Here is a 248,238-nt window from a genome sequence, read left to right on the forward strand (position 1 = left end):
CTTTTCAATTTAAAAATTATATTCCAAATTATAATTTTGTCATTCAATTTGAAGAGATTGTAGATTTATTAAAATTTAAATTGTTCAAAAAATTAACTTTATTTAAATTAAAATTATAAATTTAGAAAAAGTTTATTCATGAAAAGCATTGCTTAATAGCAGCGCAAAATAGTATATAATGTTAAGGGAGAGAAAATTAAAAAATTTATATATTAATCAAATGTTGATAACAAAACAAAAAACAATTTTGTCAATGTACCTAACGCGTAATACTATAAAATATATTTATATAAAAGGAACAAATATAAAGAACGGGAGAGATAGCTAATTTTTTTTCGAAAACAGTTTTATATAAAATAAAATCTGTCCTATATTTCGAGAACGATATAGTGTCATGTCACACTTGTTATTGACGTTCGTAAGTGGCGACAAAGTATCATTCTAATAGTCACGTGAAGCTGACATCTAATTATTTTTTATCGGCAACACGCCTTCCGGTTTCAAACCATCGTACAGTCACATGTGCGTATTTCTGTCCCGGAATGAAGCAACATTCGCTCCGATAACGACTCTGGTGCATCGAGACGCGAGAAAAGGAAAGCACGCGAGCTCTCTTTGTTCGTAAAGAGACGATTATTGGGTTTAATTAAAACGATGGCACCGCAAATCGCGATCGAGCAAGTCTCGAGCTCTTTTCTTTCATTTCAACCAATTACATACCGTCGAGTTCCTTGAATCGAATCGGGCATAAAGAGCTTTTGCATAAGAGTGATTAATGTTTTATTCTTTGAGGGACAACCTAACCTTACGTTTTTCCAGATGATTTAATCCTACGTAAGAGCGCGCTTTTGTACTCTTCGGTGATATTTCATACATTTTTTTATCTTTAGAACCTTTGTACTTGTTGATCTTATTGTTAAATCAATAAAGAGTTTTGAAGCTATGGATATTGATAAAAAGTAGATTAAAGTTGATAAAACAATCAAGAGATGGAAGCTATATATGAATAATATAATAATATCTTGATATATATTTGCCTTTATTTATGAAAATTACATAGATAAACATGCTATAAATTTTTATGATGTTGATAATAAATATAAAATATTTTTGAGCATAATTTGTTCATTTAAAATCGAAAATACATATAATAACAATAATTTAATTTTTTTTATAAGTAATTCTTTATTGATACAAAATATTATATAAATTATTATCAACATACGAGTTTTTCAACAGGAAAATTCATGCAAAATTGATAATATATGATGATGACTATGATTTATCATTGCGCAAAAGCTGAGACGATATATGTGAATTTAATTTAGGAAAATTCGCCGATGCGTTAATTATGGCGGTGGTTTATGCGACAATTAAAAGAGAATTAAAAAAAGAGTCAAAGAGATCTTTGCGCTTCAGAGAACGACGAGAGGGTTGAAATTGTCGAGCAACGGTGTTTTACGAGCTTCCGTTTCGCGGTTAGATGGCTGAGAGATTAATTCCTTAATCTTTTTAGTTGACACCTTTTTCCATCAAAGATCCGCATGACTGACATCTATTTTTATCTCGAGACAAAATACTAATTGTAAATTTAATATGAATTTTTCTACTCATATTTTATTTATATTTAAAAAGCAGAAATAAATCATTTTTTTAAATTAAAAACTCATTAAATTGCTCAGTACTTTTAATAATTAAAGACTTTACAATAAATAACAAGATATATATTAATTTTGTATTTGTCAAAATAAGAAGATTTCGGATTACACGATTTTTTTTTAACATATGAAAATTTTTATTTAAAAATCTATCTCTAAAATTAAGATCACATCTGAATATCAGATTTTCCACAAATTAATATTAATTATCCTAGAGATGAAAAAAAATGATTTGTCATTTGCTGATTTTTTGTATCGGCTATGGTTTTTTTCCAAAAACAATTGTTTAATGTGGCCAAAAAAAACTAATGTGATTGGTAGGCAAACCGCGCGCAATATATTGCTCTCGTTGACTTATCGATTTCTCTGCTGCCTACCACCGTTTGTTAAGGCGACGGAGTGTCAAAAGAACCCCCGGAATGTTGTAGGCAAACAACGCGACGCCTGCGCGAGCTAAGTGAATGCGATTGTACGAGTCTTGCTTTTAATTCGGAGCTGTCGCTGGCAGGCAAAAGGTCTTTGTATTTTATATGTAATGTATAAACGAGTTTTTTCTTTCATTTTTCGACTGTAAGAAATTACTGGCGCGGACGATACAGACGACAAATAAAATTCGTCAAATAATTATAAATTATAAAGATGCAAGATTTTTCATCTTAAAAAAAATTAAAGAAATACTATGATGTATTTTTTATACATAATTGAGAAAAATATGTTGATGAAAAAAACATTTTTCAATTTTTTTTTTGTATTTTATACAGAAATCTATGTTAGATATATTTGGAAGATTAAATTTTTATAAAACAAAAAATATCCTTTAAGAAGCGTTTTAGCGCCTTTTAGTTCAAGAGTTTTTCTTTTTTTATTGGCTATATACAAATTAAAAAATCCTTCTCTACAATTAAAGTATTGATAATAATGAACGAGGAGCGCTGTAATTTCGTATAAAAAAAAAAAAAAAAAAAAAAACAAAAGTTAAAAAATTACAGTTTTTTTATCGGTCTCTTGTATCAACTCATAACAATACTTATTTAATATAAAAGTTCTGCAATTTATTTGTGCACAAAATAAGGCGCTCCCAATAAAGATAACATGAAAGAATAATACAGAAGAATAATACTTTTATTGTGAAGGATTTTTTAATCTGTTTATTCAATAAAAGTTTAAAGTCGGTAAAACAGAACAACGACAGCATCCTCTTAAGAAAGACAAATTGGTTTAATACTTATGTATTTTTATAAACATATGGAAAAAGATAGTTCTCTCTCTTGGGTGTATTTCGTACGATAAAAAAATTCAATAGATTTGGAAAATTAAATTTTCAGAGAAGTTGCTGAGCACTTGTCGGCGTAACTTTTTGTATAAAGATGTCGCGCGGATCGATATTGTTCTTTATGTTTCTCGCTACATCAAAGACGTATGCTGCTCGCGCAAAAAGCATACTTCTGCGTAAAATAAGCGCGGCTCATATACGGCGTGCCTGCATCTGCATCTCAAAGGGCCGTGAAGGGAAGTCGTTTCGGACGAGCGATGACTACATATGCGGTGTACGTACGTGTATACGTGTTACTTGAGACACGATTGATGTTTTGCATACTTAGTCTCGGAAATAGTGAAGTTTAATACCCATAAAAAACACGCATCTCTCTCTCTCTCTCGCTTTCTCTCTACGACGCGGACGGATTTAGAGACGAGCTTGTTTTTGTTTGACAAAACTTTCGCCATAAGACCCACAGCAAGCCGAAATAATTTTTATTTTGTGGAAGTTTCTCTCCAGTATTAGAAAAAAAATTATTTAAAAATTAAATATTATCAGGATGTCTAGCCGTTCTTAAAATCCTTGAAGTCCTTGAAATATTCTGGAATTTTGTTTGTTGTTTAAAAATCCTGGAAATGTATTTCGTGTAGATCCTTGATTTTTTCGTTATTTCTAAACATTCCGCTAAAAGAGCAGTTGAGACTATTCGAGTAAAACAGATTTTATCTTACTTTGTAAATAATGCAATAATTTTTTTATTTAGGAGTCCAAAAATATGTGCATTACGCATAAATTATTTATATAGATTTTTAAGCGTTCACAAATAAAATATGAGAGAATATTGTACTTTTAATATTTGTAATGCATATATTAATTTTCATGCAATTATATCGATATGATAAAGAAAATTAAGTTTTCTTGTACATCTTTATCATACTATTGGAAAATTGTGCAAATTCCCTTGAAAAATGTCCTTAAATTTTATTTTCAACTTTTACTAGACACCGTGATTATTTATGTGCATTTATAATGTTGATTAAAAAGTATTAAAAAAATGGAAAATAAAGAATATCTATCTATGTTTCAATTCGTCCATCGGGCCACAATTTTGATTTCAATTTGAGTTCAACAAATTAAGATGAATCTCGCCGAGATTAATATTCAATATCGCTTTTTTGCCTCTCGGAAAAATTGAAATTTTTTTCATCAGAGATAATGTAGGTAAATGGGTTCGATCGATATGGCGGGAGCATGGAATGAGAAATTCCGGTGGTATCGTGTGTCATCTCCGTTTCTGTTAAATTGGAAGGCTTCTACGATGATATATAGGGATATTTTCTCGATGACATCGCGGTGGGGTCTTTCGCGCGATCGAGGGAACGCAAATGGAACATAGGGAAAATATTCCCGCCCCATCTATTAGCCGCGCTAATTAATAAAGTTACCCCTAACGCGATACGTAACCTATTGCGTATATCGTATCGCATTGCTATCTTCGCTCGAATCGATCGTGAACGATATACCTATAATTTTATTTCAAATGCTCGATGGTGCGATATCATAGATTATATATTCGAGCTTTCAAAAATGGAAATAGAAAGTGAATGAATAAAATACGATCTCTCTGTTTCTGCGAAGAGAGAAAAAATTTTCTCGAATTTCGGAGTCATTAAAATGTGTGACGTTCGCGGAAAAATCGCTGTATCTCGCAGGTGAAATTAATTTTCGCGAAATTGTACGCCCGAACTTGCTCTTGAAGGGAATTTAAATTGAGATTGTTCTCTTTGAGTCGGTATTTCTCGATCAAATTTTGTAGATACATTTGCATTTATAGACGAGAAGAATCGCGCATGCGCGATGCCCGATAAAATAAAACGCGAAATGTGAAACGTCATGCTACCTTCAATTAACGTAACGTGACGCCTCGTATAAACTTCTATTTCGGTTGAACATGTCATGTGACAAATTCACACATAACCCGCGTTTTGCTCCTGTTTTCATATTTAAAGACCTCGCAAAGTTCAAAAATTGCTAGAAATCGAAAACTTTTTAAATAATTAAATAATATTTTTATTTTGTATTTTTTAGCATTTTCATATATTTTGTATCTTTATTTTCAACTTTGATTTTAATTTTTCAATTTGTATTATATTTTATTACATTATTTTTCTTCTGTTAATCTTTTTTATTTTTTTTCTTTTAATCTTCTTGATATTTAATTAGCATTACAAATAAATAATTTAAAATTAATAAAACATAAAAAGTAGGCCAAATAAACGAGCCAAAATAATTTAAATGTAAGGATAATTAAAAATTATTTATTCATAATATAAATGTAGACGTTTCGACCTTACTAGGTTTTAAATAATTTAAAAAAGCATTTAATTTGTTTACATTTTTTTTCATAAATATTTACTTAATTCTACTCTTCTAAATGTTTACTACAAACTCTATTATTAAATACACTTATATACTAAATGTCTTACATTATTATTTGAATAATAATGTAAGACTTAATTTCTTAATACTTATTAAGAGAGGCAATAAGAAATATCACAAATGTGCATTGCATTTAAAATAATTTAGATTTCAAAATGAATATTAATTCTAAATTAAATAAAGAATATAATATATTGTATGTGCTTTTATAACAAACATTTTTTGCGGTCGATATTTTTCTACAATAAATTACCTATTCTGATAATCATATAATTAATTTATTTCGAAATTTTCATATCGAGTTCTCGCATGAGAAGGAGAAGAAATGAATTAAGGGGATGCTGGATGTTTGTTTTTATCGACCGAATGTGAATATTAAGTAATTGTCAAATATCTTTATTGACTATACAGATCAATAATAAATCATTTTCCACGATTAAAGCACTTATAAACACGAACCGCGTTAGCTATAATTCCATATATAAATTATATGAAAATCAAAAATTACAGTTTTCTTATGCGGTTTCTTTTGTGTCAGTTCGTAACAATACTTATTTAATAAAAAAGTTCTGCAGTTTGTCTGTGCATAAAATATAACCCACGCGATCGGGATAACATGAAAGAATATTAGCGAACAATTAGAAGTGAGATTACAAATCTAATAAAAAAGTTATATGTTAATAAATTTTCACGCATATGTGAGGTTATGTGTGGTGCTAACCTATCGGAATTCGGTCGCAACTCCAGCATTCCCTTAAGCGACATTTATTTTTTGCCTTTTAGGCAAAAACGAATGACAGAGAGTGCGCGAAGGTTAACATGCGTTTAAAAAAAAAAAAAATAGAAAAAACACGTATACTTTCTCTCTCTCTCTCTTTCTTTTTCGATGCTTCACGCACGTCGCGCGAGAATAATGAAACGCGACGTTGAAATTGAGAAGCGGTGATTAAATATCGCTTGGCGATAAATGCGCGCACGTTTTCGCACATTGACGTTCGTCGACGTTCGACCGGACCATTTAGTCGCGGAATGAATGTTTGCCACGCCGAGGCCGTCAATCTGCATTATCGGAACTTCCGACGACGGGGCGATTTGTTTGTCGTATCGATGTTAAACGATGTTTATGGCGGCCGGTTTTCTCTATCGATCGGACTTGTCAAACGCGACCGCTTTCACGTGCAAATAATCCGTCAAATGTACCTACCTAGCGAACAAATATGTAATGGGAGGTGCTCTGAATTTCACATCATGCAGATCGATCACGGATCTATGCATATATAATAGATATATATGCTTTTCGGGTTTCTTATATCATCTTCCTTCCACTTGTGTATAATTCGACAAAAGTCGAATTTTTTTCCGTCAAAGAAAAATATATTTGACAAAATTATTCGAAATTCGCAATTTAATGTATAGATTTTTAGAGAAATTGGAAAAATGTTTCTGTAAAAATCGATATTAAATAATTAGTGCAGTGAATTTACAGAATTAGTCAAATATGATTATTATTTTTTATTTTCATTAACTTCTCCTAGTTAGACTATAACGAGTACTTATATTATACCGATTTCGATTTGAGCAGTAAAATTCTCTAATCCAGCTGATCTCGAGCTTAGAGGTGAAAATTCGCGAAGGCTGAGCCGGATTGCAAATATATCAAACAGGGAGACGCAACTTGATATCGTAATGCAGACATTCGTAGAAACGAATAGACAGATCACAGCAGCCGACAATGCACACAAGCAACGATTGCCTTACGGCTCGCATCTATATTTGCTTTCTTTGTGCACATACATAGTCCTAACCGAGTCGGCCGCAGTTAATAATCCAGTTCCACTGATTGTGAGCGTTGCCAGCCGGCAAATGGATGATGCTTCTTTTAATAAGCATTAAGAAATTAAGCTCTGTCTAATAGCATCGCGTTATGATGCCGTTACCTGGAACTGTTCCTCAAATAATCATGTGAATCATTTAGTATAATTATATGTGTGTTCAGTAATAAAGTTATTGTAGTCAATTTTTAGCAGAGTGGAATTAAAATATAATAAAACATGTATAAACAAGTTAAATAAATTATTGCAGTGTTATATTGCAGTTACAAATTATTGTAATGTTTATAAAATTAAGAAAATTTAAAAAATTAAGGATATTAAAAAAAAAAATAATTAAAAAAGTATAACAAAAAGCTGCACACAAAAATAAAAATATGCAAAATATATGAAAATACTAAAAAATACGAAATAAAATATTATTAAATGTCTTTTTGCTTTCTTAATATGTTTCTGCTTGAATGTTAATTATTGTTTAAGTAAACTTTTGGAAGATATCGATCGCAAAAGTGAAATACTATTAGCTTGCGAATTATAATTTAATTGCTGATTCTGTTTTTTTTTCTTTATTAAAGATTGCTAAATTGATGTCCTAATGAAGTACTTATTGTTAGATAAGCATATCTTTATTCTTCGTGATTATACATATATACAACGAGAAATTAATTTCTTTCGTGTGTTAGATACATGATATACGTCATCGAATTTTATTTAAAACCGTTTTTAGCAAGAATATAAAATATTTAAAAGAATAAATATTTTAAATAATTATTATTGTGTGCAACATCTTACTTCTTTCATTCTTTAAACAAAAATACTTAATATAAAATTTCTAAAACAAATTTTTGCTATATAAATATATAAAATTTTATTAAATGTATAGACAAACATCTAATTCTTATTAGGATTAGTAAATATTTAATTCTTTTTAAGTAATTTAAATAATTATAAATTGTAAACAATGTTAAAATATATATAATGTAGTGTATGAAATATGTATATAATATATTAATTATACATATATTTTATATAAGTACATATATTATAGGTATCGTAAATATTTAAAAAAATTTTACAATATTTAGCACGTTTGATAAGTATTATGCAAGAAGAAAAAATAAATTACTGTTATGAAGATAAACGAGTAATTAATTTTAAGTAACGAATCAAAGATAAAAATAAATTTTGTTGATTTACGATTGTTCTGCTGTCATTCATGCTACTTACAAGACACGACAGCACGAGTTATTTTCGATCGCACGATACTTTACATAGCACTTCTGATATCAATCACACGCGATTTTTTATTGTATCATGACAAGAGAATAATGCGAAAATTATAATGTGCGATTTCTTGGGCATTTTAAAATCGTGTGAGCAAACTTACATTCTAATACAGTAATACTATTTCTATTTTTAATAGATAATATTTATATGTACGCATTTTTTAAGGCAATTATACTATCTCGCGTTGTATCATAAATGAATGAATATACGAGAGAAAATTGAAGATAAATATTTATATAAAAAGTGATATAAAAATATATCTGAAAATATATCATTGCTTTGTTAGCTAATTGTGCATAGATCTGTTATCAAATAAATTACATATACATATAAAATATAGAAATCAAATTGATGTAAATATTCATTTTTATTACAAAATTGACAAAAATATTAAAATAAGTATGTGGTCAAATATGATTTTACTTATAAATTAAAATGCATGGCAACGCTACTCGAACAATTTTGTACTCACAATTTTTTTTCTTATGCTGACCATGACTGTTTTACCGATTTTGAGTTCAAGGGCTTTTCTTTTTATTGTCTATTTTCTTTTTATACAGATTGAAAAATCCTTCTTCATAATTAAAGTACTGATAATAATGAACGAAGAGCGCTGTAATTTCGTATAAAAAAACAAAATTTAAAAAATTACAGTTTTTTATCGGCCTCTTGCATCAACTCATAACAATACTTATTTAATACAAAAGTTCTGCAATTTATTTGTGCACAAAATATGGCGCTTCCAATAGAGATGACATGAAAGAATAATACATTCATTGTGAAGGATTTTTCAATCTGTATATTTAATAAAACGTGAACCTAACTTAAAGTCGGTAAAACAGAACAACGGCAGCATTCCTTTAATAATCGAAAAATTCAAAAGTTAAACTCTCTGTTGGTCAAGAGCAATAAGATAAGAAAGATAATCAAGGTCATGTGTGTCATCGTATTATCTCTCGGATGATGATCGCGACAAGTACCAGAAGACGCTAAACGCGTAATTAATTCGTATGATATCATAATTAGTGAGCACTGTGTGAGTAATTAATTGCCACATCTTTATAGTATATCTGAATCAATTAATTTAACTCGCATAGTATAAAGTCGTCGATTCAATTTTTTTTTTTAACTTTTCGAAAATTTGCAAATGTACAAATGGATCGAGTCACGTAACGACTTTTAATTTAATAAAACTCACTCGATCGCGTATTTTAATTATTATACTTATCGACTACGTAGTACAAATTCAGCGTTTTTACATTATTTATATATAATTTGTTGAAATGTGTATTTTATGTGATTTATTTGATCTAATCAATGAAGTGATATTTTCGAATATATTGTATTTTGCGGATATTTATTTTCAATTTTAATTTATATTAGACTTCTATTTATGATACATATTTTGCGAGGTAATAAAATGCGAAAGTATACTATTTGTTAATAACAAAGCTAATTGTGTCGTGATGAATAGCACCTGATTTTGGTCTCGTAATCCTCAAATGCCAAACGGATCGTAACTTCCGCATTGTTCTCATTACAATGTGATAAAGTGATTACGTAATTAGCATTGAAACTGTCGTGCAAAGTATCGCGATTGTTGTGTTTTAATAATTACTGCGCAATCGTAATTAATCATGTTTTCATGAACAAATGTCTCATGAAGGAGCAGTGAAGTACTAAAGAGAAAGAGTCAAGTTTAGATAATGAAGCAAAGATAAGCAAAATATAACATGTATTATTATATTTATAAAGTTAATTGCTTGTTTATCTCTGTGATAATAATCTATTTTACATTATTCTACAATACCCATATAAAGTTTTCTATAGATGTTATTTCACAATTTTCAAGATATTTATAATAATATATTTATTAATAATATTTCTAGGTATATATATAGATGTATAAAATATTTTAAGAAATTAACAAAAATTATTTAGATAACTTATATGAAAATTATATATAATTTTTGATAAAAGTTAGTAAATCAAAAGTTTAGATAAAAGTTTTTATTTCGAAACACTAATGTTTTTTAAAATTTAAATTAAATTACATTTTTTTTTTTTTTAAATGAATGAAATTTACATTGCGCTCGGTAATTATTTTTTGAAATATTAATTATTTTAAATGGCTCTTTTAAATGGAACGCAAATTATACATTCTATACATACGTGTGAATATTATAACATTTAAATTGTATGCGTCTAATATAAACGACAATTATTTATGGCCGCTTCTGCAGGCCTGCATATTAGCAAACTTGAAATTTTCTCGCTAATAATATTCTAAACTTCAATGAGCTATCGTAAAGAAGAGATTTATACAATTGGCGGCGCGCATACTGTCCCACGATAATCAGGCGCTTCGTTATCGGTTGAATTGGAGCCGTGACGACGATTCGTTTCGTCATAACTTCGCTCCCGGTGTGTAAAAAGGTCAATGGTACGCACAATATTACCGCTGAACACATTTGTCACACCGTCGACGGATGTCTATTGATTTTCGAATTCCAGCCGGTCAAGAGGGAATGACAAGAGAGATTTGAACAAAAATTTTTTTTGTCTCTTTTTAAACTAGAATTAGAGAAACAGACAATAGAGAATATATTTTTACATTTATCTGGAATTTATTTTTGGCTCTTATATAGAGATGCCGAAATACATTTTTAATGAATATCATATTATTGTACGAACAGCAGATTTAAAGATTAATTTTTTTCATACAATTATAATATAAAAATATATTTGGATTTATTTTTATTTCGAAATTGCAATTGAAATTGATAAATTGGAAATAGAAATAGCGTTTTATGTTTAATATCTTATTTTTATTATAAAATTAATATTCTTGAAAAATAATATAATTATAGTTAGGAAATTTGGAAACGCGTATTTGTTACTATACAAGAATTTTTTAATTGCTTATTTATATATACTAAATATTGGTTTCGTGCATTTCACAGTATATTTGGAATTTAAATAATGAAGGAAGAGATATTCAAAATCTGTCACACGAATTTTAAAATAAGTAAAATAACAAAAAATTACAAAAAGGTTCGGCTAAAAAAATCAGGAAAATTTAATAAAACAATTTAATTCACAAATAACATTTTGACGTGCTGGAAAATGTATTCGTAAAAAATACAAGATCAATAGGCGAGTAAATAACTGAGGTTCCATTTTTTTAATTTTTAACAATCTGCGCGGAATACTAAATTGCAAGATAAATAGAGAGAAAAATATGTCAGAGAAATCTATTGACCTTTAAGTTTTATGAACCAAGGCATTTATTATTAAAGTGTCTGCTCTAAAAATATATACATATATATTCTTAATAAATTTATTTAAATATGAGAAAAATGATGTTATATTTTAAATAAATAAAATATTTTTTGCTTATTAAAATTTGAAAACTGAGAAAAAATGTATTGAATTCGCTGTACAATAATTACACTCATAGATAATACACATGTGTATTATCGATGAAATCGCATTTCGAAATGTCAAAATTCGTTGACAGACTCATTTAAAATTCTCGGCGTATTTGCGCATCGCAAAATCGCGATTGATAAAATAAGTCATTCGATGACTATTTTTTGCATTCGCGTCGCTTATCTCGTGCACTTGCAACTGCAAGTGCACCAGGGTTTCTCCTCAGAGGTTAACGACGTCTCTAGTTTCTTTCCATCTTATTACTCTGACATCATCGACCAGACGGTCGATATACGACAAGCTCGATATCGCTCTCGATGCCACATTTGACTTATTCAAAGAATAAATACGCGCGACATTTAGCGAGTGTTAGAAGAGGGGCGATATTTATGAGGCGCCTGTGCGACTTTTACGTCCGAGATCGAGCGAGACTGGTTGAGCAACAATCGCGGGAGAAATCTTTTTTTAGGTTTTTAGTCCAGTAAAATTAGACTTGAAAAAAGCAAAACTTCATAAAAATTAGGAACAAGCTGAATTTTTGTGATCTTGAAAAGTACCCTTAATTTCATCCAAAGCGTTTTTTTATGAGGGGTAAATTTTAGTTTTTTGCCATTATCTCGAAAACTATCAATTTTTCGAGAAAAATAATTATTATAAAAATTATAGCTCGTAAAATTCTTTACAAAAAAGGTCATTATACTTTTTTTCGTACAAATAATTGTTTTTGAGTAAAACGGTAAAGTTACAATGTCTATAGTTCGTAGAAAATATGTACTCCTTTCCACCGTGGGGATAGAGTACTAGGCGCGTTTTTTTTCATTCTATATCTTCGAAACGGTTAATTTTACGAAAAAAAGTATAATGATCTTTTTTGTAGGAAATTTTATGAGTTACAATTTTGATAATAACTATTTTTCTAGAAAAATTGATAGTTTTCGAGATAATGGCAAAACTTACTTTTCAGTACTTTTCAGGATTTCATTAGAACATCGAAATAAAGGTCTCCACAAAAATTTAGCTTGCTCGTAATTTTTATGAAGTCAAAGTCTAATTTTACTGGACTATTTGTCAAGTAGCGATATTTTTATCTTTGTTTGTATACGAGGAAAAAATTGGATTACACACGCGCGTGTAGAGATTTTTAAATATTTTCTTTCTATTTTCCGTCAATTTACATACATACACGTATAATTGGAAAGAGCTTCTCGGCGGTCGCGACACGAGAGTGAACGATTTAGCGATTTACAACAATGAATAATACATGGAGCGCATTAATTATGCCGTTTGCGCAGTGAGATTAATTAAGCGAATTAAGCGGAAAATCCACGTTACGAGTACGACGATATTAATGAGCGCGTAACGCGACGGACGGACAGAATTTACAAGTTCGCGGTCTTTTGATGGAAGCTTTCGCGTATTTCGACATTAACTTTTCGCGGAAATATATTTTTTGTGTGACAAATTTATTTGATACCCTTTGGCATATAATCTGTGCAAAATATTATTCAGTACCAGTTTATGAATATGTTATGCGTTATGTAAGTTGACTTAATTTTTTATTTGTTTTATATTTACTTTAAATATTTAGATAATTATATGGAATTAGTAAGGTATTTGTTGAAAAGATAAATATACATAAAAACATTCTGTGTATGACATTTATATAAGATATTTACGCGATAATATACACGGAGAGAATTTTCTCTTAGAATTTATAAAATCATGATAATCGTGGGACAATATGGTATTGGAAGAATTTTATAAGTTTCTCTCATTAAATATTTACCACAACAAAAAATATTAATACGTACATATAATAAATTTTAATATTTAGTATATAGTAAAATTAATCAAACATTTTTTATATCTTATTATGTATAGATATTAATATTTTTTATTGTAGTAAATATTAATTAGAGAAACTCTTATAAAATTCTTTCAATATTGTTCCTTTATTACTATGATTTTCAGGGTAAATTCTAAGAGAAAATTCTCTTTGTACGTGTTAAAATATCACAAAAAAGTTTATTAAAAAATATTCTAAAAATTTTAAGAATTATCCATAATTATATATCATAAAATAACAGAAAATTCAGATTATTCTTTACGAATAAGAACTTAATACTAAAAAGATTAAAATCTGGAAATTCTAAGTATTTTCTTTCTTTTCTGATCTGTTGAACAAATTTATCAGATCGAGCTTAATTTCTACAGACAAGATATAAATATATAAGATTAGATATATATAAAATCAGACACAGAAATCAAAATTTTCTATGAGAATTAAATTAGATCTCTTGTGAATTATTTAAATTTTATTTTGAGTTAAAATGCAGTGCGTTACCTAATTTTTTATTATGTAATACTATATTATTATTATTATATATATATTTTTTTCTTTTATAATAAATATTTATATATAATATATAAATTACATATGATATAAATATTTAAAATAAATATCAAAATATAATAAAATAAAAATTAATATAATAATAAAATATAGTAAAATCAAAATTATATAATACTATAATAAATTTATAAAAAAATTACTTTATATCTTATAATATAATAAAAAAATCAGATCGTATACATAATGCACTATAGAGCTTAAAAGCAAATACAACAATCGATATGCTCTTATATGTGACGATTTCGAATTCGCTTTGCGCATCACTCGGGGAGAGATACATCATGCACACCGTGATTGCTCCCTAATATGCTCCCTAATCTCGCTATTCGAAGTGTATCTGCGTGGGAACCCGATTACGGCGTTCACGATCGGTGCACTTAGACTTTGTAGTTACGTAACGGTCCTTTTCTGGCTCCTCTCTCGCATTCTCTCCTCGTTTGCATATATATAATACGTGCATTCATCCTTTCTTTCGCGCTGTGTCTCCCAGCCTCTTCCTCTTGTCTTTCCACTCCGATATCACCGCAGGTTGCTCGAGAGCGTTCCGCGCTATTACGGACTCGTCCGTGCGTAAACGCTCGAGCTTAGCGAAGACCAAGGATCCTCTACTCCCGGCCGTGATTCCTCCTTCGACTGCACGCGCGTCCTCTTCCGTCAGCTCACAACAATGACCCACTTCGCGGTCGCTCGACTCACGTGTCGCGGCGTCTCTCGACGAGGAGAGGATCTTCGCTGTGTTGTCTCTATACATAAAGGCTATATCAGTATGCAGCGCACAGTTTGTGGGATGTCTATTGAATCATTAGGTACATATCGCATTTTTTTTTTTTTTTTTTTTTTACAAACATGGTCTCGACTTTCTATCAGTAGAAAAAAAAATAATCCGATTTAGAATGGAGAATATACAGGGTGTCTTTTGTTTGTTTCTTCTTCAAAAATCCAGGAAATCCTTTGAAATAATCAGCTGAGACTATTCGAGGAAAAAATAGTTTATTCTACTTCATAAATAATACAATATATTTTTTATTTACGGAATCCGAAAATTTGTTGCGCTATAATTAAATTATATATTAAATCACTATCTTGTTAATTGAACATATATTAGTATTTAAGTCAAATAACGTTTTGTTAGATTTAATATGTCACATTTAATTTAAATATTTTTTTATGTTCAATTAACTAAATAATATTTAGTGAAAGGTTTAGTGAAGTTAACAATTTTTTTTACAGTGTGCGCATAAGTTGTTTATGCACGGAAAGAATTTTTTCTTAAAATTTACCCTGAAAATTATGATAATTGTGGGTGTGTGTGAAGTTGGCGTATCATTTTGCGGAAACTCATTATATTTTGAGAGTTCTGACTTCCTTTTTAATAGTTCTAGAGTTCCTGATAGGTAAAACACATAGTTCTGCTCGTTAAAGCCAAAAAATTGCTTAGTGCAAAGTGAGACGTCAACTTCACGCAGCGTCTCACTTTGTCCTACGACATTTTCCGTATCAGAAATGATCAGAAATGAAAAGATCTATAGTTCTACATGAGTTCTAAGAAGAGTTCTACCTTCTAAAAGCAGAAAATATTAATTAAACCAAAATTAAGATAATCGGATACCTGTATCTATAGATGTCGAAGGGAGACGCCAGTCAATTTTTAACAGTTCTGCTTATTATAAAGTAGTTCTCGTATAGTTCTGGGTATGTACGATGAATTTCCAAAGAGTTCTGATAATTAAAACTCTTACAAATTATTTTAATTAATTATTTCACCCGAAAAAACGTCTATTTTCGACTGTAAAGGTAGTCCCTTCACCAAACTTTATCGCATAGCGTTGCTCTATCGTTCTCTCCATCACAAGTTCGACGCGACCACTAAGCAGAGGTTCACAGAATAAGCCGTCCTAACCCTCCAAGCGCATGGAAACAATTGAGCGACCTACCGTTGGAAAGCTAAGGGTACCCCCCTTCCTCCCCAACCGGTCCCATCGCTCTGCGATGTATAGTCGCGTCACAAAAAAATGCGACGCATTACTTTCCGGACAAACCCTGTATATATATATATATATATACAGGGTTTGTCCGGAAAGTAATGCGTCGCATTTTTTTGTGACGCGACTATACATCGCAGAGCGATGGGACCGGTTGGGGAGGAAGGGGGGTACCCTTAGCTTTCCAACGGTAGGTCGCTCAATTGTTTCCATGCGCTTGGAGGGTTAGGACGGCTTATTCTGTGAACCTCTGCTTAGTGGTCGCGTCGAACTTGTGATGGAGAGAACGATAGAGCAACGCTATGCGATAAAGTTTTGCGTGAAGCTGGACAAGACGCCGCTGGAAACTTTTGAAATGCTCAAGAAAGTTTTCGGGGACGATTGCCTTTCCAAATCGCAGTCAAACAGATGGCACAAGATGTTTAGAGAAGGTCGGAAGGAGGTCGCCGACGAGGCCCGCGCAAGACGCCCGTCAACATCGCGAACGGACGACAATGTGACTCGTGTGCGCCAATTATTGAATTCAGACCGTCGAATGAATGTTCGCTTAATGTCGGAATTATTGAACTTGCCGAAAACGATTGTTCACGAGATTGTATCGGAAGACTTGGCCATGCGGAAGATTTGCGCAAAACTTGTGCCCAGAGTGTTGACCGATGCGCAAAAGCAACACCGAGTGGAAGTTTGTGAAGAACTCAAGCAACTCTGTGCAGATAATCCCAATTTCCGCAGCCGCCCTACAGTCCCGACTTGGCCCCGGCGGACTTTTTTTTATTTCCTCGGCTGAAAAGGGAGCTCAAAGGACAACAGCTCGAGTCGGTTGACAACGTACAAGCTACTTCGACGGCCTCCCTGAACAGCATCCCAGTCAAGGAGTTCCAGAAATCTTATGACGCATGGAAATCGCGTTGGCAAAAATGTATTGACGCAGAAGGGTCATACTTCGAACAATTTTAAGTTGTTTTACCTATGCGATCAATAAATTCTTTTTTAAAAAAATGCGACGCATTACTTTCCGGACAAACATATATATAAACATATATATATAAACTGCTCTATCTTGCAAAGAATGTAATTACAGAAATTTGTCACTATATATAAAATATATAAATATATAATTATAAATACAACATATAATTTTAAATACACTATGTATAATTGTCAATATACATTGTAAATACAAATTACTACACCAAATTTAACTGATCAAAGGATGAAATCCGTCACCAAATGATTGAACCTTTTAAAATTAGTCAAGTGAAGATTATGTGAAGTGAAAATTATATGCGTACACTCTTTTGGAAAATATATATTCTGTAATTTATAAAATAAAATTATAGGTATGTAAATCATAAACAAATTTTGTATATTATTTTTCATTGTTTCAGAATTATAAAGGTACAAATTCTGAATTTGCGATATTTTGCTTTAAGTACGTCGCATGTTTCGGTGAAATTAGCATGTCTTGATTTTCCATAAATAATCAAGATCAGACATTTTATTTTCGATAAAGCACAAGTCATCACTCTGCTTTTCGTAAAACTTTAGCATAGCGTCTGTCAAATCCGAAACAGTTTTTCTAAAGTAATCCTCGCCATAATATTGTATAATAGATATTCTACTTTCCTCCGACCACTTGATGTTTCTCATGCCTGCACATAGTAATATTTAAAAAATAATTATTCGAATAAAAAAGAGAAACAAAATATTTAATGCATTTTCGATGAAAAAATATCTTATATTTTGTAAATTTTAATTAGTTAAACAACGTTTCTTAAAATAACATTCAATAAAATTTTGTTTTGAATCTCTGTATGAACAAAGTAGTTTTTGTTGAATTAAGTCATTTTTATCATTAGTGTTGAGAAGTTGTGCAAATTTCGGAACAGCAATATTTCTAATAGTTGTGAGATTATTAATATTATTCCGTTTATGATTACTATCTATGTCTTTAATAAATTCATGTATAGCTATTTTTTATTGATGTTTGGGAGGCAGAAGTTATCACCCATTTGCAAAAGATTAGAAACGTTAGAAGGAATATCTATATTGGACAGATTGATAAACCATTTTTCATTGGTATTTTCCAAAGGATGAATCATATTATCAAGAAATTTATTGAATAGAAGCCAATATATCTCAGCCAATAGAAGCCAATAGGTTCTCAGAAATGATTGTCTTCTCGGTAAAAAATACAGAGTGTATAGTAGAATACAGATGTCTCAACAAACTTGATAACATTATTAAAGCACAGAAAGATAAAACTAAACATCCATGCAATTCGAATGTTGTTTATAAGATCAATTGCAATAATTGTAATGCATCTTATGTAGGCCAAACGAGGAGACAATTACAGACGAGGCTAAAAGAACATAAAAATAATATCAGGTTGCACTCAACGAAATATTCAGTAATTTCTGAACATATAAGAAATGAACACCATACATTTAATTGGGATAACGTAAAGATTCTGGACAACGAAAATAATTATTATAAAAGCCTCATCTCGGAGATGCTACATATTAAAGAACAAAAAAATGGGCTAAATTTAAACAAAGATACTGAATTACTCAGCGAGTCTTATTTTGATATTTTGGATAAATTAGCGAACAATAAATAATAATAAGACAAATAGGACTTTAACGGTTTAAACATAGGTATTAGATCATATATAAACACGCACATTCTTCGATTAAGTAGAGTTTGAAATGAGGTGTCTTTTTATATTGTTGGTCTTGTCTTGTGTCATCTTCAATAACTTTTTCAAAAAAACGTGGTTAAAATTGTCAAGAAAGACAATGTCAAGTAAGCATATTGCTAATTGTTAAGGATATATATTTTAATTTTTGACATACGGTCAATTTTTTATTAATTGCAGCGCCTACGGAACGTATTATTTTCTCGCATATTAACAATGAAACTTTTCGAGATTTGATTAAAATCAAAGATCATATCGAGGCGAACATTTGTTGGATATGACGGATTGAAACACGCTTTAATTGCTTATAAATTCTCGACTCTTATTGAAGAACTAACATTAATTTTTGATATTATGTGGAATTTTTGTATAATTTTGTATTTTTTAATAATTACTGTAATATAATACTGAGGAAGACGAAGACCGCGTGCGATTGAAACGTTTATTTTATAATGATTGTAATTTTCGCTTAAGTTTGAGTATAGAATGTTTGTAGCTTTCACATAATGTTTTATGTTTAGTTTATACATGGAATAAATTTTATTTGACAGAACAACTCTAATAATTGCTCGATAAGTTGGCCTTTTTATCTATCACTAGTTGTATTTACAATATACGAGCGAAACTTTGTATCAATTTATTATTATTATAAATTATATTATTACTAAAGAAAGTAAAACATAAGAAAAATATTTTCTTTAAAAATGAAATAAAATACTCGTACTTTCATATTTTTTTGCCTCGTTTGAAAGCATGTATGTATTTGCAGCAAGGACTACTATCTTACGAATACTCTCAGGATACATTGAAGCAAGTACAATACCACAGCTCCAGCCGATCAGAGAAAACTTTGTGTAGCCCAAGATCTTAGATTATGAGCCAATTTGACGTCCCGTTGAAGGAAGTTGTCCGGAAATGTTCTATTATCGGGTGGTTGCGATTTTTCATAACCAGGTGGGTCCCATATTGGGAAGTAATGCGCAAGTTTCGTATAATTGAGTAACCTAAATAATAAGAATAAAAATGAAAAAATAATAAAAATAAGGTTAGATATTTAGGCATTTGCCATATTTTGAATTTATTTATTACATAATTGTAAATATATATATATATATATATATATATATACATATATATATATATATGTTAATACAAATTATCACAATAAATTTCTTTTATTTTTAATTAAGGATGAAATTTGTCACCAAATAATTGAATTCTTTAAAATATTTCAAATGAGGATTATATCCGCCTTTCTCCATAATATGCATTCTGTAATACAAAATAAATTATATGTCAATTGTAATAAAAAACTTTCATCAGATCAATCTTTGATTGTTTCAAAATTATAAAAGTACAAACCTTGAATTGGCAATATTTTGCTTCAGATATGTCACATGTTCCGGTAAAACCATCACATCTTTACCTCCATGAATAATCAACGTTGGACATTTTATTTTCGATAAAACCTGTTTGCACAGATCACCATTTTGCTTTTCGTTCAATCTTAGCATAACGTCTACCAAATCCGAAACAGTTTTTCTAAAGTAATCCTCGCCGTAATATTGTATTATAGATGTTTTATTTTCTTCCGACCACTTGTTGATGTCTCTCATGTCTACACAATAACATTTAAACAATTAATTGAAGAAAAAGAAATAAATATTTAATGCAAATTCTATAAAAATGAGATAGGAAAATATATTACATTTTGTAAATTTTAACTAGTATTAAACACTAGTATTAAACAGTGCTATTAACACTATTTTGTTCGAAATAAATAAATAAATATTAACTAAATATTAAATAAATATTAACATAATAAATAAATAACAGATAATAGTATATTGTGTATCAAATGCGGAAAATTGACAATTGGTCACGAGTGCGGGGGACGTACAAGCCGAAGGCGAGTGCGACCACCCTACACGAGTGAACAATTGTCAATCCGCACGTGATACACATACTATTTTGTATTACACGTGCAGACAATGTGGCACTTTCGGTACATGTTTCTGTGCCGAAAGCGGTCGATTTCCTTCGCCGCCATCTAGCGGTGACGCGGTGAGTGAATAAGCCGGTTTCAAAGCCATTATCTACGGCTGAGCCGCGTTAAAAGTCATTGTATACGGCTCAAGCCGTAGGAAATGTATTGAAACCGGCTATTCCCCCACCGTGCCACGGCAAGATGGCGGCGTGCGATCGGCCGCCTCGCGCACAGAAAACGCGCCGAAACAGCCACTTTGCCTGCACTTGCAATACAAAATAGTATGTGTATCAAGTGCGGATTGACAATTGTTCACTCGTGTGGGGTGGTCGCATTCGCCTTCGGCTCGTGCGTCCATCCCCCGCACTCGTGACCAATTGTCAACTTTCCGCACTTGATACACAATATACTATTTCCTTGCCTTTATAATTGTGCACGAGGTACGAAATTTGGCTTAGCAACTGCTAAGACTTATTTAGAATAAATCTCTTACTTGAGATATTAATTCTTAAGTTTTTTCTTTCCCCCCTCTCCCCCTGAAGTGATGTATGCGAGAAAAATATGTAACTTCTAACAACTTTACAATAATTTTACAATAAATAAAAATATTGTCAATATATTGTTTATATAGTAAATATTGTAATTTTAATGCAATATAGAAAAATAATTTAAGTCTAATGACGTGTATTTATTACAGATAAATTTTATGTGGAATTCAATAGATTCTTCTAAACCTGTAATAAAAGCCATAACTACAATTTTTAAAAATTTTATGTCTCGTGATGTCGTTTTAAGTTATACAGCTCAAAAACCCAAAGGTTGTAAAAAAGCAATTAAAGAAGTTACAAAAAGTGAGATGTGATTGCCAGTTCAATTTTAAAAACGAAGGAAACGCAAGTTTTATTGACCGACATTGGCTAGGTGTAAGAATCTTTATTGAGAGAGAAACGACGTTTCGACTCTAAATTAGATCCTCTTCAGGCTATAAACATTAATTAAATTACAAAAAAAGTTAAAAACAATTTTAACAATGATAATAACATAATATGTCTAGTTTATAAAAATAATATTGAAATTAATAATACCTCTTATTTAATGTAAAATGAAAAACTAAGCGCTCATGGTGTCAATCTGTATTAATATGGAACGAAGTGCTCACTTTGACAGACAGAATAAGATAAACCGCGATTTAAACAATCAACAAAGTCAAAAATGTTTAGAGAGAATTAAAAGTCGAATAAATAAGCCAAATGATCAACAAACCAAAATAACACGTTCCTGAACTTTGAAAAGAATTTAAAATGTGTATAATTTAATATTTATGTTATACATCTTTATACACAAATAAATTACTAATTGATAGAATTTAATTAGCTCTTATTGACTTTGTTGATTAAAATGTGTATGTTCAATAATAAAAAAAAAAATTAATATTAAAATCGAATAATTATAGATAACATGAAATTAATATTAGTAATATATAATACATATTAAAAGTATATTATGCATGCATCGATGCATCGATATGTAACTCGGTCTCCGTACAAACCGGTTGCACCGGTAGCACCGATCTATTTGCTAGATGAACTTCAACCCAGCGAGAAAAAACTCATCAAATCGATGTCTAATTGACGTCAAAATTATCGACATTACATTATATATATATATATATATATATATATATATATATATATATATATAATACAAGCGCGCTCTTATAATTTCTAATATAATTCACAATTTATGCATGTGTATAAATAACTGAATCCAACAACTTTACAATAAATGAAACATAGTTTTTTTATGTCCTCACTTTATTGAAAATAGAAAAGTGAAAAGTTATATCTTTAAAAATTAATCATTATTAATTTTTATCAACATTCATAACTCATTTAATTATCTTAAATTATAAAAATTTATAAATAATCAAATTCTTGATGTTGCCAGTCAATTAATAGGATAGATAATTTTAACGACCAATATTTATTAGCCAGTATTGGTCGTTAAAATTATTTATTCTTATAAAAATGTATATTATGTAACTATTTGTAAACTAAAGTATGATTTTTATATAGCTTATTAAAGCTCTTTTTGTATACGATATTTAGAAAACTTGTGGAACTAGTTTTTTTTTCGAAGCAGAAAATGTATATGTATTTCTGTGAGAAAAAATCTTGTACCTCAATCATTAAAAATGAGCAGACGTATAATTTTCAACGTAAAATTGCCAGCAACTATATAAAAAGTATTAATTATTTATACATTTATCGCAATTATCGTAAAGCGTTTGCACGCAAAAAAGATGTAGAAAAATTAACATAACGTTTTCATAAATAAATGAGTGATGCATTATCAGTTGATAACTTTAACTTTAATCACTAGAGAACTCTAAAAATTACAAATTAAAAGAAAAAACAAAAATTTGAAAGCACATTAATCATTCTATATTCTTATTTTGTGTGTATCAATTTTAAATTGTTATTATTTATATTCTAATCTTATATTTTTTGAATACAATTAGGTTTTGAATTGTCTAATAAATGGCAACGTAGAAATTTGCGCTTATAAGTTTTTGATCTCACAAATTAAATCTGCATTACTGTGATTAAAAATGTCAACAGATATTTTACACTACTCTAGTTTCAGATTACAGCGTAACCGTTTCTAAATCTATAACCTATGTTTTTGATGCCTTTGGTTCTCGGATCAAAAGTTTGGCTAGAAAGCTATAAACGCAACATATATTGCTTTTTCGAGAAGATTCGCCTTTTTTGATATTTTATTAAACGTTAATTATATGTCAATTTTTTAAAATTAAATTACATATTTGTTTATTTATTTGTATTGTTAAAATAAAAAAATCTTTAATTTACACATTACAATTATTTAAGGAAAATTGAAGAAGATATTTCTCTATTCTTTTTTTTAAATTATTAATCCAGATAACATTGTGTCTAAAAGTGGCGCATAAGACATCTTTAAATAGTTTTTAAGACGTCTAAGAAATTTTATGATATAATATCCAAAAGACGTATTATAAAGACCTCTTAAAGGTGTCTGATGCGCCAATTTTAGATATGTCTGGGAAACAACACAAGCGCACGTTTCGCGCGCGTCATTATCGGATCGATTTAATGTAATAATTGAAATTTTTTAGTATCTGTAATTTTGTTTGAATGTAATTTTATTTTTGAATAATTGAACTATTCCCATACAGCACACAAATTTGCAGCAAAATTGCAACAACATTGCAATATTGCACATTGCATAGCAATATTGCAGAAATATTATATAGGCATGAATTTGCAATATAGTTTAAACAACGTTGCAGCAACATTTCAGAAATATTATGAAAATAAAATTCACGCAAAAAATATTGGTACAGAACATTCAGTCCGATCATGTATTTGGCACATTTCTAATAATCGAATAGTAATATTACATATATATTTTATTGCATTATTGCTGCAATGTTATAGAACATTATTTCTGAAAGCGGACATTTTAACGTTGCTGCAATCTTGCAGCACGATTGCTGCAACATTTCACAATGTTTATGCAATGTTGTAATATTGCAATGAAATGTTGTCACAATGCTGCTGCGATCTTGTTGTGCTGTATGGGGTTGTCATTGAGCTCCTACACTCGAGCAATAAAACGTATAGTATTAAACGTTTTGCATACTATTAAATTCTTTATCTACGACTGCAATCGATTTGGAAAAACTATTTTATATAATAAAATGATTGATAAATTATCGACTTTCTATAATTAAAATGTAATTACACTATCACATATGCATATTGCGATTCTAAATATCGAAACGCATTTTTAGTGTATATTCATTAATTCGACAATTATATATGAAAATTAATCTATGCTTAGAAATTTTAATTTAATTTAATATGCCACATACATGATATTTATTTTCATATACTTTAAAATACTTAATATATTTAGCAACAAAATGTGAACATTATATGCTAATCAATCATAGTATCAATAAAATAGCGTCAATAAAATAGCATTATTGTTGTCATTCGAAGTCCAACACTCGAGCAATAAATACGTATAGTTAATGCTTTGCATATTGTCAAATTCTTTTTCTACGATTGTGATTGATATGAGAAAACTATTTTATATAGTATAATTAATAAGCTATTAATTTCTACAATTACAATGTATACAATAAAAATAAAATAATCCCACGAATGGGTACATTTTGTCGTGGTGGGGCGGCTCAGTACCTGGATGGGTAACTCTTTAAGATTTATCTTAAATGATTATCCAGAAGCAGAAGCTAAATACCCAAACTCCTCTTTGCGTGATAATGCGAGAAAATGTTGCATTTATATTTAGTAATATGATAATATGTAAATATTATATAGCATTATTAATAAGTAATTCAGTTTATTATACATATTACAAAGTAGTTAGTTTTTAATACATATAATAAAAGATGTATATGTATATATAATTGATTACAAAAGAAAATATGATTTATATAAATCTACCACTCTTTCCCATATTTAAAATATGTAAATGTTTAATTTTATAATAGAATATATAATTGTAAATACACTATATATAATTGCCAATATATAAATATATATATATATATATATATATATATATATGAAATAGTAAATATTTATTAAAAGAAACTATAATTTTGATTGATCAAGGATGAAATTCGTCACCAAATCATTGAACTCTTCAAAATATCTTAAGTGAAGACTGTGTGTACCTTTTTCGAAAATATGTATGCTGTAATATAAAATAAATTATATGTAAATTATGGTACAAAATTATTTCGCAGATCACTTTGAATTCTTTCGAATCCATAAAGATACAAACCTTGACTTGGCGATATTTTGCTTCAGATACGTCGCATGTTCCGGCAAAACCGTGTCATCTTTACCTCCATGAATAATCAACGTTGGGCATTTTATTTTCGATAATGCCTGTTTGCACAGGTCACCATTTTGCTTTTCGTTCAATCTTAGCATAGCGTCTATTATATCCGAATTAGTTTTTGTAAGGTAATCCTCGCCGTAAACTTGCCTCAAAGTTGTTCTCCTTCTTTCCGGCCACTTGTTGATATCTCTCATGTCTACACAACATTAAAAAAAAGAAAATTATCCGAACAAAAAAAACGAAATATTTCACGCAATCTCTATAAAGATGAAATAGAATCAAAATATCTTATACTTTATAAATTTTAACTACAGTTAAACAATGTTTCTAAAAATTTTCACAGTTTTCGTAACTCTTCACAAAAGCATTTTTCTCAAATCTTAATTATTTTATCAAACTTTTACCCTTTATGCATTTTAAAGTCATTTTACTATTATGTTATAAATATTTTACAAATGTTATAAATATTATACATAATATAATTATAAATATTATTATTGTAAATTACATTATTACTAAAAAAAAGAAATATTTTTTTCTAGATATTGCATCTCTGATATAAAATACTCATACTTTCATATATTCCTTTCTCTTCCGGGAGCAGATATGCATTTGTACTATGAAGCACCATCTTACGAATGCTATCAGGATATTTTGAGGCAAGTATAAGCGATGTGATGCCGCCGTGGCACCAACCGATCAGAGAAAATTTTGAGTAGCCCAGAGTCTGTACCAGATTATGAGCCAATACTGCGTCACGTTGAAAGAAATCGTCCGGAAGAGTTCTGTCGGGTGGTCGCGATTTTCCATAACCAGGTGGGTCCCATGCTAGTATGGTAAACTTGTTTGTATTTAGATTTTCGATCTGCGGCTTATAATTAGTCCATATCGTTCCTGAAACACATAGTTTGATATAAAGAATTTTGACATTGCTATCGTTCTAATTTTAAAATCAAATAACATTTCTATCAATTTATTCAATCCTTTTACATTTTATCAAAACTTTAATATTTATCAACCTTACATTTTTGCATGAAATTATTATAAGTCGGTAGAAATATCCATAATTTTAAAAAATCGTTTGTAAATTACAATAATAACAAAAATAAAGAAAAAAAGACAATTAAAATTTACATAAAAGAATTTATTGATCGCATAGGTAAAACAACTTAAAATTGTTCGAAGTATGACCCTTCTGCGTCAATACATTTTTGCCAACGCGATTTCCATGCGTCATAAGATTTCTGGAACTCCTTGACTGGGATGCTGTTCAGGGAGGCCGTCGAAGTAGCTTGTACGTTGTCAACCGACTCGAGCTGTTGTCCTTTGAGCTCCCTTTTCAGCCGAGGAAATAAAAAAAAGGCAATCGTCCCCGAAAACTTTCTTGAGCATTTCAAAAGTTTCCAGCGGCGTCTTGTCCAGCTTCACGCAAAACTTTATCGCATAGCGTTGCTCTATCGTTCTCTCCATCACAAGTTCGACGCGACCACTAAGCAGAGGTTCACAGAATAAGCCGTCCTAACCCTCCAAGCGCATGGAAACAATTGAGCGACCTACCGTTGGAAAGCTAAGGGTACCCCCCTTCCTCCCCAACCGGTCCCATCGCTCTGCGATGTATAGTCGCGTCACAAAAAAATATGCATATTATATTTGTATATTTTTTTATTGTTATTTGTTTTATCATTAATTATTTATAATAAACTTGCGTTTCTTGCTTTATTATATTTTTGGTGGATTTTGAACATATTAGACAATTGTGTAATAATTTTTTTGTTTAAAGAAATATATAATAATAAAATGTATATATGTACCTACACTCGTCAAAAAATTATCGCAACACGGAATCAATATCAAAATTTCGCGTAAATTCAAATAAGCGTATCTCCGCGAAAAATTATCGTATTTGAAAAAATTTTTTTTGTTTTAAAGGGTGAAGACTTTTTTTTTACTTTAAAAAAACTTTCGTTCAATTTTGATTTTATCCTCTCATACTCTCTCAACCCCGTTAAAAAGTAAGTTGCATTTTTTTGTCAAAAAATTGCAAAATTTGACGAACGAACTCTACGCGGTGAAATAAATTTTTTTCGCAAATCTTATCCAAGTTTTTGTAAAATATGGACTTTTTTCTACAAATAAGAAAAAAGCGAAGTACGTATGATTTTTTTTTCGCAAAGTTACGGCATATCAAAGTTATTTATGCATTTATGTGCAATTACCGCCAACATTAGCATTACCCGACGCGCACCAACAATGATTGTTGCTAATGAAGTTCTCCCTCACAGAATCAGTGATCAAACAAATTAAAAGACATTGCATTGTTCATCAAAACAAGGGTTAACATTGTCGGTTGTTTGCATAGAAGTTGATTTACTGTTTTAAATTTGGTATGTAACACATTTTTGTTTTTAAATGTATAATTATTTGTTACGAATAAGTGTATTAAATTATAATTATTTTGATGGAACTTTTTATAGATGTACTTGAAAAGGGCTGCAATGACAGCCGAAACGTTGTATTTCAAATAATTATTCATAATAAATTATCGCCAGTCTGGTCGACTTTAAACGTTGAGGAGTGGTTTTTTATTAATTATTACTGGCAACCTTAAGGATTATTATTTATCAAATTAAAAGACGTTTACGTGAACATGGTTTAAGATCGCAAGTTCGACATTTTCCTCTTCTAATGTATGAAAAAAATGTATGATCCATATCGTTTACAATTTATTACAATTTATTGTTAAATATAATAAACACGAATAATATTATAACATCTACATCTACATTTTCTTCTTGTAATGTATGGAAAAAAGTAAGATCCATACATTTGAGAGAAAAATGTCGAATTTGCAAACTTAAACCACGTTCACGTAAACGTCTTCTAATTGTTTGATTACTGACCCTGTGAGGGAGATCGTCATTAGCAATTTGTCGCGCAATCATCGTTGGTGCGTGTCGGATATCGATAATGCTGGTGGTAAATGGAAAAAATATATGAATAACTTTGATATGCCGTAACTCTGCGAAAAAAATTGTATAAACTTTGCTTTTTTAATTTGTAGGAAAAAGTTCATTATTGCGAGATTTGCGAAAAAAAATTTATTTCATTTCGCAAAGGTCGTCACATTTCGAAACTTTTCGAAAACAAAAAAACACATCTTACTTTTTAACGAGGTGGAGAGAGGGGAGAGGATAAAATCAAAATCGAACGAAAGTTTCTTAAAAAAAAGACTTCACCCTTTAACAAAAAACTTAAATTAATTATTATTTATATATATACTTACCTAATCCTCCAGGTAACAATAACACCAGATGATCACCTCTTCCGGTTTTGACGTAATTTATTTCGATACCGTCCACTTTGATTTTTCGTTCCTTTTATATAAATGATACTCTTTTTATGACGATTGACAATATGTGAGCAGTATATGAAAGTTGTGGAAATGGCAGATCGAAATGACAAATAATACGATCTACCATTTGATATTTTTACATTTGTAATATTTATTTTTACGTACCTCAATTTCACGAGTTTTATTTGTCATCTGAGACGGGCTGTTCGACTTAATAAATAATAGTAACTTGATATATAATTAATTTAAGCAATAGCCCTCACCTGACGCGACCGGGTCCGTGGCCGTCAGGGCTCTTTATTAATATTTAAATATATAACAATGGGCGCCAACTAATTTTTATAAAATTAGTAAATTGTAATTGGTATTTTAAATTAAAATTTTTTTTTTTTAAGTTATATAATAATTTCTTATTGCTCGTTTCACATGGCCTCGTAATATTTAATAATTTATCATTGTGTTTGTTTTTATACGAGCTTGAGTATTGTTACGAATTAGTTGATTTTGTATTATTTTTTCATTAGTAAATTTTTTTCTTTTAAATTTAGATTAATAAAACAAAAGAATTTTTGCGGAAAGTTTAGTAGTATGTTCTCAGGGATGGGACTTGGGAGGACCCAAAATTGTAAATTAAGAAAAATAAGGTCGAGAATTATATGGAAATGGAAAATTGCTCCGGGCAGAGCTGCATAAATAATTGCTACTCACACGTATAACCGTAAGCCAGATTTATAGAATAGACTCTCTCTCTCTGTGTGTATAAACTTGTCTTCGACAATTCAAGACAACAATCCTCAGTTTAACGTTTAATAATCAACGGCGGTCCGACTTCTCGAGGAAACGACTCATGCAGCCTTTTACAACGTGTATTCTGACGGAAGGCCTATCGCAAAGTGCCCGCTCCGATCTTGGCAGTAGATTGTCACACCTGGCCTGGCTGTTGTCGGCTTGAATCGGTTTAGAAAATAAGGCCTTCGTTCCTTTTCGTCAAGTATTCTTGAGTAATATGATGGATAGTTCAAACGTAACATGGATGTGACAAAATTAATAAGAATAAGATTTTTACAATAATATCTAACAAGGAAAGGGTCGAAAGTGTCCCCCTCCGATTTTAATGAGCTTTGAATATGTTGTAGTCTAGATCAAAATAGAAGACACGTATTTTTTTATAAGTGCTAATTTGGCCGTTAAAGGGGTGAAACACTTTCTTGAAAAAAATCGATTTTTTCATTTCTCAGCAAATACCGTCGAAGCGATAAGAGATATAAACAAAAGTTTCAAATAAAAGTTTTATGGTTTTTAATGTACTTCAAAATCATGTAATCAGATTTGTTGAAAATGTCATATTTTTCGAAATCCCTCCCCCCTCTCTTTCAATGTTTGAAAATTTTTAAATTTGTCTCATAACAAAACTTATAGCTCATTTAACGACAAATTCAATCATATATAATAAAGTTGTATTCGAAGTCGCATTTTTCAGAAATAAATTAAAAATATCCCTATACACGATAGAAGAGAGGGAGATGGAGGAAAAAAGAGAAAGGGGGGAGGAAGTATATGAGGGATGGGAGCAGAAGGACAGAGAAAGGCAAAAGGAGGAAAGATGGGAGAAGATAAGAGAGTCGAGATACAATAGATGGTATGGAGAATGGAAGGAGGAGGGTTTACCGGAATACTTGAGAAAGGGATGGGGGGAAAGCAGATGGAGAAGGATAGTGAGGTATAGAATGAACAATGAAATGAGGGGGGCGAGATACTGGGAAGAGGAGGGGAAAAGAAGATGCAGACTATGTGGGATGGAAGATGAAACTTGGGAACATGTAATAGGAGAATGTGGGGGAGAGGGGAATAAGGGAAACTGGTGGGAAAAAATGAGGGAAATACTGCAAGAAGGAGGAGAGGGAGAAGGATGGATGAGGGAATTAGAGAAAAAGAGGATGGAGGGGAGGGTGGAAGGGGAAGAGGAGGAAGGAGGTATGAGGAGAATGTGTGAAAGTATGAATGAGGTGTTGGGGAATGTATGGGGAACTGGAAGCCGAGGCGAAGCGAGAAACAGGTTAGGGACAGCTCTTTCTCTCTCTTAATTAGTAAATAGGTAGATTAAGTTAGAGATAAGATAATTGTAAGATAGATGTAAGAGTAGAATGTAAGAGTAGTCTATAAGTTAAGATTGTAAGAAATTTGTAAGGTTTGGGTACGCTCCTCAAAAGCGCCTTTAATCCCTGAGGGGGCAAATAAAGTATTGATTGATATCCCTATACACTATAATACGCCCGCTTTATCCGCCTCATGACGCTCGTTATTCACAGCGACAGTTAATTTTCTTCGCAAACTCACAGAGGCAACCATAAATTAATAATAAATAATTTATGAGAATATATTTTTATAAATTATAGAAATTATATTTATAAATATAATTTATAATTATATAATATATATAATTATAATATATATATTATGTGACAATAAATATACATATAATTTATATGGAAAAGAAATGTTTTTAATGCACTTATAAATTTATAAGTTATAATCCTTTTAATTATTTTATTATATATATAAATATATTTACTATCGCGCTCGCGTATATTCGATAGACGCTTTAATAGTAATATGTGTTCCACTGCACGCAGTTGTTAATAAAATAATATATTGCACCAACTCATTTCGCGAATGCGACATCTGTTTATTCATAGAATTGAATCTATTAACCTTGGCATCTGATCAATAATTTTCCTTGTCCGACTAGTTTTATTTTTCATGCATTAAAAACATTTCTTTTCCATATAAATTATATGTATATTTATTGTCACATAATATATATATTATAATTATAAAAATAAAACTAGTCGGACAAGGAAAATTATTGATCAGATGCCGAGGTTAATAGATTCAATTCTATGAATAAACAGATGTCGCATTCGCGAAATGAGTTGGTGCAATATATTATTTTATTAACAACTGCGTGCAGTGGAACATATTACTATTAAAGCGTCTATCGAATATACGCGAGCGCGATAGTAAATATATTTATATATATAATAAAATAATTAAAAGGATTATAACTTATAAAGCGAGCGAAAAAATGCGTCGGAATAAGAAGGTCAGTTGCCCGAAGTGCTGATACAGCCAGTATCACACGGCCAAGTCATCAAATAGAGAAAGAAATCACTCTCGAAATAGCGCTGAATTGCAATAAAATGCGAGGAAGGAAGTCTTTGGACTTCCTTCGCTTGCATTTTGATCACGCCACTTTAGAAATAACTGATGATTTTATTGCACCGCGTCATGCCACCGCGCGATTTCCCTCCGATAATCGTTTAGAACCGGAGGCGTTAAAAATCATCGCCTAAAAGCGGCGGACAGTCACAAATCAGTTATCAAATAATTAACAAGTGCTCGAGTTAATTAACAAGACTAGCCGTTATCCTGAAAAAACAATTGTGCCCCACGCACACAACAATACAGTATGTATGTACTTTTTCGATTTTTAAAACTTTTATAGTTTTTTGCTTTTACTTACACTTTATTCAAAATTGCGGTTTATCTGTTTTGTTTTAATGTATTTAAATTATAATTAATATTTTATTACTTTATTTATATAAGTTATTATAAATTATGTGATAAAACAGTGTTCTATTTTTCATGAAACTCGGAAAACATAACAAATTATTAATACGCATTAAATAATAAAATATTTTTGTTGCTAATAAGTATTTTTTTGCTAATATTTATAAAACAAATATACATAATGTTAATAATTTTTTTAGATAATGTTTAATCCAAGAAATGTAGCAGTACTGCTATACACTGCACTGTATATGACTGGGGAATTCCCAGAAAGTCCTGTTACAACAGATGAAAATGAAACAAAAGACATGATGGAAAATACACTTCGATCAATGTATGAAGAAGCGTTTGAAGTTTATGAAGAATCATCATTAGATTTTCAAAACGAATTTGATATACCTGAAGTAGAACCTGTAATTGATGAAGAAAGAGAAGGTGACACATATTTTGTAAAAGAAATTGAATGTGTTGCGGATTCTGTACCAATAGAATATAAAAGAAATGCAGTAGAGTTTTGGAGAAGTGGAACAAAAAAGTCAAGAACTCTTGCAACTATAAGAAATAGATTTATAAATATATTTCTTATAGTTGCAAGAGTTCTTGACTTTTTGGAAAGTCACGTCATTACGTCAATTAAGAAGATGGGAGCAGCAAGTAAATCAAGGTGGCAGCAGATTTGATAAACTGAAAGAAATTTCAACATATACGTTAAATAAATTCCATGAAGGTATTGAAAAGGGAATAATTATTCATGACATTGATATTGCTCGATGGGCTATTCGCGCACAGAAGGAAGTAAATCTACTTGGGTTTACAGCATCATTATCATGGGTAAAAAGGTTAAAGCTTGCACATAATATCGTATCTAGAAAAATTACAAAATTTATAACAAAAAAACATTTAGCGTCAGACAAAGATTTAGAAGTACGAAGCAAGTCATTTATCGAAAATGTTAAATATTTTATTATACAATATGGAATTGAAAATGTATATAATTCGGACCGAAGTGGATTTCAATTAGAATTTCATTCCGATCGTTCACTATCACCTATTGGTATTAAAAAAGTAGAGCGCATAGTACAATCCATATCAGCAACTACACATAGTTATACTATACAACCTATTGTTTCAGCTGATGGTAGATTATTATCGCCTCTGTTTATATTGTTTTAAAAGAACCTACTGGAACATTTGGTCCAATAGTAAAAGAAACAATGTTTAAAGATAATAATATCTTTGTCATGGCATCAAAATCTGGAAAATTAACATCGCATCATTTTGAGATCTGGATAAAAGAAGTGTTTTTTCCAAATGTTGGACCAAAATCAGTGTTATTATTAGATTCTTGGACTGGTCATTGTCCTGATATAATTCAAAGAAACAAACCAGATTTTATAGACAATATTAATTTGTTAACTATACCAGCTGGAGCAACGGGAAAAATACAACCTTTAGATGTATTCGGTTTTCGTTTATGGAAAAATTTTGTTAGACATTTTTCAGATACCATCATGCTTTTAGATCTTGACGTCAAGCTTCATTCAAGAAACAATATTTTAAAATTACTATCATTAACACATAATCAATTTTCATCACCAAGGTTTAAAAATTTATTCAAATATGCATGGTATAAAAGTGGTTATTTAGAAAAGAAACCAGAAGAATGTTTTGATACACCAGTAGATTTTTGTTTCAAAACTAATTTAAAACCAACATGTGATATTTGCGGTGAAATTGCTGTAATTTCTTGCGCATGGTGTAAAAAATCCCTTTGTATAAATCATTTCTTTCATGATCATCATCTTTGTAACCGATATCAACCATGAATATTTTTTATTCTTGTATGCAATAATTATGTACGGTATTTTATGTAATATTTCCATATACCATACATATATATAATGACTTAATAATGTAAGACAATGTGTATTACATTTACTTTATACTTTAAGAAATTAAATATTATAAAACAGAATATTTTGATTAGTAAAATACTCTATTTCTTTCAAGTATGTAATGTATGTTGTATATGAGCAAGGATGTTATCTGCAAAAATGTATAAATTAAAATATAGTAACATATAAATATGTTTTATTTATAAAACTTTTAACAAAAAAATGTATATTTGCATAAAAACGTTCTTTATCATTTAAAATTTGTTTACTTTATTATAAAAAACGACTATTTTTCTTAAAATTCAAGTTTATTCATAGAATTGGATCTATTAACCTCGACATCTGATCAATAATTTTCCTTGTCCGACTAGTTTTATTTTTCATGCATTAAAAACATTTCTTTTCCATATAAATTATATGTATATTTATTGTCACATAATATATATATTATAATTATATATATTATATAATTATAAATTATATTTATAAATATAATTTCTATAATTTATAAAAATATATTCTCATAAATTATTTATTGCTAATTTATGGTTGCCTCTGTGAGTTTGCGAAGAAAAATAACTGTCGCTGTGAATAACGAGCGTCATGAGGCGGATAAAGCGGGCGTATAGTAGTGTATAGGGATATTTTTAATTTATTTCTGAAAAATGCGACTTCGGAATACAACTTTATTATATATGATTGAATTTGTCGTTAAATGAGCTATAAGTTTTGTTATGAGACAAATTTAAAAATTTTCAAACATTGAAAGGGAGGGGGAGAGGGATTTCGAAAAATATGACATTTTCAACAAATCTGATTACATGATTTTGAAGTACATTAAAAACCATAAAACTTTTATTTGAAACTTTTGTTTATATCTCTTATCGCTTCGACGGTATTTGCTGAGAAATGAAAAAATCGATTTTTTTCAAGAAAGTGTTTTACCCCCTTAACGGCCAAATTAGCACTTATAAAAAAATACGTGTCTTCTATTTTGATCTAGACTACAACATATTCAAAGCTCATTAAAATCGAAGGGGGACACTTCCGACCCTTTCCTTGTAAGTGTAGGAACTCCCGACGAGTCGGATCGCATTGACGTTGAGAGAGATTTTACTGTTACACATCGCTGATAGTTGTCGAATTAACAGAATTGTTCTCTTGTACTCTCATTTTGCGTATTGTAAACGCGAAACAAACGTACGTGTTTGACCACATATTGTGCAAATTATGACTGACTAGATATAACGTAAGCAAGCGCTTTTACTTTTTAATTTATTCATGTGTACAAATAACTTATTCTAAACAAGTTTATAATAAATAAGTCATATTTATTTTTACGTCCATATACTTAACAAACTACTTTACAATAAATAAATCATATTTATTTTTACGTCCATACTTATTGGAAATAGAAAAGTGAAAAGTTATAATCTTTAAAAATTAATCATTATTAATTTTTACCAATATATAAACATTCATAACTCATTTAATTATCTTAAATTATAAAAATTTATATTGTTAGAATTAATTATTTATTACATTATACAAATTGTTAAACGGTTGGTGAAGTAGGAATATAAAATCTGTTAAAATATTTATGACAATTTAGTAACATAATATTAGTTGAACGATATAATAATGATGAAAATACTAAAACTGGAATGAAAAAACTGAAAGACGGGACGTTTTATAATAACTATTTTTATATACCGTATTTAGCAGACTAATAGAACTCATTTTTTTTCGAAGCAAAATGTATATGTATTTTTGTGAGAAAAAAATTATATCTATCATTAAAAATAAGAGTATATAATTTTCAACATAAAATTGCTAGCGATTATAACACGTATTAATTATTTATACATTTAGCGCAATTATTGCAAAGCGTGTGCACGCAAAAAAAATATAGAATAATTTAAATAACGTTCTCGTAATTAAATGATTGATGCATTATCAGCTGATAACTTTAATCACTGGAGAACTCCAAAAAATACAAATTAAATAAAAAAAAAACGATAATTTTAAAGTACATTAATCATTCTATATTTTCATTTTGTGTTTATCAATTTTAAATTGAACAGTCGAAATACAACAAGAAGCTTACATTTATATTTAAATGTATATGAGTTTTTCAGACGCAGTCTAAGTGAATTTTATTTTAGGAGGCATTTTAAATATCATTATGTAAGTTCAGGAGACACATGTTTTTCAAATAATATCTTTTATCAAACTGAGGATCGTTCCATTCATGTCTTCCGACATTTTGGAGCCCGTGCTTGCATTTTTAATTAGTTTCTGTATATTATCAGAACTCTTTGGAAGAGCATTGTACATGTTCAGAACGATAAGAGAAGTTTAATAAAAACCAGAATTGTCGTAATACAACCAACAGCTTATGTTGGTTTGTTTATTCGAAAATACGAATTTCAAAAAAAATAATTGTTTAAAAAATTTTTAAATTATTTCCGTTTTCGATGCAGTTTCAAAATATTTGAATTCTCAGAATGTTATACGTGTGCAAAATGTTATGTTATTTGATGAAATACAAACATATACATTTTGAATATATTATACATTTTTCTCAATATTCCTTATTTTTGCATGTATTAAAAGTTAATATATTTTTATAAAATTTTTTACATTTTATATTTATATTTTTATTTCGAATACGAAGGATTATGCATAGTGAATGCTCTTATGCTATTATGCGAGATGGACTTGTTCTTTCTATTGCAACACTACCTGAGTTATAATAAAATACCAGTACATTCTAGAATTTGAGATCACGCTGTGCCGTGTTATTTTTCTTGAAATTTTTTCTTTTATTTAATGCATGGGGCGGAAATATCCTGCTGCGTTTCTCAGATTCGCTCCTCCATTGTATGCATAGCAGCGTTGCAACTGTGTACATGTACGTCCGCAAGATTTTTTTCCAGGAGATTTTTTTTATATTAAATTTATTATATTATATTATATTAAATTAATTTTTTATAATAAATTAATTTTTATATTAATTCATTTTATATGTAAATAAATTCCAGTGTTTTTTTTTCAAAAAAGGAACAAATGCTTAATTTTTGTACTGATTCCAAGGAAATCTCTGCGGATGCCTGTGTAGCAGAAGAGCTGAAGGGTTTCGGGTTCGCAGGTAATACAAAATAAGAGTGGACAGAGAGAGGGAGTTCTAATAAATAAGGCGTGCACTGGCAGTGCAGCCCTGTTCGCTGCATCGGCAGACGCATAGCAACGATGTAACAGTGAATTTCGTGCACTTGTATCGTAAACGAAGAGTTGGCTATACGATGCCAACAATTCGTTGCGATTGTTTCAAACTATAAATTCCTTCGTATTTTGCTGATTTTTTTCTGTAATGGCTACAATAACGTGTCTGTGTACGAAGAGGATTCTCAACTACAACGATATAAAGGACACCATGAATTTCAAGATGGAACCACGTGGAAGCAATCCAATAGTTAACAAGTTTTGAAAGAAAATACTATTGCGGGTAATTTTTTATTCGTAAAATTTTTGTTAAATTTATCGTATTACATACTGTATATGTATATATGGCGCTTTTGCAAAAATATTACTTTTAACATACATATGTGCATTCGAAACTTATTAATCTAAATAAAATATTGGTCTGAGAAATCGATATTCAGATTTAATAAATTAAAAAATTTTTTAAAATTTTTATGTAATCTATACAAAAAAAATTTTCTCTTAAAATTTAGCCTGCAAATTATGGTATTTCGAAGAATTTGATGAGAATGTCTTTGATTAATATCTACCACAATAAAAAATATGAAGATCTACGACAATAAAATATAAAATATGTTTAATTAATTTTATTAAAATATATAATAAAATTTAAATTATTTTAAGATAAATTAAAAACTTAATAATTCTTTAAGTATTTTAAATAGAATGAAAATAAAAAAAATAATTTATGTAAAATATTTTATATAAATTTTGTAATCAAACATAAGATTTTCAATCTAGCTAAATCGCTCATGATAATTTTAATAAACTGTATGATACTTTTTCGTTTATTATCAAACATGATAAAATTTGTATAAAATTTGCGATAAAATATAACGAAAAATTTTTTCTATATATAATTGTTTAACAATTGTGTAAAGACGAGGCAATTACTGAATAATTTTAACTATTAAAACTGTTTAATCGAAAGAATAAGTCTCTTTTAGATTTGAATTCTTAATTGAATTATTTATTGATACTTTGCTCTTTTTCACAGCATGCAGCATCCGCAGTCTCCACAATTACCGAAGACAGAAGATTATCCGAGCGTACTTATCGTCGAACTTTCAGCCAAATATCTTCATTTACAGTCAAATCCAACCCTATTGAATAGTATTGTTTTATCAACGACCGTATACATGTGCTTTGCTGCTTTATAGTAATTAATACTACGTATAATAAATACTATTAAAAAAGATCGCGCGCTGCAAGCGGAATAATCAAGTAAAATTTCACACGCATTTAAAATAACACCGCTATCGATAAGTACTTTATTTGTTCAATTAATATTAAAACATAAAATAGCTATGATTTTGAGAATTGAATTGAAGTCATATAGGTGTGTTTTTATACACGTTTTTGATAATGGTCAAAATTTAAAATAGTAAAAAGATAAGGACCGAGTTATAGAATGTGCTTTGAAAAGGAATTCGTTGGTCTAGTGTTTCATTTTTTAAATTAAAAAATTAAAAAATTAAAAAATTAAAAAAAATAAAGTAGCATTAAGCAAAATTGTTAGTTTAGATAATCCCCATTAAATGTATGCTAGACTTACGGCTGGGCAGCCTATAAGATCATCATGTGTGGTTCGATTTCGAGGTCCAGGATCATTTCCTCGAATATCAAAATCGGGTTAGAGGCGATTATGATACTTGAGGAACTAGTTGGATTCGAACCACACACGGCGTATTACATACGACATATCATCTGACAAAGATTAGGTAAACCAACAATTCCGAAACACGTTCAATAATAAGGCCTTATAAATGTAAGAAAATCAATATTTACAGTCTTGAGTTTTAACCTTACTCGAGAAAGTATATTCAAATCAGCCGCCTAATAGTGAAATAGCTCTACTTAGTAAAACTCATAAGATAAGGTAGAAATCATAAGATGAGATGCAGGGTAAAAATTTTTAAAAAATCTATAGATTTGATATATGAATGAATATTATAATGAATTCTTATAAAGCTGAATCTTTGCTCTACAATAAGATATAGAGATTGAACTTTTTAACTCGTGTATTTTTTACAAATAGGTGAAAATAACGAAAAAATTTGCGAGTTTTCTCCTTCTTGTATAAACTTTAAAAAAAGTTATGTAAAGTGACAGTAAATTTTATCGACTGAACTTTTTATGTCCAGATCTTTACTACCAGATCTTTATCTATAAGTGGGAAATTACAACAAACATGGATGTTACAACTAACACGTACACGTTATATTACTTGTTATATTCCATTTTATTATAGCTATGTAACAATTATATATTGGTGTTTGCTGGGTTTTTATTGTATTCCACGCCGTTTATCTCTAAGTAAATTTTGGAAAAGCTATGAGTACTTTTATTGGGTTTTATTTTATTCCATTCCAGCTATTGAGAAATATTTACCAGACAAATATATACAACATTGGATGCTTTTTGTTATTTCACTGAACATATTGTTACAAGATGAAAGTCGAATTCAGCCTGATTTAGAGATAGCAGAGTATCTAATTAAAAAATTCGTTGAAGAGTTTGAACAACTTTATGGTGAACGAGAACTCTCATATAATATTCATCAAATGATTCATTTGGGTTTAAGTATTAGACGATGGGGTTCCTTATCTGGAAGCAGCGCTTTCCAGTTTGAAGATTTTATAGGAACTTTGTCTAGAATGGTTCACGAATCAAAATATATTGACAAAGAATTAATTAATAAAATCAAAATCTTTCAGGGAACACAAATTTTAAAGAATCGTGTTGAACAACAAAAATCAACGTCTCAGCGCATTCTTCTAGACGAGTGTTTAGGAAGATGTGTAACAGTTATTTTTTCAGATGAAGAGCTTTACCTCTTAGGAACAATGGGTTTGTTAGTAGAAGATGTAAAAGTTTATTCAAGAGCCCGTATTAATGGTGAAATATTTATATCGAAGCTGTACAAAGCAATTAAAACAAGCTATATAGTAAAATGTAAAATTTCGGAGAATTCTGTTCTCTATGGATCAATTAAATTTTTTATCACTCATCATGAAACTTTATATTTTATAATTAAGCAATATTTGGTGCATTACACTAAAATTTTGTATCACAGAGAAAGCCGATCAAAAATTGATCATATATTATACCAGACGGATCTCCATTAATATTTCGGATAAAAAATATACATAACTTGAACAAAATGTTACAAATAAAAAATTATGTTTGTATTATTCCTAAATTAATGAAGAAAAATGTCGTATAAAGAGACTAGAATTAATAGAACTCTTAATTCATTACTATCTTAATAATCCCTAAGAATTCTGTGCTCATTAATTGTATTTAATTAATATTATTTTAAGTTTTTATTTTATTTTAATATTATTTTAATATAGAATTATGTACCTAAATACTATAAAACTTCTTTGTCATTTCTTTTGTCATTTATTATATAGTGTATCGAAGAAATAAAAATACAGTTGTGTATCGTTGTGAACCATCTCTATGAGTTTTGATGATTTAATTCTTTTCTATATTTTCTTATTGTTATCAACTATTGCTTTTCTATGTAGATGCAAATGGTTTAATGATTTATTCAGAATTAATATAATATATTTTATATACATTTTATTACTATGAGAATGTTGTCAGTTACCAAAGTTGCATCATGACACAATGTATGTATATACATGTATATTTATATATGTATAATTAAATGTATAAATATATATGTAAACCAAAATTTTATCGTTCGATTAAACTTATATTTGATTTAATATAGTTTTATAATTGCATGTAATTTTATACAATTTGAATATAACATTATATATTATATATAATCAAATATATTTATATATAATTATATATGGGCAAATTTTCTGGAATGCATGACAATCATATGATTATATATATAGTTATATATAATCCTGTATGATATTATATATTGTCATATATAACCGTGATGAGATTATATTATATTTATATACATATAATTTTATACACACACAACTGAATATAACATTATATTTATATATAATCATATATATAATTATATACATAGTTATGTATAATTCTGTATGATGTTATATATTGTCATATACCCGTGTATGAGATTATATACCCAGATAGCCACAGTAATTATTATAACATCAAAATGATGTCATAATAATTACTGTGGCTATCTGGGTATATTTACATATAATTTTATACAATTATATATATATTTATATATTTATATATAAATTATATATATTTATATATATATATATATATATTAATATACATTTATATATAATTATACGAGTACATGAACTTTTTTTCCCGGGAGATAATTTAAAATATTTAATGAATTAAAATAAAGAATATGAGCAAAAAAGTAAAGGCAATATTTTTAGTCCAAATATTATCTCTAACAGCACACATATTCGAAAAACGTTCAGAGGACATCTTAAGGACATCCAGAGGATGTTCGAATGTTCTCTAGATATCTTTTGAATCTTGATGATCTTTCATCGGATATATGTTGTGCTGTTAGGGATATTTTGATATATAAAAATTTATTTTATGCAATAATACGCACATAAAAAGAATTACTATCGATTTATCTGTGTATATTTAATCTACTATTGTCTACTATTGTTTCTTATTAAGCTTACGATAATTTCGAGACAGTGATTAAAATTTGGTCTATTGTTCTCCTCACTCCAGCATTGCTGCATTAACTGATACAACGTCGACGGACAGTAGAGAGGTTGCGACAGCCTGTTTCCTTCACATATATATCCTATAACATTTATTGCATTTTTTATGGTAGAATAGGGGAATTCACCCAATGACATAATTTCCCACATTAGCACCCCGAAAGCCCAAACGTCGCTTTTTGAAGTAAATAATTGGTACAGTATAGATTCCGGTGCCATCCAGCGAATAGGAAGAGGGTCTCTTGTTTCCTAAAATACAATTTTAACGTATAGTTTAGGTTTTTCACTATTTCGTTTATTTTTAAAGTAAGCGTTACGTGCAGAGAAAATAAAAAATCAACACATCTTTCCCTATATACATATGTATATTCTCTGTATATACTGTGTGTGTGTGTGTATATATATATATATATATATATATATATATATACATACAAATAAAATTATTAATTTTTTCACATTATTAGCTTTAAAATGTTAATATTATATTAAAATACAGAAAGAGGATTTATTTATTTTAAAAAATTGTACTTACCATGCGGTAATATTGATCATTGTACATATTCCTAGTTAGTCCAAAATCACTGATTTTCACAATATGGCTTCCATCATTTCTCGTGGATATTAAGCAATTTCGACATGCAAGATCTCTATGTACATATCGCATTTCTTCTAGGTAGTGACAACCCCGCGCAACATCTTCGCACATGGCGAGTAAGTCTTGCAGGCGCAGACTTTGTGCACTTAACGGGTTGAATGTTTGATTCTCTCTCAAATATGTCAATAAGTCAGTTTCCATTAATTCCAATATGAGCATCGGTGAATCCGTATTCAAGCAAATGCCCAATAATTTTAGAACATTTTCGTGATCAAATCGGCTCATCCTTTTGGCTTCTTGCAAAAATTTCTTTTTTTCCAGCAAGCTGGCATTATCAGGTAACCTTTTTATGGCACACATTGTTTTCAACCCTTCTAAATTGGAGACAATTCCTTGAAATACCTGCAAAATATTCCATGATTGACATAAATCAATAAAATGCACGTTAAAATCGTTTAGATTATTTATTATAATAATAAAACGCATATTTTGATTTTGAAAATTATATTAATTAAAAAATGTGTTGTTAAATGTGTGTTTAAATTTTCTAATTAAAAAAATAATGCAAGTTTTGAAGAATATAGTAAAGTAATGAGAAATAAGTTTTTACTATTCCAAATGCGCCTTCGCCTAGAAGCTCATCTTTTGAGAGAATCTCTTCAATCTTAATTTTTCGAATGTTTGGATTTTCTTGCAACTCTTGTTTTAAAGCCGTTACAGTAGTGTATTCGATGTTAGATGTATCTATTGGAATTAACTCGATTGGTGAAGCCGTTAAAGTAGTGTATTCGATGTTAAGTGTATCTATTGGAATTAACTCGATTGGTGAAGGTGGTAGAGTTGATGAAGGTTGAACAGTCACACTTCTTTTGCATTGTGCTAGAATATATAAATATATAAATATATAAATAGAGTGTATTACGTTTATAATATTTTATAACGTAAAGTACACTAGGCTTATATAATATTTTACATTGAGGAATTTAAATTATTATTGCACAAGTGTTAAATCTTTAGAGAGGCAGAAATGTTTTACATATATTAAATTAAAATGAAATTTTTTGCACTTAAAGTTCAAAATTTATATTAAATGTTTACTTACAATAGTAAATACAAACACAGCATCCAAGGATAACGACAACGCCTGATATTGATAGATATGGTAGCATAGGAATTGCTACATATTCTGCATTAAGTTCTTCTGAGGTAGTTGTCAGTATCATACCTCGGTCAAAATTTATCGGTAATTTGTAGAAATCAAAATAGAAATTACTCAATGCCAGCTTTACTATGTACTCTGTGGATGGGGATAAATTCTGTATTTCGTAATACCTTTCGTGCGTCTGAAACTTTTTTAATTCGCTACGATCTTTATTCCAACGATGGCCCACGGAGATGGTGTATATAGTGGTGGCTAAATTGTAATTTTCGCATTTGTCATTGAGAACCGGCTCTGGAAGCCTTACGACAATACTGTTCGCAGTTATATTCATTACTTCAACATGATATCTTTCATCTGACATCTTAGGCATCTGACATATTTTCGAGGGATAGCGTTGTAAAGAGTTACCAATAGCTTTAATATGATGTAAGTCATTTGTGTAGAACGTAATATTTTGAACATCCTCAAATCCAATTGTTTTGCTATCGAGTTTTTCATCCTTTTTTTGTAAAATATAGATTTCTTGTTTGTACTGACTGTACAAGTAAATATTTGTCTCGTTAATCGTTAAAGAATCAATCAATTTTTCATTATTTCCAGCGCTTAAAATCAGATTACATTTACAACCATGAATGTCCGTTGCGATTAGGCTACCTTTTGATATCCAGTAAATTAATGGATTGTCAATATTTATGTTGTCAATCTGCATAGAAGATGGTTCTAATAGTTCGTACTGGCAGAGACAATTTGTATCATATAATTTTCTGCTTTGCAAAAAAGGTTTTATGTTTTTCTCATTGACATTCGAATGCATTAACACATACTTATTATCTGAATTTAAGCCCATCCAATAAATATACCTGAAAAAATGCATATTATTCTCTATTTATAAAACATTATTGTAATTAAATGTATAATTTTATTATTGTTAATTTTTAGATTAGATAAAATTTAAATAAAAATTTACCCTTTAGACGGTAGTACAGATAACAATTTAGATCCATTTGTGTTTAAAATAATATCGTATTTGATCATGTCAATTTGCAACAATGTTAAATCTAACTTCATAATGCTGGACTGGTTGTTAGAGTGATTAATTTGTATCCAATAAAGATTTCTAGCTATCCAATCGATGCAGAGATTATGTGCAGAATCATCTAGGTCAATAATTTTTGTGTGCTTTTGCTTTGTTTCGATTGAAAAATCCGATGTCATTAGCTGTGATTTGTCATTGATCCAATAAATTTTACGTTCTAATGTCGAGTAAGTGAATTCTATCGCTCTGAGTTCCTTAAATATATGAGAGACCTTCTGCAAATCTATATCGAATATTTTTATACCACTCCACGAGCCGATCAATAATCGAGGTACCGGATTCTCGTGCGTGGTCGACACGTTGATGATCTCTGTGTAATTGCTAACACCAATTTCATTATGCGCTCGTACTTTGAAGTAGTACATTGTGTTAGGTCTTAAATCATGCACTTCCAGTTGCAATTTCGTAGCTGGAATAATGACGATTGTAGTGTTCATTTCATTCGTCACGTTCTCGATAAACCCATACTCAACTGTATATTTTTTTATTTCTTTCCCTGTGAATGCAGGTTGCTTCCATCTGTAAAGAGAAGTATAAGATATTTAAATTATTTGTTTCTTATTTTTGGTGACTTTCTGTCAAAGATTTAAAATATATACATATATATGTGTATATATACATATATGTACATTTGTATATGTATGTCATTAAACTTAAAAGAATATGAATTAAGAATTTAGATTTTTTTACCTGAATGTTACAGAAATGTTGTTTCTTTCGTTTATATTTTTGTCAAACTCTACGAATATCCTGGGAAATGTTGGTTCACTTGGAACATTTTCTAGAGTTTTCAAAATCTTACATAAATATGTACATGGATCGAAATATATATAAATAAAATTTTCTTGAGATTTTAAAATTGAATATATACATTAGGTATATATTCAATTTTAAATATATTGAATGAGTCAACTGAAAACTTTAAATTTTACCTCATAATTTATTGAATGCAAAAGGTACATATCTATATCATTTCTCTCCGAGGTTTTCACGGCGTGCACAACAAGTGTTCTAATGTTTCGAAAGTGTATGAATACCTCCAGAAAAAATATCTTTTACCCGAAAGCATAGGCACTTATACTCGTATACACGCCTGCTGTACCTTTTTTCGTCAATAAAAGATTTTTTTCAAAGATATCCATGCATCTCCGAAACGTTAAAACACTTATATTGCATATTACGGAGACTACGTAGAAAAATAATGTAAGTGCGTATCTTTTGTATTCAATAAATTACGAGTGCAAAAATATTTAATGTTTCCAGTTGACTCAATTATATATAAGAATAATTATATAGAAGAAGTCTGATTTCAGTATTAGATAGAAGATAAAATAGATTAATTTTTTATTTTGTTAATAAAAAGTAGTATATCTCAACTGTATGCAGCAACTCGCACGAAAAAATACTACAAGAATACGAAACAATTACTGACATAATAATATAGTTCTTTAATAATATATTATTGATATACCAGTAATTTTTTCGTATTCTTGTAGTTTTTTTTCGTAAGGGAAGTTTGATGATAGGCGTTTCTAAATAATAAGGATAATTTAAATTAAAGATAAATTATTAATTTTTATACAATGAAGTTTTTATTTATATTTTTCTTGTTGTTAAAAGATTTCTTAAATTTTATTTTTATTCTCTTAAACTTGAAAAGTTAATTAATAATTCATTAAGTTCGTTTAATGCAAAGCAAAAACTAAAATTAAAATCAGGCCAACTAACGAGCAATAATCTTATGATTTAATTGAAACATAATTTATTCGACATCTTTTGACAATTCTTTGTAAACGTTTCAACTTACTTAGTGTTTTCTTGATTGTATTTATATTAAATTAAGAATGTACTGAGATAAAGACTAAAGTATGTGGAAACGTTTATAAAGAATTGTCAAAATATGTTAAATAAATGTTTTAACTAAACCATAAGATTATTACTCTCCTTACTGTTACCCTTGCGAAAAAAAAACTACAAGAATACGAAAAAATTACTGGTATACCAATAATACGTATATTATTGAAAAACTATATATTATTATATTAGTAATTTTTTTGTATTCTTGTAGTTTTTTTCGTGCGGGTAGTTGGCTTGATTTTAATTTTATCTTTTAAAAAATTAAATTTTGTGTGTTTGGATATAATTCGTTTATTTTGATATGTATTTTTTATTTTTGCAACTTATCAATAAATTTTAGAATTGTAAACATGCTAATAAATTCTTACCGGTTGTACTTCTCATGCGTCTCATCACCCATTTAGAATGTTCGACAAATTCATTCTTTGGTAACATGTAATGATTGTTGATATTTGAGATATTCTGTTTATGTTATGTAAAAATATATATATATAATATATTATATAGCTTATAAATGTATTATTCTTTCAAATTAATGAAAAAATACATGTGTTAGACAGAAATTTTATTTTATAAATAATTCAACATTAGATATAATTTCATTATTCCCTTTTTCTTGGTAGAAGTAGAAACTTCCTAAATTCATATATTTAAAAAAATTTTTAATCGAAATTTTATTAAAGAAACTCCTTTATCCCTGTTCTACAAAACTTTTAATTCTTCTTTATCGCGATGCTTTTTTCGCATCTACGTTTTTTTAGGAAGGACAATTCATTAAAAATAAAGTCTTGAGCTGAGATTTACTTAATTCTTTTTATCGTAAATACCAAGAAAAATTAATGTTTTCTGTGTACGAACCATAAAAATTAATTCTTCTATGAAACTAATTCAACGCGTTTGATTCTTACTTGTTCCTTACTTAAAATTTAAATTTATTGTTATATTTTTTTAAGATAAACAAATTTTGATAAGCACGATACCATAAATTTTCGATTTTTATTCCGATGAACATATGTATTTTAACATGTATATACTGAAATGATATACATATGTATATATTTGCACATTTATTCCAAGCTATTTACTAGAAACTATTAAAATCAATTGATGCTAAATCAAATTCCATTCTATTCTTCGTCATCGAGTTCAAGTATTTAACGATTATGTTATATTTTACAATTTATTTTAACTCATAAATTTTGATTTTATTTAAAAAAAATTGATTTTATTTAAAAAGATTGATTTTATATAAAAAAAATTGATTACTTATTTAGGTTTTATACAAAACTTAATAAATAAATATTTAGAGAAAGTAAGATATTTTAGAAATTACACAAAGAAATATATAAATAAGCAAAAATATTACGTTTACATTTGTGAATGTAATAGATAATTAATAGATTCAACGGAATTATTAATGTTAAAAATTTTTATTTTTTAAATACAACAACTATATAGAATAACATACACGATGTTTAAGTTTTAATATACCGTTTTAATTAAATTTAATTTTGTATACCATATAATATCAATTTTTAAATGGGTGACGCAAAATCTATATTTTTTTTTAAATTTTTAATCTTTATTTATAATTTATAAAATTATTGTTCTACTATATACTATATACTATATTTTTATAGTATTAAAACTTTACAATTTTATTATACAATTTGAATTACACAAGTAGTCTATTATCTGTAATATATTACATATAAAATGCTTCATAAAAAACATTTTATCTATGATAAACTCATTGTTAGATTAGAGCACATGAAAATACTTTCTCTAAGAGACTGACCGAAGTTTCAAGATCCTCTGATGAGAACGCGATGGCCGTCTTCGTCAGTATTAACACATTTAACAAAACGTATAATGTTATTATTGTTTGTAACATAATGATTTTCTTTTCTTGTAGATGTTTATATTATTGTTCGGCTTTCGCGCGAGATGCCGTGGATCAACTGATCACTTTAACGATCTCTCTACTATCGGCTTTCATTATATGACTGATCATTCAACTGATTCAGATTATATACCTATATATATACTAGTCGGTGTTTTCGGTGACTGTTCGAATATCCTAAGTTTTTACACTGTGTTCGTGCGCCCCAGTGACAAAGGTCCTGTTATTTTGCAAAACTGCAAAAATAATTAAAAAAAAATAAATTATAAAAATTTTGCGCCCTCCCCAAACTTTATGCCCTATGCTAGGGCGTATATTATACGTACTGCATTATATATGTCACAAAGTTTAATAATATATTTATTTGAATAAGAATAAGTTTAATAAATCATGCACACAATATAAAAACCAAAAAAATTAAGGAATAAAAAATTAATTAATTAAATTAATAAATATCTAAATTAACTCTCTCTCTCTCTCTCTCTCTCTCTCTCTCTTTTTAATGGGATAAGACTGTAGAATGCATAATAAATGTGACAAAATATGAATTTTTTAAATTTGATTTCTTAATATTTTATTTATATATTATATAATTATATAATTTCAAATATTTAATTATATATAATAATCTAATAGTATCTACGTCGACGGTACATAGTTGTTCTCATTTAAAGAGTTTTTGACAGTATAAGGGATTTCTTATATCTATGAAAGCGATTCCAACAATTTTTTAAATCTTTTTTGTTGTTCTTAGAAAAACTAGATGACATAAAATCATTCTTTCATTTTTTTAATGATTTAATAAAAAAGCACTTTTATTTTTTAATGTTTTAATCATTAGCGGCGATAATTAATTTATTCCTAATTATTTTAGGGTCGAGTATATATACTTGAAGGTACGTTACGTAATTTTTTCTAAATTTTATATTATTTGGTAGAAAGTCATTTAATTAATGTTTTTCTATATTTTTAAACATCTTTATCATTTTTTGATCATCAGTGGCGATGCAAACGTATGTAATAAATTACTATTTCTAATTTACTATTAGCTATAAAAATATCTTGATTTCCTGTGTATTATTCGATCTCTTTGACATAATAATCGAATATATTACACATATACACATTATTTTGCACTAGATTTAAATAAAAAAATAATCGTAACTCTTTAATTATTAATTAATTAAATAGTGGTTAAAAGCTCTTGATAAAAATATATAGTGTAAGGTAGTACAAAGGCTTATAGGAGCTATAATGAAGACATTAAATGTAGTAAAGTCAGAAATAAAAGTTTCAGCTGCCATTGCTAAAAAACTTTCAGTGTATCTTAAGTTGTTGAGAAATGCAAAAACAATATAAGTTTAATTTGAAAATATACGTATAGAAGATAAAAATAATTATGTTGATGCACGATTGTTTGGTTTCCTATAAATTATGTAAGATGCGCAGAAGAAAAGCTAAGGCTAAGGCAATAATGTTAAATATATAAATATATATACCGCACATTTTTTTACTCCCGATTAAGAAATGCAGATAAAATGTTATTTTTATTTTAATATAAAATTTTATTTTTGCTAAATGTATTTAATTATACTAACTAAGAATTCTAGATAGCTATTAATTTAGTGCAATACTTCTTGTGTACAATTTATTTTTATTACATACTACAAAACCGACTATGTGCGCTAAATAATAAAACTACGTTTTCATATATTATTCTGTTCTTAAATAAAAAAAAGTTTTTATTTAAAAATAGCATAAATAGATAAAAATTATTATATTTATTTTGCCTTCCTTCTTACTAAATTTCTCGAACTTACAGGTATTATGTATTTTTATGAATTTGTGAAAATATTTGATTTTTGAAGCATTATAATATTTTGATTTTTCATTTATAAGATTATAAAATACAAAAGCCGAAGAATATAAATCTTATAGAGATTATGTTCTGTAAAATATACATTCTTCAGTTTTTATATTTTATAATCTTATAAATGGAAATCAGGATATTAATGCTTCAAAAATAAAATATTTTCGCAAATTCGCAAAATATTTTTGTAGTATCTACGAAATTTGCATAATTTTTTATGCATAAAAAATCATCAGAAAGTCAAAAAAAGTCATAAAAAAGTCAAATTATGTTTCCTTAAAAGCATAAAATGATATTATCTTAACTTTCTAAAAATTATTAGTTTTTGATGTCATCTTGACATTTAAATGACTTTTTGTTCTATTTGGGTTTTTAGTGCTCATATATGTTTAATTAATTTTCAAAAAATCCTCGCCTTACATGGGCATCCACCAGTCTAGGGTTACATATTAGATTGATCCGGCACTGCGTCTATATATATTATTTGATTCATGAAGATTTGATTCAATGAAGAATATATTGAACATGAATAAAATCATTCATTCATTCCATCTTATTGAGTCTGTTCTCTTGGAACCTTGTTGGTTGAGAGTCGCATGAAAGTTGCGCAAGTACATAAATCTTCAAGAAGAAAATAATTATTATGTTAAAAATGTTAAAATCATTATGTATTTTCTTAAAAGTGTTAATGTTGACGAAAGTGGCAATCGTATCTTCGTTGGAAGATCTGGAGGATCATGAAATTTTGGTTAGTCCAGAAAAAAATATTTTTATGTTTTTTACTTAACAATAAACTTACGTAAATAGATCTTTTTCATTAAGAATTTTGAATGTTATATATATTTGTAAATAATAAATTACTTACATAATTAAAACTGTAACATGTAAGTATAGAATATGTTGATACTGATAAAAAATATATGTATAAATAAATTTGTTAACTTTGTTACACATTTAAAAATCAATATACATATTGTAAATATATATTCGATAATATATAAAATATAAAAATTGAAGTATATTTGACAACAAAAGAATGCTAACTTAATAAATAAATTTGCGCACATTTATGTAAATTTATTTGTTAAAAAATCATTCTTCTGTTGCCTAGTACACTTTATACTAAAAGAATATACTTATGATACTTTACTCTTAACAATCTTTTTGCCAGCTTTATATGTATAATCCTCTAGCTAAAACTTACATGCGAGATAAAGGACATGTGTGTCGCATATAGCGATAAATTAAGGAATTAAATAAGGACGTCTTCAAGACGTCTTAAAACGTCTTCAAAATAACGTCTTTATTTAGTCTAAAAAGTGATATCTTACAAACGTCCATTATTTGTCGGTGTCATAGACACAAAATGACCAAAAATAGACGTCATAATGACGTCTGCTGACGTCACTTTTACTACTTGAGTATTGTATAAAACATAATAAATTTGTTCCACTTAATATCAATATAGAAAATCAGATCTTTTGAGTTGAACTAACAATAACTTATATGCGTAACAAAACCAACTATTAAATATCAACGTAGTCGAACAGTAGAATAGGGATCAAATTGATCAATAATCTATTTTAATTAACGGTCAACAATATATGTACATATATACAATCCCAGACAGCATATAATATTTATAAAATATTTATAGAATATTTATAATAATAATTATTTTAATATTTTATAAATATTTATCATAAATATTTTATAAATGTTTTTTATAAAAGAGTCTTAGATTCAATAGATCATAAATATCAGAAAATATTTACGATAAATATTATGGTAAATATTATAAATATATTTATTAAATTATTATAATACAGATTTTTTAAAATTTCTATTTTCTTTAATAAATACTCAGTAAGAAATCATGAGTTAAAAAAACATAATCAACGATTTTTTAATCAAAACGATCGGTTGATATAGTCTAATCTAAAATTTAGTTGATTAGATGTTTTTGTGTTTTTCAAAATTTATTAGCCATTTATAAAAAGTTAAAAATATGTAAAAAATGTTTATAAGTAATTTATTAGACATTTATTTTAAAATAGAATGTAAAATTATAATATACATACTGAATATACTTAGGCAACAGAGTAGTACAAATAAATTTACGTACACATCGATATATACGTAAAATTATTTGTTAAAAGACATTTTGTTGCAGAATATAGCTCAAAAATAGAAATAATTTTATGAAATTTTTAATTTTATTGATTTCTATTTTTGTCAACCTTATATAATTCTCACGACGAAAATCAAATACGAGAAAGATACCTATGTCACATAACGATAAATGAAAGAACTATCAATTTAGTTAAAAAATATTTACAAAATAATTACTATAAATATTTATCTTTACATGCCAAAAATATTATATGAAATATTTAATCTATGTTTTAATAATATATTAAATAAAGATTTTTATAAAACATTTTCAAAATATTTATATAATATTTGAAAAATATATATATACATAAATAATTATAAATCTTCATCATAAATATTGTGTGCTGTCTGGAATATATTTCAAGCTATTAAGATCAATTCAATGCCAATTCAAATTCTATTGTACTCTTTGTCCTTAGTAAAAATTTAAAGCTTCTCGAAGCGTACAGGAAGTGCAGAATTAACGCTTCATTGAAACTTATTTATTGACTTTCCATTGACTCATCGCGGTTTTGATCCTCCATATACGCTTGTCGAATGTTTCATACAGCGCATGGTATAAGACATTTTATTACGTTTCTCGCACGCTCCAAAATTTCATGTTTTCCTTTACGTTTCTCAAACATTTCACAAAATGTGTACGAAGCGCTCCGATACGCTTTTTTACGCTTTAATCATTTATATTTAGAAAATCTTCCTTTACGTTTCCTAAACGCTCTCCAAAAAGTGTACGGAACATTTCGATACACATTTCTCACACTTCAGTGGATTGACACTTAGAAACTCTTCATCTACATTTTCCAAACGTTCTGCAAGGAGATATACGGAGCATTCCGATATACCCTCTTTTCATACTTTGACTATCCACACTTAAAAACTCTTCATTAAGCCAAGAAAGAATGATTTTTATTTAAATAACATTTATAAGCTATATAATATATATTTTTTACAGAATATTTCAGATATCAACAATCATTACATGTTACCAAAGAATGAATTTGTCGAACACTCTAAACTGGCGATTAAACGCATAAGTACAACCGGTAAGAATTTATTAGCATGTCTACAATTCCAGAATTTATTGATAAGTTGCAAAAATAAAATATAGATATCAAAATAAACGAATTATATGCAAACACACAAAATTTAACTTTTTAAATGATAAAATTAAAATCAGGCCAACTATAACAAGCAATAATCTTATGGTTTATTTAAAACATAATTTATTCAACATATTGTATTTTGACAATTTTTTGTAAACGTTTCGACTTACTTACAATTAGTCTTCTTCAGTATATTCTTAATTTAATATAAATACAATCAAGAAGACACTAAGTAAGTTTACAAAGAATTGTCAAAAGATGTCGAATAAATTATGTTTCAATTAAACCATAAGATTATTGCTTGTTAATTAGCCTGATTTTAATTATAACTTTTGCTTTGCATTATACGAGCTTAATGAATTATTAATTAACTTTTCAAGTTCAAGAGAATAAAAATAAAATTTAAGAAATCTTTTAACAAGAAAAATATAAATAAAAACTTCATTGTATAAAAATTAATAATTTATCTTTAATTTAAATTATCCTTATTATTTAGAAACGCCTATCATCAAACTTCCCTTACGAAAAAAAACTACAAGAATACGAAAAAATTACTGGTATGTCAATAATATATTATTAAAGAATTATATTATTATATCAGTAATTTTTTTATATTCTTGTAGTATTTTTTTCGTGCGAGTTGCTGCATACAGTTGAGATATACTATTTTTTATTAACAAATTAAAAAATTAATCTATTTTATCTTCTATCTAATATTGAAATCAGACTTCTATATAATTATTCTTATATATGTATAATTGAGTCAACTAGAAACATTAAATATTTTTGCACTCGTAATTTATTAAATACAAAAAATACGCATATAGGTACATTATTTTTCTACGTAGTTTCTGTAGTATGCAATACAAGTGTTCTAGCGTTTCGGAGATGCATGGATATCTTTGAAAAAAATCTTTTATCGACGAAAAGAGGTACAGCAGGCGTGCATATGAGTGCCTATGCTTTCGGGTAAAAGATTTTTTTTTTGGAAGTATTCATACACTTTCGAAACATTGGAACACTTGTTGTGCACACCGTGAAAATCTCGTAGAGAAATGATATAGATATGTACCTTTTGCATTCAATAAGTTATGAGGTAAAATTTAAAGTTTTCAGTTGATTCATTCAATATATTTAAAATTGAATATATACCTAATGTATATATTCAATTTTAAAATCTCAAGAAAATTTTATTTATATATATATTTCGATCCATGTACATATTTATGTAAGATTTTGAAAACTCTAGAAAATGTTCCAAGTGAACCAACATTTCCCAGGATATTCGTAGAGTTTGACAAAAATATAAACGAAAGAAACAACATTTCTGTAACATTCAGGTAAAAAAATCTAAATTCTTAATTTATATTCTTTTCAGTTTAATACATATACAAATGTACATCTACCCAGATAGCAAAATATATGCATTATGTACTCATATTGTACTCATATTTCTTAAAACATGCTGATAATAATAGACATAGATGCAGGCACATATGCTACTCAAAATATAGATATATTATAATATCTTAAAAATATTTGCAAAAAATGTCATTATGAATACATAAATACGCTCAAATTAATATCTAAGCTCACATTTTTCATCATATGTATGTAACTTGTACTCATGATACCTATCATCATAATATGATTACAAGACACAACACATTTCAATCATATCAGAAAATCATGACATGATGAAATCTGATCATCGCAAGCATTTCTATCTGGGTATGTATATACATATGTATACACATATGTATATATTTTAACTCTGTTACCAAAAAAAAAATTAAAATATCTTATACTTTTCTTTACAGATGGAAGCAACCTGCATTCACAGGGAAAGAAATAAAAAAAAATACAGTTGAGTATGGGTTTATCGAGAACGCGACGAATGAAATGAACACTACAATCGTCATTATTCCAGCTACGAAATTGCAACTGGAAGTGCATGATTTAAGACCTAACACAATGTACTACTTCAAAGTACGAGCGCATAACGAAATTGGTGTTAGCAATTACACAGAGATCATCAACGTGTCGACCACGCACGAGAATCCGGTTCCTCGATTATTGATCGGCTCGTGGAGTGGTATAAAAATATTCGATATAGATTTGCAGAAGGTCTCTCATATATTTAAGGAACTCAGAGCGATAGAATTCACTTACTCGACATTAGAACGTAAAATTTATTGGATCAATGACAAATCACAGCTAATGACAACGGATTTAACAATCGAAACAAAGCAAAAGTACACAAAAATTATTGACCTAGATGATTCTGCACATAATCTCTGCATCGATTGGATAGCTAGAAATCTTTATTGGATACAAATTAACCACTCTAACAACCAGTCCAGCATTATGAAGTTAGATTTAACATTGTTGCAAATTGACATGATCAAATACGATATTATTTTAAACACAAATGGATCTAAATTGTTATCTGTACTGCCGTCTAAAGGGTATATTTTTACTTAAATTTTATCTAATCTAAAAATTAACAATAATATAATTATATATTTAATTACAATAATGTTTTATAAATAGAGAATAATATGCATTTCTTCAGGTATATTTATTGGATGGGCTTAAATTCAGATAATAAGTATGTGTTAATGCATTCGAATGTCAATGAGAAAAACATAAAACCTTTTTTGCAAAGCAGAAAATTATATGATACAAATTGTCTCTGCCAGTACGAACTATTAGAACCATCTTCTATGCAGATTGACAACATAAATATTGACAATCCATTAATTTACTGGATATCAAAAGGTAGCCTAATCGCAACGGACATTCATGGTTGTAAATGTAATCTGATTTTAAGCGCTGGAAATAATGAAAAATTGATTGATTCTTTAACGATTGACGAGACAAATATTTACTTGTACAGTCAGTACAAACAAGAAATCTATATTTTACAAAAAAAGGATGCAAAACTCGATAGCAAAACAATTGGATTTGAGAATGTTCAAAATATTATGTTCTACACAAATGACTTACATCATATTAAAGCTGTTGGTAACTCTTTACAACGCTATCCCTCGAAAATATGTCAGATGCCTAAGATGTCAGATGAAAGATATCATGTTGAAGTAATGAATATAACTGCGAACAGTATTGTCGTAAGGCTTCCAGAGCCGGTTCTCAATGACAAATGCGAAAATTACAATTTAGCCACCACTATATACACCATCTCCGTGGGCCATCGTTGGAATAAAGATCGTAGCGAATTAAAAAAGTTTCAGACGCACAAAAAGTATTACGAAATACAGAATTTATCCCCATCCACAGAGTACATAGTGAAGCTGGCACTGAGTAATTTCTATTTTGATTTCTACAAATTACCGATACATTTTGACCGAGGTGTGATACTGACAACTACCTCAGAAGAACTTAATGCAGAAAATGTAGTAATTCTAATGCAATATATACCAGGCGTTATCGGTACCCTTGTGTGCGGTGTTTGTATTTATTATTGTAAGTATACATTTGATATAAATTTTAAATTTTAAGTGTAAAAAATTTTATTTTATTGTAATATATGTATATTTATAATACATGTAAAACGCTTGTGCCTGAAAAATTAGTATACTTGTTCAATAATGATTTAAATTCCTCAATGTATAATATTATATAAGTATATTACGTTATATAATATTATATAATGTAATACACTTGTTAATATATTCTAGCACAATGCAAAAGAAGTAGGAATGTTCAACCTTCATCAACTTCACCGCCTCCACCAGTTGAATTAATTCCAATAGATACATCTAACAATAACATTGAATACATTACTGTAACAGCTTTAAAAAAGGAGTTGCAAGGAAATCCAAACATTCAAAAAATTAAGATTGAAGAGATTCTCTCAAGAGATGAGTTTCTAGGCGAAGGCACATTTCGAATAGTAAAAACTAATTTTTTATTATTTTACTATATTCATCAAGACTTACATTACTTTTTTTAATGAGAAAATTTAAAGTAATAACATATTTTTTTAATTAATATAATTTTCGAAATCATAATATATTTCATTAATAAATAATCTAATCAATTTTAACGTGCATTTATCAATTTATGTCAATCATGGAATATTTTACAGGTAAATCAAGGAATGGTCCGCAATTTAGAAGGGTTGCAAACAATGTGTGCCATAAAAAAGTTACCAGGTAATGCTACCCTGCTGCAAGAAAGGAAATTCTTGCAAGAAGCCAAAAAGATGAGCCGATTTGATCACAAAAATGTGCTAAAATTATTGGGCATTTGCTGGTATGCGGATTCACCGATGCTCATATTGGAATTAATGGAAACTGACTTATTGACATATTTGAGAGAGAATCAAACATTGAACCCTTTAAGTGCACAAAGTCTGCGCCTGCAAGACTTACTCGCCATGTGCGAAGATGTTGCGCGGGGTTGTCACTATCTAGAAGAAATGCGATATGTACATAGAGATCTTGCATGTCGAAATTGCTTAATATCCACGAGAAATGATGGAAGCCGTATTGTGAAAATCAGCAACTTCTATCTTTGTAATGATATTTATATGGATAACCATTACATCGACGTGAGTACAATTATTAAAAAAGAAATAAATGTTTTTTTTGTTCTATTTTTGCATTGTAAAAATATATATTTTGCAGCAGTTAAAAATATAATAAAAAACTTTATATATACATATATATACATAGAGAGAGAGAGAGAGAGAGCAAAAGAAATGAATTAACTTTCTCTGCACATAATGCTTACTTTAAAATATATAAGATCGGTAAAAGATTTAAGGGAATGCTGGAGTGACGACCGAACTCCGACAGATGGTTTGAGAAGTTTTTTGTTTTTTTCCTCTTCTATCGACAAAATATAAGATTAGATAAACTATAAATCTATTTATTGGCTATACAGATTGTTTTTACCCGAAATTAGAACGCTCCACACTTTATTAGTATTAATACTTTAATTTGTACAAGAAAAAGATTTATCAATCTGTATAGATCTTTTATATTTCTTGATTACAGAATTATGAATTCTCTTATTTCGGAGCGTTCTAATTTCGGGCTATCTATCTATTTATCTATCTATCTATTTATAGCCAATAAATAGATTTATAGTTTATCTAATCTCATATTTTGCCGATAAAAAAGGAAAAAAAACAAAAAATTTCTCAAATCATCCATCGAAGTCCCCTTTAAGGGGATGCTGGAGTGACTTGAGAAGTCAGTTGTTTTTTTCCTTTCTTATCGACAAAATATGAGGTTAAATAAACTATAAATCTATTTATTGGCTGTACGGATTGTTTTTTACCTAAAATTAGAACGCTTCGCTCTTTGTTAATATTAATATTTTAATTTGTACAGGAAAAAGATTTATCAATCTGTATAATCCCATATTTCTTGATTACAGAATAAGAATTCATAATTCTGTAATCAAGAAATATGACACTATACAGATTGATCAATCTTTCTCCTGTACAAATTAAAGTATTAATATTAACAAAGGGCGAAGCGTTCTAATTTTAGGTAAAAAACAATCCGTATAGCCAATAAATAGATTTATAGTTTATTTAACCTCATATTTTGTCGATAAGAAAGGAAAAAAACAACTGACTTCTCAAGTCACTCCAGCATCCCTTATTATATTTTAGGAAAAAGAAGACCCTCTTCCTATTCGCTGGATGGCACCGGAATCTATAAAGTATCGAAAATTTACTTCAAAAAGCGATGTTTGGGCATTTGGAGTGCTAATGTGGGAAATTATGTCATTAGGCGAACTCCCCTATTCTGTCATAAAAAATGGAATAAATGTAATAGAATATATATGTAAAGGAGACAGGTTGTCGCAACCTCTCAACTGTCCGCCGACGTTGTATCAGTTAATGCAGCAATGCTGGAGTGAGGAGAATAATAGACCAAATTTCAATCACTGTCTCGAAAATATTTTAACCTTAAGAAACATCACAAAAAATGCGATTTTAAAGCGGACATTGAAATATAAACAGGTAAATTGATATTAATTTTTTTTATGTGCATATCATTACGTGCAATAAATTTTTACATATCAATATAATATTTGAACTAAAAATATTGCCTTTAAGCCTGTTCTACAATTGCGTAAACGTAGATGTAAATGATTATACGGTGTTGTAAAAAGCAGTTGTAAACTATTACTACCGTTTGCAAACGGTATATAGTAATAATTTACAACTGCTTTTTATGACATCGTACAATCACTCACATCTATACGCAATTGTAGAACAGGTTTTACTTTTGCTCATATTTTTTATTTTAATTCATTATTTAAAATTATCTGGCGTGCTAATAATTACACTGATTACATTGTCAAATTATAATATAATTTAAGATAATTATTATATTAAGAATATTATTCGGCTTTCGAAACATATAGGTACTATATACCGGGTGTTCGGTGACTCGCGTTTTACACGTTAATGGGAGATTCCTGAGGCGATTTGGAGACGCTCTTTTCTCAGCGAAAATGATGAGAAAGGTCATCATTTTTTTAATGTTCTCAATTTTTGAAATCACATGTATCTATGTAACTAAGACTTATATAAATTAAAATTTTATTACAGTAAACTTTACCTGAAATTAACTAAAAAATGTAGTTTTGTTAATAATTTATTTTTACAAGGCTTAGTTTACAAAAAAGCTTTTATTTTCAATCATTTATAACTCAAAAATTATTGGTGCCTGGATATTTTCACTGAGGAAAAATCGTCTCCAAATTGCCTCAGAAATCTCTCATTAACGTGTTAAACGCGAGTCACCGGACACTCTGTACATATACATATATATATATATATATATATATATATATAATATGTTTATTTCGAGAGCCGAATAATATTCTTAATATAATAATTATCTTAAACTATATATTATAATTTGACAATGTAATTAGTGTAATTATTGGCATATATATATATATATATATATATATATATGTATATGTATATATATATATATGTATATGTATATATATATTATTATTATATAATATATTATAATATAATAAATTAATGTACAATGTAGAAATTATAATATATTTCTTTAACACATAAACTTAAGAAAGATTAGAGCAAGTGGCAAATCATAAACAATTTATATTTATTAGATGTAATTTACGAAAAGAAAACTGTTCACAAATTAAATGTCATAGATGCAAACTGAGATAATAATAATAATAACTCATTTTTTGTTTAAGTACCGTACAACGCCTCATATAGTTACCGGCATCTCTTGCTCTATGCTGGATCGCAAAATAAGATCATTTCCGATCTTAAAGGATAAGTCAGAGTATTTTCAGAACGAAGAAGTCAGAGGAAAGGAGATGAGTAGACAATATGCGGACAGGAAACGACAAGCGAAGATTAGAACAGTGCAAGTCAACAATTAATAAGTTGACCACATCTTTTGCGGCTACTCCTACTCGAAAGGACGGCAATGCAGTCTCGGACCTGTCACCGAGCGAGGAGATCTATTACATTTTTACTCGTGTAATATAATATTGTGCATCTATGAAAGATTCTTATGTATACTTTATATTTTTGCGAATAAAAATTTTCCTTTTAATTTCAAATGCATGAAGCAGTTATTTATTTTTCATTCTAATTTTTGTAAAATAAATTGTTCAAAAATTTTTATACAGATAATTCTTTGGTTGATCTTAATACAGTTTGTTTTTAATGTTTTAGCTATTACATTTTCCTGTCCTATTTCCCTGTCCTATTTCCCTGTCCTATTTTTCTGTCCTATTTTCTTTAGACAAAAATTCCACAATAATATTACACGTAGTGTAACATTAGAGATCAGGATTAAAAATTTAATTAGATATAAAGTATAATAAACAAAAAAATATATTTTTTAGTCGTGCAAAAATTCGATAAAAATATGTAACATAAATTTAATATTTCGAAAATCTGCATAATTTTGCTGCATAACGTTCTTTAATAGTTTTGATATGTAATATCCAGATTATTATATTATTAGAAATAGTTTTTTTATATTCAGCAATTTAATAATTTTATCATAAATATCCTTATAATTATGATAAATCTTAAAAAGTGACCTTCAAAGATAAGAACTCTTAATTTATATGTGTATATAATATATTATATATTATATATACAGGGTGACCGGTAACTCGCGCCCCACCCGTCAGGTACAGGTAAAGCAGATCAAACTGAGTAAAAAAGTCCTTTACCATTTTACGATTTTTTTAATAATAAAGGAGAAATTAATTAATAAAGTTCGGCCAATCTCTCTCTCCACGCGAGTGATAGTGCGCGGCGATAAGAGACAGCCCACTGGAAGCTCTAGCTTTACGCGTTATTATCTTTTGTCGATTATTATCTTTTACATTTGTGTAGGGCACGCGAATAGGCTGATTTTTATAAATTAATTTCTCATTAATTATAATTAATAATTGAGGATTTTGCAAATTGGTAGAAGACTTTTTATTCAGTTTGACCTACTCTATCTGCACCTGACAGGTGGGGCGCGAGTTACCGGACACCCTGTATAAAACACATATGCAGGTATTTATGCATATCGATGTATACGAACTCAATGTGTTAGTATAGATAAGTATATAATCTGAATCAGTGGAATGATCAGTCATATCATGAACGCGACCCAGCTAACCATTTCTGCGGAGGCAAATGTAGGTAACAACTTTTTGTTTGTTAAATGGCCGTAGATGAGAAACATATTTTGTCATTGCAAACTGTGAGTATAAATTCAGTAAATATTTTCCAATATCAGTTCGCAGACTATATTGACAAAGTGGCAATGAGTAACAAACAGATCTGTCGAAACGTTAAATTGACAACAAGAAGCACACAGATGTGACAAAAGACCGACTTTCCGTAAGTAACAAAAATAGAATGACACTCCGACGTGTCAGACGTTAATACGGAACGCACCCAAATAGTTTAAAAGATTATATACGTTTTTTTTCAAAATATGATTTGACTAACAAAAATATACATTTATACATTATAATAGATTATTTCTACTTTTTTCAATTATTATGTATCATTAAGTGTTTTTTTATTTGCTATTTTCTTTTTTTACTTAATTATTTTTCTTTAATTTGCATTTGGCGCAATCTGTTTTCAGTTTGCGATTGACAAATTTGTTCTCAGTTTGTTGCGTCAATCTGTCGCACTGTTAGTGACAGATCTACTCTGGCGTTACACCCAACTTGATGTTAGGATATGCTTTCAACTTTTGATTGCAATTAGGGCGCACTTGAGGACATAGTAGGTCCTGCGGATTTGCAGCCATATTTTTCAGAAAATTGCTTCCCGATTGTTAACAATTCTCCAGCAAATGATTAGATGAGTACGTAATATTTGGACCTATTTATATATTTTTTGTGTAATTTCTAAAACATCTAGATTTTTTAAAATATTTATATTTATTAAGTTTTGCATAAAACCTAAAGTAATTAATTTTTTTAACAAAATCAATGTTTCAAAATTTATGAGTTAAAATAAATTATAAAAGCATAACATAATCGTTTAATACTCGAACTCGATGACAACAAAGAGTAGAATAGAATTCGATTTAGCATCAATTGATTTTTAATAGCTTGTAATAAATAGCTTATTGAAATATATGTGCAAATATACATATATGAATATCATCTCAATGTATACATGTTAAAATACATATGTCATATGTTTATCGGAGTAAAAATCTAAATTTTATGACATCGAGACAAAAGCATCAAGACGAAGGAGAAATAGAGAATCAGAATTCTTTAGTACAGGGATAAAGGAGTTTCTCCTTAATAAAAACTCGATTTGTATAAAATTTAATTTTTTGTGCTTAATTTCTTCGTACCAAACCATGGACAATGAATTAGTTTAAACGAAAAATTAATTATTCCTTGAAACTAGTGTACTGACATTCAAATTGTCTGACTCTTACTTGCTCATTGAAATTTAAATGTTTTTCATATGTGAGTCTGAGATCTTAATTGTAAATAAATAAAAACAAAATTTTTTTAAATACATGAATTTAGAAAATTTCTACTTCTATTACGAAAAAAAGGGAATAATGAAATCATATCTAAAGTTGAATCATTTATAAAATAAAATTTCTGTCTAATACATGTATTTTCCATTAAGCCATTTGAAAGAATAATACATTTATAAGCTATATAATATATATTTTTCTACAGAATATTTTAGACATCAACAATGACTGCATGTTACCAAAGAATGAATTTGTCGAATATTCTAAACGCGTAATTAAACGCATGAGAAGTACAACCGATAAGAATTTATTAGCATGTCTACAATTCCAGAATTTATTGATAAGTTGCAAAAATAAATAATACATATCAAAATAAACAAATTACATGCAAACACACAAAATTTTAAGTTTAAGAAAATAAAAATAAAATTTAGAAATAAAATTCAAGAACAAGAAGAATATAAATGAAATATAATATTATATAACGTAATGCACTTAATATATTCTAGCACAGTGCAAAGAAGTGAGAATGTTCAATCTTCACCAATTCCACCAATTAAATTAATTCCAATAGATACACCTAACAATAACATCGACTGCATTACTATAACGGCTTTAAAAGAGGGCTTGCAAGAAAATCCAAACATTTGAAAAAATAAAGATTGAAAAGATTCTCTCAACACATTTTCTAGGCAAAGGCGCATTTGGAATAGTAAAAACTTATTTGTTATTACTTTACTATATTCTTAAAGACTTTCATTCAATCTTTGTGTGTTGTGTTTGTATTTATTTATAAGTATAAATTTGATATAAATTTAAAATTTTAAGGGAATGCCGATGGCCGAACTCCGATAGGTTAGCACCACACACAACCGCACATATGCACGTATACACATATACACATGCATATACACACACACACATATGCGTGAAAATTTATTAATATATAACTTTTTTCTAAAGGAGGATGTTGAAAAAAGTCGATTTCTCAACTATCGATGGAACCTAAAATTCGAGTTCCATGGGTATCTATGAACCATATAAGATGTAAAAATGATGGTCTTTTTTCCTAGAGACCTGGGAAAAGTATTGAAAATCTATCAATACTATTAAAAATAGCGTCATTCGATCGATCTGAAGACAAGTATAAAATCGATGACATGGATGAATTTTCAATCAAACCAAGTTCTGGTTAAGCACTTATCAAATAGTTTTCTAATCAATAATGTTTTAAGATTGAAATCGCAAAATTCAAGATTGCGGATTCAATATGGTAGATCAGCATTGAGAGAAACTAGATTCGAGGATATAGTTATTTCCGAATAAAAGATCTGATTCTACATTTAAATTATGTTTTTTAGTTTTTTTATTTAAATATTTTTGTTTCATTATTGAATAAAATTCTTTAGTTTTAACATAGAAAATATGAGAACTATTAATATTCTCTATGTTAGAACTAAAGAATTTTATTCAACAATGAAACGTAAGTAATTGTGAGCAATCAATTGAGAAACAAAAATATTTAACAAACAAATAAACAAACTAAAAAACATAATGTATTTGAATGTTGAATCAGATCTTTTATTTGGAAGTAACTACATCCTGGCATCTAGTTTCTCTCAATACTGATCCACCATATTGGATCCGCAATTTTGAATTTTGCAATCCCGATATTAAAACATTATTGATCTCAAAAACTATTTGATAAGTGTTTAACCAGAACTTGGTTTAATTGAAAATTCATCCATGTCATCAATTTTAGTTGTCTTTAGATCGATTGAATGACGCTATTTTCAATAGTTTTGATAGATTTTCAATACTTTCCCCAGGTCTCTAGGAAAAAAGACCATCATTTTTACATCTTATATGGTTCATAGATATCCATGGAACTCGAATTTTACGTTCCATCGATAGTCGGGAAATCGACCTTTTTTAACAACCTTCTTTGTAATCTCACTTCTAATTGTGTGTTTGCTAATATTCTTTCATGTTATCCCTATTGCGCGCGAGCTATACCTTACTCAGTGAGAAATGATGGTCGAATCGATGTCGAATCGATGACGATTCGACCAATCATTTCTCACTGGGTATGTACAGACAAACTGCAGAACTTTTTTTATTAAATAAGTATTGTTACGAGCTGACACGCAAGAAGCCGATAACAAAACTGTAATTTTTGATTTATATATATATGGAATTATAGCTAGCGCGGTCCGTTTTTATAAGTACTTTAATTGTGGAAAAGGATTTATTGATTTGCAGGGTTGGGAAGTAACGAGTTACTTGTAACGAAGTTACAGTTACAGTTATTTTTTTTCGGTAACTGTAACTTAACTTCGTTACTTTTCTCCATCTGTAACTGTAACTGTAACTTAGTTACATTTTTTAGTAACTAGTAACTATTTTAACAGTTACTTTATTAATTACTTTTTTTGGAAACATCCGCTAAAAGTATCGTTTAAGTATGGTAGCCGTTATATTATTAAATTAAATTTTGATAACAGTAGCATATATATATGGATCTTCATATGATTTAATCTTTTACCTAAAATTTTAATTTTGTGTACATAAAAATACAACACATAATTACAATCGACCAATCACAGTCAAGTATTTAAAAAAATTCTTAAATGTAATAATTGATCGATTTGCTTGCAACTTTGCGATTACCATTTAGTAAGTTACCATATATAACTATTTTTACTGTTGTATATAAAGGTCATTCATACATTGATGGTAATCACAAAGTCGCAAGCAAATCGATCAATATTACATTCAAGAATTTTTTTAAATACTTGACTGTGGTTGTGCATAAAATGTAAGCTCCTTATATTTAAAATAATGTATAATTATTTTTAAAAAGTAATTGAAAAGTAACGACTCGTTACTTTTTGAGTAACTGTAACTGTAACGAGTTATTTTTTAAAATCGGTAACTTATTGTAACTGTAACTAGTTACTGTTTCAATAAGATAACTGTAACTGTAACTAGTTATTTTTACAAAGTAACTTTCCCAACCCTGTTGATTTGTATAATCAATAAAAAGATATCCCAAAATCAATATTTCGCATTCGGTCGGTAAGACAGACCGTCTCTAGCATCCTCTTGTAAAAATTTTAGCTTAGTTGAATATATGTATATTTATAATATATGTAAAACGTTTCTGCCTGAAGAATTAATATACTTGTTCAAAATGATTTAAATTCCCCAATAATATAACGTAATATACTTAATATTATTCTTGCACAAGGCAAAGGATGTAAAAATGATCAACCTGCACCAACCGAATTAATTCCAAGGGATACCTAACAATAACCTAGACAACAAAACGTCTAAAATCGGGACATAAGACGTCTTAAAGCAGTCATTAAGATATATGTCTTTAAGACGTCAATAAGATATCTAAGATATCTTATGTCCCGTTTTTAGACGCAATATTGTTTGGGAATTGAGAGATTAAATACACTACTTTAATGGCTTTAAAAAAGGAGTTGCAAGAAAATCCAAACATTCGAAAAATAAAGATAGAAGAGATTCACCGAGATTCAACAGATTTTCTAGGCAAAGGCGCATTTGGAATAGTAAAAACTTATTTCTTATTACTTTATTATATTTTTAAAGACTCATTACTTTTTTGATCAGATAATTTTAAAGTATAACAACACCTTTTTTAATTAATATAATTTTCAAAATCAAAATGCTTCATTAAATAATATAAACAATTTTAACACGTGCATCTTATCGATTTATGTCAATCATGGAATATTTTGCAGGTATTTCAAGGAATTGTCTCCAATTTAGAAGGGTTGAAAACAATGTGTGCCATAAAAAGTTTACCTGATAATGCTACCTTGCTGGAAAAAAAGAAATTTTTGCAAGAAGCCAAAAGGATGAGCCGATTTGATCACAAAAATGTTCTAAAATTATTGGGCATTTGCTTGAATACGGATTCACCGATGCTCATATTGGAATTAATGGAAACTGACTTATTGACATATTTGAGAAAGAATCAAACATTCAACCCGTTAAGTGCACAAAGTCTGCGCCTGCAAGACTTACTCGCCATGTGCGAAGATGTTGCGCGGGGTTGTCACTATCTAGAAGAAATGCGATATGTACATAGAGATCTTGCGTGTCGAAATTGCTTAATATCCACGAGAAATGATGGAAGCCATATTGTGAAAATCAGTGACTTTGGATTAACTAGGAATATGTACAATGATCAATATTATCGCATGGTAAGTACAATTTTTCAAAATAAATAAATCCTCTTTCTGTATTTTAATATAATATTAACATTTTAAAGCTAATAATGTGAAAAGATTAATAATTTTATTTGTGTGTATATATATATATATATATATATATATTGTATATACACACACACACAGTATATACAGAGAATATACATATGTATATAGGGAAAGAGAGATGTGTTGATTTTTTATTTTCTCTGCACGTAACGCTTATTTTAAAAATAGACGAAATAATGAAAAACCTAAACTTAAAATTGTATTTTAGAAAACAAAAGACCGTCTTCCTATTCGCTGGATGGCACCGGAATCTATACTGTACCAATTATTTACTTCACAAAGCGACGTTTGGGGATTCGGGGTGCTAATGTGGGAAATTATGTCATTGGGTGAACACCCTTATTATGACAAAAATAATACAGAGGTAACTGAATATATACGTGAAGGAGGCAGGCTGTCACAACCTCTCAACTGTCCGCCGACGTTGTATCAGTTAATGCAACAATGCTGGAGTGAGGAGAAAAATAGACCAAATTTCAATTACTGTCTCGAAAATATCATAACGACAAATATAAGAGACGATGCGATTTTAAAGCCAACAATTAAATATCCACCGGTAAATCGATAGTAATTTTTTATGCATATATATTATTACATAAAGGACAAATAGTTTTAGTAAATCTATATATATATATATATAATATCTACTAAAAATTAATACAAAAATATTGCTCTTATTTTCGATCATTATTTCATGTAAAATATTTAATATGTTATTTTTATTTTACATAAAATTATTTTACTCTTCATAATTAGTTTGTTTTACTCTCTTTTACATTGTGATTACATTATAGGATTACAGCATAAAATTAATAATATATAATATAGAAATATTGTAGTACATATATACAGTAGAAATATTGGTAATAGAATACATTTCTTTAAACACACAGTTATATGAGAAAGATTACAGCAAGGGGCAAGTTATAAATAATAATTTATATTTATTTTAAGTAATTTTATCAAAAGAAAATATTTGTTTAAATATTTTATCAAACAAAAAAAATATTTCTTGTATTTACAAGAAAATAGCCGCATATAATATATTACTATAAATTTTATTATTAGATATAAAATAAAAATAAAAATGTATAAATATAATTATTGTATATATATGCAATAAATCACCGAAACTGAAGATGTTAATAGTTGATTTTGTGCAATAATTACAAATAAAGACTTTAAAAATAAAAGGGGAGGAAATGTTGCATTCATATTTATTTAATATGATAATATATATCCCAAAGAGAACAGAAAAGTCAAAATGATGTCAATTTGACGTCATTTTTTGGTTATAGTAATAATTTTTATGCAAAATATTGTGAGGAATCAATTTGTGTAAAAAAAAAATATGATGGTTCCATTTAAAAAATTCAAAGTGACATTAATTTGTTTATAAAAAAAAATTTTTTTTTAATTTTTTTTATTGCATGTTATAGCTTGCGTAAAGCAGATTAAGTTTTACTGTATAAACTTTCTTTTAAACTGCCAGAAATGTCCCAAAAATCGTGGCGACCATTACGTGAATCACTTTGTATAATGCTTATTATTATGAAGATAATTAAAGGTTAACGTTTTTCATATTCAGATGATATCATTGCAGCAAAAGAGTTGTTATTGAATTAAAAACTAAATTGTTGATTAAAATATTATTTTAAGCGGCTTTTACGTCTTAAATTTGCATCTCAATTATTTTTAATACAAAAGAATAATCTTTTATCATTGCGAACATCAAGATAACAACAAAATTTTATGCAATTTGACATTTCTGTTCTCCTTGGGATATAAATATCATATATATCTCATATATATCATTTTGACATTTCTGTTCTCCTTGGGATATAAATATCATATATATCTATATATATATTGCATTATTTTAATAAGTATTCAGTTTTTTATACATATAATAATAAAATATGTACATGTAAACTGATAGCAAAAGAATATACGAATTATATAAATTCACCACCCTTTCCCATATATAAATGTAACTGTATAATTTTATACACAATATTTATAATTGTAAATACATTATATATAATTGTAAATATAAGGTACAAATTATCACAACAAATTTATTACAGTTTTGATTGATCAAGAATAAAATTTGTCACTAAATCATTGAACTCTTCAAAATATTTTAAGTGACAATTATGTGCTCCTTTTTCGAAAATATGTACGCTGTAATACAAAATAAATTATATATAAATTATGGTACAAAAAATTCGTAGATCACTTTTAATTGTTTCGAATCCATAAAAGTACAAACCTTGAATTGGCGATATTTTGCTTGAGATATGTCGGATGTTCCGGTAAAACCAATGCGTCTTTACCTCCATGAATAATCAACGTTGGACATTTTATTTTTGATAAAGCTTGTTTGCATAGGTCGCCGTTTTGCTTTTCGTATAATTTTAGCATAGCATCTATCCAATTCGACCAAGTCTTTCTAAAGTAATCCTCGCCGTAAACTTGTATCATAGATATCCTCATTCTTTCCGACCACTTGTTAATGTCTCTGATATCTAGACAGTAATTATTAATATTTTTAAAAGTTTTTTATCCGAACGAAACAGAAAAATATTTAATGCTATCTCATCGATAAAGAAATAGCAAAATATCTTATACTGTATACATTTTAACTATATAATAAAACAATGTTTCTAGAAATTTTAACAGTTTTTGTGACTCGAATCTTGACAAAAGCAATTTTCTCAAATCTTATCTATTTTGACGTTTTATAAATTTTAACATCATTTTACTATTATATTATAAATATCATAAATATTATGTACTATATTATAGATATTATTATAAATTATATTATTACTAAAAAGTAAATGATAAGAAAAATCTTTCTTTAAAACACTCGTACTTTCATATATTTTCGTCTCGTCCGGATGTATATATGCATTTGCACCAAAAACGACCATCCTACGAATGTTCTCAGGATACATTGAGGCAAGTAGAAGCGATGTGATGCCGCCGTCGCTCCAGCCAATTAAAGAAAATTTCGAGTAGCCCAGGGTCTGCATCAGATTATAAGCCCATGCGGCGTCGCGTTGAAAGAAATCATCCGGAAAATTCCTGTCGGGTGGTCGCGATTTTCCATAACCGGGTGGGTCCCATGCTACTATGGTCAGCTTGTCCACATTTAGATTTTCGATCTGCGGCTTAAAATCAGTCCATATCGTACCTGAAATATATAATTTAGTACATAAAGAATTTCTATACATTTGCAATCATTCTATTTCTAAAATTTAATACGTTGGTATTAACTTTATCCTAAGTTTTATTATAAGATATATAGCAGGTAATCTTGTATCGCCAGTGATAAATAAAATTTAAAAAATAATAACTGTGAGACGACCCAACTGGCTTAAGCCAGTTGGGTCGTCTCACAGTTATTATTTTTTAAATTTTATTATAAGATTTTAATAATTATCAACATCGCATTTTTGCATAAAAAATTATTATAAATCGATATAGTAGTGTAAATAATTTAAAGAATATAGTTTATAAAATATAGTAATATAAAAAAAAATAGGGAAAAAGAAACAATTAAAATTTATATATTTTACAATATATATTTTTATTATTATTGTTATTATTAATATATATAAGAAACTTGCGTTTATTGCATTAATATATATTTTTGGTGCGTTTAAAAACTTTTGTGACAACTTGTAATAATTTTTTCCTTTAAAAAAAATATATATATATGTTTAGAGAAAAAATTTTTATTAAATTGTTTTTCAAAATAGCGCAAGAAATGTGCTTTTATCGGATAATTGAATATTACAAATACAATAATATAAGAAGAAAAATAATAAAATAATAACGAGAAACAATGAAAAGAAAGATAAAATCAAGTATTTGTTTTTTAAGTATTTTGAATTTTTTTAATCGCTAAAACGCAGTTTTTTGTCTTTTGTCGAACAGTTCAAACATTCAAACATTATACCACGTGACTGAATTCTAAATGTTCGACAGATGGCAGCAAGTCTCGAGAATGTGCTCCAGAACGATTTGTCTCTCTCTACACGAGTCTAAATTATTTATTATATATATGTATGTTTACCTAATGCACCAGGTAACAACAACACCGGATGGTCACCTCTTCCGACTCTGGCATAATTTATTTCCATGCCGTCCACTTTGATTTTTTGTTCCTTTTACATAAACAATACTCTTTTTTAGATGATTGTCGGTATATGAAATGTCATTAAAATGGCAGATCGAACCAACAAACAACACCATCTATCATTTTGATATATATTTACATATTTGTAATATTTCTTTTTACGTACCTCCACTTCACGAGTTTTGTTCGCCATTGCTGACAGTTGTCGAATCAACAGAGCTGTCCTCCTGGACTCTGTCGTTCTGCATAATTTAAACGCGGAACGCACACACGTGCTTGACCACATATTGTAGATAGAATGTTTACGAATGATCAGCTGTAAATAAACCGCAGTATGTCGCTGAAAGCAATGTATACATCCGATATTTATATCATTTGAACTTATCTATTATTGTAATGACAAGTGTAATTTTAATACAAAAAGTCATCTGATTATCTTATCGTATTTTATCTTCAACATATAAATTATATAATAAATAAAATTATGTAATACTTAATAATATTAATATAAATTTATTATTAATGTATTTTCAATTGTAAAGCAAAAGTAAAAGAAATCAAATTATTTTTTTAGTGACAAAATTTACAAATAAAATTTATTAAACAAAATGTGTATATACAAAAGTTATTCCAGGCCAGAAATTCGCGTATTAAAGTTTTATATAATATATAAAAAACAAAGTATTATTACTTTGTTTTTTATATATTATATAAAACTTACTTATATTTTTCTAGATAATCTTTCTGTTACAAATATTTAATTTTCATGTAATATTATTATATCAAAACTAACATTTGTTATTGTATATGTGATTGTGGTAATATTGAAAGAAATAGTGCAGAATTAATATCAAATAAAGAGAATTAATATTAAAATTACATGTTTTGAAAGAAGTTGCAAATTGGATAATTGTACGATCATTAAAATATTTATTTTGGAGAACTATACAGTAATGGTAAAAATGGAAACACACAAATATCAAGTGTAAATACTATACGTGTAAAATATGAACAATAGCGATAATGATCGGAAAACCAATGCGTATGTTTCTACACGATAAAAATAAATAAATGCAATTTTTGTGCAATTGTCCTAACATCAGTGATTACATGGGTTTATATCGCTCTTACAAAAGTTTCTAAAAATCTTGCGAAATATAAGTTATATGTCATGCAACATTCATATAAGTCATGAATTCTCTTGTAGTCATATTAAAAAAAAAAAAGAAAAGAAAAAATAAATTTTAATTTAACAGTACTTAATGATTCTTAAGAAAAGTACAGAAAATTCTATTTAATCTTACATTTAATCCTATACATGATAGGAATAATAATATTAAATGATTCACAAAATGTAGATTATAGTAGGTTATGGCTTATCATGAATCTTGTTGATTACAGTTGTTTTGTGCTCGATCGAATGCTCTGTGATATTCTTCCATCAAATACTTTTTATATTTCGTCTGATTGTTCCACAGCTCCGCAGCTTCGAGATTAAGTGGGCTCTCGTTGTTAGGCTCTATTTTGAAAAAGGAAATGATTTAAATCGATTTATCTTATTGATTGATCATATAACATTGATCTCTATTGCTTTATTTTACTATTACTTACCACTAAGGAGGGACTGTATAGAAAGTAAAATAGTGCGCACATCGTACAACGCACTCCACTTATCTTTTAGTATATCCAAACAGATGTTACCGCCAGTATCTACATTTGGATGAAAGCAAGGTGTAGCAAAGCGAACTATAGGAGCACTATATGGGTAACTGTGTGGAAACTCTAAGGTCAATTTGTATGTGAGACCAGCGTACACCTGCAACGCATCAAACAATTAGATCTTTCCCTTCTTGTTATCGTATCGCAACATTAACCAATGTCATTTAAAGTTCATTAAACAATCTCTTACTGTGTCTCTTGGTCCTGTGATAGTCCCAATCCATTTAAATAAATTCTCTCCCTCTGGAAAGGCAGATACCCCTTGCTCCGTGTTCATCATCAGCACCATAAGCTCTTTTTGTAATCTAAACAATCAACGGCAACATTTTCATGAACCAACAAAGTACGTATCGCATAAACCGATCACGAGAAAAAGAAAAAGTATTGTAGAAACGAATCCCGCAAAACAATACTCAATTAGCGTCGTGCAACTCGCTAGGTTATATAATTTCCAGGGAGATATATATTAATCACGCTATAACTTTCCTAAATAATCTTTCAGAATCGATTTTTAGGATCGTTTGACGGTCGACTTTATTCATCCGAGGAACGGAGGAGACAAAATCAACTTGTCAGCTCGTTTACAAGGTATCCTGCGAATAGATCTTCAGAATCACCCCATCCGTACCGTTTGCTGACCGCATGATTATCCTTCGGCAGGCTCTGCTTCTCCTCGGCGGCCTTCGTCGGTGTGTTCTGCGTCGAACTGAAAGGGTTCACGTTCTGGGCCATCCCTGAAGCGAGGCAAGTCTCCCAGGAAGAAGCGAACGGGATATCCTCTCTTTCCACAACTCGTTAGTTTTGTGATGGAAATTTGAATGCCAGCACGCGCGTTATCGTTCAGCCTGAAAACATTAACTGGATCTACTATTCGGTCTGAAAACATCTAACGGATCTATTATCCGGCCTGAAAACATTAGATGACGAAACAGCTGACGAGCGGCAGCGCGTCAACCTAGGCTCATTTCTTTCCGTCTATCTCTTTGTGGACGTTTTAAATCGTGGGATTGAATTTTTTTCTTCCTAAAACCACGTTCCTCCTTTGAGGACGCCGCAGGAAGAAATTGACGTTCTGACAAATATTCACTGAAATCGAGCACATACTATCCGACCTGAAAACATCGAGCGGATCTACTATCCGGCCTGAAAACATCGAGCGGATCTACTATCCGACCTGAAAACGTCAAGCGGATCTACTATCCGGCCCGAAAACATCAAGCAGATATACTATTCGACTTGAAAACATTGGGCGGATCTACGATCCGACCTGAAAACATCGGGCGGATTTACTATCCGGCCTGAAAACATTGAGCGGTTCTACTATCCGGCCTGAAAACGTCGAGCGGATCTACTATTCGACTTGAAAACATCGGGCGGATCTACTATTCGACTTGAAAACATCGGGCGGCGAAACAGCTGACGAGCGGCGGAGCGTCACGCTAGGATCATTTCTCTTCGTCTAGCTCTTCGTGGGTGTTTTAAATCGCGGGATTTAATTTTTTCCTTCCTAAAACCTCGTTCCTCCTTTAAGGACGCCGCAGGAAGAGATTGACGTCCTGGCAAATATTTAGTGAAACTGCCGTAGTTTGGCAAGACTTTCCGTCTGACGTCAGTGTCCTCTCGTTCAGAATATATCTGGAAAAAAATGCGAGAACGTTAAAAAAGCTCGATTCAGATCGAACTGTGACGATTTTTCTTCTTAATCACCTAATATGATGTGTTGTTGGGAAAGATACGCAGGCAGGTGCAATCCGGATGTTTGCAATACGTAGTACTATGTCATGTGAGTCAATACGTGATGAATCGACAGAAAGGACCTGCACTATATAGGATTTTGGCTTTCGATGGAATTGATTGTATTTTTCATATATTTTCATAGCTTGTGACTTGTTGAACAAAAGATGTAATGACTCAAAGCTAAATATTCAATACATACTGAATTACAGTCAGTTAAACATGAAAAATAAAAACTTTGCATATTACTTGTTACTTTTTGTTCAACAGATCACAGACTACAACACATGAGAAAATCAAATAATCTGACCAAGATTTAATTTTATATGATTAATAGAAGGTTTTTGAATTTATATGAAATATTAGGTAAAATCCTGGTAAAATCAGCTGATTTTTCTTACATGTAATTAATGACTTGCTGAACAAAAATGAAATTTATAACATATGAGAAAACCAGCTGATCTGACTAAGATTTAATTTTATATGATTAATATGGGGTTTCTAGATTTAAATAAAATACTAAATAAAATCCTGGTAAAATTAGCTGATTTTCTTACATGTAATTAATGATTTGCTGAACAAAAAATGAAATTTAGCTCAAAGCTAAATAAAACAGTTACTAATTTACAGCTAGTTAAATATGAAAACTTGGGCTCTACGATATGTTTGACTGGTTATAACTATCCAATATGTAACTTTGAGACTATTACAGGACTTGTCCAACTTTTGTTCAGCAGGACATAACTTACGACATATGAAAAACATCCAATTCCAACAAAAGCCATAATCCTGTGTATTTAGTACAGACTCCTTTGTTACGAACAAGCAATTTCTATAATTTAATTTCTTATAATTTTTTCAGGTACATTATGTGTCATGATGGAATTATTTGATGATGAGAGTAAATTTGAAGCCTGATAGTTTGGAAATAGCAAAACTATGGCAGCGGTGCAAGACACACCGGAATCGGATACCGGAAGTTTTGAGTGTTTCAGAAATTACACAGCACCAGAAGTATTTGTACAAGGCCTAGCTGGCATCGTCGATCAGCAGGATGTGGAATCTATGATACGTGCTCAAAAACAGATGTGAGTTTCATCTGTGATGCTTTGATTTTTATATATAGTACTTTTATATTCATATATTTATTAATGCTAATTTTTCTTCTTTGCATGTGTTTTATATGTTTGCAGGTTGCAAAGGTTTGAAAAAACTAACGAAATGTTGACTAATTGCAATCAATTGTCAGTACACAGACTTAAAACAGCTGGCACAGAGTTCAAAAAGCACATCGCTCTTTTAATTGAGATGAAGAGAGATCTGGATTATATTTTCAAAAGAATTCGTTTGGTGAAAAATAAATTGAGTCAACAGTATCCACAGGCATTTAATGGTAATTAATCACATACATAAATTAATAGCCTTAATGAAAAATTAAAGGAAAAAAGATAAAAAGGACTAATAGCCTTAAGGGCTTAATGCGAGATAAAGACTCGTAAATAATTTTAAATAATATTTATTAGTTTAGTAATTAAATTTTTGAATATTTTAAACTTTATATTTTTAATAAATATTACCTAAATTACTTTAAAACACCTTTCTCTCGACCAAACTGGCAAATTTCTTATATTACTTTACAATCACAACGTTTCGACTATATTTTTAGTCCTTATCAAGTGATTAACTATACAAAAACATACCGAAAAAGAAGTTCAGTAAATTCCATAATTTCGCTATTGATATTTCACAGTTAGATGAAATTCATACATACTTTTTGTGAAATATCAATAGCCAAATTATGTAGTTTACTGAACTTTTTAGGTATGTTTTTGTATAGTTGATTACTTGATAAGCACTAAAAATATAGTCGAAACGTTGTGATTGTAAAGTAATAAAAGAAATTTGCCAGTTTGGTTGAGAGAAAGGTGTTTTAAAGTTATTTATTCTTTATTCTTACTGGCGAAACTAGAGGATTGACATTGCTAATTGATTACCTAAATTATTTAGGAGTTTTTTAACTTACGTTTGGGTTTTATTAGAGCCCTTTTTATTGATATACACATATATATATTTTTTCCATATTCAAAGCCTTTTTGTTTTATTGAAAAAAAGATCTATATAATTTATTATAAATACGCAGAGGCGGTAAGAAGCAGTTTAGCGGAGGAAGTCATTGTGGAGGATGTTGATTGCCCAGTAAAACCTCTCGAACCGGAAATTGTGCCATTGCCATCCATTCATGGTGCTGCTGATCGAGATCCCGATTCAGATGGTAATGAAATTTCCGCTAAAAATAGTCATATCGCTAAGGAGTAAATCTGATTTTTCGATGAATGTTCAAATGTAAATTGCTTAAAATTACCTACGGAACAAACGGGCGGTTAATTCAGGTAACACATTACACATAATATGTAATATTGGCGGAGAGATGAATCAAGTGTGTCTCTTGACTTTATTGTAAGAGACTAAAGAGAGAGACCTGTTTAATCTGAACCAATTGTTTAAATACTCAGATGATTTTATTGTTGTGAGATAGTACATTATATATATACATATATATATATATATATATATATATATATATATACATACATATATGTAAGTACATTATATCTTCTATACGAAAATGCACATAAAGAAAAGAATATTTTGAAGAGAATATTTCTACTAGAGATCGATGTTAACGAGAAGCGACAATATCTCGCTTCTTCAGAGATTGCGCTTTACCTGACACATTTGTGCACTTTCTCTCTCGTGGAAAGATAAACCGTTAGTACAAATAAAAAAAATCGCTGTAGAAAGAATATCAATTGCAATGACGTTCCGACATTTCCTATCATTTCCGTAAATTTTCGTTACATACTCGCATGTAAAAAAATTCAATCGTCACATTAACCGATGCAAGTTTGCAATAATGGTACAAAGAGTAAATTTCCATACTCTAGTTCATTTACCGAAATCGTTGATAGAAAGTATTAACAAGCGCGAGTGATATAAATATATTTTTTTCTTTTTGCATGAAAAGTTTACACCTCACCGATTTTATCGTCACTTAAATATGTTGTGGGGAAAGCTCTTCTGTATAATTATATATTTAATATTATATAAATATATTTAATATGTTATAATAATATTATATATAAATATACATTATATATATAATTATATTATTTAAATATATATTATTTTATTTTAATTATATTATTATATAATACATATAGTTATATTATTTAATTATATTATTTTAATATATTGTAATATTATATATTTAAGGAGTGATAAAAATTGTGAAGTGTAATCTTTTATGCAGTTTTACCTTTTCTGTTAATCACGAATGAGTGAGAAATAATATATCATGTTAGATATCTGAAATATTATGTCGTACACGCATTAAGTACGGAAGTTTACTACTACTTTACATGTTCTCTCTTCATTACGTATTCTTCGACTTTTCGCGTAAGTATGTACATATCGCATTAAAAAAAAAAAAACATGCTTTTGATGTACGATTCATTCGCTTCTCGCAGAGTGCAAAGCTTGTTCATATGTTACATAGTGCATTATATGTAAATAAAGATTGTTCGTTGTCTACCTTGTCGCACACAGAGTTTCAATTTACTTCGATAGATAGTAACAATCGCCCGCGCACATAATCCATGATGATGCGACAAAACTTGGTATTTTATTAGGGACTCTCACAATCAGCCGTGGGATTTAATTAAGTCGGTTTCGCGCATCGCAGTTTCGCGCTAAAATAAAAGGGGTACGTTCGGTCGAATATTCGGGGACTTGACTCGGTGCGCGAATAATTCTGTATCGCAAACTGAAGTTTCTCACGCAAATAAATTCGTCGTATGCGCATTTCTTATTATAAGACACCATCTCTAACAGCAAACATATCCCGAGGACGTTCAGAGAACATCCTGAGGATGTTCGAATGTCCTGTGGATATTCTCTGAATATCTTTCGGATATATTGTGCTATTAGGGATTGGAAATATTATTTTAATTGGTCGGTCAAGAGAGAAAGAGAAATATATATATATATAATTGTTCTTCTTTGTTTCACCCCGTTCTCTCCCTGCACGCGCGTTTTGCGATTCGACTGATTATCCCGAACAAGTTTTTTATCCCTATCCTATCTGTAAAAAAAAAAGAAAAAAAAAGAAATCGCAAACACAGCGATAATTAGCCAGAAGACTAATGACATGACTTCCATTGTTGGTGTACAGTGCCGGTCGAGGAGTTTCAGTTCGCGAAGCTGCGCAAACGGCGAATAAAGAGTAACGACAGCTCGTCGACGGAGAGCAACAACGATCACAGTAACGCCGACACGTCATCCTGCACGTCCGACACCGGCTAAAAAAAAGCCGAACAGTATAAATGAGAGACAGGGGAGGAGAGAGAGAGAGAGAGAGAGAGAGAGAGACAGAGTGAGAGTGAGAGTGAGAGAGAGAGAGAGAGAGAATGTTTATTATTATAATGTAATCCCCTTCTCTCCTTCTCCTTTCCTCCAAAATTGGATTCATGCACCATACAGTGTTGCTTGCGAATATACGAGCTAATCAAACAATCAATCAATCAATCATTCAATCGGTAACGAGAGAATCGGATGGCGCGATATACCGAGACTACATACATCATATCATTGTGTAAGTTGTGGGCTTGTGAATACTGTCAATGTGAGCAAAATAAATTCTTTGTACACACGGTACAGCGATGTTGATCAATTCCATTCCGGTGAGAGTGTGAAAGAGAGAGAAAGAGAGGGAGAGTGTCCTTAGCGGTGGGATTAAGTTCAAGTAGATTTCAATTTGTTTGCATTGATTTTAATCTTTCTATGATTATTTAAAAAACAGTACTTTCAAGTAGACTCAATCTGAACGAGATAGGTTCGAATCTTCTGTAAGTTCAAACTTGGATTAAGTGTGTTCAGATTTTTAAAAGCATATATTGAACTTGATCCCATCCTTGATTCCTAATTTTATGCATACCCGAGAGCTTTATTTGCAAATGCATAGTTAGATTCTGAACTCTCTATGATTGATTATTAAAAAAAGAAAAAATGTTTGCAAACAGATTCGAACCTGGATCAAACATGTTCGAATTTTTAAGTACGTATTGAACTTACAATTAGTATATGTATGTTGAATTTAATTCCACCCCTATTTTTGTGAACACCCGAGAGCTTTATAATTTGTGAATGCATTTAAACTCTCTGAGTCTGATGATTAAAAAAAAATAAGGAAAAAAGTACTCGCAAGTAGATTCAAACCTGGAGTAAGCGTTTGGATCTTTTAAGTATATATTGAATTTGATCCTATCCCTATTTCTTGTGGACACCCAAGAGCTTTAATTTGCGAATGTATTTCGAACTCTCTATAATTAAAAAGAAATGAATAACTACTAAATAAATAAATAAAAAACAGTATACTTTCAAGTAAATTCGAGCTTAGACAAGATGCATTTGAACTTCTTATAAATAAAAACAATACTTCTTGAAAAATAATATTCCAAATATATTTGAATCTGGATCAACTATGTGTTCGGATCTTCAAGTACATATATTAAACTTGATCTCATTCCTAGTCCTTGTGGACACCCGAGAAGTTTAATTCGTGAATCGAGTCGAGTCGAGATTCGCCATCGGCGAAACCAGCCACCTGGGGCGTTTCATTAGCGAGGACGCAGCCGTCGCCGTCGTGAAATATTTCGTTCGTCCGGCTGGCAAAGGTGGCGCCGAGATTAATGCGAATGCTTTTCACGGCTGCATCCGCGCGCAGGGTCGCTATAGTTAGTCTGGGCGACGTCTGGGAAAGATTCACGTGACTTCTTTCGGCGCGTTAATTCAGAAGGAAGACATTCGAATGTCCACTGCACATGTTTAGGGAATGACGTTATGTGAAATTGCGGTTTAGACATTCGGCGCGTTTTCTTCCTTAAATCATTTATTATTAAATTATATTAAATCATTTATCATTTTTCCTAAAACCATTATTTAATAAAGGATGACATGATATATTTTTTAATGCAACTATGTTGCGATATTTATCGATTTATATCATTTTTAATATAATGACAACCGATGTTACATAAATCGGAAAGTATCCCTAGTCTTATGTAAAATGGATTAAATCAGTTGGTTTTTTCATATGTTGTAGTTTGCTGAACAAAAGATGTAATAGCTTCAAAGTTAAATAATGGGCAATTACTGAGTTATACAGCTAGTCAAACAACTCGCAGAATTTGAGTTTTTCGTGTTTGACTGGTTGTAAATCAGTAACTGCCTATTATTTAGCTTTGAGCCTATTACATTTTTTGTCCAGCTGATCATAAGCTACAACATATGAGAAAACCAGCAGATTTTATTAATTTTATCTATAGGATTAATATGGAATTTTTGAATTTATATGAAATCCCAGATAAATTGAATTCCAATAGGGATTTCTTATATGTTATAGCTCATGATCTACTGAACAAAAATGTACTAGGCTCAAAGCTAAATAATAAATAGTTATGATTTACAATTAGTCAAAAACTCGGGCCTTACAAGTTGTTTGACTGGCTGTAACTTAATAATTGTCCATTAGGTTTGAAGCTATTACATCTTTTGTTCAGTAGGTCATAAATTACAATAGGTGAAAAACCAGCTAATCTTACAAAAATTGAATTTTATTTAGGATTAGTGCAGATTTTTGAGTCTATACAAAATCATAGATAAAATTGAATGTTGGTATAAAATTCAGTTGGTCTTCTCATATGTTGTAAATGATCTGTTGAAAAGTGCTATTCAAAGATAAATAATAGACTTACTGATTTATAATCAGTCAGACATGAAAAACTCGGGCTCTACGAACTGTTTGATTGACTTTAACTCAATAATTGTCCATTATTTAAAGAGGCTATTGCATTTTTTATTCAGCAAGCCATAAAAGCTACAAGTGAAAAAACGAGTTGATTTAACCGAAATCCATTTCATATAAGATTAGTGCGAGGAAGTTTCTTTCACTTCAAAATCATCTTGCTTGCTTCGAATTATTTTTTATTCTGGAAGTTTTAAAAATAGCTTCGCTGAATTTCTTTTTTTTTGTTTAGATTAATTCGCATGTGTTCTTGCTTCCCAATTTCAAATATTTGCTCCACGAGCTTCACTCCTGTTTGGATTCTTTAACGAAGTCGCACTCGTAATCTAGGCAACGATCGTAATTATTTACAGATTAACTACGGAATCTCCGGAAGGTTCTTGGAATGGCGGATCACGAATGTTCGATCGCGAATGTTAATTTTTCTTCTCGCGCGGTTTGTTATCGTCCCGCGTGAAATATTGTCGAGGAATCGATTTCCTCTCTTTCTCTCCAGCTCTGCTTTCTACCATCGATGGTTTGTGCTATACACAGACGTCGCACGTGCATATACAGACGCACGTGCGGAAAGTGCGACGCTCCTTGAAGACGCTGGTCGCGTCGCGATGCCAGAACAGCTGCGCTTCAGCTGTTTTCTATCCATTCTCTGTCCTTGCTTCCTTTTGCCCGGCATCACGAGATAAAATCCTAGAGAGACGCGACGTTATTTGCGTTACGCCGAGAAAGAACATTCATTTTGACGATTTACGTGTAATTAAACTTGACACATCATGCCATATATATGCGTGATGCATCATAGACGTTAATTTCATATATATATAGTCATAAGAATTTAACAAGATTTTTTTCAAGGCGATTAGGATTAGATTGTAAAGAATATTTTATAGTTGAAAAGAAAGACATGGTGTAAAGATAACTCATAATAATTTTAAAAAAAAATGTAAGTTGCAACTAACGGCTACATATACTTTTTCTCAGAAACAAATATGTATTTTTTATGCCAATTGATTCTTTCATTATTTTATATATTGAGGTAAGATCGTAGAAAAATGAATATTTTACGAGATATTTCATAGTTTATGTAAAATTATATGTCAAATTTAAATATGTCGTAAACTATTTATTTTTTGACCATTTTACCCTTATAGTTTTTGATGCCAAAAATTGTGAGGAATTGATTCATATAAAAAATATGTTAGTTTCATTTAAAAAAACAAATAATCTTAAAAAGCGTCCTTTAAGAAAAGTTAGTAGTGCCATCTTCTGTCCCCTTTTAAATCAGACAATTTTTGTTTGAAACATTTTGTTACAATAATTAAAAATAAAAAAATTTAGGGATAATCGATTAAAATTGGACACTATATCGATATTAAATTATATATGTATATACACTACTCAAGAAAAGAGAAAAACAAATAGGGAACACTATTTTCATCCTAAAAATTATACTATTTTTAAACTGCCGAAATTCGGTGAAAAATCATCGTAGACAAAAAATAAAAAAACATTTTTTTTAAAGCTCGAAGTGTCAACTTTAACGCGCTATCGGTGATTATAAAAAATTTTTAATTCTCTTTTTCCGAAAAATACAGCTTCAGTTATAAAATTGTGTAACTCGGTCAAAAAAAAAAAAAAAAATAAAAAAATAAAAATCGTAGGACCATTTAAAAAAAGCATTTTGTAGGTAAAATTATGTAGTTTATAGGACGAGATTTGAATTTTGCGAAAGAAATTTTTTTATCGAGGTTCAAGTTGTCCAAAGCACGTAAAATTAAGGAATAAAACAGTATGTTTTTTTTAAAGTTTAGAACAAGGAAGATAAAAAAATTTTAAAAATCTACCGACAGAGCGTTAAAGTTGAAACTGCAAGTTTGAAAATGCGTTTTTAATTTTTACTCTACGATGATTTTTCGTCGAGTTCCGGCGCTTTAAAAATAGTATAATTTTTAGGATGGAAAAATTGTTCCCTATTTCTTTTTTTGAGTAGTGTATATTATATATGTATATATTAAATTCTATTTTTAGCTTGATAAAAATAAACATTTTTAAACGTAATTTTAATTTTAAAATTATCAACTTAACGAATAGTTTTTCTCTTTTTAATTTTTTTTCTTCTTTTCCATATTATAATATATATGTATATGTATAAAAAAAAGATATGTGAAAACGTGGTAAGCGGAACGAGATACGAAATATTCGCGATATATTTCGCATATAGAGTTTATCGCCCGCGTTAGTGCGGGAATTATTTTCTCTCTCTTAAAGGTCCCGTCCCAACTGCTTGCGCAATTCATTTGACGCTATTGCGGGTATTGCACGTGCGTGCTAACGCGCCCGAGAAGAATGCATTTCGAGAAATAGAATGCGGGGGAGGGTGCAGAGGGTGAAACGAGAGGGTCGGCCCTGGCGGTTAACTGCACTCCCGATAAAACGCGGAAACAGCTGTTTAATCTTATCCGGTCCACCTGCGCCGCACGCTCGATATTTACTTTCATTCTTCTAGCGCATGCAGCACACGCCTTTTGGGAGGAACACACGCGCTCTTTGTTGACATAGGCATAACAAGGCTTGGTACCACCAGTCGTGTGTGCCATCGCCGAAATAGTTCTCGGCCAGGTTTGCAAATTTTTTCTGATAACACTCATGGCATATGTCTATTATTCTCTTTCGGTAACTTGCGAGGAAATCTTTAAAATTAAAACTGTGTGCAGTGTTGTATACTCATACAGTACACAAGTTTGCAGCAATATTGCAACAACATTGCCCAGCAAACACAGTATATAAATGTTATATACTTAAGCATGTTACATGTAACGTATATGTTAGTTGTAATTTTCCACTCATAGATGTAACATTTTTAATATTACATATATTACATTGTAGTTATATTGTCATTATATCCCAAGATAGCACTGACTTATCAATACATCAATGTGCTATTTGGTATATAATTACAGTATAACTATTATACAAAGTAATATATGTTATATTAAAATGTTACATCTATGAGTGGGAAATTACAACTAACATGGATGTTACATGTAACGTACACGTTATATTACCTGTTATATTCTGTTTTATTATAGCAATGTAACAATTATATATCGGTGTTTGCTGGGTGTAATATTGTACATTGCATAGCAATATTGCAGAAATATTATATAGGCATGAATTTGCAATATACTTTAAATAACGTTGCAACATTTCAGAAATATTATGAAAATAAAATTCACGCAAAAAATATTAGGTACAGAACATTCAGTCCGATCATGTATTTGGTACATTTCCAATAATCCAATAGTAATATTACATATATATTTTATTGCATTATTGCTGCAATGTTATAGAACAATATTTCTGAAAACGGACATTTTACCGTTGCTGCAACCTTGCAGCAAGATTGCTGCAACATTTCACAATGTTTATGCAATGTTGTAATATTGCAATGAAATGTTGCTCCAATGCTGCTGCTATCTTGTTGTGCTGTATGGGAGATATGATTTTAAAATTATCTACTCATACAGAACAGATCATTGCAATTACATTACAGCAATGTTCCAATCTTGCAAGTTACAATGTAACATTGTAGAGACATTACAGAAACATGCAGATGTAATATTTCATGAGAATGTTGCAGCAACATTCCAGAAAGATTATAAAAAATATTTAATAATCGCTAGTTCCTTTATCTACCGCTATGCGACGCGCGATATCTATCCCGTATTTAAATTTTAGTTAGAATTAAATTAATAAAGGTTGGTGAAATTAACTAGCTCTAAGACTAAAAGTATCATGCCTACATCTTTACATCAGTTTAATTTTTTGGACTTGATCCCAACACAGGGAATTTAGATATTAAAGTGTACATACTGAATTGATTCCTCAGAAATCAAACAGATTAATATTTGATGAATTCGAATGAATAAAAATCTGTTTATTGTATTTTACAGACTTATTTTCAAAACAAAATTTTTAATTTTATGAAGTAAATTATTAAGTCTGCAACATTTTACTATTTATTATAATAAAAATTACATTACAATGTTACTGTAATGTTTTATTGATTATTGCAATATTACAAAAAGTGGCCATCTAGTCGTTGCAGCAATCTTGCAGCAATATTTTGCAACCAATATGCAATATTGCAATGTATCAATGTAAGGTCTATGCAATGTTTCTGCAATCTTTCGGTGCTGTATGGATAGGTAAAGATGAGATAAAAATATGTAAATATGTCTAGATAGAAGATAAAATTATATGGCGATTTATCTAGATAATTTTCAGATAATATTATTTTTAAGACCGCTTATGTAAACACAATTATAAAAAAATGTAAATTATAAAAGATATATAAAAATATATTTATTAAGAAATAGGAATCAAATTCAATACATACTCTAAAAGTATGTTCAATACAAAATGTACTTAAAAATTCAAACAGTCTTCATCCAGATCCGAATCTACTTGTATTTTTTTCTTTTTAATAATCATAGAGTCTTTTTAAAACCATGCATTCGCAAATTATAAAGTTTTTACGTGTCCACAAGAACTATAGGAATCAAAGATTGCAGCAAGTTCAATGCATATATTTAAAAATCTAAACATAGTTGCTTCAAGTGTGAACATATACTTATAAAAGATTCGAACCTATCTCGTTCAGGTTCGAGTTTATTCGAAAGTACTGTTTTTTTATAATCATAGAGAATTAAAAATCATGCAAACAATTTTAAATTTACCCGAATTTGTTCAAATCTTTTGAATACTTCGCCGAAAAATTTTATGTTATATATATTTATGTGTACGTGAATGCGTAGCAAGTATTATAAATAGATTTTTATCTGAAAGTTTGAGTACTATATGTAAAAAATTCGATTTTTCACGATAGAAAATACTTATAAGTGCTATTTCAAATACTTTTCTGGTACTCGATTTAAAATTCGAATATTTTTAGATTTGGAAGTATATACATATAATTATGAAATATTAATCCTGGAAAATGAAACTTGATTATTTGGATTCGACTCGTATCTTTACATGTCAAACTTGATCTCATTTTTTAGAAAATGCATACGAAAATATATCATCTTTCCACGTCTTTTCAATTTGTTAAAAAAAATTCCGCAAATTTCTCAGAAATTTACTAATACAATATATCAAAAAATAATTGAAAAATGTATAGAATTAAAAAAATTTTCCTCTCTTTTTCTTCTCTTTTATCCACATGATATAAAGAAACGGTGTATCGAGCGAAATGTTGCGGGAAACTCAATAAAAGCCGGAAGAAGACATAGGAAAGAGAGAGAGAGAGAGAGAACCTGCGCGAGCGCTAAAGTCTTTGAAAAGCTGATGGTGTTTTTGAAGGCGCCCCCGCGATATTCTCCGTTCCCTTTTACGGGCGCGGACTTTAAGTCTAGTCTTGACGCGGGCACAACGGGCGACCGATGCAAAGTAATACAAAAGCGTGCTTGGAGCACGCCCGCTAACTTGTCGGAGAGTGTCACCGGCAGCACTTCGGATTGAACTTTTCCAAGAGCCTCGGACAGGCTAAAGAAAATGCGCGGGAAGAGAAGACGATAACCGGCGCTCTCTCTCTCTCTCTCTCTCTTGGGAGAGCAAAGCTCCTGGGAACGATTAAAATCTTGCTCCCGGCGGTTATCATGAGGTAAGAGAAGATATAAGTTTTTGCTTTCTTCTATATTATTTTTACCCTCTACTTCTTTAATAAATATGGCTCGTAAAGTACGGTTTAGCGTATCAGTAACGTGTAACGCTAAATGCCATACGATCTTTTTTTTTATCAAATCGAGATAAAAATGACAATAACAGCTGAGCCCTGTAGATATATATTTTGTAATTTATTTTAAATATATATATATATATATACAATAACCTCCACAAGTTTGAAGTCTGTCATAAATAAAAATGTCATTTAAATATTTTATGTTTATTTAGAGAAAATTTTATTTTCCAGCATCATACAGGATATTTTTAAATAAGTGTAAAAATTTTCAGGAGATAATTCTTTGTTGAAAATTATAAGGGGAGTTTTTCATATAAACATATACCTTTATATTCCTTCATGAGAAGTTACACTCCTCCAAATGGGAAGGCAAAAATTAGGTTCTTTTTTTACAAATTATTGATTTTACGAAAAAATAAAAGAAATAAAAAAGTTTCTAACGCTATTTTTAAATGATTACATTTTGGTCTGTGAAAAAGTTTTAATAAAAATCTGAAAGATGTTAGTTTCATCCTCTTAAAACGATACGAGAACATTTAAAAAATATTAATAAATCCTTTTTATTAATGGAAAATATCCACTAATAAAATTTCATCTTTTAATTTATCTATTTAAAAAAAAAATTAAAAATCTAATTTTCACCTCCCTCTTTGGAGGAGTGTAACTCCACAAGGAAGGATATATAAGAGTATATGTTTATATAAAAAAAATCTCCCTTTTTTCGCATTTTTCGCACTTATTTAGAAATATTCTATATAAATATCATGTACGTCTTTTTAATTGCTTTATACTGACAGTTTTTGACACTTGCTTTCCGATTGAGTTTTCTAAACACAACTAGAACGATTATCTCGTTTCTTCAAATAATCATAATTTTCCTTTTTTTTCTTTAAATGTGTGTTTCCTTTATTAGATTATTCATTATGTCACAAATTTTCTTTCCTCTGAACTCGCAATTTAATTTTATGCAAGATCAAACTTTTCTACACCAGTTACGAAGAGCTCCAATTCAGATGTGTCACTTTTTGGCACATAGATATATCGAAATATCTGTTATTTTCTTGAATTCTAATTCTGGCCTCCACATGCGAAGTGTCTGCTTTCCTTAATCATAGTTCTGTCATCCAGGTGCGAAATGTCCGTTTCCGTTAATCAAACGCGCGGACGCATTTAGTATCCAAAATAAATGTTAGTGTTACGCGAACGAGATTTAAGATACTAAAATCGTGATTTAAGGAATTCTTTTTTTCATAATATAATGACTTATAATATAACTTTTATTATTACCCATACAGCACCGTTAGATTGCAAAAACATTACAACAATCTTTCACCGCAATATTGCAAATTTACTGCAAAATGTTGCTACATCATTGCTGTTGAATTGCAGCAATGTTAAAATGTCCGCTTTTTGGAAGATAATAAAATTATTGATTATCGTTAACATCTTTTATTGTACAATATTGCAAAAAATTATTTTATTACAGTATATTATACCCAGCAAATACCAAGTTACAGTTATATAATTGTTAGTTGTAATTTTCCACTCAACAATATAATTGTTATAATACACGTATTATATTTTTGAGTGGAAAATTACAACTAACAATTATATAGCTGTAACTTGGTGTTTGCTGGGTATATATATGTATATATAATATTACAATATATAAATTATAGAATTTGGATTACATGCAATATTTCCGAAATATTGATGTCATGTTGCTACAAGTGTGCTGGAATTTTGTGCACCTATATCTCTGCAATGTCTTTATAATGTTGCATTGCAACTTGCAACATTGCAACGTTGCTGCAATATAATTGCAATAATCTGTGCTGTATGGATATGCTCTCTCTCTCTCTCTCTCTCTTATTTAATATATATTCTCCACGTGGGATAGAGGGATAATCTTTCGATGTAATAAAATCTCGTGCCCTGTCCCGAAAATAAAGAACTCCTCCGTCGCTCTCTCGCTTTCTCGGCCAACGCTTTTTTTCCTCTAACGCATACGGGCGACAGAGCGGCGAGGGCTTTGTAAAATCGGCGGATCCGGCGGCCTCTCCCTCGCCGGAGGAGTGACTTCGTGCTATTGACATCCGCTTCTCGTGGTATCGACATCCCGGTACATGCCCGCCCGCGCCGGGAGCACGATCTCGCGTCACTTCCAGAGAGCTGCAGAGGGATAGAGAGAGAGAGAGAGAAATGCGAGGAATGCGAGAGAGGGTGCACCAGGGGTTGGGACGATCACCGGCTCTCTCGCTCTGCGTCGGTGTAATTTTGCAGCAGTGCGAAAATTACACTGCGCCGATAAGTCGTAAATTACGGGCCACGTAGGTGGACGATCGCGTGTAAAACGCGGCCCGCGGTCGGTCCTGCGATTGACGCCATCACCGCGCTTAAACTTACGGCCGTACGTCGAATAAATCGGAATTAGCGTTTAATCACGTACGTCCGTTCGATACGCGCCGCCGGCGGAGAGAGAGAGAGAGAGAGGGTTGATAATTGGGTCTCTCGAAATTCCCGAGTTTTATTTCGGAAAATCGCCGAACAGGCGAGGTCTTCGGTCTCGAGACCGGTCTCTTAAAGTTCTCCAAATTTACTTCACTCTATATACGTATAATACGTCGCTTTTTCCTTGTCTATATAATTATATTATTTTTGTTAAACAAAAAAAAATGTTTCTTCTCTTTTTTAAAATTTTATTTTTATAACTTTTTTTCTTTGTTTTTAATTTCTAATAGCTTTTTCTATTTTTTTGTATTATTGTTCAGAGGTTTCGCAATTTATAGGAACGGCTCGAATTCTTCCACGTGACGAATTTCGAGTTGCATTTAACGGTTCTTTCGCAAGCGATATATCTATATATGTTTATAATGATGTATTAAATTAATTCATTAAATCAAAATTAATTCATGCCGTCGTAATTTGTAGATGGTGTCTATTTGCATTGTTGCAATTTATGCCACGTATTTGGGTATATATATAGAATTGGAAAATATATGAAGTAAAAGAAGAATAGAATTTGTTTGTAATAATATTGTTTAAAACGACTAATTATAAGAAAAAAATCGGTTATTTAGGATTCTGATAGGAGATGGAATACGTGGTTAAATGTACCTATATACAAAATTTGACGTTAACAAAATTATGAAATTATATATTTTTTTAAACTTTTATAAATGGAATTAATGATATTTTGATAACAACTGTCTTTTTTAACTGTCTTTTTGTTTTGCTTCATCAGTGAATCAACTCTATATTAAGCTATAATTTATTTGACGAAATTTTAATATCGATTCCTTCTTAATGCACGTTCGTTATTCCGCTAGAAAATATTGAGTTGTAATTAAATGAGTTTCGAGAACTTCATCTACGGAGTTTGAGCAAGCGTCCATTCACGTCAGCGCCATTTGACATAAGATTTCTTCTACTTTACCTAATGTCTCTCATGCAGTCAGCGTCAGAATTGAAATCGATCAGATTTACCACGAAGTGTTCAGAATTTTGAGAAATTAAAAAAATTGCACGTTTCTATTATACACTCCTCAAAACAATTAAGAAATCAAAGGAATTGTTCAAAAATAGGCAAATTTTAAATACTTGTAACTTTGTTTCGAAAAATTAAAAACAGATTTTAAAGCTTGAAATCTCTACTTTCGAAAAGTCATAGCTTTTTCATTTCCTTCAATTCTGATATCTTTTACATACAGAAAACAACGAACATAACGAAATGGAAAATTTTCTTCTCACTTTGTAAACGTGTCGCACAAAATTATGATATTATTATCTGTATAGTTGAAACGATTTAGATCTGACATTGAAAAAATTAAAATGATGAACAAAAACTTGGCGTGCTCGAGTTGGGACATTAAAATAACAAATTATCTAATAAGATTGCTTAAAAATTAATCTATAAAATGAATTTGTAGAGTAACCCAGACAGCACAGAATATTTATAAAATATTTATAGAATATTTATAATAATTATTTCAATATTTTATAAATATTTATCATAAATATTTTATAAATGTTTTTGGAGTTTTAGATTCAATAGATCATAAATATTTATCATAAATATCAGAAAATATTTACGATAAATATTATGGTAAATATTATAAATATATTTATTAAATTATTATGATACATATTTTTTTAAATTGATATTTTCTTTAATAAATACTCACAAGTAAAGGTATCCAACTGTCACTCACGGTTTGTATTGAAACTTGGCACACTTTTAAAACTATGCAAAATAATAGACACATTTTTTTTTATCGGCGGAGAAGTGATTTTAAGGGCAGAAACACCTCTTTGTATATATGGGGTTTACACGTTATAAATACATTCTTCATGATTTTATTTTAACTTGGAGTAGTGTGTTCTATAAATAACCGCTTTTGTACGATGCATATTATACACTATCTGAATTCGAGAATCCAGTAGATTATTACTTTAAAAGCTATGCACCAGCGTGTGATTTGTGCAGTGACATAGCTGTGATGATATGTGCTTGGTGTACAAAATCTTTGTACATGACACATCTATTTAAAAAATATTACTATTGCAAAAGCTACTGCCAGTAAATTCTCAAACTAATATAAGCAAGTAGATTATTCCAATTAAAACGTGTCATGGTATATACATTATCGAAATGTTTGTATCTTCCTAATTTTTTAATAAATTTAATTTATCGGCGGAGAATTTTTTAATAAATTTAATGTAGCAGTTTCGAAAACTAAAAAAATGTCTATTTCCATTGACATCGTCTCAATTTCATTTAAAAATTTCTTTTACTCACAAAGTATAGACGCCATATTTGATCAGCCTTTTTGTATTTTTAAATTATAATGAGACAGATTCGAATTTTGCGATCCTAAAAACCCCATATAATACCTCCAAGTTTTAAAGAAATCATCAAGAATGTATTTATAACGTGTAAACCCCATATATAAAGGGTGTTTCTGCTCTTAAAACCGCTTCTCCGCCGATAAAAAAATACGTGTCTATTATTTTGCATAGTTTTAAAAGTGTGCTAAGTTTCATTACAATCCGTGAGTGACAGTATCTTGTCAGTAAGAAATCATGAGTTAAAAAGACAACGATTTTTTAATCAAAACGACCGGTTAATATAGTCTAATCTAAAATTTAGTTGATTAGATGTTTATGTGTTTTTTAAACTCTGTTAACCATTTATAAAAAGTTAAAAATGTGTAAAAAATGTTTATAAATAACTTATTAGACATTTATTTTAAAATAGAATATAAAATTGTAATATACACTAAATATACTTAGGCAACAGAGTATAGTTTAACAAATAAATTTACGTACACATCGTGTGACATTTTTAATTTTATTAATTTCGTTTTTTCCAGTATTATATAATTCTCATGATAAAAATCAAATACGAGAAAGATACGTCACATAACGGTAAATGAAAGAGCTAACAATTTAGTTAAAAAATATTTTACAAAATAATTACTATAAATATTTATCTTTACATACCATAAACAGGGTTGGGAAAGTTACTTTGTAAAAGTAACTAGTTACAGTTACAGTTATTTTATTGAAAAAGTAACTAGTTACAGTTACAAGTTACCGATTTTAAAAAATAACTCGTTACAGTTACAGTTACTCTAAAAGTAACGAGTCGTTACTTTTTAGTTACTTTTTAAAAATAATTATACATTGTTTTAAATATAAGGAACTTACATTTTATGCACAATTACAGTCAAGTATTTAAAAAAATTCTTGAATGTAATATTGATCGATTTGCTTGCGACTTTGCAATTAACATCAATGTATGAATGACCTTTATATACAACAGTAAAAATAGTTATAGTAAGTTACTAAATGGTAATCGCAAAGTCGCAAGCAAATCGATCAATTATTACCTTTAAGAATTTTTTTAAATATTTGACTGTGATTGGTCGATCTTAATTATGTGTTATATTATTTTATGTACACAAAATGAAAATTTTAGGTGAAAGATTAAATCATATGAAGATCCATATGCTACTGTTATCAAAATTTAATTTAATAATATAACGGCTACCATACTTAAACAATACTTTTAGCGCATGTTTCCAAAAAAAGTAACTAATAAAGTAACTATTAAAATAGTTACTAGTTACTAAAAAAATGTAACTAACAATAAGTTACAGTTACAGTTACAGATGGAGAAAAGTAACGAAGTTAAGTTATAGTTACCGAAAAAAAGTAATTGTAACTGTAACTTCGTTACAAGTAACTCGTTACTTCCCAACCCTGACCATAAATATGACCGGCGATTAAACACGGAAGGTTCTCTTTCTCTCTCTCTCTCTCTCTCTCTCTCTCTCTCTCTCTCTCTCTCTCTCTCGCTCGCTTGCTCTACATGTCACATGATCAGTTTCAAGCACGTGTGGCGGCGTCCGGCGATATCTTCAATATCACAGTCGCCGATTCTAACATATACACGATTGACATACCACCCACCAATTAGAGCGAAGGATTGAGCGGAGCATCTCGGAAGGAAGGCTTTGTCCTTACTTCATTTTAGTCAGTCATACGAAACAGACGTGTCATAGAAATATACGGAATACGAACAATTTCATACGATTCACCTTAACTCAGGATATCATTCCCTAAGCGTTGTTAAGATGACCATTCGAGACCCAGAGAAATATACCCCTAGGCGATGTCGAGAGTTACATTTAATAACTGACGTGATACGTGTCTCAAGGACGTTTAGTGATGCATTTCACAAACTCTTCAAGGTCATATACGTATAGTTCTTGTAAGCGACTAAAAAATAACAAGTCTGAAACTTTCCCTCCAAAACTGTTTTTTAAAATTTAAATTTCGACCTTTCCTTATCGTAAATTGAAGAAAAAATGTCATTTTTACTTTTATCATTCATAACTTCGTTAAAAATCATTGTACAGCAATTTTACGAATGTAATTCTTATAAAGCTGAATCTTTGCTTTACAGTAAGATATAGAGATTCAACTTTTTAACTCGTGAATTTTTTACAAATAGGTGAAAATAACAAAAAAATTTGCGAGTTTTCTCCTTCTTGCATAAACTTTAAAAAAAGTTATGTAAAGTGACAGAAAATTTTATTGACTGAACTTTTTATGTCCAGATCTTTACATAAAAAGTATGTATAATCCATTTCTAAAACAGGCATGTAAAGTCGATACTCGCATTTCTCGAAGTTTATTGTTGTTGCTTTTCCGCGATGCTAATTGGCTGTCTCGATTCTATTCGTTATATTCGTAGCATTAAGCAAAAAAATATATATCATTATCAATAAGATTTGATTAAAACAAAAAAAAACAAAAAAGAGAGAATGCTAACAGTACACGGTGTTCCCAAGCGGTCACCCATCTAAGTACTAACCATGCTCAACGTTGCTTAACTTCAGTGATCGGACGAGAACTGGTGCTTGAACAACGTGATATGACCGTTAACGAAAATAACATTCTCAGTTTCTGTAAAAATGTTGTACGTAATTTGAGAATTTTAAGACTATTGTATAGATAAAATAATGCAAAACACAGAAATTTTATTTTTTTTTTTTTTATTATCTACAAATCAATTTTACAGATTAATTTTTAAGCAATCTTAGAAAATTTATGTTATTTTAAATTTTGTGACATTTTTACGTTAAGATTTTTCCTGCAAAATCGTTTTTTTAAATTTAAATTTCGATCTTTCTTCATCGCAAATTGAAGAAAAAATGTCATTTTTACTTTGATTATTCATAACTTCGTTAAAAATCATTGCGCAGCAATTTTAAGAATAAATTCTTATAAAGCTGAATCTTTACAGTAAGATATGCTCTACAGTAAGATATAGAGATTGAATTTTTTTAACTCGTAAATTGTTTACAAATACTTTACATTTACTTTGTATACATCATACAAATATTTGTATAAATAACTGTGAAAAAAGTTACTAAAGTAAGCAAACACAGATATATGATTATTATATTGTCACTATATAACAAAATATAACATAATATAACGTATACGGTACATAACGTAAATATAAATTGTAATTTTCCACTTATGGATTATTACAGTTATATAATGTAAATATAACAGAACTAAAGTGAGACAGATAACTAAAATGTTATATAAAAGTATGATAGCAATATAACTTGTTGCATTATTGTAATATAACACTATAGTGTGACTGTTATCGTATATGTTACTGTATATTAACTTTTAATGTATATACCTTTACTAATCCCAGAAAAGATTTTTGAATTAATTCTAAGCGAAAGCAAACTATTTCATTTGCTTTCGAATTAATTCAAAAACCTTTTCTGGAATTAATATGTGCAAAAAGGTATATATTTATCTAAAAGAAAAGAGGAAACCACAAAAATATATTATTTTATTTATATATATATATATATTTTATTTATCTCCTTTAAGAGATAAACCGCACTAACTTATAAGTCTTCCAGGGAACATATAAATATCCATCTAATTATCGTGTACAAAATCAAAAAATGACTCGTCATGGGCTGCGTTTCGATATTCACTGTTAGTACTGAAAATCTATAGTGTACGTGATATAAACTATAGATTTTCAGTATTGACAGTAAATATTGTAATGCAGTTATGGTCATGGACTTCACTATAACTTCCACCAAACTTTCATACACAGTTAGTATATGATGAGATGAGGAAAGACCGCGAAGACGGTAAATAGCGATAAAAACTGAGCACTTTATCATTTTATACATATATGTATATGTTACATTTATGTTATAATATATATAATATAATATTAATATTATATTTCTATATAACACATTATATAACATCAAAGTAACGATATAACACATAATATTTGTTATATATGATATGTTTAAATTATATTGCTGTCACACTGATAATAACCAGTAAATAACATAACAATAAAACAATTCTAAAACATAATCACATTGCAGTTGCAGAAAAAATTATGTCATTTGAACGTTAAGAACATATAACAGCCGTTATATTACTTGTTATTTATATGTTGCATAACAATTATATTGTGTTTGGTGACTTATTATTGGTGATGAATGATCAAAATAAAAATGACATTTTCTCTTCAATTTGCAATGAGGAAAGAACAAATTTTAAATTTAAAAAAACAATTTTGCAGAGAAAACTTTAACGTGAAAATGTCACAAAATTTAAAATAACATAAATTTTCTAAGATTGCTTAAAAATTAATCTGTAAAATTAATTTGTAGATAATAAAAAAAAAAAAAAATAAAATTTCTGTGTTTTGCATTATTTTATCTATACAATAGTCTTAAAATTCTCAAATTATGTACAACATTTTCACAGAAACTGAGAACGTTATTTTCGTTAACGGTCATATCACGTTGTTCAAGCACCAGTTCTCGTCCGATCACTGAAGTTAAGCAACGTTGAGCATGGATAGTACTTAGATGGGTGACCGCTTGGGAACACCGTGTACTGTTAGCACTCTCTTTTTTGTTTTTTTTTGTTTTAATCAAATCTTATTGATAATGATATATATTTTTTTTTGCTTAATGCTACGAATATAACGAATAGAATCGAGACAGCGAGAGAATTAGCATCGCGGAAAAGCAACAACAATAAACTTCGAGAAATGCGAGTATCGACTTTACATGCTTTTTTAGAAATGGATTATACATACTTTTTATGTAAAGATCTGGACATAAAAATTTCAGTCAATAAAATTTTCTGTCACTTTACGTAACTTTTTTTAAAGTTTATACAAAAAGGAGAAAATTCGCAAATTTTTTCGTTATTTTCAACTATTTGTAAAAAATTCACGAGTTAAAAAGTTCAATCTCTGTATCTTAGTATAGAGCAAAGATTCAGCTTTATAAGAATTCATTCTTAAAATTGCTACGCAATGATTTTTAACGAAGTTATGAATGATAAAAGTAAAAATGACATTTTCTTTTCAATTTGCGATGAAGAAAGATCGAAATTTAAATTTAAAAAAACGATTTTGCAGGGAAAACTTTAACGTATTAGGTCCTTGAATAAGTTCTCGCTGTTTTTTTGTTAAAAAAAAACATTTATTTAAAATATAAGGCTTACAATAACTTTACTCAAAGTATTGTCCGTCGCCCGATCTTGATCAAGCAATGATCTCCAATGCTTCGTCTTCAAACTTTGTCGGTGCTCCAGAACGTTCTTTATCTTCAAGGTCAAAGTCATTATTTTTAAAGCGCCTAAACTAGTCTCTGCATGTCGTATTCGACAGAGCATTGTCACCATATGTTTCAACAAGAATTCTGTGTGCTTCAGCTGCAGATTTCTTTTGAATAAAGCAGTGCAATAAAATTCCCCGCAAAAACACTTTATTTGGCACAAAAGTAGACATTTTCGCAATAGGTAATTAAACACGTGGTTGACACTGTGGTAAACTGTATCTACTAGAATTTGAGGTTACATATAGTACTACTTAGCTGATGCGTTTCCGTACGAAATTCCATGCACAGAGTGCCGCTACGCCATCTTTTAAGAAACAGCGAGAACTTATTCAAGGACCTAATAAAAATGTCACAAAATTTAAAATAACATAAATTTTCTAAGATTGCTTAAATTAATCTGTAAAATTGATTTGTAGATAATAAAAGAGAAAAAATAAAATTTCTGTGTTTTGCATTATTTTATCTATACAATAGTCTTAAAATTCTCAAATTATGTACAACATTTTCACAGAAACTGAGAACGTTATTTTCGTTAACGGTCATATCACGTTGTTCAAGCACCAGTTCTCGTCCGATCACTGAAGTTAAGCAACGTTGAGCATGGATAGTACTTAGATGGGTGACCGCTTGGGAACACCGTGTACTGTTAGCACTCTCTTTTTTGTTTTTTTTTGTTTTAATCAAATCTTATTGATAATGATATATATTTTTTTTGCTTAATGCTACGAATATAACGAATAGAATCGAGACAGCCAATTAGCATCGCGGAAAAGCAACAACAATAAACTTCGAGAAATGCGAGTATCGACTTTACATGCTTTTTTAGAAATGGATTATACATACTTTTTATGTAAAGATCTGGACATAAAAATTTCAGTCAATAAAATTTTCTGTCACTTTACGTAACTTTTTTTAAAGTTTATACAAAAAGGAAAAAATTCGCAAATTTTTTCGTTATTTTCAACTATTTGTAAAAAATTCACGAGTTAAAAAGTTCAATCTCTATATCTTAGTATAGAGCAAAGATTCAGCTTTATAAGAATTCATTCTTAAAATTGCTACGCAATGATTTTTAACGAAGTTATGAATGATAAAAGTAAAAATGACATTTTCTTTTCAATTTGCGATGAAGAAAGATCGAAATTTAAATTTAAAAAAACGATTTTGCAGGGAAAACTTTAACGTATTATAAAAATGTCACAAAATTTAAAATAACATAAATTTTCTAAGATTGCTTAAATTAATCTGTAAAATTGATTTGTAGATAATAAAAGAGAAAAAATAAAATTTCTGTGTTTTGCATTATTTTATCTATACAATAGTCTTAAAATTCTCAAATTATGTACAACATTTTCACAGAAACTGAGAATGTTATTTTCGTTAACGGTCATATCACGTTGTTCAAGCACCAGTTCTCGTCCGATCACTGAAGTTAAGCAACGTTGAGCATGGATAGTACTTAGATGGGTGACCGCTTGGGAACACCGTGTACTGTTAGCACTCTCTTTTTTATTTTTTTTTGTTTTAATCAAATCTTATTGATAATGATATATATTTTTTTTGCTTAATGCTACGAATATAACGAATAGAATCGAGACAGCCAATTAGCATCGCGGAAAAGCAACAACAATAAACTTCGAGAAATGCGAGTATCGACTTTACATGCCTGTTTTAGAAATGGATTATACATACTTTTTATGTAAAGATCTGGACATAAAAAGTTCAGTCAATAAAATTTTCTGTCACTTTACATAACTTTTTTTAAAGTTTATGCAAGAAGAAGAAAACTCGCAAATTTTTTGTTATTTTCACCTATTTGTAAAAAATTCGCGAGTTAAAAAGTTCAATCTCTATATCTTACTGTAGAGCAAAGATTCAGCTTTATAAGAATTCATTCTTAAAATTGCTGTGCAATGATTTTTAACGAAGTTATGAATGATCAAAGTAAAAATGACATTTTCTTTTCAATTTGCGATGAGGAAAGAACGAAATTTAAATTTTAAAAAACGATTTTGCAAAGAAAGCTTCAGACTTTAACGTAAAAATGTGAAGAAATTTTAAATAATATAAATTTTCTAAATTTGTTTAAAAATTAGTCTGTAAAATTGATTTGTACGTAATAAAAAAAGAATAAAATTACTGTGTTTTGCATTATTATACTTTTTATGTAAAGATCTGTTTGATTTATTTTGTCTTATTATTGAATCATTTGGTACTAGGAGGCACAAAAATTTCAGCCAATAAAATTTTTTTAATCAGTTTACGTAACTTTTTTATTTATTTTATTTATTTATTTATTTATTTAACGGAATAAAAATCACTTTAGAATGCACATTAATTAAGAATACAAATAAAATTGTTACAACGTATAAACAAAAATTAGAGATGAAAGACAGAACATCAGAATAAATGCATTATGTACAATAAACATAAATAACATACAATGAAAAGAAGAAAAATATTTGAAAATAATATTCAATATATATATATATATATATATATATATATATATTAATATATAACAGAATATTGAGAAAATAAATCAAAATAAAATATTTAAAAATAATACCTAACTAAAATATATATGAAAAAATATTAAGAAGAAAAATAATTGAAAATAACACGCAATAAAATACATATAAAAGAATATTAACTTAAAATGGGAGCTTTACTGCAGACAAACCATTAATGATCGCTTTACAGTTAATAGTGACGGGTAGAAGAAATCCACATTTGTGCTAAATTTATTACCTACGATACATAGTCGATTCAGTGGTTTATTTCTCCCAAACTCTGTACGATGCGTTTCCTCAAAAAATATAACGCTACTCCTCAGTGGCCTAGTCGGAGCATGCAATCCCACCCGGCTCAGCAACTTTGGGCAGATGATGCGACCATTTATTAATTTGTATAGAAATATTAGATCGAGAAATACTTTTCTATTCTCTAATGTTAGTTGATCACCAGCAAAGAGTCGTATGAATAATCAGAAAATTGCATTGAACTCTCCATTAAGAAGCTTATTCTATGAAGGAACCGGTGTTGTACTCCTTTATCATTTTACAATATTTGGCTTGATACGGAGCCCAAACAACGACCGCATACTCCAAATGTGACTTCACCAAGGAGCAATACAATAACCTTAGCGTATGAATGTTTTTAAAGAATTTACATGAGCGCATGACAAAACCCAGTCTTTTGAATGCACGACCAGTGATTGTCTGGACATGCAAGTCGAAAGACAAATTTGTGCAAAAAATAACACTCAAATCACGAATTGAATTTACACTCAAGAGAAGAGCACTACTTAACAAATATAGTCGTGAACATAAACAACTCTCTTTTTGCTAAAGTAAATTACATTACATTTAAATAAATTAAATTGCATGTCATTTGTATCAAGCTTCCAGTGACAGGTCAGATTGCAGAGATTCTGCATTACTTGTATTATCGATTCTACGGAAAATTTTCAAGTCATACGCGTATAACAAAAATCTACAGTGTTTAAGAACAGTGTTAATATCGTTTATAAACAAATTAAACAGAAAAAGATGCGACCCCTGTGGAACACCAGAAGGAACTTGAATGACCTCAGAAAAGCCATCCTTAAACTTAATAATTTGTGTTCTGTTTGTTAAAAAACTTGAGATACATTTAAACACATAGTCCCGTCAATTCCATATGCTTACAGTTTACATAACAAACGAGGGTGATTAATAGCGAATTCGATTGGATGCACTAGTGCGCACTGAGTGCACGTAAAGATTATTGCACACAATTATATAATGACATAAGTAATTAAAAAATTAAAATAATTAATAGTAAGAGTTGCTATTATTATTATTCATATTGAACAACAATAATAATAGCTTTTACTATTATTCATTTTCCTTTTTTAATTATTTGTGTCATTGTGAACTTGTGTGTGATAAACCTTTATATGCACTCAGTGCATATTATAGTGCATCCAATTGAATTCACTATAACAGTATCAAAGACCTCCTCAATTGCCGCGTTTAAGAAGTCATGATATGCAAGTAAATTGTTAGAACAGAGCGGCCAGACATAAAGCCATGCTGTTCATCAATTATAATATCTTTACATAGTAAAGACAATTTCTCCGCAACGATATTTTCGAACAGTTACATAACATTTTGTTTGCTTATGAGTCTGTAATTTGATACAAGCGTTTTATCACCTCCTTTAAAAATTGATGTAACAACTGTTAGTTTCCAACACCCAGGAAAGTTACATAATAAAGATTTATTAAATATTAGTCATAAAATCCTAGCTATTATAAAATTACAAGATTTAAAGAAAACAGGAGGGATACCATCTGCACCCGGAGAGGTATTAAGTTCCATGGTGTTGTTACCTTTGAAGATCTCATCTATGGTGATGTCCATGTTTAGTAGCCCCAAGTCATGTTCAAATGTGACTTCGGTGCCCTGACGGCCATTATCGGCGTAAACAAACCGGAAATATTTTTCTTTTACTTTCTAAATATTTTATTTTGTTAATGATAGAAGGCAGCAAAATATTATCTTCGAAGATTTTATAACGACAAACAGATTTCTCAAAATCTATGAAAACTATTCAAATTCGCCACTCTGATTTGCCGAAGCTACATTATAGGTATAAGATCACAGACCTGACGATCATGCACGCGTGGAGAATTACTAACTACTAATGATAGGATTAAATCTCTTATATGTAGATTTGTTATTTTGCTGAACTGGCTGCACTAGTTCAGAGTTTATCTTTTTCTTTCCAATTACAAAAGTTAAACTTATTATTACTGAACTACTGCAGCGAGTTCAGCTAAAAAAGTACGTACATTTGAATACTCTTATGAATACTTGTAGGAGAATGTGGAAGTAGGTGAATGAATATGGATGTATATAGCAAGTACATAAATAGATTTTTATTTTACCTTTCAAGTACTATTTGTAAAAGATTCAATTTTTTATGATAGAAAATATTTATAATTACTATTTCGAATCTTGCTGACACTCGATCTAAAATTCGAACATAATTGTTCTAGATTCAATTGTTTCGCAAGTACACCGAAACAAATTATTAAATATTTAATTCAATACTGCCTAATAAATCATTTATTTGCGACAAATAAATATTTATCTGTTTTAAAAAGGATTTTCTTATATCAAATAAATATTTCTCACATTAAATCAATATTATTAGTTTCAATTCAAACAAATGATTTATTAGGCAGTATTGAAATAATTATTTATTCTAATTTAATAAATGTTTTTTCAGTGTACTTTTGATATATAAAATATTATTTTTCTTATGAAGAATTCGAATTCTAAAAACATGAAACTTGATTATTGGATTCGATTCTCAGATTTTTAATGATCCCATCCCTACTAACTACTATAACTACGAAGGGGCGAAAACTCAGGGGAAAGGTAAACCATATGTAATATCTGTATCAGGTCGTATGATTTGCTATTCGCACAGTGGTTCCGGCTGGCCGCGCCGAGGGAAAACTTAGATTGCTTCGCCTCCACTAATTCCTATCCGAGAGTTCCCGCGCTAATTCGACGTCGAAACTCGCGGCGCGTCATACCTGAAGCGGCTCGATAAATTACTCCGCCGTCCATCCAATTACCGGCGACTCAGTCAGTGTGTAGTCTGCAACCCTGCTTCGTCATCCCCCGATGACTGCGCGAGCTCATTCGATTCTTGTCTCATCCGTTTTGTCGCCTCGACATGACATAATCACGACGCACACTTACGGGAAAGTAAGGAAGAGGAAAGAGCAACCCCCAGAGATTTTCGGAGCAAAAACATGATCCACTCTCGGATATCCTCTTCCGAGATATTTTTTCTTTCTTAAATTTTAATAAGACCCAGACAGCACATGAATGTCCTCTGGAAATCCAAAGGATATCTAATATGGATTTAACAGATATCCTCAGGATATCCTGTTTTAATCCTAATTAAATTAATCTTAATTAAATCCTAATTAATCTCCTCCGGATGTCCTAAGGAAGAGCAAATGATCGTCATTTTTTCTCCCTAAATTATCCTCAGGCTATTGTGTGGGATATTCCAAGGACTTTTATAGGATATGAAAAGGACGTCTATACTGATTTTTATATTGGAAAAAAGTTTACCTATACAAAAAGGTATAAGAATGTGAAAAATTACTAATATAACAATAATTCTTCAATAATGTACTATTGAAGAACTATTATTATACCAGTAGTTTTTCGTATTCTTGTAGTTTTTTCAAAAAATATATATGCTCGAGATAGTTATTATAAAATTAAAAAATTTGAAAGTAAAACAATTTTAGATTGCGTCCCTAACAATGCACGTATCCCGAAAACGTCCAGAAAACATCCTGAGGATGTTTGAATGTCCTCTGGCTAAATATCCTTTGAATATCTTTTGGATATGTTGTGCTATTAGGAGTAACGCAAAAATAATTATATATGAATATTAAATTTTCATAAAATATATTGATATTTTAAAACATCCTACAAATGTCCTGGACCATCTTGGACATTTTTAGGATAATCCTGAGAATGTCTTGTGATATAGACCTATCTCGCGCGTCCGGATAAACGATCCCTTAAATAAAGTCGAAGGAGAGCTCGACGTCGCACCTGATCGCGTGCAGACGGGACTTGGGGAATCTCGCGTCAGCGCGCGTATGCACGATGAGTGTGTACGTGGCGATGACAGGGTGGCGTGACGAAGTGCTAATAATACGTATAATAGGTCGGCGATGTGGTGCGCGCGCGCAAATTTGTGCCGATAAACGCGCACGTCCGCGCACCGTCTGTAATCTCCGCGTTCACACACAAATACATACAAACATACGCTACACACACGCATATATAGTATACACGCACATATACATACTTGTCACTCTGAGCAACGAGGCACGCACGTGTCCGCGCATTCGGAAATGTTAAATGTCAGCGCTGCGAGCTTAGATTGGAAACAAATTCCTTTTGGACTTGCATATCTGAATAATTTGTTATATTCACTTTTTTATATATAAAAATAACACAAACGTCAATTGTCAAATTTTATATTAAAAATAATGTAATTAAAAAAATATATATATATACAGTATGTCAATTTCATTTATTTTTGTCAACAACTGTCAAACTGTTCACCCTCACGATGACAGCTACTTTATGGTATAAATTAATATAATGCATAACGCAAATCGAGACATTATTAGATAATATTATTATTAGAGAAGATAATTAATTTTTTTTTATAATTTTTCTTTTCTAAAAAAACTGTGTTAAGTCGATTATCACAAATATTGTTGCCTTTTTCCACGATGCTGATTTTGGCTGTTTCGATTTGCGTTCTGCGTTATATATTAATAGCATATTGAGAGGCTGTCATCACGATGGTTAGCAGTTTGACAGTGTGTTCAAAATAAAATTAAATGAAATAATATTAATAATAATTTTAAATAATATATTATAATACTTTAAATTTGATTAATATTTTTAACTATTATCAGTAGATTTTTGTCAAAAAAGATTTATTAATTGTGGATAAGGTATTATAACATGTTATTTACAACATATTACTATTTTAATTTTTTAACATATTATTATTTAAAAGTTTTAATGCTTTATTAATATTGTTGACTGAAATCAGACGATTAAAGCGTTAATATGTTAATTAAATTAATCATATGTTATAATATGCTTTAAACTCGATTAATATTTTTGACAGTTATCAGCTGATTTCTGTCAAAAAATATTAATCGAGGATAATTGTATGATAACATATTACTAAATATTTAAAAAATTGCAAAAAATTACGTAATTGAGAATAGAAATAACTATTAATTAGATTAGGTTTTTAAGATAGCATTATGTGAATTTATATATTTACGTTCGTAGGAACATGCGAGAAAGTTAGTGCTTTAAATCACTTTGTACTCACTGAATAAAGTGTTCATTTATTCAATACGATTATTATATAATTTGTCATGTATATGCTAAAAATAGCTTATAATGTTTAAAGAATTTATTTTATACATCATAATAAGCTATTTTTAATGTATACGTGATAATCATATAGTAATCGTACTGAATGAATAATTGAATGAAACTTGGTTCAATAGGTACACAAAAGATGATTTTTTAGAAAATGATTCAAAGTTAAGAATCACTTCATCTATTATATAATTTTATATACTTTTATATAATATGTATAATGTATATATATATATATATATATATATATAAATATATATGTGAACATTATTTTGTGACAGGTCGTTCGCACATGTTCAATCGCTTGTGATTCAAAAAGAAAGTTTAAACTCTCGTTTCGAATTATTCATATAACTTCGAGATTTGTAGAAGTCCATTCCAGCGTGTCATTGTCGCATTGTCATAAAATGTTTTGATTCTGCTATCTCATTTCATAAATCGCGGATTAAGTCGAAACGAATGCGACGGCGACGGATGGATGACGAGTCTCGAGAATTCACGCGTACGAATCCGATCAATAGCGAACGTCGAACGCGGGATGGTCGACGGCATCACATCTTCCACGAGGACAGCTGGCGTGATTGTGGGTCGACGAGCATTCCTCGTCAGCGGCCGAGTTGGAAAATCGGTCACAGGTCGGTGCTCCCGCGCTGATCCGCTCGAAATTGAGGCGGACAGCTTTCCGCTTGATAAAGGAATGTCGTTGCTTAACGTCAACATCATTTGGGTTTCTTTCCTATTTTCGACAACATAGGAAAAATTGGCAAATTTTGATCGAACAATCTAAACAGGCTCTAAAGATCCCGTAATATTAATAATATTACATTATATTAAATGATATTTTTATAATTAAAATATTTATTTTAGAATATATATTATTTAATTATTATTTATTATAAAATTCAAAATATATATAAATGATAACATTACACATATTTGATATGAACATCATTATAATAATATTTTAATATTTAATCTAAATATTATATATTATAATATTTCATAATATCCCTGGAGTAAATCCTCGATTTTCAATAATATTACTAATATATTTAATATTATAATATTATTAATAAAATATACAATATAAATTTAATATTTACTATAATGTATAATAAATATTATTATATCATATCAAATTTATTTACATATATATATAATATATTAAATACCAATTTATTAATTTATCATATAAAATATTAATATAACAATATTTTTAGAGATATATTTTGACTTTTCTATTTTATTTCGACTCTATAACAAATCTCGCGAGATTCCGATCGTAATTTCTCGTATACGCGGATCGTCTAATGCGAGACAATCGAAATTTCCGCGCACACGCATCTTCCGGAATCTTTCTCGATCGCGCTGAGATTCCACGGTGATGATCGATGTCGCGCCTCGTCTAAGAGCTGAGGAGCGTTAAAGGAGCGACGCCGGATTCAAAGTGCCGCGAGGTGATGTGCGAGGCTGCACACATCCCGGTGTCGAGGGGATACGGGAGGCCAAGCTATTTCTCAGCTTCAGCGGCAGAGCCTTTCTTCGCGGGAATATATCGACACGTCAGGAGCACACTGGCCCGTTTACAATATCGCGTATAGGAACGTGCGCGCGCCTACATTTCGGCCGTCTCGCACCTCTCGTCGTCGGCGAGAAACATCGCTTCACCATGATTTCGCATCGATCTCGCGCGCGCGCGCGCGCGGTTCTCTCTGGATCGAATAGTAAAATCTCTGCGAGGAACGTTCGGGAGAAAATCAGTTTTTCTCGTAATAAAAGATGAATTTGTATTTTATGATTTAAAGCAACATTATTTTATATATATTTTTGTTAGAATAATAATTAGAAGAAATGTGAAGTTATAAAATGTAATATTAAATATATCAAATAAGATAAGATTTATTATTTCAATTTTTATTAAAATAAAAAATTGAGGGTTAAATAAAATTCATTAAAATAAATTAAAATGTAGGATAAAATTTAACATAGAAAAAGATATTTTTATTATATGTATATATATATACATATAATAAAAAGATGAATTTGTATTTTATGATTTAAAGCAACATTATTTTATATATATTTTTGTTAGAATAATAATTAGAAGCAATGTGAAGTTATAAAATATGAATATTAAATATATCAAATAAGATAAGATTTATTATTTAAATTTTTATTAAAATAAAAAATTGAGGGTTAAATAAAATTCATTAAAATAAATTAGAATATAAGATAAATATATATATATATATATATATATATATATATATGTATATTTAAGATATGTATAAATATACAATAATTATACAAGTTGTATCTAAATAAGTGCGAAAAATTTTAGGAGATGATTTTTGTCGAAAATTAAAGGGGTTTCTTATATAAACATATACTAAAAATTATAAATAGGGATTGTTAGTTTATTCCCTTATAATGATACTGAAAGATTAAAAAAATATTAATAAGTATCTTTTTTATTAGTACAAAATATCCACCAAGTTTCCTTTTTTAAATTTGTCTGAAAGAGAAAAAATAAAACTAAATTTTTACTTCCCTCTTTAAAAAAGTGTAACTCCTCAGGGAGACATATAAGAGTATATGTTTATATAAAAACTTCTCTTAATTTTTGACAAAGAATCATCTTCTAAAATTTTATTATAATTATATATTATTATTAAAATAATTATTATAATTTATGTTAAGGTTATTTTTTAATATTAAAATTTTGAAAATTAAAATTAATAAAAATAATTTATAAGGATAAAGATCTAATAGTGTAAATTATATAATTATAATCCTATTAAATGTTTAAAATTAATGATTATTTACACATTATTTAAAAATAAGTGTCTATACTAAATAAATTTTTGTGTATATTTTGTATGCCATAAAATATTTAATATTTAATATTTACTATATTTTAATTTAATATTCATTATATTAAATATAATATTTTGCAATATATAAAATGCACAGAAAATTTATTTCCAGAACAAATAAAGACGTATTCAAAATTGCATCTGTTTAGAGAATTAATCTTCAAGTGCGCATAAAATGAAGTATCATCTGTTCGGAAGATGTTTCCCAATTTCTCGTGAAAAACAGATCTCTCTCTCTCTCTTTTAAAAGAGACGTAGTTATCCAAATTACCACGCGTTACGTGAGAAATCATTCTTCTCCAAATATAAATTTCCGGCATTCGGAACTCTTTTTTTCCCCGGGTCTCTCATATCATCTGGCCCGACCTGAAAATAACTCCGCTACTCCGGCCAGGTGCCTCCTCTCGCGAATTGTTTTTCCCGGCGCCAGGAGGGATCATCGGCTGCACAGGAAGAGGGCATATCACAGGTTAAAAGGTATACACCGGAGGTTGCGTGGCGGAGATTAGCAAACCGCACGATCGCGCCTCCTCTTCCGCCACCGGGTTCTCCGGCCGCCTGGCGTCGTCCTTTCGGTTCTCCGGCGAGAGACTCTCGTAGTCAGTTGGCCGCCGACCGCCGTTCGTGCGTTGTGCTCGTTCGCGCCGCTCCGTCGTCGTTTCGAGACCTTGTCGTTTGCGCGCGTATTTATTTGTCATATAAGCATTCCTTCGTTTACGTATCTTATAAAATCGCGCGAACGCGAATTATTTTCCCTTCTTTTTCCCTTTTTCTTTCGATATCTGGAATTTTCTGTTTCCTCGTTTTCGAAAATTTCGCTGTCATCTCCAAATGTTTTGAAAAGAAAAGAGCGTGCATCTTCGTATATGATGATGATGATGATGATGATGATAATGATGATGATGATGATGATGACGATGATGATGAGGATGATGGGACGAATCGTTGACGTTCGTTCGCGAGAGCATATCTGGCGCTCGTGAAAATCCGCGATAGCTGTGACTGGAAATTGTGACTGATCGACAGGCCTGGATTTTTTTTGCGGTTTACATCCCCGACACGCTGCGTGAGCGTTGATCACGGAAAAAAAAAACAGGCGGAAGGTGAGAATTTGCTATAGTTATATTGTCTGTCACACGCGAGTTTTTTTTTCGTGCCTGTGAATAATTGCACGAATAGAAAAGATGTCTTTATAAAGCGAGAAAAAATTAAAAGTGCGATATCTTTGACCGTTTTCCAAATTTTGAGTGATTAAATAAAATATTATATTTTTTATTTCTGTTATTTGTTGGATAATTTTTTTGCATCCGTGACAATTGTTGTGAACAGGAAGATCTTTGTAAATAATCGGCAAAAAATTAAGGGTTGCGATATTTTTGACGATTTAAAAACAGTCTTTCGAATTTAGGATAATTTAACAAAATATTTGAATTTATCTTTGTGTATTTCTCTCTCTCTCTATCTTTCTCTAAGAAAATATTTTTATCTTAATCATTATCTTCTATAATTAGGAATTATATTAATAAATTATTTTATTTATTTTTATATTATTCTTATGCAATGTAAAAGTTATAATAAAAGTGTACATGTACAGGGTGTATCTAAATAAATGTGAAAAGTTTGAGGAGATGATTCTTTGTCGAAAATGAATGTGAGTTTCTTATATAAACATACTCTTATCTAAGGAGTTACACTTTTCTAAAAATTAAATGTTTACTGTTTTCTCAAATTTGAGAAAAATTAAAAAAAATTAAACGAAAAATATATCCACCAAGTTTTATTAAAAAATTTTTTAATTTTTAAAGAATTATCTAAAATTTTTCGCACTTATATAGATGTATCTTGTATAATTGTAAAAATGATATAATATAAAAATGCTATGAATAATAATAAGAAAGAGGATTGTAGGTATTGATATTAATAGCTTCGTACTAAAATAAATTGCATATGCATTTTTGCATCCTTTGTAATAGGTTTATACAAATGTAATCCGATTATTATAAATGATTAGCATGACAATATTGTGGATATATATTAATATGCATGTTACCATTTTTACGATTTATTTGACAGAACGAATCAAACAATTTTATTTCCTGTATCGTAAAAATTTATTCTGTCAAATAATTATTTATTAGGATATTCTTCTTCCATGTGAAAATGACGTGATTCTTCGAAATGAAGATTTTAATGCTAAAATAATTAGAAAATGATACATATAACCATGCACACATGTGTGACGATAAAGTTCGCGTTACAAAGCTATGGGGAGAACGTGATAACTAGGAAATCGCGTGTCCCGCGAAACTCTGCTGTCATTTCAAGTCGTCATTGCAAACCTTACGACTATATGTTGCAACTTTTACCAAAAGAGCTCTACTGCACGATACTATCGCGTATCGATCAATTCTGCTATTAATTCGAAATATCGTATCTTGACCTTTTCAGTCGTGTTCAATCAATTTTTCATTGATTCGATACGTGAAACCACGCAAACTAGACTGTCGTTTTATACACACACTACTATATATATATACTATAGAAAATCGCGAAATTTGTTAATCCCTTTATATCCGGATTGAAATGTAGATCGTGCGTGTTTTGTTTGTAATATATAGATATATATGTATATATGTATTTTTGAGAGCGCTCGAAAAAACATTGCCAAAAAATTCCTAAACTGTCTATGATATGTGATGCAGCATAAAAAGTATATACCGTAAAAAAATATTACTCTTCAGAATGAAAAATATTACTCGTCCGACCCGAAAGAATTATCCGAATAGTTTATCGGGATTGTTCCGATTAAAGAATATATCTTTCGAGTACAGTGTTTCCTTGTTAACAGAAACATTTTTTGCTTCATTAATACAAAGAAAGTTATTTCGCGCGCCTTCTTTTCCCCTTCTTCCACCCTTTTTTTGCGCGAGCGAGTGTCAAGCCTCACCTGAACATCTGGCCGACATCTGGCAGCGCTCTAGCTTTGATGCCGAAAATTATTCGCTCTTATTCTCTCTCACACTTGCTCTTATTCTCATTCCACTCGTGCTCTCTCTCTCTCTTTCTCTCGACGAGGCGCCGGGGAAATTTATGGGTATTACAGGTATTTTGAAAGGTAAGCTGTGCTTCATTAACAGAAAACGATCTCGGTACCCGGTTGATGAGGAAATACACTTGTTAGGGATGGGATCAAGAGAGTTGAATATGTACTTAAGCATCCAATTAGCAAGTTTTATTCTCCAGGATTCGAATAATATTTAAATATTAAAAAGATTAAAAATTGAAAAATTATTTCTTATAATTATAAGAAATCATTTTTCATATATTGTACTTGCAAAGTAATCGAATTTATAATTAGTTATATTCGAATTTTTTAGATCGAGAACTTGCAAGATTTGAGATAGTACCCGAATTCTATACATATATATATATATATATATATATATATATATATATATATAATATATATATAATTAAATAGACTTTTTTAACTTACAATTATATATATATTATATATATATATATATATATATATATATATAATATATATATAATTGTAAGTTAAAAAAGTCTATTTATGATACTTGGTACAATCACACATCTATTTATTTAAATCCATTTTCTCCTAAGTACTCATAAAAGCTTGATCCAGATTTGAATGTATTTGGAAGTAAATGTTTTTATTTTTTGGGGTACTTAATAGAGAATTTGAAGGTATCTCGTCCAGGTTTGAGTCTACTTGAAAGTACTGATTTTTTTTCAAAGTAACATATAATTGGAAATTATGCATACAAATTCAAACCTCTAAGATACTCAATCACTATTCCAATTCTATTCAGACATCCATTTATCTAATCTTATTTTCTTCTAAGGACTTATAAAAGATTTGAACATGCTTGATCCAGATTCGAATGTACTTGAAAGTACTGCTGTTATTTTTTGAGATACTTAGAAAGTTCGAACCTAAGTTTGTCCAAGTTCTAATTTACTTAAAAATACTGTTCTTTTTTAAAATAACCATAGAGAGTTCGAAACCGTGCAAACAAATTCAAACCTACCTGCAAGATATTCAATCACTATCCACTCTTATTTTCTTCTGAGAACTCATTAAATATCTGAACATTGAAATACTGCTGTTATTTTTTGAAGTACTTAGAGTGTTCGAACCCAAGTTCGTCCAAGTTCGAATTTACTTAGAAATACTGTTCTTTTTTAAAATAACCATAGAGAGTTCGAAACCGTGCAAACAAATTCAAACCAATCTGCAAGATATTCAACCACTATCCACTCTTATTTTCTTCCGAGGACTCATAAATATTGGAACATGCTGGATCCAGATTCGAATGTACTTGAAAGTACTGCTGTTATTTTTTGAGATACTTAGAAAGTTCGAACCTAAGTTTGTCCAAGTTCGAATCTACTTAAAAGTACTTTTTTTTAAATAACCATAGAGAGTTCGAAACCGTGCAAACAAATTCAAACCTACTTGCAAGATATTCAATCACTATCCACTCTTATTTTCTTCTGAGAACTCATTAAATATCTGAACATTGAAATACTGCTGTTATTTTTTGAAGTACTTAGAGTGTTCGAACCCAAGTTCGTCCAAGTTCGAATTTACTTAGAAATACTGTTCTCTTTTAAACTAACCATAGAGAGTTCGAAACCGTGCAAACAAATTCAAACCAATCTGCAAGATATTCAACCACTATCCACTCTTATTTTCTTCCGAGGACTCATAAATATTGGAACATGCTGGATCCAGATTTGAATGTACTTGGAAGTACTGCTATTATTTTTTGAAGTTCGAATCTAAGTTCGTCCAAATTCGAATCTACTTGAAAGCACTGTTTTTTTTCGTCGAAGTAGCCATATAGAGAGTTCGAAGCTTATAACATACTTAATCCTATGGCTAGAAAAAGTTGTATTATCTTCATATTTTCACGAAAAAAAAAAAAAAATACCTATTCCATCGATCGGATTGCAAAACGAGTCGTGAGAAATAATCGCTCGCGCGATACCAACACCAAGCTGTCGTCGAATATATCTCGCCGAGAGAATTTACCGTGTCGAACACACCGGGAGAATCGAGCTATCGAAGCGCAAAGAGTACGTATATAACGCCGGGTGGGTGCGAGGGTGGATGGGAGGGGGTGAGAGCGAGGGGTAGAAAGTGGATGAATCGCCGCGGGGCAAAGACTACCGGAGGGAACTTTGAGTTTTCTTCGACGAGGAGCGCGGAGATAAGGACCGAACAAGCGCGCGCGACGAAAACCCCCTGTCAGGTGCACCCTTTCGCACGATGTTTGCCAATAATCGGTTCCCCGGCGCACGTCACGATTAACCGTAGCGGAAGCGCGCGCGGCGGGTACGAATTCGGTAGCGCGCTTCCGCAATGTTTGGCGCGAGCCGCGCGCTCTCGTCGATCTTTGAGCTCGCTCTCTCTCTCTCTCGCTCTCTCTCTCTCTCTTTCATCCCCCGCGCATACATCGCGCGACATGCTCCGCCATTTCCCCCGATATCTCGTCACTTACACTGTACAAATAGCACAGTTGTTGTCTCATCCAAGCCCGGTTTCTGGATCTCATCAACCATTATATTAATTTGCGTATCAATTCAAATATTTAATATTCATTTTTATATATATTTATATTAACGCATATTAATTCATTATTAATATATACTGATTTATATTAGTTATAATCTATATATATTATAATATATACATTTGATAAATCATATAAATCAATATTCATATCAATATTAAATTATCAATTCAAATATTTAATATTATTCATTTTTATATATATTTATATTAACGCATATTAATTCATTATTAATATATACTGATTTATATTATTTATAATCCATATATATTATAATATATACATTTGATAAATAATATAAATCAATATTCATATCAATATATATATATATTAAATTATAGATCTCATCAATCATTATATTAATTTGCGTATCAATTCAAATATTTAATATTATTTTTATATATATTTATATTAACGCATATTAATTCATTATTAATATATACTGATTTATATTATTTATAATCTATATATATTATAATATATACATTTGATAAATAATATAAATCAATATTCTTATCAATATATATATTAAATTATAGATCTCATCAACCATATTAATTTGCGTATCAATTCAAATATTTAATATTCATTTTTATATATATTTATATTAACGCATATTAATTCGTTATTAATATATACTGATTTATATTATTTATAATCTATATATATTATAATATATACATTTTATAAATAATATAAATCAATACATTATTCATATCAATATATATATTAAATTAATGTATGATATAATTTCAACATTTTTATTCCGAATGACCTCCAAAATAATCTGTTAAATTTTTTTACATTCTGAATCATGTTATATAATATATATTATACAAGATGTTCGATAATAATTGTCCCATCTATCGTATACAAGTAGAGCAGGTTAAATTGAATAAAATCTTTTATCGTTTTCAATTTTTAAATAATTATCAGAAATTAATTACTGTGAAAATCGCAAAACTTTCCTTTGATTCGCTCTATTCAAATGCATAAATTAATTAATTCAACAGAGCAGATGAAAAATAAAGGAAAATACGGATCTTGATGTAAAGATTTGGATGAAAGAAAGTACACTTGATTCTTAAAACGAAGAGAATTGGGAAACAGTTACACATGATGCTTCAAGGAAAAGCATCGGAGCTTATAGTGAATTACGTGGATCATGAACATTCAAGGCAAGAGATTAGATGGGGCGATTTAAAAAAAAAAGTAATGGACCAATCGATACTGAAAAAAGAGTTTTCCCACTTATTTTTAGAACAGAGTTCTAAAATAGGCGTCAAAAGGATCCACTTATTTTTAGAGAAGTCCCTTCTTTCAAGATTCAGTATCAGATATTCCTAATTTACAAAAATGGGATTTATTTTTACATCAAAAAAGGAGTATATTATTTTACAACATACAGACAAGGAAAGATCATGAAGAAAGTATAGAGGTATAAATTGAACATGAGGTGCAAAATCTGGATCCTAAACGATATTAAAGTAAGTTATGGCACACGTTACTTAATCGTGAACACTTGTCTTAAGTCGGTCAAATCTTATTTTTTGAGCTGCTTATTTAACTTATTAAAGATTTCTATGATCTATCAATAGCAATAACGTCTAAATTGAGATGCGAATAAGTCTAATTATAAATAAAGGTATATATGTCTCAGTGATGGAGTTTTAAACTATATAAATATACATAATTTATATACGTATATTGTATAATAATTTTCATTTTGTATTCTCTCTTCTTCTTGTCTCTTATTCACTATCACCTTAATTAGATTTACAGCCTTTTCTCGTTAACAGAAAGACTTTTCGTTTTATAAAAGAAGATTGTTCTCTCTTGTTTTGTGCGAGCGAGTCCTGAGTTCTGTTTGAATACCTGGTCGTCATCCGGCAGCGTTGTAGTTTTGTTTAATGTCGAAAATTATTCGCCCTTATTCATTTCTATTTCATTCTTATTCTCCGTTTTTGCTCTACGCATGCTGTGCGAGTCCAGATACTCGCCGAGCTGTGTTTATACATTATATTTGTTTTATAAATACATCTTTCTGTCAACTTGAATTTTCATAATTTTATTCGATAGATTTCGTCTTATCTCAATTAAAAATTATACATATAATAAATTAATTGCATCTGTAAATCATATGCAAAAAAATTCGAGTCGATAGACATACTTGTTGTACGTCTAACTAAAAATTATTCGGAGGATTCGTGTTTGGTATCATGTTAATATTTTAAAAATTATTAAATGAACATTTATTAAAATTTTTTACTTTCGTAGAGAGATAACAAATTTCAACAATTTATTTTAATCCCGTTGAACAATTTATTCGCGAATGTGATCACTGTGTCAAATGTCGGCCACGTGTTTAGATAAGACTCGAGACTTGCTCTCTCGAAAAATTTGGGAAGGTGGTGGGAGAAAGGGGGATGATTTTCTTTCTGTTAATGAAGCGAAAAGTTTCTTTCTTTTAACGAGGAAATACTGTATATCGATTAACTGTTGGCAACAGAAGAGAGGCGGAGGAAAGCTTGTCAGGGGCTGCGGCGTGGCTTTGGCTTTCCTATATTATTAATCTTTCTCTTTCTGCCTCCCTTCAGCTTTCTCGCGCACTCGCTCTCTTTCTCTCTCTCTCTCTCTCTTGCTCTCTCGCAGCCCACCCTGGTGATGGTTGCCTTCCGCTTTTGCCCGTCGTCTCTCGCCCCTCACTCCCTCACCTCAGCCCCGACGAGCTCTGTCTGCCGCTGCTGCTCCGCTCGACCTGCCATATACGCGTCCGTCGAGTCAGTCAGGTGTTGCGGGCAGCTTCCGCGCTTCAAAGAGAATCAAGAGTTACGGCCAGGGAGAGAAAGAGAGAGAGAGAGTGAGTGAGTGAGAGAGAGCGAGAGAGAGAGAGAGCGAGAGAGAGAGAGAGAGAAGAGAAAGAGAGAGAGAGAGAGAGAGAGAACCCGGGTTCGTTCTCTCCCGCCGGTACCTTCTAGTCTCTCGGCGGTACCTCCGGTTACGTTGCGATGCGCGTTGTACCATCCGTGAGTTGTTCTTTCCCCGGATATAGCATGTAATTAGTGGTACGTGCTTATGGTGGCACGTAAGTTCCACGACCTGATGACTTTTTCATCGAGAGAAAGAGGGAAATTAGACGCTATTTCGAAGACCAAAATAGAGAGAAGAGGTTACGCTAATTATACAGTATGATAATTAGACTCAATACTTCTCGCAATATATGAAATAACGATTTATATGTCTAAAGATCTTAAGAGCACATGTTCGAAAGAGGATATCCAGAGTACATCCTAGAATACTAGAATATTAGGATACTAATATCCTAAGAATATTATCCTAGGATATTAGGATAGAATAGATATTATTCTAATATCTTAGGATAATATCCTAGGATAATACTAATATCTTATTCTTAAGAGCACATGTTTGAAAGAGGATATCCAGAGTACATCCTAGAATACTAGGATATTAGGATACTAATATCCTAAGAATATTATCCTAGGATATTAGGATACTAGTATTATCTCAGAATATTATCCTAGGATATTAGGATATTAGTATTATCTCAGAATATTATCCTAGGATATTAGAATAGAATAGATATTATCCTAATATCTTAGGATAATATCCTAGGATAATACTAATATCCTAAAATCCTGGTATTCTCGGATGTTCTCTGAACGTCTTTCGAACACGTTAAGGAAGAGAAACAGCCAACGACAATATGTATATAAAATACGATTTAATATATATCCTAGATAATTAGTATATTAGGATAGGATATTAGTAGGATTAGTAGGATACTAAAAAATTGTAATAGCACACATGTTCGAAACAAGAAATCTTCCAGAGAATATCCTAAGATATTAGTATTTTTTTAGTATCCTATTAATATCCTAGTATCTTATATAGGATGTCCTCTTTCAAACATGTGTGCTATTAGGATTTTTAGACATATTAAATCGTATCTCATATTGTATTAATATTGATATAATATAATTGTCAATAACACATATTGTCATTAATTCTTCCTTTCCCCTAACTGTACACATGTAAAAGATATCCTAGTATCCTAGAATACTAGGATATTAGTATTCTAGGATGTCCTCTGAACATCTTTCTGTGTAGTTAGGGAAGAGAAGGAACCAACGACAATATGTATAAAAATTGTAGAAAACTGAGAACATTTTTTTTTCCGACTTTACAAACCTAACTCATGGATAATTGAATTGCAATTGTGTCGTCGAGATCGGTTGCACGATTCACGCAATGGCGAAATAGATTCATACCTCACACCGGTCTCTATAGAAATGCCAACAATTGTTATATCGTTATATATATATATTTCGCTGCTCTATACCTATTCTCGCGCAACCTAAACGTTTAACAGCCCCCGTGTAGTTAACCACGTGTCCGACAATTTTCACTGACACTGACGAACCGGCCGCACCATTGGCGCACCTGCGAACGCCATCCGATATTTTCATGGATATATTAAGTATCGATCGATCGATTGTTGTGGCATTCGCATGGATGAACAGATTAGAAAAAGCGAACCGCGATATAACATAATAATATATATAGGTATAATATATATATACATATAATAATTCCACGAATATTATAAAATTTATTATGCGACTAAAATATATATTAGTGAATAAAATTTTGTCTTGCCTTTCGATTATTTAGTTATTTTTTAATTTTAGAATTCGCGCGCACATATATATTTCTTTTTAAATATAATTTTCTTTCTTTCTCTTCTTTTTTATTTTTTATTTTTTCTGTATTATGAACGTGAAAATATATGACATATCTATCTTGAAAGATATAATAATCGAACAAAAGAGTTTTACAAAATATAATATTACTTTTTTACAAAAAATATAATTATAATAAATAATTTTTTGTAAAAAAATATAATTATAATAAATGATAATTCAAAATAAAGACATACTGGAAGTGCAAATAATAACTTTTGTTGAACCGAACTTCTTACATTATTAAATACAATATACAATAAATATAAGTAAAACCATCATATAGCCACGAATTCCTATTTATGATATGGCTATGACGGCTACGAAACCGAAATTGCCCGAAATTTGGGCTTAATTATCAGCGAGAAATGACGTACAATTATATGCGTCCTACAATTTGTTGACTGTTATTGTTAGCATTGGATGACATGGTCTCTTTGACCTGTTTAAATAACTGTTTCGCCCGAAAGCGAAAAATAATCGTTAATATTGAATAATAATCAATAAAATAAATCAAAATTTAAAAATAAATAAAATAAATATTACATTCAGCTCGAGTATGTTAACAATACTATTATTAAATAATTAGGCCAATTAAAACTAGCAATCATTAATTAAGTCATCAATATACAAATTTTTAATCCAGATCATATTTTAATATAAAATTATACATCTAATTCATTAGTGGAAAATGGAAAAATAATCAAATACTTTCAATTTGTGAATCATAATATGATCCCAGAGAAATATATCTCAACATTAATAATTACTTGAACATTAATTGTGACGAAAATTAATCTTTATACATTCCTATTTTATTTAAAACTAACAAAATCTTTTTATAATTTTTTAAAATAAGATTTAAATAATAAAAAAAAAAAAATAATCGCGTATGCATTTAAAACTAACAAAATCTTTTTATAATTTTTAAAAATAAGATTTAAATAATAAAAAAAATAAAAAATAATCGCGTATGCATTTAAAACTAACAAAATCTTTTTATAATTTTTAAAAATAAGATTTAAATGATAAAAAAATAATCGCGTATACATTTATGTAATCATAAGTGATATAAGCTTGTAACCGAGTGTGAACATCAGTCGTGGATCGCAGATTAGTGCCTTGTATCCACGAGACAGCCTGTTTAAGAGATAAAATTGTGCGGAAACGTTGACGATGGACTCCGGAGCGCCATAGTAATTAATTATCCGACGTCCCCGATTATCTTCTCGTTAGCTGCAGTTCAAAAAAGAAAAAACCGAGTCCGTCCATTCAACGCTCACCCGATATATACCACCCCATAAATGGGACAAATCGTTTCGTTAATTGAAAGCGCGGATTTTTATTTTTGTTCGCGCCCCGGTAAAATTAGGTGGGCGAGAGTGAGAGAGAGAGAGAGAGAGAGAGAGAGAGAGCCCTCCTCCCTTGTGGAAAAGTTAACCGGCATTTTCACGAGTTCCGCGACCGGGAATTATTATCGTACCCGCGATTGTGTGTCGCTCGAGCGCGCAAATAAAAAGAGTTAATTGCGAATATCGGAACAATATATATTCGGGCGTCGCAAAATTCGTTTCCGTTTTAGCATTTCATAATTTTCCCCGGCCGTTCCGGTTTAACGCCAAGTGTGTATACAACGCAAGCCGGGACGTCAAAAGCGGGTATAACTGCGACGTACCTGCGCATGACATCTTTGTAATGAAACCAAGCAGAGCCTTCGCCAAGTAAAGCTTCGATACCATTAACGATGTAACGGTTTCAAACGTCGGCTCCAAAGAGCAAAGTATTTACTGTTTTATTCGTTCCTCTCTCTCTCTTTCTCTCTCCCTCTCTTTGTTTATTGCGAACTTTTTAATTCGCAATGCCGATCAGCCGTTTGTATTCCATGACGGGAACGAAAATAGAAATTGAAGATTGCGAGTGTACCTAGAGTGTAACAGCTTCCCGCTTTCAATAGCGTAAACAATTTATTCTAATTATTATTATTGAAAATTAATTGTCAAATATCTAGTGATGGGATTAAATATTTTATACTAATAAATTCGAATTTGTGGTTTTTAACTCTTTCTATGATTACTTCGAAAAAGAAAATAATAACTACTTTTAAGTAGATTCAAATCTGGGCAAGAGAAAAGTTTGATTATTATTAAAAATTAATTGCTAAATATCTAGCGATGAAATTAAATATTTTAAAGTTTGATATTTTTTGGACGATTTAAAATACTTTATTATTACTTTCAAGTAAAAAAACAGTACTTTTAAATAGAACTGGACGAGATAAGTTAAAAATTGATTGCTAAATATCTAGTTATAGGATTAAGTATTTTGTAAGTATTCGAATTTTTTTGTACGATTTCGAACTCTTTAGGGTTATTTCGAAAAAAATAGTAATAGCAAATACCATAAATAGATATTTTTTTATTATAGAGTTGGAATACCACTTGCAGAAGATTCTATTTCTTCTTTACGATTTCTAGATTTTGTTACTTTCAAGTACAATATATGAAATATAAACCAGTTTCATTATCTTCGATTATCTTCAGTGTTTGAACTTGATCATAATTACGCAGAGGTGTGATTTTATCATAAATAGTATAAAAACCTGACATCAATGAATCCATTTGCTCGCGACTACAACATCTCGCTCTTAAAAATCTCATCTTTTGATCTATCTTCACCCCCCATCGAATTGTAGCTGATTAATGTCAGCTGTATTATTCGAATTCTAAGAAATGAAACTTGATTCGACTTGAGCTTGATTTTATCCCTACAAATTTCAGTGTTCAAACTTGATCATACATTTACTACACAGAAGTGTGATTTGATCATAAATAGGATAAAAACCTGACATCAATGAATCCATTTGCTCGCGACTACATCTCGCTCTTAAAAATCTCATCTTTTGATCTATCTTCACTCCATCGAATTGTGGCTGATTAATGTCAGCTGTATTATTCGAATTCTAAGAAATGAAACTTGATTCGACTTGAGCTTGATTTTATCCCTACAAATTTCAGTGTTCGAACTTGATCATACATTTACTACACAGAAGTGTGATTTGATCATAAATAGGATAAAAACCTGACATCAATGAATCCATTTGCTCGCGACTACAACATCTCGCTCTTAAAAATCTCATCTTTTGATCTATCTTCACCCCATCGAATTGTGGCTGATTAATGTCAGCTGTATTATTCGAATTCTAAGAAATGAAACTTGATTCGACTTGAGCTTGATTTTATCCCTACAAATTTCAGTGTTCAAACTTGATCATACATTTACTACACAGAAGTGTGATTTGATCATAAATAGGATAAAAACCTGACATCAATGAATCCATTTGCTCGCGACTACAACATCTCGCTCTTAAAAATCTCATCTTTTGATCTATCTTCACCCCATCGAATTGTGGCTGATTAATGTCAGCTGTATTATTCGAATTCTAAGAAATGAAACTTGATTCGACTTGAGATTAATTTTATCCCTACAAATTTCAGTGTTCGAACTTGATCATACATTTACTACACAGAAGTGTGATATGATCATAAATAGGATAAAAACCTGACATCAATGAATCCATTTGCTCGCGACTACAACATCTCGCTCTTAAAAATCTCATCTTTCGATCTATCTTCACCCCATCGAATTGTGGCTGATTAATGTCAGCTGTATTATTCGAATTTTAAGAAATGAAACTTGATTCGACTTGAGATTAATTTTATCCCTACAACTTTCAGTGTTCGAACTTGATCATACATTTACTACACAGAAGTGTGATTTGATCATAAATAGGATAAAAACCTGACATCAATGAATCCATTTGCTCGCGACTACAACATCTCGCTCTTAAAAATCTCATCTTTCGATCTATCTTCACCCCATCGAATTGTGACTGATTAAAGTCAGCTGTATTATTCGAATTCTAAGAAATGAAACTTGATTCGACTTGAGATTAATTTTATCCCTACAAATTTCAGTGTTCGAACTTGATCATACATTTACTACACAGAAGTGTGATTTGATCATAAATAGGATAAAAACCTGACATCAATGAATCCATTTGCTCGCGACTACAACATCTCGCTCTTAAAAATCTCATCTTTTGATCTATCTTCATCCCATCGAATTGGGGTTGATTAACGTCAGCTGACATCTTAAGATCGGGTCATCTGCGTCGCGGATGAGGACGACGACGATGACAGCGATGACGACGAAAGGCAGAACGAGACAGAGCTCGGGGAAAGAGCGAGCGAGAGGGAAAACGCATCGTCGAGAGAGGTCGACGACGGCGCGACGCGGCTCTGTGCGTGACATTTTTGTAATGAAACCATGCTAAACGCACGTCGCGCGCGCCCGCGCTCTCGGCAGTCAGTACGGTAGACATCTGGCCTGCCTCTCGCGCCTGGCCGTTCTAATATTGGAAATTTCAGAGAGAGAGAGATAAATATGCATCCCTCTCTCTTTCCACCCTCTACCCCACTTCCCTCTTTCTCTCCTGCTCTTTGGAGGCACCGTACCATGTGCGGGACATATGTATAAACATAAGCCCGGGTCTCTCTTTCTCTCTCTCATTGCGCCGCGAGACGCCGAAGCTGTTTCCTTCGAAAACGTGGACCGCGATCGATCCACGATTATTCGTCTTTTCTCTTCCATCTCTTTCTCTCTTTCTTCTTCACACGGATGTTTTTACGCGAAGCAAAGATTTCCATTACGTGAAATTGCAATTGATTTTAAGTCAAATTGGAGTACTCCATATTGGGATTGGTTTATACTTACTATATGTATATTATATAAGGTGGTTTTCGTCACCTGCCGATTGCGATGACTTTTAAGACAGTTATGATGATCTCCATTACGAGGATTGCAATTGACTACAAGTCAAATTGGAGTACTATATATTGGGATTGGTTTATACTTACTATATACATATTATAGGGTGGTTTTCGTCACCTAACGATTGCCATGATTTTTAAGACACTTATGATGATCTGGCAAAAAGCGTCATCAACAGAAATTGATCAGTTTTAAATTGCAATAAAAATTGGTTGAACATGTTTCGTTTGATAAAATATAGCAGTCATAAAATAGCAAAGGTTGACTTTTTTAAATGGAATCACTGTGTTTGTTCTTTTTTTAAATAGTAATGTAGAGGACAGTAAAACAAATTCACAATCGATGATGCCATTTTAAGTTGCAATTCGATAAACCATTTTAAATTTGCTAAAACGTAATTCTTCTCTATTGAGGAAGAAACGTAACCTAGAAAAGTAAACAGATTCGACTTGATATCTTATGTTATCCATAATACGTAGTTTAGCTATTCACCTGGTCAGTCAGTTTATCATGTATGTCTGACAGTTTGATATAATGATTATATGAATATTTTGATCATATTCATTATTTTGATCACTTTGATCATTTAATCGTTTTGATTATTTTGATCATTTAGATTGCTTTGTATCGTTTTGATTGTTTTGATCATCTTGATCGATTTGATCCTTCTGATTGAAGTCGAGCAATATGATCAAATAATATATATAATATAATCAGTGTTGTGCTTAGATGATTTTAAAATTATCTAGATAAAGATGAAATAAAAACATATAAATTCATCTTAGATAAGATGAAGATGATTTGAAATTTAAATATATATATATTATAAGATAAAATTATATAGCGATTCATCTAGATAACTCCTAGATAATATTATTTTTAAAATCGCTTATGTAAACATAGTTATAAAAAATGTACATTATAAAAAGGATATTAATATATATATTTTTATTATCTATATAAAGCTAAGATGACATCAAAATTTCTCATCCAGATGAAATATCTATACAATTTTATTTAAATAATAACAAACAGTGAATATAATATTATATTTATTATAATATTGTATTATTATATTATATAACTTTTATTTAAAAATCACACACGTAAAATTGACTAAAAATAATAGAGAACCTATTAAATACTTAATTACTGCTAATCTCCAATCGAATCAAGTAAGATAGTAGAAGAAAGCAATCAATCATAAATCATCTTAGTAAACGATTTTCTCCCCTTGAAATCCTTTTTATCTTTTAAGTAGAACAGACCTAAATCTATCTCTATCTCCCTCTCTTTCTCTCTTTATATATTTTTCTCCCACTCTCTTTCATCCATGTCGCTTTTTATCCACCGGCTGCGCTGGCCTGTTCGGCACTTTTTTCTCCTTTCTTGCGCCGCCGTGGAAAGTGGAGCGAATTTGGCGAAACGTTTGATAGAGTCCTCATCACGTCATCCCAGTGAATCTTCCACTTTATTTCGAAAATCGCGAAACGATTGGAGAGCTCGTGGGAAATATCTGTGAGAGTGAGCCTGTGCTTTCTCCCTCTCTTCCTCATTATATATTATATATATATATACATACATACGCGGAATATCTCGTTATGCAATTATAATAATAAATATAATCAATTAAATTCGGCCCACACAATGGCTATGTAACATTATTCGATGACAATAAATGCCGTTTATAATTACATCAATTGCAAGTATAATTAATAAAATTAATTCGAGGTGTGCCGACATTATACATATATTTGCAATTCACCGATGGCGCTTCTGTCTCCCCATTTTTTTCGACTCTTTACATTGTGTCGATTACACAAAGAACAAAGGGAAGAAATAATAAAAAATATAAAAAAAAAAAGCAGTGGCGTCTCCGATCTCCTCTCGATGAGGAGATCGCGCAATTCGCGCACGCGCAAAGAGAGGGTTGCACGGGGGTTGAAAGCTTTTAGATCCGCGCGCGTATAACCACAGCTGCGCGCAATTACGAGCGGGAGAGCCGCGGATTTTCTGCCGCAGCACGTATATCACTTCGCGTAGAACGGCGCCGCTTCTTGTTTGTTTAACTAAGCGTCTTAACGAATTGCCGGAGAGAGACGCGCGTCTCTCTCTCCGGCAAGTCGGGGCCAAAGCTCACCTTAACGACGCGACGAGAAGAGATGGAAAGAGAAAGAGAGAGAGAGAGAGAGAGAGAGAGAGAGAGAGAGAGAGAGAGAGAGAGAGAGAGAGAGAGAGAGAGAGAGAGAGAAGGGGGCTATCGATCGCAGGTGACATCCGAGTTAATTGCGTTCTCTCAACATCGCGCGCGACTAACTCTGTACATACATGCCTAAAATGCCCGCGAAATATACAGGGTGATTCATTTTAATTTTTAATAGACATATATTTAGAAATTAAGAAATTTAAAAAAATTAGGCAAAATTGTGAGGGGCGGGGGAGTTAGTTTAAATAACTAATTAAATGCAACTAATTTTGTTATATATATATATATATATATATATATATATATATATATATGGTATATACACATAAATCGATTTCTCGCAATATTTGACATATGAAGTTATAAAGTAAATAGTTCACGATATTTTATAATTTTGATATTTTATTTTTTTTATATTTTGTATTTTTTAATATTTTGTATTTTTTATATTTTGTATTTTTTATATTTTGTATTTGTTATATTTTATATTTTTGTTTGACATAATTTTTTGATCTCACATCAATAAATTTTATGCACGAAATAAACAGAGGAATCGATTGGTGTAAAGAAAAACACATTGTTTTTAAAAGAAAATATGTAATTTGCATCTAGCAGCTACGTATTAATAAGTAATCTTTTTTACTTTAAAAGATTAAAAGGAATTACTCTGTTTATGTTGTGTTTAACATTATTTCGATTTATTTTCCAATAAATTTAAAATGAAGAATTCAAGCATCAAACGAGATTTAATTATCCCTTGTATAAAAAAAACGTTAACATTATTAAAATATTGTATTATTTTATAAGTACAATCGATTATATCCGCGCTTGTCAGTATTATATTGCGATGTAAACCTCGAAATAACTGACTTTCAATTACATTTTGCATCTAACTGCAGTCTTGTGTAACAGACAGCTTCATGACGGCGCTGCAAACGAAGAAAAAAATAAATATCCTTTTACACAAACAAATAGCAAAAATCAAATTATTTGCAGCGTTGAATCAGGCAATTAAGCGAACGATGTGCGTTAAAGGTAAAGCTTTTATGTTTTTTTGCTTTAAAGCACAGGCTTTGAAATAGTCCAGCAACCAAATTAATCGTGTCATCTTTTTTTTTTTAGATACTTTGTACTAATTTTTTTTTTAATTATATAAGGTTGTAAATGATGGTTTTTACATGACATTCGTAACTTGCTCTGAATTTCAACAAATACAGGAGCTTTATCAAATTTTTCATAAAGTTAATAATTTAATAATTATTCAATAATTATTGAATTTAATAATTATTCAACAATTCAATAATTAAAGTTAATAATTTTTTATAAAGTTTTTCTTTCTTTTCTTTTGATTATATATGCGCAAAATGATATTTTAATATTATTTTGTTACAACACGAATTATATACATACGTAATATTAATATATGTATAATAGATTAAGCAATATTAATATATATATATATATATATAATCTTTATTATTATCTTCATAATCTTTTATGATTTTTATTTTAAATTATTATATTATATTAAATGTTTATTATTATATTATTATTATATATTATAATAAATATTAACATTATTAAATTATTATTAAATTATTGAGGGATCGTGCCGTTAACATTATATTGCATTAGAACCTGTACTTGAAACGGACCAAAACAGATAGTCGAAATGTAATAAATAAACAATTTATAGCTAGTATATTAGTCGAATTTATATAAAAATACCTCGATTAAATTATTATATTCTTAATATCATTGATATTAGAAATTAGTAATAACATAAAATATAATAATATAATAATATAACGTATAATATTATTATATATAATATTAAATAAATATTAAATAATAACATATATAAGATATAAATAATAATATATAAAATTAATATTAAAAATTATTAATACAAAATGTTATTATATGTTTACTGAATTAATATTCCCAGTAAACATATAATATTCAATAAACATAAGTATTTACGTGTGACGTCATATAATTAAAGTTTTTAGTTAATTAATTAAATGAACGAATTCTATTACGGTGTCTTATATGAGACTAACAGAAAACAGAAGATCGCAAATACCGCAACACTCGCACATGTGCGGCGAATGTTTTCGCGGACAACTGTAACAACAGAAGAAAAGCGTCAATTAAAATTATTGTGACCATCTGTCACAATAAAGATCGACACGTCCGCGACCGCAGATTGTGTCGTGCGTAAAATCCGCCGAAACTGCGTATAGCGCACAACCTTTTTTCCATCGTTCGCACACGAAATACCGGGGGAGGAGAATGGTTTGATTGATGAACGACCGTAGAAGAATCGGAGAGAGCGTTGTTACGTGACCAGAATATGGGCTGTTGACGCTTTTATTACCGTGATGGTAATCAGAGCAGGCATTTCCAATGATTTCTCCGCAAATAGTTTAGTAATTAACGATGATTCGTTGATCGTTTTAGGTTGCGCTATAATTGCTGAATTAAAAAAAATTAAAAGTTCGGCTATTTTATTATAAAGAATAAATTTTATGAAAGATTCTCTCGAAGCTTGAAATAAAATTTATCGCTTTATCATTATCAGTGTTCTGCTTATTGTTAAAGTTGGTTAGATAAAGATGAGACAAAAATATGTAAATTTATCTTAAATAAAATAAAGATAATTTTGTTTTAAAAATATCTAGATAAAAGAGATAAAATTATATGGCGATTCATCTAGATCATTTTCTAGATAATGATTTTTAAGACTGCTTATGTAAACACAGTTATAACAAAATGTAAATTATAAATGGGATACAAAAATATATTTATACTTTTATTTATACATTTTATCGCTTACTGCTTAAGTTCTATACTATTTAAATATTTTTATGTACTATGATTCTAAACCAAAATTATCTGAAAATTATTTTAGATAATTTAGTAAAGATAATATTTTTTTTAATTTAATAATTTTTTTTTTAATAAAAAGACGCAGATTTAAATAATACATATTTTTATTATGTATATAAAGATACGATGACGCCAAAGTTCTGAATAATCATCTATATATAATTTTATTTAAATAACAGCAAATACTGGTCATTGCAGATACTTTTTATCATAACAGGCATGAAATTAAATAATTCAATTAATTTCTCTCTCTCTTTCTTTGTCGACGTAAAAATTAAGAGCAGATCGCAATAAATCGTATTTACGTTTCAGCAAGCTGGTTCTTGCGCGTTTGTCTTAATTAAACGGAGGAACAATTATTATTATTAGCACGAACTTTTTATTGTTCGGCGATCGTTCGTCGGAAATCGAACGGAGACTCGCGAATTTCGAATTTCCCGGTGCAATTACGAACACGTTAAAACTCGACGGCATTTGGCGACGGTAATTTCGCGCGAAAAATTATAGCGAGTCATCCGTGCGGCCGTTTCTTGGACGCAACGAAGGGCTCGTTTGCATTTCACGTTAATAACAGGACCATGTGGCACCGAAGGCAGCCTGCTGCCACAGCTGTATGTGTGTGTGTGTGTCTGCGCGTCAATAAAATAAAATTCCATCCGGTTAGGAACGGCGAGGTGGTGCGCCACGTGGATCTTAAAGATTACTCGCGTTTCCGCATTGGTGGCCATTTAATTTTTCCCAACGTGTAATTTTGCCCGCGTCGAACCGAAAATATCGCAGAATTCATGCAAATCGCCCGACCTTAAATCGGATTCGTACAAACGCGATGTTATACAAGTCGCATAAGAGTTGTATCTAACTTTTTCAAACTACGAATACAATTGTATTTTTTCTTAGTTTGTTTTTATTGTAAAAATACAATATTTAATAATATTATTATACATTAATTATTATATATAATAATATATAATCCTTATATTCTTTAAATCTTCTTTAAATGAAATTGTTTATCCGAAAGTAGGATGGCCCTGTTTGTAAGACTTAATATCGTACTAACTTTATATTTATGAAGGTAGCTAGAGAGATAATTAATGTATCTACCGGAGAATGTTGTTTTTCGGTGCCAGTTCATTATTAACCTGCTATATTTTGTCTAACTGACCGTAGTATCCAAAAAATGTATAGAGCCATTAGCTTCTAGTTCATAAGTGAATTTTAATCGAGTGTAAAAGTTATTAAAAAAAAATTCAAGTGTCGTCTATATGATCTTTCGGGACAATTGCAAAAATATCATCGACATACCTACAATACGTAGAAATTTTAAAGGGTAACATACCTAAACAGTAGGTCTCAAGATCCTCCATAACAATGTTCGCAAGAATCGGAGAGAGAGAATGTTGTTTATAAAATCATTTGTAAGGATTGCTCGGCTTGTTATATTGGTCAAACTAAACGCCATTTAGAAACACGTATTAAAAAACATCGGAACAATATTAAAAATCACGAGAGTAATTATTCGGTTATTAGCAATTATAGAGTTACTCGCAATCACGACTTTAATTGGGAGTCCGTATCCATTTTAAATTATAATGAATGTAATACTGAATGATTTTTATTAAAAAAACAGAACGACTCTATCAATTTACAAAAAGACACGGATAATCTTAACTCGATTTATAATACTATTATTAACGCATTTTAATATCCTTTACTTGTCTTGCTTACTGTTATTGTATTATTTTTTTTATTTTATTGTATTAATTTTATGAGAAGTATTGTAATTGTATTTATATCAGGTTTTTTGGTTCTACAACATTTATTATCACTATCAGTTAATGTTGAATCTTGTTGGAGTGCACAAGTGAAATGACAACCGAAGTTTTATTCGTTGTTTGGTCGCTTCATGGTGAACATTGCCAGCATTATGTTAAAGAACAAATACCAATCATCTCTTAGTTTTACATTTAATAATTAATATCGACGTTCAACATCAAGTTACTTTTATTTATTAATTTTAAAATTTATTTTTTTTGTTAATAATTTATCGTATAATTTTGTCATACCACATTGATTTTATGTTACTCTTTACAGGTTTGTATTATTTTTTGTTGATTAGCCTGAAGAGACCCAATTTAGGATTGAAACGTCTGTACAAATAAATTAACATCACCACTAATAGCCAATCGGTTGTTTAAATATTTATCAATTGGTTTAATCTTGCTGGCACTCAATTTTTTTACTTTGATAATATTATTGAATTATTAAATAATATAAAAAATAATTAATGTGGAATATTAAATATTGGATTTGATATATTATATAAATAATTTTTATTCTTGTAAATTTTTTGTTTACTTAAATCTATTGAGCACTGAATTCAGAAATTTTTTTCTGGCAAAAATAAACCGATTTTCGCATATGCAGTTGTTTATGCATCTAAGATCTTAAAAAATCCGATTACTGTAATCATGCAAGTATCGTCGACAAAAATTCCTGGAAAGGAGACAGGTTTATTATGATTATTTCCTTCAATAGGCGCCAATTTCGTTACAACCATGCCGTTTCCGGTTTTGTCTCCGGTTACCGAATGACACATGCAGATGATAGAATTGATGCATATGACTTTGCTGGGAATTGTTGTAGCAATGTTGTAATGTTACGTGGGCATAAAAAAATATATTAGTCTTATTTAAGATACACGTGTATAATTTAATGCGCGCGAAGTTATTTTGTATGCAATGCTAAACAAGGATAAAAATTTTGAAAAAAGTTACTGCTATTTTCCATTTAATTCAGAATAATAATAATACCTGCAACGTGTCTATTATATAAAATAAAATATTAGTTAAATATTAATAAAAATTTATAATATGTTTATATAAGTCTTATAGTTTTCAAAATATTAAATTCGTGTCAGGGATATTCTTTTCATTAACAAAAGATTTATCCTGCACTGTGTAAAGTATATACGGCAATTTAGCGAGATATAAAATTATGGCGAAATTTGCGTGAGAGTTATTCATACATTTGTTACTGCAGAATTGTGAAAAAAAATCGTAAATGTATTCGGTTAATTTTAATGTCGGACGTAACTGTCGCGCTCGTAAAAGTCTCGGTGATGCGATTATCGTAATAAATGAAACGAGATCTTGCAGTGTAAGCATTAGATAAAGATGAATGGGGAAAGGAAATTAAAATGCGTCTTATTGCATACAAAATGTCTATGTGGTGGCAAAGCAATCTGCGCTGCAGATACCACCTGTTAGGCTGATGTGAATCTTCATAATGTTTACGACTCTGTTCGCAACTTGTTCCGGTGATAAGAGAGATTGTTCTAGATTCACGAAGAACAGCATTTAGATAGCAATATAGAACTCGGAGTATCCGCGTATTCGTTGTATAAGTTGCGCAGAGGGTAAGCACTGGTTTCACGGGTACCCCTATGATAGGGGGTACTCGTAGAATGCGGGTGCCTGTAATGGTGCCTATACATTGTTTTTAAAATGAATTATTAGATTATTGATTTAAAAAAAAATATTTTGGCGACAAACGTCAACTTGTTCAACGTGACGTAGGTATTTTACAGATTAGAACAACACAAGCGTGCGATATTCATCGATTTTATATATTAAAAGGAATGATATTTAAAAAAATAATAATATAGTTTGTTTAAACTCAATTAATATTTTTGACAGAAATCAGCTGATTAAAGCGTTAATTTGCCAATTAAATTTTAAAATAATAATATATTATAACAATTAAAATAGTAATATGTTGTAAATAATATATTATCATACTTATTCTCGGTTAATATTTTTTGACAGAAATCAGTTGACAACTGTCAAAAATATTAATCGCGCGTTTAAAGCCTATTGTAACATACTATTTAAAATGTATTTTAATTTTTATAACATATTATTTTAGAAATTTTAATTAGTAAATTAATCAGCTAATTTTTGTAAAAAATATTAATTAATAAATATCATCGAACTTCCTTGCTATACTTTAGAAAGTTTTTGAATACAAAAGTTCTTACATTTTGAAAACTGGTTTAGGCACTCAAGTATTTAACTTAATTAATAGAAGGATTAAAGAGAGTTTTAATATCAAATATTAAGTGACAAGGGCTATCTAATTAAATGTATTCATACGCAACATTAATTCTGTCAGTGAATTCATAAATGGAGGATTGTTTGCGGCAGAAAATTGGTAGGAAAACACTTGCGGAGGTGGTTCCACATTAGGTAGGCCGCGCACACCGCGCGCGACCAAAAATGACGCTTGATCAGTTATGGACGGCGGCGTGCGCGGATCCCCCAATAATTCCGTGACGGATCTTTGTTGGTTTGTAAAACATCCGTTTGCACGTTCCATTAAAACGGTCATCGGTATGCACGGCGACGATCCGGCCTCGCCGAGCACGTAGACGAAACATGCGGTCGGCGCGACGCTCCCGCGAAATGGAATCAATCAAATATGAATCGTGCGCGTGATGACGTACATATGATATGGGTATCACGGGGTGTCCTCTCTCGCTACTCGTTTTTCCCCGCGTCGGCTCGAGCCCGACGTGCTTGATAGCAGGTGCACGTTCTCGCGGAGACCGGCAGAAGAAGCTGTTAATATTCAATTAATTTTAATATTTTCGTGCAAATAGATTCTCGCGAATTTCCTTCTTAAAAAGAAGAAATTATAGAGGGAGAAAAAAAAAATAAAAAAAATTTAATTGTAAGGAAATATTTTTTTCTGTCAGTTATCACTGAGTTTTCTTTTTCTGAGAACCAACAATATATGGATTTAATCAACGCAATTTACACAAAAATATTAATAATGCGTTAATTTGCTATATTTTTTGACAGTAATCAGCTGATTTCTATCAAAACATATTAATTAATATCAACATATTAATAAATATTAATTAATATTTTTTGACAGTTATCAGCTGATTTCTGTCAAAACATATTAATTAATATCAACATATTAATAAATATTAATTAATATTTTTTGACAGTTATCAGCTGATTTCTGTCAAAACATATTAATCGCGTTTCAAGTATTATAACATATTATTTAAAATGTATTATAATGATTTAAGGGAGCTTAATCAATGCCCGCAGGTGAGAATACGGCCGGCGAGCATGAAAGTGGAGGGTGGAGCGGCGGCGACGACGACTACGACGACGGCGACGACGGTCCTCCACAAGGTCAAGGTTAAGGAAGAGACAAAGGAATGCTGCGGCTACCAGCAGCCCTTGCCGTCGTCCACATTGGCGGCCACCACCGTCGCGACACCCACCACCGCTTCGACGGCGATTACTACGAGTGTCACCAATACCAATGGCATCGCCACCGCGAATCCACCGTCTTCGACGGCCACCACTTCGGTCGCCACCGCCGTCCCGGCTCCGCAGACTTCCGGTATTATCTGTCATCCCCCGACGACCGTCCCTAATACTGTCGACTCTTTTCCGGTCGATCTCGATCTCAAGGCGAAGAATAAGGGTGAGCATTGTTTGCTGTTATCTAAATAAAATTATATAGATGATTATCTAGATGAAACTTTGGTGTCATCTTATCTTTATATAGATAATAAAAATGTGTATTATCTATATCTGCATCTTAGATGAAAAAAAGTATTTAAATTATCTAGAATAATTTTTAGATAATTTGGTTTAGAATCATAGCACATAAAAATATTTAAATAGTAGAACTTAAGCAGTAAGCGATAAAAAATTATAATTAAAAATATGAATACATATATTTTTATATCCCTTTTATAATTTATATTTTTTTATAACTATGTTTACATAAGTAATCATAAAAATAATGTTATCTGAAAATTATCTAGATGAGAGAATCACTATATATAATTTTATTTTTTAACTAAATATATTTAAAACAAAATCATTTTCATCTTGAATTTACATATTTTTATCTCATCTTTATTTAGCTAATTTTAAAATTATTTAAACATAACACCGAGGGTGAGTATATACAATATACGTATATTTCTTCTCTTAAAAAATATTATCACATATAGAAAAAATTGTATTCTTAAAATAAGAGAGGACTGTATAATATAAAATTTCTCTGGATAGATATTTCTAAGTGTGTCTAGAACATCCTCTAAAATTAAAAAATTAATTTTTCTTCAGAGAAGAAAATTAAGAATTCTTAACAAAGAATGTTCTTTGTTAATTATAAACATGTATAAACGTGTATATTTATTTTTATGTAAATTGTTCATTTGGTGTTAATATCGTTATTGTTGTAACTGCATATATATATATATATATATATATATATATATATAGTTGCAATTTACAATGCAATTTACAGTGTTTGTTAATTACTAAATGGTTTTAGTTTATTAGAAGAATGGATGAAGTTAATAAGTTAATTAAGTTTATAATTTAATCGTTCAGGATTTAATCTTATTCGATCTATATGCATACTATGTATGCTTTCTTCATGATTTTTCTTTGCCTCTGTGTTATAAAGTAATACATTCTTTTGTTAATGTAAAAATATAGATCCTATTTTTTGTCTACATTTTTAAATTAGGAATATCTGATACTAATCTCTAAATGATTTCCCTCTTAAGATAAGAACCTTTTGATGTCTCCTTTATAAAACATAATATTCTAAAATTAAGTTGAAAATTCTTAAAATTCTTGAAAAGATATCGTCGATCTACAATTGACAATATTAGTGACTGTTTTAATTTTCTTTTAATGTAATGTTAATAACAATTTTTATACTCTGTGAAATGAGTTTTATTTTTTAGAAGCTTATAGTTGAATGTCTAGCGATTTTTCCTAGAAGCGAATATTTTTGCTTTCTTCGGGGAATTCGATCGAACAAGTTGTGACCTGTCTGCCAAAAGTGTAAATATCAATTTGTATTGATCTATTGATTTCTCTGCGCTGTCTAGTAGTCTCACAGTCTGTAATTTCGTGCTTTGCAAAATGTACGTGGAAATATCGGCAAATTCTCCACGTGGCATCGCAAAATTAAGTAGAGACCATGTTATGTCACGAGGATGTATGTATATAGATGCACTAGAAAAGTCATTATTGTTGTGAAGATAGTGACAGCTTATTGCATTAAAAAGCGCAAAAACAAGATAGATTTCCAATGGAAATTTTAATGACCGCTATTAACGTGAACGACTGTAATATATCGTTATTGCTTCATGTTTAATTATAATTTAATCCAATCGGTGTGATTCCAAGTATCTCGTTGCAACGAATATGTGACGTTCAGAGTTGTTAATACCTCTTTCACTTCCATTCCGGTCGGGCAATATGTTGTAATAACCCGTCGGGATGGAGTGACACATGTCGTTTAAAAATTAACAACGTCATCACACTCTAGTCTATCTGATCTATCGCGTGCCCGTAAAAAAAGAAAAAAACAAATCACTCGGTAGAGTCCAGCTGAATAGTACGGAACGCTATTCCGTTAATTCGAGATATACATATATATATATATATATATATATGTGTGTGTGTGTGTGTGTGTGTGTGTGTATATCGACGATTCTCGTTCGAGAGCATACGTCGATGACGTATAGCGCATACAGGTACGGTGCAAGTGCAGTTTATCTAATTTCAGATTCGCGTCACGGTACATTATACATATACATATACTTTTTCTGTTAACTTAATGCGGATTTCATCAGTTTAGCGCGCAGCTGTCAGCTGTCAAGCTGTCGCTTACAATCTGTCACTTGCCGCAGTCAAGATTGCGCCATGTGACAAGCAATCTTTTATATTTTACTAACGAAAATTAAGTTTTTAATTAAAATTTATACACAAGTAACAACAAAAAAACAATAAATGTTAATGAAGTTTTAATTAAAATGTATAACGCTGCGCGCGTATATGAACATTTCGCAGGCCGGATTGACGTAAATCATGTGTAAGTTTAACACGAAGGCACGCACATGTCAACTTTATAATAATTTTTCTTCAACATTTTTGCCGATTTAATTAAAACTGCATAAGATACACACGCTTTGTGGAAAAAAATTCTTTCATTAATTATTTAAAAAATACTTTTAACACGTCCATGATCTCTGTTTGAAGAAAAAAGGAAAAAAGGAAGGAAACCGCGCGGGCACCGGAAGTTGACCCCGATCCTCGAAACTGGAAATTAAAAGGAACGACCTCGCCTCGATGTCCGCGCGAGAGAGCCCACGCTGTGGGCGCATCGTACATTAGTTCGGAATATTGCATGACGGTACCCGTATATCGAGTCCACGCGCGCTCGCTCGCTCTTTCGCTCTCAAATCGTACATTCAGCTCGAGCCGCTTATCTAGACGGGCGGCGAGCCCGCAGCTAACTTGAGAACCGAGGCTCAGGAAAAAAGCCCCTTCTGGCACATCAAAGCCCCGTCATCACGTCCGAGCGCAAATTCTCCCTTCCTCCCCTCTTTTTCTCTGTTTATTCTAAAATCGATCAGTTTTTGTTGATGCAACGCTCCTTAAAAACATTAGGGAGACGTCAACAACCCTAACAGCACAACATATCCGAGAAACGTCCGAAGGATATCCTGAGGATACCTAGAGGACATCCAAATATCCTCTGCATGTTCTCTGAACATCTTTCAAATGTGTGTGCTATTAGGGAAGGTGATACATAATTAAAAACTCTTTATTTGATACAACAGATAGATTTATTAATCAATGTTGATATCCTTCAATGTTGTATTCTACTATATATAGCTGCGTAAATGTAGCTAGACATATGCGTGCATAAGAGTGCAATCGCAAGGGAGAGAGAGAGAGCGGGAGAGAGAAGAGAGGGAGGAAGATACTTCGTGGGGGATGATGGCGAAACTCCTGCGAGCAGTCAGTCAACTTGGTTGGCTGGCCCGGTGTGTGTCGGTTAGGTTCGTGCGCCGCCTGACTGCCTGGTCCAGACGCGATAAGGCACGTCCAACACTTCCACTGGGATTCTGTTCGGGGCTGATATCATATCCGCCGCGTCGCGCCGCGCCGGGGCATCCCCGAGGTGTATTTCGCGATAGTCGCCCGCACACCGCGTGTACCGACCCGACCTATCTACGTATACCCTATACGGGATACGGCTTACGATCTGGTGCCCGTTCCCGGGGCGTATGCGCGATCACCCTTCTCTTCCGACGCGAGTTTCATAAAACTGGGAAGACCCGTGATACCCTAGACGCGGAATATATTAGCGACATTTACCTCCCCCGGGTTAGAGGTTAGGGTTAGGTTACGTTCGAAATCCCGTGATGTTGCTTCGAGTAAATATATTAAAGGAATGGCCGAAATTAATCTCCCCTTCGGGACTATGATATTCCGCTAATTATGTTTGACATGTCCTTTTGGGGTGGTAACTGGAGGTACTTTTACGCAGAGCTCCTTCCACGCACGTTAGTTTAAATTAATTAGGACGCTTAACAAAGCTTTTCACTCTGTGAACGCGGGCCTCATATAAATGATAAGGTTAATAAACCGAATTAAAATTAATTGGATGTTTACTTGAGCCTTCTGTCAATGCATAATTTTGCAGTTTTCCATAATGTATAGATACCCAATTCATTACACCACGACAGATTCTTATAGTAGCTTTTTATATTTTAGGAGGTTTCTGACTACAAAAGGTTCTGGTAGAAAATTCTAGTTTTAAGTTACTTTGGGTTCTCGAATACCCATTCATTGACAGAAGGGTTCTTTTAATCTAGGTGTCATCAGGGATAGATATTAGTACCACTCATTATTACTAAACTAACTTATTCTATTGATTCCTTAAGCTTCCTGTCAATGCATAATTTTGCATCTTTCCATCAATGTATAGATGACTTAATATAGATACCGATTTATTGCACCGCGATAGATTCTTATAGTAGCTAGGCATCAAACATTTTTTTTATATTTTAGAAGGTTTCTAAATAAAAAGTTTCTATTAGAAAAGTTTCGGTACATTTTTAGCATTTAAAGTTACTTTGGGTACTCTGATATCCGTTCATTGATTGAAGGGTTCCTAGATGTCATCAGGGTATTAGTATCATGTACTACATCATACTAACTTATTCTACTGATGTTCGTTATAATTTTGTTTTATCAGTCCAGTCATATGGTTGATTAATATTTATGGGAAAATAGATGAGGAAAAGAATTGAAGTCATTAGAATTTATAGTTCAAAAGAAGAGTTCGTACATACATCTTCCCATAGTCATCTTCTACAGTTCTACACCTTCCCAATTTAAGAAAGAAGACACGTGTTAATTATTATGTGTTAATTTGGAAGCGTGCAACCGATCAGATTAGAATAATGAGTAGAACTAAAATCCCGCTAAGTCCCTTAAGTGGCACACTTGTCCGCGAGAGATGAAATCGAACACGCGGAGTCGCGTGATGTCGGATCGAATCAACGGGGAGGAAACTCGCACGAGGAAGGATGCGAGAAAAACGGCATCAGCGAGGGAAGAAAGAGGAGATCGCGGTACAGAGTGCGAAAAAGAGGTAGAGCGGGCTGGAAAGAGAGAGAGAGAGAGATGGAGGAGAATTCGCGAGAGAGTGGGAAGATCCTGGGGGGTAGGGATTGCGATCAAAGCCATCTGTTGCATTGTCCCGGCAATTAGGAGGCGACAGCTGAGTCCCACCGTACTTACTTCCAGCCAGGGACTCTCAGCCACCGTGGAGCACGTGTGCTTTATCGATCTCGCTCCTCTTCGAACGTCGCCCACGAAGAGACCACCTTGCCCCAAAACCTTGCGTATACGGTTCGGGTGCGTAAATGCCGCGATGCTAATTTCAGTTATGCTCCCGTATGGCTGATAGAGAGCTGCGATTAATGTACAATTTTTTTTTTAACAAACATTACTTGTCAACCTGACATGTTAACGAAATTTAATCTATTTATTAATAATAAATTGTAACAGTAACATTATTTTTCACGGATCAGACTGAAGAAGACAGATATGATATTTTAAATTTTCTTTGCAAAATTTACAAAGTATATTTTTTCAGAATTGTTAACTCATGATTAATAGACACAAGTGTTTTTAAGTTTTTGCTCTCTTTTTGACTTTCTGATTTTAATAAAGGATTTTGTAAGAATCTTATGGCTGTATAAAATTATAGAAATTTTACAGAAAACGACGAAAAATTATTATGAATCGTCGCTGATAAGTATTACGGCTAATTGCGTGAATACTTAGGTCAGTACGTTGAAAGTAATTCGGAGAAGGTCGATTGACGTAATAGTTTACAGCGAACTTTTTCGTGGTTTATGAGATGTCTGGTCGTACATCACGTGAAACGAGGTTTTTCTCTAAAAAATTTGAAGAGCCAACACAAATATCCATTTCCATTAATTCAAATTTAACCCTTTTGTAATGTTTAATGCGTGTGTTTAATATTTAATATTAATATAATTATTATAATTTGATAATATTTAGTTTTAAATGTATTAGAAAAAAATAAAAATGTGAAACGACGATTACAGTCAGCTTTAAAAGCGCCGCATAAACAAAATATAAAATAATTTTGATGATAAATAGATTTGGATGATAGATCGATGACCTTAGAAGTTTTACAGAATTTGCTGATATATAGATTTCCAGCTAAAATTATATATTGCCCAAATATGTAGATGATGTCGAAACTAAACGGATATCTTTGAACATTCAAAGAAAGTTCGCTCGAGAGGACTGCGACGTTGAGTTGTATGTGTGTGTGTGTGTGTGTGTGTGTTTGTTTGTTTGTATATGTGCTTGCACATATGGTCCGCAAGGCCAATTCATATGGGTAAACTTTGATTTTCTGCTGTCACGAAGACAAACGGGGCTCCGCAGAAAAATAGCGCGCGATTACCTGAAATTTTCTACAGCGTACACATACGCATACACATTTCTTTTCTTCTCTTACATTCGTTTTAAAATTCTACGACGTAAACGTAGTTTAACGATCATCGTATTTCTATCATATTTATTTCGAGAATGGTTGAAATAAATTTTGCATTAGATGTCCTATTTTTAGAAAATCGATACGAGATGTCAAGATTCTAATTTCCGATTTCTCACTAGAAAAATTGTATTTTCAAAGTAAGAAAGGACTGTAAATTATAAAAAAATGTCTCTTAATAAATAATATTAAGTATTTCTAGAACATTTTTTAAATCTAAGAATTTATATTTTAATAATGAATAATAATATATTTTTTTAAATGAGGACCCTTTATTTGGAATTATGGTCATATTGTTGCAGTAGTACACAAGGTATCTCAAGGTGACCTTTAATAGAAGATTCCTGAAAATATTTGGGAACGATTTTTCTTCAACAAAAATGTTGAGAGAAATCGTCATTTTTTTCAAGCTACCATTTTTGCCATATCATATATTTTTGTAACTAAACCTTTAAATTAAAATTCTATTAAATTAAACTCGACTTGAAATTGAATGAAGAATGTAATTTTTTAAATATTTTAATTTTACAAATTTAGTTTGTGAAAAATCCTTCATTTTTAACCACTTATAACTCGAAAATTAATTGGTGCCTCGACATTTTCATTAATAATAAGAACAAAAATCGTTTCCAAATAATCCCAAAATCTATTATTAACGAGTGGTGCGGTAGATCTGGGATATTTTATATATAATTATATAATGTTGCAATTTACAATGCAATACAGTTTGTCACTGAATAATTTTAGTTTAGTAGAAGATTGAATAAAGTTGAAAAAGAAGACCTGAGCAATCTAAGAGAAGTGTTCACGAATAAATAAGACAATCTATATTTATGCTCTTTTTATGATTTTTCTTTGTCGTGTACTATAAAATAATGCATTCTTTTGTTAATGCAAAAATAAATCTCGTTTTGTCTATATTTTTATAAATTAAGCATATCTGATATTAATCATTCTTTAATTTCCCTTTTAAAAGAGGATCTTATTTTAGAAAAGAGTATTCTAAAAATCAGTGAAAAAGTCTTAAAAAGGGAAGACAATTTTTTCAGGATATATATATATGTGTGTGTGAAAATAAATCTTATTTTGTCTACATTTTTATAAATTAGGAATATCTAATACTAATCTATTTTTAAATCTCCTCTTAAAAGAAAATCCTATTTTAGAAAAGGGTATTCTAAAAATCAGTGGAAAAGTCTTAAAATGAGAAGACAATTTTTTTCAGTATGATCGTTATATTTTTCCCGGTTCGTCATAGCTTTTAACTCGAGCTCCCTATTCGGCCTCTATTATTACAATAAAGAATGGCCGGCAATATCGGACGCGGCGTGGATGCTCGTCACGATCAAATGAAATCACCAAAGAAGAGCTTGCCCCCGTTCCGTTTCTTCTGATAAGCCTTTGGTGAGACGGACGCGTAGAGAAGAAGGACGGAGAACCGCTGCAGGAAGTAACAGCTGGCCGAAGGGATAGCAACATCAGCAACAGCAGCGGCAGTACCATTACCATCATCCGAGCTAGATATCTCCTCTCTCTCTCTCTCTCTCTCTCTCTCCGGGATTCTTGTACATACGTATGCGCGCACACACATGCGGAAGATGCATCCCGTACGTCGCGGAACTCGCGGCAAGATTGCGCGAGAGAGTTGAGTGACAGCTCGTCGCCTGCAATCACGGCGCGACGCTGATTAAACATTCGCGCGTATGCGTCTTTAACCTTGAACAGATTCGTAAAGAACAATCTGCATCCGGGGACACCTGTGTACCTAATATACAGGGTGTTTCTAAAACTATGTCAGAGATTTTAAGGGGATGCTGATCATGACCTGTTGTACCGACTTTGAGTTCAAGAGCTTTTGTTTTTATTGGCTATACAGATTGAAAAATCCTTCTCCACAATGAAAGTACTGATAATAATGAATGGGGAGCGCAGTTGTTTTATCGGTCTCTTGCATCAGCTCATAACAATACTTATTTAATACAAAAATTCTGCAGTTTATTTGTGCATAAAATATGACGCTCCCAATAGAGATGACATGAAAGAATAATACAGAAGTAATAAAAATGAGATTAAAAGCCTGTATCAAAAGATTCGTACTTGAATTAATTATGTATGTTTATTTGCATACGGAATCGATGAGGCATAAAACAGCAAAAATTAGTTGCAAGGCAGTGCTCCCCATTTATTATTATTAGTACTTTTTATTGTGGAGGATTTTTCAATCTTTATATTCGATAAAAAGTGAACTTAACCTAACTTAAAGTCGGCAAAACAGAACAACAGCAGCATCCCCTTAAGGGATTATACCTACCTGTGAGGTAGAAAAAAACATGTATTTTTAAGAATTTTTTTTTAAACTGAAAGATTTTTTAAAATAATTGATTAATTATTTAAATTACAAAATATTAAAAAAAAAAAAAAAGATATCAGTGATCTTCTCGAGAGCATTTTCTTGTAAGTTTTTTTTTGCGGTGACCACTGTAGCTTTGAGCTCGTTTATCTGAAATAGAAAATTCGAGCAAATTTAGTTAGTATATTAGTTCATCTAGTGTTTAATCATTCATTATCTCGAAAAATTAATTTGAGACAAAATGGCGGTTGTTTAAAATTAAACTATCGATTTTCAACCAAAAAAATTGTTTATTTTTATCTGTAAAAAATCTACACAACGAAAAATAAAAAGTAACGATCGGGCACTAGATAAAAAAAATTCCTAAAAATACATGTTTTTTCGACTTTACAGGTAGGTATAACCCCTTAAGAACGTATTCTAGAGTCCAAAAATAAACATTAACACCCCGATTGTCAAAATCACATATAAAAATGAAGTATTCACTATTAATTATCATGCTGTGCAAAATTTCAACGATCTGTGAAAGTCTCCAAGAGCTATAATATATTATTGGATTTTTTCTTCTCACTTTAAAGAGTTGTAACTCGGAGGAAAAGCATTTTTTTGGACCCATCTTTATAGGAACTTTTTTCTTATTTTGACCCCTAGAATGCACCCTTAAAATCTCTGATATAGTTTTAGAAACAGCCTGCATTGAGAAATTTCTAAGGTTATTTGGGGACGATTTTTTTCGTAAAATATTCAAATATCGCAAAAAATCATTTTTTATATATTAAATCCCAATTATTTTGGATACCTGATATGCTGGTGAAAATTGGCTTGCGGCATTGTTTTCAGCATTTAAACATTTGTAAGAAACACCTGGTATGATTCAAAATAATAAAAAAAAATTAAATTATATCTAGTGTAATTAAGTCTCGACTTTTTACTAAATTATTTTCAAATAATCGCAAGAATCTGTTATTAATGGATGATCCGATAAATCTGGGACATCTTATATACATAAGATACATCTTATGTATGCCTAAATCATACATCTCTTTAATATTCTGATGATATATTTTTTCCATCATTTCCACAAAAATTTTTTTCTAATAATTAAAAAATTCTAACATGGTAGTCGCATCCTGGACACATATGACACAGCGATATTACTGTTATTTTATCGCCACAATATGGAATAATATGAGGGTATAACAATAATCACGTTTGTTAATTACTTCATTATAATCTATTTACATAATTGCATTGTTCGTGTGCATTATTTGCATGTGATTTACGCCTCTTGCATAATTGCGATCATAATTTTATTTGAAATATGCAGTCGATGCGTGCTGTACAAAATTTTCTAACTGAGGAAGGCTACGAGAGACAGAAAGAGAGAAAGAGAGAGAAAGTCGAATTTGTTCCGAGAATAATTAATCTCTGTTTCATCGCGCTATGTGCCCACTTAATCGTCGGTGCATTGAGACATCACGATCCGAAAATGGATGGATGCTTGCACCCGCATCGGTGCCATCATAATATCGCGGAGATGCATCGCAACGATTTCGTATCGTAAAGTCATTAGAGAGACAACCGCGCTACCGTCCTATCAGTTCACTCGGTTGTACTTAATCGCTTTGAATCGAAATCTAACGAATTACACCGAAGTGAAATCTGCTAAAACTCGCGTTTCGGATAGTATGTATATTGGAAAGCCTAAAAGAAGCGTTTGTAATAACGTAATTAATTAAATTTGTGTCTGGTTTGTTTTACTTTGACTTCCGACTGTCAACGCGTGGAAAACGCAGCATCGACGTTATAATAAATCGATAACGAATAAATAACATCACACAAAGCGGAGAGAGAAGCCGGGCAACATTCATCACACATTTATTACATGCATTACAATCGAATAATATTATTACAAATGTTACGACATGAATTTACAGATCGTAATTAAGCACTGTCCTACCTGTTCGCTTATCAACTGGCAAATTAATTTGTCGGCAGATAACAGAAAAAAATGCGTGACAAATTATTATTAAACCGACGAGAGAACGATGATTTATATTTCCCGTACATGGAAATTTTGCAGAAATGAGGCAGAAAAAGGCATTGAGGTCTTTCGAAGATCAAAGGCGATTTCTATCAAAATGACGACTTTAATTCACTCTTTATTTTTCATATTTTTCTTCTCTTTTCTTTTCTTCATTTGTCATTCTTCTTCATTCTTTTTTATATTCTTTTTCTCTTTTCTTTAACTCTTCTTTACTCTTCTTCATACTCTTTTTCTTCCTTTTTAACTATTCTTCATTCTTTATGGATACTTTCTGATTTTCTCTTGGTCAAAGGCAATTCGTATCAAAAAGATAATTTTATTTCACTTTTCTTCACTCTCTTTCACTTTCTTTTACACTCTTCTTTATTTCTTCTTTTCTTCCTCATTTTTCTGCACTCTTCTTTACATTCTTCTTATCCCTTCTTTTCTTCTTCAGTCTTCTGCACTCTTCTTCACTTTTCATGAGTATTTTTTGACTTTTTTCTTGGTCGAAGGCGATTCCTATCAATACAACAACTTTACTTCACTCTTCTTGACACTCTTCTTATCTCTTCTTTAGCTCTTCTTCACTCTTCGTAGATATTTTTTTACTTTTTCTTGGTCGAAGGCGATGCCTATCAAAATAACGACTTTACTTTACTCTTCTTCACACTCTTCTTATCTCTTTTTCAATTCTTTTTCACTCTTCTTCATTCTTCTTCATTCTTCATGGATATTTTTTGATTTTTTCTTGGTCGAAGGCGATGCCTATCAAAACAACGTTTTTACTTTACTCTTTACTCTTTTCACACTCTTCTTATCTCTTCTTCCTTCATTAAGGATATTTTCTGATTTTTCTCTTCGTTTTTGCGACTCGGTCGATCGTTCGCGCTATCGCGAGATGCTTGCAGACGCTATTCTCGTAATTGCCATTCGTGATCTCCCGGCTGGCAGTTACCACCAGAGGCCATCAGAGGAGATTTTTCACGTGGGATATCACGACGGCACCCTGTGTAACCACGACCTCGCCCTTTATGCAGGCGGCGGAAGGCGTCTGTGTGTACTCAGGCTCCCCATCATATCGCGTAAGCCGTGAGGCAGCTTAGTTTGTCGGGAGTTCAGGTACAGGTAATTACCTACTGGCTACCGGCGTCAGGTGGTAGTGACACGGTAGCATCGACCTCTCTTCCGCCTTCTCTCTTCCCATCACATCATCTCTCTCTCTCTCTCTCTCTCTCTCTCTCTTCCTCCTTTCTTCCTTCGACACACCTCTGCTACGTATTTACACGCACCCACGCAAAAATGCCTCGTGGCGATCAGTTCCATTAGCTTAATGGGATCGTCTCTCCTAAACCTTCCCGCCAACAGATTGACCGTCTTATTTGACGGTTCCCTCATACGTTCACTCTAGCGGAAAGTTCGAGTCCCGCATTAATTATTCGGTATCTCATTATTATACATGTTGCTAAATCCGAGGATTAATTATTTTAATGATAAGTTGTGAGAAATGTTGCAATAATTGATTATAAAAAAATGTCATTTTCTCCGTAATTTATGAAGAATCTTGACGCAAAATTTTCACATATCTGTGTACTACATTTTGTGTATAAATTGTGGATGTAAAATCGTTACCACCGACTTATAATTGCATTAAATGGTGCGCATTAGCATATCAGCGCTGATAGCCTCGCATTATGCGTTTTAATGCACATTTATAGGATACCTGCGGCTGCTCTTCAATTATGAACGAGCTATGGCGCACATATAGGTATAAAGTCAGAATTTCTCGACATGCGAATTATGGTGATTGCTCTTCGCTTCGGGTATGATTGCAATTACATCGATTAGCATATTTTTTAAAATTATCATTATATCACGGTTGAATTGCGAATCATGATTGTGTTTCGAAATATCATCGTAGAAATTCGTACAAAGTAATTTTGAAAATTTATTGCTCCTAACATTTTTAATATTTTTATATTATATATTTATTTGGTTTAACAAAAATATTGATTATCTTTGACAGCTCTGATGATGAGACATTAAACGAATAAATGACATTATTAGAGAAGATCAAACCTTCCGGCGGGAATTTGTGTGAAGATCCAGAACTATATTTTTTTTAATCATCCTACTATCATTATTTACAAACAGTGTTTGCTGGTATCTAAATAAAATTATATAGATGATCATCTAGATAAAATTTTGGCGTCATCTTATTTTTATACAATTCTTTATATATAGATAATAAAAATATATATTATCTATATCTGCAACTTAGATGAAAAAAAGTATTACTTTCAATAAATTATCTAGAATAATGTTCAGATAATTTGGTTTAGAGCCATAGCACATGAAAATACTTAATAGATAACAGAACTTAAGCAATAAGTGATAAAAATTTATGAATAAAAGTATAAATATATTTTTTTATAACTGTTTATATAAAATCGGTCTTAAAAATAATATTATCTGAAAGTAATCTAGATGATATAATTTTATTTTTATCTAGATATATATTCAAGACAAAATCAACTTTATCTTATCCAAGATGAATTTACATATTTTCATCTCATCTTTATCTAGCTAATTTTACAATCTTTAAATTAAAAAAAAATTTTAATTAAGAAAATCTGTTTTAAATTTTAAAATCATCTATAAGCACGACACTGTTTACAAAATTATATATGTTTGATGACTGGAGCCGGAACATCCAAAATTTGTTGAAATTCTTTCCCATCTGAACACACAGACATTCACATATGAGTCGTCAATAATGACCTGTCAATCGCGATCGATCGCGATATATTCGGATGCGAGCGACGAAGGTGCCTGCCCGCGAGGGACCACTCTTGGCAGAGAGTCTCCCTCGTTGCTGTTGATCGATGTTATACGACATGCGCCACGGGGGTGGTTCAGTATCTGTAACATTTCGTTATCGGCATACTCGGCGTGCCCCCACGTCGTTTTCGCCACGCATGCCGCGGGCGTTCCACGGGAGATAACGCGCTATATGTATACGCGCGCGCAGAGCGGAACAAGACAAGGCGGATGACACGGCCCGTAATTGCATGTTATCCGTCGCGTCTCGCACACGGGCGCGCAGGTATGCACGCAAGTATACGCGAACCCCCCGGTGCGCGCGTATTTGTGCGGAAGAGTGGGACCGGCTACCCGTTCCACGTGCTCGACGTCCCCGGATATGATGCGACACAAAGGACGTTTGCGGCGACCGCGCCTTTCCGACCTCTTGTACGCCTTGATGTGCATGTGTTATATATAGGGTGTATCTAAATAAGTGTGAACAAATATTTTAGGAGATGATTCTTTGTCGAAAATTAAGGGCGGTTTTTCACATATAAAAATATACTTGTGTCCCTCCCTATATACAAGGTATATTTATATAAGCGCAAAAAAATTTAGATGACTTTTTAAAATATACTCTTATATCCTTTTCTGAAGAGTTACACTTTTCTAAAGAAGGAGGTAAAAATTAAATTTTTATTTAAAAAAATATTAATACATATTTTTTTATTAATGGAAAATATCCACCAAGTTTTGTTTTTTTAATTTATCTGAAATCTGAGAAACCTTTTTGTATGTAAAATACATCCTATTTTGTCTATTTTTATAAAACAGGAAAATTTGATACTTTGATCTTTAGAGGATTCCTCTTAAGATAAGATGATTATTTTGGCGCCTATTTTAAAACAGAGTATTCTAAAAATAAGTAAAAAATTCTTAAAATAAGAATACAATTTTTTCAAGATACAGGGTGTATCTAAATAAGTGCGAAAAATTTTAGGTGATTCTTTGTGTGTCGAAAATTAAAGGGAATTTCTTATATATGTATAAACATATATCCTAATATTTTTTTTCTCAAATTTCAGATGAATTAAAAAAATTAAACTTGGTAGATATGTTTCACTAATAAAAAAATATTTATTAATTATTTTCTTTTTAAATCTTCTCTTTCTTTAGAAAAGTAATTCCTCAGAGAGAGATATATAAAGAGTATATGTTTATATAAGAAATCCCTCTAAATTTTTGACAAAGAATCAACTCTTAAAATTTTTTTGCACTTATTTAGATACACCCTGTATATGCAAATTATTCAAGTGTAAATAATGTCTGCTTCTCGCGAGCTGATTCTCGGATTTATTGAATGACCCATCATTAGAACCATAGATCAAGTCACGCGAAATAGCCATAACTTTTGGTTCACTGATCGAAAAGGATTGGTTTTTTTCAAGAAAAATGATTCACTCGACATGTAATATTTTATATACACCGTGTTTCAGAATTAGTAGATCACCTGTTAATTTCTGGGATCATTTGGAGATGATTTTTCCACAGCAAAAATGTCGAGGCGCCAAACATTTTTGAGTTACAAGCGATTGGAAATAAAGGATTTTTTTGCAAACTAAGTTTTTTGTGGAAATAAAATATTAACAAAACCATATTCTTCAATTAATTTCAAGTAGAATTTAATAGAATTTAATTTAATATTTAGTTATAAAAAGATACATGATGGCAAAAATTAGGAACATGCAAAAAATGAGATGCTCTCTCTCTCTCGACACATTTTTGAGAAAAAATCGTCTCCAAATGATCCCAGGAATTAACAAGTAATCCACTAATTCTGAGTCTCCCTGTATTATTTAGGAAATTTTTCATCATAATGATAACAAAAATTAATCCATATTTATATGATCATAAATCCATATTTATATGATTAATTGACAAGTGTTTGAACATAAAGAATTAAGCACAATAATTAAAGAGAAGTGTTTTTACATAAAACATTAATCTTTGAGTGATATATATATATATAATAGTGAATGTCAGAATTTTTTAAAATTTCTTGCAGCCTCCTCTGCACCGCGGGAGAAATCCTCGCGGGAGGAAGTAGTTCAACCAGAAGCGCACTCGCCCTCGTCTCAGCAGCATCAAAGACTCGGGAGTCAGCAGAAGCAAGCAAACGGTTCTCGATCGGAGTACAAAGGTTCCAGATCCTCTGACAACGACAGCCCTTTGCCTTCGCAATCGGTCAAGTCCGAGCTCGAGGAAGGGTCCGGCGCTGCGAATGCTGGGCCCAGGACGGACGAACAGGGCGATGGTGTCGGGTTGGCGAACGGCACCGGCACCTCTGCCAGCGCATCCAGATGCGTCAGCAGCATCTTCGCCGGACACGGCAAGCTCAAGAGGCTGCTGGGCACTCTGGTGCAATTTGCCACCGACATTTCGACGGATACCGGCGACACGGTGCGTGCGCTGGTGCTCGCGCTTCTGGTAGGTGATTAATACTTCTATTTCCGCCACGATTAAAATATATAAAATAGTTAAAAAATTAATATATGCAAAAATAAAATATATAAAAAATTAAAATATATAAACAAATTAAAATATATAAAAAATCTACTTAAGGGGATGCCGGATGTCTGTTTTATCGATCAGATGATTATAGATTTTTCTGCACCGAAATCTTTTTATTGGTTTAATAAAATAATAAATGCTTTTCCACAATTAAAACACGTACAGAAACAAAGTGGGAACCTACTGATTTTATGTTAAAAACAAGAAAAAATTTAAAAACTAAAATTTCTTTATCGACTTCTGTCGTCAGGTCGAAAAAAATAATTGTTTAATATAAAAGTTCTGCTGTTTGTACGTACAAAATAAGATAGGTTCCGACTAGAAATTGAATGAAGAAGTATTAGTATATTTTTAGATATAAGTTTAAAAGCCTAATAAATAAGAAAACGGTGCAGAAAATTTTCACGCATGTGTTGTATACGTGCATATGTTTAGACATGTGTGGTGCTAACCTATCATGTGTATATGTGTATACGTGCATATGTTTAGATATGTGTGGTGCTAACCTATCGGAGTTCGGCCGTCTCTCCGACATCCCCTTAAGGGGATGCTAACCATGACTGTTTTACCGATTTTAAGTTCAAGTGCTTTTCTTTTTAGATTGAAAAATCCTTCTCCACAATTAAAGTACTGATAATAATGAACGCTGTAATTTCGAATAAAAAAACAATAAAAGTTAAAAAATTACAGTTTTTTATCGGCCTCTTGCATCAGCTCATAACAATATACTTATTTAATACAAAAGTTTTGCAGTTTATTTGTGCACAAAATATGGCGCTCCCAATAGAGATGACATGAAAGAATAATACAGAAGTAATAAAAATGAGATTAAAAGCCTGTATCAAAAGATTCGTGTTTCAATTAATTATATGTATGTACATTTGCGTGCAAAATTGATGACGAGGCATAAAACAGCAAAAATTAGTTGCTAGACAGTGCTCCCCATTTATTATTATAAGTACTTTCATTGTGGATGATTTTTCAATCTGTATATTCAATAAAAAGTGAACCTAACCTAACTTAAAGTCGGTAAAACAGAACAACGGCAGCATCCTCTTAAATAAAATATAAAATATAAATTTTTTAGTAACTTATTTTAATTTTAATAATTTTATTATCAAATAATATAAAGATTTTTGTTAATTTTCCAATAAATTTACTATGGTGCGCACTATGAATGCATGTGTATAGGAACCGTTAGATCGTATTGCGATCTCTGTTAGCTTGTCGCGCATTGCATCTGGTATTTGGCCAAGCATCCTCTCACAATCAGGTGCATGCGAGATTTTACCGAAGTTACGAACTCCTTTAATACCAACAATAAGTAACATACGCGTACCAGCTGACGGAGTTTTCTGTCGCGTGCTGAAATCGCAAAACTTGCTATAAGCATCAGCGTATGTTGTGCAGATGCATCTCTAGTGCATGTTGTAGATTGCAGGTAGCTCTCTTCAATGGGCATTATTTATGTATTTATTAAAAAATGATTAACTTTTTTGTATAATTGAATGATAAAATGCAATCGAGTGTGATTTATTTTATATAAATGAAAAGTTTGTCAAAATAAATTTTGAAACTGATAATTTCTTGATTGTGAAAGGATGCATTTTAATTTTACATCTTGACAATGATAAGATGATAAAAATTTGAGTCCAATTGCAATTTTATGTTGAAATTACTTTTTTGTTTTTTAATTATCATTTACTTAAGTTTTATTATTTTTTTATAAAGGATGGGAAATTTTTAAAATATATTTTTGTCCTGGAAATTATTCACAAACATCTTTTTTCATGATGAAAATCCATATTGCATCAGCAAACGATCATTTGCCCATAATGATTGTGTCATATTATTACTGATATCGATTGGATTTAGTGATGTTATTTTTATACAAATCTTTATAATTATATACATTATATATATAATAATCTATCCTATTTTATTTAAACAATTTATCTAATGTTATTTAATTTTAATTATCTTATTGTTCGACAACATAGAGTATTTTAGAGGACAATCGTCAAAATTTTGAGGTTTGGGGGAAGAAAAGCGATTTGTTTACTAAATTAAAATATAATTGTGAGTATTCTGTCTGTTATAATTAAAATTATAATTAAACAGGGAGGTTTCTCAAATGAATTATTAATTAATTCATTAATTGAAACAGATAACAGATCTGTGTACGCGGCACCGGATGAAAAAAAAGAAAAAGAAAAAGAAAAAGAAAAAGCACAGTTAATCGATGCCGGGCGCGTCGTTAAACAGCTCGTAAATATTCAAAGTACGCACATAATGCATAATGTCGGCCGTGTGTACCAAGCGTGCATACGTCCTGTGGAAACATGACATCTGGTGACCGTGCTTAACTGTAAAACGATCGCGGCACGTGACAAACGCAAAACCAAATCCTACCCCGAAACCGCGCGCGCGCGCGCGACTCATTTCCGGAAATGCGGTCTCGCTCCATACCGGATCTTTTTGTCTCGACGCGATTCAATTACGCGAAGTGATGGTGGACCGACTGAACGTGTTCGTCGTCCCTCGTTAATTTTCAGAGCGGCAGCATGACCGCCGAGGAATTTCACTCGGCGTTGCAGGAGGCGACCAACTTCCCGCTCAGAAGCTTCGTCCTGCCGTACCTTAAGCACACTTTACCTTCCTTGCAGAGAGACCTGAGCAACGCGGCCCGAGCGAATAATCAGGTAAAACCGATTTTTGCATTTATTACAGATGGCCGGCCAACAAAACTCGTTCTTCAAAATGCGGAAGACGAGAATTTTTATTCTAAAGTGGATCGTGCTATTGTTTTTTTTTTTTAAATATAACATCCCATACAGCACAGATTATTGCAATTATATTGCAGCAACGTTGCAATGTTGCAAGTTGCAATGCAACATTATAAAGACATTGCAGAGATATAGGTGCACAAAATTCCAGCACACTTGTAGCAACATGACATTAATATTTCGGAAATATTGCATGTAATCCAAATTCTATAATTTATATATTGTAATATATATACATATATATATATATATATATATATATACCCAGCAAACACCAAGTTACAGCTATATAATTGTTAGTTGTAATTTCCCACTCAAAAATATAATACGTGTATTATAACAATTATATTGTTGAGTGGAAAATTACAACTAACAATTATATAATTGTAACTTGGTATTTGCTGGGTATAATACTGTAATAAAATAATTTTTTGCAATATTGTACAATAAAAGATGTTAACGATAATCAATAATTTTATTATCTTCCAAAAAGCGGACATTTTAACATTGCTGCAATTCAACAGCAATGATGTAGCAACATTTTGCAGTAAATTTGCAATATTGCGGTGAAAGATTGTTGTAATGTTTTTGCAATCTATCGGTGCTGTATGGGATATAACCCATACAGTGCAACGAAATTGCAGCATTGTGGCAACATTTCATTGCAATATTACAACATTGCATAAACACTGTGAAATGTTGCAGCAATCTTGCTGCAAGGTTGCAGCAACGGTAAAATATCCGCTTTCAGTAATATTGTTCTATAACTTTGCAGCAATAATGCAATAAAATAAATATGTAATATTACTATTGGATTATTGAAAATGTGTTAAATACATGATCGGACTGAATGTTCTGTATCTAATATTTTTTGCGTAAATTTTATTTTCATAATATTTCTGAAATGTTACTGCAACGTTATTTAAACTATATTGCAAATTTATGTCTATATAATATTTCTGCAATATTGCTATGCAATGTGCAATATTGTAATGTTGTTGCAATATTGCTGCAAACTTGTGTGCTATGGAATTAACATTTTTAGATTTCGGATTATATGCTGTTATCTTTTGCAAATTCTATAGAGAGCATTGATAATTGTGAAAATATTATAATATTTTCAACTAATTAATGTTAATTAATTAAAAACATTATAATTTGTTCAGTGTCCTTAAATAATTTTAAAATTAGTTAGATAAAGATGAGATAAAAATATGTAAATTTATCTTGGATAAGATAAAGATGATTTTGTTTTAATATTTTTTAGATTTAAAAGATAAAATTATATGGCAATTTATCTAGATAACTTCCAGATAATATTATTTTTAATAGCGCTTATGTAAATACAGTTATAAAAAAAATGTTAATTATAAAAGGGATATAAAAATATATTCATATTTTATTAAGTCATAAGTTTTTATCGCTTAATACTTAAGTTCTACTACTTAAGTATTTTTATGTAAATACTATAAAATATTAAAATATTAATTTAGTGGAGATAACACTTTTTTTCATCTAAGATGCAGATATGGATAATACATATTTTTTATTATTATTATCTATATAAAGATATGATAACGCCAAAATTTTATTTAGATAATCTACTATCCAGTTTTATTTAGATAACAGAAAACACTGTCTACAATTTATTTTGTAGTAAGTTAAGTTTTGTTTTGCCGGTTTATTTAAAAGAGTTTGCAGTCTTTTGTAAAGTTTAGATTAATATCGGTGACACAAGTTGCCAGAGAGAAGAATATTTTCTTAAATTGAATCAGTAAAAATATTACTGATTAAAATAGGAAGAGCAGCAACAAGATTTAATCAAAGCTCAGTGACTATTTTATGAGTAATTTACTAATTCTTATATAGTAAAAATACAATTTGATCTCCGTTGTACATAATACTGCACTGGATTGTAAACTGCAACACTATATAACCATATACATATACAATATATTGAATCAAATAAACGGTCCACATAAAAACATACGACCATTTGTTATTAACAAATAATATTTTTTTTATGGCAGATTATGGCAGATTTTATTAAAAAATTAGTCACTCGCTAATTAATTCTGCTTAATGATATTTTACTGCGTTTACAGTTCTATATTTGTAAGTAAAAGCATTTTTGTTAATAAGAATACATTCTGAAGAATGATTTCATTTAAGAGTGTACTCGAACGAATTTCCCCAAATTCGGCGAGATGTCACGTGACAGTGCAATGAGAGTAACGGTGATGCCTGATCTGTGTGAGCAGCCTGACGCTTTATTGGAACCACGATCATAAATCACTGCACTCGAGTGCAACGTGACGTAACGCGTAACGATGCATGAAGACGTGCATTCTCCGCAAAAATTCCTATCCATCTCGCGACCAGGTTCTGTCGCAGTCAGAATAAATCGTTTATATATATATATATATATATATATATATATATATATATATATATAAATCAGAAGAAAATCACATATTTTAATTTTTCTAAAACTGTCATCGATTAATTTAAATTGAGAAACGTTTATCAAAATTTTCTCAAAATTTATATCTTTATCATTGTTCAAAAAAATTTTTTTGGGTGACATCTTATGTGTCTTATTTATTAATCAAAATAATTAAAAGAAAATAAGTAAAATAAAAAAAAATAAAATAAATTGAAAACTGTATTAAATAAATGTGTAAAATAAATTGATATATTTATTCTAATTTGTTAATATATGTATATATTAATATATATAAATTTTGAAATATCGAATTATTATACATACCTAATATATTTTATTAATAATTTTATCAATAATCGATTAAATTAAATTGAGAAACGTTTATCCAAATTTTCTCAAAATTTATATCTTTATCATTGTTTAAAAAAAAAATTTTCTGGTGACATCTGACGTGTCTTATTTATTAAGAAAAATGCTTAAAATAAAATAAGTAAAATTTATTAGAAAATTAATAAAAAAAAAAATGAAGTAAATTAAGAAAACTATAAAGAAAATTAAGAAGACTATAAAAAACTGCATTAAACTAAAATAAATCGATATTTATTTAAATTTATTAATATATGTGTATCAATATATATATATATAAATTGGAATTTCGAATTATTATACATATACTATAACATATATATTTTATCAATAATTTTATTATTATAAATAATTTGCTACCAGTTGCATTTAATATGAGAAAAACGATTGTTTATTTATTTGTCGCTGTTGCACTTTGTGAAATGGACGGCAATTTTGTTTTGCAGTCGCGCAATTAATGATACGCGGTTTTTTATTGCCCCCTGATATTCATATCATCGCGACGAAAAAGGGACGCGAATGTCCCGCGGGACATTATGCCGCTCTCGGCGGATCGATGACGCACGTGGCCGATTCTCGTTCCAAGAGATCCAAGAGATGGAACGCGCGGCATCCCGAACGAGGGAAGATCACTGTCCGAACGGTGTTTGTTATGCAGGGACCGGTCCATGTTCTCCCTCGAAGATGCCGCGCGTGCCTGATCCCTCTCTCTCTCTCTCTCTTTCGGGTCGCGCGTCTACCCATAAATTTGTATGCACTACTGCGCTTGGGCGAGCTCCCGAATCCTTTCACGTGTTCGCTTCCCCGTGACATTGTTGCCAGCACGCAGGAATGCACAAAATATGCCGTATTCAAGATAATGGACGAGTTGCCGTAGATTTATGTAAAACAATGCGTGTTTTTATTTTATTAACGCAGAAAAATTAATTACTCTCGATATAAGTATGAATATAAATTTTACGCTAAGAATTATCTTTTTGATAATCAAATTAATCATATAATAAATATAATAATATAATATAATTAATTAATTTTTTCTATTTCTCTCTGTAAATTTTGATAATGCAACTTTTTGTGTTAAACGAATTTTCTCATTTCTTTTGCGAAAATACATGAAAATAATATAATTTTTGAAATGTCATTGTAGTATAATGCTTGGATTCGCACTGGTAAAGTGCTGGCTAATTATTCATTAGTTAAATTTTAAAGTGAGCCCCTTCTAAGCGGGACCAGCACGTCAGATGCCAATTTCCCAGATTATAAAATTCATTTTCCAAACCAGTGGCTACAGCAATGCGTTCGCCTCTTTCTTTCTTTGTAATTTTGTAATTTTTAACTAACTCGACCGTAATGCGATAATTAAGCAACAATGTTAAAGAATTTTAAATATTATTCTATCTACATAGTATCCCATTTTAATTCATATTGCAAAATATTGTTGAAACTATGATTGTGTAACAAGAAAATATTTTAAAAGTTAAAAAGTTTTAAAAGGGGAAAAAATTGATAATCTTGAATTTTTCAAGATTCTTTGAAAGTGAACCTAGTTTTTTTTAAATGGAATTATCTTAATTTTTTTTATAATATAAATTGATTTTTTAATACCTACTATTTTTTAGCAGAAAAAATTATAAGCATAGAATAAGCGAATAATTTGGAAATATTTTGTACTTTAATTATAATATAATTTTACATAAATTATGAATTATATCTCTTAAAAATTAATTTTTTCATGATTTTACCTCAATACTTTTATATACAAAATAATGAAAGAAATTAGTGTAAAAAAACACAATTGTTAAAAAAGTATGTAACTTGCAATGAGCAGCTAGTTTCAACAAAATGTGTTCAACTATATTAATTAATTCAATTATATATTCAATTATTAATTAAAATGGGACATCCTGTTTATTTTAATTCGAATATTATATAAGAGTGATAATAATTTTTTCAATTTTTCTCTGAATTCTCAAAGTTGTGTCGTGTATTAAAATATTCAACGTCGAACGAAATGCAAGAATGACAAGTAACGTCTCGTCGTCGATCATTAACGGGCCGGGGAAAAATCGATTTTAAATACACCGTGGAATCTGCGTGAGAAATTGCGCGTTAGATCCAGGACACTCTCCGTATAACGAGAGCTCGACGCGGAAACGCGGGAGGATCCGCGTAAAATCAACAGAGGCAAGGCTGGCCGGCTGGCGGGTTGTTTTATTTTCCCAGGCTACTTTCCGATCTCGTCGGTGGGAGCACGCCAGTCTGCTCCAAGATGGATGAACGACTCGGGACGAGACGAAACGGCTCGGGAAAAAGCGCTATGATTTTTGCCTCCTCGCAGTATAGTCCAGTAAAATTAAACTTGGACTTCAAAAAAATTATAATCAAGCTGAATTCTTGTGGAGACCTTTATTTCGATGTTCTAATGAAATCCTGAAAAGTACCCTTAATTTCAGCCAGGATGTTTTTTAGGGAGGATAAAAGGGAGTAAATATATTAATTTTTTGCCATTATCTCGAAAACTATCAATTTTTCGAGAAAAATAGTTATTATCAAAATTGTAGCTCATAAAATTCTCTACAAAAAATATTATTATACTTTTTTTCGTGGAATTAATCGTTTCGAAGATATAGAGCGAAGATATAGAGATATTAAATCTGAAAAAAATGTCCACATTTAATATATGTGACTAATTGTGAGAGATGCGGAAAAATTGTTAGAAATATTGCAGTTTTACTGCACGTTTTACTCAATAACGATTAGTTGTACGAAAAAAGTATATTGACCTTTTTTGTAGAGAATTTTATGAGCTATAATTTTGATAATAACTATTTTTCTCGAAAAATTGATAGTTTTCGAGATAATGGCAAAAAATTAATATATTTACTCCCTTTTATCCTCTCTAAAAAAACGTTCTGGCTGAAATTAAAGGTACTTTTCAGGATTTCATTAGAACATTGAAATAAAGGTCTCCACAAAAATTCAGCTTGATTATAATTTTTTTGAAGTTTTTCCGTTTTCAAGTCTAATTTTACTGGACTGTAGAAGATATGTATTATATGAATATATTCGCGAGTGGGATATACAAAATTTTGATAATCATGTGATATTAAAAAGTTCGTGAAATCTATTTTTATTTATCTATTTTTTTAAATACGAAATAATTTAGGCTTTGGTGGAAAAAGAATTGCTCGGGGAAGAACCGATTAAATAACGCTGCATTTTAGAGAATTATACCTCGGAGCTCGGAAACTGTTCGTCTGTAATGTATGTATAATCTCGTCCTTAAAATTATCCCTTGCATGCAATTTCCCTCGCTAAATCCGCGGATGTACGATTTAATCCGGTCTACTTTGGTCATCCATGTACGCATCGGCTGGTTTGAATATCCGGTATCTCTCGTAATTATTAATCTGTGTTAAAAAAAAAAAAAAAAAAAAAATAGAAAAGCAAAGACATGCTACACGTATTTTATATCGGGCGGTAACTTTTATGCGAATTCATGGGGAATTAACGTTGGAAGAAATGCGTTAACGCTTCTTTATGTGTTTTCTACGGATATATACACATCTATGGTGTATTAAAACGGAGAGTATTTGCAAGAGAAATTTTTGGGATTTTTATAATCGCTCGTGTATAAACTGAGGAAAGAGAGACTCATGGAATATTTTTTTGAGATATACAACATAACTGCATATATATATAAATAGATAGATAAATAAAATAGTTTAAAGAAAAATTAAACGAAGATGGTAATAATACAATTCAACAAAAAATTATTTTTTTTTGACACAAGAACAAGATTAATTAATTTTCGTAATTTTTTTATGCTGAAGACGATTCTGGTTCTTAAATTGTTCTCTTAGATCACAGTTTTCGAGGAATTGGCAGTTAAATTTGGAAAAAATTATTTTATCATGTTATAGATATAATATGTGAGAAGTTTTGTTGCAATTGAAATTAAATATATTTAGAAGTATTTTTAGAATTTTTAATTTTTAAAAGAGATTTATTGTGTCGATTGTAATTAATAAGATATTTATGATTAAATATATATGATTTATTGTTGAAAAGTTGGATCATTAAGGATCTATTAAATAGTTTTCAATGTATTTAAATATAAATATAATAAATATAAGAGCTTTTTAGATTGTTAAGTATTAATCTAATGTTAAAATTAACAAATTCAAAATAGGCATATACAAATTTTTGCAATTTATACATATGTAATTTTTTGCTAAAATCCGAACATTCTTAGAGTTTAATATCCACCGCTAAAATTTGTTAATTTTTATATCTAACTTATATTCAACACAACCTAATCTAAGAAATTCTTAAGTTTGCATAAATATAACTAAAAATAATTTTTTGTAAACTTTTATAGAGATTTAATTCGCAACTTGTTAACAATAGATCCTACATTTAATCATAAATATTTAATTACTTATTTAATTAAGTGGCATGGATAAATTTAGGAAAGCTCAAAATTTTAATAACACTTCATTTTGTGATTGCAACAAAACATTTTCAACGTATCACATATACCATAACTATTTAATAAGAACAATACATTAAAATAATTATTTCTTGAATTTTTAACTGCAAATTTCTTAAAATGATGTGTGTGACGTGATTGAACAAAAAAAAGGAAATTATAAATTTTTTTGTTTTTTTTGTTGAACTGTAATAAAAGTAAACAGAAATTAATTTTTTTGCAAAAGTTCTGATTACTTTTTAAAAAGCTTATACAGGGTGTCCCAAAAATATACACTCTGTTAATAGAAAGATTCCCAAGACGATTTGGAGACGATTTTTGCTCAGCAAAAATGTCGAGAGAGGTCATTTTTTGTATGTTCTCAATTTTTGCCATCATGTATCTTTGTAATTAACAATAAGCCTTAAATTAAAATTCTACTAAAGTAACCTCTACCTGAAATTAATTCAAAAATGTGATTTTGTTAATATTTTATTTTTACAAGGCTTAGTTTGCTCTAAAAAACTCTATTTTTACCCGCTTATAACTCAAAAATGATTGGTGCCTCGACATTTTTGCCGAGGAAAAATCGTCTCCAAATAACCTGAGAAATTTCCCTATATTAACAGGGTGTCTAATTTTGGGACACCCTATATACAATTTCGAAGATCGTTCGATAGAGCATCGGAATTGTTGAAACCGAACGATTTCGGCGGTGCAACGCGGGCTCTGACGACGAAGAAGCGAGCTCGTTCTTTTCGGTATCAATCGATACGCACCGCGCTGTGACTTTAATTTCTGCGACACCACGAAATTCAGAGGCTCGAGGGATTAATAGGATCCTTCCGCTCTCGCGCTACAACGTCCGCAGCTGTTGCCCGTCTCGAAGGCGAGCGGAAAACGGAAAGAGTGAAGCTGCGACAGAGAGAGCTCCCGGTGAGATATAACGAATTGCAAATTAATAGCGAGCATTTACATTCTACCGAGAGCCACCGGCGCGATGAAGGCGCTCGTGAGAATCGAAAGTCGCAAGCCGGAGTGCGATGGTTTCCCGAGAGACTCGAGTATCTTCATCCCCCAATCGCGAAATTCTCGGCGTCATCACGCGGACAAAAAATTAACCACCACAGCTGAGTTTTAGCTTCACTATATTACAACTTGAAATTTAGTTATCTCGTCTGAATTTTAGTTATAATTTATAATAATTAATATTTTTTTGCTATAGTTTTAGAATCAGACTCTATAATTTTTTGTTATTTATATCAATTCCTCGTAAATTTAATATTTCCTTGTTGCAGTCATAGTTTTAGCAATATTCGACTATATTAATTAAAATGAGATACCTTGTATATTATCAAGATTTTTATATTATCAGGAAATAAATTTTGAGTCTAACGAAGAATTCTATAGCTAAAATTTAGATATAATTTTTCATGTGTAATATGGGACAGCTAAAATTTAACTATGGTAGCTAATTTCTTTTTCGTGATAATAAGGTCTAGAAAATTTTGTGCAACATTTTTACTTCTTAAAAATGTGATAAGAGACAATTAGGAGTTTAGATCCATGTTACGTGATAAATTATATAGAGTATCCTATTTTAATAAATATAATCGAATATTACAGAAATAACTGTAAATAAGAAAATATTTTGTATAAAAATTAAAAAATTTCGAAAGAAAAAAGAGTTGATAATTTTAATTTACTTATTCAAGGTATTTTTCAAGATTATTTGAAAATTTTCAGAATATTATCTTAATTTCTTTTTATTTACATCGATTTCTCAATAAATATAATATTTTCTTGTTGCAATCATAATTTTAGCAATATTCGACTATATTAATTAAAATGAGATATCCTATATACTATCAAGATTTTCATATTATCAGGAAATAAATTTTTAATCTAATTTTGTTATTAAAATGTCAGTAAGTAATATAAAATATCAAAATTAAAAAATAGATCGGGATGTAGCGAGTCTATACTAATATTGATATGCTGACAGTTTATTGTACTGTTAATGTATTTAAAAATGTATATAAATACATTAATGTATTTAGAAATATATTTAAAAATGTATTTAAAAATGTATTTAAATACATTAATGTATTTAAAAGAGTATTTAAATACATGAATGTATTTAAAAAAGTATTTAAATACATATTAATGTATTTAAAAATTATTTAAATACATTAATGTATTTAAAAATATATTTAAATACATTAATGTATTTAAAAGAGTATTTAAATACATGAATGTATTAAAAAAGTATTTAAATACATATTAATGTATTGAAAAATTATTTAAATACATTAATGTATTTAAAAATGTATTTAAATACATATTAATGTATTTAGAAAGTATTCAAATACATTAATGTATTTAAAAATGTATTTAAATACATTAAATACATTTTAAATACATTTTTAAATACATTAATGTACATTAAATACAATTAATGTATTTAGAAAGTATTCAAATACATTAATGTATTAAAAAATGTATTTAAATACATTGAATACATTTTAAATACATTTTTAAATACATTAATGTACATTAAATACAATTAATGTATTTAGAAAGTATTCAAATACATTAATGTATTAAAAAATGTATTTAAATACATTGAATACATTTTAAATACATTTTTAAATACATTAATGTACATTAAATACAATTAATGTATTTAGAAAGTATTCAAATACATTAATGTATTTAAAAATGTATTTAAATACATTGAATACATTTTAAATACATTTTTAAATACATTAATGTACATTAAATACAGTTAATGTATTTAAAAAAGATTTAACTTATTCTATCCGCGCAAGAGTGTTTTCTCTCTCAAGGCTCTTGCTATCATCGATTTTCGGAAACATTTAGGATCGGCCAAGTGCTGTTCGCGAATATTTTCACACATGTACCTGCTGCGCGCAAGTGATCATCACGTGTATACCTGGGCCCCCGGATCGATGATCGTTAATTGCGAGTCGTGAAAACGAAAGAGCTCGAAAAGAAGGGAATGAGAGATGACGAAGGGAATGAAGCACGAGGGGCGCAGAAGCTGTACGGAAGGTACCGATATTGAATTAGAAGCGATAAATCCCACCCTGCCATGCCGACTTCTGAGTATTGGGGGTAAAAGAGGGCACGACGGAATAAGGGGCTCGCTGGCGACGAGAACTTCGACTAGATGGGCGGGAACGGCAATAAAGAAAGCAGTGAAACGAATATTAAAAGTCGAAACCGATGCGAGCAGCAGAGCCAATCAGCTTCATAATTGAAGAGACCTAAGCATCCTCTATAATGTGTTACAACTTTCCGATAGTCTCATAAATCACGGTTTTAGAAACTGATATATAAAATTATTATATATAATCATAGTGTTGTGCTTAGATGATTTTTAAATTAGCTAGATAAAGATAAGATGAAAATATTTGTAAATTCATTTTAGATAAGATGAAGATGATTTTCTTTTAAATATCTAGATAAAAGATAAAATTATATGGCGATTCATCCAGATAATTTTTAAATAACATTATTTTTAAGATTACTTATATATGTAAACACAACTATAAAAAAATGTTAATTATAAAAGGGATATAAAAATATATTCATATTTTATTAAGTCATAAGTTTTTATCGCTTAATACGTAAGTTCTACTACTTAAGTATTTTTGTGCTACGACTCTAAATAAAATCTGAACATTATTCTAGATAATTATTAATTTTAGTAAAGATAACACTTTTTTTTATCTAAGATGTAGATATAGATAATACATATTTTTATTATCTTTATAAAGATAAAATAACGTCAAAATTCTATCTACATGATTATCTATATAATTTCATTTAGATAACAGCAAACACTGTATATAATGTATAATATAATTTTGTGATATTGTAGTAATTTGTGCAGGATATATTTTTTTTGATGGAAAAATTAATAATGGCATTTTTAATAAAAATTTTATAATTTTATAAAAATTGTATTATCTTTTTAAATAAAATCTTTATGCTATCTGATTTTAAGTAATATCGTCGAATATTATTTAAACTGTGGCTTTAAAATATATATAATATATAGATTATATATAAAATATATAAATAATAGATAATATTTTATACAGAGTTAAAAGATTTTGAAAAGAACGAAAAAATTGATAATCTTTACTAAGAATTTTAACTAAATTAGTCGTTTTTCAAGATTATTTAAAAGTCAATCAATTTTTTAAAATGAAACTGTGCCAAAATATTGCGAAGAATTAATTTATATAAAAAAATTAGAATGTGATTTTATTAAAAAAAACAATTAAGTTGATCTTCAAATGATCTTAAAAAAATAACCTTAATTAAAACTTAAGATTATCATCTTTTTCTCACTTGAAACTTTTTATACGAAATATTTGTTGCAGTCATTGTTTCAGCAATATTTGATTTAACTATATTAATTAAAATGGAAAATTTTATACATGCATATATCAGCTATTACAATCAAATACACCGATCTGTCATCAACTGTAACAATTTGTCATTATTCATCTTTCTCGAAAATTTGATTAAAGCTGTTAGAGGGTTCATAATCGAGTAATTCTAAACAGTTTCTACACGTTCGCATATATTGCAGAATAAATGCGGCAGATTTGTGAGATATGGATGATAGCGAAAGGATTAACAGGATCCTTTTTTTTTTTTTTACGTTCGCAGAGCTGCGTGCAATTCCTCCGATCCAACGAGTCCGCTGTTTTGGAGACTGTGGGGCTGGTCTCGTCCGGCGAGTCCGTCGAGGTGTTCGGCGAGCACGGGGGTGCGAACGGGATCGTCGGCGGTAATAATCAGTGCTCCGCTCATTACGCCATGCGCTCGAGTTCTAATCCCGGCGTCGGTGCCATTCAGCACGCGACGGGCAGCAACGCCGCGGGCGCGTTGCATCATTATTCAGGAGCTCACACGACGAAACGCCGTGCCTCCGACACCCCGTGAGTGTGATAAACTTACGTCATTTTTTATGTATTTCAGTCGGTCCTCAAATGTGAATTGCGAGCGAAGAGTCGAACATATAAATCGATTTAAATTGAAAAAATGAAAAATTTCCCGGGAAAAAAATTTTTATACATATATAATTGTATATAAATAACTGTATAATTATGTAATCGTAAAATTATATTTGTGAAATATGTCCATTTTTATACATAATTATATAAATTGATATATAAATTATAAGGGTTCATATATAATCATGTCAAATTATATATGAAACATATATTTATATATATATGAAGAAATACTTATTTATTATTTATATATAAATGTATATAATTATATATAAAAAGCACTTTTATTTAATTATGTATGGACATATTTTATATATAATTTTGCGATTATATGTATAATTTTATATATTTCTATATATATATAATTTTATATTGTTATATATACAAACTTTTTTCTCGGGTTCTGTCAGATAAATAATTATGTCTGTTTTTTAAGATGAATGCAATTATATATTTCTCACATATTAAATAAAAAAATATATAAAAGGTGTTTCTAGATAAGAGCGAAAAACTTTGGGATATATATATGATTCTTTATCAAAGATTAAGAGAAGGGATTTTCATATAAATATATATATTTCTTCCTGAAGGATTACATTTCAAAGGAGGTAAAAATTAGATTTTTAATTTTTTTTCTTAAATTTTGGACAAGTTGAGAAAATTAAATTTCGTGAATATTTTCCACTAGTACTAGTATAAAAAGGATATTTATTAATATTTCTTTAATCTTCCCATATTATTATAAAGGGATGAAACTAACAACCCCTATTCAATTTTTTATTAGATTTAGAATCGTCTGGAATATAATTAACTAAAAATATGCATTAGAAAGCTTGATTTTTTAAAAAACTTTTGTATTTCTTTTTCGTAAAATCAATAGTTTTAAAAAATTAAATCCTAATTTTCATTTCTCTTTAGTATAATTTCTTAGAGAGGAATATAGGGGTATATGTTTATATGAAAAACCCTCCTTAATTTTCGATAAAGAGAGAGAGAGAGAGAATCATCTTTCTTTTGTACTTATTTAAAAACACCTTCTATATGAAAAATTGGAATATATATAAAATTTTTATTTATCTATTAAAATGTGAAGATTTTATAAATGCTAATTATAGTATCTGCCGACTGAGAGGTTATTAAAAAATATAATAACTCTCTCTTTCTCCCTTTCTCACCGCACTGTGTAAGAGAAATAGATGAGAGCGCGTAAATTAATAATCATATAAATTGAGGCTCGTTCAGTGATCTCGTGGAATCTTCGCGCGATAAATTTACGCGCAAAATCACTACACATCTGCGTGTACACGCGCACGTACTACGTTTGCCAAACCGCAAATATGCTGGTCGTTTCGGAAAAATCTTGGCTACCAGCCTACATTTCTTGCCCGATATTTATCGCGATCAAGCATTCATTAAACATGCAAAATTGCCTCCTGTTCAACATTTCATTCGATATTGATATGTCTCGCGCGAAAATGTTGAAACACGCTAACAAGAAACCGAATTTTCTCTCAAATGAGAGATGATTGAAATAATAATCTTTTTTTTATATACTCTAATTCTCGATTGCTTAAATACAATAATTCGAGAACTCTTAATGACGATCGTCAATGACTATCTGCTAAAGAAATGTGATTCAGAGAATTTTCAAATGCGCGCTTAAATATTTTGCTATAATAAAACGGAATATAACAGGTAATATAACGTGTACGTTACATGTAACATCCATGTTAATTGTAATTTCCCACTCATAGATGTAACATTTTAATATAACATATATTACATTGTAGTTATATTGTAATTATATACCAAATAGCACATTGATGTATTGATAAGTCAGTGCTATCTTGGGATATAATGACAATATAACTACAATGTAATATATGTAATATTAAAAATGTTACATCTATGAGTGGGAAATTACAACTAACATATACGTTACATGTAACATGCTTGAGTATATAACATTTATATATTGTGTTTGCTGGGATGAGAGTCATTAAGAGTCCTCGAATTATTTAAGCAGTCGAGAATTAGGGTATATAAAAAAAGGGATTATTATTTCGATTATCTTAATGTACAAATTCCACGTGTCATCTTCAACCGCGCAGCACCGAGCGAGGTGTTGATGAAATCAGCAGCACCGGACGGATTTCCGCTTAGGATGATATGCACGTAGATACGGGATGAGAGAGAGGGAGACACCATGAAGCGAATACGAAGGCGACAAAACGCGGTGTGCGCCCTGGCAATGCCACCCTGGCCTTCTCTCGATATGTCTGCCGGTGACGTTTCCATATATCATCGGAGCACCACCTTTCCCGAACACCACCCCATCGCGCTCTTCCCCTTCTCCCTCTTTTCCGCAGCCTGTTACCCCTTCGTCCACGAGTACCAGCGAACTTGCCTCGAGTGCCTATCGGCATCCTGCTAATACACATCGCGTCGGTAAACGTGGGTGTAAACGCATACACACATGGACAGTCATCTTTGATTCGCAGGCGGTCTCCACGCGATACTGAATGCCCAAACAACTCGCCGTGTAAGAGTAGAGAGGTGCTCTATGACGAATAATACAGGATTTGGGCGAGCTGTAGAATATATATTAAGGAATGCGCATAAAGTGTCTTGATACGACATAATAATTGGATTAATAATGTCACCTAAAACTCAAAAAATAGTTTCACTAACAATATCCATTCTTCCCAGACTGCACCATGTCCAAAATTGGTGTATAACATATGTTCAAGATGTTTTTGGGATATCATATTTTATAAGATTTCTTAAAAATTTTTTAAAGATTTTTTAATGCTGTATCTTATGCACCAATTTTGGACATGGTGCTATTTGGGTTGCTTCTTTTCCCTCGTTAATATTAGCGAATTTCAACAGATACTACGAGAACGGCGTCCTGTTGGATGACATGCCGGTGTACGGCAAGAGGTCCACTAATCCTTGGAGCCATCATCACCAACAGCAACAGCAGCAACAGCAGCAGCAGCAGCAATCAACGGATCCGTCCTATTGCTGGTACCATCCGCTGCACTCCACGAGCGGGTCAATTCAAGGTCACGCGCACGGCCATGGTCCTAGCCCGGTGCCGCCTAGTCTGGTGCAGATCAACCAAATAAACGCGTTTTCCGCGCCGCATCATCTAACCCAACAGTCGCAACAGCCGATGAGCCACAGTCTGCAAACGCAGAACGGGGGTAGTCTGGATGACGAGTGGAAGAACATCCACGTGATGCTCAACTGCATCCTTGGGATGGTCGAGAAAACGAAGAGGGCACTGGCGATCCTTCAGCGACGAGGGTGTTCCAGTCCGGCAGCCGCGGCACCACCCGCAGGTGTGGTGCCGGCGGCACAAAATGGCACCAGTAACAACGGCAACAGCAACAACCCCTCGTCCACAAACGGTGTACAGATTGAATCATCCACCGGCGATCGGGATGGCAGCCTGAAGCGATTGTCCGGCGAAATCGTCGCGCAGACGATTAGGGCGACCGAGGACAGGGTGGCCGAGGTCAAACGGAGAGCCGGTATTTTTGTAAAAAGTTTTATAAATCTATCTCTTGTATGATACAAACTTTTCGAGTTTTTACTGAACTTCTAGATGATAGAATCAACTTCTAGAAATCCCTAATAGTATACCATATCTGAAGGACATTCAGAGGATATCCAGAGGACATTCGAACATCCTCAAGATGTTCTTTGAACATCTTCGGGATGTGTGCTGTTAAGGACGTGTATTTGACTAGATCTGACTATAAAGTTCAAGAATTCATTATTGCTGATTATCATTGTGGTCTTCTTTAAAGTAGTCTTATTAGGCAGCAGTCTGAAATTGTGAAATAGTCTTCAAATAGTCTTAGATTTATTCTTAATATCATTAATGCGATTAAAGAGCGTTCGTTAATGTTTCCTTTATCTTTGGAAATAAAAGAAAGTTTACTGATGAATTGGGATGAATAGAGAGGGTTTCCAACACTGTTATATTTGCTTTGGAGCTAAAAATTATCTGATTCGTACGTGAGTAATATAACTGCGGCTATGAAAACCATTTTATATATACAACAATTCTAAAACTGCTTTGAAGAATGGAAAATACGTTGGCATCGATATATTATTTCCCAATCAGCAATAAGATATGTAGCAATTGTAATTGATGAGTTTATGAATTTTATTGTTAGACTCAGTATATATGTTTAGAAATATTATTTGACATAATGGAGTTAACAATTAAATAAGAGGATGATATAAATAATGAGATAAGATAAGTGTTAATCGGAAATCGATTTTATTGGAATCTCCAGAGGAAGCTGTGTTAGAGGTGAAAAGAGCCGCGGTGGCGGAAGTGCAACGAGCTGTGGCAGTTGCGGTTGCGGAATCTAGGGCGAACGAACGTTTGAGGGTTCATCGGCTACTGGATCTCCCTCTGTCCCAAAGAAATCACGGCAGTCTTCGTCAGGGTCCCTTTCTGAGGGTTCACGGGAGCTCGAGCGCGGTGGAGACCAGCACTAGGAATGTAACAACACCGACGACAACGACAAATTCAGCACCGTCGACCACCGAAGACGAGAAGGACGTCCATCTGACCAGCATGATGGGATCCGTAAGTGTAATTAATTAAAAACAATTAGCTGTATTTATGTCTAGGTAGACATTTGTAATCTATCTAAATTAATTACTCAAACATTCGAAGTATATGTAGATCCATTTTTATAGATAATTTTATAGATCAACCCTGATCACAATTAATACAATGTAACTATTAGTTCGTTCAATTAATTTCTCTTAACTTATTAATTGATTGCTCTTTTTGTTCGAGATATATATGATGTAAGAAGTGTTCCAGTTCATATACAGTTGCTCAAGTCAAAAGGTCTGTTCTTTTTAGCTGAACTGGCTTCACTAGTTTATCTTTTTTACTCCATTTTGGAGGGAAAGAGATAAACTCTGAACTACTAATCCAGCTAGTTTAGCCAAAACCTTAACAGCATGCATATCCAGAAAACGTTCAGAGAACATCCTGAGGATGTTCGAATGTCCTTTGGATATCCTCTGAATGTCTTTCGGGTATAGTGTGCTATTAGGGAAGGAATAGACCTATAAACTCTGAACTGGTGCAGTTCAACTGAAAAGAACAGATTCAAATATTAAATGGAGTGTAGAGAAAATCCCATCAGTAGAGTTCCAAATTAGAAAATTTCCCATAATCTTTCCAGAGCTGTTGGAATTGTGGCAGGCCCGCCCTGGAGACCTGCGGCGGCTGCGGAATCGCCCGGTATTGCGGTTCGTTTTGTCAGCATCGCGATTGGGAGGCCGGTCATCATACGACCTGTAACAACCTGCCGCCGCGCGAGCCGCGAAGATCGGCCTCGCGCAGCCCGCCGAGGGTTGCCGCCGCGAATCTCTCCACGAGTGTCAACGAGGTCGACGCTACGTCAGTCGCGGCTGCCTCGAAGGGAAAGTGACGTCGCGGTATTAAGAACAACCGATCGATTAGATGGCTCGACTACGAGTCGCGTTGATCGCGCAAAACCTAGCAACTTAAGGAGTCTTCTCTGTAAAAAGGTGGACGAATTGAAATGAAGAGATAATCATTCCTCCCTGAATGTTTTCGGAAGCGATCTGTTGGATTTTTCTTTTCATTTCTTGATTCTTGAAGAATGATAATTAACTCTTTATTAATTGCGCAGAGTGTAAATGACACTTCTGGACAAGATCCGATAGCCTATTTGACTAATTGGCCAGTTAAATACTAGGACTTTTCGATTAGCTAATTGTACTGACAATCCTAAACGGATCAATATATGTGAATGTATGCTAACAATACCCTTCCAATGATCCCAGCCCATTATTTCGATCAAAAAATTAATTGTTCGGGTTTTTGAGTATCATATTCTATTCATCTTAAGCTATAGTTTTGAATTAAAACGTAAAAAAATTTGAAGAACATAAAAAAAAATTTAATGTGAACTTAACCATGCAACTTAATCTAAATACATAAAATGCACAGGAATCATCTGTATTCCAAGAATTGAAAAAAGAAAAATATAACAATCTTATTAAAGAACAATTTTTAATTCTTGAAAATTAGAAATTTTAACAAGAGATGAATTCCTTCCAATTCTTTTTAATTCGTCCATCTTCTGCAGATCCTTCATCGATCATACATCTTCTGCTACTCTCATCGTTATGTCCTGTTCTTTCTGCGAAACTGAGATTTCTTTTGTAATATTACTGAAAATGTGAGCGAGTCTACAACAAGAATTTACAATATCTAGTTCAACGTAACTGTGAATAAATTTAATTATTCGCTTGTGACAAGGAGACAGCATTAAAAATGCTGATACGATCAGTTATCTTCTGAATAGATAATCTCTAGTCCCGGCGTTTCAGTTAGGCGATAATGTGCGATATAGTAAGTGAAATACGATTATTTATAATCGATTAGAAAAATACGAATTTTCGTGTGATCGATCAGCTTTGGTATTCTATCGATCTTTAAATCGTAGCATAATAATTAATAACACAGTACGACGGTCCAAAAAAATATATCTGAAAAATATCGGGAGTCTATCTTCTGAAAATTTGTAAATTCCTCGGATAAAACACAATTTTTTGCGCACTTCGAATGGAAAAAAAAACATCGGGTGTGATAAAAATGTGTTTTTAGAATTTATTAAATATCTGAAAAATATCGGGAGCCTATTTTCTGAAAATTTGTAAATTCCACGGATAAAACACGATTTTTCGCACGCTTCGAATGGAAAAAAATATCGGGTGTGATAAAAATGTGTTTTTAGAATTTATTAATTAATCACGCAAAATGAGCGACTGATGATTTCACTTCAAGTAGCGTAACCGATCGTATAGATGTTTGCGTTTTTTTTTCTCGGATAGATAATGAAATATGCACAGCACTGTCGTAATAAATGTTTATCAGCATCATGTGCCAGCCGTTTTATCCGCTTTTTATCATCTACCGAATCGCAAATTTCCGCAATTCACTTATTATCTAGGATTAAAGCAAACAATAGAAATAATGCGTGTCTTAAACGTGTTTTTTGCAATTAAAAGAATAATAGATAACACACAGAGAGTGAATCTCTGAATAATCTTCGATCAATGAATCCTTGAATCGACATTAGCAGTAAATAAATATGTAGCATTACGAAAATAACTCTCCCGTAGACATTTTATTTGTTTCGCTATTTTAGCAATTTTTTCACATAATGAGCAAAAAGTTAAAGAACTCGTCCAATTGGTAAGCTTTGTTCGGATTTGCAATTTAAAAAATGCATCTCTTTTTCTTTTGTTATTCGTAATAATCTGGCAAAGCACGAAATTTATGATGCATAAAATTATGACGAGCTATAATTTTTATTCTTATATATATATATATACATATAAAAAAAAAACGATCGAGTACTATGTGTTTTCACATGTGAATGTAACTTTTTACCGTATCTCAATATTACACCGCAGAATATCATTATGAAAAAATAACATGTATCGTACAAGATAAAATCGATACGTACACAACACATAGATACACGAAAAGTCATTTGATTTTTATCGCGTATTTACCCCGATCTCGATGTTTCTCATACACGAAAAGAAAGAAAATAAATCGCATCGATTTTATCCTAGTCAATTGATAGATTTAATGATTGTAAAACGAGATTAATATGTAACTTAGAGAAATTCTCGAGAATCTTTTACTTTTAAGCGCGCACACCTCAGGATATAATTATCACGTATATTTATGTAAGTCTAGTCACACACACATGTACACACACGGGAAGATGGAGCGGATTTATCGATCATACGCATTAGGAAAACTTTGCTCAAATCTAGACTATGAATTATTGTAATTTTTCCTAGGCATATTGCGTTGCGGGGATGTATGATATGGATATTATATAAAATGTATTTGTAAACTAACGAAATATATAATATGATTATTCTATGTCAGAACATAAGAGAAATAGCATCATCAGATCTTTTTATTGCATCCTACAACGCGATTTAAATGTAAAAACGGGATAAATTAAATTAAAATTGTAAGTCTCATTTTTTCTATTAAATAAAAAAATTGAAGTAGAAATTTTTACATTATAAAAACTTTTCGCAAAAATAAGGAAATAGCTGATTTGATTTTATTTCTTCGTGGGGAATTAATTTGTATAATATTATTTAAATGTGAAAATTAAATTAAAATTGTATAAGTATTTCTTTCGATAAATTTTCTCTTTTCAATTAAATGAAAAAATTAACATTTCGAGCTCTTAATTTTTAGTAATCATAAATATACAAAGAGAAATTTTTGTGAAAAAGATGATAATATATGATTCGATTTTATTCCGCCATGAAGAACTAATCGATAAACGAGAACAATACATATATAAATTTTGTCATTTATTTAATAAATATATATATATATATATATATATATATATATATATATGTGTGTGACCTGTATTATTACATTTCCTAAAATTATTTTTTAGGATTTTTTCCGATAATATCCGCGAATAATGCTTTCGTTTTTTCTTCTTTACCTTGCGATTCCGACCAATCCTTCTTATTTCTCGCAAATAATGGAACATTTAGTTTCGCGGAGATAATCTTGCCTGATTTCGTGGATTCTAAAGCTTTTCCGGCCGCAGCCAATTCTTCCATAATGAGGACTTTTTGATTCATACGCGCCCATATCCACATTTTGTCCACACATCTAGATCCGTGCGTGCTTTTCGCTAATTCTGCCCAAATGCCATGCAGTTTTTTACATAATTTCTCCCTACTCTTTTCGCCGATGTATTTGCTGTCCATGAAAGCATCCAGAATTCGACTGCCCTTTGGATCATTAAATAATTGCAACAATTCTTCGTTGCTCATTTCCAATAAAGAATTTGCAATTTTTATGGGTTTGTTGAAATTCAATATGGCTTGTATTATTAAACTTCCATGTAAGTTGAGTGGTTGTGAATTATTTGGAATAGCCTTTAGTTGATCTGGATCCTTCAAAGTCACTATACATCTTACAAGCTGGGTCTGATCATCAGTAGATGTATCGCATTTCAATAGCTTGATCATTGAATTGATAAATGCACCTTGTTTTGTTTGCAATCTTAAGCATGCATTCCCAGCGCTGACAAATATCCCAGTGAAACCTTGTTGAAGAATTTCTGGAAAGTATTCCGATACTTTGTCAAATATTTCCTCGAAGAGTTCTTTTGTAACGCAATAATCTAATAATCTCTGCACACTAAAATTAGTATTTTGTGTCAAACATAAATGTTTCAAATTTTTAGCAAAATATGTTTTATATAGTTTTATGAAAGTTTTCGACTGTGCTACTGTCAAACAAGCTTCTAATATCCTGATAGAAGATTCTGCATTAAATATATTCGATAGCTTCTCTTCTTCATCTGTGTTAAAACATATTTTTCTAATTTTTTTAATAATGGCATTTGTTAAATCCGGATCAACATCTTTCAAAGAATGCAAGATACATTGTACAAAGCCAGAAGTAATTTCTTGTTGTCCAAATTGATAGAATTGTGGCCATTTCTGCAATCGATCGCAACTTTCTATCAACAGATCCTTATACTCTTGTATGACAGGACGTCTTTCCACAGAATACTGAACAAAAGATTTCTTATTACTCTCATTATCATCGATCAATCCTGCAAGACACTTGATGACTGTCCGCAACACATGATTAGCATAAGTGTCAAACACAAACTCCTCTAAATTGTTCAGAAAATATTTGCTCAGCCTTAGAACAATATCATTGTAAGTTTTAGCTTCAAGTGGCTTAATTTCAACGACAGCAGCCTTATTTGTGATCGATGTGGAAACTTGATTGCCTCTATCAGCGCAGACCAATATTATCTTCTGTAAAACGTGACTGGCACATTTGTCGCTGCTCAACAGTCTCAAGGAAGGTTCAAATGCCTCTATCAGTTTCTGAATTGCCTCCAGGCTGGCGTACTTTAGAAGAGAATCGATAACGTGAGATCCGATTTGATTACGCGCGCAGTCGACCTCGCGTCCTGCCGTCTCCTGAAAAACATTCTGCGCAAACATCAATCTTTCTTCAGACGAAGAGAAGTCTTTGCGTATCAACTCGACGATGCGAACCATGTACTGATAGGTGTCCTGATCCAGATCGTTGCCTGAATTTCTTCGACGAGCAAATTTTTTCGCCATCTGGGTCTGGGAACGTTTCTTTTTTCGCTTTTTCCCAGCCTCTTGTGATCCCATCATGATTTGATGATCGATGTACCTAAAGAAATAGCTATGTTTAGAGATCAGATTTGAATTTAATATTTAGAGATATTAAATCAATATACACTGCACGATTTCTCTTCTCTGAACTTTTTTTTGTAAACATTTAATGTGCCTTTAACCAATTTAGTCCAATTATGATTATTTAGACAATTTCTATGGATTCTTTATGTACCAGAATATTTAAGAAAGAATTGGGGAGAAAGTAGATGGAGGAGAGTAGCAAGATTTAGATTAGGAAGCGAGATATTAGAAAGCAGGTACTGGAAGGAGGTGGAGAAGAAGAAATGCAGGATATATGAAGAAGAGGAAGAGTCATGGGAGCATGTATGGGAGAGGTGTGGATTGAAGGGAGAGAGGAAAGACAGTTGGCAGGAAGCTGTGAGGGAGATATTAGAAGAAAAGGGAGAGGGAGATGGGTGGATGAAAGAGATAGAAAGGGAGAGGAGAGAGAAGCGTACGGGGAGATTAAGAGGGAAAGAAGGATGATTGGAGGAGTGAATGACACGAGGGGGACAAAAGGGGAGAAAGTTAAAAAGAAAAAAAATGAAGACAAGAGGAAACGGAAGTCCCAAAAGCATATGTGTGTGTGTATAGGGTTGGGCAGAAGCCAAAGGGAGATGGTCTGGTCAACGGGCGACCTAAAGCGGAAGCCCAACCCTAGAATAATTAGGCTACATTAGATTAAGTTAGAATTAAGTTAGATTAAGATTATATCAGTCTCCAATAACTCGTCTAAGAGTCTTGATGTGTTGTCAAACCGACACTATGTTCGTTCTTGACATCTTAAAATTATAATTTTATTTTTATTTTTACAAATCACTTAATATAAGGACTCAAAGAAGGGTCGAAACGTTGTGATTGAATAAATAATATTTGCCAGTACGGTCGAGAGAAGATTCTTACCTTTTTTAAATTCTGTCTGGCGATTCTCAAATATCTACGTTTTTATTTAAGATTATATTGTAAAGTTTTATATTGCGTATATGTTGTTTATGTAAATTTTTGGTTTTTGTTCATTATAAGTTGTATGTAATTTGTAACCCCAAGGGGAACAATAAATGAACTACTACTACTACTACTATATGGATTCTTTATAGTAGGTTATGTTGTGTGTTATTATTCACGTAAATTTTGGAAATAATCGAATATTAATAAAATATGAATATACAATAGATATATGTAAATATATATGGAATATATTATATATAGAAAAATATATTTTGAAATATATTTACCTATAAAGATGTATTTAAATATAATATTATATCTGTGCGAGACAACACGTGCACATGCAGTTTGCTGTTTAGCCTAACCTAACCTCGAATACACTGAGCGAATATATATAGATATATACATACGTGTATGTACAGGCAGAGAGAAACAAGAGAGCGGCCGCGTGTACTAGTACGCCCCCTGACAAAGTAAAGCAACCAGCAAACACAGTATATAAATGTTATATACTCAAGCATGTTACATGTAACGTATATGTTAGTTGTAATTTCCCACTCATAGATGTAACATTTTTAATATTACATATATTACATTGTAGTTATATTGTCATTATATCCCAAGATAGCACTGACTTATCAATACACCAATGTGCTATTTGGTATATAATTACAATATAACTATAATGTAATATATGTTAAATATTAAAATGTTACATCTATGAGTGGGAAATTACAACTAACATCCCAGCAAACACCGATATAATTGTTACATTGCTATAATAAAACGGAATATAACAGGTAATATAACGTGTACGTTACATGTAACATCCATGTTAGTTCCCATACAGCACCGATAGATTGCAAAAACATTACAACAATCTTTCACCGCAATATTGCAATATTGCAAATTCACTGCAAAATGTGGCTACATCATTGCTGTTGAATTGCAGCAATGTTAAAATGTCCGCTTTTTGGAAGATTTCAACAAAATATTACAACAATATTGCAATAAATTAATATTAATGTTATTAACAAAATTATTGATTATTGTTAACATTTTTTATTGTACAATATTGCAAAAAATTATTTAATTACAGTATTATACCCAGCAAATACCAAGTTACAGTTATATAATTGTTAGTTGTAATTTTCCACTCAACAATATAATTGTTATAATACACGTATTATATTTTGATTGGGAAATTACAACTAACAATTATATAGCTGTAACTTGGTGTTTGCTGGGTATATGTATATATATTACAATATATAAATTATAGAATTTGGATTACATGCAATATTTCCGAAATATTAATGTCATGTTGCTACAAGTGTGCTAGAATTTTGTGCACCTATATCTCTACAATGTCTTTATAATGTTGCATTGCAACTTGCAACATTGCAACGTTGCTGCAATATAATTGCAATAATCTGTGCTGTATGGGAATTGTTATAATATACATGTATTATATTTTTGAGTGGAAAATTACAACTAACAATTATATAGCTGTAACGTAGTGTTTGCTGGGTATATGTATATCCATAAAAAACTTACATTTTTTAAAAAAAGGTAAAAAAAGGCGACAAGTTTATAGTAAAGTGATAATAAATCAATTAGTAATTATACGCGATGATTGTAATATGCATATATAACATTTGTAATATGCATATATGTAACATTTTTTTTATAAAACCTTGACGCAAAGATTTTATATATTAATAATAAATCAATTAGTAATTACGCGATGATTGTAATATGCATATATAACATTTGTAATATGCATATATGTAACATTTTTTTTATAAAACTTTGACGCAAAAGATTTTATATATTCACAGAAAAAAAGTAATCCTTGATTCAAGTATATTTTTAAAAAGGTAAAAAAAGGCGACAAGTTTACGTACTCATGTGAAAAGTGTTATACAAAAAAACAGTGTTTTTAAATTACTATAAAAAACTACTCTAAAAAATAATGTCATTTTAATTTTATACAATATATTTTTATTGTACAAAATAATTAAATATTTCTAAAAAAAATAATGATATCAAAAATTGCGACAAATAAAAACATTTATACTATAAAATCTTTTATTATAATTATTTTATTAAACAATTTTTTTTATAGAAATATTTCACAAACAACAATTAATTAAATATATGACTCATATATTGTAACGCAGCAAATTATATAAAAAGATCAAATGGGACGAACGATTTATGATTGACAATAATATCTTATTTGGATTAAAGAGTATGATAGAAAATATATATCTCATTTGATATTATTGTCAACCATATAATCACTCGTCACATTTGGTCTTTAGAAATATTTTAACCAAAAAAAATAGAGAAATTTTTGTTAAAAATACTTGGCGCTGCTAAATTTTATTTCAAAATTACTGTAATGTATCTGTAAATCTTAAAATAAGAAATAATTAATTTACTATAATTATCTTAATGTAACAAATAATAAATTTATTGTAATGTATCTTAAAATATTCAATAATTAACTTAGAAAATAATTGCAATGTAAATGTACGAAGTACGTTTGTCATTTGCATAGTATTTAATTAATTTATTGCAATGTATCTTAAAGTAATAAAAAAATTACTTTTATAAACAATACATTATAATAATGATTAAAACATTACATTAATAATGTATGTTCTGTGAATATATAAAATCTTTTGCGTCAAAGTTTTATAAAAAAAATGTTACATATATGCATATTACAAATGTTATATATGCATATTACAATCATCGCGTAATTACTAATTGATTTATTATTAATATATAAAATCTTTGCGTCAAGGTTTTATAAAAAAAATGTTACATATATGCATATTACAAATGTTATATATGCATATTACAATCATCGCGTATAATTACTAATTGATTTATTATCACTTTACTATAAACTTGTCGCCTTTTTTTACCTTTTTTTAAAAAATGTAAGTTTTTTATGGATATCATTCTTTTTTGTAGTATATATTTATCTCTCCCCTCCCTCTCTATCATACATACATTTATTGTATATCCTGGAGTAACACAAGTTATAGATAGATAGATAGATAGATAAAGAGAGAGAGAGAGACAGAGAGAGAGAGGGGGGAGAGAAGGAGAGAGAGGGGGAGAAAAGGGGGAGAGAGAGAGAGGGAGGGGGAGAAGGGAGTGAGAAGAGAGAGAGATAGAGAGAGAGAGAGAGAGATCTATAGAGAGAGAGAGAGAGAGAGAGAGAGAGAGAGAGAGAGAGAGAGAGAGAGAGAGAGAGAGACATAGCAGTTAGGTTAGCAGCTATATAAATAAATGTAATTATATTATAATAAATAAATAATTATATTATAAAAGCAATTATATTATAATAAATGTAATTATATATCAATATACACATTAGTATATATCAATAATATACACATTAGACCTTTTTCTCTCTTTCTCTCTCTCTCTCTCTCTCCCTCTCTCTCCCCTCCCTCTATAAAAGTATTCTTTTCTGAATTTATCAGCCAAATTTATTTTTTCTCTTGGTCGTTTAATTACAACTAATATGTAACATGACATTGTAGGGAATAATGTAACCTACATACATGTTACATGTCACTAAATCTGACACACAACCTAACATCATGGATCATGGAGCGACATTAATACAATCTAGCGTTGACTGCTCGAATAGTACATTTTCACACACATGCGCATTGAGAAGGTCGACGACGAATACCAAAATTTTCAATTTTATTATAAAGTCAAACTTTACTTCGTAATATCTCTGTATATATAATACGTAAAACAAAAGTAAAGACAGTTTTCTAATACAATTTAAACCCAAGCTATCGATTAAGTCTATCGAGAATACGATCAGTTCAATCCTTCTATGAGATCTGATAATATAAGATGCTGTCAAAAGTCCGACTCGCGTAAAGATACACGGAAGTACCTCGCTACGATTTGGTGACTTGTCGCGAGACACTACCGTGTCTCTTGATATATTACAATATATAAATTATAGAATTTGGATTACATGCAATATTTCCGAAATATTATTGTCATGTTGCTACAAGTGTGCTGGAATTTTGTGCACCTATATCTCTGCAATGTCTTTATAATGTTGCATTGCAACTTGCAACATTGCAACGTTGCTGCAATATAATTGCAATAATCTGTGCTGTATGGGTTGTAATTTCCCACTCATAGATGTAACATTTTAATATAACATATATTACATTGTAGTTATATTGTAATTATATATCAAATAGCACATTGATGTATTGATAAGTCAGTGCTATCTTGGGATATAATGACAATATAACTATATATATAAATGTAATATATGTAATATTAAAAATGTTACATCTATGAGTGGGAAATTACAACTAACATATACGTTACATGTAACATGCTTAAGTATATAACATTTATATATTGTGTTTGCTAGGATGGATGTTACATCCCATACAGCACCGTTAGATTGCAAAAACATTACAACAATCTTTCACCGCAATATTGCAATATTGCAAATTCACTGCAAAATGTTGCTACATATCATTGCTGTTGAATTGCAGCAATGTTAAAATGTCCGCTTTTTGGAAGATAATAAAATTATTGATTATTGTTAACATCTTTTATTGTATAATATTGCAAAAAATTATTACAGTATTATATCCAGCAAATATCAAGTTACAGTTATATAATTGTTAGTTGTAATTTTCCACTCAACAATATAATTGTTATAATGCATTTTATTATATTTTTGAGTGGGAAATTACAACTAACAATTATATAGCTGTAACTTGGTGTTTGCTGGGTATATATATATATAATATATATGTATATATATTACAATATATAAATTATAGAATTTGGATTACATGCAATATTTCCGAATATTAATGTCATGTTGCTACAAGTGTGCTGGAATTTTGTGCACCTATATCTCTGCAATGCCTTTATAATGTTGCATTGCAACTTGCAACATTGCAACGTTGCTGCAATATAATTGCAATAATCTGTGCTGTATGGGATGTAACATACACGTTATATTATCTGTTATATTCCGTTTTATTATAGCAATGTAACAATTATATATCAGTGTTTGCTGGGAATGTATTTAATGTATATAAATAAAATGTTTGTATACCAGTTTATTTTATTGATATAAAACTTAAATAATGAAAAAGTGCTAATATGTATATAATTACATAAAATCTCAGATAGAAATGCCTGATGATCAGATTTTATCATCATGATCTTCTGATATGATTGAAATGTGTTAGTATGTCTTGTAATGTAATCATATTATGATGATAGGTATATATCATATATTACATTGTCATATATTATATTGTCATTATATCCCAAGATAGCACAAGTTACATAGGGTGCTTTCCAGCAATGACACAATACGACACAGTGTATCATTCTATCTTTGTCATTCACTGGTATTGAAAGAATGTCGTTGTTGGAAAGACATATGATGAAAAATGTGAGCTCAGATATTAATTTAAGCATATTTATGTATTCATAATGACATTTTTTGCAAACATTTTAAAGATATCATAAATATGTCCATGTTTTGAATAGTATATATGAGCCTGCATCTGTGTCTATTTTTTTGTCATCACGTTTTAAGAAATATGAGTACAATATAAATACAGAATGCATATATTTTGTGCTATCTGAGATCACATAAATTATATAAATAATGTATACAAAAATACAAAATGTCCTATAAATTTCCTAGGATATCCTGGATATATTCAGGATGATCCTGATGAGGACGTTTTGTGCTGTCTGGGTATATTGATCGATATAAATATTTTCAACACTGCCACATTTAATAGCAGCTATTAAAATAAGGATCGTCAATATAACATTAAATATATGACATGTTAGAAAAAGTTTTTTACGAGTTTTCGTAAAAGAACAGAATTTTGTGCAATAAATTCAAATTGTGCACACTTCGAAAATATTTATCGCATTATAATTTACATATGTAAATATATTTTTGAAGTGCGCACATACCATTTGAATTTTATATATGTAAATAATTATAATATGATAATATATATTTTCAAAGTGCGCATCATTTGAATTTGTACAAAATTATGTTCTTTTAGGAAAACTGGTAAAAACTTTTTCTAACATATGTCATTTTTAATGTTATTGACGATCCTTTTATAATAGCTGTTATTAAATCTGGTAATGTTTATTATTATAGTTTATGTGATTTTATGTAATTATTAGCCTTATGCACTTTACTTCCTTGAAAACAACAAGGAACAAAAGACCATTTTCCGGAAAATAATCTCGTCCAATATGTAAACAGTCCCAGTAAGAAATCACTAGTTAAAAAGATGTCCAAATTTGGTGTAAAAGACGTTGATTCGATGTCTTTTTAACTAGTGATTTCTCACTAAAATGTTCCAATTTTAGACCTTCCATTCCCCGAAAATATTCAGTGTTTTACATTTGATGGACTCTATAATGAGAAATATCTTACAAGGAAAGAGTCGGAAGTATCCCCCTCCGATTTTAATGAGCTTTGAATATGTTGTAGTCTAGATCAAAATAGAAGACACGTATTTTTTTATAAGTGCTAATTTGGCCGTTAAGGGGGTGAAACACCTTCTTGAAAAAAATCGATTTTTTCATTTCTCAGCAAATACCGTCGAAGCGATAAGAGATATAAAGAAAAGTTTCAAATAAAAGTTTTATGGTTTTTAATGTACTTCAAAATCATGTAATCAGATTTGTCGAAAATGTCATATTTTTCGAAATCCTCTCCCTCTCTTTCAATGTTTGAAAATTTTTAAATTTGTCTCATAACAAAACTTATAGCTCATTTAACGACAAATTCAATCATATATAATAAAGTTGTATTCCGAAGTCGCATTTTTCAGAAATAAATTAAAAATATCCCTATACACTACTATACGCTCGCTTTATCCGCCTCATGACGCTCGTTATTCACAGCGACAGTTATTTTTCTTCGCAAACTCACAGAGGCAACCATAAATTAGCAATAAATAATTTATGAGAATATATTTTTATAAATTATAGAAATTATATTTATAAATATAATTTATAATTATATAATATATATAATTATAATATATATATTATATGACAATAAATATACATATAATTTATATGGAAAAGAAATGTTTTTAATGCACTTATAAATTTATAAGTTATAATCCTTTTAATTATTTTATTATATATATAAATATATTTACTATCGCGCTCGCGTATATTCGATAGACGCTTTAATAGTATTATAATATGTGTTCCACTGCACGCAGTTGTTAATAAAATAATATATTGCACCAACTCATTTCGCGAATGCGACATCTGTTTATTCATAGAATTGAATCTATTAACCTCGGCATCTGATCAATAATTTTTCTTGTCCGACTAGTTTTATTTTTAATGCATAAAAATAAACTAGTCGGACAAGAAAAATTATTGATCAGATGCGAAGGTTAATAGATTCAATTCTATGAATAAACAGATGTTGCATTCGCGAAATGAGTTGGTGCAATATATTATTTTATTAACAACTGCGTGCAGTGGAACACATATTACTATTAAAGCGTCTATCGAATATACGCGAGCGCGATAGTAAATATATTTATATATATAATAAAATAATTAAAAGGATTATAACTTATAAATTTATAAGTGCATTAAAAACATTTCTTTTCCATATAAATTATATGTATATTTATTGTCACATAATATATATATTATAATTATATATATTATATAATTATAAATTATATTTATAAATATAATTTCTATAATTTATAAAAATATATTCTCATAAATTATTTATTGCTAATTTATGGTTGCCTCTGTGAGTTTGCGAAGAAAAATAACTGTCGCTGTGAATAACGAGCGTCATGAGGCGGATAAAGCGAGCGTATAGTAGTGTATAGGGATATTTTTAATTTATTTCTGAAAAATGCGACTTTGGAATACAACTTTATTATATATGATTGAATTTGTCGTTAAATGAGCTATAAGTTTTGTTATGAGACAAATTTAAAAATTTTCAAACATTGAAAGAGAGGGAGAGGATTTCGAAAAATATGACATTTTCGACAAATCTGATTACATGATTTTGAAGTACATTAAAAACCATAAAACTTTTATTTGAAACTTTTCTTTATATCTCTTATCGCTTCGACGGTATTTGCTGAGAAATGAAAAAATCGATTTTTTTCAAGAAGGTGTTTCACCCCCTTAACGGCCAAATTAGCACTTATAAAAAAATACGTGTCTTCTATTTTGATCTAGACTACAACATATTCAAAGCTCATTAAAATCGGAGGGGGACACTTCCGACCCTTTCCTTGTTAGACAAATATAGTAGAACAGGCTTCTCATTCCAGTGGTTTCATTCCTTTTACCATCCTGAATTTCCCAAACCCTTTGGGATGTCCCATAGAAATTCTTATCATATCACATTTTATATCTCTCTTCTCTCCTCTGAAACTTCCGATGTCCCATGATCTAACGAATTCATTTACTCATATATAATATATAAATACTAATGTATATATATCGGTATTGTATTAATCAATCGGGATATTTAACTATCTTTAAACCATAACTCTTTCCCCCACCATTCCCAATTGATAATCTCCGTATACTAATATGTATTACCCGCGGATCTCGATATTCACACATATACACTTCTCTTCATTAGACAGACACATCTATGATTAGTCACGCGAACCGAGCGCTAAATGTATTTTATTAATCGTATTCTATTCAAAAAAGAAAAATTTCACGAATAAATTAATTATTATATTATTATAAATAAATCTTCTTTAATTCTTTAAGAACCCTCTTTCATTCCCATTAACCAGAATCGCACAGAGTCCCATCCCGAGCAAAAAAGATTAAATTGCCGAAAAGGGACCACCGAACGCGAACAGCTCTTTAAATATGGAATAAAAACAGCCTCCACGGTCGTGGACCTATTTATTGGGCCTAGACAGGTTCGTTAAGCTCGAACAGACGCAAAGTTCGGCGTCGTTTAAGAAAACAGTAGTTATACGTTCTTCCACTGACTCTCCCTTACTTGAGGGACGTAACAATAATATACGTGTCTCTCTTTAATATTTATATTTTAATACACATTCAAATTTATTAGAATGTTTAATTAATTTATTCTGTATATTTATTCTTTTCTTATCAACTTGATAATTTAAACTAATTATAGTTTAACAGAAACTTATTTTTGTTAATTCAAAGATGCTCTATAAAGATTATTAATATTCACGCTTATTGTAATTATTGTGATTGTGTAACTCTTTCTGTAATATATTTCTCTAATTGATAATATCGATAAGTTATGACGATTTTATATCAATATATTTAATCAAAATAGACGAAATAAATATAGACACACAAACTTTATATATACTATTTTTAAAAAATTACTATATTATTTTCAACATAAAATTGGACAATGTTCTCGTTTAATTAGAAAAAATCTAGTTTAATTAGAAAAAATGCATATACACAATAACGCACCTGCATAAAGTAGTATTTCGTTTAAACAAAAGCAAATTTTGTATAAGCTTACACATTTTTTTATTGAACGTTAGCAGAATGATACAATTATATCGTCTGTGTGTGAATATTTAGATATTTGCGTGTAATAAAATTCAAAAGTTACTCAAATAAAAATTAAGAATTATCAGATTTATCAAATAAAATTAAAAGAAAAACTAACAAAGTTCGAGAAAGAATTGCTTCATCATACAAGTTATGAAATTGTGTTTACGAGATTATAATTTATTAGATTAAATTTACTTTTAGCTATATAGATAAAAAAATTCAGTCACAGTAATAAGTTAATTAAATAATAATAATAATAGTAAACATTATTGAAAAATATTTATATTTTTATCGTATTGCAAATAGATTTTGCAAAAAATCTGTGTATTCACGACATTTAAAATTTGCAAATCATTATTTGATATCGTATTAATCTCGTTAAAAACTCGTAATTTTTCACAACTAATATCTAACAAAAAAAAATAGAGGAAGAAAAGATGATATAGATAACAAAATGTTAAAATATGTATTATTATAAATTTCAAGAAGGCCTAAATTTCAAAACTAAATTATGAATAAGTTTTCTACAATTTTTTTCGCAAATCTGACAGTTTATCGTAATTAAAGAACTTACATTATTTTTAAACACTACATGCTACTAAAATTACTAACTTGAAATTTATTAAAATATTTTTATGTATAAATTATTTACCAGCTCATCATCGATCAAGCCAGCCCAAACATTGACTTTAAATCGATATTGAGATTTATTATCCTACGTCAAAAAAGGATTTTCAACGTCATAATAATGATAATTATGAGAGTTGAATGTTCCATCTTGCGTAAAAGTGCATTCGTCAGTCCATAGTACACAACGAGGAAATAATGGATTCTCTCTTACTGCCTCTAAATAATTTTTGTTGCCAAGCCAATACTGATACGTTACCAGGGAAATAAATGACTAAAAAATTGTTTATAAAACAAAAGAAAAAACTTTATTTGTCATATTGTGCAAGAAACATCGTGAATCATGGCATATTTTATGGAAAATTATTTTAATATGATTTGTTTGTATTTTGCGAACGAAGAAAATGCAGCTCTCGCAGCTAGGGAATATCAGCGGATATATCCAAATGTGCGACATCCAGACGCGAATGTTATCCCTTGTCAAAAAATGATTTTCAACGCCATAATAATGATAATTATGAGAGTTGAATGTTCCATCTTGCGTAAAAGTGCATTCGTCAGCCTATAGTACACGACGAGGAAATAATGGATTCTCTCTTACTGCCTCTAAATAATTTTTGTTGCCAAGCCAATACTGATACATTACCAGGAAAATAAACGACTAAAAAATTGTTTATAAAACAAAAGAAAAAACTTTATTTGTCATATTGTGCAAGAAACATCGTGAATCATGGCATATTTTATGGAAAATTATTTTAATATGATCCGTTTGTATTTTGCAAACGAAGAAAATGCAGATCTCGCAGCTAGGGAATATCAGCGGATATATCCAAATGTGCGACATCCAGACGCGAATGTTATCCCACGTCAAAAAAGGATTTTCAACGCCATAATAATGATAATTATGAGAGTTGAATGTTCCATCTTGCATAAAAGTGCATTCGTCAGTTCATAGTACACGACGAGGAAATAATGGATTCTCTCTTACTGCCTCCAAATAATTTTTGTTGCCAAGCCAATACTGATACATTACCAGGGAAATAAACGACTAAAAAATTGTTTATAAAATAAAAGAAAAAACTTTATTTGTCATATTGTGCAAGAAACATCGTACATCATGGCATATTTTATGGAAAATTATTTTAATATTATCCGTTTGTATTTTGCGAACGAAGAAAATGCAGCTCTCGCAGCTAGGGAATATCAGCGGATATATCCAAATGTGCGACATCCAGACGCGAATGTTATCCCACGTCAAAAAAGGATTTTCAACGCCATAATAATGATAATTATGAGAGTTGAATGTTCCATCTTGCGTAAAAGTGCATTCATCAGTCCATAGTACACGACGAGAAAATAATGGATTCTCGGATGATGAATACAAACGGATCATATTAAAATAATTTTCCATAAAATATGCCATGATTCACGATGTTTCTTGCACAATATGACAAATAAAGTTTTTTCTTTTGTTTTATAAACAATTTTTTAGTCGTTTATTTCCCTGGTAATGTATCAGTATTGGCTTGGCAACAAAAATTATTTAGAGGCAGTAAAAGAGAATCCATTATTTCCTCGTCGTGTACTATGGACTGACGAATGCACTTTTACGCAAGATGGAACATTCAACTCTCATAATTATCATTATTATGGCGTTGAAAATCCTTTTTTGACGTGGGATAATAAATCTCAATATCGATTTAAAGTCAATGTTTGGGCTGGCTTGATCGATGATGAGCTGGTAAATAACTTTTACATAAAAATATTTTAATAAATTTCAAGTTAGTAATTTCAGTAGCATGTAGTGTTTAAAAATAATGTAAGTTCTTTAATTACGATAAACTGTCAGATTTGCGAAAAAAATTGTAGAAAACTTATTCATGATTTAGTTTCGAAATTTAGGCCTTCTTGAAATTTATAATAATACATATTTTAACATTTTGCCATTTTGTAGTCTTTCTCTTGTGACTGGAGATTTACGTATTTATTTTTGGTTTAAATTTTAGCTTTTCATTTAGATAACTATTTTAGCATTTGTAAACATTCCGTTTTTTTTACTTCTGCTTTTGTCAATATAAAAAATTTCTATAAAGCCATAATGTGTATTTATTTATGATGAGTTTCACATAATTATCTATAGATTGGAGTATTCTTGCCGGAAAGATTAAATGGTTTAAATTATCTGGACTTTTTGCGTGATGAGTTGCCAAATTTACTTTTTCCTCCCGCTGCTATCGACGATATGCCGCTATTTCGACGTAACATCAATTTTATGCATGATGGATGTCCAGCGCACAATGCAGGTTACAATTATTATAAATTATTAAACATATTTGAAAACATAATTTGTTTTAATAAAAATTTTCAGGTCTCAATTAAATAACAAATTAATGCAAAGTTTAAATTTTTTTAGTACAACTTATAAAGAATTTACAGCTATTAGTATTAGTTTGCAATATGTTTTTTATATCATAAAATACTAGCTTCTGAGAGTTTCTAAACTTCTGATTTATAATAAACACATGACGCTTTGCTATTATTTCAATGTTTGTATTTTCGCAATTTTTAGTTTTAAAGAAGTTTTATTTTATACGGATAAATATTGTTTTTCGTAGATTAAAATTATGTTTGAATAAAAATTGCATGCAAAAAGTGCATAAAATATCGTACATCAATGCAAAACAACAATTTTTTATTTATTCAAATATACTTTTCAATCGATTTTTATTTCGCATAAATGATTTTTGTATTAATTCAATTTTCTAATTGAAACTTTTTATAAATATCATTAATTACTGGTTCTAAAATTGTTTTAATTAATTATTTAATTTTAATTAATTATTAATTTTATTGTTTTAACTATAACAACACCTGTTCGAGAATACTTAAATAATACGTATGGAAATAATTAGATGGTTCGTGGAGCACCTTTCTGGCAATGGCCACCAAGATCACCAGATTTGAATCCTTGTGATTTTTTCTTGTGAGGTGCGCAGAAAGAGAAAATTTATTTTAACCGCATAGAAACGCAGGACGAATTAGAAGAACGAATACAAAGAGCGTTTGCTATCGTACAGCGGCGGCATATAAAGAATGCCACAGAAAGCGTTGCGTACAGGGCAATCAAATGTTTGGAAGCGAATGGTGGCCAATACCAACATTTAATGTAAAAAAATTCTCCATTGAATAAATATATTTATTCCTTTTACTTTGTCAAACCTTCATTACATCGCATACTACCTTTTATTAAATAAGAAAAATAATTGCAGCATAATTTTAATTCACCGAAATATCTGTATATCGCGATATAATTATAATTAATCGAATTATTATTATGTCTCCACAAAATAAAATTTTGATAAGTAAAAATTATATTGCGACATAATAATAATTCCAAATTCTTATTATGCCTCGACATAATTTTCATTCACCGAATTATTTTTATGTTGTGATATTATTTTAATTCATCGAATTATTATTGTGTCGCCACATAATAAAATTTTGATGAATTAAAATTATGTCGATACATAATAAGAATAGAGAGTTACTTTTATACCCAAACATAATTTTAGTTTATCGAACTTTTATTATGTTTAGATGTAATTTCATTTTACCGAAATATCTTTATGTCGCGATATAACTTTAATTCATCGAATTATTATTATGTCGCCGCATAATGAAAATTCTTTAAGTTAGAATTATATCGCCACATAATAATAATCCAAAATTTTTATTATGTTTCGAAATAATTTTAATTCATCGAATTATTTTTATGTCTCGACATAATTTTAATTCACCGAAATATCTGTATATCACAATATAATTTTATTTCGTGGAATTATTATTATATCGCCACATAATAAAAATTCGATAAGTTGAAATTATATCGCCACATAATAATAATTTCGAATTATTATTTTGTCTCGACATAATTTTAATTCACCGAATTATTTTTATGTATTAACATAAATTTATTTCATTTATATTTTATAAGGCAATTAATTATTTAATTTTTTTATATTAAATGGAATATTGTTTATGCTATGAAAAAGTAAAACTGTGTACCATACGTGAGCGCGGTTGCCGCCGCGCCGCAGCTAACTTCGCGCGCCCGCCTTTGACTTACTCTTGTAATTTCGCGCTGATTGACTGATTACAATAATTAATTGCGGTGAAATTATTTATCAGATCGAAAAATAGTATTAGACATTTATTTTTAGATTTTCATTCTCTATCGAATGGTACTGAGCGTATGCGACACTTTTTTAACATCCTGTATATCGGTGTTTGCTGGGTATAAATTATAAGGGTTTATATAACCATGTCAAATTATATATAAAACATATATATTTATATTATATGGAGAAATACTTATTATATATATGCATATATATAAATTTATATAATTTATATAAAAAGTACTTTTATCTAATTATGTATGGACATATTTATTCATATATAATTTTGCGATTATATATATGTATAATTTTATATATTAATTTCTATATAATTTTATATTATTATATATAAAAAATTTTTTCCCGGGTTTTATTAAAATGTTATAATATGTTATAATACCTTATACATACATCTACTAGATATAATATTTATATGATATATAGAGTATTTTTAAATAAGTTTCTAAAACGAAAAATTTTTTAGGAAATGATTCTTTGTCGAAAATTAAAAGGGGTTTTTTCATATAAATATATATTTCTCTTTACATTTCTTTTTAAAGAGTACACTTTTTCAAAGGGGTAGGTAAAAATTAAGTTTTTATTTTTTTTTTTAATTTTGGAGAACTTAAAAAAATGAAATTTCGTGGGATTTATTTTTTACTAGTAAAAAAGATATTTATTAATATTTTTTTGAATCTCCCCGTATCGTTATAAGGGGATGCATCTATAACCCCTACAATTTTTTATTAGAACTTTTTAATAGATTGGAATGTGTTTATCTAAAAATATGCATTAAAAAGCTTGATTTTTTTGGAAATTTTATTCCTTTTATTTTTTTCGTAAAATCCATAGTTTTTATAAGAAAAAAATAAAAATCTAATTTTCATCTTCTCCTTTAAAGAAGTGTAACTTCTCGGGAAAGAATTATTGGAGTATATGTTTATATGAAAAACTCGCCCCTTAATTTTTGACAAAGAATCATTTCTTAAAATTTTTTGCACTTATTTAGAAACGCTGTATATATATATATATATATATATATATAAATTTTAATATTCTTAATGTCACCTTAAGTATTATTATAAGAAACATTTAAAAATATTTTGTATCTCTGATGTAAAAAAAAATATATTTTTTAAATGTAATATTGAAATAATATTATTAACTCATTTAAAGAAAAAAAATTAAAACATATATTTAAAAAAAACGCATATTATTATATATAATTTTTAGTTACATATTTCTCTAAGATTTCCATCTTTGAAAGACTATATTCCGCAATACAAATTCCTCACAATTTTTCTAAATATGTTTCAAAATGTGTTGTAATATATCTATTATACCGTCGTTATTTATAAATTAATTTTTTCGAAATTTTACAATGTAATGTAATAAATAACGCGAAGCGCAATTATATATTGATAACCTTCTCTTCAAGGTGAGAAACAAGTATTGGCTTTATCGCCGTACCGCTTTATCGGCGTTCAACAAATAGTCGACCAGTCAACACGATCGTATCCGTGACTTCTCGCGATATCTGCTGCTACTCATAATCGTGCAAATTGAGCAATTATTAGTTTACGAGCGATTATCCCTTCTCGCACCGCGCGCGAGTTAAAATAATACATCAACACTTCACTCTGAACAGTCGTTCGTTCTCTTCGAAACGCGTTGCTTCGTTGCCGACAGATTAATTTTTCGATTTTTCTCGCAATCGCAACTGACACAATGACAAGGTAAATATAACTTTATTTCCAATTCGTTTTAACAGATCTGCGCGGGCTTTCGACATCTTACTTTTTTCGCGATAAAAATTAATGAAGCGAAGAAAGGATAAAAGTGAGAGAGAAAAGTTCGCCGCAAAATAGACTTATTCTCATTTCTGCAATTTTTTTGCAATTCTTTCTTTCTTTTTTTTTAATATATATATTGCTTTTAAATGCGAAGAATATAAATATAGTTAGAAAGTAACGAACCTTGCTGTTATTTTATTTGCTGACATATTTATGTTTGTGTTTTTATAATCTTTTGTATTTGGATTAATATCATGTTCTGTTATTTATTGTGTTTAAATAATGCTAATTGTAAGGATACTTCCCAGCAAAGACCGATATATAATTGTTACATTGCTATAATAAAACGGAATATAACAGTTAATATAACGTGTACGTTACATGTAACATCCATGTTAGTTGTAATTTCCCACTCATAGATGTAACATTTTTAATATTACATATATTACATTGTAGTTATATTGTCATTATATACCAAATAGCACATTGATGTATTGATAAGTCAGTGCTATCTTGGGATATAATGACAATATAACTATAATGTAATATATGTAATATTAAAAATGTTACATCTATGAGTGGGAAATCACACCTAACATATACGTTACATGTAACATGCTTAAGTATATAACATTTATATACTGTGTTTGCTGGGTTTTATTGATTACATTATATATATTATCCCAGCAAACACAGTATATAAATGTTATATACTTAAGCATGTTACATGTAACGTATATGTTAGTTGTGATTTCCCACTCATAGATGTAACATTTTTAATATTACATATATTACATTGTAGTTATATTGTCATTATATCCCAAGATAGCACTGACTTATCAATACATCAATGTGCTATTTGGTATATAATTACAATATAACTACAATGTAATATATGTTCTATTAAAATGTTACATCTATGAGTGGGAAATTACAATTAACATGGATGTTACATGTAACGTACACGTTATATTAACTGTTATATTCCGTTTTATTATAGCAATGTAACAATTATATATCGGTGTTTGCTGGAATGGGGATACAATATTAAATTATTAATTAAAGTTACGAGAAAAATATATAAAATAATAAAGAAAGAGAGTGTGAAGGATATTATGTTATTTAAACAATGTCAAATGCATCTATTTACAAGCTGCGCAAATATGTTTTATCCGCTTTGTAATGTAACGTGCAATAATTAGATGTATCATTATACCCAGCAAACACCAAGTAACAATTATATAACTGTTAGTTATAATTTCCCACTGTAACAATATAAATGCAATATAACACACGTGTTACATTGCATTTATATTGTTGAGGAATTATTTTTTTTCATTGTTTCTCGATCCAACTGACAAAATGCACAGGAAAAAACATTATTTAAAGAAGATGCCCTTTGATCTACTTTTTTATTTTATAATAGCGCAAATAATGGATAAAAGAGAGAAAGTTTCCTAAAAAAATATCTCAACAATATTTTTTGAATCCTTATTTAATTATAAATTAATGCAAAAAAAAGAGAAAGTACGAGCTTATTTGCTGACTATTAAGTTTGTGTTTTTAATCTTTTTTTACATATATATGTTATATAATGTATTTAAGTATCCCAAAGACCGTGAAAATGTACATGTAAGTAAAATTGAATATAACAGTATATAACTTATTATTAATCCATGTAGTTTAATTTCCACTCATAGATGTAACTTTAATATAACATTAAGACATTGATTATTTTAATTACTACCAAATAGCACTTGATGTATGATAAGTCAGTGCTATCTTGGGTATAATGACATATAGCTAAATGTATATATGTAATTTTAAAAATGTTATTATAGTGGGAATCAACAAATATACGTTACATGTACATGCTTAATTATTAAACATTAATAACGTTGACTGGTTTTATGATTACTTATAAATATCCCAGCAACCTTTATGTTATATACTTAGCATTACTAATATATGTATTGTGTTTCCAAATTAATTACATTTTTAATATCTATATTACATGATATATAGTGTTTACATCCCAAAGTTCAGCACTGACGATCAATACATCTAATGTGACTATTTATATTAGATAAAGAAACAATAATTATTTTTTAAAAGCTTAAGCTTGAAAGTAGAGAGAATACGGAACTAGCCTTCGAGGTCTCACATGGGACACGAACGTCATATAAATTGTATATTGCGTTATTATACAATAATCATTATATATCGTTGACTGGACATGGCGAACAGGTATTAACATTATTATATAAAGAGTTTTTACGATGTAAATGATATAACTAAAAAAAAGCATGTGAATTCGAATATATTTATTTAACAATGCCAATGAATCATTTATAATGACCAATATTTTATCGTTGATATGATAACGAATAATTAGATTGTATATACCAGCAAAATCATTCAAAAAATATAAATGTATTATATTTCATTACAAATAAATGATAACATGTTATATAGCATTATTGTAGGAAATAAACTCATTTATAAATTTTATATTGTGTTTGTGTATTACAGTTGTGTAGATGCAAGATAAAACTATCCTGAGATCTTTTAATATATTTTTTTAACATGCGCCACAATGTTGGATAATGATAATTATCGCTTAATACAAGTGCAAAATATCTGTAGAAGGCTTGAAAATCTTATTTTCAATGCAGACAAGGACAGTAAGCATGGATAGAAAGCTACTCAAATAAATTAGTCATGTATTCTTTGACTTTCATCTAACGATTAACAAGAATTAATTTAGATTGAACAAATTATTATCCTCTAGGAAGATATATTGTTGATTAAAATTGTATATATGAATAAAATGCTTATTATTCATTTTATTAATAATAAATATTATTTGTAAATATTCTTAATTATCATTAATATTATTTTCTATCTAGTAAGATGGTGACAAATTTCAGCTGTAATCTGATTATTTATTTGCATCGAACCAAGGACACTAATTATCTTGATGTATACGCTTGAATGCGTTGAAAGATAAGATCTGTACATAACACATGGCCTTTAGTCCTACTGGACATCGAGGACTAAAATGTACTTTGTCGATATACATCATCATTAACGCGTAGGTGGCCACTGCGACTAGTGTTCGTAACAGTGCTATATAGTAAGATCTTTTTTAAATTATCATATTCTCATTAAAATAATCTATAAAGAAATTCAGACAAGTATATATTCAAAATTGCGATAAATCATTTATTGAAACAATAATATTTAATTGAATATGAAAATTATTATTTGAAACAAGAAAATTTCAAAGAAACTATGTTTTTTATTCAGCAATAAAAGGATTGCATTATTTATGAATTAAATAATTTCCATTAAATTAACTTGTTTATCACTTCTCCTTTAAAGTTACATTATAAGATCAAATTAATATAAGTGAATATCAAAATTATATATATTATAAATTTGAAAAGAAATTTAAAATATTAATTTTAAACAAAAATTAAGAATATTAATTTTTATTTCACATAAGAGTTGAATTTAATTTTTATTTAAATATTCTCCATTTAAAATTACATTATAAAGAAATGTACAAGTATAAGTCGTATATAGTCAAAAATTGATATATAATTATGAAAAATATTAAAGAATATAAAATTATACATATTTGAAACAAAAATTTCAAGAACTATGTATGTTTCTATTTTCAGCCAATAAGAGGATTGCATTTAATTTTATAATTTAACATATTCTCCATTTAAAATTACTTTATAATTTAACATTTTCCATTTAAAATTACATTATGAAAAATATTAAAGCATATAAAATTATATGATAAATTTCAAACAAAAATATCAAGATATGTTTCTATTTTCAGCTAATAAGAGGATTGCATTTGATTTGGATAAGGCTAATGTGAAAGGACTACCTGATGGAATGACCATAGATACAGATGGCAATCTTTGGATAGCACTATGGGGAGGATATCAAGTAAGTATATAATTTAAAGTGCAAGGAGGGACTTGTTATTTGTGATATATTATTACAGAAATCTAAATAGTAAATTTTGACAAAAAAAAAGATAATTATTATCATTGAAAGCAATATTATATATGATTAAATTGTTTTATTAAGTATCTTTTTGATTTTAAATATTTCCTTATAAAGTTAATATTTTTCTAAATATTAATTAAATATGTTTCAAGCGTCTCAGAATTCGCTTGTTATAAATAAATGTAAAAACAATTTTTATACTGAAAAAAATTATATAATTATGAAAATGTTTCATCTAGGTCATCCAGGTGAATCCAAAAACACAAGAAGTATTGAGAAAAGTTAAGATTCCAGCTGAAAATGTAACCAGTGTCGCTTTTGGTGGTCCGCTTCTTGATATTCTGTATGTGACTACCTCGGGCTACGAATTAACTGAACAACAACGAAAGGAAACTCCTTATGCTGGTTCTCTATTCGCAGTGAAGGGCTTGGGAGTTCGTGGAAGTCTTGCAAATACGTTTGTAATGAGTGGAAAGTAAACAACAGATGATTAAAAGAGAGATGTGCGAATATATGTTTTGTTTTTCATGAAAATTTATATACTTGCTAGAGCGGTTCTTTTGTCACATCCTCAATTTCAGAAGAAGAACATACATATAGTTATAATATTAATATTCTATTAATTGAGCAACGGATATCCACTACATTTGATTTTCGAGACAATTAATCGCAGGAATAAAACTATTTTTAATAAAAAATCACACACAATAATTGATAATGAAACCAACGAAAATAAAACAAATAAATTCTTTGTGATTCTATACATAAATAACATTTCTGAACTAGTTGCATCTTCTATCAAAAAATCGGAATTTAAAGTGGGTTATCGCTGCCTCAATAAATTAAACTGTGTAGCGTCTGTTGCCGGGTTTTTATTAAATAACTTTTCTTCTTATTGCTTTTATTCTCAAATTGCTTTATTATCCTTGCATCTTCGTCTGTCTCTCTCACTCTCTGTTTGTCTAAAGAAAGATGTTATCTATTGAAATATATATATATATATATATATATATATATATATATATACATATATATATACATATACATATGCACATATAGAATATACGAGCGATTTTATGTGACCATGAAATATATAAATAAAAATAAAATTTTCAGATTTCTGTTCTTTCAATTACTACATGAAATGCAGTAATGTAAGAATATTGAAATCTAGAACTTTATATTTCATATTTTGTTTTTCGTAATTTGTAATAATATAAAAAACTGCAAATTAATTCATTTATGTGTTCCACAATATATCAATGACTGCGTTCAGCAAAAAAGCAGCTTTGCAAGTGTTGCAAAACAGTTTTTCCTGTTGAACACCAAACAATATTAGTAGAATAAGAATTAGTGTTTTATTATCGCTAGTAAGAATGTTTAAAATTGTATGTAAAAAAAGAATAAGATTTTCTACAAAACATCAATGTATACGACGCTGTAAATTTACAGTTTTATAATAAATTTCTACGCTTATATTTTCTGTTTTTTTCTTCGGAATATATAATTTCGGAATATATGTATATATACATACAGGTATATCAAGAAGAATATCTGCAGAAAAATTAATATTTATTATGGAAAGCGAAAGAAAAAGAGAAATATTGTTCTATTTTATTAATTTCTGAATATTAATTATATATTTGTTTTGTTTATTATATAAAGAGTATATATTGATTTTATTGTGTAAATTTTTGTTTATATATATTAGGATTTTATAATGCAGAATTCTGACAAAATTGAAAAAAAGATATCAATTCGCAAAAATTAAATCGAAAGACAAATACAGTATTTTGATAGTATTTTCTCAAGGCAGATTTAAAAAAATTGCAGTTTTGCATTGTGTGCATTGATATACTTCATTTTAATAATTTTTATATATTGTATGTAGTATTTATTTTTATTTTAATAATTATTATTAGATGTATTACTATTCAATGCCTGTGTATTTACAAATTATATATATAACTTTTAGTAACTTTTAATAATTCTATTTATATTATTCATATTAATATATACTTATATATATATATATATATATATATATATATATATTTGTGTGTAACTGTGTTGTAATATCTCTCTCTATCTGTCTCTCTCTCTCTCTCTCTCTCTCTCTCTATATATATATATATATATATATATATAAAACAAAGTGATAAATATAAGGCCAACTTATCGAGATGAATATTCGAGATGTTCAGTCAACTACCATTTATTACATGTATAAATTATAAAACTACAGTCATTATATTAAAACTAACGCAAATTACAATCATTCTATAAACGTTTCGACCGCACGCGGTCTTCTTCAGTATAATTATTGAAATATAAATTCTTACAATTCACATAATATCGAAATTTAATTATAGTTATTCAGAATCAAGAGTTTTTGAGCAATTAACGCGTGTTTCAATCCGTCCTGTCCAACAATGTTCGCCTCGATATGATCCCTGATTTTGTTCAGATCTCGGATAGTTTCATCGTTAATATGCGAGAAATTAACCCGTTCCGTAGGCGCTGCGATTAATAAAAAATTACCGATCAACGTATGTCCAAATTATAATATGTATCCCCTACAATTGGTAGTATGCTTACCTATCATCGTTCTTCTTGACAATTTTGCTACTTATTAACAGTTATTAAGGATGACACATAACAAACCAACAATACAGAAAGACAGCTCATTTTAAACTCTACTTGATCGGAGAGCGTGCGTGTTTATATATGATCTAATATCTATGTTTTACTCGTTAATGTCCTATTTGTCCTATTATTATTTCTTGTTCGCTAATATATCCAAAATATCAAAATACGACTCGCTAAGTAACTCAGTATCTTTGTTTAAATTTAGTCCATTTTTTTGTTCCTTGATATGTAGCATCTCAGAAATGAGTCTTTTATAATAATTATTTTCGTTGTCCATGATCTTAACATTGTCCCAATTAAAAGTATGATGTTCATTTATTATGTGTTCAGAAATTACTGAATGTTTCGTTGAGTCCAACCTAATATTATTTTTATGTTCTTTTATTCGCGTCTGCAATTGCCTCTTTGTTTGGCCTACATAAGATGCATTACAATTATTGCAACTGATCTTATAAACCACATTCGAATTGCATGGATGTTTAGTTTTATCTTTCTGCGCTTTAATAATATTATCCAGTTTGTTGAGACATCTATACCCTACCATACAATTTTTATTTTTTACCGAGGAAACAATCATTTCTGAGATCCCATCTATATACGGAATGACAAAGAATTTTTTATTGACCGAGTCATTTCCTATACTTTTTGTTCTTTCTATGTTGGCCTGTCTCTCTATAATGCTCCCCTTAGATATGATGTGTTCTATCCGATGATTAATTTTGTTAAAAATCAGATCAAGAGGGTAACCATTGCTTCTGAGTATATTAATAATTAACTCCAAATTTTTATTAAAAAATAGTGGATGTGATAGCAATAGACATCTGTCTACAAGGTTATATATTATTCCAATTTTGTGGCATAATGGGTGGTTTGAATAAAATGATAACGTCCTTCCTGAGAAGGTTTCTTTTTGATACCAGTCTATATATATTTTGTTATTAATAATTTTAAGTGATAAATCTAAGAAATTCAAGCTATGGTTAACCTCTTGTTCGACCGTGAATTTAAGTCTTTCATGATAGTTGTTAAAATTATTCACAATCTGAGTCATATTAGTCATAGAGGTGGCCACTATTATGTCATCCACATAACGAAAATAAAACAAACATTCCAAATTCAACGCTTTGAGAACTGTATCCTCAAGATCTTGCATAACCAGGTCTGCAATAATTGGTGATAACGGTGACCCCATAGGGGTCCCAAACGTCCGTTTATAAATTATGTCATCAAATGTAAAATATGTAGAAGTCAATATGAATTTTATACCCCCCAAAAATTCGTTTTTCGGTATTTTAGTATTTATTCCAATGTGATCCCATCTATCATTAATACCGTCAATCGCAAGATCCAGAGGAACGTTCGTAAACAAAGACACCACATCCAAGGAAAACATCCTATCATTCTCATCAATCTTTTTACCAGACAATATGCTGTACAAATCAAAACTATTATTAATATGACTTTTCGCTTTGGGTAGGCTAGTTCGTAAGGTGTTTTGTAAAAACGAAGCCAGCGAGTATAGAGCTGTATCAACCGATGAAACTATGATTCTAACTGGATAGTTTTCCTTATGGATTTTAGGTAATCCATACGCTTTTGGAAGGAGAGAATCACTACAACGTAATTTATAATATTCGTTTTTTGAAATATAATCTTCCTTAAGCCATCTCTTCAACAAATCATTCAAATCGTTCTCTATTTTTTTGCACGGATTTTTTTTAACAATAGTGTAAGTGTTGACATCTTTTAAAACGTTTTCCATTTTGTTAATATAATGAGATCTTTCCATTGCCACCGTAGCATTACCCTTGTCCGCGCGTGTGAATAGAACATTCGGATTGTCTTTACAAAATTTTATTAAATCTCTGTGTGCACCAAGTACTTTTTGTTGACTTACGTCATTTTTATCCTTCGTGTTCAGAAGTTGTGCAAATTTTGGAACCGCGATATTTCTGATCGTTGTGAGATTATTAATATTATTTCGTTTGCTATTACTCTCTATGTCCTTGATGAATTCATGTATCGCTGTTTTTTTACTAATATTCGGAAGACAGAATTTATCACCCATTTGCAACAGATTAGAAACGTTAGGCGGAATGTCTGTGTTGGAAAGATTAACAAACCATTTTTTATTAGTATTTTCCAAAGGGTTAATTGTATCATTGAGAAATTTATTGGCTTCTATGTGTATATTGATCTCCTTGGCATCATTAGTGATTGCCCTGAGAGAATTTTGTGATATTTTCGTCGGTTGTGAAGTTTCAAAATGTAAAGAACAATGTATATCTATAGGTTTGATGCTGTTGATATACTTATAGTGTTGTTTTCTCTTAAGCCAATTGAATTTCTTTTCGTGTGCAGTAACCAATCTGTTGTGGCAATTTTTAAAAGCAATGTTATGATGTTCGAAAATTCTATTCCACGCGAGTACAGGTAAACGATTAAATAACCCGCTGGTGAGATGAAAAATCCTATTTTGTAATGACTCTACCTGTCTATGCAAATCAAAGATTTCAATGCTCATCGCATTTGTTTTGAATTTGTACAACATACTATCTAGTCTTCTGATCGATCTGTGATGAAAAACGTTAAATTTAATGCGGCAAAAACCTTCTAAATGTGTAGGAAAAATATCGCCATTTTTACAATTTCTTAAAAATTCCAATTTTGCTCTCGCTCTTATTAACAAACAATTATATATATATATATATATATATAACGACCTCAAAAGTATTGTTGACCTATAACGCATCATATTTATCATGATGACACGCACAGAGAATCAGTTAGTCTTTCGTAGTCTTTTGAATCACACACATCGTGGTAGATATAATACTTTTAATAAAGTGCGTGTGAATATATTATATTCTTCCAACATTGCGTGCTGCTAGTATTAATTTGTTGCAGTTAATTGTTTAAAAAATATAAATTTGATCAATATACTTTTGCAATAATCCTACTATTCCGCAATATAGGGTAAGTCAGAATAAGTTAAAAATATGAAAGTAGATATATTTTCCCACAAATACAAAAAATTTAACGATGCAGTATAACGGAATTTTTAAGAATTACCAACATATAAGTATAAAAAGAATAATTTTATTCAAAAGTATCTTTAATTTCAATCCAGGGATAATTTTAAATAATATCGATAATATAATATTTTACGAATTGTAATGTTGAAATAATCTTGGACCCACAAAAGTTTGATATCAAATAAATTATTTCTGAAACTTAAAAATACTATAATTTACATAACACATAATAAAAATAATAGACACTTTCATATAATTGTTCTTTTATTAATAGATTATTAAAATTCTGTTTTCTAAACTTTGTCGTGCCTTATATTTTTTATAAAAAATATATGTGTATTTTAATATTTAAAATGATTTTTAACTTGTGCTGACATTGAGTAGAATAACTTAAATCAGGAGAATCAAATATTAATTTTTGCTGTTAAAGGTTATATATATATTGTAATTAAACCTTAAATTTAAGTTCTATTAACAATAAATTCTACTTAAAATTAATTTACAAATGTGATTTGTTAATATTTTATTTCCACAAGACTTATTGTTAATTTGCAAGAAATTATTTATTTTCAATCGCTTATAACTCAAAATTTATTGGTACTACAATATTTTTGCTGAGAAAAAATCGTCACATTATACATATATATGTATATAATATTTATTAATAAGTTTATAATTTATACAATTTAAATATGATTTTATGTTGGTTTTATTCTCGGTGATTGTTCGTTAGGAATTTATAATACACAATTTAAAAGAAGAAATAAGACAGATCTCTAAAAGAAAATAATAAACATGTGCTTTCTCTCTCTCTTTCTCACTCTCTCTCTCTCTCTCTTTTTCTCTGTCTCCGCTACTCAGTCTTTCTTATTCTTATTCTCTTCTTATTTTGAATGTATACACAGATATACAGAGTGTCCGGTAACTAACGGACCAATGATTAAGGGCGGATTTTCTGGCCAATTTGGAGACAATTTTTCCTTAGCAAAAATGTTGAGAAGTCAATAATTTTCGAGTTATAAGCGATTGAAAAAATGGGTTTTTGGAAAACTAAACGTTTTGGAGTTAAAAGTCTAACATAATTGCATTCTTCAGTTAATTTCAAGTAGAGTTTACTATAATATAATTTTAATTTGAGGCTTAGTTATAAAAATACATAATAACAAATATTGGAAAGTCGAAAAAAATGATGACCTTTTTCGACATTTTTGCTCAGGAAAAATCGTTCCCAAATTGACCAAAGAATCTTGTAATCTTTGGTCCGTTAGTTACTGGACACCCTGTATATGTATGTAGATATAACGGCTCTTGTGTTTATATGTAAGTAATTTACTTGAAACAACTAATTTTATATACTATAAATCTTTATATATTCTAAATAATATTCTATAAATTTTAAATGTGTATAATTTTTTGATAATTAAAATTATTATTTAGAGAAAATATAAAATATGTAGTAAATTTAATATTTCCATATTGCTGTAAATTAAAATATGTGCAACTCTGAAATACACACAGATATATATATATATATATATATATATATATAATTTTATTAAAAAAAATTGTGCAAATGGAAATTGCTTTCTTAATTTTCTTTCACTAACAATAAGTAGAATGGTTTTCAATTAATAATTTTAATATTTTTTTGTATTTCTTTTCTTGTTTATATACAAGAATTATTTAAAAAAGACATCAAAACTATATTTAATATCTTCATTTATTTTTTGTCTAGATACGTGTTTTACAGATCTAGAATAAATATTCCTTTTCTTCAACATGATGATATTTCCAAAATTATTATTAAGTAGTGGATTAATTTTTATTGCTGTGGCAGCATTTATTCGTAATGAATCTTCATGTTATCAACCATCAGAATATGTAAAACCAATGCATTACGATATCAAGCTTAGTTTATACATTGAAGGAAATTTTTTCTGTGGAGAATACAATATCAGCATAAGCATTCTTAACAAAACACAACATATACTTTTACATTCAACAAAATTATGTATTGAAAGTATAGTTTTATTTACAAGTGTAGAGAAAAATCATGAGAATGATACAAATATAGTTTATAAACCAACATATAGTACTACAGAAGACACAATTGATATTTTTAAGGATGAGTTATCACCAGGAAATTACATTTTAAATATAAAATATTATGGTATTGCTAATAAAGCTTTTACAATCTTCGACGCGAAAGAAAAAATTGCGTAAGTACATACATATAACAATTTATGTTTAATAAGTAAGTATATTGTGCAATTACATAAAAAATTATAATTAATATATATTATTTATGTATTATATGTTTTAAAAATTATTATATGTCATGAAATTTAAATATAAAAACGATCAATTTTTATCTTTAGTACACATTATTTCATATCACATTTATACGTTTTTTAATTCTCAATGTTCTTATGTTTGCTGAAAATGTTTCATTTATATTCTTTGAAATGTATAGTTTGGTAGCTGCTACTCATTTCTATATAATAAGCACTCGTCGAGTGTCTTCTTGCTGGGATCAACAGAATTTAGTGTTAGGAGTAACCTTTAACATATCTATAGGATGTAATCAATGTACGGCTTTGTCAAATATGCCATTGCGAAATATGGAAAAAGATGCGCGTAATTTGTTATGGACACACTTCGATACCACACCTGCAATGTTGCCTTATTTTGCAACAATAATTGTGTCTAATTACCTATTACGTATTGATAGTGACACTCAAAACATTAAAATGTGGTGCAGAAACGAATCTGAAATTCACATAGATTTTGCAAAAAATGTAGCTGAAAAAGTCACGTTGCATTTAAAAAATGAATGGAAACAACGTTCAAACAATATTTTGAAGGTTACTCATGTTGCAATTCCAAATTTCTATGACAGTGGCACAACAGTTTTTGGACTTGTTTTTTATAAGTGAGTACAAGTGTTTAATAGTATAGTAAAAAATGTCATTTTTTTTATAACAGTTTCAACATCTATCTGCGAGAGTTCGATTTAACATATACATACTTTATTCAAACGGTATACTTTAGCTTTGTAATAATATGAATAAACTTAATTCTACGAAAATTGTTTTCGTAATTCTTTAATCTTTCGATCGTTTACAGAAACAAAATATATACATGTTTTTAAATTTTATCAATTTGTATACTAATATAATTTTGTGCAACCGGCGCACGAAAAGTCGTCCTTTCCGCACATGATGGGATTTTAGAAAGGACTCCCTTTCCACGCACCGGTCACATAAAATATCATAGCCAACATGTGCGGGTCGTTTTTACGATCCCTTGCATTTGTTAGCTAGTATACTATTATCATGTGCGTAAAGCGACTTATTGCGCCGGTTCATATTATTACAAAGCTAAAGTATACCGTTTGAATAAAGTATGTATATGTTAAATCAAACCCTCGCAGATAAATGTTAAAACTGCTATAAAAAAATGACATTTTTTAATTTTTTAAATTATTGTTCTTTGTCAACGATATACACATTAACAGAAATTTATCATTGCTTTATATTGTAAATTAAAAAATAAAAAAATTCTATTTGATACGATTTATAATACTGATTTTTTAAATTGCACTCATGAGTTTGTAAATCGTACATATAACAATTAAATTTAAACATTGTAAGAAGAATAAAATTTTATTTTCTATAAAAGTTCTGATTTATAACATTGAAATATAACTTTCAGGGAAACAAATATCATCTACGATAAAAATTTATATCCTATTGCTCACAAAATCGACGTAGCTCAATTAGTAGGACGTAAAGTGACAAAGCAATGGTTTAATAACATGTTGAACAATCCATTCGTGTCGGATTTTTGGTTTAAAAAAGGTCTTATTACATTGCTTGCAACGTATGCTGTCAATAAGGTACGTTATTCTAAATATTATCATCTCTATCTCGCTTCCACCTTCTCGCAAACGTTATAATATTTAAGCATTTATGTTGCAAGATTTTCTTCAATCAAACTTTTTTTACAAAATCTATATGCATTCTTTGTGAATTGTCTTGAGAACATATTTAGCATTATTTAAAATAATTAACTATTTAAAGAAAAATATTTTTTTTTATGTTTACATACATATAATTATAATTAATTTATTAAAAATTTTTATTTTTTAACACCGCTATTACATACTTTTAAATTTCTTTGTAATATAAAATAAAATAAATTAATAAAATACGAGTATACATGATATTTATTTAATTAAATTTGGTGAAAAAAAGTTTGTAATAATAAAATAATAATTCATAAGATAATAATTTATAAAATATGTAATATATGCATTTGTTAATTATATGTATCATTGAATATTTGTTAATTATATTAATACAAAATTTTAGATTTCATTATTATATACTAATTTTAATGTGTGTATTTTAAAATGAAAAAAATGTTTCGTTTCAACAATGAAGTAACGTTAATAATATTAATATTTATTTTTAATGCAAGAATTTTTAAAAAGGTGATATCGATATACTAATTATTTTTTTCTATAGACTTATCCAGATTATCGAATAATAAATTTATTTGTGATTCAAAATCAACATTACTCTTTTAACTTGGATAGTGATTATTATATGTGGAATTCTTCACTACTATTGTATTCTTCACTACTATTCAATTCTTCTACTTCACAAGTTAACAGTTTATTGGAAATTCCCAATTTTATCAGAGGTATACGTAATATAATAAAATAGTCTGCGTAAATTTTTAACTGTTAATATTTTAAAATATGTGTAAATAGAGAAGATAATTAATTCTTTATCTGGATTTTAATTTATTATTATATTTATAAAAGTACACACACACACACATGCGTGCGCTCGCAACACATACACACATTCACACGTACCCACACGCGCGACTACGCCCACGCATATACAAGCACACACACAGTGTCCGGTGATAGCCGCACATATGTAGATAGAGGGAATTCATAGAATTAATTATTTAAAGTTTTGCTATCTTTGTAAGTATTAACAAGAAATGTACTTATAAAATAGAATGATAAACGGTGTAGCATTAAAAAAAGTTTCACTCTTACGCGATTACTATCTTGTATATACATATATATTATAATTTTTTATAAAATTACTATGTTTACATGTAATCATTAAGATATATATACATTTATAGAATATCCAATTTATAATTCTGATGTAAATTACAGCACCCTTTATAATGCGCATGATGCCACACGCCTTCGAACAAATATTTTGGAAAAACATTCGCACATATGCAAATAGCACGTGAGTAATAAAACATAGAATATATATAATGTAAAAAGTAAAATTATAGAAATCTTAAATAACTCATAATATTATACAAATATTATATAATGTCCCTTATTTTCTTTCGTTTCTTATGACATTATTTCATAATGTTTTTTTCTTAGTGTTACAATTCTTATATTCTTACTGATCTTCTACCAAAATTATTTTTAATTTCATTACTCTTCCTATAAAAACTATTTCTGTAGAAAGAAGTTGTTATCGTTATCATTTTTTCATATACATATTCATTGTTGTTTTATTTTTGTTTTGCGATTTGTTATTTTTTAAAATAACTTTTAAAATAATTTTTTTTATTATTTTCTTTATTTTTCTATATTATCTATAGTCCTTACATCTGTTTTTTTAATTGCATTTTTATGCTACAATTGTTTTCTAATTTTCTTTAACAGGTTTCTAAATATGTAACACTTATTTCTCTTTTTCATTACTTTCTCTATTTTTATTTTCTTCTGCCGTAAATCGATGCTCCTTTATATTATTTTTCATATTTTTGTTCTGTCTTTAACTTTTTATTTGTTTTATTTTGTCTTTTAATTATTTTATACTCTCTCAATACTTTGCTCAAATATAATCTATTTCATTCAAATATAATCTATAATTGCTAATAATATCTAAAAATTAATAAAATTATTAAATTTTATTTAAAGTTATGTTATATTCTTTATTATTAGAATATAAATACAAGACATATAAATATATACAAATTAGAAGTACAATTTTATATTTTGCTTCTTAGAGTTTATTAATAGTTTGGGAATTATTGAGATATATGAAGCCACCTCTGATTTCGATCACCTTGACATAAGTCGTCAAGGTCACTATCCTGAGTAAGTATCAAAAGATTTTAAGCGTCGGATATTTGATTTTGACGAACGCTTAGATGCTTTTTTTAATGCAATGGCTAGTATATAGATGAAGATATAAATAAATAGTAAAATAAAATAAAAATATATATTGAATAAATTTTTATTTGAAATCGTATTACACTAAATAAATAAAAGGGAGCCTCTGGCTCCTTCTTGATACACTCGTTTACTTTGTTATGCGTCCGAACGTAATACATTTAAATGTCATGAATATTAGTTTTATTATATGTCAGAAATATTAGTTTTATTTAGTAAACTTTTTTGTTAATAATTTTTTTTTAAATAATGAGCTGCGCTTAAAAACTTTTGATACTTACTCAGGTCAGTGATCTTGACAACAAATGTCAATATCATCGAAATCGGAGGTGGCTCCCTATATCATAATAACTACCAAAATTTTTTATAATATTATCGTTATACAGACATTTTTAACATATTTGTAATGTTTTCTTTATATATATTTAACATACTTTTTGAATTTAGGCTATCACATCGTCTAGGCTCTGTAAATATTATGAAGGATGTTGCTTTAAAAATGAATATTGCTGAAAAAATAACAAGAATGGAATATTGGGCTTCGGAAAAGCATTGTCCTCTCATTAAAGTAGAACGAAGTTATAGTTATTTTATGAACCAAACAACAGTATCGGTACAATATATTGACATATTAAAAATTTGCCACATTCCTATAACTTTTACTACCGAAGCACCTCCCAATTTTTACAAATTCATTCATCATTTTCTACACGCGTCACAGGATTTCAAATTATCATTACTATTTGAAGAGAATGGTTGGATGATATTTAATATACAACAAGTTGGTAAATATCGTCAAATGGACTTATTATGACTTATTTGTTGTCTTTATTTTACAAACACATAATTGAAATAATTTTATTTTTTTTATCTATTTTTTTATCTAATTTTATTTATTTTCTTATTTATTGTTCTATAAAATTTTGATATGTTCATTATATAACTATAATAGTTTTAAAATGTTTTGTGTAATGTTCTGCATTATTATATTTAAGATATACGTAGGCGGTTTCTAATTAATATCATTCAATGATAATGTTATATTTTTACAAATATTTTATTCAAATGAGAGTAAAAATTATTAAGATAATTATATTTATAAATTGAATAATAATAAATGCAGGTAACATACAATTTTCGTAACGTTACATATTACAGAAATTGTATTGGTTAGCATAAAATAATTATTATTTATCGACAACTAGAATCAATTTTATTATTTGATGTACAGCAATACCTTGCACGGTTTTATTTTCGACTATTTCAAGTATTAGGTAGACATTTTTTATATTTATCTTTTATATGTATTTGCATTTTATTTATGTATTAAATTTTGATACGTTTTCAATTTATAATTTATATAAACAAAAATATTAATCAAAAATGTTTGAAAATAAGTATATTAATTATAAAATTATTGAAAATGATAAAAATTGGTATAATTTATTTACTGTTCGACAGGATATTACCGCGTTAACTATGATGATAAGAATTGGCGAAGAATTTCAAATTATCTAAACTCTGATAATTACACAAAAATTCATGTTCTTAATCGTGCCCAAATTATCGATGATGCATTTCATTTAATGATAGCAGGCCAACTCCAATTCCATATATTCTGGGATATCATAAAGTATTTGCATCGAGAAGAAGATTATATAGCATGGTATCCTATGTTTAAAGCTTTGGAATACATATTTAACATTATTCCTGTAACTTCCATGTTTGGAGGAAAAATTGAAAATTTTACGGTTAATATTAATAAATTTTAATAATAATATAACTTTTTAAATATTTGCATATATACTCACACACATTGATCACAAATAATTTAAATACTTTCAAAAATATATTCAGCAACGATAAAATTTATATACTATTACGTTGTAAACAAATGTGCGAACAAATTCAATTTGAATAATCACTTGAATACTCACTTGTAGAACTGTCCGAAAAGTCTATGATTTTCACTATTCCAAATATTATTGGTATATAACATTGTTATGGATATGTAGCAAGGTGCTTAAAATTTTTTTCAATGAATGCAATTATATTGACTTGATATTAATGTTACATGTTAGTAGTTAAAAAAAAATTAAACATATAAATAGTTGGAACAATTAAATTATATATATTTCAAACTTTAATATTTATTAAATATTTAAACATTTCGCACAAATTAAACCATATTTTTGCGTACATGTATAATATGTATAATATGTATATTTGTACGTACATATGTACGTGAATAGATAAACGTTAGCGTCTAGAAGTGAATTTGTATGTATGTTTGTTTTATAGAAAGAGAAAATTTTAAGAATCTATGGGATAATAATAAAAAAAAATATAATAATTTTTAAATACATTTATAATATAAACATATAAATATATATTTAACAATTTTTAGTCGAGAGTAAGGCACGCATTACACAAGCTACTTGAAAGAATCAAATATAAAGAAATTGATGATATAGACAGACTTAGAATATGTTTACGACAAGAAGCTGCAAGATGGGCATGTTTTCTCGGTGACATCGATTGTCAGAAAGAAGCCAAAAATAAATTAGAACATCATCTCCAAGATCCTACGAAACACAAGTAAATATTTCTATATATATATATTTATATATTTAAAAAGCAGGAATGCTTGTTATATCGATTAACTTACGTTTACTTTTAAATTTTGTATTTTATAAAATCTCTTCTAATTCTCTCTTAATTTTAGGAAAAATAACATTATTTATTGTTTAAGAATAAATGTTCCTGCTTTTTAAACTTTATTTTGTTTTATTTTAACAACTTATTTTTACTCCTTTATCCTTTTTTTCGGTTAACTTATCAGATACTTTGTAAGTATGTATATATACATGTTTATATATGTATATATATATATATGAAATACATACATATATATATATATATATATATATATATATATAATATATGAGAAGTCACCACGCTTGGCCACAAGCAATATAACTGGACAGATATTTTTCTGTATATATCATAGCGTCCAAATTGCATCATGGGTGACACACTTGGTTCTAAAATGGACTATATCTTGAAAATTAAAAGTCTGCACATCTTGGCCCTAGAAGCGTTTTAAAGGGGAAGATTTCTACTTTTTTAAGATTTTTTTGAAAAAAATCGAAGATGTCTAAATTTGAGAAAAAATTTGTTTTTACTTTTTTTTTTTTAAATCTTTTTTAAATTGTTATTGAAAAAATAACTAATTTCACAAGATTAAAGTACGTAAGAAGACCTTTTGAAATCATTCCTTATTTTTTAAAATCGGAGTAGTCTTCTGAAAATTATCAACGTTTGAAGTTGGACGTAACGGCCAAAATGATAAAAATTCAAGTCTCTGTTAATATAGAAGCCTGTATGATGTGGGCCAAACAACTTGAGTAATAATTTTACTTTTAATAGGACTACACTTTTTGCAAATTTCAGCGTGATTGGAAAACTTTGAAAATTTGAGTGGATTACTTCATAAATAATGCCCCATATATATATATATATATATATATATATATATATATATATTAGTTTTTCTTAATTAAATTCTCTTGTAGGTATCGCCTATAATGTTAAAATGATTTGATCAAGAGATCCATCTAATCTTTATATGCTAATCTTTAATAAGAAAATTTATTTTATATTTCAGACTTATGCCATGGTGGAAGGAATGGACATTTTGTAATGGTTTGATGACTACCAACAATAAGACTTGGCGATCAATGTATACTATGGAATTGGATATATCTGACACTAAATTTGAAGAATACTTGGCTTGCCTAGAAGATATTAATATCATCATCGATTATTTAAAATATAAATCTATTAATATACAAAAATTTCGTTATCTTCTTTACAATTTCTTACATATTATTGCAAAACATGCGAAGAATCCAACTTTTCTGGACTACCTATTACATAATTTCTTAGAGATAAAACCAAAGTAATGTGACATATTTTTATAAATGTTTTGTACACAAATTTATTGTGTTTTATATATACATTTGTTTTTTCGTTTTTAGATTTCTTGATATAACTGCAGCATTTATTATTATTATTAATAACGTATATTCCGTACATTTAATTCAGGTAAACATTTTACATGTGTTTATATGTATATGTATTTATACAAAATGTGATAAGAATGCGATATTAATAATTATTATTTAATGTTTAAATAATTTTGATAATGTTACAATAACGTTATTTATTAATAATGTTAAAAAATAATACATTTTAGGAAATAAACGGATACGTTGAATGGTTGAAGCGCAATGCGGACTTAATTGATGAAATAAAAGAAAAGGTAAATTTAATCAATATTATTATGGAAAGTGAAAGAAAAAGAGAAATCATGTTTTATCTTATTAATTTCTGAATATTAATTATATATTTGTTTTGTTTATTATATAAAGAATATTTATTGATTTCATTGTGCAAATTTTTGTTTATGTATATTAGGATTTCCTAATGCAGAAAATTGAAAGAAAGATATCAATTCGCAAAAATCAAATCGAAAGACGAACACAGTATTTTGATCGCATTCTCTTATGACGGATGTAAAAAAGTTGCATTGTGTGCGGATATATTTCATATTAATAATTTTTATATAATGTATGTACTATTTATTTTTTTGCTTTAATTATTATTTATTTTGATGTATAACTATTCGATGTCTCTGTATTTACAAATCTTTATGACTGCATGCATCAAGCTTTTCATTTTTTTGCGAACTTGCTTATAATTGAACTATATATTATTGCCTATGTTCACAAGAAAGTATAGCCATATAATATTACTATAAATTTTATTGTTAGATATAAAATAAATATAAACATGTGTAAACGTATATATAATATATATTATATATATAAATTTGTTTGTTAAATAATAAATGCACTATTTATTATAAATTTGAATTACATATAGACTTGTTTTTAATTTTTTTACGTGAATTAATTAAAATATATGTTTACGCACACATACATATACATGTATTGTATATAAATGTATATACCCTTATGAAGAAAACTACAAGAATATGAAAAAATTACTGATATACTAATAATATATTATAGAAAAAGTATTATTATATCAGTAATTTTTTCGTATTCTCGTAGTTTGTTTTCGTACGGGTATATATAACGAATTTTCATTTAAATATTATAAAAATTTACAGCTAACATATTCATATTTATACGTATTATTAAATTCGTTATTATCTATATTATATATACATATATACGTGTACATGTATGTGTTTGTGTGCGCGCGCGCGTGTTGGGATATATAAAACAATAATATTTTATATTATATATTATGTGTATATTATGTACATATACAGATCATATTATATACTAATTTTATAATTAATAAAATAGAATATATAAATAAATAAATGTTTGTATATATAAATCATGTTTATATATTTATAAGAATTAGTAATATGTTAAAGTTATACCTGTATGTAAACTAATTATAATTATATGTGTTTATATGTTCAATATTTAAATACCTTTTACATTTAATATGTTATTATATAAAATTTGATTGATTAACATTTTTTAGTTTATAATAAATCACATACAATTTCTCTCTCTCTCTCTTTCTTTCTTTCTTTTTCTCCCTTTTTCTTTTTTTTTTGTAAATCCACATTTTAATTTTAATAATGGTTTATTTAAATAAATTATTAACCTTAATATTAATATTTATAAAATTATATTACTTAACTTTCAAATTGTGCAACATAATTCGGCGCTTATTACTAATATTTTAATAGACAAAAATACTGGAAAATGTGTTAATCGGAATTTTAACTTAATTATATTTAAGTAATTTTAACAATTACATTTAAAAGAGATGTAAGCATAGATAGAAGATATAAAGTATAAAAAACTTTTATCATCAAATTGATGTTTTCAATAAGTTCACGTTTAACATGTGTTTCTTCCAATCAACACGATGAATTTTAATATTTAAAAATTATCTTATTATTTCATTTGTATCTATTATTTATCGTTTTTTATTATTTTTTATATAATTATTACTATTTTAAATAAAATTTATACAAATGTGTTGCAACATAAACTAAATATTTAAAAAAAGGTAAAAATCCGTTATACTGAAATAAACAATATAAAAAGTCTAGAATTTTTAAAATTAAAGATTGAATTTATAAGAAAACAACATCTACAGTATAATTTAATTTGCATTTATTGAAATTCGAATATGCAAACTCGATCCCTGCACTAAATTTACAGTAAAATTCTGCGGCAAGTTCTTAAAATAACTAACATCTAAATTTTTCAAAGAATTTATCGTCAGATTCACCTTGATCAATGGCAATAACGCACTTGCCAGAGATGAAGACTCCAATGAAGTAAATTGATTATTTAAATTCAAATATTTTGAAGACATGAAAGACTCGCTCCATTGTTTTAATGGAAAACTTAATTTTGTTCTTCGAAAGATCTAATATTTCTAAAAGTGAAAGTTGAGCAAATGCTTTAACATTAATTTCGACGATCTGATTCCCTCCCAATAACAATTTTGTCAACTTCGGCATTTCCACAAAAGTGTTCGCAATTGAACTCTTAATATTGTTACAATTAAGAGACAGATTGCTGATCACTGTCTCATTCGAAATTCGCAGAATATCTTCGAGTTTGTTCCGACTCAAATCGAGCGATCTCAAGCATTGAAATTTTTCAAATGTGTCCTGATGCAAGTAATTTATATTATTTACGGATAAGTTCAAATAGATCAACTTGTTGATGTTGTCGAAAGCGATTCCTTGAAATCAATTTTGTTTCCAGAAATAGAGAAGTAGAGCAGCTAAACCAAAATTACGCAAATCGTTATGCGAAATATATTCATCATTATTCTTTCTTCTATATCCATAATTATGTTAATTATATTAATTGTGTGGATTACATTGACTGTACAATTTGGATGACAAATCACGCAAATCATATATTATACTTTTTCACGTATCTCAGATTATTGTTATCCAAGTTTGGCGCTAACAAGTTCACTTGTTTTTTGTCAGAAGCTAAAGAAGCGAACGAGTTATAGTGAAGATCGAGAAAGTACAAACTATTGTATTTGGCAGCAACTCTAAGAAATTAATACCTTGTATATTGTTATTGGAATGATCTAGAATCTTTAGTTTTGGGAATGAAATATTCTCGATGGAAGTTAGCAAGTCGTTGATATGATTGCTACGAAGATAGAATTTTTAAGTTAGAATACTTTTAAGAAACGTCTGTAAATGTAGATACGTGATAGCTGCGTCGGGTGGTTCTTTCGAATATGAATCTTCAAGCTTTCGTGAATCCCGAAGTCAAAGAGTTTGTCGTTAGATTAAACGAAATGATATTAATGCTATATACATAAATTTAATTTTTATAAGCAGATTGATTAATAAAATAGAAAGTTATAAGTAGAAGTAATTGTATCGACTCTAAATCAAACTCAGTTTTGTTATCAAGTTTAATTATGATAGCAAATTATTGTTAGTATAGTAAACTGATAATAGAATACTAATATAAATTTGAGAAACTATCAAGAGACACGGTAGTGTCTCGCGACCAGTTAAGGGCGTAGCGGAGACACCGTGTATCTTAACGCGAGTCGGACATTTGAGTCTTTATAAAATTTCGAATCCTCAATAATGGCTGAAGCAATCGAGTTTATACTAGACTTAATCGATAGATTGAGTTCGAATTATATAATAAAAGTGTCTTTATTTCTGCTCTACGTGATTTGTAAGCAGAGATATATAAATGCAAAGTCGAAATATGAAAAATTTCTATTAAGAAACGTCCCCGTCATCATTATAATCTCTAAAAACTCTCCTTTAAAAAAAGGTAAAAAAAGGCGACCAGTTAAGGGCACGCCATTAACAAAAATTATCCATTGCAAACCCATGTAGAATCCTATGAAAAATTAATCATTGCAAACCCATGTAGAATCCTAGGCAAAATTAACCATTGCAAACCCATGTAGAATCGTACACATTGCAAACCTATGTAGAATCCTATGAAAAATTAACCATTGCAAACTCATGTAGAATCCTATGAAAAATTAACCATTGCAAACCCATGTAGAATTGTATTAAAAATTATCCATTGCAAACTTATGTAGAATCCTACATTGCAAACCCATGTACAATAGAATTATATGAAAAATTATCGATTATAAACCCATGTACAATCGTAACAAAAGTAATGAAATAAAAAAAAAATTGCGCCAAGTGAAAGTAGGAACTTGTACCAGTGGAAAATTAAAGTTGCAGACATATATAGAGTCGTATAATGAATCAGTAAAAATTTAAATTTGCAAATGTAGAATCGTACCATAAAAAAACTTATCTTTTAAAAAAAAAGATAAACAAGATGCCAAGTCCATGCGCCATGTGAAAAAGAAATAAAAAAATTTTAGTTAAAAAAACTGGGAGCGCTGCTAAATAATATTCTAACAATATTAAAATTAAATTGTTACTTTTAAACTCATTACAGTTAAAATATGTTTTGTGTTTAAATTAATTAATGTTACTTTAAGGTGCATTGTAATTTTGAAACTTAGCAGTGCTCCCAGTTTTTTAACTAAAATTTTTTTATTTCTTTTTCACATGGCGCATGGACTTGGCATCTTGTTTATCTTTTTTTTTAAAAGATAAGTTTTTTTATGGTACGATTCTACATTTGCAAATTTAAATTTTTACTGATTCATTATACGACTCTATATATGTCTGCAACTTTAATTTTCCACTGGTACAAGTTTCTACTTTCACTTGGCGCAATTTTTTTTTATTTTATTACTTTTGTTACGATTGTACATGGGTTTATAATCGATAATTTTTCATACAATTCTATTGTACATGGGTTTGCAATGTAGGATTCTACATAAGTTTGCAATGGATAATTTTTAATACAATTCTACATGGGTTTGCAATGGTTAATTTTTCATAGGATTCTACATGAGTTTGCAATGGTTAATTTTTCATAGGATTCTACATAGGTTTGCAATGGGTACGATTCTACATGGGTTTGCAATGGTTAATTTTGCCTAGGATTCTACATGGGTTTGCAATGATTAATTTTTCATAGGATTCTACATGGGTTTGCAATAGGATAGGATTCTACATGGGTTTGCAATGGATAATTTTTGTTAATGGCGTGCCCTTAACTGGTCGCTTTTTTTTACCTTTTTTTAAAGGTGAGTTTTTAGAGATTATTAATCTTTACGATAGCAGTTGTTTGTTGCTATTAATATAGCATGCAATGTTAATCGAGACAATAATAAATAGCAACGTGGAAAAGTAGCAACATTATTTGCGATAGTCGACTTTAAATGCTTCTTTTAGAAAGGGATCCGTGGCTGATTTAATACTAATTGATAATTAAGTAATTCTGACACTAAGTCAAATGCTGTACAAAGGAAGGAATCGCGATTATTCATTTCCATTAAAAATAATTAATAAGAATAAGATAAATAGAATTATTAAGAATTATTGAGATAATTATTAAAATTATAAAATTAAGAAAATTATTAAAATAAAATTATTGAAAGCGTATATTACGAGATATTACACCATATTTTATCTTAATAATTTTTAAAATTTTATAATTTTAATAATTATCTCAATAATTTTTAATAATTCTATTTATTTATTCATATTAATATATATACTTATATAATATATATATATATATATATATATATATATATATATATAAAATTGTATGTGAGTGTGTGGAGGCATATGTGTGTAATTTTGTCTTATATATAAAAAAAAAATATATATATATATATATATATACAGGGTGTCCGGTAACTAACGGACCAACAATCACAAATGGATTCTTTGGTCAATTTGGGAACGATTTTTCCTCAGCGAAAATGTCGAAAAAGGTCATCATTTTTTACAACTTTCCAATATTTGTCATTATGTATCTTTATAACTAAGCCTCAAATTAAAATTTTATTATAGTAAACTTTACCTGAAATTAACTAAAGAATGTAATTATGTTAGACTTTTAACTCCAAAACGTTTAGTTTTCAAAAAACCCATTTTTTTCAATTGCTTATAACTCGAAAATTATTGACTTCTCAACATTTTTGCTAAGGAAAAATCGTCTCCAAATTGGCCAGAGAATCCGCCCTTAATCATTGGTCCGTTAGTTACCGGACACCCTGTATATATATATATATATATATATATATATAACGACCTTAAAAGTGTTGTTGACCTAACACATCATATTTATCATGATGACACGCATAGAGAATCAGTCAGTCTTTCGTAGTCTGTCGAATCACACACATCGTGGTAGATATAATACTTTCAATAAAGTGCGTGTGAATATATTATATTTTTCCAACATTGCATGCTACTAGTATTAATTTGTTGCAGTTAATCTTTAAAAAAATATAAATTTGATCAATATACTTTTGCAATAATCCTACTATTCCGAAATATAAGGTAAGTAAAAATAAGTTAAAAATAATATAGAATTAAAATAATAAAGAATGAAGAATAAGTTAAAAATAATAATAATATATAACACATAATAAATATTATAATAGATATTTTTATATAATTGCCCTTTCATTAATAGATTATTAAAATTCTGTTTTCTAAACTTTGTCGTACTTTATATTTTTTATAAAAAGTATCTGTGTGTAGTTTTATATTTAAAATGATTTTTAAGTTGTACTGACATTGAGTAGAATAACTTTAATAAGGAGAATCAAATATTAACTTTTGTTGTTAAAGATTACATATATAAGATTATATATATATATATATATATTCTAATTAAGCCGTAAATTAAGGTTCTATTAACAAATCCTACTTAAAATTAATATACAAATGTGATTCGTTAATATTTTGTTTCCACAAAACTTAGTTTGCAAGAAACCATTTATTTTCAATCGCTTATAACTCGAAATTTATTGGTATTACGATATTTTCACTGAGGAAACCTTGTATATATGTATATAATATTTATTATCAAGTTTATAATTTATACAATTTAAAATTGATTTTATGTTGGATTTATTCTCGGTGATTGTTCGTTTGGAATTTATAATACACAATTTAAGAGAAGAAATAAGACAGACCTCTAAAGGAAAATAATAATAAACATGTGCTTTCTCTGTCTGTCTGTCTCTCTCTCTCTCTCTCTCTCTCTCTCTTCTCTGTCTCCGTTACTCAGTCTATTTTATTCTTATTCTCTTCTTCTTATTTTAAATGTATACACTGATATATATGTATGTAGATATAACGGCTCTTGTGTTTATATATAGGTAATTTACTTGAAACAACTAATTTTATATACTATAAATCTTTATATTCTAAATAATATTCTATAAATTTTAAATGTATATAATTTTTTGATAATTGAAATCATTATTTAGAGAAAATATAAAATATGTTGTAAATTTAATATTTCCATATTGCTGTAAATTAAAATATGTGCAACTCTGAAATACACACACACACACACACACACACACACACACACACATATATATATATAATTTGATTTAAGAAAATTGTGCAAAAGGAAATTGCTTTCTTAATTAATATTGCACTAAGTAGAATGGTTTTTAATTAATAATTTAAATATTTTTTTGTATTCATTTTCTTGTTTATATACAAGAATCGTTTACAAAAGACATCAAAACTATATTTAATACCATCATTTATTTTCTGTTTAGATACGTGTTTTATAGATCTAAAATAAATATTCCTTTTCTTCGACATGATGATATTTCCAAAACTATTATTAAGTAGTGGATTAATATTTATTGCTGTGGCAGCATTTATTCGTAATGAATCTTCATGTTATCAACCATCAAAATATGTAAAACCAATGCATTACGATATCAAGCTTAGTTCATACATTGAAGGAAATTTTTTCTTCGGAGAATACAATATCAGCATAAGCATTCTTAACAAAACGCAACACATACTTTTACATTCAGAAAAATTATGTATTAAAAGTATAATTTTATTTACAAATGTAGAGAAAAATCATGAGAATGATACAAATATAGTTTATACACTAACATATAGTACTACAGAAGACACAATTGATATTATTTTTAAGGATGAGTTATCACCAGGAAATTACATTTTAAATATAAAATATTATGGTACTGCTGATGAAGTTTTTAGAATTTTCGACGTAAAAGAAAAAATTGCGTAAGTAAATACATATAATAGTATATGTTTAATAAAAAAGTACAATGTGCAATTACATAAAACATTGTAATTAATATACATTATTTATGTATTAAATGTTTCAAAAATTATTATATATTATGGAATTTAAATATAAAGACAATCAATTTTTATATTTAGTACACATTATTTCATATTACATTTATACGTTTTTTAATTCTCAATGTTCTTATGTTTGCTGAAAATGTTTCATTAATTTATATTCTTTGAAATGTATAGTTTGGTAGCTGCTACTCATTTCTATATAATAAGCACTCGTCGAGTGTCTTCTTGCTGGGATGAACAGAATTTAGTGTTAGGAGTAACCTTTAACATATCTATAGGATGTAATCAATGTACGGCTTTGTCAAATATGCCATTGCGAAATATGGAAAAAGATGAGCGTAATTTGTTATGGACACACTTCGATACCACACCTGCAATGTCGCCTTATTTTGCAACAATGATTGTGTCTAATTACCTATTACGTATTGATAGTAGCACTCGAAACATTAAAATGTGGTGCAGAATTGAATATAATTTTCACATACATTTTGCAAAAAATGTAGCTGAAAAAATCACGTTGTATTTCAAAAATGAATGGAAACAACGTTCAAACAATATTTCGAAGGTGACTCATGTTGCACTTCCAAATTTCCATGACAGTGGCACAACAGTTTTTGGACTTGTTTTTTATAAGTGAGTACAAGTGTTTAATAGTATTGTAAAAAATGTCATTTTTTTATAGCAGTTTTAACATCTATCTGCGAGGGTTTGATTTAACATATACATACTTTGTTCAAATGTTATACTTTAGCTTTGTGATAATATGAATAATTCTACGAAAATTGTTTTCGCAATTCTTTAATCTTTCGATCGTTTACAGAAACAAAATATATACATGTTTTTAAATTTTATCAATATGTATACTAATATAATTTTGTCTAACCGGCGCACTAAAAGTCTTCCTTTTCGCACATAATGGGATTTTAAAAAGGACTCCCTTTCCACGCACCGGTCACATAAAATATCGTAGCCAACATGTGCGGGTTGTTTTTACGATCCCCCACACTTTTTCCTAATATACTATTATTATGTGCGTAAAGGGCGACTTTTTGCGCCGGTTCATATTATTACAAAGCTAAAGTATACCATTTGAATAAAGTATGTATATGTTAAATCGAACCCTCGCAGATAGATGTTAAAACTGCTATAAAAATATGACATTTTTTAATTTTTTAAATTATTGTTCTTTGTCAACGATATACACATTAACAGAAATTCATCATTGCTTTATATTGTAAATTAAAAAATAAAAAAATATTATTTGATACGTCCTATAATACTGATTTTTTAAATTGTGCTCATGAGTTTGTAAATCGTACATATAACAATTAAATTAAAACATTGTAAGAAGAATAAAGTTTTATTTTCTATAAAAGTTCTGATTTATAACATTGAAATATAACTTTCAGGGTAACAAATATCATCTACGATAAAAATTTATATCCTATTGCTCACAAAATCGACGTAGCTCAATTAGTAGGACGTAAAGTGGCAGAGGAATGGTTTAATAACATGTTGAACAATCCATTCGTGTCGGATTTTTGGTTTAAAAAAGGTCTTACTACATTGCTTGCAACGTATGCTGTCAATGAGGTACGTTATTCTAAATATTATCATCTCTTTCTCGCTCCCACCTTCTCGCAAACGTTATAATATTTAAGCATTTATGTTGCAAGATTTTCTTTAATTAAACTTTCTACAAAATCTTTATGCATTCTTTGTGAATTGTCTTGAGAACATATTTAGCATTATTTAAAATAATTAACTATTTAAAGAAAAATTTATTTTTCATGTTTACATACATATAATTATAATTACCTTATTAAAAATTTTTATTTTTTTAACACCGCTATTACATATTTTTAAATTGCTTTGTAATATGAAATAAAATAAATGATCAAAAAACGAGTATACATGATATTTATTTAATTAAATTTGGTAAAAAAGAATTTGCAATAATAAAATATCATGAAATAATAATTTTAAAAATATATAATATATATTTGTAAATTATATATATCATTGTATATTTGTTAATTATATTAATACACAAAATTTTAGATTTTATTATTATATACTAATTTTAATGTGTGTTTTTGAAAATGAGAAAATGTTTCGTTTTAACAATGAAATAACGTTAATAATATTAATATTTATTTTTAATGCAAGTATCTTCAAAAAAGTGATATCGATATACTAATTATTTTTTTCTATAGACTTATCCAGATTATCGAATGATAAATTTATTTGTGGTTCAAAATCAACATTACTCTTTTAATTTGGATAGTGATTATTATATGTGGAATTCTTCACTACTATTCAATTCTTCTACTTCACAAGTTAACAGTTTATTGGAAATTTCTAATTCTATCAGAGGTATACGTAATATAATAAAACAGTCTGCGTAAATTTTTAACTGTTAATATTTTAAAATATGTATAAAGTGAAAAGATAACTAATTCTTTATCTGGATTTTAATTTATTATTATAATCATAAATGTACACACATGCGCGCGCTCGCAAACACATACACACATTCACACGCACCCACACGCGCGACCACGCCCACGCATATACAAGCTCACACACAGTGTCCGGTGATAGCCGCACATATGTAGGTAGATGGAATTAATTGAATTAGTTATTTAAAGTTTTGCTATCTTCGTAAGTATTAACGAGAAATGTACTTATAAAATAGAATGATAAACGGTGCAGCAATAAAAAAAGTTTCACTCTTACGCGATTACTATCCTGTATATACATATATATTATAATTTTTTTTATAAAATTACTAAGTTTACATGTAATCATTAACATATATATATACATTTATAGAATATCTAATTTATAATTTTGATGTAAATTATAGCACCCTTTATAATGCGCATGATGCAACACGCCTTCGAAGAAGTATTTTGGAAAAACATTCGCTCATATGCAAATAGCACGTGAGTAATAAAACATAGAATATATATGATGTAAAAAGTATAATTATAGAAATCTTAAATAATTCATAATTATATACAAATTTTATATAATGTCCCTTATTTTCTTTCGTTTCTTCTGGCAATATTTTATAATGTTTTTTCTTAGTGCTACAATTTCTCTATTCTTACTGATCTTCTACAAAAATTTTTTTTAATTTCATTACTCTTCCTATGAAAACTATTTCTGTAGAAAGAAGTTGTTATCGTTATCATTTTTTCATATACATTGTTGTTTTATTTTTGTTTTGCGATTTGTTATTTTTTAAAATAACTTTTAAAATAATTTTTTTTATTATTTTCTTTATTTTTCTATATTATCTATAGTCCTTACATCTGTTTTTTTAATTGCATTTTTATGCTACAATTGTTTTCTAATTTTCTTTAACAGGTTTCTAAATTTGTAACACTTATATGTCTCTTTTTCATTATTTTCTTTATTTTTATTTTCTTCTGCCGTAAATCGATGCTCCTTTATATTATTTTTCTTAATTTTGTTCTGTCTTCAACTTCTTATTTGATTTATTTATTTTTTTTAATTATTTTATACTCTCTCAATACTTTGCTCAAATATAATCTATTTCAATCAAATATAATCTCTATTAAGGCTAATAATACTTAAAAATGAATAAAATTATTATATTTTATTTAAAGTTATGTTATATTCTTTATTATTAGAATATAAAGACAAGATATATAGATATATACAAATTAGAAGTACGATTTTATATTTTGCTTTTTAGAGTATATTAATAGTTTGGGAATTATTGAGATATATGAAGCAACCTCTGATTTCGATCACCTTGACATAAGTTGACAAGATCACTATCCTGAGTAAGTATCAAAAGATTTTAAGCGTCGTTCGGATATTTGATTTTGGCGAACGCTTAGATGCTTCTTTTAATGCAATGGATAGTATGTAGATAAAGATATAAATAAATAGTAAAATAAAATAAAAATGTATATTGAATAAATGTTTATTTGAAATCGTATTACACTAAATAAATAAAAGAGGCTTCTGAGGAGCCTCTGGCTCCTTCTTGATCCACGCGTTTACTTTGTTATGCGTCCAAACGTAATACATTTAAATATATATGTCAGAAATATTAGTTTTATTTAGTAAACTTTTTGTTAATAATTTTTTTTAAATAATGTGCTGCACTCAAAACCTTTTGATACTTACTCAGGTCAGTGACCTTGACAACAAATGTCAATATTATCGAAATCGGAGGTGGCTCCCCATATCTCAGTAACTACCAAAATTTTTTATAATATTATCGTTATACAGACATTTTTAACATATTTGTAATGTTTTCTTTTTATATATTTAACATACTTTTTGAATTTAGGCTATCACATCGTCTAGGCTCTGTAAATCTTATGAAGGATGTTGCTTTAAAAATGAATCTTGCTGCAAAAATAACAAGAATGGAATATTGGGCTTCGGAAAAGCATTGTCCTCTCATTAAAGTAAAACGAAATTATAGTGATCCTATGAACCAAACAACAGTATCGGTACAATATATCGACATATTAAAAATTCGCCACATTCCTATAACTTTTACCACCGAAGCATCTCCCAATTTTAACAATTTCTTTCATCTGTTTCTACACGCGTCACATGATTTTAAATTATCATTACCATTTGAAGAGGATGGTTGGATAATATTTAATATACAACAAGTTGGTAAATATCGTCAAATGGACTTATTATGACTTATTTGTTGTCTTTATTTTACAAACACATAATTGACATAATTTTATTTTTTTATCCATTTTTTTATCTAATTTTATTTATTTTCTTATTTATTGTTCTATAAAATTTTGATATATTCATTATATAACTATAATAGTTTTAAAATGTTTTGTGTAATGTTCTGCATTATTATATTTAAGATATACGTAGGCGGTTTCTAATTAATATCATTCAATGATAATGTTATATTTTTACAAATATTTTATTCAAATGAGAGTAAAAATTATTAAGATAGTTATATTTATAAATTGAATAATAATAAATGCAGATAACATTCAATTTTTGTAACGTTACATGTTACAGAAATTGTATTGGTTAGCATAAAATAATTATTATTTATCTACAACTAGAATCAATTTTATTTTATGATGTACAGCAATACCTTGCACGGTTTTATTTTCGACTATTTCAAGTATTAGATAGACATTTTTTATATTTATCTTTTATGTGTATTTGCATTTTATTTATGTATTAAATTTTTGATACCTTTTCAATTTATAATTTATATAAACAAAAATATTAATAAAAAATGTTTGAAAATAAGTATATTAATTATAAAATTATTAAAAATAATAAAAATTGGTACAATTTATTTACTGTTCGACAGGATATTACCGCGTTAACTATGATGATGAGAATTGGCGAAGAATTTCAAATTATCTAAACTCTGATAATTACACAAAAATTCATGTTCTTAATCGTGCCCAAATTATCGATGATGCATTTCATTTAATGATAGCAAGCCAACTCCAATTCCATATATTCTGGGATATCATAAAGTATTTGCATCAAGAAGAAGATTATATAGCATGGTATCCTATGTTTAAAGCTCTGGAATACATATTTAACATTATTCCTGTAACTTCCATGTTTGGAGGAAAAATTGAAAATTTTACGGTTAATATTAATAAATTTTAATAATAATATAACTTTTTAAATATTTGCATATATACTCACATTGATCACAAATAATTTAAATACTTTCAAAAATATATTCAGCAACGATAAAATTTATATACTATTACGTTGTAAACAAATGTGCGAACAAATTCAGTTTGAATAATCACTTGAATACTCACTTGTAGAACTGTCCGAAAAGTCTATGATTTTTACTATTCCAAATATTATTGGTATATAACATTGTTATGGATATGTAGCAAGGTGCTTAAAATTTTTTTCAATGAATGCAATTATATTGACTTGATATTAATGTTACATGTTAGTAATTAAAAAAAAATTAAACACATATAAATAGTTGGAACAATTAAATTATATATATTTCAAAATTTAATATTTATTAAATATTTAAACATTTCGCACAAATTAAACCATATTTTTGCGTACATGTATAATATGTATAATATGTATATTTGTACGTACATATGTACGTGAATAGATAAACGTTAGCGTCTAGAAGTGAATTTGTATGTATGTTTGTTTTATAGAAAGAGAAAATTTTAAGAATCTATGGGATAATAATAAAAAAAAATATAATAATTTTTAAATACATTTATAATATAAACATATAAATATATATTTAACAATTTTTAGTCGAGAGTAAGGCACGCATTACACAAGCTACTTGAAAGAATCAAATATGAAGAAATTGATGATATAGACAGACTTAGAATATGTTTACGACAAGAAGCTGCAAGATGGGCATGTTTTCTCGGTGACATCGATTGTCAGAAAGAAGCCAAAAATAAATTAGAACATCATCTCCAAGATCCTACGAAACACAAGTAAATATTTCTATATATATATATTTATATATTTAAAAAGCAGGAATGCTTGTTATATCGATTAACTTACGTTTACTTTTAAATTTTGTATTTTATAAAATCTCTTCTAATTCTCTCTTAATTTTAGGAAAAATAACATTATTTATTGTTTAAGAATAAATGTTTCTGCTTTTTAAACTTTATTTTGTTTTATTTTAACAACTTATTTTTACTCCTTCATCCTTTTTTTCGGTTAACTTATCAGATACTTTGTAAGTATGTATATATACATGTTTATATATGTATATATATATATGAAATACATATATATATATATATATATATATATATATATATTGTAACCGTTGATTTTATATTGTCCGTCGGATCGAAAAGGATCCGGGAAATAGGGCCGATGTAAGTGGCCGACGGCAAAAACACCTTCGGCGCGGAAAGCGGGAAATTCGCGTAAACACAAAAAAAGATGTTTGTTTGGGCGCCAGGCGCGAGATTCGCGCCACTTTGAAAATTCACAAATCGACAAATGACTTTTATAATTAGTAGATCATCCCGAAAATTTCCGCGACGGCGATAATCGACTCGCTCAGGTCGTCAGGTGGTAGAGGGGGGAGTTCGGACGGGAGAGAGGACGGAATTCGAGAGAGGCTACTTGAAATCACCCAAATATAATAAGTATTAAATATATTTAAACAATGAGGAACGAAGATAGACAGAAAAATAATTGTATGAGATCTTGAGTACAATGTTAGGTCAAGAAAGAAAAATGATATTCATTCGATATATTACGGAGAGATCTCCGCTTGAATAACGCCGAAATACAGATAAACGAGGCCGAAATGTGATTCGAAAAAATACAATACGGCGTAGGTACGGCCGAGATGCGGCGCGTTGTTATTGTTCCACGCCTTTGAGACGACCCGACGCGGTGATATCGGACGACACGCGGGACCCGGAAATAAATTCGCACGCCTACGTGTCGAATAATTATTAACGCACGAGACTTAATAAGGTCCGTGCGGCGTATTTAATTCCGATGGTTTTAGGCAATACAAAATTCCTGTAAACTCGAGTAGGTCCCGCGCGACTTTCTTTGAGATCGCTCCGCCGGTCGTCCCTCGCAATATTTCACAAATAATCCGAAGACGGCACGGATAAGGATATGCGCGAGAGAGAATACGCTATTTCGGATGCGTGACTCTAAATAGTTTTCTATTCTCCGATCTAGAAACTCTAACAGACGAGAACGATACAGTACGTACAAGACGATACGTTAATTTTTACATTAACGTGACAAAAATCGCGGCGACTGTCGGCGTATTCGCGGGAGAGAGAGCCTCTCTTAATATACGCGCGGGAGAGAGCACGCGGTCGGCCGGGCGCCGGGATTAAGAGACACGGTAGTGTCTCGCGACCAGTTAAGGGCGTAGCGGAGACACCGTGTATCTTAACGCGAGTCGGACATTTGAGTCTTTATAATATTTCGAATCCTCAATAATGGCTGAAGCAATCGAGTTTATACTAGACTTAATCGATAGATTGAGTTCGAATTATATAATAAAAGTGTCTTTATTTCTGCTCTACGTGATTTGTAAGCAGAGATATATAAATGCAAAGTCGAAATATGAAAAATTTCTATTAAGAAACGTCTCCGTCATCATTATTATTATCATCACGTATTCACACGTATACAACACATGCGCACACATATATCACACGTACACAACACATGCAAGATGCATGTAGTGGTAATTTTGTCCATCTCGCACGTTTTACAACAGATGGCGATAGTGGCGCTCCGCCATATCGGCAGCGTGCGGGGTTATGTTGGCTAACTCTCTCTCTTCTCTCTCTCTCTCTCTCTCTCTCTCTCTCTCTTTCTCACACACACACACACACTATCTCTCATTCTCACTCACTCACTCACTGTTCGTCTTTTGTGTACTTATTTAGTACATTCATGATTAAACATCTATATGCATTAATGTGAAATTTACTTACAATTAGTTTACTTGAATTATTCAATCTATAAAGTGTTTATCTTATAAGATAGACAAAAAAATCTGAGTAAATAATAAGAAAAAAAAACAAAAGGATTATTATTGTCATAATTTTTTATCAATTAAGTACTCTTAACTATCCAATAATTAAATAAATACGTACAAATGTGCGCGCGTGTACACACATACACATATTGATATTAAAGAGATTGAAGGAGAGGAAGAAGATAAAAATTTAAATATTCACATATATTTTCAAATATTATATATGAATTTATAGTTTACATATCTAATTAATAATGAATTTCTAATTATATTAAACATATCAAAATAAAGACATACATGTATTTATCAAATGAATAAAATTATTGAATACAGACTTAAAAAATTTATTAAACATAGACTTAAAAAATTAATTAATTAAACATATTCCAAATTTAGAAAAAATAAACTTTATTTATATATGCAACAGCTTTTTAAACTAAATTTTTAAATTCTATTTTATATTAGACAATTATCTCAATCAACATCTACGTCCACATTAGCTGCACTGCAGACTACCTCTACAGCCACATTATCTGCTCCGCGGATATAGCGTTATTCCAATACGATACATTACATGTACTTACTTACTTGCCTTTACTGTACCAACTCTTGTTCTTTCCACGTAATCATGTTTTTACAGTTATCGTTTGCTGTATATCTTCCAGCAAACTTTATTTCGTGTGAAGTGTATTTAATTAATTAAATCTCTGCGAAAGATTGAGAAGATGAAGGGATAATTCAAACTATGAAGACATGGTTACATGGAAAAGACAAGAGTTGATACAATAATAAAGACATACATGTATTTGTATCCTGCTGGCATAAGGTTATAGAAGTTGATTGAGATTGAAAAATAATAATAAAAATAATTAAAAAAAGATAATATTCAATCATCATTTAAAAGCATATTTGAAATCTGTAGAATAAACAGTTTTTGCAAAAAATGTGGAGCATTTGAGCTCTAGTAAGTCTAAAAATAAATGTAAACATCAATTAATAATAACTGATGTTATATATATATTATATATATAAACCAATTTGTTGCAATATTCACTATAAAAGGTTGTAAGGGTAAGATGGCTAAAAGTGAATAATTTAAAAGATAGTTAACATAATTTTACATAAACTGAAATCATTCATAAAATAAAATATTTTTAATATTTCGAAGTTTATGTACGATTATGTAAAAATTATACTTTTACAACTTTTTATAGTAAATATTGCGAGGAATCGATTTATATGAGAAAAATTAAGGTAATTCTATTTTGAAAATATAAGTGACCTTTAAATAACCTTGAAAATCGCCGTTTAGGAAAAAGTCTGTGTCAACTTTTTCTTTTTCGAAATCCTGCAACTTTTATCTAAATTTAATAAAAAATGTATAAAAAATGCTCGACATTAGTACACACACACACACACACACACACATATGGGTAAATTTATATAAATAGGGTGCTTTAGGAGGAATGATCAGGATTCTAGGATATGATTGTACACATCATTTTAAGCAAAGAAGTTTAGATAAACATGTTTAATATTTGTTCTATTCCAGTCATAAAAATATACAAAAATGAATGATATAATCTCTAAAAACTCACCTTTAAAAAAAGGTAAAAAAAGGCGACCAGTTAAGGGCACGCCATTAACAAAAATTATCCATTGCAAACCCATGTAGAATTCTATCTTATTGCAAACCCATGTAGAATCCTATGAAAAATTAATCATTGCAAACCCATGTAGAATCCTAGGCAAAATTAACCATTGCAAACCCATGTAGAATCGTATCCATTGCAAACCTATGTAGAATCCTATGAAAAATTAACCATTGCAAACTCATGTAGAATCCTATGAAAAATTAACCATTGCAAACCCATGTAGAATTGTATTAAAAATTATCCATTGCAAACTTATGTAGAATCCTACATTGCAAACCCATGTACAATAGAATTGTATGAAAAATTATCGATTATAAACCCATGTACAATCGTAACAAAAGTAATGAAATAAAAAAAAAATTGCGCCAAGTGAAAGTAGGAACTTGTACCAGTGGAAAATTAAAGTTGCAGACATATATAGAGTCGTATAATGAATCAGTAAAAATTTAAATTTGCAAATGTAGAATCGTACCATAAAAAAACTTATCTTTTAAAAAAAAAGATAAACAAGATGCTAAGTCCATGCGCCATGTGAAAAAGAAATAAAAAAATTTTAGTTAAAAAAACTGGGCGCGCTGCTAAGTTTCAAAATTACAATGCACCTTAAAGTAACATTAATTAATTTAAACACAAAACATATTTTAACTGTAATGAGTTTAAAAGTAACAATTTAATTTTAATATTGTTAGAATATTATTTAGCAGCGCTCCCAGTTTTTTTAACTAAAATTTTTTTATTTCTTTTTCACATGGCGCATGGACTTGGCATCTTGTTTATCTTTTTTTTTATTAGATAAGTTTTTTTATGGTACGATTCTACATTTGCAAATTTAAATTTTTACTGATTCATTATACGACTCTATATATGTCTGCAACTTTAATTTTCCACTGGTACAAGTTCCTACTTTCACTTGGCGCAATTTTTTTTTTATTTCATTACTTTTGTTACGATTGTACATGGGTTTATAATCGATAATTTTTCATACAATTCTATTGTACATGGGTTTGCAATGTAGGATTCTACATAAGTTTGCAATGGATAATTTTTAATACAATTCTACATGGGTTTGCAATGGTTAATTTTTCATAGGATTCTACATGAGTTTGCAATGGTTAATTTTTCATAGGATTCTACATAGGTTTGCAATGGGTACGATTCTACATGGGTTTGCAATAGTTAATTTTGCCTAGGATTCTACATGGGTTTGCAATGATTAATTTTTCATAGGATTCTACATGGGTTTGCAATAGGATAGGATTCTACATGGGTTTGCAATGGATAATTTTTGTTAATGGCGTGCCCTTAACTGGTCGCCTTTTTTTACCTTTTTTTAAAGGTGAGTTTTTAGAGATTATAAACTCTACGCGGAACGAAACTCTAAATCAAACTCTCAAAATCACGAAATTACCGGTGAATCTATTAACCGGCCGCGGCCGTGACACGCTTCTCTCTCGAATACGGTACTCACAAAAAAGAAAGAAGTTAGCGGCTTTATAAAGTAAATAGGGCCGTTCGTCTTACCGGTATCGGTGGGTCCTTCGAGGCTTCGGCATCCAAACGCAGGAACCTCCGCTCTCGTCGACGCTCCGCCAGACAGTGACGAGCAAGAGGCCTGCCGGGATCACGCCGATACTAAATTTGGCATTTTCCACCCGTGGCGCTCCTTATCCTGGCAGGGCCGCCGGGTACCCCGCGGGGCCCTGCGAATTTTCTTGATGTAAATTTTCCTCGCCGTTCCTCTGTGTTTCCGCTTCAGGTCCCGTTATTCCTCTCTATGGGCCGTCGGGAAGACTCCTACTAGTGCACCTCTTTGCGATTCCTCCCAAAAATCCGCCAGATCGATTGTTTGATCGACGGTGGAATTTCTGTGTGTCCGGAACTGCGGGGCTCGAGGCAGGGTATCTCCCGCGCCTTTAGTTTCCGGGGCTCTCTCGCATCTCGCGAGAGAGTGGCCATCCCCGTCTCTGGCCGGAATCTCTGCGGAAGAAGGAACATTTTACGGCGGTACCCAGGTTCTTAATGGGAGGAGCAAGCCAGAAATTTGATGTGTAAATAATATTTACCGGGCGTGATCCGGACTTGGTGGTCTCTGCTCGGTCCTAAATCGTCCTCTTCGCCCATACGCACAGATATTGCAATTATTTTGGGCGAAAACATGCAATGTTGCAAGTTGCAATCCCAACATTAAAAAAGACATTGCAGAGATATAGTGCACAAAATTCCAGAAAACACTTTTTACAACATGAAAATTAAATTTTTCGGAAATATTGCAATGTATCCAAATTCTATTTTTTTAAAAATATATTGTAATTATATACATATACCCAGCAACACCCAAGTACAGCTACAGGGTTTGTCCGGAAAGTAATGCGTCGCATTTTTTTGTGACGCGACTATACATCGCAGAGCGATGGGACCGGTTGGGGGAGGAAGGGGGGTACCCTTAGCTTTCCAACGGTAGGTCGCTCATTGTTTCCATGCGCTTGGAGGGTTAGGACGGCTTATTTCTGTGAACCTCTGCTTAGTGGTCGCGTCGAACTTGTGATGGAGAGAACGATAGAGCAAACGCTATCGATAAAGTTATATTACGGCCTACCTGACCCGGATCGGTGTGCAAAACGGTGCCTGCATCCGCCCTACAGTCCCGACTTGGCCCCGGCGGACTTTTTTTTATTTCCTCGGCTGAAAAGGGAGCTCAAAGGACAACAGCTCGAGTCGGTTGACAACGTACAAGCTACTTCGACGGCCCTCCCTGAACAGCATCCCAGTCAAGGATTTCCAGAAATCTTATGACGCATGGAAATCGCGTTGGCAAAAATGTATTGACGCAGAAGGGTCATACTTCGAACAATTTAAGTTGTTTACCTATGCGATCAATAAATTCTTTTTTAAAAAAAGGGGGACGCATTACTTTCCCCGGGCATCCCTGTATATAATTTTTTGTTGTAATTTTTCCACTCAAAATATATACGTGGATTATAACAAATTTTAAATTTTTTGAGTGGAAAATTAAAACAACAATTAATAACGGGAACTTGGGATTTGCTGGGTTTTAATCTAAAAAAATAATTTTTTGCAATATTGTACAATAAAAGTGTAACGATAACAATAATTTTTTTTTCTTCCAAAAGCGGACATTTTAAAATTGGCTGCAATTCAAAAAGCCAAAGATGTACAACATTTGCAGTGAATTTGCAATATTGGGATATTGCGGGGAAAAATTGTGTAATTTTTTTGGGAAAACTCTAACGGTGCTTGTATGGTGATATCTGTCCCTGAAAATTATATTTAATTTTAAATTGAGAACTTTTACAGAAATACAACTTTATTTTTGTTACAAATTTTTTAAATTTTTGGGGTTTGATGTACGATCTACAAACCTGTCATTTACAAATCATTTTGTTTAAAACGTACCAAAAAATAAATTTTTTATGTGGTATATCGTTTGACAAAGAACAATAATTGAAATAACATAAAAAAATGTGCGATTTGTCTTTTATAGCTTTATTGCGTTTTTAACATTTCTTAGGGGGTACGATTTTTTTAGCATACTTACTACTTTCCCCTTTATATACTTAATTAAAATATTAAACTTTAACTTTGTACATAATATGAGAAACTTAATTCTACTAACCTTAATTGTTTCGGCAATTCCTTATACTTTGGAACGTTCCAGAAACAAAAGATATACATGTTTTCAAATTTATCATTTTGAATATAAGATAATTTTATTTTAATGTAATTTGAAGCAACCTGTTCTTACCTATCCAGCACAAGTCCGCCAAACTATTATGTCTTTGTCATGAATTTGTAATTGGCACATGATCCACCTCGAATTCCAATATGATAAATCTCCTCCAATCTATTCAAGCAAACCTCGTGATACGTATAGTTACATTTTTTGAAAATTCTATGTGAAATCGAGATTCGTTCTGCACCACATTTAATGATTTCAATTTGGTCTTATAGGAATAGGTAATTAACACAATCATTGTTTCAAGTATAATGCAACATTACAGGTGTGGTAATGGAATTGTCTCCATAACAAATTATCCGCATGTTTCCTTCCGTATTTCGCAATATCATATTTGACCAAAGCCGTGCATTGCTTACATTCTATAGAAATGTTCAAGGTTTTGCTCCTAACAATAAAATTTTTTTGATTCCGACATGAAAACAATGTTGAGCGCTATTATCTAGAAATGCGGGTAGCTTATCCAACGCAACCTTCAAAGAACATAAATAATAAAACTCTTTTTGACCAACATTAGATATTGAGACTTAAAACTGTATATATGTTTATATGCTCAATGCAAATTATTTAATTGACTCTATTATATATATTATAAAATAAAATATAATATTGTTTTCCTTTAGATTTACCATTCTGCGATATAATATACTTTTTTGGGACATTTAATACATAAATAGTATTTAATTACAATGTCTTATGTAATGGCATATATTGTACTCTTTTTAATACTATTTGGTACTCTTATATATTAATTGACATTAGTTCTTTACTACGGCATTGTTATTTAACGTCGAATATTATTAGATTTCTTGATCAACAGTTTTTTAATGTCGAATATTCTGAAAACCTTTATCATCAGTACCCAAATAGTTTTATATAGGATAGTAATTTCCTGGGTGATACCTCTCCATAAGGAAATATCAACTGTGTCTTTTTTCATATTATATGTCGATTTATAAATAGTATCATTTCATGATCTTGTTCCAAATTTTGGTAAATAAAACTAATTTTTAATACATATTGTTTCGAATGTAAATATATTGTTTCATTTTTTTCCAACTACTATGCTGATATTATATTCCCCATAAAAATATGTTCCTTCAATAAATGTGAAAGCATGATATCGTAATGTTTGGTATTACATATTTTGATTTTTTATAGCATAAAGATTCATACGAGTGAAAGCCTCGCAGCGATAAAAATTTAAATCCGCTACTGAAAAAGTTTTAAAAATATCACAGTGGAGAAAGGGACTATTTATTTTATAGCTGTAACAAGCACTCTGGACAAAAGAAAAAAATAAATTAAATATAGCTTAGATGTCTCTTTAAACAATGCTTATATATAAATAGAAAATAAAACAAAAAGTATGAATATTATTAACTGAAAATCCTAACCTAGTAAAATATTATATGTGAGGAAACAAAGTGTAAATTTCCCATTTGCACATTTTTATAAATAAAATTATATATATATGTCTTTTATGGTCGCACATATTTATTGACAGTATATAGAAATAATTAAAAATTAACAATATAATTTTATATTATCTTTAAAATAATTACTGCATTGTCAAAAATTATTTATATACATTCAATTACGAATATTATTTAGAACGTAAGATTTATAGTATATAAAGTGTGAGTTGTTGTGAAGTAAATTAGTTTTTTAAACAAGAGAGCCATTACGCTACATACATAGAATACCTTGTGTGTACATTTCAACAAAATAATAAAAGAGAAAGTAAGAGATAGAAATCCTGAGCAGCTGCGAGAGAAAGAGAGAGATGAGTATAGACAGTTTATTATTATGTTTGATTTCTTTTTTAATTTCTTCGCTTAAACTGTGTATTATAAATACAATCGAACATTCACCGAGAATAAGCTAACATAAATTTAATTTTAATAATAATTAATTATAAAAACTTAATAATAAATACTTAGTAATTATATCATAATACATCATTATAGATGTCCCAAAACTTGCAATATACCTTTAAAATCAGATTCTGAGATCAGTTGGAAAGACGATTTTATCTCAGCAAGATGTCAAATCCATAAATTTCAAGTTATAAGCGATTGAAAAAAAATGGTTTTTCGCTAACCAAGTCCTTTGGAAATAAAATATAACAACAATTACATTCATCATGAATATAAGGGTCAAGAATAAGAGATGCATCCTTCGTTTATAGCATTTTCAATTCCTTGCACAAACGATACTGGATGGGTCCAAATTGGGAACATCAAAGGATGATCGTTTCCCTTCGGCAATTTTCCGGAAAAAATTGGACCCAAATGATCCAAAAGTCTACTATTGAACCCGGTTTTTACTCTTTCGGGTCATTCTATATATAATGAGATTTTTTTCCACAGATACTTTTAAATATGCACTTACCAACACCTTCACCTCGCCTGTGTCACGCTTGCTTCCCTTTCACAATATTATGGATTTCCTACTTCAACGTCGCCAATTAATTCTGTTTTTCTCTTCACTTTCTATCACGCACCTCTCCTTTTTTACTTCATCCACTATAATTATTCAATTTGTATAATTACGAGTCAACTACTTATTATAAATTTTTTTAGATAGTATTACACTATAGACTCTTGTCTCACTGTTTATTTTATCCAGATCTTTGTAAGTCAGATAAATATTTTGTGTGTTTATAGTCAAGATTTTACGCAAAAATTTTCCGGTAAATTACTTAGTATTTTGTCCTACTTCTAACTTCTATGAATTAATAGTACTAACTACTTATCTTAGTCTTTGTATTTCATTTAGTTCCATTAAGTTTTTTATTTGTCCCTTTAAATTTCCATTTTGGGGGGGGTAGGTTCATGTGTCTTTTTCTCCGGTATCCGAGAATCATTTCTTGTCTCCTGGATATCTGTTTCCTACCTCTTTCTGGTCACGACCTGGGAGTTGAAGTGTTACTGATTTATCCCCTCCCTCGCTCACTTATGTTAGGTTTCTCAGGCTGAGAGATGTATTCCCCTCCCCGCTGGGCGGAAGTGACCCGGCGCGGGTATAGAGTGGAGGAGGTGGCTCTTTTTTTCTCCCCCTCCCCACGCCCGCCCCCCTTATCGCCCGCCGCCTTTTCCCTACTCGCCCCTCCATAGACCCGCTCCTCATCCCCGTGTCTGTTCTCCTCTTTCTTCTCTTTTCTGTCCCTTATTCCTATCACTTGTCTTATCGCCTTTACCGCCCTTCCTTGTAGTGTCGTATTCGCTCTTCCCCTTTGTGGTTTTTAGTATTTATCGCCAGCGTCGTATTCTTTGTTCGGGGAAGCCTTCGCTCAAATGAGCTAGTCTTCCGCTGGCTATCTGCTCGCTTTACTGGTTCGGGGTTCTTTTTGCGAGAGAAGCGGCGTCTCCTCTCTGAGCAATAAGGACGTTACAGGTGAGTGACATACAAACGGAGAGGTCGGAAGGATACGTTGGAGTCGAGTTACGCTATGGGTTTCCAGTTAGGAAGATGCCGTCCAGCTCTACCTTTTTGTTCCTCCTCGCTAGGCGTCTGGGATTTTCGGGTTTTGGTTCTTTACTTCGCGCGTTTATGGTTTGCCCTTTGCACTTCAGAGTCATGATGTGCCGCGAGCGGTTGCCGGTGAGTCCTTTCATGGACCTTGAAAGCCGAAGGCGCGTGCGGCGTGATGGGGAAGGTTGAGGAGGTGGGGCTGGGGGCAAAGGGAGTTGGTGGGTAAAACCCTTTCATGCTTCCTCCGGGCTTTCAGTATCTCCTAGATCCCCGGGCAGAGAGAGTCTTATTTAAGTGCTCATGTTAGGTAGCTGAGTTGTGCTTGTGGCACTCCCATGACCGTTGATTATTGTAGTATCGAGCTCTTATATCTGTGTGGCTAGGCGACCGCTGGGGGGTAGCTGTGACGGTGGGTGTATGGGTGTTTTCCTGTATTTCGGGGGGCGCACCCTCTTCGGGGGAAAGTGGTTCTTTGTACCGAACCTGCATTTTCGCATTGTTTTCCCGCCCCTCTCTTGCATCTCTTTTTTTTTTCTTTTCCGGCCCCCCCTTCCTGCTTTGCCTTCTTACACCGTTGTAGTGCCGCCTCTTCCCCCTGTAGTTCCCGTCATCCCAACCTTTTGTTCGCCTTCTTTCTCGTCTCCCGCCCGTCCCTTTCGCCCTCCCCACAAAGACTGACTGAGTCCTCTCATATACGTAATAAATAGATGTTGGTCAACCAAACTTCTGAGGTGCTATAATTATATAGATATAATTAGTATATATATATCTATATATATACATGGTGTCCGGTAACTAACGACCAAGATTTAAAAGGATTCTTTGGTTCAATTGGGGGAACGAGTTTTCCTCACAAAAATGTTCGAAAATGGTCCCCATCATTTTTTACAACTTTCCAATATTTGTCTTATGTATTTATAAACTAAGCCTCAAATTAAAAATTTTATTGTAAGTAAAACTTTATAAATCCAAACTTACCGCAACCGGGTTCAGCATTTGTTGTAAGTTCTTTGTGTTCACCCGAAGCCTTCCCCCCCTGCTTTCCCCTATTGGTCCCTTGTTCCTGATGCCCGGCTACGTCCGGTTTTTCCGCCTCCTCAGGTCGAGGGTGTGTTCGGCCTCCCCGCCGCGAGAGGCGCTTGATGGGGGGGCTCTGTGCTTCCGCCTCTCTTCGCTTTGCCCCTTTCCCCACCTTTTTGTCCTGTTCCCCTCCTTCCCCGGGCTGCAGAGAAGTGGCGGATAAAGTGTACTACAATAAAGTTAATTTGAGTGCTTATTTATATAAGATACATAATGACAAATATTGGAAATTGTAAAAAATGATGACCATTGTCCGACATTTGGCTGAGGAAAAATCGTGCCCAAATTGCCCAAAGAATCCATATTGGTAATCGTTGGTCCGTTATTTACCGGCAACCCTGTTATATATAATAATAATATCTATAATCATAATATCCTAATAATATACCTCCTCAGAAGTTTTTGTTTGACCCTAACATCATGATTTATAACTATATCGAGAGACTCCAGTCATCGTTTGTGGTCCTGTCGAACTGTATCGTGGTAGATATAACGATTGTACAAAGTTGTTGAACATTTATATATCTTCCACCAACATTGCATAACTGAAAGCATTAATTTGTTGGCTAAAATAAAAAAATATATCAAATATATTTTTCATTTAACCTTTTGTTTCCGAAAGTATTGGGTAAGTCCAAATAGTTTAAACCTATAACAACATATTTTCTACAAATATAAAAAGATATTAATTATCCGAAGACATTTTCAAATCCATCAGTATACGGAATTTTAAAACGAATTTTCCACATTTACCAGAAAACAAATAGTTTACAAAATTATCTTTAAATTTTAATATACAGAGATAATTTCCAATAATCTCCTTATTATATATTTTAAGAATGTAATGTTAAAATAATCTTGGACCACAAAGTTTTAATACTCGAATAAATTAATTTCTAAATTTAAAATTACCCTACAATTTCCATAAATCTAGAATAAACTAATATCTAACATACAGTTTAGATTCTCTTTGCATTCTTCGATGATTAAAATTCTGGCTTTCTAAAATTTTGTCGTCGTTTTTTAATTTTGATATAAAAACATATCTGTGTGTCTTTTACTCTTTAAACCAATGATTTTTAAATTGATGCCACGTGATAAAATAAACTGTACAACAAACGATAGGAATACAAAATATGACCCAAAGTCCATTTTACACCCGTGCCCACCTCCTTCCCCTTCGCCACCCCTCGTAAAGATAATTGTATCCATATTAATCATATAAGTAGAAGTATACTAAAATCTAAGTAATTTACGTAAAATATATTTGACGTAAAAATCTTTTGAGAATAACACACACAAAATTTACTGACTTACAAGATTTTTGATCAAATCAACATTGATAAAGATTATAGCTTTAATAGCCTTAATCTAAAAAAAATTATATACGTCGTTTGAATCGTTAATTATACAAATCGAATAATCTATTTATTAATTCACAATTATAGTATAACAAATGATAAACAGAATATTGTGCGATTGAATGTAGAAATCCATAATATTGTAAAATTTTAAGAAATCGTTACCACATCTTTTTTTGAGGTTTTTAAATTTATTTTTTAAATATCTGTGAAAAATCTCATTATAAAAATTTACCAAAATTAATAAACCGTTAAAAAGTAGATTTTTTGAACATTGGATCATTTTTCCCCCGTGAAATGCCAGGGAAACACATTATTTGCATTTTCCCCAAATTGCCATCATGTACTTGTATTAAATTGAATTCAAAATAAAGGAACTCTTTTTGGGAAATTCATTGAAAATTTTATTTTGTTAATATTTTTTTTCCCAAAATTTGGGTTTTCAAAAAACCATTTTTTTTAAAATCGCTTATAACTTAAATTATTGGTTTTTTGACTTTTTGCGAGGAAATCTTCTTAAATTTATCTCAGATATCGGGATTTAAAAGTATTGCAAGTTCTGGGACATGCTATATATATTTATTTTTCTCTTTTTCTTTCTTTTCCTTTTTCCCTTCTCCCCTTTTCCCCCCCCTTCCCTTTCTGTTCGCTTTTTCCCCGGGGTACCCTTTCCCGGCATTCGCCCTTTCTTCCCCCGTTTCCCCCCCCTTCCCCCCGCCCTCCCCCTCCCCTCCCCTTTCTCTCCTCTCTCTCTCCTCTTTCTCTGGGCCCTCTGCCCCTTCGGTTTCCTCATTCCTCTCTTCTTTCTTCTTTTTTCCCTGTCCCCACCGGGCCCTTTCTGGGGGTTTTTTTAGTTGCCTTTCTTGTGTTTTTACTTTTTACCTTCAAACCACTAACACTTTATCTACTATAAATCCTTACGTTCTAAATAATATTCTGTAAATTTTAAATGTATATAAATAATTTTTTTGACAATGAAATTAATTATTTAAAGATAATATACAATATATTGTAATTTTAAATATTCTATATTACTGTCAATTAAAATATGTGCGACACTAAAATACATATTTATATAACTTTTATTTAAAAATTGTGCAAATGGAAATTTACACTTTGTTTCCTCACCATATATATTTTACTAGTTAGGATTTTCAGTTAATAATATTAATACTTTTTGTATTTATTTCGTATTTATATATAAGATTGTTTAGAAAAAGAGACCATCTAAGCTATATTTAATTTTATTTTTTATCTTTTGTCCAGAGTGTTTTACAGATCTAAAAATAAATAGTCCCTTTCTCCAACATGATGATATTTTAAACTATTATTAAGATCGGATTAATTTTATCGCTGCGACGAGCTTTCACTCGTAATGAATCTTTATGCTATAAACCATCAAAATATGTAATACCAAAGCATTACGATATCATGCTTTCAACATTTAATTGAAGGAAATATTTTCTATGGGAATATAATATCAGCATAGTCGTTTGGAAAAAAATGCAACACATATATTTACATTCGAAACAATTATGTATTAAAAATATAGTTTTATTTACAAAATTTGGAAAAATATACATGAAATGATACTATTTTAGAAATCTACATATAATATTAAAAAAGACACAGTTGATATTTCCGTTATTGGATGAGTTATCACCAGGAAATTACATAGTAATATAAAATATTTGGGTACTGCTGATAAAGGGTTCAGAATATTCGACATTAAAAAACAACTGTTGATTCAAGAATTCCATAATAATTCGTAACGTTAAAAAAACTTGCGTAAGTAAATGAACGAAATGTCAATTATATATAAGAGTACAATATAATTAATAAAAAGAGTACAATATATGCAATTACATAAGACATTGTAATTAATATACTATTTTATGTATTAAATGTCCAAAAATTATTATATATTCCGCAGAATTTAAATCTAAAGGCAAACAATCTTTATATTTATATGTATAATAAGATATAATAAGGTCATAAAATAATTTGCATTGACGCATATAACATAATACAGTTTTTAAGTCTCAATATCTTAATGTTTGTCAAAAAAAAGTTTTATTAATTTATGTTCTTTGAAATGTAGTTGGATAGCTACTCCGCATTTCTAGATAATAAGCGCTCAACAATTGTTTTCATGTCGGAATCAACAAAATTTATTGTTAGGAGCAACCTTTAACATTTCTATAGAATGTAAGCAATGCACGGCTTTGTCAAATATGCTATTGCGAAATACGGAAGAACATGCGGATAATTTGTTATGGAGACAATTCCATACCACACCTGTAATGTTGCCTTATCTTGCAACAATGATTGTGTCTAATTACCTATTCCTACTTAAGACCAAAATTGAAATCATTAACATGTGGTGCAGAAACGAATCTCGATTTCACATAGAATTTTCAAAAAATGTAACTATACGTATCACGAGGTTTCTTGAATATGATTGGAGAGCTTTCTCCATATTGGAATCGAAGGTGGATCATGTTGCAATTCCAAATTTCCATGACAAAGACATAATAGTTTTCGGACTTGTTCTGTATAGGTAGAACAGGTGCTTCAAATTACATTAAAAATAAAATTATATTTATATGCAAAATTATAAAATTTGAAAACATGTATATCTTTTGTTTCTGTAAACGTTCAAAAGTATAAGGAATTGCGAAAACAATTAATTTTAGTAGAATTAAGTTTATTCATATTATTACAAAGTTAAAGTTTACTATTTTAATAAGTATATAAAGGGTAAAGTAAGTATGCTAAAAATCGTACCCCCTAAGGAAAATGTTAAAACTGCAATAAAGCTATAAAAGAAATGACATTTTTTTATTTATTTCAAATTATTGTTCTTTGTCAAACGATATACACATAAATAGAAATTTATCGTTGTTTCATATTGTAAATTAGAAAATTAAAAAAATATTATTTGGTACGATTTACAATACTGATTTGCTAAATTGTACCCATGAGTTTGTAGATCGTACATCTAACAATTAAATTAAAATATTGTAACAAAAATAAAGTTGTATTTTCTGTAAAAGTTCTCAATCTTAACATTTAAATATAACTTTCAGGGAAACAGATATCACCCATACAGCACCGTTAGATTGCAAAAACATTACAACAATCTTTCACCGCAATATTGCAATATTGCAAATTCACTGCAAAATGTTGCTACATCATTGCTGTTGAATTGCAGCAATGTTAAAATGTCCGCTTTTTGGAAGATAATAAAATTATTGATTATCGTTAACATCTTTTATTGTACAATATTGCAAAAAATTATTTTATTATAGTATTATACTCAGCAAATACCAAGTTACAGTTATATAATTGTTAGTTGTAATTTTCCACTCAACAATATAATTGTTATAATACACGTATTATATTTTTGAGTGGAAAATTACAACTAACAATTATATACAGGGATGTCCGGAAAGTAATGCGTCGCATTTTTTTAAAAAAGAATTTATTGATCGCATAGGTAAAACAACTTAAAATTGTTCGAAGTATGACCCTTCTGCGTCAATACATTTTTGCCAACGCGATTTCCATGCCTCATAAGATTTCTGGAACTCCTTGACTGGGATGCTGTTCAGGGAGGCCGTCGAAGTAGCTTGTACGTTGTCAACCGACTCGAGCTGTTGTCCTTTGAGCTCCCTTTTCAGCCGAGGAAATAAAAAAAAGTCCGCCGGGGCCAAGTCGGGACTGTAGGGCGGCTGCGGCACCGTTGCCACACCGATCCGGGTCAGGTAGGCCGTAATATAAACTTTATCGCATAGCGTTGCTCTATCGTTCTCTCCATCACAAGTTCGACGCGACCACTAAGCAGAGGTTCACAGAATAAGCCGTCCTAACCCTCCAAGCGCATGGAAACAATTGAGCGACCTACCGTTGGAAAGCTAAGGGTACCCCCCTTCCTCCCCAACCGGTCCCATCGCTCTGCGATGTATAGTCGCGTCACAAAAAAATGCGACGCATTACTTTCCGGACAAACCCTGTAGCTGTAACTTGGTGTTTGCTGGGTATATGTATATATATTACAATATATAAATTATAGAATTTGGATTACATGCAATATTTCCGAAATATTAATGTCATGTTGCTACAAGTGTGCTGGAATTTTGTGCACCTATATCTCTGCAATGTCTTTATAATGTTGCATTGCAACTTGCAACATTGCAATGTTGCTGCAATATAATTGCAATAATCTGTGCTGTATGGGCATCTACGATAAAAATTTATATCCTATTGCTCAGAAAATCGAAGTAGTTCAATTAGTAGGACGTAAAGTGACACAGCAATGGTTTAATAACATGATGAACAATCCATTACTATCGGATTTTTGGCTTAAAAAAGGTCTTACTACATTGCTTGCAACGTATACCGTCAATAAGGTTATTCTAAATATTATCAACGCAATCTCGCTCCCACCTTCTCGCAAACGATACAATACTTAAGTATTCTTATTGCAAGATTTTCTTAAATCAAAACCCTTTTTAAAAAATCTATATGCATCCTTTGTCTTAAAAACATTTAGCATTATATAAAATAATCAATAGTTTTTAAAAAAATACTTTTTCTCACATATTTACACACATATATTTATAATTTAATTTATTTAAAATTTTTATTTTTTAACACTTTATTAGATATTTTTAATTCTTTATGAAATTTAAAATAAAATAAATTAATCAGAAACTAGTACACATAAGATTTATTTTAAAAATTTGATAAAAAGAAGTCTGCAATATAATATCATGAAACAATATAATTAAAAAATATGTAATATTTGCTAATTATATTAATACAAAATTTTAGATTTTATTATTATATTTTTTAATGAGAATGTGTTTCGTTTTAATTATGAAGTAACGTTAATAATATTAGTATTTGAATTTAATACAAGATACAAGTATTTTCAGAACGGTTATATCGATAAGTTAATTATTTTTTTCTATAGGCTTATCCAGATTATCGAATAATGAATTTATTTGTTGTTCAAAATCAACATTACTCTTTTAATTTGGATGGTAATCATATGTGGCCTTCTACTTCACAAGATGACAGTTTATTGAAAATTCGCCAATCTATCAGAGGTATAACATAACTTTTAAAAAAAGGTAAAAAAAGGCGACCAGTTAAGGGCACGCCATTAACAAAAATTATCCATTGCAAACCCATGTAGAATCCTATCCTATTGCAAACCCATGTAGAATCCTATGAAAAATTAATCATTGCAAACCCATGTAGAATCCTAGGCAAAATTAACCATTGCAAACCCATGTAGAATCGTACCCATTGCAAACCTATGTAGAATCCTATGAAAAATTAACCATTGCAAAACTCATGTAGAATCCTATGAAAAATTAACCATTGCAAACCCATGTAGAATTGTATTAAAAATTATCCATTGCAAACTTATGTAGAATCCTACATTGCAAACCCATGTACAATAGAATTGTATGAAAAATTATCGATTATAAACCCATGTACAATCGTAACAAAAGTAATGAAATAA

The 248,238-nt window shown here is 29.8% G+C and overlaps 14 protein-coding genes, 1 long non-coding RNA gene, 4 other non-coding genes and 2 pseudogenes across 30 annotated transcripts; 12 read left to right on the forward strand and 9 right to left on the reverse strand.

The window, feature by feature from the left end:
* Positions 1-17,504: 17,504 nt before the first annotated feature.
* LOC114933867 (serine hydrolase BPHL-like) lies at positions 17,505-20,017 on the reverse strand (annotated as a pseudogene).
* Positions 20,018-20,177: 160 nt separating this feature from the next.
* On the reverse strand, positions 20,178-20,753 carry LOC146721925 (serine hydrolase BPHL-like). The gene is made up of 2 exons (XM_085485998.1): positions 20,359-20,753; positions 20,178-20,268 (listed from the first exon to the last, which is right to left on the reverse strand). Exons 1-2 carry the CDS (start codon positions 20,610-20,612, stop codon positions 20,178-20,180), a joined length of 345 nt encoding a protein of 114 aa, XP_085342124.1. The 5' UTR covers positions 20,613-20,753.
* Positions 20,754-25,435: 4,682 nt separating this feature from the next.
* On the reverse strand, positions 25,436-30,698 carry LOC114933868 (serine hydrolase BPHL-like). The gene is made up of 6 exons (XM_085485981.1): positions 29,961-30,698; positions 29,418-29,584; positions 29,184-29,274; positions 26,474-26,794; positions 25,841-26,096; positions 25,436-25,750 (listed from the first exon to the last, which is right to left on the reverse strand). The coding sequence occupies exons 2-6, from the start codon at positions 29,442-29,444 to the stop codon at positions 25,648-25,650; spliced, it is 798 nt and encodes a 265-aa protein (XP_085342107.1). The 5' UTR covers positions 29,445-29,584; positions 29,961-30,698; the 3' UTR covers positions 25,436-25,647.
* A 1,542-nt stretch (positions 30,699-32,240) lies between these two features.
* LOC114937914 (uncharacterized) lies at positions 32,241-34,797 on the forward strand. The gene is given in 4 exon segments (XM_085485997.1): positions 32,241-32,723; positions 33,023-33,392; positions 33,433-33,983; positions 33,986-34,797. Coding segments are annotated over 3 exon segments (1,581 nt in total). The 5' UTR covers positions 32,241-32,723; positions 33,023-33,025; the 3' UTR covers positions 34,649-34,797.
* Positions 34,798-37,919: 3,122 nt separating this feature from the next.
* On the forward strand, positions 37,920-40,322 carry LOC114937915 (uncharacterized). Its single transcript, XR_003820960.2, has 2 exons — positions 37,920-38,225; positions 38,979-40,322. It is a non-coding gene; the product is annotated as an uncharacterized LOC114937915 (long non-coding RNA).
* Positions 40,323-42,247: 1,925 nt separating this feature from the next.
* Positions 42,248-49,300, reverse strand: LOC114937911 (proto-oncogene tyrosine-protein kinase ROS-like). 3 transcript variants are annotated; one of them, XM_029311587.2, is made up of 8 exons: positions 49,154-49,300; positions 47,724-47,778; positions 46,189-46,279; positions 45,370-46,017; positions 44,343-45,262; positions 43,851-44,119; positions 43,178-43,642; positions 42,248-42,891 (listed from the first exon to the last, which is right to left on the reverse strand). In XM_029311587.2, exons 1-8 carry the CDS (start codon positions 49,247-49,249, stop codon positions 42,565-42,567), a joined length of 2,871 nt encoding a protein of 956 aa, XP_029167420.2. In that variant the 5' UTR covers positions 49,250-49,300; the 3' UTR covers positions 42,248-42,564. The 3 variants fall into 3 exon arrangements, with proteins under 3 accessions (XP_029167420.2, XP_029167419.2, XP_085342015.1); XM_029311586.2 differs by having other exon boundaries at positions 47,724-47,817; XM_085485889.1 differs by lacking the exons at positions 47,724-47,778; positions 49,154-49,300 and adding an exon at positions 46,970-47,024 and having other exon boundaries at positions 45,370-45,907; positions 45,972-46,017.
* Positions 49,301-51,688: 2,388 nt separating this feature from the next.
* LOC114937909 (proto-oncogene tyrosine-protein kinase ROS-like) lies at positions 51,689-62,011 on the forward strand. 3 transcript variants are annotated; one of them, XR_014925456.1, is made up of 9 exons: positions 51,689-51,876; positions 54,256-54,346; positions 55,656-55,746; positions 56,227-56,874; positions 56,982-57,892; positions 58,108-58,322; positions 58,518-58,982; positions 59,059-59,183; positions 60,057-60,120. XR_014925456.1 is itself a non-coding variant. In XM_029311583.2 (9 exons), the coding sequence occupies exons 1-9, from the start codon at positions 51,772-51,774 to the stop codon at positions 61,826-61,828; spliced, it is 3,072 nt and encodes a 1,023-aa protein (XP_029167416.2). In that variant the 5' UTR covers positions 51,689-51,771; the 3' UTR covers positions 61,829-62,011. The 3 variants fall into 3 exon arrangements, 1 of the variants encoding a protein (XP_029167416.2); XR_014925457.1 differs by having other exon boundaries at positions 59,062-59,183; XM_029311583.2 differs by lacking the exon at positions 59,059-59,183 and adding an exon at positions 61,637-62,011 and having other exon boundaries at positions 60,057-60,410.
* Positions 62,012-63,058: 1,047 nt separating this feature from the next.
* On the forward strand, positions 63,059-69,922 carry LOC114937902 (leukocyte tyrosine kinase receptor-like). 4 transcript variants are annotated; one of them, XM_085485946.1, is made up of 6 exons: positions 63,059-63,094; positions 63,196-63,299; positions 63,553-63,777; positions 67,667-67,997; positions 68,190-68,654; positions 68,938-69,922. In XM_085485946.1, the coding sequence occupies exons 4-6, from the start codon at positions 67,890-67,892 to the stop codon at positions 69,295-69,297; spliced, it is 933 nt and encodes a 310-aa protein (XP_085342072.1). In that variant the 5' UTR covers positions 63,059-63,094; positions 63,196-63,299; positions 63,553-63,777; positions 67,667-67,889; the 3' UTR covers positions 69,298-69,922. The 4 variants fall into 4 exon arrangements, with proteins under 4 accessions (XP_085342072.1, XP_085342074.1, XP_085342073.1 ...); XM_085485948.1 differs by having other exon boundaries at positions 67,846-67,997; XM_085485949.1 differs by having other exon boundaries at positions 63,066-63,098.
* Positions 69,923-70,728: 806 nt separating this feature from the next.
* LOC114937912 (serine hydrolase BPHL-like) lies at positions 70,729-73,380 on the reverse strand. Its single transcript, XM_029311588.2, has 5 exons — positions 73,043-73,380; positions 72,814-72,904; positions 71,608-71,928; positions 71,002-71,257; positions 70,729-70,913 (listed from the first exon to the last, which is right to left on the reverse strand). The coding sequence occupies exons 1-5, from the start codon at positions 73,160-73,162 to the stop codon at positions 70,811-70,813; spliced, it is 891 nt and encodes a 296-aa protein (XP_029167421.1). The 5' UTR covers positions 73,163-73,380; the 3' UTR covers positions 70,729-70,810.
* Positions 73,381-73,783: 403 nt separating this feature from the next.
* vih (ubiquitin conjugating enzyme vih) lies at positions 73,784-75,682 on the reverse strand. The gene is made up of 4 exons (XM_029311581.2): positions 75,224-75,682; positions 74,786-74,900; positions 74,488-74,692; positions 73,784-74,395 (listed from the first exon to the last, which is right to left on the reverse strand). The coding sequence occupies exons 1-4, from the start codon at positions 75,325-75,327 to the stop codon at positions 74,256-74,258; spliced, it is 564 nt and encodes a 187-aa protein (XP_029167414.2). The 5' UTR covers positions 75,328-75,682; the 3' UTR covers positions 73,784-74,255.
* A 301-nt stretch (positions 75,683-75,983) lies between these two features.
* LOC114937908 (kxDL motif-containing protein CG10681) lies at positions 75,984-89,130 on the forward strand. 2 transcript variants are annotated; one of them, XM_029311582.2, is made up of 5 exons: positions 75,984-76,378; positions 77,192-77,417; positions 77,523-77,722; positions 78,470-78,601; positions 85,695-89,130. In XM_029311582.2, the coding sequence occupies exons 2-5, from the start codon at positions 77,269-77,271 to the stop codon at positions 85,745-85,747; spliced, it is 534 nt and encodes a 177-aa protein (XP_029167415.2). In that variant the 5' UTR covers positions 75,984-76,378; positions 77,192-77,268; the 3' UTR covers positions 85,748-89,130. The 2 variants fall into 2 exon arrangements, with proteins under 2 accessions (XP_029167415.2, XP_085342211.1); XM_085486085.1 differs by lacking the exon at positions 85,695-89,130 and adding an exon at positions 80,561-81,042.
* Positions 89,131-96,263: 7,133 nt separating this feature from the next.
* LOC114937916 (5S ribosomal RNA) lies at positions 96,264-96,384 on the reverse strand. The gene has a single exon (XR_003820961.1). It is a non-coding gene; the product is annotated as a 5S ribosomal RNA (ribosomal RNA).
* Positions 96,385-98,284: 1,900 nt separating this feature from the next.
* LOC114937919 (5S ribosomal RNA) lies at positions 98,285-98,405 on the forward strand. The gene has a single exon (XR_003820964.1). It is a non-coding gene; the product is annotated as a 5S ribosomal RNA (ribosomal RNA).
* A 1,256-nt stretch (positions 98,406-99,661) lies between these two features.
* Positions 99,662-99,782, forward strand: LOC114937918 (5S ribosomal RNA). Its single transcript, XR_003820963.1, has one exon. It is a non-coding gene; the product is annotated as a 5S ribosomal RNA (ribosomal RNA).
* Positions 99,783-100,509: 727 nt separating this feature from the next.
* On the forward strand, positions 100,510-100,630 carry LOC114937917 (5S ribosomal RNA). The gene has a single exon (XR_003820962.1). It is a non-coding gene; the product is annotated as a 5S ribosomal RNA (ribosomal RNA).
* A 9,996-nt stretch (positions 100,631-110,626) lies between these two features.
* On the forward strand, positions 110,627-175,183 carry nvy (CBFA2/RUNX1 partner transcriptional co-repressor nervy). Its single transcript, XM_085486082.1, has 8 exons — positions 110,627-111,109; positions 135,418-135,802; positions 151,487-151,908; positions 154,548-154,694; positions 166,769-167,040; positions 170,008-170,654; positions 171,429-171,727; positions 172,341-175,183. Exons 2-8 carry the CDS (start codon positions 135,439-135,441, stop codon positions 172,587-172,589), a joined length of 2,400 nt encoding a protein of 799 aa, XP_085342208.1. The 5' UTR covers positions 110,627-111,109; positions 135,418-135,438; the 3' UTR covers positions 172,590-175,183.
* LOC114937905 (nucleolar protein 9) lies at positions 174,299-234,621 on the reverse strand. 3 transcript variants are annotated; one of them, XM_085486084.1, is made up of 3 exons: positions 234,552-234,621; positions 177,268-177,412; positions 174,299-177,201 (listed from the first exon to the last, which is right to left on the reverse strand). In XM_085486084.1, exons 1-3 carry the CDS (start codon positions 234,581-234,583, stop codon positions 175,621-175,623), a joined length of 1,758 nt encoding a protein of 585 aa, XP_085342210.1. In that variant the 5' UTR covers positions 234,584-234,621; the 3' UTR covers positions 174,299-175,620. The 3 variants fall into 3 exon arrangements, with proteins under 3 accessions (XP_085342210.1, XP_085342209.1, XP_029167410.1); XM_085486083.1 differs by having other exon boundaries at positions 174,299-177,412; XM_029311577.2 differs by lacking the exon at positions 234,552-234,621 and adding an exon at positions 178,653-178,758 and having other exon boundaries at positions 174,299-177,412.
* LOC114937274 (regucalcin-like) lies at positions 198,415-200,100 on the forward strand. The gene is made up of 2 exons (XM_085485971.1): positions 198,415-198,559; positions 198,862-200,100. The coding sequence occupies exons 1-2, from the start codon at positions 198,431-198,433 to the stop codon at positions 199,099-199,101; spliced, it is 369 nt and encodes a 122-aa protein (XP_085342097.1). The 5' UTR covers positions 198,415-198,430; the 3' UTR covers positions 199,102-200,100.
* Positions 204,077-215,221, forward strand: LOC114937291 (aminopeptidase N-like). 2 transcript variants are annotated; one of them, XM_085486006.1, is made up of 14 exons: positions 204,077-204,247; positions 205,523-205,626; positions 206,042-206,525; positions 206,780-207,238; positions 208,021-208,204; positions 208,836-209,013; positions 209,510-209,588; positions 210,983-211,320; positions 211,997-212,286; positions 212,943-213,133; positions 214,203-214,496; positions 214,576-214,642; positions 214,794-214,859; positions 215,015-215,221. In XM_085486006.1, the coding sequence occupies exons 3-14, from the start codon at positions 206,086-206,088 to the stop codon at positions 215,105-215,107; spliced, it is 2,679 nt and encodes an 892-aa protein (XP_085342132.1). In that variant the 5' UTR covers positions 204,077-204,247; positions 205,523-205,626; positions 206,042-206,085; the 3' UTR covers positions 215,108-215,221. The 2 variants fall into 2 exon arrangements, with proteins under 2 accessions (XP_085342132.1, XP_029166549.2); XM_029310716.2 differs by lacking the exon at positions 205,523-205,626.
* On the reverse strand, positions 216,755-220,015 carry LOC114937290 (uncharacterized; annotated as a pseudogene).
* LOC114937289 (aminopeptidase N-like) lies at positions 220,839-229,439 on the forward strand. The gene is made up of 9 exons (XM_085486030.1): positions 220,839-221,039; positions 222,281-222,767; positions 223,026-223,484; positions 224,261-224,444; positions 225,068-225,227; positions 225,721-225,799; positions 227,185-227,522; positions 228,199-228,488; positions 229,143-229,439. The coding sequence occupies exons 2-9, from the start codon at positions 222,325-222,327 to the stop codon at positions 229,335-229,337; spliced, it is 2,148 nt and encodes a 715-aa protein (XP_085342156.1). The 5' UTR covers positions 220,839-221,039; positions 222,281-222,324; the 3' UTR covers positions 229,338-229,439.
* Positions 234,622-248,238: the final 13,617 nt, after the last annotated feature.

Source organism: Nylanderia fulva, unplaced genomic scaffold, assembly GCF_048542155.1.
Source record: "Nylanderia fulva isolate GAGA-0341 unplaced genomic scaffold, ASM4854215v1 Scaffold4, whole genome shotgun sequence".
NCBI classification, from domain to species: Eukaryota; Metazoa; Arthropoda; class Insecta; order Hymenoptera; family Formicidae; genus Nylanderia; species Nylanderia fulva.

Coding starts and splice junctions, on each gene's coding strand:
- LOC146721925 (XM_085485998.1), bottom strand. CDS start 20,612: ATGAGAGACATCAACAAGTGGTCGGAAGAAAATAAAACATCTATAATA. Junction 20,269..20,358: donor CAAAATATTGCCAATTCAAG/GTTTGTACTTTT, acceptor TTTGTATTACAG/AATGCATATTATGGAGAAAG.
- LOC114933868 (XM_085485981.1), bottom strand. CDS start 29,444: ATGACAAATAAAACTCGTGAAATTGAG. Junction 29,275..29,417: donor ATAAAACTCGTGAAATTGAG/GTACGTAAAAAT, acceptor TTTATATAAAAG/GAACGAAAAATCAAAGTGGA. Junction 26,097..26,473: donor AGAGAAAGGAATATATGAAA/GTATGAGTATTT, acceptor AATGTTGTGTAG/ACATGAGAGATATCAACAAG.
- LOC114937911 (XM_029311586.2), bottom strand. CDS start 49,249: ATGTTACAAACAATAATAACATTATACGTTTTGTTAAATGTGTTAATA. Junction 45,263..45,369: donor TCTGTACTACCGTCTAAAGG/GTAAATTTTTAT, acceptor GCATTTTTTCAG/GTATATTTATTGGATGGGCT. Junction 43,643..43,850: donor GCGAAGGCGCATTTGGAATA/GTAAAAACTTAT, acceptor AATATTTTGCAG/GTATTTCAAGGAATTGTCTC.
- LOC114937909 (XM_029311583.2), top strand. CDS start 51,772: ATGTTAAAAATGTTAAAATCATTATGTATTTTCTTAAAAGTGTTAATG. Junction 51,877..54,255: donor TGGAGGATCATGAAATTTTG/GTTAGTCCAGAA, acceptor TATTTTTTACAG/AATATTTCAGATATCAACAA. Junction 58,983..60,056: donor TGGATAACCATTACATCGAC/GTGAGTACAATT, acceptor ATTATATTTTAG/GAAAAAGAAGACCCTCTTCC.
- LOC114937902 (XM_085485946.1), top strand. CDS start 67,890: ATGGCTTTAAAAAAGGAGTTGCAAGAAAATCCAAACATTCGAAAAATA. Junction 67,998..68,189: donor GCAAAGGCGCATTTGGAATA/GTAAAAACTTAT, acceptor AATATTTTGCAG/GTATTTCAAGGAATTGTCTC. Junction 68,655..68,937: donor ATGATCAATATTATCGCATG/GTAAGTACAATT, acceptor ATTGTATTTTAG/AAAACAAAAGACCGTCTTCC.
- LOC114937912 (XM_029311588.2), bottom strand. CDS start 73,162: ATGTGGTCAAGCACGTGTGTGCGTTCCGCGTTTAAATTATGCAGAACG. Junction 71,929..72,813: donor GTTGTTACCTGGTGCATTAG/GTAAACATACAT, acceptor TATATATTTCAG/GTACGATATGGACTGATTTT. Junction 70,914..71,001: donor CAAAATATCGCCAATTCAAG/GTTTGTACTTTT, acceptor TTTGTATTACAG/CGTACATATTTTCGAAAAAG.
- vih (XM_029311581.2), bottom strand. CDS start 75,327: ATGGCCCAGAACGTGAACCCTTTCAGTTCGACGCAGAACACACCGACG. Junction 74,693..74,785: donor TCACAGGACCAAGAGACACA/GTAAGAGATTGT, acceptor GATGCGTTGCAG/GTGTACGCTGGTCTCACATA. Junction 74,396..74,487: donor TATACAGTCCCTCCTTAGTG/GTAAGTAATAGT, acceptor TTTTCAAAATAG/AGCCTAACAACGAGAGCCCA.
- LOC114937908 (XM_085486085.1), top strand. CDS start 77,269: ATGGCAGCGGTGCAAGACACACCGGAATCGGATACCGGAAGTTTTGAG. Junction 77,418..77,522: donor ATACGTGCTCAAAAACAGAT/GTGAGTTTCATC, acceptor ATATGTTTGCAG/GTTGCAAAGGTTTGAAAAAA. Junction 77,723..78,469: donor GTATCCACAGGCATTTAATG/GTAATTAATCAC, acceptor ATAAATACGCAG/AGGCGGTAAGAAGCAGTTTA.
- nvy (XM_085486082.1), top strand. CDS start 135,439: ATGAAAGTGGAGGGTGGAGCGGCGGCGACGACGACTACGACGACGGCG. Junction 151,909..154,547: donor CGCTGGTGCTCGCGCTTCTG/GTAGGTGATTAA, acceptor GTTAATTTTCAG/AGCGGCAGCATGACCGCCGA. Junction 154,695..166,768: donor CGGCCCGAGCGAATAATCAG/GTAAAACCGATT, acceptor TTACGTTCGCAG/AGCTGCGTGCAATTCCTCCG.
- LOC114937274 (XM_085485971.1), top strand. CDS start 198,431: ATGTTTCTATTTTCAGCTAATAAGAGGATTGCATTTGATTTGGATAAG. Junction 198,560..198,861: donor CACTATGGGGAGGATATCAA/GTAAGTATATAA, acceptor TGTTTCATCTAG/GTCATCCAGGTGAATCCAAA.
- LOC114937291 (XM_085486006.1), top strand. CDS start 206,086: ATGATGATATTTCCAAAATTATTATTAAGTAGTGGATTAATTTTTATT. Junction 213,134..214,202: donor CAAGATCCTACGAAACACAA/GTAAATATTTCT, acceptor TTTATATTTCAG/ACTTATGCCATGGTGGAAGG. Junction 214,497..214,575: donor TTCTTAGAGATAAAACCAAA/GTAATGTGACAT, acceptor TTTCGTTTTTAG/ATTTCTTGATATAACTGCAG.
- LOC114937289 (XM_085486030.1), top strand. CDS start 222,325: ATGATGATATTTCCAAAACTATTATTAAGTAGTGGATTAATATTTATT. Junction 224,445..225,067: donor CAACGTATGCTGTCAATGAG/GTACGTTATTCT, acceptor TTTTTTCTATAG/ACTTATCCAGATTATCGAAT. Junction 227,523..228,198: donor ATTTAATATACAACAAGTTG/GTAAATATCGTC, acceptor ACTGTTCGACAG/GATATTACCGCGTTAACTAT.
- LOC114937905 (XM_085486083.1), bottom strand. CDS start 234,583: ATGCCGAAGCCTCGAAGGACCCACCGATACCG. Junction 177,413..234,551: donor CGAAGGACCCACCGATACCG/GTAAGACGAACG, acceptor CTATTTCTTTAG/GTACATCGATCATCAAATCA.